Genomic DNA, 288,358 nt, shown 5'->3' with positions numbered 1-288,358 from the left:
AAAGTGATATGTACAAAAATTAATTACCTGGCCCCGTATCATATACCTAACAATCGTGAAGCCAGAATTTTAACTGAGTCCACCTGACTGCAAATCACATGTACTTTCCTACTGAGTAAAGAAGGTTCAGAACTTGTTAATAAATTTTGTTGGTGACTGTGGTTCAGAGGGAACTCAAAAATACCTTCACAACTTTTCCTTGAATGACTGAATAGACTTACTGAGATGGCAACAGTTAGGAGGGTATGTTTGGGGGGTAAGTAAAGTCAAGTGTAAAATTTGACATCTTTGTTAGGTAACCATATGGATATGCTAAGAAGACCATTGGCTGTATGAGTGTGAAGTCAGAAGAGGTTGGGGCTAGAGATAGCTACTTGGTAGCAATTTAGATAAAAATGGATTTAAATCTGTGGACCTCAATGAAAGCTTTAGTTAGTGAAAATAAAAACAACCTTTGTATCTTAGTATTTATTCAGTTTCTAAATCACAATAGGTGTTTCACAAATATTTGTTGAAGAAATAGAATCCAATTATATGTCAGGTACTAGACCCACATTGACACATGAGGAGCAACTGAGGATTGCTCGTACTTTTAGCTGCTTCCATATCTGTTTATAAGCTAACGGAGTGATATAACGTATGTTATAAAGTAAAATAAAAAGAGCCAAACTGCAGAGTTATAAAATTCTAGTTTAGGGTTCATATTTGACAATTTGATTGTACACAAGTCACTAAACCAAACCCCTGGTTTTGTTTAATAAATTGATCTGGATGTTCTTTCTAACTTTAAACTTATAACAAAGAAGGGACTAGAAAATGTAAACAATCTAAATTGAAATACTGCAAATACGTCTAAGCACTCAATAACAGAAAGCAAGAAAGTGAGTCAGATTTAGTTGAGATTTTTAGAGAAATGAAATTAAGAAACATAAATTTTCATTTATATGAGATAAAGGACAAGAATTTCAGAAGACTAGAGGGAGTTATTTGTTGCAGTCTTGCCTGTTTCTCTGTCTTCCTTCTAGAAAAGCATGCCAATGAACAATGTTGTTTAGCTTTAATCATTGGCAAGGAACACTGTTATTATGGAGACATGCATACATCTGCTGAAGGAAGTTTCCTTAATGCACAGCCACCATCTTTGCCTCCATGGTTCTTAGATTTATGCACCAAGAGAGTTCTTAAAAGGAGTTAGCATTCTCTATGCTGAATGACATCATTATTATCAATTTCCTCTCTGTGTAACCAGGGGAGAACATAAGATTAGCTTGTATTTACTTTCCAAACAGGTTTTTTTTGGGGGGGGGGGGGTAAATGCCAGCAATTAGTAACATGTGATGTGACAATTATTTATTTGCTAACAAATATTATCTGTTCTTTCTTATATTTAGCTCACATTTACAGTAGCAGAATTACATCAGTCTCTGGGAAAAAAATATCCTCTGCCCCCATGTAAATGGCCCACATCAACTGTACCTCTCCCACCTACAATGTAGAAGAAAAAGGAAGAATAGGTGGTTGCAGTTGTTTTTTGTAAGCTGTGTCTTTTTTCTGTTTGGATAATTTTTAAACTACTGTTATACTTTATTGAAAATGTAAGATAATTACCTAAGGAACAACAAAGTATCAATTCAAAAATGTTTCTCACATACCAACTTTGAGAACGTATCTGTGATGTATGTCTCTATTTTTTTAAATTTATTTTTATTGTATTTTTCCATTACCATTTGTTCCCCTTATTATCCCCTCCCCACCAATCACCACACTGTTGTTTACGTCCATGAGTCTCTCTCTTCTCCTTTTTGCTTGACCCCTCCACCCCCTCCCCACCCTGCCTCAGAGCTGTCAGCCTGATCTCCATCCATGACTCTGTCTCTAATTTGCTTGTGAGTTCAGTTTGTTCATTAGATTCCACATGAGTAAAATGATATGGTACACTGTATTTGTCTTTCTCTGTGTGGCTTATTTCACTTAGCATAATGCTCTCCAGGTCCTCTATTCTTTTTATTAAGACTATCATTTAATAACAATTTTAAATGAGGAAAACTCCAGCCAGATATAATATTTGACTCCAAAGTATTCACTTAGCGAGACCAGCTGTCAAATTGATCATAAATCTAAACTGTGTTACTTCTAATAATGCAATTTTGGTTTAATTATTCTTCCAACATTAATAAGTGGTTGTTAAGATCTGTCTTATGATTTTTATTAATGTTGGCTAGGTATAATTAGATGTTAATGGTGTTAACCACAGTAACTATACCTTAAATTTATTGTATGTATTTAAAAAGTGAATGGTTAGGGGAAAATAAACAAAACTCTGAAGATCAGGTAAGTATTAAAAGATTCTTGTTTGCTCTTCTCTGAGTTCTAGAATGACTTTGGGAATCAGTGATGCATACAGACACAACTGGATTCTTCTGTATTTAATTATCATATATACCAATTCTTCAAATGGCAGTCTGTAGGCTAAGGAGTGATTGAAATACAGTTTTTGTGCACAGAGTTCACAAACTTCTCAGATTTGGGAAAACTGATTTTCCATTGCCTTAACATTACAAACTTCTCTTCTTTCAAAATACTGTGGTTTTCTTTTAAGACTAGGATTCATTAATGAAATAAAATAATATGCTGATATGAATAAAGTTGTGTGACTGATCTAAGTAGGAAGAGTCACCAGCTCTGCAGGAGTGAAGCACTTCTAGGCTCAAACAGCCTTATCTGTGTCTGCTCAGATTTGGGGGAGAAAATAATATTTACATAGATGAGGCAAAGAAAAGAAAATATACCACACCATGAAAGAGAAACTTCACTGGCAAGATGTATGTTGATAGTTTGTCTGGCAAATTTATTTACCTGGTTATATTTATTCTTGAGAACCTTGGCAATTCTTAGACGTCAGTGTCATTTGCATAGCGTTTCTTGGTTTAAACATAATTATCATAACTGCCAGGATATCACATTTCCTGTAGGTTATTTCAAGTTAAGCAAATTTTCCCATTATACTATCAGATTTTATCTCTTATTTTTCTTACAAATTTTGATAAATGCTTTATTCTGAATTCTGCAGGATCTTTATTTTTCTTCTTTATTCTGTTTATGTAGTGAAATTTAGTAATTATTTTTCTAATGTTGACACAACATTACATTGATGGAATAAACACAGTTGGTCATGATTTTTTTCTTTGCTTATACATTGCTGGATTTGGTCTCTCATTATAATAGCTTCTATTAACATTTTACTGGTATATACATATATACATATATATATGTGTATATATGTGTGTGTGTGTATATATATAAAACACACGTACATATATATACACATACATACATACAAGTTGTAATTAACCTTATAAGTTGGTGAGCATTTAAACATCATTTAAAAAATACCTGTATATTTCTTTTTAATTCAACATTTTTGGGTGTGCTGCATATTCCAGTTTTTCTGAAAATCTATTTAACTCTAGGGTATGAAAAAATAATTTTCTCATTTATCATTTCTATCTTTGAATTTCAATTACTTGCCTGCTTAACTTTTGATGTTCAACTATATTCTGAATAGTTGAGATAGCCATGCAATACAATTCTAGAGATGTGAACTGTTATTTTTAAAAAATTTAAGATGTTTTTCTTTCTTTTTTCAGTTTGTGTTGTTTCCAAAGTATCTTGAAAGAAACCCAAAGAATCTTTTGTCAGATATTACAAATCTACCTAATTAATTTTGTCTGTCATTAAGCTTTCCAATCTTCTAAAAACACTCATGTGTATTTTCTCTGGAAACTAAGGTTGTACTTCATATCAGAGAAAAAAAGTCAGCAGAGAGGAATCAGGACTCAAGTTTGAATGGGAAAAAACAGGCTAATAGAATATTAGAATAAAGGTGAGAATGTCTGGGTCTTTTTGAAGAGTTGTGTATCTATTCAAGGTCTAATATATTAATAATAACAATTACCTTATCCAAGTCAAGCACTTGACATACATGGTATCATTCAACTCATGAGCAACCCTATGAGACAATATTACTGTCATTAAAAAAGGAGAATTTATTATTGTTATCCAAAAAAAGTCAGAAATTATTTTTATGCTGAATCATAAGCATAAAAGTAAAAAACACAAAACCCTTAGATAGAGGGAAAAAATGCAAGTTTAGTGGGAAATTAATATTACTCTCACAAAAAGTTATAAAATTCAGGAGTCACAAAATCATGTACACTGAGTAGACTTATAGGCATAATAGGTAAATGAGTGGTAATAATTCCAGGTTTGAGAAGGAGACATTTTGTAAACTGGATACCATGTGTCCTCTCAGTGGGACAACCACAGCTGAAAGCCAATGGTATTGCCTTTAGGGTGGGTGGGGCTGGTCTGGGAAGAAAACAAAACACACAAGTGAGCCAAAGAAAGAGAGCTGTCATTTGCTCTGATGCTACTACTCTTGTGGTACTGAAGTCATTTTCTGTGATGGTTAATTGCATGTGTTAACTCAACTGACCACGGAGTGCCCACACTAAACATTGTTCCTGGGTTTGTGTGTGAGTGGTTTCTGGATGAAATTAGGATTTAAATTAGTAGATTCTGTAAAGGGGACTGCCCACCCCAATATAGTGGCCACCATGCAATCCATTGACGGTTTCCATAGAACCAAGGGCAGAAGAAAATATTTGCCCCTATTGTCTGCCTCACTACTGAAGCTGAGACATCTCATCCTATCTTCTCTTGCCCTCAGGCTGGAATTTACACCATTGTCTCTCTTTTGGAATCAGACATTCTGGGATCTCTAGCTTGCAAGCAGCAGACTGTGAGCCTTCTCAGTCTCCATAATCATGTGATTTAACCCCTCAAAATAAATTTCCTTTTACATTGGTTCTGTTTCACTGCATAACATTAATACACTTCTCCAACCTAAAAGGCACATTGAATACTTTGATAAAATTATGATTTCCTTCCAGAAAGGTGTAATATCTTAGTCATCACTATGATCCTTGATAGACAATAGGTTCTTATCACCAATTTTCTAGAATGTTCATGATCTTTGAGGAGGTTGGAAATATTTTCCTCATATTGCCATATATATAATGGGGATTCTCCGTCTGTGATCTTTGTCCATCAGTACTGGCTAGATTTTCTAGTGAGACAAAATTTTCCCATTTTTTGACTTTCCCTTGATCTCTATTCTGACATGTACCCAGAGAATTAGTCAAATGATTCAAGAAAGAATGACTTCCCCAAATCATTTTCACTTTATTGTCTTAGTATCTCATGAATGCTCCTAATTTAGCCCTTACCTCAGAATGACTATGGTCCCAGCTTTTGGGGAAACATTACTCTCTCTTTTCTACCCATATTTCTTAACATTCTGGACTTTTTAAATATTTTTCTATCTTTCTGCCATTATAAAATCAAAGTTGTATATAACTTGAGAGGTTAGTGGGAGCAAGTTATGGGGTGGAGAACTTTCTTTGTTTCAATTTCATGCAACTAGTTTTAGTTTCTGAGAAAATTATCACCAATATGCAAAATGTGAACCTTTTCAGTCATTGAGAAGGTGATCAGCAGTTCCTTAAAACATTACTGACAGCTTTGATTACAGACCTTACATTTGATATAGGAGGGTGTCATATTATTGATATGTTTAAAAAGTTGGCACTACATCTAAGATTGTTCTCATTTTTCCTAGGAGAAAATACTGGAGCTATTCAACATGTGGTATAAAATATAAATGAAGTTATTTATTAGGTACTGTAAGTCAAACTTTACCTCAGGTCAGTACTATAAATGAAATCTATGCTTTGCAGACCTCCTTAAATCAGCAAAATAAAAATAATTGGATCACACTTTATCTGAAAATGATGCTAACTTTCTTTATCGAACTTTAAAAGTAATCATTTTGCTCCTATAGCAATATATGCTAATCCTTAATTATAAATATGTTATGGATGAAAATGTTTAAAGTTTGGAAAATAAAACATTTGTAGTTAATGGCTAATATACTATATAAGCATGCTTCTGGTGAAATTAGCATTTGAATTGAGTTTTTAAAGCAGTTTTTGGTCTTTTTTACATCTTATTTTTGTATTTTTGTGAAAAATAGTATCCATATAAACAGTCCAAATAAGGTGTTTATCAAGGTCTTTGAGTAACTGATAAAAGTTTAGAAATGAAAAGTAAAAATGGATCCATGCAATGCTCAGTTTAAATCTGATACCCTTTGAAAGTTACTTTACCTCAATGTATTTATATTTAAATTGAATTTGAACTACTTCCAAATAAGAATTGCCTACTGACTTGATGAAAACCAGAACAAAATAATAAAACTATACTTATTCACATTTTTGTTCTTTTAGTGGTTGCAGCTTCATTTGTATATATTTTAGCAAAATGGTAAACCACAGTAATTATATAAATACTTGCTATATACACCAATATCTATGTTTAAAACTAGATACTCTAGTTAGATTTAACAACCTAAGTACACTATACCTGACAAAAGTTCCTTCAGAAATTTGAGTCAAATCAAAGCAGAAGCAAATTGACTTTTTCGCATTCTTTAATTATGTCTCTTAGTATAAAATGCTTGCTGTGTGCCAAGCACAGTGATAGGTACCAAAGATTCCATAGGGAATGAGACATAGTTCCCAGAATTCATATTATTACATGGTTGCAAAAAGTAAACTATTGCAAAAAAAAACCCCTGCATATTTCAATAAGTGCTAAATTTAAACCATGTACATATGGTAGAGCCAGAGAGTGAAGAGAAGATGCACACAGTAGAGAATAACTCCAGGTAACTTCAGGATTTAGAATGTAAGTCCCATGAAGGTAGGGACTCGGCATGCCTGATGTACCATCATATCCCTAAAGTTTTGCAGAGTATATGACCCAGAGTAGCACTCAGTTAATATTTGTGAACTGAATGAATGAATGACTAGCATGTTTTTTCTACAGTGCCAATCCGTATTTTTTCTAATTACATCACTTAAGTATAGATTTGAAAGAAGAGGGGGATTCTATAATACCACAACAAGAATGGGAATTATTTATTTTTCAGAAAGAAGAAAGACTAGTAGGTAAAATAGTTAAATGTTGGAAAAACTGCAAAACTGAAAGGCTAATGAGGCTTTAGCAACATTATCAGCAGGAGTTATGGTGGAGTTATTAACACAATCTACTTTATATGTAATATTGTAGGTCATACAAAGCTGAATATTTTTCCCAAAGTTATCAAATGGGAGTAAAATTCTATGAAAGGTTTTTAACAATTCTAAACTAATTCAATGGATTACAAAAGGGGGTGTTATTACATGCCTTGAGTTACAATCCACCTTCAATATTTCTTGCTATACACATCTACTGACTACCTTTATTCGGACAGTATACATTTAGATACTAAGATTGGATTAAGAAATATAAAACATTATTTAAATATATATATATTTTTATTCCTTAGAGTTTTAGATAGCAAGCAGTGAGCCCTCAGTAAAGATAGTGTATAAACATATATCCAAATCTGCTGATTAATGAATTCAAGTACTGAGAATTTAAATAACAAAATTTGGGATGATAAGGATTGTCTGACTATAATTTAGAGACATAAGACCTTTCATGTAGGAAGGTGCTGTATCATTGAAAAATGTGGAAGTATCATTAAACCAGACACCGTATTTCAGGAGACTGCAAAAAAGTTTACATTTTAAAAAGATAAAGAAAGGAACAATGGATTTTATATATCAATACTAATGGAAGTTGCAAACTGGTGGCTGTTGAGCCAAATCTTCCTGCAATTTTTTAAAGAATTAGACCACCCATGCCCTATATTATCATAAGCTCCAACACATTTATTATATCATTTCAGCTGTATATGTGTAAGTAATTTCATGAGGACTGCAAGCATTTAAGTTTATAATCCTCAAAAAGGAACTGAAAAGAAAAAGGAATAGAAATCATTCAAATTCATGTTGTGTAGCAAACTAACTAAAAAGGCACAATTTCTAAATATCAACATTTTATTCTTACAAATAATCTAAACTGATGGCCACATTGTACCTTCTGTGTGTTTTTTAAATAAAGTTTTATTGAGACATAGCCATACATATGCAGTTGCATGTAATCAGTTGTTGTTTCCATACTATCATGGTAAAAACCATATGGCCTGTAGAGTCAAAAGTATTATTATTTACCACTTAAAGAAAATGTTTGAGACTCCCTGGTCTAGTTAAAATAACAATGGAGAGTAAGCTTTAAAATTATATATAGATTCTATCACATCAATATACATGGTATATAAGGACTTACTATGTAGTTTGCCTTATTAATACTGGCACAGATCCTTTGTGTTATAACTTGTCCAAAGATGTCCTGCATGAATCCACATGCAGAAATGAAACCCATTTGTTCATTTATCAACAAAACATTATTAGCTTAATTTAGTGAAATCTAAAGAGATTATTATATAGGTGATCAAGTTTCCCACCAATCATCATAAAACAACACCACTTGCACTGAAAAATAAATGAAGTAAATACCTAAAGTTCAATATCAATAAGAAAGCTGAATCTTTAAGTAAAGTAAAAAAAATAATGGTAACAAAAGTATGGCATGAAAGTAAAATAGATTTTAAAAATAAAGCTAAATGCACATTCTGACCTTGATTATATCTCCTGAAAATACTGCCAAGTAGAAGGAAAGACGAATAAATTCTATCATCATTAATCCAATTTTATTTTCAGTGTCTGTCTGTCTGTCCATTTGGCTTTTAAACTAAAGTGCAGACACAAGTTTTAAAGCACCCCACACATGATTAATAAGGGCAGCATAGTAAAGAAACATAAAACTGCCCTGTCTCCTTCATCTGTTCTTCTGGAGCAGTGATTAACCTTTGAGTTTATGAGTATTTTTGCACTTGCTTCAGATAAAGTATTTTATGAGTTCCTCCCTTCCAGGCAACTTGGATTAAACTTATCAGGCCCGGGAAGATAGTGACCCATAATGGCTGTTTCTTTTGAAATCTAATCTTCCTTCTTATCTGAGCATTCTATGCACAAATCAGATGAAAACATCAAGGCAGAGACAAGACAACTTGTTAAGGTCATATTTTACACCATATACATCATTCATGCTTAATTTATTTGCAGACCCACCTAAAGACAGATTGCCATACATTATAAATGCTGAGAATATGAAAATATCATTTTTGCTCCCCATTAATTCCCATTTGGAATGGCTCCTGACTTTACAAAACTTTTTGGCAGCACACTCACTGATGACTAATCACTTCTTTTCAGTGTAGAAATAGGGCAGAAGCAGGAAGATTTATTTTTCAGTAAATTCCTCATGAAATAACAAGGTATGTTGGGGCAACTCCAGCTCCCAGTACCATCCCACCCTCCAAAACAGAGCCAGTAAAAATTTCTGACATCATCAATATTTTGAGACTGTACAGACATCTCATTTGAAGAGGTACTTAACTCAATTTCAGAGACGGCACCCAGTCCATGATAAAGGAATCAGGTTACTACTTCTCTTTCCACATTCTGGCACCTCACATCTTGATCCATGTCAGAAAAATATATCATCCTGTTACCCCTCCGAACATGGGTGTTCACACATCATGTACAGTGTAAATTTGATCTGGTGTAAGTCAAGACCTCCTTCTCATTACAGGGTACCCCATTTTGATTGTCACCATTTCTTGTTTCAAATTAGGATAAAAAAACACTACTAGCAGAAAAACAAACATAAGAAAAGAGCATTTTTTGTCCACGATCTTCTACTGTAATCTATGTTTCCTGATGAAGCAGTGTTCCAGATAAAAGGAGAGACTGAGACAGACGCAGTGAGTCAAGTGTAGATGGGGTTTAAAATAATATATTCTAGGACATGTGCTAGCATTAGGAAGAAAAATCACAGAGAGGATTCCCTGGTAACACACTGTATCTTTAGAAAGGTCTTCAGTTGCTAAAACAAAACAATATACACACATCAAAATGATAATAATAATTTCTTACAAGCAATTTATTATATTAAGGGGAGATGTGTGAATGAGCCAAAAGATGGGTCCGAGCCAGAGATTCAGAAGCTGAGAACATAACAGAGGGCACATGGGTAACATCATGAGCTGCTTTACAAGATAATGACGTGACCCATTTCCAGCGGGGCTGCGACTGATACTCATGACGGCGCTTGCATCCACCATATGGTATCATACACTTATTGTTGTGTGATAGTGTTTCCTGATAATTCAACCTCTTCTCAAACATTTTTTAAAGAAACTTATAAATAAGAAGCACACATCTCTAACTGGAAAAGGTATAGTCTCAGGTTTCTGATAAAAGTTCTAGTTAAGAATTATTGGCGTCTCCATGAAAAAAGAAAATCTGAATTCTGCTCTCTAAATCATGACTCACAGAGAAACAAAACAAAACATTGAAGATAAATTTTGGGGCTAATTGAAGATGAATTCTGGGGCTAATTTTCAACCTGCTTCTCAAAATTTCAATATTTGTTTCCCTGCGGAAGATATCAAACCAGTGGTTCTGACAAGAAGTCTATAGTGCCAAGTTTTTTTTCTGCTAGTGTCAATGCCACATTTACCTACCCATTCCCATGAATGCTCGTTTGTTATTAGAATGGCAATCATGATGGCTGGTATGGAAGGAGAAATACAAAAAGATGAAGAAGGAACTCCCCGAACGAAGCATGACCACTTTTCTGCTGGCCGGTGAGCTTACCTGGGCAGAAAACAAGAGCAGGTCAGTGCTGTCTGAGGAGCATGTCCTCTGCAGATGCTGTGCCTCTATCAGCTGAGTCAGACAGGATGACTGCTGTATGCCCCTGACAGTATAACTTCCACAAAACAATTTCAGAGTCACCGCTTTGCTCTGCCTTAGGATCATCAGCATAATTATTTCTTTCCTTTATCCATGTACCTACCCATCACCTTAAAAACACCCAGGCTACTCACATAATGATGTCAACCAGCAGTCCCTATAATTTCTATAATTCCGTACATTCCATCTTGCATTGTTTCCTAACTCTGGCACTCCCTCTTCTGTGCTCTCTGAGAGTCATTGTCAGTCACCAGCAACATCCTTTGCAACCAAGGGAATTGATCTGAAAGTTTTCTGTGTCATCTTTCTCAAGTGGAAAATTGAGACTCTGAGGTACATCTTCTCTATATGAAGGATGTTTTTCTTTGGACTTTACTCCTGCTGCATTGTCTTAAGAAATAATAGCAACCTTTCCTACTCACAGGCACTAACTTCTTTCTCCATAAGAATACAAATTTTTGAATGTCATGGCATCGGGCTAAAACACATTAACACCCCTTCTTATAGAAGTCATCCACCAGGTCTCGGGACACTTCTCTCCTCCCATTTTAAATATTTTACCTCCAGGCTCACTATTCTTTTAATTCACATTTCTTCCACATAGTGATTTCAACATCTTTGTTGATGAAACTTTCAGCAAACTGGACACTCTGTTCAGTGATTTTCTTGTCTCTTATCCTATCAAAACTGCTCAATAACATAATGATACTCTGGTTACACTTGTCCCCATTCATAACTTCAGCCCACCTTAATCTCAATTTCAAAAATTCCATTCTCCAACAAAGCAATAATTTCCATCTTTCTATCTTACTTCATTAACTTGTTTTGTGTCCAATGATTTTTGCAGTAACTGACACCTGTAGCGCTGCAATTCATTTCACCTGCTCTCCATGGTTACGTCATCATTATCTCTTATTCAGCATAAATTCATCAGTCAATTACACTCAACACTTTTCTTCTGACATCTTTAAATTCCTTGCTCTATTTCCCTCTTTCCCTCCTTCTCTCTCCCCATTCCGCCTCTCTCCCACCCCGCTCTCTCTCTCTCTCTCTCTCTCTCTCTCTCTCTCTCTCTCTCTCTCTCACACACACACACACACACACACACACACACACACTTACAACCTTGATTTTGCCTAGTTTTTAAACACTGTTTCTATATTGGTGGCAAGCAAATAAGTGATAGAAGACGCAGCTAAGTCTTCTAAATATATATTTCATAATTCCCTCATATCGAACTCAAACTGTTTTAAGACCTTTCCTGTATTCATTTTCATAGTTGGCTGCCTTGCTTCCTGTTGCACTGAAGAAACAGAAAACAATTTTTATAAGTGTCCACCACACATGCAGCTATCTACATGCATCTATATCTATGTGCTCTGTCTTTTCTTTAGTTTCTATATAAGACATACCTGGGATCCTAGTAAAAGTAAACCTGTTACCTGTGCACTAGATTCCATCCCCTCTTACACATTCAAGGACACCACATCATCAATTTTTTTTCTCACTTGTTTCATCACTTCATTCTGTCCATCAGTATAAAATTACTTGTATTTATCTTATTAAAAAAGATCTTAAACTTTACCTCTCCATATTTTGCTCAATTGTCTCCATCCCTTTATGGCAACATTTTCAGAAAGAAAATATTTTACTTACTTTCTCTTCAGTTTCCTAAAATTTTACCATTGCCATGCTCCAGGACTCAGTCCTCATGCTTCTCTGCTTTTCTATTCTTGGATATCTCATCTTAAGTTTTTGTTTTAATTGAGATCCATATGCTGATAACTAAGAAATATATAACCTTGATCATTTCGCCCTTAAATTATAGATTTCTATACCAATCTTCTACTTGATGATAATCTTCACTTAATTGTCTAATGGTTGTCTTGACCTTTACAAGTTCAAAATTCAAATCTGCTCATCTTCTTTAAATATATTCCTTCTGTACTTTTTACTATCTCAATTTTGGGCAACTCCTTCTTTCTAGTTGTTCAAGTCAAAAACTGAAATTATTTTTCTTTCCTTCTTTCCTTCCTTCTTTCCCTATTCCATATCCAATCAATTAGTATATATTGTGCAATGTTTATTTAAAATATGCCCCCAATCTTATTATCCTTTACCCTTTCTAAGATTATTGGACTGTTCCCATGAACTATGATCTTTTGCTCAATTTTTTCTTATAGCTTCCAAATGTATGGCTGTGTTTTTCCCCTTGAGTACCTTAGTCTGGTCTCAATATTGCAGCTAGAATGATCCTATTAAGCCTAGGTAAGATTTTATTGCCTCTCTGCTCAAAGCCTTCCAATTGTTCTTTATCCTACTAGGAAAAAAAAGCATAGTCTTTACAATGGCATGCGAAGCCTTCCATCCAGGGCTTGACCTCTGTTCCTGTCTGACTCACATCCTACTACCACCTTTCTTCTTCTCTTTTCTTTGAACATGACAGGGCGCTTCAGTCTCAAAGCCATTGCACCCCACTCTTCTCTCTGCCTGGAGTGTTCTTCCCCTACTTAGCTACTTCACTGGCTTCCTCATGCTTTCTTGGTTTCTGTGCCAATAACACTTGCTCTTAAGGACCTGTTTTATCCTCTACATAAAACTAGACCCCAGGCAATCCCTAGCATAGTCATTGATTTGTCTTCATAGCAACTCATACTCATCTCAATCTGCTATACTCTAAATCTTATTACTTTTTTTTCTATGTTAACTGTTCCCTATATTAATGTGAATTTTATGAGGACAGGGATTTTAGACTCTTCTGATCCCCCCTGTATCTTGCTGCCCACCCATAGCCTCACCTAGAGCTGTGCCTGGTTCTTAGTAGAGTCTCAATAAATATTATCTAGATGAATGAGTGTATAAATAGAAATAGTATTTGTCCTTCACTCAGTTCCTGTCCACATTTGAGTCTCATGGAAAAAGAAAAATAGACACAATTTTCAACTTAATATAAATTTTGTTAAACATTTACTAGAGCACACTCAAAGAGTTACAGGACCCACATGTCAATATGTAACACATTAGAAAGGAAGTCCCTTCTTCCCAATTCTCTGAAGATCCCACTATTTATCTGGCAATGGAAATCATCGACATTATTTTGAAAATGACATTTCTGTTGGACAGAGCTCATCAAAAGCAAAAGCTTTTTGCTTTAGATTGAAGAGCAGAGAATGTGACTTTTCATGAAAGAGAAAAAGGTACGAAAACAGTGCGTGAGGCCTGCCAATGACAAGCTGTATGTGAACACACATAAAACACAAACTGGGAAGTCTTAGAAACAACTGGTAACTTTCTGAGGGGTAGCTGGTCTCCAACAATACAGTTTGTGGGAGTTCATTCCCATTTATGAATGAGCAGCCTGTGTGTTCTTATTTCGTAGAGATGGGAAGTTTGAGCTAGTGAAAATTGCTTCACACACTATGTAAACTCACTGAAATCTTATCCTTCTATAAGTAGGTTAAAGGTTTTAGTTGAGACATAAGTGATGTTATTACTCAAGGTACTCAGACATTTTGCCCCATTGGCAAGGGTGACACATACAAGTTGGCACTGAGATTTTGGAGATGCCTGTCTCATCAAAGTATAATGAGTTTTCAAAATGCCTGGATTAGTTGGAAAATCATCATTTCCACAACCATACATTGTTTAAGAAATATAGAACTTATAAGAATTTATTTTAGAATTGTAGTTCATAATTACAGAATATTTACTTTATAAAGACTTGTTTTGTAGCCTTGTTCTGCACAAGGTTTCTTCCTTCACAGATGTAATAAAACCAATACTAAATCCAGTCTGTTCTTATGACATACTTCCAAAGGTGAACTTTTTTACTTTCTGAGGACTGTTTAGTTTCCTTGTGTAGAATTTGTGTTCTTACTGTAGTTACAGGTATCAATAATATCATTTATATATAGTAGTGTTTATTAGTAGACCTCTCTTCTCTTAGAAGTGGGACAAAATAAACTTTAGGGGAAGAAGGTCAATCCCATTTTTATATCCTGAATACATTTTATAGTAGGTGTCACTTAGTAAGCTCTTGTTTGAAAGTTATAGATTGTTTAAAAATTATTTTACTTGTTTTTTACTACAAAAGCTTAGTTTATATCATGCCACTATGGTCATATGAAGTGAACTCATAGGTTCTACAATTATGCTGTGTGGGTTTTGTTCATTGGGAGCAGTGTCTCCATTTAAAATAAGGGTCATTACTAATTAGAGTTGTGAACACCATCTTAATAATGATTTTACATTTATTACTAACAATTAAAATGGTAATTCTGTACACAAAATGAGTAATTTTTGAAATAATCTAAGATTGCATTTAGTAAATAAAGGGCATTAAACATCAGGAAGACCCAGGTGCCCTCCTTAGAAGAAAACACTTTTTAATTCAAGGTTATTTTCATTAACAGAGAAGGAAAACTCTGATTCCAAAAAACCTCCGCTGCCTTGCGGCATACCTCTTCAGGGGAAAGGCTAAGGGAGTAAACCCCGACAGAAAATCCGGAGCCGGAGTCCCTAAGGCGGTTTGACGTTGTAGTCAACACCGGCAACTCCTGCGGCACACCTGAAGCCAAGCTGTATTGACTCCGTCTTTCCCTTGGACCCTTCAGCTGCGAAGAGAGGGGGGGTCTGCTGCATGGGCAACAGCAGACCCTCCATATCACCCTGCCCAGGCTCTGTAGCTTCAGCTCCACTGGAGAGGACACTCCAGCGTCATCGCAAGATGTCGATTCAACACGGGAGGAGACAGATACCGTGTCACTCCCGAGTTGGACTGCACAACCATTCTCGGCGGTGCAGAGAGACTCTTAAGAAGCTACACCATCGTCTCTCGAGACGGACGGCTGCCGCCACCGCCGCCGCCGACGATTTTCATTAACAAAGACATCGTCAAAATCAAGGTTATTTCTTTAAAGTGTATTTTTTAAAACACACTTTTTTAAGGTAATGGGCCTGTTGAGACTAGGAACTGTACTTTATTCATCATGGTTTATCCCACTGACCAAAAGAGACCTTGGCTAAGAGTATGCATACAGGAAGGAAATTGCTATCAGTGCTATGAATCTGAATGGAATGACAGTTCATACAATCAGGCGAGGAGAGCGAGGGGTCCAAGTCAGCATGTTTATGTCACCAGGGCAACCTGTTCTATTACATTCCTTCTTTTCCGAAAATGTGAACCACATGTTCTTTGACCATGTGAGACCAGGACTCTGCATCCAGAAGAAACCCTTGCCTTTTGTTTGTCTCTGTTGCTAACACCTGCCTCATTACCTTTAACTCTCCCAAGAGCCTTCTATGTGGTGTTCAGAAAAAAAAAAAAAAAAAAAAAAGCAGAAAAACTGATTAGGAATCTGGGAGAAGGGAACTTGCCATTCTGCTGCATTTCTGGCCATGACAGAGATTAGATGCTCAGCCCCTCCACCCCCAGAGAGAGGCAACCGTGACAAGGGTAGAACTTGTAATGCAAACTAGAGTTTATTTATTGAGCTCCAACATTTATAAGCTTTCACTGCTTCCTGGCACAATGTCCTCTTTTCCTCCCCACCTTGCTCAAAGGAGCTGTCAGGTCAGGAAAGGGGAAAAATAAAACAAATGCTTTTTCTCTTTCAATGTCCCAGTGGGGGAGCCCTGTGAAATGCCAGGCGTGCCCTGCTGGGTTCTGCATCAACAGATGGCAGATGGCGGCTTTCCTTGTGTTTGTTTCCCATTCAGCAAATTGCAGGTCACATCTGGTCTAGTCTCTGCTTGGTCTGAGAAGATGGAGTTCACATTCTTTATAGGTGGCTGGCTTAAAAAAATAACAAAAAAAATATGTGTGAAAGAGGAAGGCGAACAGAAATAAAATAGAAAGACAGATAAGCCTGTAAAAGGGAGACACGGAAATATGAACAGCTGGTATGATTTCAGTATCAGCAAACTACGTAGTTAGATTCCAGCCAACAATGAATGGAACAAAAATCACAGAGACAGACAAACAATCCAGGATAGTGAAGAATAAGCTTCCAGATGTAGCAGAGAAGATACACACACAATTCAGGTTACCCTGCAGAGATGCTGTGCTCGACCTTGTTTTTCAACTCTTGATTTTTAAAAATAAATTTTAGGAAAATTATTTATGCTTTAGAGTTTTAAAATACAGTTCTACTATACTGTTCTAAAGAACCCCAGCTCCCATGGGAAGATGGGTAAAATTGAACGAAAGTCAGCTAAATGGCCATCCGGGCAACACCGTTGCCCGAGGAATCATAATTATGTGCTTTGTGGGCAGTAAGAGTATTTCTGAGCTAAACTCTCTTCTTGTGGATACAGAGGACTGACAGCTGTTAGAAGGGAGCTGGGGGTTGGGTGACAAGGGTGGAGATATTAAGCAAAGAAAAAAAGGAAGACTCATGGATACAGACACAGTATGATGATTGCCAGAGGGAAAGGGGGAGGGAGGGAGGTAGAAGAAGGTAAAGGGGGGATAAATGGTGATGAAAGGGTGTTTGGTTTGGGGTGGTGAACACACAATACAACATACAGATGATGTACTGTAGAACTGTATACCTGAAACCTGTACACTTTTGATAACCAATGTCACCCCCAATAAATTTAATTTTAAAAAGTCATTTCTCTCATAAAAAAATAAGTGGAACTCAAATGCCCATGATAGTTATCAGTCGTGATTTTAAATATGTAGACATCAGAGCCCCAGCCTCAGCTATTCTGATTCAGTGAGTCTAAAACAATGCATCTCAAACTTACCAGGCATAAAATTAACTTGCCTATTTGTTAGATACATAGTTCCAGGACTTTACCTATACTTCTGCTGATTCTAATTTGGCAGTTTTGAAGAAATACTTGATAATGTACATTTTTAATAAACATTCCATGTTTTTTCATGCCAACAGATTTTGAAGGGCACTGGTGTAAAAAAACTTGAAGATCTTTCTATTTAAAGGCCACACAGATAGTTCCTGTGTTAAGAGAGGCTTGTGAATATCTAATTTATGTGTGAATGTTTGGCAGTAGCATCTAGCTTGTACAGCGTTAAACCTAATATAGATATTTTATCATTGAAAATATTACTGTTTAATGCTGGTCATCCTCAGACCCCTTGAACACTCCCAACAAAGAAACAAGGAGCAGAAGATGACCTTTAGTAAATAAGTGACTTTTGTGTAAGAAAGAGGGAGATAAGAATGCGTATTTATATTCACATTGGCTCGTACAGTCAGTTGTAGTCTAATATTTGCTTTGAAAAGGTGAATTTATTCCAATGTCTTTCATATATTAGGGAACAATTCGAGCTGAACGTGAATTTCATATTTGCTTACATATTATTTTTTCTGCAAGACACACCAGGAAAACACAGAAAACTGCATCTAGCTGAACTAAGTAATGTGCAGGAGCCCACACACAATCACACACACACACAACCACACACACTTCAAACAACTATCAGGTATGTTACCTGACCTCTTTTGTTAGGAACCACATCTATAACTTTCACTCGTATTTCAGATGGCTCACCTTCTACAAAGTCACAGTAATTCATAAATAAAACCCTTCAGACCTAGCCCCATGTTCTCTCCTCTTTTAAGTTTGTTTTCTTTATTTCAACCTACATTATTCTCTCTTCACTTATATTTTTGTCTCTCAGTTTTCACACTGTATGTCTATCTCTACTTTGTCCTTTCCCTGGGGACACAGAGTGGCAGGCATGAGAGACAAGTGGGCAGGCCAGTGAGAGAAAGGGTGTCTGTTTACATAAGGAAAATAGGTCTTTTTCAGGTAAAGGGTAATTTATTGTAGTATGTGGCATCTTAGCCATTTAACATACTATTTATATTAGTTACCTAACTTTTTGTGTGTTACTGTCAACATTTGTAATATTGCATCGCTAATACCTTAAGTCCTGTTTATTTTTAAGTTTTATTTCTGAACAGTTTTAGATTGACAGATATTATGAAGAAAGTAGAGAGTATTCCCATGTACACCAAACTCAATTTCCCTTATTACTTACATCTTTCATTAGTGATGTATATCTGTCACATAGTTAAGCCAGTGTTGCTATATTAGTATTAAGTAAAGTCCACACTTCATTTAGATTTCCTGTTTTTCCTAATATTTTTTTCTGTTTTAATTCCCCCATCTAGAAGACCACTTTCCTTTTAATTGGCATGTGTCCTTAGGTCTCTGTTGTCTATTCCTTAGACTTTTGTTGTGTTTTACATCTTTTACAGTGGAGAGGAGAATTGGTGAAGTGTTTTTCTAGAATATCCTTCAATTGAGATGTATCTGATGTTTCCCCAAGATGAGATTAGGGGAATGAGTCTTGAGGAGGAAGGCCACACAGTTAAAATGTCATTTCATCCAATTATGGCAAGGGTGCCTGGTATTGACACAATTTGAAACTAGGTTAACCTTGATCACCTGGATGAGGTTGGGCTTATCAGTTTTTTCCCAATGTAAAGTTACTCTTGTATCTCTTTTGATACTGTGCTCATCAGAAGGAACTTACTATGTGCATACTAAGTGCACCGCACTCTAAGGGAGTGAACAGCTCTACCTCCTTAAGGGGCAAAGTATCTATATAGATTGTATGGAATTCTGCACAAGAGATTATTGGTTATTTATTTATTTGTTTATTATTTTTCTTTGTGTGTATCTGTGTGTGCTTATTCCATCTCTTTACTTTCTGGCACTAAGGTGCTCCAGGCTCATCTTGTATATTTCCTCCCTTGTACTAGAATTAGTCACTTCTCCAAGGAGACCCTATGTCCTTTTATAAAAGGATGGTATTAAAAACAAGACCTGGGTGTTAGGTGTGCTTGTTGCTACTAGGGTGTCCTTGTTTCTAAGCCCTCCCAGGGGAGAGAGAAAGAAAAGTTATGAGTGTATACTCACCTGTGTGTGTGCACATATCTATAAATATGACTATGTGTAAATATATATGTCTAAGAAAAACGTGGTTTCATAATGATCTCAATTATAATGCTTTATACCAGTACAGTAGTAAGAAATTGGGTTTCTGTCATCTCATATTCATTTACTTAACTGTTCATTTCCAGCATATATGTACAGCAGAATCAGAATTATTAACTCAATATATGCATGAGTAATAATTTTATCAACTAGATTACAGTCCTTCTGTATACTCCTTTTTTCCTTTATTCTTACAAACTTCATTTATTTCCAGAGTTACTTGAGTCAGGAACTATTTTTTCCACTGCCTTTAGTTAAATTGTTTTGTACATTGCAATGCAATTAGACTGTTTTGTCATACTTTGAATTCCATTTTGCAGTCCCAAAACCCCTAAATAAAATTTTTAAATGTTTACTTAGATTGAAATTCACTGTACACGCCATAAAGTTCTATGGCTTTTGACAAATGCATAGTTTCACATATCAGTAATTACAGTCTCATTCTTAGTTTCACCAGATTAACAAACCTCCTGCTCCTCCATTTAACACTACCCTTGTCTCCCCTGGCAACTACTGGTATTTTTACTGTACTATAGTCTCACCCTTTCCAGAGTATCATTTAATAGAAAATGTATATTTTGCAACCTTTCAGATGACAGATGGAATTCTTACATGTAGTATTATGCATTTAAGATTCATCTCTAGTTAGTATTTTTTTATAATATATTCTGTATTTAATTTTTGGTTTTTCAAAGTTTCTAAAATAAACAAGTTTACCTTTTTAATATCAAATAAAGTTACAAAATCTTCAAAAAATAGATTCATCTTTGTCTTTTGAGGCTTGTTGTCTCACAGTTTAAATAACTGAAAAAATATGATCTTGTAGGTATGTACAAGTTATATACCCACTTATCAAAGATAACTTGGTTATTTCCATTTTTATCAATCATCAATAAAATTGCAACAAACATTCACACACAGGTTTTTGTATGAACACACATTTTGAAATCAGTTTGGTAAATACCTAGGCATGCGATTACAGGATAAAATAAAGTTTTATTTATTCTTTCTCAATATTTCTTACCTGTTATTTTATTTTCTTGTTTTATTCTACCCAGTATAACCTTCAGTACCCCTGGCTGGTTTGGCTCAGTGGATTGAGCATCGGCCTGCGAGCTAAGTGTCGCTGGTTTGATCTTCCAGTCAGGGCACATCAGAGAAGGAAAACTCTGACTCCAAAAAACCTCCGCTGCCTTGCGGCATACCTCTTCAGGGGAAAGGCTAAGGGAGTAAACCCCGACAGAAAATCCGGAGCCGGAGTCCCTAAGGCGGTTTGACGTTGTAGTCAACACCGGCAACTCCTGCGGCGCACCTGAAGCCAAGCTGTATTGACTCCGTCTTTCCCTTGGACCCTTCAGCTGCGAAGAGAGGGGGGGTCTGCTGCATGGGCAACAGCAGACCCTCCATATCACCCTGCCCAGGCTCTGTAGCTTCAGCTTCACTGGAGAGGACACTCCAGCGTCATCACAAGAGGTCGATTCAACACGGGAGGAGACAGATACCATGTCACTCCCGAGTCGGACTGCACAGCCATTCTCGGCGGTGCAGATAGACTCTTAAGAAGCTACACCATCGTCTCTCGAGGCTCTGTAGCTTCAGCTTCACTGGAGAGGACACTCCAGCGTCATCACAAGAGGTCGATTCAACACGGGAGGAGACAGATACCGTGTCACTCCCGAGTCGGACTGCACAGCCATTCTCGGCGGTGCAAATAGACTCTTAAGAAGCTACACCATCGTCTCTCGAGACGGACGGCTGCCGACGATAACTTTCAGTATGAAGTTGAATTAGAGGGTTAAGAGAGACTGTCTTTGCTTTCTCTCCAACACAGGAATAAAGCATCAAGTCACTTACTAGCTGTCAGTCTTTTGTAGATATTCATCATCCAGCTTAGTAAGTTCTCTTGTCTTTCTCTTTGGAGTTTTCATTATGAAGGGGTGTTGAACGTTTTCAAGGTTTTTTTTTTTTTTTTTTTTTTTTGCATCAGTTGACATAATTTATGATTTTTTTCATTAAATCCTTGGTGTGGTAGAATGCATTGATTTTCAAATGTTGAACTAAACTCGCACATATGGAATAAATCTACTTGAACATGGCATATTATTCATTTTATACATTATTGCAACTCTGGGAGACACACCCTACAGTTGCCCATATAAAACCAAGGGAGTTATTATACTGATCACAATGTCTTAGGGCTTTCCCTGGGGGCACCATTTCCTTTTCCTATGTGCCTGCCACATGATGCACATGTTAAGAAAGAGCCTTCAGAAACAGAGCAAACCAAGTCCCAGGTATTAGCTGTGAGATACATCTGCTCTTACTGGAATTGAGCTTGGACTGAATATAAGTGGGGCACCAGCAGCCCCTGATATAGTTATGGTCTTCTATGCTATGCATACAAGTACATAGTATTCTAACCAACTGGAATATCTTTCTTATTTCTTATTTAACTATTACACTTCAACTTATGCTTTGTAACTCATCTAAAGAGATACCTCTTTTGGAAGTCTTCATGGTATAATAATGTCCAATATAAGTGTCTTGATTTTTCAGAATAAGATGGAGTGTGGGCATCCTAACACCCTGGGATTTCTTCTATAACAATGTTTAAATGACTGGATTTCAACAATCCATTGGCTTTTCTCCTAGCAAACTTGACTCTAAGTTCCTTAAAGGCAGGAACACCATTGTTGTTTCCCCAGAGTTTTTCATGGTATTTGACACATAGTTTCTTCTCAACAACCGCTAGTTAAAGATGTCTTTATTTTTAACTGCTTAATCTTTAAAACCTTTGAGCACAATCAGGACTGGTTAAAATGATATTCACTGAATGCCTAATAAAAATACATATTCTAAGTCAGCATGTTTGCCTTTGTTCACAAATGAGCTTATATGCACTCCAATAAAATGTTTTTCCCCTTTGTGATTATTTTTAACAATCATAAAAATGACTCTTTTAATGAAAAAAAGGAAGCTTCTCAGCAATATAAAAGGGATAATTTGTTTCTTCTCCTCTATCATTCTCTATGTTACTCTCCATTCCAAGAGTATACACCCCTGTGTAATTTTATTCTATATTATGCCATTTGCAAAAGTTGAGATTAGTTCCTGCTAAGCATTCTTCGGTGTGCACAGGAGTAAAGAGTGGCATGAAAGCTTCAACCCAGCTATCATCTTAGGTTCTGTTCTAAAGTATAGAACCACTCTCCATTTCATCAGTGCAAATGTTATAGAAAAAGGTGTGATTATTATCACTCTAGCATTTAATAGCTTTTTGTACAAACCACTCTAAAATAAAATAGCAATCTTCCTAGAAGAGCAAAGAAAAATGTAGCTATAGATGACACATATCCTTTGCCTGTTTAATGACAACACCTTCAGAGATGAGTGGAAAAACAAGCTATAGATAGATAGATGGATAAATAGACAGATATTAATTTACGCAATTGAAATGTTCTACACTTTTTGATTTTTAAATTAACTGTGTTAAAACTAAAATAATATTTTTAGAGCCCTTAAATATACTTGTCAAAGGTATCAAAAGAACAATTATAACAGGAATGGACATCAATATATATATCTTTATCAAGTTTAATGTTCATGTTTCTTTTTTTTAATACAGTCAGAATTATCTTTCTTTGTGTTGTGGGAATAAAACTTTTAGAACATTGAGAAAGGTTTACAAAATATTGATGAGAGATAGACTTAGATATTTTCTTCATATCCTTGAAGTTTATTTTACTTAGAATTACTTAATGCTAGTGATCTATTTCCATCTAAATGTTTACAATTATCTAATAAAGCTTAAATTTAGTACCATATGAAGAGAAAAGCCAAATGGCATCCGCCGGGGGGCTTGCATGCCAGCACTACCCCTCAGGTGGTCTGTGACTCAGCCTGTGAGAACTTGCAAGCGAGTCTCACTGATGCCAGCAGCTGCATGCGGCTCCTGGTGGCCAGGTCACAAGCCCCTGGGAACAAAGGATTCCTAAGGGACAGTGTCTCCTTTCCCATAGTGATAAACATCTGAGGTGGAACAGACCCTTGTCACTTATTACCTTACTTTGTAGTTTTATAGATAAAATGTAGTTTAGTATTGTAGGCCTAATAGTTTAATCTCTAACCTATCCGCAGAAGCTATGGTGCACCATAATCACGTAAGGAAAGTACATGTATACCCTATCGATTCTATTTTTAGCAACTTTTGTAACCCAATAAAAGGAACAGTTGGACTGCTAGTCTTTGCTGATGGCCTGAGCAAGCTACAGCCTTCCATCCGTTGCTGATCATTCTGCCTGCCAGAATTTCCTCTGCGTCTCTGATCCATAAATTATGGTAACAACCATGCTTCAACACTAGTAGTCACTTATGATGTTGCAAAATCCTTCAAAATCAGTAAATAAATGAAGTGTAGCATTAATTATGTATTTAGTTCATACCTTCTGTTTCAAAAATAAAAAATGATACTTTGTATATTCTTACAGAAAAAAAGATTCTTCTGTAAATATTTAGCTCTCATTTCTGACCTCTTATATTTTCCAAAACTAAGAATTCTAAAAGTATTATAACTATGAATTCTATTAGAAATTAAAGGTTACAAAACAACTATACATTAAATTTTGTCCAATTTTTTTTTTTTTACTAGGTGGAAAATTAGTAGGTCTACTTATAATAATAAATTTGTTAACATGTAAAAATAAATGACGTCATTCAAGATTGAGTAGATTGTTTACAAAGATGGCCACCAAAATCCTTTCCATCTCTGTGTTTTATACCTCTTCTTTCATCAGAGGTCAAAGAATACCCGCACCAGTTCAACCTGGGCTGGCCTTATGCCTTGCTTTGACCATCAGGATATAGTAGAAATGGTGAACTGTGAGTGTCAGAAACTAGGTCTGAGAGACCTGGTCACTTCACTTTTGTTCTCTGAAACTCAGAAAATATCCAGTAAGAAAGCTTGTCTAGATCTCTGAAGGATGTAAATCCACGTGAAATATAAATGAGATGTCTCAGCCAATAACCATCATATTTTCTAGGCATGAAAATAAGACCATTTTAAGATTGCCAGGACCAGCTGCTCCCATGGACAACTTCACAAACGAGCACAAGAGACCAACAAGAGTCCCTGCTGAGACCAGTCAATCATCAGAGCCATAAAAAAACACAAATTGGCTTGCTTTAAGCCACTTTATTTTATGATAACTTGTTTTGAAGTAACACATAACTGGTACAAAGATGAAGGAGAAAAAAAATCTAAAATTAACTCATTCTACTTCATAGGAAGCATCACAGATTTTAGATTATGTTCTCTTACATGGTTTTCTATTTATATGTTCCCCTAATTAAGTATTAAATAATTTTTTTTTGCAAAACAAAACCTAGCTTTGAAAGTAACTGGTAAAGTCTATATATGTGAAAGGATTTTGAAAATAATGTAGAATATATACAAAAGTAAAAATACATTGGTAAAGCCTATGGCAATATTTTTTCTGTGCTATTTACAACAAAGGCCTGTGTAACACTGACCTCAGTGATAAACTGTGGATTGAATGTCTTCTGATCACACTCCTAGAAACATGTTTCTATCACAGGAATTTGTATTAGGGAGAGGAGACATCCCATATCTTTAAAACCTCATTGAGAGGCATTATATCGTTAAAGTACTATCTTTATCAAATATCAAAATAAAGTAAAATTTACAGTAAAATTTTGTCACTCCTGATCTGTCAAAACAATCCGTGATGGGTTGTATTATATTAGTCAAGATGAGCACTTTGACTAAAAGTTGTTTCATTTCATAATACTATTAACTATGAAATGGAGACATATTGGTTTATAATTTAAAAATTGAACAGAAAATTTCAAACCTGTTCAGATCTTTGGGCATATGCTGCCTGTCCTTTTCAAATCTGGAGGTTCATCAGAGTTTATTAAAGAAGAATACTTTCTGTCAGGTACTCTGATGTGCCCTCAGGTTTAACCCACTGTCTTACATAATGAGTATTACTTCACTGATACAATCATTTGTGTGGATCCTGGGTAATAATGTGAACTATGCAGCCTCTTTACACCTTGGCAGCCATTTGCTGCATCCCGGCCTTCACTGGATAATGTCATACAGTGCCTCCTTCCACCCCAGAATGTCTCTCATTGTAATCCTTGGACCAACTGCATCTGACTTCCCTGCTGTCTTTGCAAAAATTTACATTTTCAAGCTACTTCCATGAGAATCTGAGAACCTGTGTTTTAAACAAGCACCGTTGCTTGTCTTTTACTTTTCCCTCAATGAAATTGTCAACCAAGACTACTGTTTGAGCCATGCATTTTATCAGAGCTAATCTGTATATTACATTCGAGCTTAGGTGTTGCTGAAGGAGAAACACTGAATATGAAAAGCCTTCCCAATATTATTTACTTTTCAATGATACCCTTCAGTGGCTTACCATTGTCGTGGTAAATTTTCACTCCCCTGATTATGGAGATTTGAGGCTGGGTGTTGATTTTTAATTTCCCTTCTACTTCCATATTAGAGCATGCAGGCCGCTCCTAGAGAAGCTGGACTCGGCGTTAGTAAAGAAGAAATCCTCCACTGATGATTTCTAACTGTGCAGAGGACAGTGATTTGTATTAAAGATAAACACTTATGATGTGTAAGACTGCATTCCGAAATATGCCACGTTGTATACCCACTCTGTGCAGCCTAGGGGTTTATTGCAGAAACAATGATGCTGCTGGTTTGATTAAGCTGACAGCACCAGGGTATGAGAATATATGATGTGATGATTTTTTAATACTTTGTCAGTCAAACATAAAGACAAATTGTATTAAACTAGCAGCCTTCCAGCTGAAGAGTGTTTAAATGGTTAGTTTGAAGATGGAATTTAATAATACCAGACTCAGAGCTATGTTTTATTGTTGGCGATAGAGTATGGGTGGATATATTTTAACCACTGCATTTAAACTCTCTTACATTATATTATGCACGAGATAGAATGAAATGGGAGAAAAATTATATCAATAGGGTAATGTAAAAATAAAAGTGATAATAAAACCCAAAACATCACAACCGTTAGCTTCTTTATGGGAAAACAGGTACATCTGCCTTTTACATCAGAGCATGAAGTTGGAAAAATAATTTGTATATCATCGTGTCTTAGCCTTTACTTCTGGATATGAGATGAGGAAACTAAGAATGCTGACTTCTCTCTCAGATTTTGCCATTACTTTTCCATGGGATCCTGGGCAATCAAGAACCTATTAACTGCAGTTTCTTTTTATGTAAATTTAGGTCATTTAATAAGATTAGTAGCAAATTTTTAATTTTGGAGAACTTTGTTGATATTCTATGGAGATTTAGTGTGTATAAATAAGCTGCTTATAGATAACTAAATTATATGCTCACAACATTTAAGATACAAAAATTTTTATACCAGGTCAATAAATGATTAATTTTATTGAGAGCTTTCAACTTGCCAGTCACTATGTTAAGCTACTAATATGCATTTTCAATTTTTAAACATTAATTGCAACATTTAGTTATGGGACTATTATTTTTCCATTATAACAGAGTGGATCTAAGGCTTAGAGAGTATTACTTGCCCAATATTTCACAACTGGTAAAAGTTGAATCTTAGGTACCCCAGGGATTGTGTCTACGGATGCTGTGGTCTTGACAATTGTGCCATGATAACAATATCAGTACCATATATATATATATATATATATATATATATATCGTCGTCGGCAGCCATCCGTCTCGAGAGACGATGGTGTAGCTTCTTAAGAGTCTATCTGCACCGCCGAGAATGGCTGTGCAGTCCGACTCGGGAGTGACACGGTATCTGTCTCCTCCCGTGTTGAATCGACATCTTGTGATGACGCTGGAGTGTCCTCTCCAGTGAAGCTGAAGCTACAGAGCCTGGGCAGGGTGATATGGAGGGTCTGCTGTTGCCCATGCAGCAGAACCCCCCTCTCTTCGCAGCTGAAGGGTCCAAGGGAAAGACGGAGTCAATACAGCTTGGCTTCAGGTGCGCCGCAGGAGTTGCCGGTGTTGACTACAACGTCAAACCGCCTTAGGGACTCCGGCTCCGGATTTTCTGTCGGGGTTTACTCCCTTAGCCTTTCCCCTGAAGAGGTATGCCGCAAGGCAGCGGAGGTTTTTTGGAGTCAGAGTTTTCCTTCTCTGATGTGCCCTGACTGGAAGATCGAACCAGCGACACTTAGCTCGCAGACCGACCCTCAATCCACTGAGCCAAACCAGCCAGGACATATATATATATATATATATATATATATATATATATATATATATATATATATAGAGAGAGAGAGAGAGAGAGAGAGAGAGAGAGAGAGAGAGAGAGAGAGAGAGAGAGAGAGAGAGAGAGGGAGGGAAGGAGGGAGAGAGAAAGAATTGCAGTATCAAAAAAGTAGAATCATCTGTAGTATTTTTAGTAAATGATTGTTGGAATAGATTCCAAGTCACAACAATTTTCTCTTCTTTGCTACCTGCACATATTCAAAGGTTAATGTCTGGCAGGCATGACTTGAAAATGAAAGTAATGAAAAGGATTTAACCCTGCCAGATATGTAAACATTCTGTAAAGCTCCTAAAATTAATAGTGTAGAATTATATGAACAGGCAGGACAACAACAGAATAAAAAACTCATAAAGAGATCCAAAAATATTTCAAAATTTTATATAAGAAAAAGCATCTCAAAATTTACTCTAATATCTGAAGTATTTAAATGATAAGATTTCAATTACTGCAAAATAAATGTTTCAGTAAATGTTATGGGGACCATTGCGTAGACCTTCAAGCCAAAAGAAAAAAAATGGAACATTAACACACTATGCAATTTCAGTGGTCTAAATGTAAAAATAAAATCATACATGCATGACAGAATTCACTTGTTACCTGGGATTGGCATCAACTTTTCTAAATTTGTCAAATATTCATAAAAAATAAAAGATTGATAAGTCAGTTCTTTCAAATAAAATAAAGTTTGCATGCATGAAGCAACAGAGGAAAAATCAATAACAAACTAGCAGAAAATATCTTTAATTTTGTCTCACATAAAGGAATCATAAAAGCAAGAAAAAGGCATTGGCACAATCCAAAATCTTGTCAATACTCTTTCTTTAAAGTGATGAGAAAAAAGAACTGACAACCTCAAAACTGTTTATAGCAATGGAAAATGAATCATATCTCATGAAGATGAATTTAGAAATATTTAACAAATATTAATTGCCTTTTATTCTTTTATCCAGAAATCGCACTTTTAAGATGATATCATGAAAATATTGTTCAAAAGATGCAAACAACCTGTATATCATGTTATTTGTAAAAGCACATTAATGAAATAAAAACAAACATACATACACAAGAGATTTTTTGAATATACTCCAATACATACACACGATTAAATACTAACAAATCATTTTTGTTTCAAATGGATCTGGAAGGTTTATAATTCTTTAATTGTGTGAGTAACCATACTATTCCTTACCCTTCAATAATATACATTTTAATTATTATACCAGAAAGAAAAAGAAGTAAACTTTATAATTTTTCAAATGTAAGTCCTCCTCTTTGTTTATGATGTATTTCCTTTACACCTGATGAAAAATCCAGGAAAAAAAGAGTGAAACAACAAAGAAAGCTACTCTGTGCATATGTATGAGGAGCATGGAAAAAACAATTACATTACAATAAATCTCAGTAGAAAGTCAAATTTAAAAAATAATGACTAGTGACACATATATGTAGAAAGTTGCATGCAAGTCTTCTAAATTGTGATTTTGTAGATTTTTTATAAACTAAATTAATACCGCCTATGTCTACAATTTTACAATACTTCAAAAAACTCTCTTATCTTTGTTCAGGCTTCTATTATTTTGCCTTTTTAGATATACCATAATTGTTCAGAGTACGCACTAGATATAATAAATATAGAGGCAATTTTAACATTATATAACAAATATGTAATAATTATTCACCAGAAGAAATGAAAAGAAATTTTAATACACTAGAATTTAAACTGGTTTTTAAAAATCACAGAAATACAATACATTCTATTTGAATAAAAATTATATCACACTGATTAAGTAAGGAACTTCAAAATGCATCACCTCTATAAAAGTAACTAAAACAGTGAAAGAAAACAATTAATTAACTTTCTGGAACTCCGGAAATCACCAAAGAGTAACTCAGAGAACACTTAGTCAACAAAAAATGACTGAATCATACTAAAACAGCAAATGCTATATTATTTTAATTTGCCTTTATTAAATTTCCACTCCCCAACTCAGTGGTATCTTTGAAAATAGACCACATTATTGGTACTGGTACAGAAAATTTTTTAGAAACTTATACTTAACCAAAATAGACACAGATAGAAATAGAAAGTCAGAATAGACCTATAATAAGTAAAAATATTGATTCAGTAATTTAAAAAAAAAAAAAAAACACCTTAACAAACAACAAAGCCAGGACCAGATGGCTTCAGTGATAAAGTCTACTAACTATTTTTAAAAAGTTAACATTAATGCTTCACAAACTCATCAAAAGAATAGTAAAGGAGGTGGTCACACTTTTTAATTCAATTAGTGAGGTCAACATTAACCAGAAACCAAAGTCAGACAAAGACATCATACACAAAAAAATGAAAACAAAAGACCAATACAACTGATGGATATAGATGTATTAATTATCAACAGAATACCACAATTTAATTCAAAAACACATTAAAATGATTATACACCATGACCAAGAGCAATTTATCATAGGAATTCAAAGTTGGTTCAATATACAAAAATAAGTCAGTGTACAATGGAACAGAACTGAGAGCCCATAAATAAAGCCAAATGTATATAGGAAACTAATTTTCAACAAAGCAGCTAAAAGTATACCATGGAGAAAAGAAAGTCTATTCAATAAATAGTGTTAAGAAATTGGAAAGCCACATGAATAAAAGTGAACCTAGACCACTATTTGACAACATAGACAAACATTAACTCAGAAGGAATCAAGACCTAAATGTAAGACCTGAAACAACTATATAGAAGACAATATAGGTACTAAACGTATGGACCTTGACCTGAGAGAGGATTTTATGTATTTGACCCCAAGGCAAGGGTAGTAACATCAGAGATAAAATAATGAAACTATGTAAAACTAAAAATCTTCTGCACGACAAAAGGAACTATCAACAAAAGAAGAGGACAACCAACCAAATGAGAGAAGATGTTTATAAGCAACACCTCTAATAAGGAGCTAGTAACCAAAATACATGAAGAGCTTATACCACTCAAGAACATAAAATCAAACAATCCAGGTAAAATAAAAATAGGCAGAGGGTCTGAATAATTTTTCCAAGAATAGATACAAATGGTGAAAATACATAAGGAAAGATGCTAAATTTCTGTAAATATAAGAGAAATATAAATCAAACCATAACAAGGTACCACCTTACACCTGTTAGGATGGCCATTATCAATAAGACAAGACATAACTGAGGTTGTGGAAAAAGGAACCCTCATACACTGCTGATGGAAATGTGAATTGAAGTAGCTGCTGAGGAAAACAGTGTAAACATTTCTCCAAAAATAAGAATAGAGTTACCATATGACCCAGAAATTCCTCTTCTGGGTCTTTATCTGAAAATTTTGAAAACATTTATTCATAAAGATATAGTAAAAACCCTTAGGTTTATTACAGCATTATTCATGATGGCTTTTCCTGGCTGGTTTGGCTCAGTGGATTGAACGTCGGCCTGCGAGCTAAGTGTCGCTGGTTCGATCTTCCAGTCAGGGCACATCAGAGAAGGAAAACTCTGACTCCAAAAAACCTCCGCTGCCTTGCGGCATACCTCTTCAGGGGAAAGGCTAAGGGAGTAAACCCCGACAGAAAATCCGGAGCCGGAGTCCCTAAGGCGGTTTGACGTTGTAGTCAACACCGGCAACTCCTGCGGCGCACCTGAAGCCAAGCTGTATCGACTCCGTCTTTCCCTTGGACCCTTCAGCTGCGAAGAGAGAGGGGGGGGTCTGCTGCATGGGCAACAGCAGACCCTCCATATCACCCTGCCCAGGCTCTGTAGCTTCAGCTTCACTGGAGAGGACACTCCAGCGTCATCACAAGATGTCGATTCAACACGGGAGGAGACAGATACCGTGTCACTCCCGCGTCGGACTGCACAGCCATTCTCGGCGGTGCAGATAGACTCTTAGGAAGCTACACCATCGTCTCTCGAGACGGACGGCTGCCGAATGAATTCATGATGGCAAAGATATGGAATCAACCCAAGTGCCCTCTGAGTATGACTCTAAGTGTGCCCTGTCTAATACTGTAGTCACTAGCCGTATATGATCCTTTAAATTGAAATTGAGTAAATTCAAATAAATTTGCAGTTCAATTTGTCAGTCACACTACCTCAGTAGCCATAGTTATTTGGCTGTCATGTCAGACAGTGCAGATAAAAGAATATTTCCATCACTGCAGAAATTTCTATTGAATGGTACTACTATAGTTCATCTAACCCATAAAAATATAATGATAGTATAAAAATAATCAGTAGCCACATTTAAAAGTAAAAGAAAACTGATATAATTATTTTAATAAAATAATTTATTTGATCCAGAATATCCATTTTAACAGGTTATCAATGTGAAAAAATTATAGAGTTTTTATTCTTTTTTCATAATTCTTCAAAATCTGGTATGTATTTTACACTTAAACATACCTCAGTTGGGATCATCCACACATTTCAATTGTTTAATAATGACATGTGATCAGTGGTTACCATATTAGATAGTGTAGGTCTAGGCCTCAGAAAAGAATTTCTCAAACTTAGCACTACTGATGCTGAGTGATGGATAAGTCTTTTTCTTGGGAGCTAACTTGTGGGTTGTAAGATGGCTAGAAGCATCCCTTTCCCTGGCCTCTACCCACTAGATGTCAGTAGTTTTGCCCCTTGGATATAATAAACACTATATGCACAAACATTTCAAAATGTTCCCTCAGGAGCAGAATTACTCTCATCAAGAAACACCATTCTGAAGGAGAAACTGTTATTTCTTCTTGGTCTGCTGGCCACCAGAATGACATAAGACTACAGCCACTGGGACTACCAAGTGGAAGTTGAAAATGAAATCAATACAACAGGAGACAGAGCACAACAATGGGAAGATCTGGGCCAAGTATATGAGTTCACTCATTTGATCAAGGCTAACCTGCACGCTATTGTACTTCTGGACATCATAGTGACAGCCAATAAAATTATTTTCTAGACCTAAGAGAGTTGGATTGGGTTTTCTCTAACTTACAACTGAAATAACTCTAAAAAGGTGTCATTACAATATAAGTTCATAAATGGACCCATTAATTACTATTTCTACTTCAAGAAGTAAAGATGATTAATTCTTCTTTCTATATGACTTGATAGTTTTCAATTCCCTTCTAAGAGTTGCTCCTTACAGAAGTAAAACTATTTTGCATGCTTTATGTTTCAGATAAATGTATGCAATTCCAACCTCCTCTTTATAACTCTTCACTAAGATATCTGCATAACTATTTTCATTGTTAATAAAATCAACTTATCAAAACTCAATGACAAAATGGGTTGCTCATATAACCTTAATTTGCTATTGCTTTATTTTGATGCCCATAATTTTAAAAAGATGAAAATTATGTGGCCAATATGACAGTTCCCACTAGAAGTAAAACTATAGTATTCTTCATGTGATTTGGTTCAGAGTCATTCCCAACAATCACGTCACACTTGCATGGTGCTAAAAAATAGATATGTATAAAGTGGGAATAATAATAACGTCTGCCTCAGAAGGTTGTTTTGTGGGTGGTACTAAGTAAATAGCTTTTAGCAACCACTCAACACAGCTTCAATTATCACTTTTTTTTTTATTGTTGCTTGTATGGTGAATCTTTTGTCCAGAATCACTCTTCTGAACGTTTTAAGAGAGCTAGACAATGACCAGAGGGGAGGGAGGAAGGTGGAAAGGGGGGAAAGAAAGGAAAGGGTCTAGTCAAGGAACTAATATAAATGACCCATGTGCATGGGTGGGGATTGACTGAGGGATAGTGGGGAGGTGCGTGGAATACGGGAGAGCAAAGGGGGACAAATGGGACAACTGTAATAGAAAGAAAAACTATTTAAAAAATGAATAAATAAAGAGAGAGAGAGACAGAGAGAGAGAGAGATTGACCAACTATATATTTTTCCCAGGACTGAGAGGTTTCCTGGGATGCATGACTTTCAGTACTAAAACCAAAACAGTCCCAGGCAAATTGGGTGGCTTGGTCCCTCTAAAAGCAGACTTTTTTGCAGCTCTTCAAGTACTTACTTACATATATCATTTTTACTGGTAAACAGTAGCTAAAGCCTCAGAGGCTTCACTACTGCAACAAGGTATAATTGCTGAAAGTTCTCTGACAGCCTGCATATCTATTACTTACTCCAGTTAAAATGTCTGACTTGGGTGACTTGACAGAGTGCTTGGGAGGAAGAACATTTCTAGGCTCCCTGGAGTCCTCTATATCTGGAATGTGCTTAGCTTTACTGTGTGTATTTCTTAACTGGGTGTCATATTTCTTTTATAAAAATGTAGGTATATATTAATAAGGCTGGAGTAGTCTAAAGATGCTATTTGGTGCTTCAATAATAGCTGAATGAATGAGTGACTACCAATAGTAAAAAATAGATATGTAATCTGAATAAGATTTAATCATAGTGTGACTAGGTGTCGCTTTCTTGGTAAGGTGTTCTAGGAAACATGCTGTGAATTTTTTTAAAGGATCTATCAGCTTGATTGCAATTAAAAAGTGAAAACACTTTTTTGAAATAGATGTATATAAAGAAATAATTATTTCAGGGAGTTGGATTTATACAAAGAATATTTTACCTTATGTCAATTAACGAAGTCATATGATTTTCACTAAACATAAATAAACTCTGAAAGCAATTGCATGTAACATACCTCTCAACATATAAAATTAGAAACCACTTTTAAAAGATACATTAGATAGAAGTAGTTGAGAGTATTTTTAAATAAGAAGTATAATGAGCATCATTTTTTTTCTTTAACTTGATGTATCTGCCGAGAGGCCAAGTACACTGCATCTTTAATTTGATATATCTGCACAACACAAGGCCAGACACTTCATTTGTTTTCTCATGTTCTTACCCCTTTCACAGAAGAAAATGACTATGTAAAGAATCTTTATAGAAGTATGAGCAGAAATATTACCTTAGCTCAAGTCGCGGTCCCGAAATAACTGATAATGGACAAAACAAAATCAGTAGAACATACTTTGCCACGGAATACTCACAATAATTCTCTGTTAAATAAAATTATGCTATTGTAGAGAATTTCACTTTGGTTAAAAAATAATTGGTTATTTTATTCTAAAACTTGAACTGCTATTGGAAATGTCTTCATGAAAATAAACAGGATATATCTTTAAAAAAATATTTTTTGTGTGTTTAGTAATAACTGAAATAAAAATGGTTCCATATTACAAGTCTACAGAATTTCCTTTCTTATTACAATATCATTTAACAATGTGGTAAACTACATATAACATAAAATTTGTTAACTTAAGCATTTTTAATGCACTGAATTTAGTGGTATTCAATGCATTCATATCATTATGCCATCATCAACACCACCTACCAACAGAACCTTTCACTTACAAATCTCAAATTCTATACCCGTTAACTAACTCACCATTCCTCCCTTCTCCCAAACCCTTTTTGCCACCATTCCACTTTCCATGTCTATAAAGTTTTCTATTCTAGGTACTTCATATAAGTGGAATTAGACAGTATGTCTTCTTGTGATTGGCTTATTTCACTAAAAATGAACTCAAATGTTACAAATTTAAAATATTTTATGTGGCCTTACTGTGTATATTAATGCTATGTTAAGCATCATGTAACGGGTATTTAAAATATTTTTTAAATTTCTTAGATTTGTTAACAGAATAATCAAGATCATAGGTTGAATAAATTTAAAAGCTTAAGGAGGATCCAAGGATAAGTACCTCCTCATTATTTGATATAATACAATATAGCTCTTAACAGTTTCCTTTTGAAGAATTTTTAAAATTTGGTAAAGTAAATTATTCAGTAAAAAATTTTTAAGTAGTAAGGCTATATAATTTTAAGTATACTGGATATGTACTCGCATAATCTCTGAGATACACAGAGAGAAAAAAAATTGAATCATTTATGTACACTGAATAGTTGCAGTTTTATTTCATGGGTGGTGAGCCGATTTTATTTTACTCTTAGTCTAAATTTCCTGACTTAATGAAAATATATGTGAATGCAGGCAAAATATTTTCTGTTCAAATATAGGCAAGTTCTGGTTATGTGCAATATCTTGTGTACTGATTCTCTCAGTGACAAAGAAGAAAACCTACGAGCTTGTCATGAGGGCAGTTAGTACTTTCTGCATGTAGTTGTAATAATTAATGCTGTCCTCATGATTAGCATCCTGTCTCACGGGACTTCAAGGATCATAGTTTCACATGCCAGACCCTTCTTGGCAGTTTGAAAAACTGAACACATAAACAAAACACCTTTTTCAGGTAGGTATTTCATTTTACCTGTAGTTTTTCTCCTAAGATGACATACCTGTGTCTGTAGTATACATTTTCTTAGGTATACGCCAAACTCTAAAAAGCAAACATATGCACAAATGCTCAACCTCTAAAACTCGTAGAGAAACCAAAAGCCTGAAAAGGCACAAAAGCTTAGCCAAATTCCTGGCTCATGCTCAGCAATTTTTCCCTGGGTATCATAATCCAAATTGTATTTCCCTCTGGCCTGCTTGCTAGGGGCTTCCTCCAAAAGGCTGGAGGCTTCTGGATTTTTCTCCTTGCTGTTTTCATTGTCAGCCAGATTTTTGAACAAGGTCACGTGCAATGTATAAGATTAATCTTTTTGTGAATGTAGCATTTTGCTAGCAGTGGCTAATCCATGAAAGACTGGAAATTAAAGGAAGTCTTTTCACTTCAAGTAACATAAAGCAGGGATTTGAGATGGGGTGCCAGTCTCTTGCTTTGCCTTTGATATTCAGATCCCTTTCTGAGACCACTTAGCCATTTGCTAGACCTCCAGGTATGAAGGATGCAGTTTTATTTTGACATCAAAGTTCAAGAGAGTGTAGAATGCTAACAAGCACTGTGAGCTCCAAAGGACATGATTAAACTATAATTGGTAAGCAGGTGCCGTTCAATGAATAAAATCCATAGGAGAAAACACTCAAGTAGAAAAAACAAAAATATCATCTGATTGACTTTTCCTCCTTTTTAAAAAACATAATAATTATAGCGTACAGAGCTAATAACAGGAGATGGCGAGTCATAGATTTTTTTGTGTGGAGGTTACTAATTGAGGTGATAACCATGGCAAGTTGAACAAACTAAATTTGCATCACAAGAAACTGGATTAAAATCCCACAGGCCCTGAAACAGAGATATTTCCAGTTTGGTTACAGCCAAGTAGAATATGTTGTGACCCATTATCCTTACTCTCCTCATGAACTACTTGTCCCTACAGCTGATACAGTGAAGCATGTCTTTTGAAGTCTGTTGGTTTCCCTTCAATGCCAAGCAAATGATGTCCATCCTGCTGGAGGGTGTCTTCTCCGAAAAGAGAAGCTATTTTTCTGGGCAGTCACTCAACAGAAACTTAATGGGAAGAGAATCTGATTGCTGGCACTGAATTTGCTTCATAACGAATGAAGCAAATGTGAGGAGCTGGGAAGAGATTGGCACCCAGGTAGTGGGAGGGATTAAGCACTGTATTGAACTACTGGGTTGTAGATGGATCTACTAAGCAGTTATCAGTCCAGAGCGTTGAGAGTTGCACTCAATTTTTGACAACTAAAATTATGCTTTTTCATAAAACAGCTGTTTCTCACTGTCAGAAAAAAGGTGCTCTTACTATTAAAACAATAGCATTTTTTAAATACAAAAAAATGTTCTAAAATAACTCTGTTGACGGTTTTATATATTAGAGAGTAACATAGGTGTGTTTTGTTATTTATTTTATTTTATTTTATTTCACACAATAATCTAAGCTTCATTCTGAAAAAAAAAAAAAAAACTGCATAATGTAGCAGCCATGTGAGAAGCAGCAAGCAGTTATGCAGTTCGTAAGGATGATTTGGCCATGTGGCCTGGGCTAGTAAGAAAGCAGGCAGGCTGCTGCGTTGATTGTGCCAGCTCTAGCAGTCTCTGAAGCCACCAAAGATTCTGCCTTGCAGACCCGACTCTATCTGGACGCTGGGAACTTGGGACGTTCCAAGACGACACTCTCTTAAGTGTCCCTTTCTTGGATGTCACCATGATCCAGTATAATATGGCACAGGCTTTCCTGGACTATATTATAAGGAGGCTGAAGACAACATACCCCAGATCCTGAAGGAGAGAACTGACAGATAAGAGATGGGGAACTATTGGGCTTGGTTTTGGCTTATAGCCTTTTGGGGAGCAAGGGAAGTGCTGGGTCTTGTGGGAGAACAGGGCTCTGAGCTGAAGTGCTCCCACCATCCCCTGCCCCAGCCAAGGTTGGAATATTGTAAATAAAGACCTGTTTCTCTCAGCAGTAATTGTTGGGTCATGCATCATGGTGCCACAAGGACAGGCCACAGTTTGTTGGTTATAGATATGTATATATTATATATATCCATTTTTAAATATAAACTATATAGAGATGGAAAGGAAAGGACTGAATTATTCTTGTACTATCAGTATTCGCCAATTATTAATAAAGGAAAGAGAGCAAAGGGACTTAGACATTAAGCTTAATAAATTGAGGAGCTTAGGTCAGTTTGTTTCACCAGGAAGCTACAGTTTCACATCCCAGGGGATTACAGCATTGGTCCATTGAGGGGATTAACATTTCTTTCTATCCTCTTTCAGACAAGATTGCTGGGGGAACAGGAGGAAGCAGGCACATGAGCAATAGGTGTCAAAATGGCGCAGGGGGCAGTGCTTGATCAAAGTGATCTGTCAGTGTAACTAGGAGATGGACCTATCAAAAGTCCATGAAAACTTGGTAAATTGATGGATCATTTTGAAAAAAAAAAACACTGGTCCACCCTACACCCAAGCTAACATAATCCCAGGGGAACAAAGAGGCTCTCTCTTTCTCTCTCTCAAGAACCCAAACTCTCCCCTTGCATTTATGGGTCCTTTCTTTAAAGTCATGTGGATATAGTAGCCATGTCGCTGATGGCTGTGAAGACTCCAGGTGGGAGCACGAGTCCCTCGGCACAGCGGCAGAGTGTAGCTAGGAGCACAGGCAAAGCCAGCCGGATGATGAGAAAGACTGAGCGATCTACCCTTGGCATGGCACAGGATCTTTGGACATTGAGTCTATTTCTGGCCCTGATTTTCCATGGCAGGATGAAGGTGGATGAGAAATTGGAAACACAGCAGCAACTTCTGTTTATACCCAAATAAACCGTTTGGCCACATAGCAATCTCCTGTGTGTGGGTCCTGGGACTGCTTTCCTCGCAATCCCATAAAGAAGCCTAATGTCCACCACCACCAAGTCCATTGTCTGATAGAAATAATTAACATTCCAATTATTAGTACTCCTTTCAGACACATGGCAAATACAGTCTGTACGAAAGTGGTGAGAGGTATGTCTGTGCGAGCATATGTGTGGATGCATACATTTTTAAATAATGTTCAGTAATAATGATGTATTTATTTTTCTTCTGTGTCCTTTTGGGTACTTCTTATTTTAATTGTACAAATTATAAGATAAACCATATGCAAATGTAAATTTCTTTACATATTCTCATATATTTCCTTATGTTAATTTTAAGAACTGAAATAATTAGGACAGTTTTTATTTTCCTTGGACATCAAATATTTCACAGAACTGCTATTTAAGAATTTATCTTCTTAAATTACCATAGGTATGGTGAACCCATTGATGTGCAGATGTAAGTCTCAAGCTCTGTAATAATTTTCCCCTATTATACTTTCCAGATCTTTTTATTCTTTTCTAGAGCTCAAAAATACTATGCACATATGCATATATAAACATAGTATACATAACATATGCATACACATGCATGCACACAAATATCATATGGATAAATTCTTCACAGATAGCACTTTTGCTCTCATTAATTTAATCTCTTTGGCTTTTTTTTCCCTTGGGGATTCTCTCCATCATTGCATACATGACTCATTCCCTGATTGTCTAAACCATTTTTAATTACCTATTCACATTTCAAATTGAAAAGTACCTTGTTCTATTTCTGCCCCTGGATATGATGTGCTATTAGAGGTGTAGCCTTTAAACACATTTTGATATATGAGATAGACCACAGGGCAGTAGAATAAGTAGGGATCGGAAATGCCTATGGCCACCTGGAAGCAGATTTTTGACGGTTGCAATGTGCATTTCAGTTGTAAAGTGATAAAGAATAAATCAAATGCAGTAGCTGACTGCATTAATCTGAAATCCTTTCACAGATGACTTCATCTTATTGAATATTCTGTTAGGAGGAATTTGGGGACCTATTTCCATATGGCAACAATTAAACAGAAGAGTGCAAAGTCTTTAGTGATGTACCCAAAGTCACCCAAAGTTGGTGACCCAACTAATAGGGCATTTTTGCTGAACTTATTTTAGCATAAGCTAATTTGGTAGAAAACAGAAGACGAATCCTAGTATTTTTCATGCATTTTATTTCCCATTGGCAAATTATCTCATATCAGGTTGTATAACATCATGTCACATAGTTACGTTTAATGTGCAAGTAAAACCAAATTGTGGGCATAGTTGTCAAAATATTAATTTTGTTTTATACAGTTATGAGTTTTGAGCACTTTTAAGGTTTTTCAATTTGTTTCTAAGAATATCATGCCAGCCTTTAAAGTTTAGATGTCTATGAGTGGTTGTTACTAAGACCAAGGTACGATACTTCATTTGTTTATGAAATAAGTAACATTCATAATCACAGTCGTACTTCCAGTTCTCAACAGTGGTCTCATTACTCCAAGCTCAGAAATGTATTATCTTAATTACAGAGAGGAAAAAAGAGACGTAGCTGCTGATTAAAAGCCAGCACTTGGTATTTGTTTTTGATCTACAATTACTTTGTGTGCTGCTTTATTATATATAGTTACCTGAAGAGCCACTTATATATGCTTAATTACATTACTTTCATCCATTATAATCATAATATCTTTAAATAAACATTTTTAAAGAATTTTCTCTCTTGGAGGAATGCAGCTTTTCTTTCTTTCTCATACTGTAATATTTTGTTGCTTGCTTGCTTTAAATCCAATTATACTTTTGGAAAGGGTTTAATTATAATTAATCTTTGAACTTGCTGGACCTTATAATTGCATTTTAATCATTATTTCAGTAAAAATACATTGTTCATTTAAATATTTATTAAATAGGTATAAATCTAGGTATTGACATGTATGTATATATATGTGTGTGTGTGTGTGTGTGTGTGTAGAGAGAGAGAGAGAGATTAGATATAGATCATGCCTACAATGTGCCAGGCACTGCTATCAAATTTGAGATAAAAATGGTCTGATAAAGTGTTATCTCAGCATATTACAAATTCTATGATATTGAAAATCAAACTTATTTCTAGCTAAATGTCTGTATTTTATAAACAATGTGCACTGTATCTAAATACCACTTAGTATCTGTTGTTACATGAAAATATTTATAATAAGTGGGGAGTTTTATTTGTCCATTTAGTTTATTTGTTCACATAATTGGAGTAGAAATGGACTCATTACATTGAACAATTGTTCACTATTGATCATTCAAAGTAAATGTATTATCATTTCAAAAAATAATCACTGGATCTATATGGCTATGATTATGAATAAATAAGAATAAATTTTAAAATTTTACACAAACTTTAAAGTGATTTGAGACAATTTTATAAATTGGTTTTGTTGTATATCCTTTGTTAATTCATTGAAAAAGTATATATTAGCACCTATTATATGCCAACAATGTATTATATTCTGGGGTTAAAATAAAGCCAAAAACATATATGATCTATGATTTCACAGAAAATTCATCCTACTGAGAAATTTTAATATTGATATCATCAAAGAAAAACATAATTAATTATGAAATATTTTGTTTTATGCAAGATAGGTATGTAGGGCCATGAAAATGTAAATATATATATGCATGTATGTTTGTATCATATATTAAACAATATGTATGCATTATATGTATTTGATATGGGAAAAGAATGAAAGGCCAAGGATTAAACTTTGTTTCTTGGCTGCATACGTAGCTGAAACATTCTCATAAAGAAATCTTAAGAGATCATTATGTTGAATGAATTCATAGGGTAACATTTACAGGTGTGCAATGAAGATCATTAACTTTGGTTTTGGACATGTCGAGCTGGATTTTCTCTTGAAATATCCAAGACAGATTAACAACTGGGATATGTTTATTGTAAACTCAGAGAAAATGTTTGGGGAGGTGAAATAAATTTATAAATTATATGGACTACAGAGAACAAATAAAGCCATGCGATTGCAGATAAAACATTAAAATGAGAAAAGAATAGCACATTTGAAACCAAAATATTTTGTAGTCTAAAAGTTGTGCTGAGAAAGGAACAGAATAAGGAAGATCAATCATATCAACAGAATAAAAATAAAGCATGCTATTAAATTGATAGGATAATTACTTCACAATTTATACATATAAAAAATCATCACATTGTACACCTTAAATAAACTATACAATTTTTATTTGCCAGTGATATCTCAATGGAGCTATTCTTAATCTGGTTTAGCTAAGCTTTCTTTGCTAAAGACAGGCTTACATAGTGAGGAGTATAATAAGTCAGTGTATCTCTAATAGATGAGTTAGGCTTGATATCACATTGTCTCTATCAGGGTTTCACTTGAATAAACTACATTTCAAATTTAGTGCATTCGAAACAACCACTTGCTGTTTAAACCTCACCCTCACAAACTATTGTTTTCTGTACCTCCTTTATTTTTACCATCTTTAATTTGTTTTTAGCTCATCTTCAAATCCTGCAACTCTCTCTCAAAACTCTCTGGATTTTTCCACTGCTCTGTCTGCTTTGTGACCATCATAAACTGAGCCATCACTCTGTACTTTGACACCTGTAGCAAGAACTCATCTGGTCTTTCCCTAAATAAACCTTGCCCCCTACCCTCAACTCCCACGCCACATTCATAATAAATGCTGGATACTCAGCTTCCAAAAATTTTTACTTTGACTAGGTCAAGCCATTCTTTTCCTGCCCATCTCCAAGTCACAGCATCTTAACTTCCCATCATAATTAAAATAAAATCTAAATTCAAACTTCAAATTTTAATGCAACTATCATATATTCCACTAAACTCCTGCCTAACTCAAAATACTGTCTTCGATTTGTTAAAAAAATGCATTTTTAACTTGTTTCACTGCCTCATATGATCTCTTCGCTTTTCATTGTTGGATCCCCCTGCTTCCTTTATAGGTATTAAAGAGAACTGAACAAATGTTGCCCACAAACACAGGCTTGTTTATGTGGTGCCTTGGTATATGACCCAAAAATTAGTGCTGAGAAAAACAGGTCTTTATTTACAATATTCCAACTTTGGGTGTGGGAGGCTTGGAAGCACTTCAGCTCAGAGCCTTGTTCTCCCACAAGACCCAGCACTTCCCTTGCTCCCCAAAAGGCTAGAAGCCAATACCAGGCCCAATAGTTCCCCATGCCTTATCTGTCAGCTCTCTCCTTCAGGATCTGGGGCACGATGTTATCAGCCTCCCATTTAATAGTCCAGGAAAACATGTGCTGTGTTACACTGGATCATGGTGAAGTCCTCTCCATATGTCCTGAATTCCAAGAGCCCAGATAGAGTCTGCACCTTCAAGGCAGAGTAGTTCGTGGCTTTGGAGTCAGCTAGAGCTGGTACGATCAAAGCAGCATGCCTGCTTTCTTACTGGCCCAGGCTGCATGGTCAATACTGACTACAAACTGCCTACCTGCTTGCTGCTTCCGCAATTGCTACAACATCCTCCTACATCATGGCAGCCACTTCATGCTTCTCCTGACACGCTCCTTCCCTCTAGATTGCCAGCCCTTCCTTTTAAACCCTGACAATCACCTGTACCTTTTGCCCTAGGGTGGTAGCACAGCTATTATCTAGCTACCATCTTGCCAAAAATATACATACTACCTTAAAAGCTGTATTGTTTCTTCCCCCCTCCCCAAAACCATTGGCTGTGGGGCAGATCTGTACCTGGTTCACAGACTCTAAGTAAAGTGGAGCCCTGTTTTTGCCCAAACCATAATGTGTTTATTGATCTTACTGTATAATGATTTCTAATGATTTTTCTTTTTTTTTTTCTTTTTTGTCCGACACCCTTCACAAGTTTAAGCTGTGTGAACAAGGAATGAGGTCAATTTTCTTCTCTATTTTACCTGTGCATTTAGCCACATGACTAGTACATTGCAGAAGATAAATATTAGTTGAAAAAATGGATGACAATCTTATTACTTCAGTTTATTAATCTATAAATATATAAGAATAGGGCTACATAATCAATATTGTCCTTTTTCACAATAATACAATAATATAGTATAGTTGAATAAAATAATTTGACAAGTCTAATCATTTCACCTAAATTGATTATCTACAACATTGTATTTGATTCATAGTTAACGAATGCATTTGTTGGGCCAATGGGGTAGGTTAGGGCAAATGTAATAATTCCCTGCCAAATCAATTACTATATTGCTTTTATAAAAAAGAGAGCTAGTTCAAGGAGCATTTTATTCTCACCATTTTTCATTTCATAATCTTTATACTGACAGTTTTAAAACTAAAATGCTGATACACTATTTTCAGTTCATTCAAAAGCAGGAAACAACAAAAATATCACAAGGTGAGGAGTACATACTTTTATGAGGTTCTGGTTTGCTTTTGCTGACTCCATATTTTAGAGGTTTCTGATTGGAAGTAGTCTATATTTTTATGCAAGTAATCACCAACTGAAGCATAAACCCTAGTATCTAGATCCTACAAAAATGGAACTAATTCAAAATATCAAATAGATAATCTTTATGGGTCAGGTCATGATCTCCAAGGCCCCTCCTTCAGTACAAAGCACTCATGTACTAAGCTGCTAGAAATGTTGGCTTCAGAGTGCTCAGGGCTGAATGCCCTTCCAGGAATTCCTCTATATCCTCTTTGAAAGCTATCACTTTACCAATATTACATTCTCTTCCCAGGGTAGACCTATATCAAATTACTGTTTGATGGAAGGTAAAAAAGCCTGACCTTGCCTTGAATAGGAGCCCCTCTGAGGATCTACAGCAGCTGTAGAATTAATATATCCAATGCTATATCTTCATCACAGTTTAATGTTCTTTTCTCTGTCTAGTCTATTTCTTTCATTCCCTTAATTGTGTCATTCATAAGAGTACTCTATTAATTTTTCTTTATGCAAATCTCTGTCTCAGGGTTTGATTCTTGAGGAAACTGACTCAAACACTGTGCATTCTAAAATAGATTTTGTTCATGCCCATGATAAAAAATAAATAAAAAGTGCTTCAGTGAGACAGCATCATCAGCACCATCTAGGTGATTGTTAGGAGTGCAGAGACTCAAACCTGACACCAGTCCCACTGACACAAAAATCTCTAGAAATGGAACCCAAGAATATGTATTGAACTCATCTCACTGAGTGAATCTTAAGCATATTTGAGTTTGAAAAGCATTGCAAATATTGAATATTGTTGAAAAAATAATAGATAATACAATTACATAATTATACTAAAAATAACAAGCTGTCATTTAATCCAATTATTAATTAAACTGACATAAAACAATATTAAAGATTTACATATTGTTTGTTACTGCCTCATGCTTTATAAATAAAATATGTGCAGCAGTTATAGAGTAACATAAGTGGGTAGATTTCCATTCTGATTTGTGGCTTCATATATTCTTCCAGCTCATTTCTTCAGTCAAAGCTTAATAATTTAAATTTTCTATTTTTTTCTATGGAACCATTGTTATGTTTCTAAAAATCAAGTCATCAAAAGTCTTTTAGCAAGCCTAACAATAGAGAGTATAGGGTTCCTCCTACACAGTTTAAAAATTGCTTTCACATGTCATATGTCATTTGATGCTAACAAAAATCATGTGTCAGATTTTATATTAATTAATAGATGAGAATGTTTGCATTAATTGAGACCAAGTAGCTTGCTCAAGACAAGCTTGTAACTGATAGAATAAGATTAAGATTCAGGTTGTCTGAGTCCATATCCTGCCCCTGTTAATGGGAGTTAATTGAAAGGATCTATCTGTTATCATCTTTCTTTCTGTCTATGGTGACTCTTCCTGATGCTAATAGAATCACTTTAATGTGTAATCTCCTCAAATTAAGAGAACACAACACAAATTTAGGTCAAATGTACACTCTCCATGAAGTCTACTTCCCTGTTGCCTTCTGGGTCTGTGCCATGCATACATATCACATGCCCTTATGTTCCAGAAGTAATTGAAGGAGAAATTCAAGTATCTGAAAATCTGGAATTATTTTCCTGTTGATATCCAGTTCAGTGTGTCTGACATTTGACAAAATCTTAGATAATATAAATGACCTTTATTAATTTTTAACAAGCTTACACAATTTATTGTGTGCCTGCTGTATGCCAGTCATTTTTGTTGGGTACAAAGTAAAAAGAGATGAGAGAAATAGTCCCTGCTCTCCTGGAGAATATTACCTAATGACATGGAAACCTGATGACAAGTGCACAAATACATAATAAAATAATTACAAAGTGCAAAGTGTGTGAAGAAAACAACCCCAAAACCGGGGCAGAGAAACTGCATAACCTAAATATATTATACCTATTAATACTGATAATACTGGCTACTATTAGTATTAATAATACTACTCTTAGTCCTACATATTCAAACTATAATAACCTATTTTTCTAAGATATTAAAATATTTTCAGTTAAAAGTCCATTTGAAGGAAAATATTATGTAGTTCACATATTTTGTTACAAACATGCCTTCAGGTTTCGAAAGTTACAAATTTAAATGCACTCTCCATTTTCTAATTTTCTAGATTGATATATTTCCAGTGAAATCATAAAATATATCCCGTTTCACTTCTATCCAATAACACTTAAACAACGAGATTTCACTGACCTTCATTTATTCCTTTTAGGCAAAGGCTGAAAGGCTTTGCCACATACACACACACACACACACACACACACACACACACACAAGGTTTCTGGTCACCGTTTAATTTTCTGTGGATTGGAATGGGGCTTGGGGATGGTGCTGAGTGCAGTGGGTGGTTTTACACCATTGAAGAGCAGGCAGACGGTGGCAGCAGATGGGACATATTTATAATCCTAAGCATCCCTGGTGGAGCAGTCATTTAAACATCTGGGTATCAGAAAGGGTCACCACTGCTGGACTGAGTTCAAATGTGTTCTAACTTGCTTCACCTACACCATCATGTACATAATGATGGTTAGCAATTCTCCCAAGCATCAGGCTGTTTGATTTTTTTTCTCCTGTTTCTTCCATTCTGTATATTTTTACTCTGAATCAAGATAGTCTCATTCAAAGAAAAAACACAGCAACAACCCAAGATTATACACTTAGTGAAGCCATAAAAGCAACAGCCCACCTGATGCACACTTAATAATTCTAGTATACTATTATTACTAAAGTATATGCCAGACTTTGTGATAACCATTTTTCCTCCATTATCACATTTAGTTCACTAAACCATTGCATGAACTAAACATTATCATTATTCCATTGCTTAAATTCTTTAGAGTAAAAAAAAGATATAAAAATAACCCAATAGCCCTGGCTGCTGTGGCTCAGTGGATTGAGCATCGGCCTGTGAGCCAAGTGTCGCCGGTTTGATACCTAGTCAGGGCACATGCCTGGGTTGCACGTCAGGTCCCCAGTTGGGGGCGTGAGTAAGAGGCAACCACACAGTGATGTTTCTCTCCCTCTTTTTCTCCTTTCCCCTCTCTCTAAAAATAAACAAATAAATTATAAATAAAAAATAACCCAATAATTTTGTGATAAGGTGAATACAGATTTTCTCTGATCTCTGATTCTTCTCCACTGGGATACTGTAAGATTTTTCAACTTTCATAATCAATGTTACAACTGGGGCAGTTGGAAGCACCGTAGAAGAATTTCCTACCTAAAAATAATCCCTCTGTCACCATGAAAATAGTGTGCTTAGATATTGAGAGGAAATTATTTCTAAAGATTGTCATTCTAGATTCAAGCAGTAAATGCCCCTTTAGTTTTTCTGCTGTTTATCTCCCCATGCCATAAAAAAGCCTAGCACCACACACACACACACGTGCACACACGCACGCACACACGCACACACACACAAGCACGCACACACGCGCGCACGCACACACACACACATGCACTTGGGGAGAGGGGAGAATAATAATTCACCTTTTCAAAGTCTTAAGAAGACTGCGTATTTGAATCATGCTATTAAATAAAACCAAAACTACACAAAAGTCTCAAGGATGTAAAAACTTCTTTAAAATCAAGTAACTACAATAGGTCTAGCTATTATCTCAAGCTGCTGGCCTTCTATATTTATATATCTTATTGATTTTGGGGTAGGATTACTATAATAGAGGAGTGAGGAAAACAAATAAATATGCATTTATCACGAATACTAAATTGAATGGCTAACTACTTTATAAAACATCACTGCCTAACCTTGAAAGTGGGTGGGTTACGTGAGATGAAATCTAAGCGATACGAGGACAGAAGCATCTCTTATAGATACCCTAAGAGTTAATTTCCTCCAGTTGAGGGCTTTTTATTATACAGGTGTCATCTTAGAGACATCCTTCTCTTGCCCTCTTGTACCTGAGTTAGCTGCTTCTGCCAAGACCTTTCTCAATTTGCTTTGCTGTCTTCTGTAACAGCAACTCAACATAGTGCATAGTGTGGACATGATATTGCCAACAGTTGAACTGGACGTCAATTCTGCTTTTCGTTTTCCATGATATACATGGGTGGGCAAAAGTAGATCTCTAGATATGATAAACACAGAGTTTATACTTGTATTTTTATTTATTCATTATTGTATTATTTAGTTATATTGCAACTGTAATATGTGATATACTCTATATATTCTTACAACCATTTATATAATTTTTCTTAATTGAGTTCTGGGTTTACTCACATGACCACTGGGACCCTAATAAATTTTTAGAAATTAGTCTAATAGAACCATTGGACAATCCATTTAATCAACAGTTGCTTGCACCTCTGAATAGTCTGTTATGTTGTGTGCTACTATGATGCAATGATGAACGTTGAACAGAGTCTACTGGAAAATATATACACACACAAACGGGTAACAAAAATATAACATGAAGTAATTTTAAAATATAGACTGTACTACACACTATCTGCAGTAAGTAACTACTGAGGTAAAATTAATTCAAAAGGTTTGCCAGAGAGATAGGGGGGTCAAGAGAAATTTTAGAAAACAGGGACAATGTTTAAGTGAGAGTTCATGGAAAAGAGAACTTTCTTAATGTCCTAGCAAGAAAAGCGTTGTGGCAGGGAAAGCAGAGTTAGTAAAAGAATGGGAGAGGGAAAGGTAGGGAGAAGTTTTCCTGGAGACCTATGCAAAAATAAATAGCTCCTCAAAATCCTTTAATATTGTAAAACCCCTTGACATTAACCAAAATAAGTCAGGTTAAATCAGTAAAGAATGGGAAATTATAACTGTAACTATTTCAATATAACAAATATAATAATCATTTATTTTATTGACTCTCAGCTGTAACTAAAAGATATTTATGGGTTATCAATATCATATTTGAATACTTCTTTCAAAGTAATTAAAATCAATGACAAAAGATATCAGGATTATGAACAAATGATCCATTTGTCAATATACGTACTTAATTTTCACTGCCATATGTTTTACCTTTCAGAAAGTTAATTTTGATTTATTATCACTTTAAGATTTGACAATGACCATGAATTGGTCTCAGTGATTAGTCTCTACCTTCTGCTCATTGCCACTGAAGACTAGTTTATCCCTTCCAGAGGAAGGAATCATATTCCATGGTGATTTTTGAAAGAAGCTAATGAGATTTCTTGTGATGATTCTCTCTGACTGATATAAAAGAGGAAAAGATGAGAGTTGTTCAAATAAAACTCAAATTAAAACTCAGTAAGCTAACTGCACACATTTAGAAAAATATTGTCTTATCTAGATATTTGTCCAAGCATATTGATTATCATAGGGATCTATGAATTTCCTCTCAAATAATTTTTCTATCATGAAGCTTAAAAACTAAAATATACAAACTTTACCGGTAAGTTAATTGCACATGGATTGGTTAATTTGGAGATAATCAAGGTTTTCCTCTTAATAGAAGTTGGTCCTTCCCAATTCATGCTCTCTCCATAGAAGTCATGTATACAAATTTTTACCTGAAATTTGGAAATCTACAAACATCTGAAAACCACTTATTATATAATTTGGAACAAACTAATTTTTAGGCTAAACTTTATTTGGACCACTGTGAGCCTATTTATTATCTTTATTTATCCACTTAATATGAAAATGTATACACATCTCTTGAAAAATATAAAACCTAGGATACTCCCCTAGATTATTTTTGAAACACAATGGAACTAAAGATTTTGAATACATGACTAAGGCCCTTGACTCTTGCAGCAAAAAGGAACATATTTCTCCCTCAAGTATAGCCCTCTTTATCTCAATATATTCAAGTAATTAATCCCCATTCTTTTGGAAAATGATGGTTATCTATTTGTGAACATTTTATGATAAGAATAATTATTTTCTTTCTCTTTAGATGAGAAAACAGAGCATAAAGAGGAAAAGTAATGAGGCCATAACAGCACAACTAGAAATTAGTGGAAGCAAAATTCACGCCCCAGCAGTCTGAAGACAGAGCGTGCATTCTTTACCTGTTTTCTGACTTTTACTTCTTACTTTCTAACTCCCAGAGGTGATTTAGAGAAAGAAATATATTTTTTACAAATCTGATATTCTGGAACATATTTTTAACCTATTTTATTGTCAGTTTTTAAAAACTTACATCCCTTATTGTGAAAAGAGAGTGAGACTTTATTTTGGGTGAACATTTCAATGACAGTTACATGGACAATAATCTCCATCCTGCATGCCCCTCCCTCAGTTATTAACACTCTCTTTTTATTATTTTCTACTTTGTAACTCTGAAGCATTTGCATTTTCATCAGGGTCTAACTGCTCTGGTAAACAATATTTTAATCATTTTCCTTTTGCTATTTAGGTGGGATAAATGTCACACCTGGCACATCAAATCAATAGTCATTGACTTGTTTTTACAGGTTGCCTTCTGATATTCTCGGCCTCATGCAATTATCAAGCAGTGTTCTCAATAAGACACCCCTCATTTATCTCGAGCTTTTATAAAAAAATGAAATGATGAAATAAATAGATCCTTGACTACAGTATATGCTCAACAACTCCATATGTAAATGCAAATTTCAGGTCCCTACATTTTATAAGTGTCTAAGAGAGATCAAAATAATCAATCTTTAGTATTTGAAAGAAAAAAATTGTAAAAGAAAAATATTTTAGCCTAGACATCTGACCATTTGATAAATATGACATACAGCTAAAATTATTTTGTCATGATTTCACCAGATATTGATTTATAGATATTTTAGTGTCACTGGCATGGGCAAAGTCATAATTTTTTAAATGCTTACTTTCCTAAGGTGAATATAGATCATTCATTATGGGTGCTAAGGGTCCAAAGGGAAGCATCATGAAACAGATAAATTCTACACATTAGCACTAAAGTGAGGGCTGGGGCCATATATATATATACATATATATATATGACATTTGGGCCTTGGGCAATAATTTGGGGCCACTGGATTTGATTAGTTCAAAGCAAACTAATGTCAGGATAATCTTCAATGTAACTTTTGTCCTCCTTCCCCACAATTGCCCAGGTCTCCTTCTCTCTCCTTAGGGAAAACAGCTGTTAGCATTCAGGCCAGTGAACCAGCCTTCAAACAGTCTGTTTCTTTGGAAGCTCTTACAGCACTGGCTAAACACTTCAGTTAATATTATGACCTGAAGAAAAAGAGCAACTGAATCTCCTAAATCAGAAGCAGGAGCACCAGATTAATATACCAACCACTCTGATAGATTTGGGGGGAATTTAAAACCTGACATGGGCTTGTTGAACTTCACCTCTTGTTCTAACCCTCTGTCCTGAATGCATGGATTCTAGATCTAGTTGTTTAGAGCCAACTTGAAAAAAGAACTCTGGGTTATGTGAGGCTTCTTTGGATTGACATGTAACTGACAAGGGAATTGACATGAAGCGGGTCTAGACACACGGTTTGTTACTGCACAAAAGCCATGAAAACTGGAGGTATCCACTGTAATTATTAGTCATCTGGGAGACCTGTGGATGAAAGTAATGGGACTGGAGGGTCAAAGATCAACATTAGATTCATCATCAGCTTTCATCGCCACGTCATTCATCAGTTGGAATCAAATTAATTGTGCTTATATAACTTCTAATAGGTAGTCTTTCGTATCTCTGTGAATGAACAGTTGTGATATGAAATGGCAGCTTTGTTTGCTTCTTGTTTACTTTAGTGTTGGATGAACACGTTAGAGTATAAGAGAGAATTTATTGCTGTAATCTCTGATTTGGTGTTCTAAGCCTATTCTATGACAATATATGAAGTCATAAATATTTTTTTAATTTTGTTTTTTAAAATAAGTGTTTTTAGTTTCCAAAAAAGTAAAAGTTTCCAGATACTAATAAGTAAGCAACAAAAATGATCAAGTGTAAAAATATCCATGGATAGTCAGACAATAGTAAAACTATAGCTGTTTTTTGATTTCCAAAATTTAGAAAGTGATTTTATTTCTTATCCTAGGTAAATAATCTAAGTACATAAAAATATGTATTATATACTAACTATAGTTTTAAATTTTAGAAATACTTCATCTTATAGTAAAGAAAAAAGCAAATAATTTGTATATTTATGTGATGGATTATGTTGCTAATTTAAAAATTATGTATCTATAGATATAGTATGAAAACATAATATGCTGCAATACAACATTATAAAATTTCCATAATTATTTTAATCACATTTATATAGAAATGATGTAAAGCAAAAAATGAAGAACAGAAACAAAATGAACATATCAGTAATATATAAGCATAAACTTACACAGAAATAGTTGTAAAAACCAAAACTAATTAGAACATTTGAAGTGAAGATGTTCCTGCTTTTTTTTTCTGTAGATAGATAATGGATAGATAAATATATAACAAAATGCTTATGTGACTGTAATATGTTTTTTAAATCTTTGTGTATGTGTGCTAATGTGATGAAATAAGTGTTTTAATGTCTGACACCCTTTGTATCTCTCTATATTTTTGTCAAATGCATATGCATGTATATATGTATACATATATCCAAAAAACCTCCGCTGCCTTGCGGCATACCTCTTCAGGGGAAAGGCTAAGGGAGTAAACCCCGACAGAAAATCCGGAGCCGGAGTCCCTAAGGCGGTTTGACGCTGTAGTCAACACCGGCAACTCCTGCGGCGCACCTGAAGCCAAGCTGTATTGACTCCGTCTTTCCCTTGGACCCTTCAGCTGCGAAGAGAGGGGGTTCTGCTGCATGGGCAACAGCAGACCCTCCATATTACCCTGCCCAGGCTCTGTAGCTTCAGCTTCACTGGAGAGGACACTCCAGCGTCATCGTAAGATGTTGATTCAACACGGGAGGAGACAGATACCGTGTCACTCTCGAGTCGGACTGCACAGCCATTCTCGGCGGTGCAGATAGACACTTAAGAAGCTACACCATCGTCTCTCGAGACGGACGGCTGCCGACGACGACGATACACATACATATGCATACACACATATATGCATATATACATATGTGTGAGCATGTGTGTGTGTGTATAGTCTTAAATGTAACAGAATGCATCTCCAAGTCAAGAAAATACTAATTATAATCAAATATAACCCATGGAAACAATAAATGTTGATCAACAACAATAATGGTAATTATGAACCATTGCCCATAAAAGTATTTTAAGAAAAGTGTTTCTCTGCACATTTTTATTTTATGGTTTTCAAAAACAAAGTCCTTTGACAAAGATAAATACATAATTAATACAGTTTCATAAAACCAGAACCCTACTAACAGAAAGCCTTAATTGAGTTGTTTTGTCTATAGTTCAATTTTTGCACAATGTGCAAGATAATAAATAAACAAATATCAATATTTTCATCTAAGAACTTGGAGGTTTAGCTTATAGAACTCTAAGAATTCATAAATTCTTACTCCAACAAAAAACACATAATTTTGACTCATGTTCAAAACAAATGCCAAAGATTTTCAAGAATTTGTAAAAATCTAAATGATAGAAACCATACCTTACTTCTTTATTTATCTTCATATTTTTTCATCATATAAAAGTTAACCAAAAAATTCTGATTTACATTGAAATGATATGAATGTGTAGTAAGTCTAATAAAACTAAAAAGTTTTTAGTGTGTTGGCCATAATATTATAATCTAGACTAAAGTAATTATCTTTTCTAAATCAAGGTTTATTAGACATTTAAAAATAACTTTATGTTACAAAATTACTATTTCTTCAGTTATTAGTTGTAATATAATATACCATTGTGATCCATATATTTGTGTTATATGTGGTGTGTGTTTTGGTGTGTATAAGTATACACTCACATATACCATTTATATATATGCATTAAAATTATATATCAATATAGTTTAAAATAACTGGGTTAAAATAAAAAACAATAAAAATAGAGATTTTATTTGTAGGGTAATTTTTAGTTAATGTAATATTTTCTGCTCAATAGTTTTTTTTTATCAGAAATTTGTTAGAAAGAAATGCAATATAATTTCGAAAGAATTATCTACAGTGCACATACATTTAGTTCCTCCTTGATCACCCATCAGCATTTTGCATAATATTTAGAACCAGTAGTTCTATCAAATAATTACATTCTGTCCAATTAATTGGCATGAGTATCAAAAATAATATAATTACAGAGGAAAAAGCAGTTTTCTAGTTAACCTGAAATATAAGAAACATGGTATTCTGCAATTAAACTAAAACACTAGAGAAATATAGCATTTCCATTAATCACTGTTTTATTTTATTTTGCTTCTGATAATTGTATATGCCAGCTACAAAAAGAAGCACCTTGATTTCTTCTGTCTTCAAATTTACTTGAATATCAAATTATATAATAAAAAAGGTCTTAAAAGTGCCACAAAAACTAATGAATTAAATATAACACTTTCTTTTTTACATTCGCAAAATAACGTATGCACTTTAAAAATTAAAATAACATTTTTACCTATATGAAACTGCTAATTAACTATAGGTGTTCTTAAAATTTTATTCCACTTGTAAGTTTAATTATTATTTAATAGCCAGCTAGATTTATGAACCTTTTCTTAGTTCTTTTAAATCAGGACAATTTCTCTAAAGCTTTATTTCTTGTTGGTTCATGGCTTACAAAAGTATTAACTTATTATGTTTTTTATTGCAATAGTTAACTGCTGTTAATTCACTATGTAATAGGTGTCTGAAAAGCACTTGTGCTAAGCTTTTTACTTATAGTTCTTCATTTGCTCTTAATGCTCTTAAACTTATTCATACAGAAACTAAACATAAAAGAAGACGAGTAAGCTGTCCAAAGACATGGAGCCAAAAAGCGGAGGTGATATTCAAATTCAAGTACATCTGACTTCAAAGCACAGGTTTTTAGTCACTACTCTACCACTTCACACTTTGTAGTTTATTAAAGATTAATCCATGGACCCATGGAAGAGATGCTTAGACATTTTTAAAATACAGGCATGTTGCTAATGATGTAAGCTGCTCTTTCCTGGTAAATAAGCAAGAATTCTTACTTAAAATTATTCAAAATCCTCAAATTGTCTGAGCTATATAGACAAATCCAGTGGGCAGTAATACACAGACATTTCTTCTCTGAAAATTCTATTGATATGCTAATTTCTGACAAAGTAGGTCTTTAAATTTTTGGCAGAGCTTGGTTTATTCTTCTGTCTCTCTCTCTCTCTCCCCCCCTCTGCTCCCTCCCTCCCTCCCCCACCTTTTTCCTGAAGAAACACTAGGTATTTCATTGCACTATGGCCCCCAAAAGGTTATCATAGAAAATTCCTGTAATATTAACTGAAACATTACAACCAATAGACTAAAAGAGGGGAGGGATTTTGTGGATGGAAAAATAAATCCCTGAGTCATAAAGTTATGTGATGCCAATTAAAATGTTCTCCCAGGCTGCGAAGCAGCTGCTGAACTGCAGAATTTTTTCAGAAAATAACACTGGAGAGGGTCTACATGTCACAAGAGCTTTTAGCATTCACCCTTAGACTATTTCATCCACAAATATAACTCCATGAAAAAGCAAAGAAAGTTTGCCAAGCACAGAATTTCATTTATCACCCTGGTAGTTTACTTAATTAGAATAAACTCAGACTTCCTTAAGACTCTATTGTAAGTCTAAACCTCATCACCACAAGCTGACTTTTTAATTATGTGGTTCTTAAGAGCCTTTAGGCATGTAATAGGACAGACTGTAAATACAGCCATTCACACCACACACACACACACACACACACACACACACATACATGTACACACACAGGCTTTTGGAGAATCTAGAAGTAGGTACCAAAGCTATTCATGTTACTTTCTCATATTATGAATTTTCAAAAGATAAATATTAACCTCTACAAGGCTCATTTTCTTATCCACAATATATAAATCAAATAATTGCTGCTTCATAGCTACTATTTTGCTTTCAAGATTAAATAAGATAATATTTGCAAAGTGCATAGTACACTGCTTATGTGATACATTTAAGAAACCAATATTTAAGCTAATATTGGTGAAAAAAAGGATCTATGGAAATCAAAAGTCTTAAGCCAGAGTCCTTTCATTAATGACTTCATAATGAAGTCATTAGCTAGATGTATGATCTTAGAAAATCTCATTACAATAATTGTCTTCAGTCTCCCTATATGTAGCACAAGAATGCATTCAGGATCAAAAAGTCTAAATTTTATTACCATCTGGCTATGATTCGATCTATTGCAAATTCTCAGCAACTAATATAACTAAAGTTATATAAGACTTTGCATTAAGCTGTTTTTTAAATTTTCCATTTGAGAGAGGTTGTACATAATGAGAACATTTTATTAGTTTATGAGAAGATGTCAAGAATAAGTAAATTATAATCCTATAATGGATTATTCAAAAGAGTAACACTACTCAGTTACTCCTTCTTGTTTGCAGGCAACATAACTAATAAAATGTGTAAGCACCCATCCCAATAAAAAGCATTAAAATCATGAAAAACTGGGGGGGTCTAAAAAGGCACCCTTTAAATTGTATCAATGATGAGGAATGATAATGAAAAATTCATAGAGAACAACTATAAAGTGAGGGCAGAAACCCTAGACATTTAGTACCAAAGAAAAATTGTGCTATGGAAGATTTTAATCAAACCGGAAAAATTTGTATGAAATAAGTAATGGGTCTAGAGTATCTCCAGATAAGAAATCAAATGAAAATTACGTACATTGCATAGTTCCAAATTCTGTGAAGAAAGAAGTTAAATAAATTTCCAGGAAAAAGAAAGCAACAAAGAAACAAAGTTTTGGAACAAAGTGGAAAAAATCTGTTTTGGTAATAGATAACACAAAGCTGACACTCATACAAAGACTTACAGTCCAAAACATAACACAAAGAGATTTTACTTATTATAAGTGAATTATAGCTAAAAAACTGTACATAAAAAGTGTGGAGTCTTGCACATTTTATGTGTAATTACTCAATTCACATTTTAACCATGAAAACATGGGTTATTACAAAACCACAGTTGAAAAGTTTTATCCCTTGTGATTGTGTTACAAAAGCACCGAAGTCTAAATTTGGCAAGTTTCCAAGGGATTTAAACTGTCCCTAATTAATCCATAAATAGGAGTTTTTCAGTTGAAGAGTGATGGTGTTTCAGATCCCACTATACATTTGTTTGCAGTTTATCTCATTTTTTAGGAAAATTAAGTTGTCAAAAAAACATACTTATTTGAACAAAAAAACTGACTCACTGACCAAGTGTTTCTCTTTCATTTGGGAGGAGCCAATTGTAGAGACTGCAAATGACATCATCAGTCATTGTAATTGATGGAGCTGCTAAGATAACATTCTTCACCCCAGTGTAAACACTGATAGATCCTTCGAGAGATGCCTTACATTGCAAGTCTGGGATTTAGTTTATGGGTCTGACAAGTGTGACCTTTAAAATAATGCATTTGCTATAAAAGAGAAAAGAAAACTCTTTATAAATAAAATATATGGCCTGCCCATTTACTTTCCAGCAAGTAGTCTGATTACAATCAAAATAACACACCAAAATGAAACAGTTTACCTGTGATCAATTTAATGTGGTTATAAAATGCTAATTATGAGAGAAAACACATTCAAGGTTTGTGGTACCTACGCCTATAAAACTTGCAGAAAATCTAGCATTCAGTGATGTGTAGCACATATGGGTAAGCAGATGGCCGAAGTATTATTTTTAAAAACAGGACTTTTGCTGACAAAATACAGAATAGGAATGGTGTGATTGGAAAGCTAAGAGGATGTTATTTACGAGGTAGTAAACTCATGCTCAGTAATTGGATTCTTGCTAAATGGCAGATAAAAAGAACTTGATGGGGAGTAAGCAAGTGTTTGCAGCGATAGAAGTGAATGAGAAACTCACCTCACGTTATACATACCTGTAATTTTCATCCTAGCTCATCACTTTCACTTCTCTGGCTTGGAGAAAGCAGTAAGAGAAGGAGGTTTACCTTACCACATCGAGCATAATTAATGTGAAGTGTTAACTTATCTCTTCTCTTTTTGATACAGTCTTAGGGGACAAAAACATAGAACATAATTCTGAATGTGAACAGATACAAATTAGATATAAAAAAGTTTTAAAATTTCCATACAATGAGACTACATAACAAAAAACATATCACAATGCTACTTAACTTGGTCAAAGGATTCAAACTTTCAGTAATAAGATATGAAAGTTCTAGAATATGAAAGTACAACTTAATGACTTTAATTAATAATATTTTATATGCAAAACTGCTAAGACAGCACATCTTAAGTGTTGATAAACAGTATTCTATATGCAAAATTCGTAAGACATCTTAAGATAACCATGTTTGGAGATAAATATGGTAATTATTTAATAATGTATACATATATCAAATCATCACATTGTATACCTTAAATATATACACTTTTTATTTGTCAATGATACCTCCATAAAGCTGCAAAGAAATAAATTGCTAATTTTGATATCTTCTCTTTTAACTACTTTATTTACATTTCCAATACTCATCATATTCAACTAAGATTTTTCTGGGAACCTATATGCTTTCTTGAATTCTTTCACTTTTTGAAAGCAGGGATTGTCTCTTGTACATAGTATTTTATTTCCCTAACCAAGTACTAAGCTTCACCAACAGTAAATAGTAATATTTTATTGAATAAATACATTAAAAACTTTCACTCACTTAATAAAAATTAACCCACCATATTTAAAACTGCAGCAGTTTTTTGGGGTGGAAGTTTAAGTTTTCTTTAATAATAACCTTTTAGGAAAACAGGTTTTAATATTCTATGATAAAACTTAACTTAAATCTCAAACTTCCTGCCTGTAAAGGAATTAGATATATATTAACATGTAACTATGAGGTATAAATTGTATTTAAAACATCTCAAGACTAAGTACAGAATTTACATGGTAACCTTTCCAAACATTTATAACTGTTTTTCTCATATTTTAATTCAAAACATTTGAAGATATTCAATTCAGTTTTATAACCAGCTTTTGACATATATTATATACACATATAAGCAGATAATAGATAAGATATTATCTATCTACATATAATCATTATATATTGAATATATTATTTATATATAATCTTGTTATAGCTAAATTATATCTTCAAATATATATTTCCATACTGAAAGCTTGGTTAATAGGAAAATATGTAAATGGTATTCAATATGTAGTTTTTTGGGGGGAAGAAGCAACGTTGTATTGTGCTCTTCCCACCCCTCAGAAATACTTTTCATCAGTTCTTCGCTTTGCTGTGGGCATCACAGACACGGGGTGTGGCCAGCACTCCCTGTACTGCCAGCCATAGCACCACCTCAGGAGAGGCAGGTTCTTCTGGACAAGCTTCTACATAGAGGATTGGAGCCACAAGACCAGTTTCAGCCAGGCCTTGGCACAGGCCAAGTTATCCAATAACGACCCCAGCAGTATAGTGTATTCAAGTCTCTGAAAACATACACACACACGCAAACACACACACGCGCGCGCGCGTGCGCGAAATAAAACAACTATGAAACCTCAGTAGTGTCTTAGTATCCAATTTAAATATATTAGAAAAGGATCATAATAGAAGAGTTTAAAAGACAACGAAACCAACAAGGCCACCTGCAGCTGGTGGTCTGGGGCTGAGGTGCCAGCCCCGCCCCCGCGCGGACCGGCAGCGCCTCCCCGGAGGAGGTGGAGCCTTCCGTTGAGCGCAGCACCAGCGGCAGCACCATGGACAGGGGCTGCACCCGCTTGCCCCCTGCTTCGCGGCACTTCTCCCAGCGCTGCAGACAGGTCTGTTCCTGGTGCTGCAAAGGATCAACTGCCCCAGGCATTAGACGTTGCGTGTGCTGGGACGCAAGGTGGAGCATTATTGCATTAACCTGGCCCGTGCCAAGGTACCAGGCCAGCAAGCTCGGCAACGACGAGGTGCCCTTCGAGAACTTCATGCTGCAGGAGGGCACTACACTGATTGATGCTGTACTAGGTCATGGAAAGCACAGTGGAAGCTCTTCAGAAGCTGGAAGCTGAACAAGAGGGACTTGAAACTACATCAGACCAACGAGAGAAGGAAATTTGAAGACTTGATGCTGGGCAGTGATCTCTCCCTTTCTGACTGAAGCCTTGACCATGACACAACATTGGCACAGCAGCCAGACAAAACTTCTGGGTGTAATGGCGGAGGAAAAAAAAGCAGACTCTGTGTCATCCCTGAGTACATGACCAAGGACAGTGTGGTGAGTTTTCTGTGTTGGCACATTCGATTGATGCTGAACCAAGACTGCCTCTTCAAATTTTCACTAGACCTCTTCAAGGTCATGGACTACCTGGAGGACAACAACCTCTGGACTGAGACCAGGCTGTCTGGAATGTAGTGGTGTCTGTCTGAAGACAGCGTGGCCAAGGTCAGCAACTTCGACCTCATCAAGGGGGCCTCTAGCACTGGGACACATGCAAGCTGCGCGTCGCGTGGACAACACCCAAGGCCCTGAGAGAGGGGTAGTTCAGAAACGTTATTCAGGAAATCTACTCATTTGTGCCAATTCCTTATCCAAGACTAACCCTGGAGGACATTGTCCTTTAGGTGAAGAAGAGCTATAAGGCAGATACCCTGATGTTGCCTACCTGCAAGCTAGGAGTTCCTAAGGACTGCTGGCATCTGGAAGCCACCATATAGCTCTCTGTCCTGCAGCAGGAGCATTTCAAAACCCATGAACTACATGTATGACTGCCAGTTCACAGACCATAGGCGTGTCGGGGTTGAACCAGAGTAGATTGAGAGCCTCATACCCTCGCTCAATGGGCTAAAACTTGGGCTGACCTCAGTGGGCATTTTTCTTCTGTCCCAAGGTGTCCCCCTTCTGACTTCCCAGGGACCCTGCCCAGGCCAGGCACCTTCTCTCATGCACTCACCAATAGCCTTCGGTATCCCTACTGAAAGGACCAAATAGACAAGAGGCTGAAAAGCAGGAAGTGGATACCCTACCAAGTAAGACTCCCATCTCTCACCCTCTTAGGGTTTTACTAACCCCCCCTTTTATATATATATATATATATATATATATATATATATATATATATATATATATATATATATATATATTTCCAATGCATTCATTTCCCATTATTTTCCAAGAAAGTACCCAGAAGTGAACATTTATTTGTTTCTGTCCTGAGTTAGGGTTAGGAAGACCAGGCCCTTCTCTAGGGACCCATCACCCCAACTTTGTTTCCCATTCTCTGTCCCACATCACCTTAGTAGTCGGTAGCTGCCTGTATGCACTTGACCATGTTGTCATGGGCATGTGCCTGAGGCAGATATCTGTTACAGTCTTGAAGTTCATATGCTGCTGTCACCTACGTGCCTGTCCTGTCACATGGAATCATAATAAAGTGCCCCATGAAGGAAAAAAGGCATACACATTTAGTATTAGGAAAAGGACTGATTAATATCAATTAGCATGCAAAACATTATTTGTGGACATTATTATATCAAGCAAATAGATAAAGATTAACAATAATAATTTCATTATCTTGGAGACCTTTGGCCTCTATTAGACAAACCAAGCATGTATGTTTACAATTACTCATTTTCTGACACGTTCTTCTTGAAAACAGAGGCATCTGCATTTGCATGAGCAAGCAGGAGAGCAGGGGAATGTTTTGGTGGAGGCTGTGGTCTGAGAAAGAATGAAGAATAAAGCACCAGTGTTGACACAAAGAACTTTGGAATCAAAAAACCTGGGGTTTGAGTCTTATTTTAGCCTCTGGCTAGATTGTACTTCAGCTGTTAGCTAAATTTATCTAAAGTCCAGTTTCCTCACATGTAAGAGAGGCAACTGATATTACCTGTTTCATGACAGTCTTAGCACTGTGACAGAATGGGCTATGCTCTTAAATTAGTGCCTAGCACAAGTGACTTCTCTGTAACTGTAGTTATTAAGTCACCGATACAATTGTGTTTTACAAAGCTGCTCTAAGAAACCTGTTTGGAGATCAAATCAGACACTACACCATACATATCACAGACAAATTAAAATGTACATTATCACAGAAGATAAATGATTAAGAACATATATTTAAACACATGTGCATGCATGTACACAGATGTAATATATATTTTAGCTCAGCAAAGCTATTGGAGGAATCCCCAACTGGAAACCACCAAGCTGGACTAAGCAAGTGCTTAAGTGAAGGCAGGTCCAGCCCTGTGGGGACAACAGACAGCTCCATGTGTCCACAGAACTCTAAGCAGCCAGCATTCGCTAGAATAGCAGATGGAGATATTTCAATCTTGAAATCTAACTCAGGAATAAACACAAAGAAAAATAATAACAATAACTTCAAATATATTTTTCTATTTTAGACAACCAATACTTCACTTGCCATCCTTATGCAGATAACTCAAAGATGTATATATATATATATATATATATATATATATATATATATATATATATATATATCTATCAGAGAAGGAAAACTCTGATTCCAAAAAACCTCCGCTGCCTTGCGGCATACCTCTTCAGGGGAAAGGCTAAGGGAGTAAACCCCGACAGAAAATCCGGAGCCGGAGTCCCTAAGGCGGTTTGACGTTGTAGTCAATACCGGCAACTCCTGCGGCGCACCTGAAGCCAAGCTGTATTGACTCCGTCTTTCCCTTGGACCCTTCAGCTGCGAAGAGAGGGGGGGTCTGCTGCATGGGCAACAGCTGGCCCTCCATATCACCCTGCCCAGGCTCTGTAGCTTCAGCTTCACTGGAGAGGACACTCCAGCGTCATCGCAAGATGTCGATTCAACACGGGAGGAGACAGATACCGTGTCACTCCCGAGTTGGACTGCACAGCCATTCTCGGCGGTGCAGATAGACTCTTAAGAAGCTACACCATCGTCTCTCGAGACGGACGGCTGCCGACGACGATATATATATATATGTTCTAAAATTGCATTTCAATTTTTTTACTTTATCTTTCCATTTTGTATTTTGATGACACCTGCAAGTCATCATTTTTCTGCCTGATGCTTTTTTGTCTAATTGTGTTCTCTTTGCCTGGAAACCACATCACAGTTCTCCCAAGCATACATGGAAAAAATATCAGAATTCAGTGAGAAATAAACAGTAATGAAGGAGGGAATAACAGGGAAAGTTAATGATTTGGACAATGTGGATATTGATGTCAACATATATTAAACACAGATATACTTATAAATATTACATATAAGATGAACACTGGCCCATTTTGCTTTATGCATTACTCTGTTCCTGTGCAGTAGATAATTAATTCAGCAGGATTGCGTGTCCAAGACATGCACACTCCATGAAAAGTCTGGCCCTGCCTGACTCCTAGAGATAACCTATAAGCCCTGCATGATAAGAGTGTCTTTGTTTTACCCAGGGAGTTGGGTAATGCCATATTATTTACACTCACAACATGATTTATGGTAGGGGCTTGGGCCATGTGATATCAGTTTGACCTTTGGCAGGGCTGTAGACTGAGACTAATATCAGCCACAAGCACAGTCAGCCATACCTATTTGAAAACCCCAATAAAAACCCAACATACATAGGCTAATATAACTTCTTTGGTTGGCAATAATTCACGGGTGGCATGGTATATCACTGCTGAAATGACTTAGGAATTGTTCATATGACCCCACTGGGAGAGGACAACAGGAAACTCACACCTGGTTTCTCCCTCTGTGTCTTGTGACTTTGCTGGTATTAATCTGTATCTTTGTTTTTACTGTAATTATAACAACTGTTTGAGCCCTTTTTGTCCTTCTAGCAAAGCACTGAACCTAAGGGTGATCTTGGAGAGCTGCAAACACAGTCTCTAACCAGTATATCTGAAAAATGTAAAACTAACCTTACTGATTTTTAGAAGACACTCGTGTCTTCAGGGACAAAACTTAGACCTGAATTTATCTTATTTTTGTAACAGATAAAATAAGACTCTAATTAGTTCACATATTCTTATTTCTAAAAATGTTATAAAGTATCTGAAAAATTGACACTCTGTTTCTGAAAGTGATGGTTGAATGAATATTTAAAGAGTGAGTCATATTGCATTGATACAATTTGCAAATATTTTTCAACTATAGCACTGCTATCATGAATAGCACGAGTACAGGCTTTCAGGAGAGTAGCCCAACTAAGGCAAATCTGTATTGGTTTCTGGGTGAGAATCATCCATCCACTAAATCAGTGATGCTCAGACCTAGAAGGAAAGACCATCTTGGAACCCATAGATTAATTAGGGGTTGAAGTAGCAACCTGGGTAAGTAAAATTCTCAGGGGTTACAAGATCTAAATTCACAGTCAGAAATGTGTTCAAAATCTTTGGTTAAATTAAGTTTCCAAACCTCAGTTTCCTAGTCCAAACACAGTCATTTATTTTGCATTTGAATCAATATGTATCAAGTTCTTATCATGTGCCAGATATTTTACTGGTCCTTAGATCCAAAAATCTCCTGTAACTATTTATTTTCTTAATACTCTTGTAAACACTTAAGTTGCGTCTGCATCACTGTGTCAGAAATAGTTACAAGTAAATAATTCCACTCATTTTGGGACATTAGGATTATTCTGGGGGTTCCTCATTGCTGTGGTCGTCAGCATTCCGTCACTTGAGGAAAGACACTGGAAAAGATGTTGCATTTTTATTGACCTACAAAGCCAGACATTGTGCTAGGTTGTTTAAATGTATTTATTTTATGTTAACTGCAACCTCCTAAGGTATGTGAACCTATATGTTATGCAAAGCAAGCCTTCTCTTTCTGAAAAAAGAAATGTTCACATTCTATTTTACTTACTGACAAAATGTCATTGCTTTCCCAAACATTTCTGTGACAATTCATCATGTTCATCTTTACTATGATTTTCTATTTTTATTAAATCCTTTTGGAAATTCTAATTTGGCCTCCTCCTTTCTTACTTCTTTTTGAGATCTAAAATTATAACCTAGTGTACTTTGTAATATTTTACCCCAGGTATCACACAAATAGTAGATATATATATATATATTACTAAAGATTTGGCTCTAAATCAACATACAATTACAAAATAAGGAAGAAAAGATTCTCTAAGCAAGAAAGAGACAATATCAAGTGGGATGTTGTGTGATTGAAGACTCTACAGACATCTATTTCCCTCGACCAACTCAAAGACTTTCTCATCAGGAAGTAGTAAGGAACATTGTATATTTTGTTCAATTCTACTTTCTCATTGCTGATATTTGTGCCTAGTATGTGGTATGTGCTCAATACCTGATGAAAAATGGGTAGATTTTATACTTAAACTCTATACCTCCTACTGTTACATGCCTCCAGTACTCAAAATTCTTTCTAAATATCTCTCTCCTTTATTCACATTTCTCTTCATTAAAATCTCCAATTCCCACTTTATTTCATACAGCAAATTAGCTCTTGCTTTGTCTGCTCCATTTCATTCCAGTTGTGCATTGAAAGCCAAACTCCCAAAACCAAAATGACCCATGAGAGGTTTCTTTCAGTTAAACAAATATGATCCTCCGCTCCTTCTCTGCTTGCACTGTGTGTACGTGTGTGCACACATTTATACTCTCTCTCTCTCTCTCTCTCTCTCTCTCTCTCTCTCTCTCTCTCTCTCTCTCTCAACATTACTAGGCCCATTCTACAGAACAAAGCTTTCGATATTATCAGCTGTCTAGAAATATTTCCTACTTTCTCAATACCATATGTTGCTTGATTTGAATATGTTTATATTTTAAAATTGGACATGATACGTATAGACATTCAATATTTTTAAAAGCATTCTGCAAGAATATATTAGATTTGCTTACATGGGATTATTTGCTTAAACAATCTAAATCTAAAGAGCAATTTTCCAATAGAAGTTATTTGTTATCCATAGTTCCCTATGTCTTTTGGTCTGTTGTGTGTAGTGTTTATCACATGTAACACATTTTTTAAAACTTTTTAAAAATATTTTATTTATTTATTTATGTATTTATATTTTTAGAGAGAGGGAGAGGGAGGGAGAAAGGGAGGGAAAGAAATATTAATGTGTGAGAGAAACATCTATAGGTTGCCTCTGGCACGGAGACCAAACCCGCAACCCAGGCATGTGCCCTGACTAGAAATTTAACTGGTGATGCCCTACCTTGCAGGTTAATGCCCAACCAACTGAACCATATTGGACAGAGCAATTTTTTGAAACTTTTAATAAAGATCCACAGATTTAGTTATTATTCCCAGGCTTGTCAACACTGTTTATACTGTAAAGCAGTTGAATCTCATTGGGGTTCAGACTCTTACATACTCTGAGATACTTATCTCTCAGATATAAAATTTCCTCATCTGTGAAAGGAATTATCATAGTGAGCCCTGCTTACCCATGTTTTGAGGATTAGATGTAGTAATTATTCAAAGTAATTTAAAAAGTTATAATTTATGATATTATTGTTCCCAAAAATCCATTTCACGTATAAATATAATGAAACCATCAGATAATGCTATCAATAAAGACATGAAACATACATTGTGCACTTTTAATAAAGTAAATGAAGAATTTTTTGACAAAATCTAGTATTCCCTATCTCCTGTAGACATTTTTGTGAGAGGAAACGCTAACACAAACTCTCAAGTACACTTCTGAGAAGTATAATAACAGTTTTATAAAATTTATTTGATAACCAATTTATAATTTCAATGTAAGAAATGTCTAAACTAGTAGAAATTTTGTTTTTAGTTTATTTGAACCAAACTGACAATTGCCAGGAAACAAAATCTCAAGGGATTGAGAAAATGCTCCAGAAAATGGCAGTTTAACCACTTATTTCATGCATCAGAATCAGAGGGGAAGATGTAAGCAGGATACATGAAATTCACTGGTGATAGATTAGGGAGAGGGAGGAAGCAAAGCGGGGAAATCTCTGAGACCGGATACAAAGCAAAAGGGGTGAACAGACACACACTTGCCCTGCATTGCTGGGTTTAAGGTAGTTAACAGTTAACAGTTAGCATGGGAACAATACAGTGAGGGGTTCTGTGGTCTGTGCTCCTGTGCAGTGATTGTGCCCTGAGGAGTCTGAGAAAAGGGAATTACTCTGACATTGCAAAGGTGTGTTATCACAGATGCAAAAGCCAATAAATAGACATACTCAGTTAAAGAAAAGGTTGACCTTTATCAAGGAATATACTGGCTTCCGTGACTCATTTTTAGTTAGAAAGTTTTAATTTCAGATCATTTTATGTCTTCACCTTTGCTTTCTGAGTTTGTAAAGCCATCATGCAGGCCTCTCCTGAGCTTGTCAGGTTTAGTATGTGGCTCCCTTTTTTTTTGTCCGCACTAATTATATGATTATATATTGTTAATGGGATACAATTTAAAGGTAAATGCTGATCCACATCTACTAATAGTATTACAAATGGTGGTCTCACATCAGGAGAATATACGTCAATTACACATAAAACATTTTCAAACATAGGAGTGGTTTTCTAACTAATTCAATTCTGCGGTTCCTATAAAGCTAAATGGAGAAGAAACAAACACATAGATGTCATAAAAGTAAATTACATTTATGCCATGTTATTTCAAATAAAATAAGATTATTATACTAAGAGTACAAACAGAAACATCATTTTAAAAAATGAGTTGAAAAATGTCTAACTTCTACTTCATACTTGACAAATAAGCATTTTTTGTCAACCTGGTTTACGTTTTTTTCGTAATGATTACAGGTTCTGGAGTAGTTTTATATAAGAAGTGCTGTGCTTCTTTTTTGAACATAATTGTCAGTTATGATATTAACTTTTTTTTTTTAAATATAAATGCCTATTGACAGTTAGTCATAGTTTAGCCTTCTTCTCCCAAAGCTACTCTACTGCCCATAAATCATCCACAGTCCTTGCCAAGTCATTTTGGTAAAAGAGTCTGGCTTTATACAACAGTGGATTTATTTTAATCTAAATAAATGATTTATGTATCTTATAAATCTTCAATTAAAGATGTTTAATATTTCTTTATCTTATTTCATTTAATATTCTGAGATATTTTACCTTAGAGGAAATTCCTAACTTCAAAATTTAGGGAAACAAATAAGACTAAAAAATGAGTAAAGAATGTTTTAATAATCATTTTTGCATTTTACAACACAAGACTTCATTCCTTAAGCAGCAAACAAAATATTGAGACTATAACACAGAGACAATCCCCTCATCCCAATCACATTCTGGAAAGAAAAGGTGAATGCCACAAAAAGCTGAGTCAAAATGTCACCTAAAAGAAAATCTCTTAGGCATACTGAGAGAGATAAACTAGATTTTAAAAAATAGAGGTTGAGGCAGGATAGTCAAAGTGCATCTGCTTTTGAAAAACATCTGGAAACCTTACAATCAATCTGTCCTAAAACTTAAACTCACCTTTTTAATCTATATGTCCTCCTCTTTCAACTAGTCCAGAACACAGACCTGAGAAAAGTGGGATAAGACCTTTCCCCAAGACCAGCTTTAGATGTTCACTTTATTTTTCATTAGATTTACCGGGGTGACATTGCTTAATAAGTTTATATAGGTTTCAAGAATGATACGTGATACGTATATTGCATGGTGTGCCCACCATTTTACAATGGTGTATGTGTAACAGAAGCTTCCTAGATTTGACTGAGAACTGCTATCATAGGTAATCAAAATATTGGTGTACAGTCTATCCTAGAATAGTCACTTTCCCAAGCTGCTGCATAATGGCCTTAATTACAAAGATGCTTCTATTCAGGACACTGAGATTCTATAACACCCTGTACACAAATTGCTCCAAAGTTGTCCACTATTTATTCTCTGTCCCATCAGACTAAGCTTTCCAGGTCTACCCTTGTGTGTGGTATATAGTTAGCATCCAACAAATACTGGTAGAATAAATGAATAAGTGAATTATTAATGTTACTATTATGACTGACTATATTGCTATATCTTGCTTCAAATCCTCTATATTTTTCATTGAAAATGTACACTGAGTTTATACAATGTCCTTATGGATCTCTTAAGTTCAATACTTTGTGTTTCTTTTTTAAAAATACTTAAGCAGTTGTTGGGGAAAGATAGATCCCTGGGTTCTTTTCGGCAATCTACAAAAGTTTATGTTTATTAAAACTTGGGGGTTGGAGTGAGCTGTTATTGTTATCTAACAGGTAGAGACCAGGGATGCTCCAAACATTTGACTGTGCACAGGAAAGTCCCACAACAACACTGTGTTGGCTTAGAATTTCAAGTGTTGAAATTACAAAAGCATGCCTTAAAAAATTCTTTTCACTGCTGTGTGTTTGTTAGGCTGCCTTGGGTTTTGTTGCTGTTGTCTTCCTCTGAGTTGAAGATGTGATGTCTGCACACTCTGGTCCACAGGACGGATATTGTCCATTCTCCTTCCTATCACCATTTCTGCCTGTTTCCACCTGCTCAGATAATTGCTGTAGCCAAAGTTGCAACCTGGAGCAAATCAGCACATAACCCAAGGTTGTCCACGTTCACCTTCTAGACTTCATCCCAAGGGAAAATGTGGCTTGAAGAAAGAGCCCCTCAACCCACCATATTTTCCCTTTAGCAAGGGCAAGTTGCCTCTGATTATTGTTTTAAAAATAAGGTTTGAAAATGCAAAGGTACTCATTATACTGTTGTCTGTGTAGGAGCTTTGTTTGTTCTTGTTTGTTCATTTGTTTCTTTCAGTTTTACATATGAGTAAAACCATATAGTTCTTCACATATTTTATGTGACTTATTTGGCTTAGCGTGGTATTCTCAAGGTCTCTCCATGTCATAGCAAATGGCAGTGTTTCATCTTTTCTTATGTCTGAGTAATATTTCATTGTATATATGTACCACATCTTCTTTATCCAACCATCTATTGAAAGACTGTAGTGAACACAGGGGTGCATATATCTTTGTGAATAGTTGTTTTCACCTTTTTCAGGTAGACACCCAGAAGAGGGGTTGCTGGGTCATATGGTAACTCTGATCCACCAAGCCATAAAGGTGGGTGCACACAGCATTACTCCAACATCAAATGCACATAATACTTAGCTGATCAGGCCTGAGCAGCCCCTGAAGACACAAGGAAATTATGTAAAAAGTGGCCCAATAACTCATGGTTCCCATTCCTGCCTGCCTTTTCCCTTTCTGCATTTACTTATGGTCTGCTGGGAGTTTCCTATGGTCCCTTGACAGAGGAAGAGAAAGCTCAGGCCTATATAACAAATAGTCCTGCTATGTGGGAATGCCTTAAAAGCAGACAGCTACAGCACTATATCCCCTTTCTGTGATACCCCTGGAAGACAGTGGTAAAGAAAAATTCTCCCAGTTGGCAGAATTTTGAGCAGTGTACATGGTTGTTCACTTTGCTTGGAGGAGAAATAGCCAAATGTTTGATTATATACTACTATATAAGCTATGAACAATGGTTTGGCTGAATGATCAGGGACTTGAAAAGAAGATGATTGGAGAATTAATGACAAGCAATATTGTCAGAAGTGGTATGTGAGTGAACCTCTCTGAATAACCAAAAAACATGAAGACATTAGGGCCCCACTGAAATTCTCACTAAAGAACCTTAGTAGGGGAGGATATTAATAACCAAATAGATTGAGTGACCCGTTCTCTGGCTGCTAGGCAGCCTGTTACCTGAGTTAGTATTATTAACACCCAACAGGCTCATGAACAAAGTGGTCATGGTGGTGGGAATGAAGCTTATACATGAATTCCACAGCACAGACTTCCACTCACCAAAGGCAACCTGGCTACATCCAGTGACCAACATGCCAGTGTTAGAGACAACATTGAATCCCCAGTACAGCACAATTTCCTTGGGTGATCAGCCACATACTTGGTGGCAGGTTGATTACATATACATTATTAAACATATATTTCTTTGATACTTTCATAACCATATATGAAGAAATGTTTAACTTGAAGGTATCTTCTCTTAAAAGTTGTTCTATGCTATTGAAGGAAGTACCATGTATTACAATAGTTAATATTTTGGAGGCTAGTGACCTGGGGTTAAACTGCTTATTTCCATTCACAAGCTTTGAAATCTTTGGTCTTTTACTTAACCTCTACAAATGTCAGTTTTCTAAACTACAAAATGGAGATAAAAGTGGAAATTCTATCACATTATTTCAATAATTAAATATAATAATGAAGTCCAAGTACTTAATACAGTGCAGGGCCTAGAGTCCATGAGCTATACATGGTAGCTATCATGCTTAAAAAATTACTTAAAACAACCTTTGGCTTTTGAAACAAAAGGATATTTTACATTTTTGCAGTTGTTTATGTACCTATATTTTATACATGATAAAGATTTCATACATGTTATTTTAATAAGTAGCTTATGTTATTTTCAACTTGGCATTTAATCAATAATAAGTATAATTCATTTCGTCATTTAGTGCTTCTTTATAAATTGATTTTTCTTCCATTGTATTTCTCATCTTTTATTCTTAGCTATTTTACCAGTTTTAAGATACAGCTACTAATTGTTTGATGCTACTCCCCTCTTCTTAACTACCTGGGAAGTCGTGTAACTACTTCAATTAAAATATTATTGAAGTGTTGCTAAGTGTCTTGTTCTCGGTGAAAGTTCATCTTGATTTTTTGTGGACCTCCAGGTAACAATTTTAATTACCCTGATGCCACCACCATGCTGGAGTTTTCTTTGACAGTCCCAGATGAGTCACTATTCAGCCATTGCCATCAAGGTGTCAGATATGCAAGTAAAGCATGGGCAGCCCAGTCGTAAACCAGATAAAACCAAGTAACCATCATTGGTGCCATGTGGAATAGGACGATTGAATAACTTATTCCTGGCAAATTCCTGAGCCACACAATCATGATATTTAATACGTAGTTGTCATCTAAGTTTGGATAGTTTGCAATGCAGCAGCAATAGATAACTAGAATGAGTACATTCTTAGAGTCTGCCATTTACACATTCACCATTTTGACCCTAAAATCTTTTGCACTTGCCAAGTTGAGGCTGAAAATAATGAACCTTGTAATGAGGTAATTGCACATACAATTGGAGAGAAGTATGTTCATTTTACGGAACAGGTAACAAAGTTATTACCGAAGGAACCCATTACAAGTGCAATTACTTGCAGGCTAATTTCTGCCCCTATGGCTAATTGTAGGCAGAAGAATTTGAATGAAAAATTAAACGTCTACTAGAAACTCCTTAGAAATTTATTTCTTTATTATTCTGTACAGGTTTTTGGTGACCTGTGGCCATTAAACATCACAAGACATTACTCAGAATTGAAATGGTGCTCCTGATACTCTTGTCTAAGCTAAAATTGTGTCTTTAAGTAATCTTTGCCTAAAATTCTTCATATTTTTGTATTACATTTTTCCTTAATCATTATAAAGTACTAGTATAAACTTTAACCTCTTGAATGTGTCCTATTGTGAAAACTCCATTATATTGTGTAAAAAAATAACACTGGCCTATTCATGGAATTCTAAATTAAATACAAGTAATATAGGCGCATTCTTTAAAATCTACATTGCATATTTCTAAAAATAAATAGAAAATTAATATAGCCTGAAAGAAAGTATAATAATTTGAATTACTATACCAAGAAACAAGAAAATAAATACCTCTATAAACTTATTAAAAATATGTATATTATATCCTCTTGTAACATATTAACAAATGATTCATTTCTACATATAATCTTTAGTTACATAACAATATATATGAACTTTATGCATGCTAAACAAAGATATTGTCATACTTTTTAATCTTTGTGTATTATTTCACTTCTTAACTTACTTGACTATCTGCTACTATTATATATCCATATATTTTTCAATTTTTTAGTAATATAAACAGTGCATTGAAGACTATCATGTTGATATTTGTGCATTTGTCCAGGTATTTTTAAGGATATATTTTAGAAGTCTTATTCAGAGTTGAAAATGTATAGATGCATTTGTTGAGCACTATGCGATGCGCCTCTTGCTACATGTGTACTAAGCTGTTTCTAAATAGTCAATATGGTTAGTAAAAAAAAAATACCATGCTTGAATTTCACAGATGGAAGCACGCAGTGCTACCTGTAAGAAGGTAACTTCCTGATGTAATACAATTTTGTTTGAAATAAAGTCGTTGAATATCTATTCTGATTAATCATGGTAAGTGTTTTAGTTGGAACTGGAGAAAAGTCAGTAGTACAGTCAGCAGTATTTGGAAATCATGGAGCACAAAAAGCTGGGACTTGCACCATTCATCTTTAGAGTTCTGGAGATAATTATCCGGATTTCATTTTCAGTAGATTTTGCTACTATTCAATGAAATCAAACAAAAAAATGCAGATCCTTGGGCATGGGAAGATGGTGGTGTGTGTAGTTGTGGGGACAGTTTCTGTGCATTGCATAGTGTTGTTAGACACAATTTTATTACCCAATCTTATATTTATTCTAAAATGTATGTGATATAGGATATGGAAATTTGACACAGCATGCTCAGTAGCGGTAGCTTTGATCTTTTTGTCTCAGAAGCTAAAGTAGGTGAAGTCACTAATCAGAAGAAAGAATACATGATGGGGAGATAGTTGTTATCTCTTTAGAGGAGACAGAAGAATGTAAAAATCAACTAAAGGTAAGAGAAATATATAATATAATCCTGAAGGCATTGTGAAGACAATACTTAGAAGCACACAGACTGGTCATAGACTATTTTTCAGACTATATTTGCCGATTCAATGATGTTTAACTATTTACATATGTATTTATCTGTGTTGAAATATTTATTTTGGTTTTCTACCTTTTATCAATGTGAAGAAGTAATATTTATACTTTAATCCTATTATAAATGGCATCATATAATTCTCTCAAGGTGGTTTAATCAGAAAATATATGAGAATGATGTCTTAGGTTATGCCCTCAATTATTCTTGAAGAATATCAAGCAGTGCTTTGTTATCAAGCAAAGACAAATTTGACACATGCCCTCTTTTTAAAATAAATAATTTTTGATCATGTATATCATTCACATTTATAATTTTAATTTTATAACCTTCCTAAAGAAAATGATATAGAATTAAAATATACTTTGATTGATTATTTTACTCATGAATTCTTCCCCTGCCCAACATAATTCCATACATTAAACGTGATATGTTTTTGTCTGGGGTTTTTGGATTTTACATTATTTATCATTCCTTTAATCCCTAGTATATTGAAATTTTTTAAGCTTTACACAATTTTAGTTCAAAGAATATTTTGATATTTTGTTACTTTTTTTACTTTATTCCTATCAAATCTACAGTTCATATTAAAATTTTATCAATTATTTCATAAGTGATTATTATAGTTATTTTTCCCAAGTCCAATAAATAGTCTAAGCTTACATGTTACATTTTATTGTATTGTCTTAAGCTTCTTTCTGTCTGGAATAGTTCCTCCATGTTGTCTTTTTTTATTATTTTATTTTTGATTTGTTTGCAGTTAACACTATCTTGTTTTAGTTTCAGGTGTACAGTGCAACAGATATAGCTAATTAATCTATGACAAAGAAAACAACAACTGACAATGGGGAAAAGACAGTTTATTCAATAAAGTGTGTTGAAAAAACTGGACAAATACATGCAAAAATATTAAACTAGACTACTTTCTTACTCAATATACAAAAATAGATAAACACAACATGGATTAAAAACTTAAATGTAAGACCTGAAACCATAAAATTCCTGTAAGAAAATATAGGCAGTAAAATCTCAGACATTTCTTTGAGCAATATATTTTTTCCTGACATATTTCCTGGAATAAGAAAAACAAAAGGAAAAAAATGTGGGGCTACATAAAACTAACAAGTTTTTGCACAACAAAGAAAAACATCAACAAAATGAAAAGACAACCCACTGGATGGGAAAAATATATTCATCAGAGATACATCCAATAAGGGGTTAATATCCACAATTTGAAGAATGCAGACAATTGAACATCAAAACTAACAACCAAATAAAAAATGGCAGAGGACCTTAACAGACTCTTCTCTAAAGAGAGAACAGGTGATAGACATATAAAAAGATACTCAACATCACTAATCATCAAAGAAATACAAATTAAAACCACAATGAGATACCACTTCACATCTGTCAGGAGGGCTATCAAAATAAATTAACAAACAATAAGTTTTGGTGAGGATATAGAGAAAATAGAACCCTAGTGTATTCTTGATGGAAAGGCAGACTGGTGCAAGCACTGGGGAAAACAGTGTGAAGTTCCTCAAAAAATGAAAAATGGAATCACCTTTTGACCTCAAGATATCGCGTTTTATAGGATTTAATCCATTCCTCACAGTTTTGTACACTCTGCCTTAGTGATGCATCTAGTGTCATTATTTCAGCTTGTCATCCTAGGTCTCATGGCCTGACATGTCCACTAAGCTCTGAATTTGCAGATCTATTTTTGCTTGAGGATCTCTTCAGCTGCTCAATCTAAACTCAATTCAATGCCCCTTCCTCGTTCTCCCCTTGTGTAGTCTATTTAAGGTTTTAGCAACTATATGTGATAATAGCTTCCTTCAGAATGTTTTGATTAGCAAAGCGCAAGGTCCTATTGTTTTCACTAACTCTAGCAAATCAGAATATTCACTTAAGCATCTTTTTGAGCACCACCTCATTTTCCTAGCTCATTTCTTCTGGAATACCTTCTCCAACACTTTAATAATCATTGGGATCTCTAACACCTAAGAGTTATCTGAGGGAAATTAGTTGATTGAAGAATGTCCGAGAAACATGGGTGTGTGAGGGCACTGGAAGTATCTATCTACTATAATATGTTATAACTGCCCCTCACATCAGACATGTTTAAACTCATTGATTCTTATCAATGAAACAAATCCTCGCCCTAGATCTCTTATGTGTTATAGAATCATACATAAAATTACTAAGTTCTCATATGTAGTTTATATTAAATGATTTAAAATACAGATAAGTATATAAAACAAGGTTGAATGAGTGATAGAAATATTTTGACGGAAATAAATATTAAGAAGACACTAATAACAATAAAACTATTCATTAGTATGTTACCTCCTAATATGTGATGCACACTGTGAGCTGCTTTACATTTCTTGGATCTTTAATCCCTAAAATTATGATTCAAAGTATTTGTTTTCCCCAGCCTAAAATTAGAAACTGAGGGCCAAATAGATAAAGTAATTTTTTCATAGACAGAGTCAAGAATCAACAGCAAGGCTTTCTGTCATTAATGTCATAATTTAGCCTTGACTTTATCTGTGCATCATTAGCTCCTACGCTTTCATATTCTCTTCCCCTCCCCATTAATCTTTCATTATTATGAGTTCTGTTTGCTCATCAGCGTTACTTTCATGATGTAACTAAAATATCTCATTCTTAATTTTTCAAATTTAACTTGAATATTGACACATATGAAGTCTGTCTGGAAAAACCCCAGCCTTTGTTAATATAACAAGAATGATTGGTGCAACATTGGTATAATCTGGTAGCCAAGGAGAGTGGACTGGAACATGCGTGCATGAACAATGACAACATCACTGGATTAGCCGGAGGAGGAAGTAGCTGCCCTTAGGTGAGTACGTGTACTGCATAGCCATTGAATTAAAAATGACTGAGTAAAGTAACAAATCTGCACCAAATTTTGGGTTAATTTTGAACATTCCTACGTGGAAACTATTCAGATGATTCAGAAGGCCACAGCCATGGGCAACTGGTGACTGGCAGCTTCATCACAACAACACGCCTGCTCCTGCATCACATCTTGTATAGAATTTTTTGGCAAAACATCAGATCACCCATGTGACTCAGTCCCCCTACAGCTCAGATTTGATGCCATTTGACTTACGTCTTTTCCTAAAATTAAAATCACCTTTGAAAAGGACGCTATTTCAGACCATTAATGGGATTCAGGAAAATACAATGGGGAAGCTGATGACAATTACAACTGTGTGAGGTCCCAAGGTGCCTACTTTGAAGGGAACTGAAGCACCATTGTCCTATGTACAATGTTTCTTGTATTTTGTATCTTCTTCAATAGATGTCTCTTTTTCATAGTATATGACTGGATACTTTCTGGACAGACCTTGTATGTATGAAAAAATGAAAAAAAATGACCCATTTTACTCCTTTACTTGGTAGACATCCTTTGAGAATAAATGTTATATATATATATATATATATATATATATAGAGAGAGAGAGAGAGAGAGAGAGAGAGAGAGATATGTCTCTATTTCTAGTGCATATTTGCTAACATACTTTTGAAAACCATTGATTCTGCCACTCTACTTTCAAAGTTATGAAATTTTGCAATTCATTCAAGATGCTAGACAAATGATATGTTAACTGCCATTTCTATTACATGCCTGCAAAACATAACTGAGAAGTCATAAATAGTCACATGCCAAATAATAAATGTTTGTTTTCAAAATAAAGTTCTGACTGCTTGGGTTAAAAATGTGAAATGAGATATTAAAGCATAAAAGGCTGAAACCTTTTGAGAGATGTGGTAGTATCATGTGTCTTCATGAACCTGAATGCAGGTTGAGTTTTCTTAATTTTAATTAAAATGCCATCATCCTGGAAATATCTATTTAGTTGTATCAGGTGCCACAATTTTTCATTCTTATTCATGATTTTAATTGCAAACAAAAAATTAAAATATCAATCTTAAAATTATTTATACTATTTGTTTTTATCACCTTCTACCTTAGAAAATCTATTAGTTTGCAATTACTAATTGAAGACACAAAATAAAACATTTCCTTTTTGTTTATTATTTATACTTGGTGAGCATGTCCTGGAATTTACAGTACTTCAAAACTGCTGTCACAGAATAGAACAGAAAAATTAATTTCAGTTACTAATGCACACCCTGACTGAACCTCATACCAAGAGCTATAGGACCCTTAAGTATGATAAATAGATTTTTGGTCTATTACAAAACATAAAATAAAAACCAATCATAGTTATGATCCTTGGAAGTACTTAGTTCTTCTTATAGTAGTCAGAATTGTTGAATATGAAAATATTTAGTGCCAAGATTGATAGAAGCATTAGGCTAGATCTAGTTTGGCAGAATAAGTAGAGTTGTACTAATTGTCTCTATGTCATTCCTGATAATTTGAGAAAAGAAAATTTGAAGGCAAAATTAGCACTGAAGATCAGGTTTCTTCTATTTATATTTTTGATAATGTTTATCTTTAATATGTTGCAATTTCTTCACCTCCTTACTTACTGTTTGGCCTGGTGTAAGTCACTGTACAATGTGACTTTGTATTTCTTCCTTGGAAGAAATGTTAGATGTGACTCATTGCCTTTAAATAGCAAATGTCAATCCAGCTCCAAATGACAAGAATCTTTAAGAATTCTTTCAGAATTTATTTTCCTCAATCTATTTAGTGTTCATTTGTTGACACAGGTAAAAATAACTTATTGTGCAGATGACTTTTTCCTGATTACATGCTGACATTAATTAAATTTTTTTTCTCAAACTCTGTCTAATATGCTAAAAACAAAAACTAAACAAAACCAAAACCAAAACCAAAAGCATTTCCTAAAACCCTTTTTCTAGACCCATTTTCTTTCCTTTCAACAAGTCAATAATCTCCTTTCAAAGAAAAATGACTAAAATCAGACCCAGTGCTCTAAACTAAGGCTGGAGGAAGACCAGCAAAGGCAGAAAACTTTAAGGTACAAATAAAAATATTTTTTTGGTGGCCAAGTTCTTATTTAAACCAATGAACCTCCATATGACAAATGAACTTGAAGATAAGAAGTTCTCCACCTAGAGTTGTGAGTCATTGGCAATGGCCTTGGCCAATTCCCAACCATCTACATGAATTCAGTTGTTCTTTAGTGATACACCCTCTCACTCCCATTTATGTGAGGCATTGCTCAAAAGGGTCAGATTTTCTGAAGGACAGTCCCACCAATTCTGGATAAGAGTTTATTCATCTCTTTTTTCTCTTTATGCCTCTTCCAAAGCTACATCACTTACTTATTATACTTGAGGAAGGATGAGGAAAAGATTTCATACCAAGTAGTTATCATACTGAGAGTAGCTTTATTTTAATAGGAAGAAAATAAAAAACAAGAGGAACCTAAAACCCTCAAGAAAAGATTTAGATAGAATTTGCAGTAAATGAACTAGTATATCTCAAGTCCTAATGTATTCCTTTGATATAAGTGACTCTTGCTATTTTTTTTATTGCCTTTCTTCACTAGTGATAGAAACTACCTTACTTTATAAATGATTGTTGTTTTACTTAATAAAGTGTAATTTATAAAGTATAATAATACTTTGATATTTAACTTGCAAGTATTCATAGTAAAAATAAGAGTAATAAAAGTAAATTTTTAATGTGAAATTATTTATGAAATATTTCCCCATGTGGAGTGAACACACATCAAACATTTAACTTATTAATAAAGAAAACAGCAGCATGCTAAAGAGTCAGAACTGAAAAATGAATAGGCACTTAAAAATGGTGAAATAAGATTACTAATTAAACATCAATTGGGCTAAGGTCTTAAAGAGCCAAATGTCATAACTACTTAAGTATCTTCCCTACTGGTCAGAAATAATTTGTATCTTTATGTTAACATGTAACTTCACAGAATTTGGGGGCCCTAATGAAAAATTAATATTGAATCAAACAAAAACATATGTGTCCTAGAAAATCAACTATCTTTGGATGGGACTACTAGGCAATGCTCCAAGTGAGAACAAAACACGTGTATGTATTTTGGGCTTATTTTCAATTTTTTAATAATTTTTTAACAACCTCAATACTGTTACAATTTTCTCCTTGTAAAAAGTAAACAAAAAGAACAGAAGCCAAGAAATAAAACAAGAAAAGACGTCTTACTACTACATTGTCAGTTTGCATTGTTTCCTTTTAAGGTTATATCAATTGTCTTTGTACTTTTTTAGTGATACACTCAAAGGTTCTGAACCACACAGTTAAAATAATTTTCTATAAATAGCTTGTTTATTTTGTGGATTTCTGTCTAGTTTTATGAGTTTACCAACCATTGTTCTCACAAACAAGTATACTCATTAATTGGAATTGTCAGAAGACCATAAAAATGTAAACTTTTATTACAAAATATTTTGGTGTAGGCGGGAAAAGCCCAAATCAATAAGATGAGATAAAATATGCTGGTGTGAATTTAAAGAAAATAAATTGAAAAATATTAATAAACAACTGATTATTAAATCACATGAAGTATCCTGATAAATTTTTAGAGTGATAATTAATTTTTAAAAAAGTTATATGTGTGATGGATTGGCTAATAATTTGCCTGGTAGTTTTTAAAGGGCTGATTTCCATATCATTTTGTAAAGATTTAACTGAAGGTTAGAGCAAGCACAGCCTCTTGGCAATATACAAATGTGTATATCCTCACTTAAATTAAATTATTAACCTGATGATATTATCTTCACTCCCAAAAGGAGAATACCAGTAATTGTTTCTTTAGATGTTTTTACATATTAATTCTTTCTATTTGATATTTACCACTGTGTCGTTAGAAAGGAAATGATTGCAAGGCATTAATGAAATAAAATCATAGGCATATTTGAAGTCGATGTGTAATGCTTTTCAGTTGCCATGTCTGATTTCACGAAAGGCTTTGGGTTCAGTAAAAAATTAGGAATGTTGCAAGAGTCACTGAAAATGCATCAGAAAAAGAAGATATTTTGTAGCTATAAACCCGATTACTTACTTTTCGAGAAATTAGCAGGGTTTAAGTTGATTTGCTTCTGGCTGGGGAGCTGTGACTGACTGTTTATGTCTTAAGAACATTCTCAGTTTCACTCTGTTTCTTCTGCAGTCTGGAGAGGAGAGTGACTGGCTAGGTGCCTTCAGAAACAGGGATCACAGAGAAAGTTAGCTTAATGATAGAAAAAATGTGGTAGACCATTCTTGCTCAGTGGTATTTGTTTTGTTTTGTTTTGTTTTTTTAGTAGACCTTGTAACCTAGCACTTTGCATGCTATTTTTTCCTCCTTTAACTCTCAAAATGGTCCCAGGTAAAAACTGATTATACCCATTTTGTAGGTTTGAAAATTGAGATGTAGCAGGAATTTGAAAACTTCAGAGGTCACAAACAACTCTTCTACATTGCCATTACTAGATTAAATGATCCAGGCATTTGCTCAGTTGAAAAATAATTAAGTCTTCAACTATGTGAAACAATTAAAATCTCTGAGTTTCTTTTTATTTTTTTATTTAGGTGCAAAATAAAGACTTTAAAATCAGTTACACAGAAGATACCATTTTCTTTTATGATTTTAGGTAAGATATTATGCTATGTTTCCAAAGCAAAAGACATACATATCCTAGAGTTACTTAAAATTTAATATATTACTATGCAGATTCTTTATGCTCAGTGTGATTATTTCTTCATAACACGAAAAACATGTGGACTCCTACTTGACAACTTTTTTTTACAATTCCTTAATTAATGGCACAGCACTATAATGCAATTAAAAATACTTACTAAATTTTATCTTTAAATCAGTGTATCATCTACATACATTTGGAATTTTTGAATATTATTGTGCACAAAAATTATTCATTCACTCTAAGATTATTGTTTGTTAAACAACTGAATTTAAAAATTCACTATATTAAATTTTCAGTCACCTGCTCTATGACCCATGATTCTGTATCACTGAAACAGAAAAGCGGATTATTAAGATTTCTAAACAGATATTTTTTCTAAAACACTAACAAAGAAATTATTTAGGTAATATTTAATATTTAATATCAGATTTATAATTGTGCCTTCACTGGGTGCATGTATCAGATAAACAATATAACTTGTGATTTTTTTCTAAAGGTGCATTAAGTGTTTGGGGTATATATTAGTTTTTTAGTGATGTCATAACAAGGTAGCACAGACTAGGTGTCTAAACAACAGAATATCATTTTCTCACAATTCTGGAAGCTAGAAGCTCAAGATCAAAACATCAGCAGAGCTCATTTCTCCTGAATTCTTTCTTCCTGGCTTCTTACGGGGTCCTCACGCTGACTTTCCTCTGTGTGTGTCCTCATCTCCATTTATAAGTTTACAAGTTACATTGAATGGGGCCCACCCTAAAGAACACATCAAATACTCTATTTACAAATACAGTTACATTTGGAGGTACTGGGGTTAGGATTTCATCATATGAATTTGGGGGACACAATTTTGCTACAACTAACCCACATTATGGGGGTTTGCACAACCTACCTAACAATACCTCTTTACCTATGCTTTGTAAAAGTATATTTATGGACTATGCTATTTTAACTTATCTCTACAAAAAGAGAGGTAAGTTAAAAGAATTATTTCCAAAAACATGAAATAAAAATAAGAATATAGTGTCAGTTGAAGCAGAAAGCAGAACATGCAGAGTTGACTAATCACCTCCTGGAATCAGCTTTTTCTCAGGTATGCAATGAGGTCAAAGCAATGAGATATATTAAAAGAGGTGCAAGGATAACTCACAGGTTTCTTTTCTCCTGTTATTAATATATCCCCTGCTCAGTTATTGTTTCCTACCTCTGCTCTAATTATATTCTGCTTAGCATTTTGCTGGAAAAATGAGCAAGAGGGAAGTTATAGCATTAACCACAGGGGTGTGAGAGAAAATACTGACATTAGGGGTCCCTAAGATTACCTTCAAGTTCCATAATTCACTAGAAGGACCTGCAGGACTCAAAAGTTTTCATATTCACAGTTGCAGTTTATCACAGTCTAAGAAGACAGAGAAAAATCTTCAAAGGGTAAAAGCCTTATGGAGCAAAAACCAGAACAAACCAGACCTAAGTTTCTAAGCATCCCTCCCAGTGGAGTAGCATAGAATGACTTTAAGGCCTCCCATAATGATGTTCAGTAGCAAGTGTCAAGTGTTGTCAACTAGGAAAGTTCAGCTGAGCCTGACTGTCCTGGATTTATTGGGGGACAGTCATAGTCATGCAGTCTTGCAGTACATGTGTGACTTCAGTTACTAAAGCCCGAGACCAATAGCAGGTGTTCACCGTAAATAATATTATTAACATAAACTATTTGGATAAACTGGTACAGCATGTCACATGGCCTCAAGCACATGTGAGACAGGACAGTCTAAGTGCCCAGTTATAGTCATTTTCAAGCTTTTCTTGTCTTGAATGTTCAGAGGTAGAGGAGCAGAGTCCTGATGAGTTCACTTTTTCCTACTCCAGAGCCCATATTATGGAGAATGGGTCCAAGCACTAGTCCTAGCAATAGTTCAGAGTGAATCAGGAAAGTAAGTGAGGTGAATCATTCTGAAGATTGAATTAGGTCTATAAGTAGAAATAAGGCTTAGAAGCTGGAAAAACTGGGAGCACAGCAAACAACCGGGGAAGAATAAGTTATTGAAGGTCCACAAAAATGAGAAAATACTGGAGACCATTGTTATCTGACACCGGTCACATGACATCAGGAACGTATGAAATGATTTATCCAGATCACACACGTCCAGGGGCTTGCAGCAAACTCTAAGCTAGAGAGCACAGGCTCAAACCTATTTCTCAGTGTGTGCACAAATAGATATTTAGACACATCACATTAATAATAATATACAAGAACATATCATCTAAACTATTTCTCATATTGGTTTCATTATATTCAGTGATTGAAATAATTAGCAAATTTCAACTCAGATTTTACTCATGGAAAAGTTACTACACTAAGTGTGATCTTGCCTCTAATTACAAATGTATTAAATTGCATTTGGATTTTTAAAATAAACTGTAATATCATTGTCTTTGGTGAGAGACAAATTCTCTGCCCAAGGATACCTAGATTCTTCTGTGGAAGATATGATAAAAAATGAGATCTTTAATTCTATGCAGTTAAATATTCTTTATATTTTTAATCCCATCTTTATTTAAGTTAGAAGAATGCAAATTATTTTATCATTATTTCTGTTTAGGCCTCTTTATTTCTTAATCTCTCTCTGCTTATGAGGTCTGCTTATTTCCCATGCACATACTAATTTAACTCCTTGAAGCCTTTCCTTTCTTGCATTAATTTTCTGTGGCTTCTTTAACAAATGATCGCAAACTGTATAGTTTAAAACAATATAAATTTATGTTGGAGATCGCAAGTCTGAAATGGGTTTCACTAGGATGAAATTAAGGTCTCAGAAAGGTCATGGTCTCTGAAGAAACTCTAGGGGAAAATTCATTTTCTTGTCCTTTCCAGCTTGTGTACGTGCTCATTTCCTTGGCTCATGGCCCCATATGATGTGACCCTTTCTGGCCCTGCTTCCACGATCACATCACCTTTGTCCTCTGTCTGTCAAATCTCCCCCTAACTCCCTGTGATAAAGATACTTTTGATTGCATTTAGGGTCTATCCTGATAACGTAGGGTAATCTCTCAATTTTACATGCCTTAACTTAATCACATTTGCAAAGTCCATTTTGCTATATAAAGAAACATACACAAACTAAAAATATGAGAAGCTGCCTTCCTTTGCTGGCCATGATTTGGTCTACCATATGTCTATAGAGCATATGCCTACTCTGATCTTTCCTTTGGTCAATAACTATTATTTTAAAAATGCATATTGCTTCATCTTTATATTTCCTTAATGTTTAAAAAATTATTGGGTGAAGAATACATAATTCTGTCCAGTCAGCTTAATTAATCATCAGATGGTAGCTCAGCAAAGGAACTCATTTTTTTTTTTTTTTTGGTTTTTCAATTACTGTTGTCCCATTTTTCTCCCATTGCTCCCCCCCACTCAGCCCATCCCTTCTCCCCCAATCATATCCCTCCCCGTTGTCCATGTCCATGAGTCATTTATACATGTTCCTTGACTAGACCCTTCCCTTACTTAAAGCACAGAGTTATCAGGTAATGCTATGTGCTTTTCAAATTGAAGAAAACCTCCTATTTGTGGCATTGCAGAAAAAAATTTCATGAGGTTTGAGATAACCACATTAGACAAGATTATACAACAACTTCTTACTTCAAAATTTTTGGTAAATGATAGATGGCTATTTTAGGTTTATAAAAAATAAACAGAATTATTCCCCTAGAAGAATATCTAGTTTGTGCATATCTGTTTTGCAAATTAAGTTTAATTTGATCTGATATGTTATAAATGATTTTTTTTCATTCTTGGAAGCAGTTTATAAGTAAAGATTTAACTAGAGCAGAATATATAATTGGAAAAGTACAAAAATTATAAATATAAGACTTACTGAACTTTTCCAGAGGTGGACACACACATGTAACCATCATGCACAACAAAAAATGGAAGTTAACATTGAATCAAAATTTACTTGAAATAGAATCAATATGAGAAATATGGGAATTAAAACCTATTGTGTGATTATACTTTTCATATGAGTGGGAGGAGCTGGGATAATGAAAGGCTGGAATAAAGAGTAAATGATCATAGAAAGAGTTACTAGTCAACCTGGCTAAGACACTAGTGAGAATAGATAACTTGGAGTTTTCCAGGAAATACTAATTTTAAAGACCATCATCTCCTGCTGCCAAAGTGAAATTGTGAATTGGGATCTTGTAAAGAGGATTTTGAGATACAGTTGCTTGAAAATAGCTACAACCATATGATCTATAACCAAGTATCTGGCAGTGAACCTAGAGTCTCTGTTCGTTTTTATGGCTAAGCGATCAGAAAAATGAGCTGAATATGGAGTAGGTGAAAGAAAACAAACCTAAGGCCCATAGGGCACCATGTGTCTGTCTATTCCCATATCTAACTGTTATGACTTAACAAGAATAAAGGTGACTGACTGCTGGTGTAGGTTACTCTTCTGTTTAAATTTAACTTGGAAACATACCAAAAGGGGGTAGAAGTATACTTCCGTGGTTCAGTCAAGTTAATAGTGTACAATACAATAAATGAACATCTCAGAAGCTCTCCTCACCCTGCAGTCACTACACCTTCCATGGGTAACCACTCTGTTAACACTCTCTGTGTACTTTGTATTCTGTAAATGGGCTCATAACATGTACATCTGTGTCTGATTTCTTTATTCTATAGCAACTCCCATGAGAGCCACCCATGTTATGTGTACACTTGCAGCTCCATTACTCTCATTGCTGTATTTCATCACATGAATTGTTCATAAGGTATTTTTCTTTTCTACCGATAGTGAACATTTGCTTTGTTTTCATTTTGGGGCTGTGACTAACAGTGTTGTAGGAATATGTGTATATTTATATAGAGAGTTGTACATCATTGCTTGGTATCTTCTTAAGCATGACATTTCTGGGCCAAGAGATATTTCTATGTTTAATTTGATTAGATAATGCCAAATAGTTTTACAAAGTGAGTAGTTGATTAATCTCTCCAACCTTTTTGCTTACAAATGAGGGTATTTCCAATCTAGTAGGTTTATTATGAATGTGAAATCACATAATTCACTTGTGTGTCTTGTACATAATGAGTGCTCAACAAATAATGGCTCATGACTATTTATTTTACCTTTATAACTTGATGACCACAAAGAAGGCAAGATTATTTATTCAGGCAAAATTTCTTAATTGCATGCATCATGACCAACAATGTGTTAATGATAAATAACACCCAGACTTGGTGAATTTCAGCCCTACTATCTAGATGCTGACTTCTTATCTAGTAGATGTGAATTTTGGCTAGAAGCCCAAATTCAGTTTTCAATACTGGTATTCTAAAATTTTACCATATATCACAATTAATGTAAGAATTGTACAAATTAGCATAATGATATTAGTGTAGGAATTAAGGCTTCCATTTATTCATTCAACAAGTATTTAATGAGCACCTAGAAATTAGTTTTTTTTTTAAATAAAAACACTTAACCTTCAAAAATTTTGCAAATAACTTGAAAAACAATGGTCAACAAACAAATAATATATTATATTGGATAAGAACAAACTCTCTAAATAATAATAAAGTCAAAGAAAGCAGAAGGGGAGACAGAACTTGCCCAGCAGTGCTATATTAGATAATTTGGTTAAGGAAACATTTGAGACCACCTTTGACACCATGTACATGTACATCATCAAAAGGACAACAAACTTTATTTCAGGCACTGTTTTTGGCATAAGCATACATTATTATAAAATATGTTAGACTATTGCCTGTATTTGACAATTAAATGAAGCACTGATTTAGAGAGAAGATACAGTATTTGCCAGAATTTGACAAATTTCAGAGAATAATTATTGACAATTAAAAGCTGACTAAAGAAAATTTAGCTCTGACAGTTGACTTTTATTTTTTTTCATAATATTACAATTACAGTTATGAGTTAGCAAAGAGATTAGATAACTTTAAGTCATTAGAACTACTAGAGAGAGGAAATGCCAGTATAGGTTTTTGTTTTTATTCTTGCTGACTTATTTCCACACCACAATTTCTTGACTTTAAGGACAAAAATTCCTTTAACGCCAGGTCCACCTGCTACAGAGAATTCAGCTTGGAACCCTCTCTCTGGCACAATGACAGACTTCTAGATGAATAAAGACATCGCTGCTCTGATGATGTAATTGCTTAGGTTTCCTTTCCCTGGATATATGTGATGTATCATTTTCTCAGTTATGTCATGACTCTCAGACATGTCATTGTCTCTATATCCCTCCTCTGTTATTCATATCTTTTTTAAGTCATTATTTTTCATGAATTTTTATCATGAAATTGGTAGGAAGGAACAATATAAAGTGAAATGATGTGAGGAAACAATCTAGTCCCTCTGCTTGTTATGTGTAAGATCTTGGCCTTTTCATTTAACTCATTTAAGACTTATTTATAATAGCTCCATTATATGCTTAACATCTCAAGATGTTTTATTTTTAAAATAAATACAAATATATCATCCAGTGTGGAATTTTCTTTAAATTATATTATTTTTTTTAATTTCAGGGTTGTATTTCTTATCTGGGAAACATTATAATATTAACTAACACATGGGCATCGAATGGATTAAGTAAGATATTAAATCATAAGTCCTAAATGTTAGGACTTTTGTATTGAACAGACTGAGTGTGTGAATTGTAAGTAGTTTTTAAAACTCAGTTAATCCATGTGTAACTGCAGTGTTTTTCTGATACAGACAAGTTACATAAATATATAAATATTTGGAGTTGTATCTAATTCTGTAATAAATTATATATTCAATAAATTGTGGCAATTTTTCTTTGTGAAGTCATCTCTAAGAAACCACCAATATACTAGGTGTAGTCTCTAGCTGAAATGCATTGGCTGAATTCTAGATTCCAATATATAACAATACTAGAAAGTTCTTCTTAGGTGTTTCATATTGTTCTCAAGCTTAGTATCACCAATACTGGATATTTTGTGGTAGATATCTTAAGTTGTCTATGACCTAGAATCACTCTCTACACTTTATGACCCTGCCCGTGTGCCAAACAGTTCACATATATGAACTGGAAGCCTCGACAAGCTCTCTAGTTTCTAGTGAATTTCAACCTATGTGGGAACCTGGGAACCATGAGCAAAAAAAACCAAAACAAAACAAAGCAAAAGAGATAGGACAGTAAGGTTGAAAAACTCTCTACTTTTTGAAATTGTTGTTTTCTTTCTGTGGGTTTCCCATGGACTGACTTGTTCCTCCCACAAAGGTTGTTCTTGACAGGTGATCCTGTATGCATAGTTTACTCTTTGCTCTATTTCTCCTAAACTTTTCCTTCTTGTGCCTACTAACTCCAAGTTACAGTATTGTTTCTAGCAGTTTTTCTACTCATGGTTCATGCTTTTAAAACACTAAACACTACCCAAAACACTACTGTATTTTCTCTCAGTTTAGCTTTGACCCACGCTCCTTAGAACAGCATATAGCACACAGTTGGCACTCGATAAATACTATTTTCTAATTATCTTATGATCAAAATTAGAATTTGCAAAACATTCTATACTTATTTGTTTATCTCCATCACCATATCACTTACCATAACTAGTGAGAAACAAAGCCTTGTACAATGTTTTCCTCTAACTTCTTAAAAAACGTCTATATTATTCCCCTTATCCACACTTCTACTGTGATTTGCTCTGTTTATGCCTGATCACTCATCGGCTGAAATTTTGCACCATGTCGTTACCTTGTTTCCTTGCCTCAAGGCTGGTCCCTCTGCAGTCTACGTGAAGAGTGTGGCTAGAATAGTTAACAAATACACATATTTGGTTATTTTTTTTATCCTGCTGGAATCTCTCCAATCCATACTCACACCATGTTTAGGATATTACTAATTTTCATTAGCTTCTGTCTGGATTATATTGTCTTCTATTTTCTTACAAACATGCTCTAATATCAGTGATCCCAGCTGACTTGTTCAAGACTTTCTACTTCATTGTTAACAGCCATATTCATACATACTCATTTCTTAAATTTTCAATAAAAATAAGTAAGTACATACATACATACACACATAGCCTTGCTTTGATTCTGTGTTTTGTTTCTAGATATCATAGGTCATTACCCACTTTTTAAAACAGCCTAATTATCTTAAGGTATATTGTTTTTATTTAATGTATTTGCTTTCTCAATTCTTATTCAATACTAAAGTTGCTACCATTTTTATTTTAAAATCATCCATTCATAAAAGTCCTCTCAGAGTTTTTACTGTTCACCTTGATCATGGGCAGTTCTCATTCTTACCTTCGATTACTGTGACCACATTTGACATTTTGAAAACCTCTTTTGAAGCTTTTTTTTTTTTCATGAAATTACACTACTTATGTTCTCTTTCTCATCTATTCCATCTCCTTCTCTCTAATTCATAATTAAATAATAACTTTCCTCAGGCTTGTGCCCTAAATCCTGTTTTCTTCTTATACTATATATCCATCCAGTCAATTTAATTAACTTCCATAGCCTAAAATAACAATAGGTCGTTGTCTACCAAATTATTCTCTTGCTCATAAATCTTCTTTAAAATGCACAGCAATACATCCATTTGTTTCCTGCTTGTTCCAAATGGATATGACTTACATATCTCAAACTCAACCCTTATAATGCTAAACTTAGTTTCCATTAATTCTATTGAAGCTACTTGCTTTTCAAACTCAAAAATTTGAGGATAGTCCTCCACTCCTTCTTCTACTTTATCTTACACAGTCAGTGACTAATCAAGTCCTGTCTTTTATGCATTAAATTTTACTCCACAATCCCCTTCTTGTTCTACTCCCATCAGTTTCATTTATTCCTTTCATGCACCACTGCGATAACCTTCTAATTTATCTTCTTACCTCTGTTCTCATTCCTACTGAATTCATTCTGCACAATTTTAGGACAGTCTTTTCTGACACGAAGTGGTTAACACCTTACAATGTTATAAAATAATATGTGTTACAAGCTGTTGAGTTGGTTCTGACTCCTGGAGACCCTGTGAATGAGTGATGTCCACAATGTCATATCCCTGAGAGCCCTGCTCAACACCGGTACACACACGTCTATGGCTTCTTTTATGGAGTCAGTCCATCTCATATTTGATCTTTCTTTTCACTGTTGCCTGTTAGTATTTCCTCAGCATCACTCTCCCCAAAGAATCCTGCCTTCTCATGATGTGCCTAAAGTAGGACAACTTCAGTTTTGTCATTTTTGTCTCCAGTGATGATTCAGGGTCAATTTGTTTTAGGAGCTTAACATGCCAATTCATAAATTTGACATTCAAAATTTGCTAACATCTGGTCTTGAATGTCTCTCTAGCTGCTTCTTATTAGTTTATTCTGCATGTTCACTGTACCAGTGAGGGATGAGGGACTGCTCTCCATTTCTACACAATTTCACTTACTGTTTTCTATCTATAGAATGCTTGTTCCTCTTCCCTTTCCCTAGATTCATCTTTTATGTTCTTCAACTTTAAGAGTAAGAGTCTTCTCACTATGGAGACCTTTCCTGATCTTATCACTGTGTTAAAAGCTCCCATTAGAAACATATGCTCCCATGACACATTTTGTCATGACAACCTTTGCATTTCACTAGTTACTTCTGTAATCATCTATGCTTTCAGCCAGCTAGTCTACCAGGTTTGAAACTCTTTTTGTTTTCCCAGAAACAAGTACAGTCTACTACACTGTACTCACTCAGTACATATCTACTTAATTAATTTATAAACAAATAATGTCTGACCTATTATACATACTTAATTCTTTTGTTGAATGGGGTAAGGAATGTTGACTTATATTAGCCATAGCTCTATCAAATCACTTTTCTGTTGTGCTTTGAATTGATCCCAGTAGATTTAGAATTACAAAGTAATTATTATAAGCTTATTTTTCTCCTCTGAAATCACAAAACAAGCAATTGTTTTTTTAAATCACTCATCAGGGAAACAATTCTTTGAAAGATTTGTCAATGAACCTTTCTTTCCAAATCAAATGAAAGTTTCAAATGCAAATCATTGTAATATTTAACCTAGATATAACATAGAGACGAAATGAAGGTGTTTTAACTAAATTTACTAATCAATGGAGATCTCAAAGGATTTATATTATATGAATATAATTTCACAGATATGACTGGTTATCTTTTCATAGTAAAGATAATTAAAGAGCACTAATTATATATTTGCATTTGGAACTGAGAGATATTTAAACGGAGGTGACAGGAAGAGCTGAGTGAAGTGTGAATCTGGTGGCAGGCAGTCACAGCATGTTTTTGGAAAGGTTCATGGAAGGACATGGAGGTTTCTTTTAGCTGTCCAGCTAAGCTTTCAGTCAATAAAAATGAAGATGTGCACCTGTTCTCTTTTGCAAAGGCTGGCTTAGCGGGTAGAATCTCCAATTCTTTGAAAAGGCCATTGAGAAATCAGCTGGTTTAGTCATTTGGCTTCAAGGATTTCAACAGCTAAATCACATGAGGAATGTAGGTAACATTTTAAAAAATAGTTTTTACAAATGACAATAATTCTCAGTCAACTTTGAACATGACTGTAAGTCATACATTCAGTTACAAGAGATAAAATAGCAAGATCAATCAGATATAATAGTTTCTAAATACTGGAATTGTCTGGTTTTGAAAAATATTCTTTAATTATAAACGTCTTCTTTCTAAAGATGGAAATAAATTTATCCTGTGAAGAGTAATTTAGGGTGGCATAATATTTTATTTAAAAAAAATAAAGCCTTATGCTTTATCAATGTGAACTTGTAATTGCAAGATAATTTTATTACCTTGAAATCACAAAAATGACTTAATGTTAATCTGTGTGTAGACATTTAAAAAATATAACACAAGAGATCAAACAGAAAAACCAGACACAGAAGAAATGAAGTACAATTTAATTAATTAACCCTTCCTTGTTAGTTTTAAATGAGGAGGGAGTCCCCCAAACCAGAGTTATCTTCTGGAGGCTCCTTGTAGTATAGGCTTCCCCCTCTAGGGAAGTGTCCCAGGAACCAACCTGTATCTGTGTACAGCCGGCATTGTGAGGAGAGTCTGCATTTGGCTTCAGTGAGATATTTGTTTGAAGACTTTCAATGTACCTGCCCATTTCATGATGGGTGATTTGATAAGTGCACCTGTCCACACCAGCTGAGTGTTTAGCAGTTTTTGAACAAAAATGACATGTCCCCTTTGCCTACCCTCCCTATTCACCTGATCTTGTCTCAAGTGACTTTTTTTGGTTTCCCTAGATGAAAAAAAAATCCTCAAAGGGAAATGTTTTGCCTGTGTGGAAGAGGTGAAACAAAAAACAGCAGAAATGCTAAAAGGCATCAGAATTAATGAGTTCAAAACCTGTTTTGAGAGGTGGAAAAAAAATGCCTCAGTAGGTGTATTGCATCAAATGGAGAGTACTTTGAAGGTGACTGAACTTTAAACATCTAAGAATAAATCCACAATTTTTTGTAAATAAATCTGATTTTTTTGGTCCCCTCTCATAAATAATACTTTAAAAGAATGCCTAGAGAAATGCTGAAACTCTTGATGGTTTGGCTTCTAGTCTGAATATAGTCTCTAATTTTTACATAGCATGCTATTGGCTGACAACTATTACATTTTTTATGAGTAACAATGAACAATGTCCCATCTTGAAGTAAAGAATTCTTGTTCAGATAACTGTACTTACTACTTTCTGAGTGGCTGGGCTCCTATTGCCAAGACCTTTTGTTCCAAATGCTTCATTTCCTTCAGGTTATAGGCCATTTATAATTAATAAAGCCAGTCTATTACAAAGAGCATTAAATTAACGGGGAATGTTGGAACTTATTCTTTCAGTATGGTTATGCACATTTTATCTCTCATTTTAATTTCAATCAGAATCCTAAATTGGGAAGACGATCAAAGTCAACATGATTGTTACAGTTGGTCTTCTACTCAATCTTCTGCAGTCAATGGATGTGCTGCTATGAGATCCGGGCAGCTCCATCCTGGGAATGCAGCCTGACTGAAAAAAACAGCTTTCAGTTTGGGAACCAACATGACTGTTATCAAGAATTGCAGATACAAGTAAAAGGCATAATTTCCATCTGAGATCTTCTCACCTCTTTTGAGTTAGTTTGTTTATTTATTTTAAGAAAACTAAAATTAAAATAAGAGCTTTAAATGTTTGTGTATTTTTCTTTTTACTCTAAGCAACATGTGGATTTCATTTGGACAAAAATTAATGTCATTCCCAGGTAATAAACTAAATGAGATACTTTGCTGCACATATAAATAGTGTTATCTTTTTTAACCGTAGTATATGAGGGCATGTTGCAATGTTCCTACTGACATTTCAGGAGTCATACAAACAGTTTTTAACAATTCTTATAATTTTACCAGAAAGGTACTTTTCTAACTCAAACTTTCTAATTTCTACACTCTCTGAGCAAATAATTTTTCTGCCTTGGGACCCAGGACATTTTCTACTGTTATCTGTAGCACCAAACAAAGAACAGATAAACATGTCCACCCGCACCTAGTCCAATGCTGGGCCCATACCAGTGTTCAAATGTAATTGTCAATAAATTAAACATTTATGTTTTTCAAAAAATAATACATATCAAATATTTTATTCTACTCATTAACTAATGAGTGAAGAACTAAAATGTTAAAGCTCATTCAAAGATCATTTGAAAAATCTGTATAACTGTAGGCAATTCATTAATTAATATTAGAATGAAATTGTTGGCTGAGATGCAATACTGGTTACTTGTTATCCTGCAAGGCAATAAAATGTCACCTTTGTAGTTATCTTTTCTACTGAACAGAAAGGAACAGTATCTCATAGATAAAAATCTGCATGTTAACAATGTTGTGAGGTGTCATACCTTTAATCAATGGTAATAATTAGAACAAAGCATATCTTCTTAAATAATTTTCACTTGTGTTTGCTCCCATAGGATCTTGGAAAGATATACTTTCTAACTTTTAGCCTTAATTTTAAGTTTTTATACTTTTCCCTCACAGAAGTCAATAAAATTTGTGTTGAATGAACATTGTAAGTAAAAAAAAAAAAAGCCAGAAAACCTTCACCAAATTAGTATAGCAACAAGCCAAACCCTGTCTTTCATAGCTGCTAAACAACAGACAAAAACTCAAGCTCTTAACTACATAAGATTTCTCAAGCAACTTGTCCATATAAAATTATAAGAATAAAATTATATCATACACAATTCTATGAGTTCTTGAAGGAAGAAGGTGCTTTTTAACATATTATGGTATTTAATTACTATTGTAATCCTCAGGGTTAGGCACTTATAATAATTTTAGAAATAAAAGTACACACACTTTTAAAGGTTAGATAATAAAAAAATATATAAGTGTTCAAATGTGTGGAAAATATGCTTTTACCAGGAGTAGATAGAGTGGAAAAAAGAACGTCCCATTAAAAAGAAAGAAAGAAAGAAAGACAGCATAGTAGATATAATACTTGAATGTTTTTCTTCATGTCTTCCTTTTATTCCCTGAACAAAATCATTTTCTACTGAACTGCAGAGTCTTAAAACAATATAAATCATCACTTATTTGTCAGAAAATTCAATACTCCTTTTCCCCCTCAAGTTTATATTAAGTTTTCTTAAGAAAGTCATGTCAATACTCTGACTGACAGATGATAAGTCCCAACAGAAGCCTTATAGATTAGCAACCATCCATGCATATAACTACCCTAAATTTAAGATGGGATAACTTTATGATCATTGTCAAATACATGTCAATGAATGCTTCATTTCTTGTATCTGCTTAATTGGTTGTATATTACCCAGTCGATTCTTCTCATGATGTGACATGGTATTAAAGATTTTTTGCCTTGATATCCACTTTTTTTTACTTTTTCTTTAGACCCATGCTTTTCAAAAGCTTTCTACATCCCTAAGAGAGCTTTTTATTCCCCCTTAAGAAACTATTCTGAAATTAATAATGCATTTCATTGCAATTGTTCTGTATTAACCAATACCCTGGCTCCCAAATGTTTTTATTTTTGATGAACATATTCAATTTCTATTTCAAAATATTGTGATTCTTAGTGTCTTTATTGTTCACACAGGCACACTTATGAAGGAAACTGTGCCATGAAAGCTAACCCAGACATCATAACTACTGTTCTGAAAAGTTTGGAGAAGAATATTGAATTTTGAAGGCTCAGAGAAATTTTTCTTCATTTTCATTGATGTGAACTAACTATTTTCACTCAACATTTTGCTAGAGTGACTAGTGGAATATTTCAGAGTCTTTCTGAAGATAATAAGACCAGGCAAGGCTGAGTTGTGAAATAGAGAAATTATATTATTAATGACTTTATTCATACTCTTTCCTTTCTAGCTTCTCTTTGACCCTTAAAGATGTTCCTCTTTTCCTCACAAATCACTCATGCATCCTATCTGATAAGTCACTAATACTGTATTAACCTAGCATACAGACCATATAAAAAGGTTTTAATCAAACTATTCTCTTAAATTCATAATAATATATTTAACATTTTGACACACGATGTTGTTTAAAATGATAACAATAATAGCTGAAATGTATTGATCTCCTAGTATAGTCATGTTTAAGTACTTAATTGATCTTATTTAAACTTTAATAACTATGAGATAAATAGTACTATTAAACACATTTTATAGCTGAGATTTAAGAAAGTTAAGCAATTTATTCAACAAATCATACTGTTAAAAGTCATTCTATTTTGAGGGGGAAAAAACAGTGGTAGAAGGATTGCCAGACCTTTTAAAAGCCACAAGCAACTCTAGAACAATGATAGATTAATTGCCTCTTTAGTTGTGAGTGAATTATAGAAAATTCAAATCATTGTCAATAGTTTCTGAAAGACATATGCAGTCCAGGAAAAAGTGAGCAACATGTAAGTTCTGTTACAGTGTTATTGTTCTATTTTATTTTTCTGTCACGTCACCTTTCCTACCTCCTGCTTGCTACCCTAACTCAACTCTCAATACTGGGCATCTGCCTGATACTCCACACCATGTCTTCTCAAGTACTTATAGAATGGAGTCAATTTTAAATAAAATCCTTAACAATTTTATCATAAAAATAAGATCTTTAAGACCAGACCATATTCCAATCGAAATGAACTAAACCTTTGATGCAATTTCAGATATGTATAACATGAGAAAACATAACTATTACCCAAACATAAGTTGTAATTACAACTTGTTGAAAACTACCTACACTAATCATTTATTAAATGTACCTACTTTCTACCATATGCTAAAAGCTAAATAGGCCTACGCATTCCCTGCCCTCTTGGGCGTAATAGTCAATCAGGGAAGTTATACCATTGAAAGCATAGCGATTATAAAAGATGAGGAGTGTTGAAACAGAGAGAGAAAAGAGCTACATTTTCTTTTTCTTTTTTAACTAAAACAAAAAGAAAAGGAGATGAAGCAGGGAGAAACAAAGGGAAAATCTCAGAATACTGAAGTCATTTTGGTGAGTTTCAAAAGCTCTCAACAATCTCAAAACCAAAAGTTCCCTGCCCTTCTCTTCTTTGAAAATAGTGTAAGCATTGAGGCTACATGTTATTATTTTTTTCTGGAGGAGGCTAGACCCATCTATGATGTCTGCTTGTGTAGGTTGAATAATAGTACGAATATCAGAGATTATATAAAGTCAGGGTAGGTAAAACATAAGACAATATATACTTCATAACTGTTCATTTTATTTTCTCTAGAAATGTTTAAATTCCCTCCGAAGCTGAAGTACATTACTGGGGAAAAGAACATGTTTAAAAGCATTGTATTTTCAAAGTCTTAATATTGCATAAAGTAAAAAATATGAAGCAAATAGAATGATTCATAATTCTTCCCCTTCACCTACTTGTAACTGGAAATTTGAAAAGTACAGCATACAAAATAGTTTAGAGGTTTATATCTTTCTTCAAACTTTTCTATTTCATTTGTCTCTTCCTACATATTCTTCAAGCTGAATTTTCCTTTGGTGCTTAAAGGTTCAGTCACTTGGATTTTCAAAAGCACCATACTATTTTCAGCCCTAAAATCTATGTCAATGTGGGAAAATTATCCAAGAAGTGATGACTCAGAAGTAAAGACACTTAAAAGAAAGCTGCTGTTCTACTTAATATGTTGTAAAACAGGCGTCTGTGATGGTCTAATATTGGGTTCAGAAAATACTTCTTTGAAATGAGCTTCGAAGGCTACAATAGAGCATGCAGACTTCCAAACTTGAGAAAATTTCCAAATTTACTACAAGGTTACTCTTTCCTTAGTTTTCTAAGAGAAAGGATCCCAATGCCTTCCATATGAAAACCAGTCCTAAAATTACGTTATTATAATTTGAATAAATCACAGTAAATTATTCAAAATATTTTTTTGTAAACTTTTGTACAAAGGTATTTTAAAGGGTAAACAAATAATAATATTCCTGCCCTAAAGATGTTAACAATATAAACTCACAGTAGTGAGAGTGAGTGATCAAATATAACCACAAACTGAGGCGGCTGGAGTGACTAAATTTCAATTAGGAATTGCCCATTCTCTCTCTGAGTCATCAAAGCAATCCAAAAAATGACAAAAATATATTGTATTGCTTAAAACCTACTAATATGTGCTAGAAAGACTATAATTGTTTCATTATTTTTCCACATGTAAAACTTCAAGTAGAAGGTTATTTTTCTTAACTATTGCCTATTTACTTTTTTGTATAATTTGAATTACTAACCAGTTCTTTAGCAGACATTTGTGAACAAGAATATTATCATAACTTTAGAATGCAGCCATAACAAAGACATATACAAATACTTTGTTATGCTTTTAATATCAATAAAATATACAATTTGTTCAAGTATTTCTCAGGATAATTTATTACTTAGTATAATTGTTCTAGGATAATGTGTAAAGATAAAACAAGTCAGTTGGCAATAAATAGCAGAATCATCTTTCTTTCCTGGTCTAATTACAATCAAGTACTAACATAATTGAGTCATACATAATGATCAACATCCCACAGGAGATTTAAATCCAAATGTCTCTCTGATTGATGTAGCTCAGTTGGTTGGGCATGGTCAAAATCAAAAACCAACCAGTTTGATTCCTGGTCATGGCACATTCCTGGGCTGGAGGTTCAGTCCCCCAATCAGAAAGCATATGAGAGACAACAGATCAAAATTTCTTTTTTACATCCAGGTTTATCTCCCTTTCTTTCTCTCATCTTTTCCTTCTCTCTAAAGGTGAATAAGTAAATTATTTAAAAAGAAAGACAGAATTAAAGAAAGAAAGGAAAGAAAGAAAGAAAGAAAGAAAGAAAGAAAGAAAGAAAGAAAGACAGTAAGAAAGACAGACAGAAAGAAAGAAAGAAAAAAAGAAAGAAAGAAAGAAAGAAAGAAAGAAAGAAATGAAAGAAGGACAGAAAGAAAGAAAGAAAGAAATGAAAGAAGGACAGAAAGAAAGAAAGAAAGAAAGAAAGAAAGAAAGAAAGAAAGAAAGAAAGAAAGAAAGAAAGAAAGAAAGAAAGAAATGAAAGAAGGACAGAAAGAAAGAAAGAAAAAGAAAGAAAGAAAGAAAGAAAGAAAGAAAGAAAGAAAGAAAGAAAGAAAGAAAGAAAGAAAGAAAGAAAGAAAGAAAGAAAGAAATGAAAGAAGGACAGAAAGAAAGAAATGAAAGAAGGACAGAAAGAAAGAAAGAAAGAAAGAAAGAAAGAAAGAAAGAAAGAAAGAAAGAAAGAAAGAAAGAAAGAAAGAAAGAAAGAAAGAAAGAAAGAAAGAAAGAAAGAGAAAGAAAGGAAGGAAAAAAGGAAGGAAGAAAGGGAGAAAGAAAAAAAAGTCCTAATGTCATTCTGAACCTTATTCCAGAGCAGTTACCCAAACTCGAACAGAGTTCAAATTCTTGTGTGCTTGACTCAGAGCAGTATATACCCTCTTTCCCTGCTATAGGGTTTGGAACTGGTTTTTTAAAAAGTAAGTTTTCTATGAGCACAGCTCCCATGTATGGTTATGCTGGCTGGGTATCACTCAATTCTAGGGGTACTAGTTTTAGACTTTTACCCTTTACCTAACCTTTGTAGTTCCCTTTAGATGAAATATATTCTCTATTCTCTTAATTAGAATATCGATCTCACATTTTACTCTTACAGAGGAGAAATGAAAAAAAAAAGGTCTATTTTTATTTTCTATTGTCATTCCTCAGAGTTCAAACATATCCTTAAAATATAAGTTGGTGGCCCTAATGGAGTAGCGCAGTTTGTTAGAGCATTCTCCCAGTATTTCAAGATTGCAGGTTCAACCTCTGGCCAGAGCACAAGAAGAAGAACCCTGTGAATGAATGAATAAGTGGGACAAGTCTCTCTCTCTCTCTTCCTCTCTCTCTCTCTCTCTCTCTCTCAAATTACTCCATAATTACCTTAATTTAACTTCTGTATATTCAAAACATAGACTGTACTCAAAACTCAGAGACAACACATTTTAATTGATAAAAACATTTTTAAAAGAATCAACTGATTCAAGTTTCTAACTGATTTATTTAGTTTATAATATTTCTTAAATATCTTTCAAGCAGTAACAGCTTTTTATATCTTCCCCTAAACTCAAGGTTTCTTGTTGGAACATGAAAAGGAGAGGAAAATTAATAATGATTTTTGGGTTACAGTAAAAATAGAATGCGGTGAAGTTTCTGAAGACTTAAAATTATCTTTCTACTCTACCAATAATTATCATTCTCCAATCACCCAGTAAAAGATACATCACCACAAGAGAAAAATCATCAGGTTTATAAAATTAGGATCTTTATTTCTTAATATACTCCTGAGAGGTCACAATACCATGTTCCTACATCAAAAAGTCTTGATGTTTTTCACCGATATATCTCCTAAAGCAAGGGAAATAAAGGAAAGAATAAACAAATTACTGCATCAAACTAAAGAGTTCCTGCTCAGCAAAAGAAAACATCAACAATATGAAAAGGGAACCAAACCTGTGGGAAAACATTCATGCCAATGATACCTCAGACAAGGGTTTGATCTCCAAAATATATAAAGAACATATATGTCTCAACACCAAGAAGACAGACAATCCATTAAAAATGGGCAAAGACCTGAATGAACACTTCTCCAAAGAGGACGTACAGAGGGTCCATTGGCATATAAAAGAATGCTCAACACCACTAGCCATCAGAGAAATGCAAATAAAAACCACAGTGAGACACCACCTCACACTGGTCAGAAAGGCCATCATTAACAAAGCAACAAACAAGTGCTGGTGAGGATGTGGAGAAAAAGGACCCTTGTGCATTGTTGGTGGAAATGCCGACTGGTGCAGCCACTGGGGAAAATAGTATAAAATTTCCTCAAAAAAAAACTAAAAATGAAACTACCTTTTGATCCAGCAATTTTGTTTCTAGAAGTATACCTGAAGAATCCTGAAACTCCAATTCAAAAAACAAAAACAAAAAACTATGCACCCCTATGTTCATAGCTGTGCTATTTACAATAGCTAAGTGCTGGAAACAGCCTAAGTGCCCATCTGTAGATGAGAGGATCAAAAAACTTTGCTATATTTACACAGTAGAATACTGTATTGCAGAAATAAAGAAGGTACTCCTACCATTTGCAACAACATGGATAGAACTGGAAAAAATTCTGCTTAACGAAATAAGCCAGGCAATGAAAGACAAATACCATATGATATCCCCTAATATAGGAACCTAGTGAACAAAACAAACAAACAAGCAAAACTGAACCAGAGGCATGTAAACAATGAGCAGAGTAACAGTGACCATGGGGGAGAGGAGACCATGGGGGAGAGGAGTTAGGAGAAGGTTGAAAAGAAAGGGAAGAGTCTAGTCAAGAAGATAGTATAAAGGACCCATGGCCATGGACAGCAGGGTGGGAACTGATGGTGGGAGAAGAGGTGGGGGGACGGGGAGGTCAATGGGGAAAATGTTGGTAAACTGTATTGGAAAAACAATAAATAAATTTTTAAAAATCTTGGTGTGATAAGTAAAGGTGCTCTTCACTATTTTATTCAATATACATAGTAGCATCTGAGATAAGCTTGATATACTAAAAGAAATAATAAAATCATGAATAAAAGGTTAGAAAGACAGAAAGGCATTTACAAATTATAATTATAAATTAGATAATTTAAAGCAATTGTCCTGAAACATAGTTAAAACATCTCAACAAAATATATTTATAATCATCTAAAAGTACAAAGATTGTAAGGTACTGAGGCATAGCTGGTAGAAAAATAGTATATTAAGCCTGATTTTGGAAAAAATAACATTAACACACAGAGCACTTTTTACAACAAAGACATGTTTTGATAAGGGAAAAACAAAGGCTTAAAAACTAAATTGATTTTGAAGGCATCACAGAACAAGAGAACTAAACAAAATCAAGTACCCATTAAACAATAAAGTTAGTATATCAAGGACAAAACCCAAATGATAACAGTCAAAAAGAGTGAAAACAGCCTTTGAGTGAACTTGAAGCTTGGCTTTCTATAACCTTGGTTGTGCAGAAAACTGAAAGCTTTGCATTTTGAGTAAGATGTTCTTCCACTCATGGTACTTGAATTGATCAGAAAAAGTAAACAAAAAGCTTCTCAGAAGCTACTATCACCGTCCTTAGCTTTTTATTATATTTGTAATCAATTTTTCTATTAAAAATAAAGAAGAATATATTATAAGACACAATGAATGAGGGTCAGTAGATGAAACATAAATATAAATAACCCATATGTCTAAGTATATTGTAATTATTAGACACAATATAAAATAACTATAATTATTAGTTCAAAGAAGTTAAAACTGAGTAAAAAAACTGATCAGGTATTTAGAAATTACAAAAGTAACATAGTAGATATAATAAAAATAATACTTTATAACAAGGAAATATAATAATGCTAAATCAGTTGATAAATTTAACTTTATATTATATTAGAGAAGTAGAAAATATAGTTCAGATAGTTACAAAGAATGTGCCACAAAAATGTAAAATTATGGAAGAAAAGAAAAAGCACATAGAGGATACTATATTAAGGTTGAATCTAAGTATACTTGTAATCCCATAGGGAGTAGAAAGAGAAAAAGAAACAAAGACAATTTTAGATAAAATAGTATTCTAAACAGAAAATAATCCATAGACTAAAGAGATCAACACATAATTTGAATAAATCAAAATATTTTCAAGGAAAGAAAATATACCAACATTTTCTTAGAATGTCAAAAATATGTGTGCCAGATAATCCATACAGCCCATAACTAGGTGATTAAACAAGAGAATAAAAAGCATGTATTCACACAAAGACTTGTGCGTGAGTGTTTATGGCATATTAATTTGCAGTAACCAAGACCTCTAAATATAAAAATATTAATCAAGTTGTTAATAAACAAAATCTAATGTAGTAATACAATGGAATACTATTCAACTTTTGCTTGTTTGTATATACTTAATTTAACTGGGATATGATTTATGATTTTCATATCATAAAATCACTCATTGAAAATGGTAGAATGCAAATTTTTTAGTAAATTTATGTACTGTACAAACCATTGGCACAATTTTATACTAGAATAATTCCACAACACAAGTTTTCTCATGCTGGTCTGCAGGTAGCTGCAAGCTACCACATTTTGTGTCTATAGGTTTGCTTTTTTCTAGAAATGTAGCCTTTTACTTGTCTAGAAATTGTGTATAAGTGTAGCCATATAATATGTAGTTTTTTGTGTCTAGCTTCTTTTACTTAAGATATTTTGAGGTTCAAGTATGTTATTCTGTAAGTCAATAATTCATCATTTTATTGTTCTAGCCATCAATAGCCTGTCTGCTGCTCTTACAATGGTCATATTCCTATAGCAGTCCTTCTTATCCACCATGCACCATTTTAATGGTTGATCATTGTTCATGTTTTTTTTTCCATTTTTTAATTATTGTTCTATTACAGTTGCCCCTTTTCTCCCCCATTGCCCTCCCTTGCCCCCCCCTCTTTCCTCCCCTCTCTCCCACAGGCAATTCCCACACTGTTGTTTATATTCACGGATCATTTATACTAGTTCCTTGACTAAGCCCTTCCCCTCTTTTCCTCCTTTTCTCCCTCCCTCCTATCCTCTGGTTACTGTCAGTCTATTCCTTGTTTCCATGCCTCTGGATCTCTTTCGGTCATTTGTTTGTTTTGTTCGTTAGGTGCCTATATTAAGTGAGATCATATATTTTCATTGATGTATCTCCTAGGGCCAGGGAAATAAAGAAAGGAATAAACAAATGAGACTACATCAAACTAAAAAGTTTCTGTGCAGTGAAAAAATAAAAAACATCAGCAAGATGAAAAGGGAGCCAACCATATGGAAAAGCATATTTGTCAATGATACCTTGGACAAAGATTTGATCTCCAAACTACAGTAGTCCCTCTCTATATCATGGTTCACTTATCGTGGCCTCACTGTATCACGGGATTTTTAAAAATATTATATTTAATTATTTATCACGGATTTTCCACTATATCATGGGATTTTGTGGTACTGTATATGTTTGTTGTTAAAGTTACATAGGTTTAACATTGTAGAATATGTTTAAGAACATAAGTAGTGTTTATAAAAGTGTGGAAAAGGTTAATAAGGGAGTGGGAAAGGTTAATAAGGGACTGGGAATGCTTTATAAGTGCGTGGGAAGGGTTTATAAAGCCTTAAAATATATATATAAATACTAAAATAAATGTAAGGTTCCTACTTCATGGATTTTCACCTATTGCGGGGGATGGGGAGTCTAGAATCTAATACCTGTGATAAGTGAGGGAATACTGTATATAAAGAACTCATATGAGTCAACACCAAGACAGACAACCCAATTAAAAAATGTTCATGGTTTCTAACTTAAATTTTCCTGGATCTGGTTTTCATCTTGTTTTGCTGTTTAATTTTCTTTAGTCTCCTTTCTTAAATTTTCTTTTTGTTTGTTTGAGTTATCAATGTCGGGGGCCCATGACTAAATTCTTGACCTCCTCACATTTTTTTCTAACTTACTAAAGTCCCATCACTTAAACATTATCTATAGAGATATTTCAAAAATGTAAATAGTTGTTCATGGTAGAGATGCAACTACTATTTCACAAATTCTACTTATGTCTGAGAAACATTACAAATATAATACATATTACTAAAACATCAATTTTGATGTCTTGTCCCTAAAAAGTTTTTTTATCCAAGCTTCAATGTTTCAGCAAGTGTCACATCCAGAAATGATTCACAATTTCCTATTATAAAATTATGTTTTTCTGAAATATTCCAAATCTATTGCTTTCTGTATATGTGATGCTTCCTCCCATTTCTCCATCTTCCTAGGCACCAATATTTTTTACCTGGCTCTCTAATTATATATCCTGCTTTAAATATGTCTTAAATATAATTGATTCTGCACACAACCCTCCCCAAATTTTTTTAAATGGTTATGTTAATGTTATACTTAAAATCCTTGAGTATCTTCTCATCAGATGGCAGTAAAACTCAGACTGCTTAATTTTCCTTGTAAAAATGTAACTTAGCCCTTGAATACATCTCTATCTTCATCCCTCACACTCTTCCCTGATTTCTGATTGGCAGGCAAGCTCATCACTATCCTCAAGGAATACAGTTATCCAGGTGAAACTTGAATGCAGCAACACCTGGTGAATAAATTAAGTCTCCACATCTTGAAGACTGTATACATTGCCAGCAGGACAAATTGCACTGAAATAAATGTTCGGGGCCTCTAATTTATGCTGGGGGATCCAGCTCTCCCTGTTGTTAAGACCTAAAGCTTTGAAACTGTACAAAAGGAAACATTGCAGAAAATGGTTGCTGTATTCCTCTGTGTGCAAAAGAAAAAAAAAAGGGTAAAATCTGTCTTGAATAATATAAAATATTAAAATACTTCTAAAGTTAGTTATGTTGGGAGCCTAAGGTAAAATGCTACTTTTTTTGTCCCTTGGTAGTGAAAGAGAGAAGAAAAAAAGAGCAGTCTCCGAACAGCTCTCAACATTATCTGAGGATTTGTGATATAAATCTTTCAAGTGAGGATGTCTCCATACCTGTTGCTATCCATCATACACTGCATGAATACACAATCCCTTCAAACGTCCTTGTCCTAAATCTAAAAAAAACATTTGCTGCTGACCCTGGAAATTTCAATCATTTTAACCACTGAGCTATCTGCACACAGAATCTATTGTGAAAGGTTTATTTTATTTCAATGATATAGTCACTTACTCAATAAAATGCATTTTGTAGAAATACTATATATAACATCCCGATAGCTATTATAAGTTCACCATATTCATTTATTTCTCTATCGCTTATTTAAAATCTTCCTAATAATCAGTGTTCGGTTAACAAAAACACCTTTTAAAACTTCAATACATACTTATAACTTTGAATAAAGTATATAAAAATCAGGAAATTTTGAGTTGTTTTCAAATCTTTGAAGAAAGCAAAATCTGATTTAGGGGAAAGAGAGACTGAATTATTTCAACAAAACATTTCTGGAAGAAAAAACTTCAATCTTTTAGATTCTTTACTAATGTGTTATATGTAGGTATAGACATAGAAATCAAAAAAAGAAAATCTCCATGGGTGGTATGAATCATAATTTAATGAGAATATACCAATCATTTATTTATCTATCAATCAACCTACTTATCTATAAGTCGATCTGTATGCCTATCATCTTTTTATACAATATAACACAATAGAAGAAAATTAGCATTTATGGAATGCTTGTTAATTACCAAGCATTTATATATCACTTCACATAGAAAAGGTCATAAATCCATACAAAAATTATACAAAGTAAGAAAAATATATTTGATTTATAGCCAATACTAAGTGATATCGTGGAACAATTCCAGCCTCACTGAGAAAACCAGACTGCGCATCTACCAAGCCTGCGTACTCAGCACTCTCCTCTATGGCAGCGAGACGTGGACCACCTACGCAAGGCACGAAAGGAAACTCAACAGCTTCCACATGAGGTGCCTGCGACGCGTCCTGCATGTCGCCTGGCAGGATAAGGTCCCCAACACCGAGGTGCTGAAGCGAGCCAATATGAGCAGTTTGCATGCAGTTCTTAGCGAGAGACGCCTCAGGTGGCTCGGCCATGTCAAAAGAATGGATGCAGGCCGTATCCCCAAAGACCTCCTCTACGGCGAGCTAGCAGAAGGCAAGAGGATGACAGGGCGCCCAAAACTGCGGTTCAGAGACATCTGCAAAAAGGACATGACACAATGCTCCATCAATCTCAACACATGGGAAGTTCAAGCAGACGACCGCCTAGCCTGGAGGCTCGCGGTCAGACAAGGTACCTCATGCGCGGAGGCTGCGCGCAACGAGGAGGCGGTCCAGAAAAGATCGAGGCGGAAGCAGCGTCAACAGCAGCAACAACGGCCATCTGCCTTCACCTGTAACAAGTGCGGCAGGGAGTGTCACTCCCGAGTCGGACTGCACAGCCATTCTCGGCGGTGCAGATAGACTCTCAAGAAGCTACGCCATCGTCTCTCGAGACGGACGGCTGCCGCCGACGACGACTAAGTGATATAGCTTTATGACTTCAGCAAGTCAACTTCTATTCCTCAGTTTTTGATAGTTAGATAGAGAGATAGATAATGGTCACCTTTATGTGATAGGGGCTTTCAAAAACACTTTTAAAATTTCTGAGTTCTGTGTATTTATTAAAATTTCAAAAAGTATAACTCACTAGAATAATATTGATACATTTTTGATCTTGAGAAAACCCCTTATAGGGAAGTTATGTTCTATCTAGTTATTGAAAAAATAATGATAACTTTCACTGAATGTGAAAAGCATAGTTCTTAAAGATATACAAATATTTATTGTAGCTTTAACACAGAGATATGGTGGGAATGGCAAGATGTGAACTTGGAAATTCAGATTTCCTTTGAGTCCGTCTTACCTTGGGCAAGTTAACGATCTTCAATAAATATCAGTTTCTATAAAACTGAGATAGTATTAGTCAAGTTTGGAATGAGGATTATAACAGTAGTTAATCCTTTCAATGTTTAGTACAAGGTGAAACTCACAAGGTATTTATTATTGTGGTGCTGGTGGTATAATTGTTATCCCTGTACAATTCCACTAACTTTGGCTTTCATTTTCTTTGTGATACTTATAAAAACAAAAGGGTCATATTTGTGTTTTAAGAAGATAACCATTATATTACCAGTAGTTTGAAGGCCATAATGAAAAGAAACTATGATATAAGACAAGAAGGAAGTAGTTGAAGGCATTTATTTTTAATAAATCACTGGAAGAATAAAGAAGTTTTGGAAAATTTATTCCATATTGAAGATGTGAAGTAACACAGATTTTGGAGCAATTAAGTATGTGTATGTGGAGGGATAGAAACAATAAAAAGAGAAGGTAAACAAATATGAGCAGTGCCAGAGGAATAGTGAATCATTCACTTATGAGAATGCTACAATAGAGGAGAAATGTCAGGAGTTAAATAATAATGTTTCATTTGGAATGTCTTAAATGTGGGTATCCATGTTCTACTAACTTGAAAGCATCAAACTTGGATACCTAAAATTAGTCACAGAAATCCCAACAATAATATATTTTGCTCTAATGAAATTTTAGCTATAAATTGACTATATCATATGATTATGCATGAAATAAGACTGTAAAATAATTATTCTGATGATTCGTCGGCAGCCGTCCATCTCGAGAGATGATGGTGTAGCTTCTTAAGAGTCTATCTGCACCGCCGAGAATGGCTGTGCAGTCCGACTCGGGAGTGACACGGTATCTGTCTCCTCCCGTGTTGAATCGACATCTTGCGATGACGCTGGAGTGTCCTCTCCAGTGAAGCTGAAGCTACAGAGCCTGGGCAGGGTGATATGGAGGGTCTGCTGTTGCCCATGCAGCAGACCCCCCCTCTCTTCGCAGCTGAGGGATCCAAGGGAAAGACGGAGTCAATACAGCTTGGCTTCAGGTGCGCCGCAGGAGTTGCCGGTGTTGGCTACAACGTCAAACCGCCTTAGGGACTCCGGCTCCGGATTTTCTGTCAGGGTTTACTCCCTTAGCCTTTCCCCTGAAGAGGTATGCCGCAAGGCAGCGGAGGTTTTTTTGGAATCAGAGTTTTCCTTCTCTGATTCTGATGATTACTACTTGTAAAATTGCTCATTTTACTCCTCATTGACTTTTATTTTATGTGCACTTACTTAGTACCACTTTTGAGCTAATGCTATATGCTACTGATACACCAGAAATATATTTAATTCCAGATATTTATACAGATGTAATTGATATGCATTCCGGCATCAATAATGCAAAGAAAACAGTACTTACCTTGAAGAGACTTTATTTAAACTTTAGATTTCCTATTTCCATATGACTGGGTTAATCACTTACATTATTTAAGCTTAAATTGCCTTATTTAACATGGCAATGCTAATGTCTATTTTAGTCAGTAGATTATATCTTCCAAAAATGGATGAAACAACATTTCCCATCCCATGAGAGATGGGCTCTTTGTCCTCTCTTCTTGGACCTGAGCAGGGTCTTGAGACTACCTGGGCAGAGTAATAGTGGACGTGATAGTATACAACTTCTGAGGGGAAGCCAAACATCCACATGGAAAAACTTATGCAAGTGTCCCAGCTGACAGCCCTGTCCAGCTAGGGTGTCAGCCATCATCCAATATCAATGGCCCCACATTGAAAAAGTGATCCTTCCCAAGATCCCAGCCATTGAAGCCTTTCTAACCAGTCTAGTTGTGGCTCATAAGGTTGACGTGAACTGTTCCCACTGACTTTTGCCCAGATGGTGGATTTGTGAGCTCAAAAATAATTGTTCTTGTTTCAAACTTACTGTTTTTGTACTAATTTGGGAGGAAAGTAGTTACACAATAGTTAATTGGAATACTCGCTTTATTTTTAGGAAGATTCTAACACAATGTTATATAAAAAGATTTTTAGGTCTATAAGTCCTTTACAAAGGGAAAAGATGAGTATTGTATTTCTATAGTTTTAACTTTAAACATTCAGCCTCTGCCAATGTTCACTGGCCACAGTGTTTTGTAAGATGACGAAATAGGCTTTATTTTGGAGTCGAATCTGTAAACTAAATAAACTTTCCAGCTGGAGGGCCATTGATTGGTTGTTTCTCAAACCATCCTTGCTCACTTCATAAAACTAAAATTGCAAATGCCTGTTGACTAAAGATCTGTTTAATATAAAATATAGTAACATGCAGCTAAGAACCAATATACAAGCTCTCCCTCTGGATACTACATTTCCTAGGATTCCAAGAAAATTCATTTGAGTAGATTTTTATCCTTCCTCTTTGGCTGTCTCTTTGTTTTTACTATCAGTCCTAAATCTAGCATTAGTCTAAATCTTTACTGCCTATTTACATTCTCACTTTCAACCTTTCAAATGGCAATTAATGGCATGCATTGATGCATTATATTCTTTAAGACAATGCTGACAGAACAGACAAATACTCAAAGCTTCAGTGGCTTAAACAACACTAATGTATGTTTCATTTATAAATTATATTCTAAGAAGTGATCAGATACCCAAGTTACTTTCAACTTTTGGCTCTGCCATCTTTACTCCATGGCTGCCAGGTCACCACAGAATGGGAAAGATCACCCAGAATCCTGTGGGGAGTGTTGCTTTATGCATAGGTTTTGGTAACATTCAGCACCTCTTCTGTTTACATTCCTCTGATGGGAACCCAGCCCATTGTCTGCATTGCGTCTGACTAATGTACTATACCTCTAGGTTCAAAAACAAAAGAAAGGAGGTTTGATGATTATCTGACAGCTCCTGCCATCTAGCAGTTCCTGCAAGAACACTAATATCTATGGCTCTTCATCTTCAAATTTCCCAGTGTCCAATACATAATTGTTAAATTAGCTTTAGCCATCTTATAACAAATATTGTTTTATCATCTAATACAACCCTCCCCTGGTGAACTATGTTTGTTAGTATTAATTTAATTATGTTTTTTCTAGACATTATGTATGTTCTTGTCTCAGATTTCTATCTACCATGTTTTTTTCTGCCTTGCATAACTTTCTCTGGGTATTCTATCCATCATTAAAGTTCCAATACAATGTTATGCTCTATCTATGAATACTAAAACCATATATCTTTATCTTTGATTTCCCAATGGTTCAATAAATATTTGCTTATTTTGTATTATCTATTCCATGAAAGGTTTTTAAAGTTGCAGTCCACTTAAAAATAATATTTTGTTTTGTTAGAAGGGTAATATGTTACTTTTCAAATTCTTATCTTGATATTATTTCATCTAATTACTTTAATGTATAGATAAACACAAGATGCTAAGGAAATGTATGTAGAGAAAAAATTCAAACATATCACAATATAGTTGATGACAACTTAAGAGCATGAGGCTATATGTCAGTAGAATTATCACCATATACTCAAGAAGGATTAAGGATATGTGTGGGACAGTAACAAAGAGAGTTTTAGTTCATGTAAATACATTCAATCTAATCATTCTCTGTACTGAATAAGATAATATATATCTAATTATGAAAAACTAAGGTTGTTTTCAGTGTATATTAGTAAAGTTATATTTGTTCTTTTTCATTCTTTATATCCTTCTGACTCAAAATAAGTCATTAAAAAATAAAGTTATTATTAAAACAACCTCTGCGTATAATATTGAACTAAATGTAAATGCAACCTTTCCACATTATGGTTTTCTATATATTCACATACTCTATTATTTTCAGAAAGGTTTGAGGTTATGTTTCCTTTTTAATTTAAGAAGAATATTCATATTATTTAAAAATTATCCAAACTCTCTAATCATTTTTGAAAAATACCATCTGGCTTTCTCAGTATATAATCATAAGAATAACTGCATTTAGTATGTCTTCACATTGTTTCTCCTCTATCACCAAGGCTAGAAACTACATTTGAACATCTGATTGCATTTTTAAAAATTTTTCTTCTAGCCTTGCAATTTTACTAAAACATTTGATACTGGCATATTAAAATTTGTTTATTTTAAAGCATATAATTATGACAAGTAAATAAAAACAACTTAAACTCTGTTTTGAATTCATTTCAAATGCATGAAAGGAAGATGTAAAGTCCATACAACCTATGCTTCCTTTTAGTAAAAACTTGAAGAGACTAACAACCCAGAAAAACCAATTAATGGTTGGAAAATACACATATTCTGATATTATACATGTAAGCCTAGAGTCAGAAGGATAAAACAGCTGAGATATTGGAGAGTTTTCTTATTGGCTCACCAATTCTTGCACATTAATGTTTAACACGTGAGCAAAGAAACCATTTGCCAATTGCTGTTAATGGTCTATTCTTGAGACTGAAGGCACCAATTTCATTATTTGGTACAGTCTTATTATTAATCTATTTGCTGAACCAGATCATAATTTAAATCTAGCCTCTCTTATTCTAATATTTTAAAAAATATACAATTTTGAAGGTTCTGAGATGTTTCCAATCTCTATGTGTACAATAATGCTAACTTTCACACTCTAGGGTATCTGAAATCTTTTTTTGCCACTTTATGTTTATTATTACACAAACAAGTCTTTTATCCTAAAAATTTTACACTGTATTTCTATCACTATAGTCATAGTCATAGCCTAATCTGAAAATATTTCATTAAAAAATACTTCTTCCTTGCCATATCCCATGTGTATTTCAGCTTTCAGCTCATCTATCTCTAACATACCTTTGATCTATATTTTCAGTTTCAGCTTAAGAAGAAATATATTATAAAGAGTACACTTGATAGAAACTAAAAATATGTAAAAATCCTGACTCTATTTCTCCTAACACTTTTCTAGTAGTTTCATATTATAAACTTTAATTTTAGTCCCTAGGAAGAATTTTTTAATAGGTATATTCAATTTGATTTCAATCATATATGAAAAATCCATGATCGTCAAAACTAGAGGTACTGTAATGTCAGTGTGATGTGAGAATATTATGATATAAGCATAACAAAGGAAAAAATATTGCAACTAAAATAGTAAGAAAATTATTGTTGCTGTTTCCCTCCAAATGTTGGAGGTTGGAAGTATTTATGGAATGATATTACAGACCCTGTGTATAAAACTGAGCTTCAAAACATTATTGATTTCCTAATTGGATCAACATACTAATGAAATAAATAGATAATAACATAGGAGTAAAAACACATTGATTCTTTTAATCACTCAGATATGAACTGATAAAGTGGATAATTATTTATGAAGTGCATAGTGCTCTGCATTGGGGATATATTAATAAGTGACTGAGCCACAGTCCTGTCCTCATGAATCCAACAGTCTCAGATAAAGAGTTATAAAAAACAAGCAATCATAAGTTTAACCACCTGAAAAGTTGTGATAAAGAGATGTATTTTGATTTAGAAATATCCAGAGCACATTTTTTATGGAACATTAACATTAAAACTGAGACTAAAGAATGTTTGACACTAGTTGTCAAGATTCGTTGAGCATCTACTATGAGCGAGGCTCAGTTATAAGTGTTTTGTTTTTTTTTTCTGTGTTAATGAACTTGATTTTATAACCTTCTGAGATAGGTCCTATAATTGTTCCTATTTTGCAGATGACATAACTGAGACAGTCAGGTTTTAGGAGTTGGTTGTGTAACGCAGGCCACTGCAAAGTCATCACTTGTCCAAGACGTGAGAAAGAGCGTGGTACTTTCAAGGAACCGAAAACTTGGTGGGAATCCAGAGTGCAAGGGACACAACGTGAAAACCAGGCCTTAAAGGACCTTGTAGCCAATATTATCTCTTTCTATTGTCTCTTATTTTTTTCTGCCTGCAACAAAAAGCCTATGATATTAGTATTTTATAAGCGCAGTTACATATTTGAACTTCAGATGGAGAATAAATTGAATGAGAGAAAACAAATACCATAAAATTTGATTTGTTGTTTTTTTTTTTTTTTTAAGTATATAAAACAAAATTTTTGTGAAAAGTTAAAAACATTTATTTTCTTGGTGTTTGATTAAAACTGTTTCTCCACATTACTCATAATAAAAAAAAACTGAATACATTAAAACTTGCAAAGCCAATATTATAAACATTAGTTTTCTCTATCTTCTTTCTTGAGGGCATTTTATTATTTAACAGGTTGTGCCAAAGTGAACCTTGAAAAACAGACCAATTAAGCAACATATTTCAAATCAATTCATTAACTTTTTTCTAATAAATCATGTTAAATGATAAAATAAGAAAAGATGTCAAGTTTGTTGAAAAATTAAGATTTCTTAGTAAAGAATGGGTAACATTTACTTCAGTTTTCCATTTTCTTTAACTTGGAATTGTACTCATCCTCGACCAAAACTCAAAACTTACCCCTTTCATGCAGCTCTCCTCTGTTATAATGCACAAAATAAATGTCTTATTTTTTACTCACAATACACATTACTAGCTGTTACTGCATATGATAAGGGAGAATATTTATTCAATTATTAATTTGATTTTTATTTAACATAACCTTGTTCCATAAGAGGATTTTGATATGACTCACAAAAAGCTGTAAGTTACAAGAAGAAAATATAACATAAGAAAAAATTCTAAAATTAAAAAAAGAGAAATAATTATTTATAGAAGATTGAACAAAAGTATGTGCTACCTGTCTATTCCAAAACCTCCAGGACATGCCTGAAACTGTAGATAGTCCCAAATCCTACATGTGCTACATTTTTTTTCTGTACATACATACCTAGGACTAGGTTTATAAATTTATAAATTAGGCACAGTAAAAAATAACAAGAATAAGAATAAAATAATCAGTTATAACATCAAATTGTAATCAAAGTTATATAAATGAATTTGGGGTCATCATTAAGCAAAACAAGGGTCATTTGAATACAACCACAAAAGAAACATGACAATTGTTCAATCTGATAACCAAGAAGACTAAGTGATGAACAGACAGGTAGCACATATAGTGTGGCTACTTTGGACAAAATGATGATTCACTTCCCGTGCAGCACATAGTAGGGTGGCATGAGATTTCATCATATTGCTCAGAATGGTGTATGATTTAAAACTTGTGAACTGTTTTACTTCTGGAATTTTTTATTTAATATTTGCAGACCATGGTTGATCAGGGTAACTGAAACAGCAGAAAGTGAAAGCCAGGATAAGGTGGGGGGACTACTATATGTAATACATTGGTTTGAAGTTAATTACTTTTGTATCTGTTTCTTCTTCTAGGTTTAAATATTATTGAATACATCTCTGTGCCTGGCTCCTAAGAGACCCCAATAATAAATATTTGTTGACTGCATGTTCATATGAAAGAAAACATGAGTAATGGATCTCTAGTCCTAAAACACTTTAGCAGAAATGAGTGAGCTACAATAATTAGGTATTGTGAAATTAGATTAGAATAAAGGCATTTAACAGCTCTGTCTATAACTCAAGGCTTTGCAATGGAAGATATAAAAGCAGCCATGTAACATCTAAATGAATAGTATCCATCAGATTTGACATTTATTAAGCAATAGCAGCACGCTGGGCACTGTCGTAAACACAAACACTTTTTCCAATGCATTTAGATTTATTTGTGCTGACTTTTTTGCTGAAAGAGATGGATGCAATTTCATAGCAGATGGTAAAAGAAAACAGAAAGATGATTTTAGTTTCCGGCTCTTATAAGTACTGCCTTAAATCAACTCCTTATGCTGGAAATCCATCATGTTACCTGGACTACACATTACAATTCCATTTTCCCCTTCTGAAGAGTGAATAGATTTCTCTGATTAAGAAGTATTCTCTTTCTATCTAGAGTGTCGGTGTTTCTATATGCATTATTGTCATTAAGACTATTGTTTCTTCCACCTTTGAAGTAGCATATAACATTTGTTCTCTATTTATTTTAATATCCCCAGTATAGTAACTCACTTTTACAATATACTATGGGCTATGATGAAAGCACCTACCCTCCAAGTACTCTATGGAAGTAAAGCAAATCTTGATAGAGAATCTCTTTTGGGCAATGGTAGTCATAAAAACTTGTTAAAAGATGAAAGTAATAAGAATACTGGTTAGATATTTTAAATATTAATTTAAAACAAGAGCACATAAAATATTTGCATGATCTCTTATCTACAGATTTTAACCTTGTTGCAGGAACTCAGATTTCTGGGTAGGGACATGTGAACATGCCCCTACATCCAGGTGTCCTGTGACTCAGGAGATGAGCTGGTCTTGTCTTCGCCTGAAGCTTTAGGCTGTTCAGGCCACTGGGTCATGGAATCCTGAGAACAAAGAGGTCTGTTAAGTACTCTATTTGTTTTCTTGTAAATAAAGTCTTTAATTGGAGCCGGCCTTGAGGATTAGTGGGTCTGCTTTGTATTTTTGAGAGGTGCTATTTAAACCATAAGTTACCCTGGCTGTATTTTACATGTTAATGATACATTGTAAAAAAATTTTTTACTGTTGGCTGTAGAGCTCAAGCCCCCCCGTTCTTTTTTTTTTTTTTTTTTTTTTTTTGTAGTTTCTGAAATCCTAATAAAAGGACGGTGAGACTGCTTGCTCTTTGTTGACTGCCAGAGCGTACTGCGACCCCCTCGATTGTCTTATCATTCTGTTTGCTGGAATTATCTCCGTGTCTCTGATCATAATCAACACTACATAACCCTGCATATATATCCATATTACTATAGACTAAATTTTAGTAAAGTTTTATTGTATTGGTAAATTATTATACAAATTTTTAGGTTCTAACATGTTCTAATTTAAACTATATATTTATTTTAAATGCTTTGTTACAATTCTAATTTTTAACTTCTTAAATATTTTTTCTATGATAATTAAGGCTCTTTGGTTCCAATAATTGAATCAGGCACTGACTTGTTTAGAAAAATATATATATTTGTAAATTATGGACTACCTCATGGGAAAGAAGGTTCTGGAGGCAGATGCAAAATGATGTGCAAGACCTAAAAAGTGAATCTTTTCTGTTTCCAGATACATTCTTTATTTTAACAGAAAGATTTTAAGTTTAATTATCTAGAAGCTTATATTTATTTTATCTTCCTATATCCATATGACATGGTAAGATAGCCAGAAATTCTGGAAGAAGAAGTCTTTATTTCCCTTGCTATCAAAAATAGCCCTAGCTGGTGTAGCTCAGTAGATTGAGAGCTGGCCTGAGAACCAAAGGGTCATGGGTCTGATTCCCAATCAGGGCATATACCTGGATTGCAGAACAGGTCCCTTGTTGAGTGTACAAGAGAGGCAATCACACATTGCTGTTTCTCTCCCTCTTTTTCTCCCTTCCTTCCCCTCTCTCAAAAAAGAAAAAAATAAAATTAAAAAAAAACAAACAAAGCTATACACTAGTTCAAGTAGTAAGAACTGATTTTAATCATTAATATACTATTGCAACAGGGAAGAGTCCAGGGTAAACGGAACTCAACTTCAAGTAATATAGAGGGGACGGGGTGTTTTACACAGAGAATTACGAAGTAGGAAAGGGAGCATGCAGGTGCTCAGGAGAATCAGAAAAGTGATAACTTACAAAAAGTCGGTGAGTGATGTGGTCATTCCATGTGAAACTTAGCTAAGTTTGCCAACTGCTGCCCACCTCCCTGAAACCCACACATCCAGAGACTGAACAACAGGGGCCCTGTCTTCAGTGTGGGTTTGGAATCAATGTAAATTCTTTTGGAAGCCTTGAGTTTTCTCAGGCAGGAACTTTTGAGAATCTAGCATCATCTGAGAAATACAGCCTTGAGCTGTTAGAAGCTATATTACTGCTTGTTAATGCATTTATAGGCCAAAGTTGAGGCTTAGTAAAGAAGACTAGAGAAGTTTGGCTAAATTTTGGTAAAGAAGAGAATTGTTGTCACATACAAGCCTTAGCTTTTCCCCTTTTGCCATATGGCAGAAAATGATTTCCAATATCTCCAAAGTTAACATAACCTTTATTTTGTCAATTAACCCATGGATTTCTCTTTTTCTTTCACTTACAAAATTCATAGGTGGTCTTTCTAAGGCTAGGCCCCACTTCTAAACAAATCAACCAGTAAGCGGGGTCACAATAAACAATATTAATTTGTTGGTGGTTGCAGTAACTGTCTAATGTGGAAATTATAATTTTCCCCAAATACTGGCAGAAAAACCAGTATTTGTCAGAGAGTGGTAGTTAACATGTCCCATGTGTGATGAGCAGCTGAGGGGTCGACCCCCTGAACTGTTTTCACTGGGCTAATAAACACAGATCTCATTAACACCACTCCATTTAGACAGAACCAAGGGAGGAGACAAAGATAAACATGATGAGAAATGAAGAAAATCTCTTTTATATAGATTTTGGTTCTCCCACAGGTAAAATTAGATTAGGTAATTTTGGTTGGCTCATTATGGTGCCATTTCTAAATGCACAAAAAGTAGATTTTGATCTGCTATACCTGACTCATTTCTCTGTGACTTGTTAGACTCATCTACTCTTCCATCTTATAAAGATCCTGGGTACTCTGTGCATTTCTTATTTTAAAAAATCTCCTTAAAATAACTGTTGTCCCCATTTTAAGTTTGAACCCTATGTTTTACATTTAAAAGATATGTAATATCTTTTCTGAGCTTGAATTCCTTTTTTTAAGAAAGTGAAATTAAATTATGATAATAAACTATAGAAAGTTAATGTGAAGATAAAATTATATAATATAAAACAAGAAATACCACTGATTAGAGTTTAGAGTTTCACACCCCTTGTTGGCAATCAGAATATGTGAATTCCACATCTTTATTCATTCCAAACACATTCAGAGGGAAAAAATGCTATTCACATTAATCATAGTTATTTTAAAGTCTATGTCTAAATATCTAATAGCTGGATTACCTGCATGTCTATTGTTACTGCCTATTACTTCTCTTGGGATTTTTAAAAAATTAGATTTCATTTCCTGGCACACCATGTAGTGTTTGATAGATACAGTGCATGAAAAACCTGTAGTGGTTCTGAATGATAGCGTTTTCCTAACTTTGAGCTTAAGCATACTTCCAATTAACACATTTTTTAATTCTGACCTCAGCTGATTGTCTGAGTTTGAAACAGGGTTCCTGAGTCTGGACTAGACCTGAATTTCAATTTTTCCGTGTCCAGCACCATGAGACTGCTGCAATGTATGCTTAGCCCTTCAGCAATTAGTAACTTCTTTCTGCTTGATTTCTTAACTTCTTACCTTGGGAAATCTTAGGGTTTAGCAAACATTCTAAGAACAAAATCTGTGAAATTAATTATATGTCCACATTCCTGTTGTTCTATTTTCTCCAGGGTCTTGGCACCTGACTTCCATTTTTGATCTTTCTATATTTATCCACCTCTTATTATTTCTTTATCTGTATATATTAAAGACTATGAATACACATTGATACAAGCAATTTCAATTCGATGACAAATATTTCCTCCTACTTTTCTCTCTTTTCATATTTACAGTTTAATTTACTGACTCCATCAATCTTAACATATTTAATGCCTTCTTCCTCCATGCACAGGCCTTCTGCATCCCCGCTTAGACTTTGACACCAAGAAAACTTTTGCCATCAATGACCCTTCAGTAGAGATCCCTCCTCACCTCACTTGAGTTGTCACCTCTTGCTGGGCCAAAACAACTGCTCCTCCAATGTTGTTTTACATCAAAACTTCAGAACTAAGTTCTAGTTCATAAAGTGTTGGGGTTGGGGAAAGAAATAAGAGAAGGAAAAGAAGAAGAGGTAAATGAACTGTTCAATTCTAATAAAATACAAGATTGCTCCTCTATTTTCTCATAAATAGATCATATCAATCTGTGTAAATCTTATTCAATAATAGAAAATAAATAGCAATACTTTTTGAAGTATTTTGATATCTTTAATTATGACTGAGGTTGAGAATCTTTTAGTCTTGTTTTTTTTTCTGTAAAGAATGCTTTTTTATATTATTTTTCTACTTTGATTTTTAATTCTTTTTCTGGTTGACTAATTCTTTTATAATTAATTCAACAACTAATTTCTCCACATATATATTGATATTTACTGTTTATCTCTAAATAACTATTTTCATTTGTATGAACTTTTTATATGGAATTTTAGTAATGAGCTCCTCAAAGGCAGTAATCAAGCATTATATTTATCCTGGAGTCATTTTATCACATAGTACAACACTAGATATTTATTCAATAGCAAGTTCCTTTATTTATTTATTTAAAAATAATCATTCACATTAGGTTCATGAACATTTATGAACTTGAAAATGTTTGGGTATATAGGTATATGTATATGTCTGTGTGTATTTTTCTTGAGAGCAGGGCTAAAATTTTTGTAGGAACACTGTAATAGTGGCCACAAAACATTATACTAAAATTAGATGATACACTTAGTGTTAACAATAAGTAAAGAATTATTTATATTAGAGGCTATGACTGACCTTAAAATATGTTCAACATAAACTATCTTCTGATCAAGACAATGATCTTTGACTGCAAATCTTTATAATATACAGACTGTTAAAATATTTTCAATGCTGTTCAGTAAGAAATGCATTCCTCCAATGATGAATCACCCCCCAAAATTATGTTTTTATTTAAAGGTATGATTATTTTAGTTCTACAAGAAAACTTCATTTAAAATAAATTAATGACAAAAACTATTTTTCTGCAGCGCTTGGTAAAAAATAATCCTTAAGTTGGATATATTTTCATTAAAACAAATCCCTAACAAGTTTAAATTGCCAATATAAATTAAAATACCTACTCTATTATTTAAACTACATTATTAAAAATTGTGAATAACATTTTATAATAAGGGTAGCAGGGTTAAACTACTTCTAAATTATGTTGATAAAGAATACAATTTCTAAGTTGTAAGCCATGAAATTAATACTTCTAAAGGATAGTGAGGTAATATTCTTGGGTGACTCTAAAAGCATGCTAACTGGTAGTTGACTTATGAACTATGAACTATCTGGAGTATATCAACCTCCAATATAACTAGTAGCAAGTAAGTATTTTTTCAATACATAAATAAGTGTAATAGAAATTTGCATCAATACTTTGTCATTTTTGTTCTATGGTGGGAGCACACAAGTCTATAAGAAATTACTATAAATAATGTTAATATAGTGCCAGTATCATCCTAATGAATGCTTAAGTCTTAGAGCTTTAAAATTATTTAAAATTATTCATCATCATTCACTGTTTTGCAATCAATCTCTTCTTTATATTTTCATTTATGAACATTTACAATGTCTATAATGCTAGAAATTAGGTGTATCATATTAGGAGGTCATGTAGGAGTCCACGTTACCTTGAATGTGAGGATCATGGATATTGAAACAAGATGAGGAGGCCTGAAGAAGGTGGGTTAATATTAAATATTGGTAAGGAGAAGAATTCAGAATCCATACTGCATATCTATGCTGATGCTTCTTTTGGCTTGTTCACTATAGCAGAAAATCCTGCCAGTTAATATATTTTTAATATTCTTGACATGTGAGGCATATTCAAATATCACTAATCTTTCCTTGGGAAAAACTAAAAGTCAAGAAGCTAACATATGGACTGTAAGGTGTACACAAAGAGCTTCAACATAGCTGCATTGTTTTGTTTAGCTGCTACCCCCTCTCCATTGACTCCTGCGAACAAAAGGGTCACCGGTTCAATCCCCAGTCAGGGCAGATGCCTGATTGCAGGCCAGGTTCCCAGTTGGGGGAGTGCAACAGGCAACCACACATTGATGTTTCTCTCCCTCTCTTTCACCCTCTCTTTTCCTCTCTCTATAAATTAATTAATCAATTAATAAATTATTAATTAAATCTAAAAACAAAAACAAACAAACAAAAAACCTCAAGGTCAGATTCTACCCTGACATCTATTTGCTGTTTGAGAGAGGGTCACTTAATTTCTTAGAATTGAGTGCTGTTATATATAAAATGGGTATAAGAATATCTGCACTGACTTACTGTGACAATTAAATTGTAATGTGTATAAAATACCTTGCAGAGTGTTTGGCTTATAATAAGCATCCATTGGACATTTTAATACCCTGAATATAGTTTTCAACTCTCTATGACTAAGTTGTCTGGATGTTGAGTGTCCTTATATACTCTCAAAATAAATTTTTATCACAAATATAACATGAACCTTTCATATAACTCACTGAAATCTGAAACAGGTTAAACAACCCATAATCTTACAGCGAGCTGACTGAAGAGCATGTATATCATACAGTATTGTAGTTGAACTTGTAGTCAGATGAGGGAATCAATATATACTTCATAAAAGTTCTGTTGATTTTGGTCAAATGTAGCAATGAGTACAAGATTATGCTTATATACTAATTGCTGCAATCACTACTTATTCTATCTGGGAAAACCAGAAGTTCACTTCTCATCAATCTGGTTTGATGGCATGGACATGGTTTAAGACTTTTTGAATGAATTGCAATTTCATAGATCAATAAAAACAAAATTACTTCAGAAAAAGGAAACTCAAGAAGGTTGTACCTACAGAATTATTTATAAATTTAAAAAAATTAAACCCTGTGACTTAAACAAGACATCCAGATAATATCATAATTGAAAACCAATGCACTAAGCAGAAAGCAGATTTTGGGTTTCTAGCTCCTCAACATTAATGCAATTGTCTAGTTGTGAAGTCACGCAAATAACTGTATATTAATTTTTAGTCTCTCTCTGAGACTTTCAGCTAATGATTGATTATAAATCACTTTGTTACCTGAAAAGTAAGACCAGATCTATATTATGTTAACAAATCAAATGCTACATTGCAGATTATCAGTAATAATAATAAGGGATTATTAAACTTGTACTGGGGATGAGTAGTAGTTTGTCCCAATAAACAAACTTAAAACCTGAATTACTAGAATTTTCTAGCTAAGAGGATTTGGCTTTTTTCTTTTGAAATTCAGGTGCACTTTCTATAAAACAGGAAAACCTGTATTACTTCTCACAGCTTACCTCTCTCACAAAGCAAGTTATGATCATATTTATAGAAGTATTTTGTATAGAAAAATGAGATGTTTTTATAACTACATCATAATTCTTTAATAATATAGCTATTAAGTATGTGTTTAGCATTTAATTCTAGAAAACTAATTTAAAATAAATCTGTTGATATATTTATTGGGAAAGATAAAAGCTGGTTAGGGAAAATATCTATTTCTTCATTTAATTCAAATAATCTATGATAGTTATTCAACGATGTTATGTTACTATAGCTTATACAATTGTTTTAATTTTATTTTAATACTACTTTAAAATCTTGAAAGTAACAACTGATTTAAGATAAAAAAACAGAGTAAGTTAAATCACAAAAATGTTTAAATAGTAATATTCTAGAATTTAATATTTAAGGTATTTCTAATTTTTTATTTAGTGAATGGTTGTTGAGAATATTCTATATACTAACTCTTAAGTCATTTTAATGAACCATAGAAGTAAATATTGCCATGTCAGCTTACAGTAAAGAGGCTAAGGTTCAGAGTAGCTTTGCATACCCTAAAGCCACATGGCTAATGCATTAGAGTGCTGTCATTTTATCAATTTTCAAAAAAAGTATGAATCCAGTGCTTTTCTCCTTTATCCTGTATTTTGCCAAATAACCTTAAATTTTAAGTCACCTTTCCACACAAAAGGACAAAATACACAGAATTAAGAAAGGGATATACATATATAATGTTTGGTTATATATTTCTTTACATTATGAACTGCCTGGCTACACAGCCTGTATTCAAGCTTTTATGCAACCCTGAGCTACTTATTTAACTGATATGTACCTCAGATTCCTCATCTGTTCAAAGGTGATAATTACTGCACCTATCTCAAAGGATTCCTGTGATGATTAAAAGTGTTTACAGATAAAAAGTGCTTCAAACAGCTCCTGACACTGAATAAGCACTTGATAAATATTTGCTGTATTGTCTCATTTTTTTTCTGCTATTATCCAGATCACTTTATTCCTACACACCCCCACTTCAAAATCAAAAAAGTTAAATTTTTGATGAAAAAATTTACAATTGACACATTATAATTTATTTGCATTTCACACCTTGTCTCAATTTTAATAGGCTCTGTGGTGTTCTAATCATCATTTTCTCATGATTCATTATCTAAGTTAGTTATAATATCCTTTTTCTGCAGCAAAGCATTCAGAAAAAAACATCTAAAACCTTGCCTTTTATTGCAGAGAGAGAAAAGGCAGGGTATCACTATCCCAGGGAGAATGCCAAGTCCAATTTGAAGGGGAATAAACTGGCAATTCAACCATCACAACAAAATGATAATAATCATATTTCTTAATGATTTAGAAGGAAATACCCTTTTAAAATATGTCAAACTAAGAGTAGGTAAAATTTATTTTTAACAGACCATTACGCCCGAGATTCTGTGCAAAAGACATTATGTATATGGCCTCTAATCCTCAGATAAGCCTTGCATGCAGAAATGATTGTTCCCATTTTACAGATGAGAAAACAAATTCAGAGATTTAATATAATTTTAAAGGATATAAAACACAGGTGTGGCAAGTACAGACTTTATACTTGGACAGACATAAGTTTAAATTGTTTATTTTATCACTATTTAATACATAACATTTCCCTGTCTCATTTTTATGATCTGTGAAGTGCTTTATCATTGTGCAAAGAAATTTTGTGTGATCACGCCCATAAGAACTTTAATATATCATTAGATCCTTGGCAAACATTTATTCATAGTTACTCACATTAGATTACGACAATCCATCAATATTATGTGAATCTATGTTAAAGCACGCATTTGTTTGTCTCCAAAGATCACCATCTTTGATAACCTTGTTTAACTACTTTTGAAAAGATCTTGAAACTGAACATTTTGATCAATCACTTCTTAATTAAGATTTAATTCTCTGGATGTGGAAGTCATATGTGTGTCTGTACATTTGTACCGTAAGGCTAAATTGAGGAGTCTATGAAATACATAATCTTACTCCTTCAGTGTTTCTTGTTGCAAAATAAGAACTTAAATATGTGCCAATGTAATGGTCTTGGCTTTGTTCTCACATGGAGAGCAGGTATCCACAGACCACTTAGGTTTGATGTTTTTATTTCTAGAATACAAATGGCTGGAGAAGAGCTTTGATTGCAATTTTTGATGTGCTATGAAACACTCCTTTATACAGTGGGTAGACTATAACCCCCAGGAGATTAATACATTATAAAACCAAATCAAGAATGACATACTCATTTTCACACCAAAAGCATAGCAGCAGTATTTATCATAAAGAAATGATTGATTTATACTGGATAGAAGCAATTTATTTTTTTTTACACACATGCACTCACTTTCATATAAACTTTCAAAGCTTTAGCATAATTATCTTTGAACACGTTTTTGATGAAAAATATTCTTAAAGAGCAAAAAGTAATAGAGAATGTAACTATAAAATGTTATATTTTGTTCTATTAATGTGTTATAAAAATATTCTTCAAGTGAATTTGTCAAAAGTGATGTTTCCAAGAAATCATTCCATCATCATCTGAAACACTCAAGTCTGCTATGACTCACGCTAACGTTACTCTGAATGTGATGTGCCCAAACCATTTTATTTATAATGGCACATCTCCATGGTTCCTCCCATCAGTGATTTGAATTCCAAACACTCAAACAAGGATTTATGACTCAATACTTTTGTTTTGCAAATTCATTCATCATACATGATATTCTTCCATGAAATAATGTTTTAGTCACAGGTGCACCACCATCCTTTTCAATAACATTCAACCTTTTGAACAATTCAAACATTTTTCTACCACCATTGCTAAATTTTATATCTCCTCTTAAACACTGAAGATTGAAATGATACATAGAAATGAGTGGTATTTTAGACTATCTTTCCTTATTTATTAGCATTTTTTACATGTGACAGAAGAACAAGTTATAATCAGAAACACTTTAAAAAATTCAATTAATGTTTTCACATTTCAAGTATTATATTATGTGTTGGAAATTTCAAAATAAATAATCTATTGTTTTTAACTCTAACTTTTATATTTAAATAAGGTATAACAACAAAGTATATATTTACATCAAAATCTAAGTATATGAATGCATAGTTTCCAATTAAGTAAATTACATTATTTACTTAAAATAATTTAGCGAGAGAAGTAGAAAGAAAGAAGGGCAAATGCTCAAATTCTTTTGCTCACCTGCAAGTGATAGCAAGATCCCAAATCAAGTTACTGCTGCAAAATGTGTGTCCATCATAGACCAAACAGAAAAATTAATTTTTATAAACATAAAAGGCAGATATTTTATTTAAAGTTTCAAAATATTTTGAAATATTGACTTGATTTGTCAACTGTCTTAAATTATTGCACTTAATTCCACAGCTTCCTTGACTCTACTTATTTACCTCATAATTTGCATTTTGAATTTTCTCTTGGTATTGAAAAGATCAAAGGATAATGAAAAGTACAATGGGTATACATGTTTCTCAATTAAGAACATCGAAAATACAAGCATGACCTCAAAGTAAATGTTGGGAAGAGAAATAAGAAGACAATATTCACTTGAGATTTTGAAGCACTAATCACTAGGAAATACCTAAGGGATTTCACAGCCATATCCAGGAAATTAAGCCATGATATTTGTTCTCGGGTAGCTCATTTGCAGTTAAAATGTCAAGGAGATTTTTCTATTAAAAGACAAAATGTTAATAGTAGAGAAATAAAAGGAGAAAACATCTAACCCTAGTTGCTTAGAACTAAAATAATTTAGTTTTTGAAAAAGACAGCCTTATAACTAAAAAAAGTATAAATAATGTTTCAAATCAAATTGAAAAATAATGGAAATATACATAGTTTTAGCAAAAACTTTAACATTTCCAATGAACCAATCAACTGTGGGTAGGGAAAAGATATCCTCCATGATGAAAGGGCCCAAACTAATACTGAAAAAATGTAGTCTCTTAAATGTCTTTGCTGAGACATATAATCTTTCAAGTCAGTAAATAAAACAGATCAATCTGAAATAATGTAAAGCTTTATTTGAATGACATTTTTCCTCAAATTGTTCAATGTTTAATATACCATAGCAATGCACTCATAGCTCTCAAGTAGTTTTCTAATTTAAAACTCTAAAAAAGGAATCTAATATTCAGATGCATTTAAGAATATTGAATGTCCTCTACCCTTTGGAAGAAGTACATTTCACATTATCAGTTTATAGATCTGAGTGGCCCAGTTATATGGACATATCTTTAACTGCACTTGATATCATCGTATTTGACTACTTGAATATTCTTCAAGTTAAATGATCAACATACTATAGAAACTGCATACAATGTAACAATTCTGAGAAATGGTGTTGCAAATACAACCATTCCACTGGTAGAAAGAGGTGTACTATGTTTGATATGCAGATTCTCCCTTTCAGTTTGGCACCCTTGTTTTCACACCACTTCCCTAAGTGGCTGACAGGCTCTTCACAAAAAAAAGCTTTCTACCTTCTGACTATAGGTTAGCCCATAGTTGACCTAAAGTAGAATTCCGAGAATGGGAGAAAGGTCCAGTGCTTAACCTGCCTGTCTACTATATGAAAGGGTGAAACAGGAGAGCTTGTATGTACAAACCATGGGTATGGACTTGGGTGGGGGGGGGATTGCTGGGGAAGGGGTGTGCTGGGTGGAGGGGAGTGAAGGGGAGGAAATTGGAACTATTGTAACAATATAATCAATAAAATACATTAAAAAAAAAAAAAAAAAAAAAAAAAGATCACTGCGAGTTGGTTGTGTTCCTTTACCAAAGACCAAAACTCCTTTCAGGTGGCATTTCCCTACAGGTATTCTCCCTGGATTATCATAATCTCACTCCCTAATCCCCTTTAGACCTATGAGTAGTAACATTTGTCCACTGTTGCTAGACTTAAGGTGCCTCACCACTATTTCTGTAAAACCTGTTCAATTCAAACATTTGTAAATAGTTCCCTTTGACTAGGTCATCTCTTTTCCATCATATCCATGAGTAGCCCTAGGAAACAGACATTCAAAATAAGACCCTCGGATTAAGTTTTTCACATATTAAGGAGAGGAGTCTATGAATATTCCTTTACAGATGAGATATAGGACACTGGTATCCTCTGCCAGCTCACGGTATCACAATTACTGACATCACCACAAACTTCACAATGCAATTCATTGGGTAAAAGTTCAGGCTAAGTTGGAAGATCAGTTGTGTATGATCTTCAGGCACCATGGAATGCAAATCTGATTATTTATTTCTCTGCTTAAACTTCTTGATATTCCAGTCCCCCGCACTCTGGTTCAGGGCGAACTACAAGATCCTCAGTTAATGTACAAGGATTGCAGTCTATGTCACTTTCCTAAATCTGCACTTGAAAATGCCACCTTATTATTTTCCAATACATGATTCACACATGGCCTGCCCTGTCTAGACTGTCCTTCCGTTTGGTATTCAGTCTAGCAATTTGTGTTTGTTCCACAGGATGCCACTGTCTCTTCTTGGCATTGGATTTAATAACTTAAAATATATAAAGAAGCGCACATACAAAGAAGGACCCTGCACATCTCTATTCTTCTTCACTCCTCAAAGTTAACTTACATTAACAATAGAGTGAGCTTTTGTCTAATATGATTTTGAGGAAATTGTATACCAAACAAATTAGAATGTGTTATTATAAGGAAAATACTTTAGGCATTTTTTACTTGGCTGACAGAAAATCATGGGCATATTAACATTAATTGTGCTTTGGAGTTTAACATTGTCATAGGCCATATCTTTCTTAACCACAACTGACTGAAAATATGTATGAGATAAACAATTCCCGTTAAGCTTTGGCTACCTGGTTGTATGCTCTATTTGTTTTGTGGTTAATTCTAGATGTGGTATGGTTTTTGGTACATTACTGCATTTGGTGCCTCTCCCTACCTGGGAATCTGACAGGCTGTTCTAAAAGCAGGTGTTCCACATTTCCCTCGTTCTCTAAAAATATATCCTTCAATTTAAAAACTACTACATGTAAGCATATTTTCATATATTTGTGAGTGGCTAAAAGTATTGTAAAAGCCAAATAAAAAGTTTAAGTCTCTAAAAGTACAGTAGATAAATACGTAGATATCGCAAGTCATGTTTCTTGGTTTGCTCACTATGCCACATATTAAATATGAAAAGGGGGGAGCTAGATTGCCAAGGTGTTTTGAATTTATTGTTAATGGGGCACTTTAATGCACATTTTGCTGTATTAAAAAAGAATATGTATGCCAAGCAGGAATTTGGCATACTTGTGTTTGAATATTGTGATTGGCGCTGTTAGCTTAATGGAGACCAAGGGGACAGCTCTATTAACTACTATGTCCTGAAATTCTGATTTACGTTTCATTCTCTAATTTAAGTCCAAGAACCCTAAAGCTGAGATATATTACGTATAAATTTACTTCAGCAACGAGATGTCTGTTAGATGATGTAAATGTCACGATGAAATTGGAAGACTTTTCCTTCGATATGAAGAACACAAATAAGCTTTGGCACATTGAGTACAAAACTGTTTTCAAAGGTCACATAGAAAGGCCTAAGAATCCAGAGCAGGTTATATAGGAGCTCGTGCCTTGTCTTATGCCTTGTTATTATGTAAAGGGCCAGCAAAAAAATGTAAACTTTCTCCCTCAAGTCCTAGTTAGGAAAAAGAGGCAAGCTAATGTTCTAGTGATAATACATTGGCTTCATTAAAATCCTCAGAACAGAATCCACTTTAATTCAACGTACTCACCAACTCTGCTGCTGTATTTAACAATGTAGTTAGCACTATACATTACTTGATGTTTAAGTAAAGGTATTCAGCTAAGTCTTTAAGTGGGAAAGTAAAGAAGTGTAAGTAACAGAGAAAGTATTTTTTAAACTAAATTCTAAACTCCAAACTCTAAGTATTTCTAACGGAGAATGAGGACAATAACCCTCGTTACTTTAAAGCAGCAATCCCAATTCTCTTTTCTTAAGGATCCTCACAAGGTGGTTGGCTCTGATTATATACGGCAATATAAAGGGAGAAGGAAAGTCAAAGGGGAACTCAAGAGCAAAGAGAAATTATGTGGTAACCAAAATAGCAGGCTTGTCTCCATACCTACACCCCTTTTGTACAAATTGTATATCACTCACCAATCATGCACCACAAAACATCTCAGCCCGCAATGGATCACATACAGCGCGATGGTCCCATAAGCTTACAACAAAGCCAAAAATTCCTATCACCTAAATTGCAGCACAGGACATGAAACACGTGTTTGCGTAGATGATGGTTTAAACAAACTTACTGCTCTGCCAGACATATAAAAGTAAAGCACGTACAATTAAGTACAGTACATAATGTTTGAAAATGATAATAAAGAACCATGTTACTGGCTTATGTATTTACTATATGTTTTATTGTTATTTTAAGTATATTCTTTCAAAGCCAAAAATAAAATTGCTGTAAAATGCTATACCCAGTTATGCCAGCAGCAGCCTTGTCATCTCATGTCTCCCACATCTTGATTATATCATTTTTTTTCTCAGGGTGATTAATCTCATGTATAGTAACACTTTGTTCAGGCATTTAGCTTAGAAGCATTAGGCTATACCAAATGTCCTAGATATGTTGTAAGCCATATTGTCTATATTTGTGTAAGCTCATTCTATGATGTACACATGGTGAAATTTCCAAATGATGCATTTCTCAGAAAGTATCCCTGTAGTTAAGTGATACATGGGTTTATTAGGCTCTACTTTCTGAGTGTAATACTAATGGGAACCTGAGAGATTACTGTTATATTCACTAATGAAATGGATTGCTTTTCTGCCATCTTAAAATGATATTTATTAAATACATAGGTAGTGAATAAACTAATATACAAATGATAAACATAATATATAAATATATGTAATAGTATTTTATTTATTCAACCTCTTTGAAAGAAGTAGACATGGGAAGAATAAACCTCTGAAAGGCAAGAAATCAAAAAAGACACCATAAAGGTTACTTACCAAAACTTATAAATAGCCTGTCAGGAGAATTGCTTAGATCCTTCTCAGAGAATTTTATTTTGCACATGCGTCTTACATGTAGTAGAGGTTTAGTAAACAGTAATTAAGAAATAAAGAAATGAATTACAGATTCATTTACATCTTGATTGCAACTTTTTTTGTTGCAATGAACTTTAGGCTACTTTATGTTTACTAGACTGCTTAGCATGCTGTGTTATACAGAGCTATTATGACTAGCCTTTGTTGGAAATTTACTATTTCAAAAACAATTTTGCTTCATCTACATTATCACATATGACTTGCACTATGTGGTGAGTTAGTCAACATCACTCCATTTCCAGAAGGAAGATTTAGGGAAAGACTAAAAGTATATGAGATCAGAACACATGAAGTTTCCAGGTTAAAAAGGCTACCATGTATGTAGGTAGATATTTTGAATTTCACATTGAATGCCTTAGAGAATCATTGCAGAATTCTAAACAAGGAAGAAGAAAGATCAAATATTTCACTTTAGAAAGATAATTCTAAGAGCTGTGTGAATTATTAATTTATATTAGAATTGTTTGGGGTAAGGGAAGTAGACAGCAGGAAGTCATAGTAATAATCTACATGCACAAGGGACCAGCTTCCACTAAAATAAGACTAATACAAACTGAGACAAGTCGCTGGCATCAGAATTATTTGAGGTATTAGAAATAGAATTTGATGACTGGTCACATGATGATGGTGAGCCAAAAGAAGGACTTTTTTGGCTTTGATGAAACAGGGAATCTGGGAATAACAGTAACAGACATAAATATAGAAAACAAAGGTGAAGTAAGAGGTTCAAAAAAAACTAGACATCAATTTTGAGGAGCATATTTATATTCAGCTTGTTAACTTTCTCAATTTCTACTTTCTATTCTATTGATTTCTACAGTTACTGTTATTATTTCCTTTCTCCTTGTTTGCACTGGGTTTAGTATTTTTTTAATTCCAAAACTTGTTAATGCTGGGATGAGATGTATAGGGAATATTATTCGCTTTGAGTGGACAATGCATTAGGAAATATAGTAGACCTAAAAGGAGTTTGAGGTTAGTTGTAATAGATAATATAACAAAAATGAGTATAAATATAGGTAACGGCTCATATGAGCAAAAGTTAACCCATGTCATCTTGGGTCATAACAAATATGAACATTAAGGTAATCATGTATTATTGACAGTGTCTGGGTATACCATTTTGCTTTTACAGGCCCTTCTTTACATTTTAGTATAAAACCATTAAACCCAAAAACATGGGTTTTTATATATTTTATCACATTCCAGAACTACATTAAATAGTTACCAAAGCCATCTCAAGGGTTTAAGCTTTTAACTTTTCAGACAACAGTACAAATGTAGAAGATTTGGTTGAATACCTCAATTTGACCATAATGTATAATATCTGAATCTTTTCACATAGCAAAATTAACACTTTGGCCCCTGGAGTATACTGTTTGGCACGACCTTACATTGAAAGAATTATCTGAGTAGATTACTGGAGGGATTTTGATATTTGTGAGTAAGAAACTGTATGTGTGCTTAATTCAAGCCACAGTGATTAAGATTATAAGAGGGGGAACCTAAAAAGAATACCCTGGGAATTATTTATTAAAATAAAATACTGTGTATTTATTCTTCCATGTTTAAACTTCAGTCACCTTTCAAGTATCCTCCAGGTGATGCAAATCACCTCTCAGGACTTTTGTCTACTGCTCAAAACAATTTCTGAACTTGTTGACTTTGATGCTTTGTAGTGATTCTGTTGTTTTTTGTTTTGTTTTATTTTACCTCATCCATATCAGCAAAACGTTTCCATTTCAGGACTTTTTTCAGCCGGGGAAGCAATAGAAAAAGTTTGTTGGGGCAAAATCAGGTGAATAGGGAGATTGGGCATGGGAGTCATGCCATTTTTGGTCAAAAATTGCTGAACATTCACCGTGGTGTGGGCAGGTGCACTCGTAAATCACCCATCATGAAATGGGCAAATGCATTGAAAGAGTCTTCAAAAAAATTAACTGAAGCCAAACACATCCTCTCCCAACAACATCAGCTGGTACACTGATACAGATGGGTTCCTAGAACCCCAACCAAGTGGGCAAAGCCTGTACTACCAGGAGCCTGTCCTTTATAACAATTCCAATTTTGGAAGGTTCCCCAAATGTTATGGAGATATGTATCTTGCTGAGTCCAGAGTCTTCAGTAACTTTCTGAAATGTCTCTAACTCAGCAGTTTAGAGATTTCTTGATAAGAATACTGTTCTTCATAAAACAGACCCATAACTCATTTGTCCCTTTTTATTTGAAACCCTATAAAAAAAATACATGGATAAAAACATTCGCAAATATCCATGTAAGACAATTAAGAATTAATTCAATTACATATCCCACATTCCAGAATAAAGCTTCTAAAATACATCTGTGACCTCACCCCAAAGGTCTGCCTGGAATGTAACAAGATAAAATCTACTATAAAATACCCAATGAATTGAATAGGAGAAAAATAAATCCTACCTAAACTAGTTATATTTCCCAAAGACATCAGTACAGAACTCTTTCAAATGTAAAGCAGTTCCATTTTAGACCTGATTACTCCTTTGGGAAGCTAGTAATCATATGAATAGGAGCTATTGCTTCTTATTAATGACCATTGGAGGTCTCTTGTTCAGTTCTTCTTTTCTCAAACACAATGTGCAAAATGTCAAGGTTGACTGTTTCATGAATAATTCAAAATGATCAATTCCTGAATCGGTCCAGGGGTAGGTTACCATTCAAACTAGTTCAGTGAGTAGCTCACCAGAATACATCTGAAAGTGAGCCAAGATTCTGCGTTTGTTTCATTCTTTTTTTTCTCTCTCTCTCTCTAACAGTGACATTGTAAAAAAGAAAAGGAAAGACTAGGCTCAAAATAGATGAGTTTTATTATGAAGAAAGCTTTCAACCACTAAGAGCATAAAGCGGTGCACATGGATTTTTATATAAACAATCCCACTGCACCGTAGTCATGTTTTCCTCCCCATATTCCTTCCTATGAAAAATTCCCTGGCAGTCTCTGCGTGACCATTTTCTCAACCATAGATCTGTAACTACAAGTCCAGGCTCAGCAACTGAAAAAAAAGAAAAGAAAAAAAAGCACTTACTGAAAAAGAAACCATTTCCAATAAAAGCAACAGAGTCTGAGTGGACTGGCCAAGCCAATTTCTGTTTTGTATAACTGCTCGGGTTCAAACAGTTCTTTTTAATGTTTTTTTTCCTAATAGAGTAAAAGGCTCCTTTTTATTGCTGAGCTATAGCAATGCAATCCAGTAAAAATAGGCAAGTATCTTTCTGTACCAGCTTGTAATTTCCTCTCCTCACAGGTTATTTTGGAAATAAAGTTATTAATCAAAGAAAACTATAGTGTCTTCTTCCCTCATCCCCTTCAACCCTAGTTATTCTCATAGCCTTAAGTTCAAGCAATTTGATAAAATTCAAATTATAAAAACTTTTATACCTGGGACTTAAATAAGCATAAAATATAGTCTTTCATACATAGATTTAAAAAAAAAAATCAGTACTTCAGGAAAACAAATCAATTCAATTAGACTACAACAAATGTAAAATTAAAATGAGAAAACTTGAACCCAATAGGATCAGGAAACAAAGGTATCACAGACTACGAGGCTGAGTTTAAAAGGGAAGTCCCTTGAAGACTAATAATAATAATAAAATAATAATAATGTCCTGAGAAATTTAAATGTTCTTGAAACTTTATTTCTTCTCCCTGCTTCTCTATGCTAATATTTTTGTCTTTTTTTTTTTTTTTTTGCAGACCATCCTCTTTTGAAAGGCTGAAAACATTGTCGTGACACCTGTTCAGATTTACCTGTAAGGCTTCAGTGTTCCCAGGTGTCGTGCCAAATGAATGCAGATTCCCTTTTGTCCTGCAATTGGTTGGATAAACGAGGCAAGGTTGGACTCTCTGACAGCTTCTGTGCTACAGACATTGCAGCATCTCTCTTGCACCTCCACAGTTCACTCGTTCGGTGCTCGGTGCCCACCTCTGCTCAGAGCCTCCCCTCCGTTTGCTCACTGACCCAAAACTTGTTCCTTGCTGCGCCCTCTCACAAGCACTCTCCTGGGGGTTCTACCTCTTTTACATTATGTATAGATAAAGCTGGCCACTAACCAAAATATGACTTCAATGCTTATATAACTGCGAATGCACTGCGCAAGCCTATCCAGTGTTATCTCTAGGAGCCCATGCCTGGGCATCTGGGTGAGAAAGCCTGACTAGATTCCATTGTCCTTACACCAGGGAAGGAATTGATTGGCTTTTCTATGATAAGGTGCCTTTAAAAATTAAGTCAGGAAACAGTAATTAAGCAAAAACAACATAGCTCCTATAAGGAAGTGATGGTTGACAGTAAAAAGTGAGGTTTCCTTACTGGGGGAAGCATTTTCAGTTGCCTAGACAGCTATAGCACAAAGTAATAGGTGCTCATGACCAGTTAAAAGGTTAGTAGCCCAGCTTAAGATCTATTTAAAATATAAACTAAAATTAGGTTCAGTTGAAAAAGGTTTGCAGAATCAATCAAAGCAACAATCAAGGATGACTTACCCTTAAAGAGCCTAACCTTGTCATAACAATATGCTTTACAGTACTGATGATAATTATTACTGTTATGGATATTAAAGGTATTGGGTTTCATACTTTGCATAATATCAACACATGTAGCAAATGTGTTCATGAGATATATAAGCAGAATAAGGCATTCCCAAGTATGTGATAGAGTTGTTATACCTATACTTTAATAAGTAATATAAACAAGCAACGATGCAATCATAATATAATAATTACTTCTAATGCAGCGATAAACCAGCTTACTACCAGAACACAAATAAGGGGGTGCATAGTAGTCTGGGCTAATGGTGAACAATAGTTATCTTTCCTTTATGCTACACATTATTAAAAAAGCAATTTGTTGCACATTGTAATCATTCTCTGGAGATTTCAAATAATTTAACCACCAGAGTAATATCACTTCCTTTAAAAGGTAGCCCCTAGTTTCAGGATAAAGTTCACAGCCTTGATGACAAGTAGATGATAACAAACCTACCTGGCACATTTTTTGATGAATATAAATAAAATTTTGTTTCCTAAATAATTATGTTCAAGAACCAACTTTGCTAACATTTTACCACTCAAGTTTAAGAATGAACAGAGAAGATCAAGGGGTGTAAGGACTCAAAGACTGAATCTCTGGATCACAAGTTTCAATTTAGCATTTCTTTTAAGAGCTACTGTTGTGAATAAGTTTAGTACATGTGCTCAATTCAAATGTGGCAATCACAATAGAGATAGTCTTATTTTATGTTGAATTCAATTAGAAAATATGAAAATATAAGTAACAGCTGGGAAATTGAATACAGCCATTTTTGTTTCTTATTTTTATTAGCTTGACCTTATAAAGGCTTACAAAGGACATATTGTTTGTTAATTATATGCATATGAGTTATTACAGATTTATTTACTTAAGTTTAAGAGGTTACTATCTTGTTTTGTAATTGCTTACTCTTCAAACATATGTTTTAGATAATGAGTATATAACATTACATGTCTTATGATAGTGTCTCTTATTTAACTATAGTTGTTGACTAAATAACATTTATGAGAAACATATTCAATAAATTAGATCCTTCTCATTTGAATGACTATTTACAATGGAGATGTAAGATCATTTGACATTTTTCTTTTTGGAAATATAGGGCATATTCATATCACCTTGCTTATTTTATTACATCTTAATAAATCTCACTTCAGAAATCTCTACCACCAGAAATCAAAATTAAATAAATGACTAAATCTGAGCTGTCTTTTACAGACAGACATTCTCATCGCCTGAAACCTGACCTTGGTTCTGTTTATAATCGAGATGTCACTTCTATTTTGTGACATTTCTGATTTCCTTCATTACCACTGACTGGAGCCTAAACTCTTGAAGGACATATATGTGTTGTCTTTTCAAAGGACTTAGAATAGTGCTTCAGTGAGTAATCACTTACTATGTGCTTACTGAAACGAATACCTGATTTTTCTCACTATCCCACTTACTATTTAGATAGGTAGTTGAATGAAATATAAAAAAGAAAAACAACTACCATTATCAGGTTGGTATAACATAGTTAAGCAAAGTTAGGGAGAGGATAGACTGGGAAACAGTAACTTAAATAATGATTCGAAGAGTTTAAAGTAGGATTATAGTGCATGTTTTGTTTTAAAATTATAACTTTGGCTGTGTAGATAGTAAATAGTTTAGGGGAGTGGCAAGAGTAAAATAATTATAAGCAGTCTTTTAGATGACCCCATAACTTTTGCCCCTTGGTCATTATTACTCTGATTATGCTCTTACGTGGCAATATTCCCACTTGTGATTGAAGTTGCTAATAAACTTTTTTAAACATAAGGACATTAACTGGGTGAGCCTAATATATTCACAAGAACACTTTAAAAACAAGAGTTTTCTCTGGTTTGCCACAAAACACCAATTTATAGCTATATAAAGTATTAGAAGGATTTGACCAGTCATTGCTGGAATAAAGATGAAGGTGACCATGTAACAAGTGATACAGATGAGTTTCTAGAATCTGAGAGCAGCCCATGACTGACAGCCAGCAAGAAAACAAGGACTTCAGTCTTAAAACTACAAGGAACTGAATTCTGTGAACAACCTGCATGTGCTTAAGCGTGCATTCTTCCCCAGAGCCTTCAGGTGAGAGTTCAATTGGACAGGCACTTTAGCCTTGCCTGCACATCTGACCTACAGAACTCATAGCTAATTAATGGGAGTTGTTTTAAACCATTAAGTTAATGTTATTTGTTATAGCAGAGTTAGAAAATAAAATGGAAAAAAAAACCCAGAAAGACCAATTACCGTCAATTACAGTAATCATGGACAATTACGATCATAGTTTGAATAAAAAATATGGCAGTAGCACTGAAAATGAAGTATTAAGGTTTGTGATACATTCTGAAAACAAAAATTAAATTGATTTGTTGATGAATTGAGTATGTGCAATAAGTTGAAGAGAAGAATCAAGGAAGACACTTGGAAATAATGGATTCTGCATTGCTTTGGGGTCATGTGCAGTTTTAAATATCTATTGTTATTTAAGTAGAAATAATAAGCAATCAATTGGGTACTCCAGTCTGGAACCCAAAGGTGATGTCTGCTTAGGGAGGTAAATTTCTAGTGATCAGTTTATAAATAGTTTTTAGAGGGGTTAGTCAAATAACGTGGATGAATGACCCATGAACGCCCACACTGGTGTGGGGATTCACTGTGGGAGTGAGGGGCAGGCTGGGTGGAGGAGAGCAAAGGGAGAAAAATTGGGAAAACTGTAATAGAATAACAATACAATTTTTAAATTAAAATAAAAAATCTAGTCCTGGATGAGTTCACCTAAGGACATAAAATAAATGGGAAAAATATTTATAAGTCAAAAGCCTGTGTCATCAAACATCTGAAGGTTTGGTGGAGAAAGCAGAAACAATAGTTTTCATAAGATTAAAAAGAAGCTTAAAAAAATAAGTGAAGTAAAATGTGATGTCATCTAATCATAGAACAAAGAATGTTTCAAGATATGAGAAATTATAAATAAGGACCAATAATGATTTATTGTATTTGAACATAAAAAGGCATTCAAAAACTTTTTTAATAGAGAGATAGGCAATGAAGGCAACTTGAAGAGTGAATAGAAGTAAGTAAGTATAGGCTGATTGGTAACTGATTACTTAAAAAATAACTCTTGGAAGGTTTCATATATGTGGTATTAAATCATACTCAACAAAGGGGTTTTGCTTATTTTTGTTCAGAATGCTAGTTTTTTAATTTTTACATATCTGACAATACTTTTTGAGCCATTATCTAAAAGATTTGACATAGCAGAACCAACACTAAAAAAGACAATGCCAGGTTTGAATTTCTGTACAGCCATTTAGCCTGTGCTATTTTTCAAATTACTGAAAAAGTGTGTGATAAGGATAATACTGACCTCAAAACATTGCTGTGGGATTAAAGTTTGACTACTGCAGAACATAGCAAATAGCAGATACTCAGTAAAATGTCAATTTTATTCATATACAAAGCACATCATATTTAATTTTAAAAACTTGAGAGAAACTAACTTCAATTAAAAACAAAACACTGTTTCTAACATTGAAGTGCATGTCCTTTTTAGACTTATGCATACACATTCTAAGTCATTCCAAAATTCAGAGAGAGTGTTTTATATTTTTTTTAAATATTGTAAAGGCAATTTTTAAACAAAATTTAAATCTCTATGGTCTTTTTTTCCATTACCATTTATTCCCCTTATATCCTCCCAACAATAATCACACTTTTGTCCATGTGCATGAGTCCTTTTTCCTTTTTACTTAGTCCATGTATGCTCTCACTGACCCCTCCCCTCCCACAAGCTGTCATCCTGCTCTTCATCTATGCATCTGTCCCCATTTTCCTTTTTAGTTCAGTTTCTTCATAAGATTCCACATATGAGTGAAATTATATGGTAATTGTCTTTCTCTGGCTGGCTTATTTCACTCAGCACAATGTTCTCCAGGTTCATCCATGTGCTGTCACAAAGGGTAAAATTTCCTTCTTTTCTATGGCCGAGTAATATTCTATTTTGTAAATCTCTCATAGATTTTTTATAAAGGCAATTTATAAATATTATAAAGGCAATTTAGAAATGAGAAATCTTGTATGGATCATCACAAGAATACTTTTGTTAGCAACAAAAAAAGTTGGTTTAGCCCCGCACACCCCTCTGGATCTATTGCTTCTGAAAATTTTAAAGAATAACGTTGTGAAGCCCTCAAGATGACTAGGAAATTCTTCATAAAACATGACAGAACTAAATCTTCTGAAAGAGTAGAATCACAGTTAAAACATTTATACATGCATTAGAAAAACTCAAAAAGCTAAGCACTCCTAATATACATTTTTTAAAAGATTCTTGGATTAAAACACATACAGGAGAGTACTAAAATTACAGTTTAGTATTTTCCTATGATTCTTAATAAATTCATGCCCCAAGTTTGAGAGGAAGAAAAAAAGAAAATTGGTGATGTCAATTTTACATTACTAAAGGAACATAATTATTATCTTCCTTTTCTCTACATGACATCTTTTGTTTCATTGATTTCTGTGTCTGTTTTTTCTGCCAATTCCAGCTGTTTTGATAACTTTGCTGTATAGTTTGGAATTGGGAAGTGTGATATGTGTGGCTTTTTAAATTTTTTCCTCAACATTACTTTGGCTCTTCAGGGTCCTCGTGGTTCCATACAAACTTCAAGATTTTTACTCTATTTATGTGAAAAATGTCTTTCAGATTTTGATAGGAATTACATTGAATCTGGGGATTGATTTAGGTAAAATGGGCATTTTAACAATGTTAATCCTTCCATTTCGTCACCACAAGATACCTTTCCATTTCTTTGTGTCTTCTTTGATTTCTTTCAAAAGTGTCTTATAGTTCTCAGTATACAGGTTTTTCACTTCTTCTGTTAGGTTTATTCTTAAGTATTTTATTGTTTTTGTTGCAATTATAAATGGGATTGTTACCTTAATTTCTCTTTCTGATAGTTTTTTGTCAGTATATAGAAATTAAAACAGATTTTTATAGATTGATTGTATATCCATAAACTTTACTCTAACTGTTTATTACTTCTAATAGTTTTTTTATAGAGTCTTCAGGACTTTCTATGTATAAAATCATGTCTACAAATACTGACAGGTTTTTTTTTTTAATTCTTGTATTTATTTATTTATTTTTAAGTATATTTTATTGATTATATTGTTACGATAGTTCCAATCAAATAGTCAAATAGTGACAGTTTTAATGTTTCTTTTCCAATTTAGATGCCTTGTATTTCTTTTTACTTTTCTAATTACTCTGACTAGGACTCTCATACTATGTTGAACAACAATGGTAACAGTGCACATCCTTGTCTTGTTCCCAATCTTAGAGAAAAAGCTTTCAATTTTTCATCAAGTATGATGTTAGTTGATCGTTTTTCTTATACTGTCTTTATTATATTGTGGTACTTTCCTTCTATCCCTACCTAATTGTTTTTATCATAAATGTATGTTGTATCTCACTAAATTACTTTTCTACATCTATCAAAATTATGTGATTTTCATCTTTCATTTTGTTAACATAGTGTGTCATGTTGATGTGTGGGTGTTGAAACATTTGCATCTTTAGAACAAATTGCCAATGATTGTGGAGTATCATCCTTTTAATGTATTGTTATATTCAGTTTCCTAATATGTTATGGAGAATTTTTGCATATATGTTCTTTTAGAGATAGTGACAAATAACTTTTGGGGATGTGTATCATGTCCTTATCTGGTTTGGTATTAGAGAAATGTGAGTATCTATTAAAAATTTTGCTGGACTTATAGCTTAGTTGGGGAAAATTTATATCCAATTATCAATGTTGTATAGCTACATTTTGGAACAAAATTTATTTTAGATTTTTCTGTAATTATTGGTAATTTTCTCCAATAAGTTCTTATATTTTATTTTATACTTTATTCCTGAGTACCTAATTAACTTATAGGGTTTTATATCAATTATACTTTCTACTTTTTACTGCCAGTATAGATGGATACTATGAATCTTTGTTGATCTTGATTTTAGGATAATTGGTAATTTTTAAAAATAATTTTCATAGTTAGTTTATTGATTCTCCTGGATTTTTTATATAACTCATGAATAGGAACGATTCCTATATTTACACATTTCTGTCTTTTAATCTCTATAATGCACCATCTAAGATTTCTCATTACAAGGATGTATAAAATCTAGTTTCTGATTTGGATCATCAAATATGTTGTTCAGTATAGCTGTTTTGATAGATGCCCTGCAGATGGTTAAGAAATCTCCTTTACTGTTGAAAATCACTTGAGTTTCCATTATGAGTTAGTATTGAATTTTACTGAACGCTTCATCTGCTTCTTTTGAGTTCATATTTTTCCTCTTTAAACTCTATGAATAGTGGTAGTTTTATCTAAAAGTGCCATTGTTTCACATTCCTGGGGGGAGGACTAATTTGTTAGGTATAGTTTATATATGTGCTCATAAGCATGCCTGCATATGTGCATATTGCATGTTTATATTTCTAAACTCACTTTGCTAATATTTTTATTTTGGATTTTTGCATGTGAGTTTTTCAGGGAAACACCTTTTTTGTTTTCTTTTTTCTTTTCTTTTTTTTTTTTTTTTTTTTTGCTGTTCTTGTCTTTTTTTATTGAGCTTATATTAGCCTTATGAACTTAAACCAAATCCTTACTTAAAATTTATTGTCTAAAATTGTATAAAATCAAGAACATCTGTTCTTTGAAGATAAAGTCTTGGGTTGAGTTTGAATTTTGTAAGTAAAAAGGCTATAATTACAGATTCAATTTTAGTTCACATTATTTTTGGACTACTCAGTTTTTAGTTATTTTCCATACATTTTCATAATATCTGTATTTTTTCAATATTCCATTAATTGCTTTATTTACATTGTTAAAATACTTAACCTATTTATTCAAAAATAATCTTACCATTTTTCTAAATAGTACTATATCTAAATTTATGCATGTCTACTTTGTGTTTCAAATTTATTTGTAGTTTTTATTCCCTGATTAGTACTGATAAAATAATGAATATTTTGAACATTCCTTTTCTAATCTTCCGCTATTATTTAAGTTACTACTGTTGCTATTATTATTTCCAGGTTTCTAGGACAAAGGTAGTTTTTTGGTTTTTTTCTCAAACTTCTCTTAGGTTTGTTTTTCAATATTAAAAAACAAATAAATCTTTTAAAATTATAAATATAGCACTGATTACTATATTAACTGTTTTCACAAATTTTGATGTATTACATTTTAGTATATATATACATATATATATTTATATATTATCAACTGTCATTATAGTTTCTTTTTTTAAGAATATTTTATTGATTATCCTATTACAGTTGTTCCAGTTTTTTCCCCTTTGGCTCCTTCTGCCTGGTACCTCCCTTTCCTCCAGCAATCCCCCCTTAGTTTATATCCATGGGTCATGCATGTAAGTTCTTTGGCATCTCCATTTCCTATACTGTTCTTAATATCCTCCTGTGTATTTTGTTCTCACCAATTATGCTTCTTAATTCTTGAACCATTTCCCCCATTCTTCTCCTTTCTCTTCCCAACTGATAACTCTCCAAGTGATCCCCATACCTATCATTCTGTTCCCGTTCTGGTTGTTTGCTTAGTTTTTTTTGTTTGTGTGTTTGTTTGTTTTTGTTTTTAGATAAAATTGTTGATAGTTGTGAATTTGTTACCTTTTTAATGTTCATGGTTTTGATCTTCTTTTTCTTAAATAAGTCCTTTTAACATTTCATGTAATAATGACTTGGTGGTGATAAACTCCTTTAGCTTTATATTGTATGGGAAGCACTTTATCTGCCCTTCCATTCTAAATGATAGCTTGTAGATCTTGGCTTTTCATCATTTGAATACTTTTTGCCAGTCCCTTCTTGCCTGCAAAGTCTCTTTTGAGAAAGTTGATGGTCTTATGGGAACCCCTTTGTAGGTAACTCTGCTTTTCTCTTGCTGTTTTTAAGATTATCTCTTTATTTTTAACCTTTGGCTTTTTAATTATGATGTGTCTTGGTGTGGTCCTTTTTGGGTCTAGCTTGTTTGCGACTCTCTGTGCTTCCTAGACTTGTATGTCTATTTCCTTGACTAAAAATAAGGGATTTTTCTTTCCTTATTTTTTTTAAGTAAGTTTTCAATTTCTTGCTCTTCTTCTTCTCATTCTGGCACCCCTATGATTCAGATATTGGTACATTTAAAACTGTGCCAGATATACCTAAACCTGTCCTCATTTTTTTTTTTTAATTCTTATATCTTCTTTCTGTTCTAGTTGAATATTTATTCCTTCCTTTTGCTCCAAATTATTGATTTGTATCCCAGCTTCCTCCCCTTCTTTATTTCACTTATGTAAACTTCACATCTTCCTTCATGTTGCTGTCGTACTCAATGAGTTCTTTGCATGCCCTGATCACCAGTGTTTTTAACTCTACATCTGATAGGTTGGTTATCTCTGTTTCATTTAGTTCTTTTTCTGGGGTTTTGTTCTGTTCTTTCATTTGGGCCATATTTCTTTGCCTCTTCAATTTGGCAGTCACCTTGTGTTTGTTTTTGTGTATTAAGTAGAGCTACTTTTACCCCCTGTCGTAGTAGTGTGACCTATTTAGCAAAAGCACCTGTCAATTATGTGGGGCAGAGCCTTAAGAAATTTCCAGGGTATGGCCACCTGCTTCACCTTTTCGTGGCTCTCTGTGGAGGGAGGGCTCAGAGAGAGGACAATGTTGCTGCCTGGTGCTTGATGTTTGCCTGGCACAAATCATATTTCCAGTCACTTCACCTACTTCATATATGTGACTGGCACCCTTCCAGCTGCTGCCCTAGTGGTGAAAGCCAGAGAAGGTGGTTTTGCATATGTTCTAAGTCCATACAGGCCCCTTAAGCAGTGAAAATCTGGAAATTTCTTCCACAGCCCCAAACCCCTCTGATTTTTTCAGCCTGAGGTAACAGGAATTTATCTTCCCAGTGCTAGAACACTGGGCTCTGTGGTCTGGACTGGGGTTGGGTTTGCTCACTCCCAAGCTATCCCTCCTGATTTTTTCCCATCACACAAGAATGTGGGACCATCTTCTCCACAGCTGCTGCCACCTGTCTGCACCACACTGCCACTCTGCCTGTCTCCATGACTTCTCTTCTCCCACCCATCTGGATGAAAGTGACTTCTTTAAATCCTTGGTTGTCAGACTTCCGCACAGCTACATTTTCTTTTTTTTTTTTTTTTTTTTTTTTTCATTTGAAAATACGGTAAGATTTATTGAGGAAAATAGAAAAGGGTAGAATTATTGCCATCCATTTGTCCTGTCTTAACATGTGATCTTTTTTTTTTTTTCCAGATTTAATGTGTTTTATTGATTAAAATATTACATTTGTGCCACTTTCCCTTCCCTCTGCTCCCCTCCACCCGGTGGCCCCCTCCTTCCAGTTGTCCCCCCCTTTTAGATTATGTCCATTAGTTGTGCATACAGTTCCTCCCAACCTCTCTCCGTCTATTCCATTCCCTCCTACCATGATCCCCAATTCCTATATCATCTCCCTCCCTCTCCCCACTCCCCCTCCCTGTTGACCTCCCCCCACTATGCTTCCCTTACCCACAGTTCCTTTTCCACTCTCGTTGCCTGTTTCGTTTGCCTTTGTTTCATCTCCCTAGCTTCTGTTTTTTAAACCAGTCCCTTTAACTTCTCATATAACAGTGGTTTGGATCTAATGAACTCTTTCAGTTTTATTTTGTCCTGGAAACACTTTCTCTGTCCTTCTATTCTGAATGACAATTTCGCTGGATAGAGTATTCGTGGTTGTAGGTTTTGGATTTTCATTACTTTGAATATTTCTTGCCAGTCCCTTCTTGCTTGTAGGGTTTCCCTTGAGAAGTCAGCTGATAGTCTAATTGGGACCCCTTTGTACATAATTCTTTTCTTCTCTCTTGCTGCTTTTAAGATTCTCTCTTTATCTTTAATTTTTGACATTTTGATTATAATGTGTCTTGGAGTGGTTCTCCCTGGGTCCAGTTTTTTTGGAACTCTCTGTGCTTCCTGGATCTGTAAGTCTATTTCCTTCCCCAAGTCTGGGAAGTTCTCCTTTATTATATTTTCACTCAATTTTTCAAGTTCTAGTTCATCTTCCTCATTCTCTGGCAAACCAATGATTCTTATGTTGGGCCTTTTATAGCTGTCCCAGAGGTTTCTGATCCTCTCATTGTTGCTTCCTATTTCCTCTCGCTGCATTGGTTGACTGCTTGTTCCTTCTCCATATTCCAGTTTGTTGAAATGAACTCTGGATTCCTCACCATCTGTCTCGTACGTGGTTTTGTTCCTTTCGTTATGAAAGTTTTTCGCTTCTTTCATATGTTTTTCCAGATCTTTTGTGAATTCTGTAAGCCACCTGATAACAATGGCCCAGAACTGAGCCTCTGACAGGTTTCTTATCTGTTCATCTGTCAGGTTCTCTATCTGCTGCCTGGTGAGCTGCACCACCGGGATCTCTATATTTGTCTGCCACATTTTGACAGATGCGTTTTGTTTTCTTGGGCTGGCTGTAGGGGGCGGTGCCTGTGTAAGCGTCACAAATCAGCGACCTGCCGGCGCCTGCCTGTCCGCGACCTATTTCGCAGCCCTGTGGTGCTTTCTGTGGGGGCGGGGGTCCAAGATGGATTCACACAGTTATTCAGCTAGGAGACCGGGATCCGTCCTCCCGCCCCCCTGGGCCTCACTGTTCAAGGCGATGCTGCGGCTGCTCCCCAGCGCACACCAGGGGCTTGATTGGAGTCGCGCCAGGGGCTTGATTGCCTCCGGGCTTTTTCGCCGCCCCGCCCCGCCGCTCCGCAAACAGCTTTGCCTTCTTTAACTCTTACCTGCCCAAATGGCACCGCTGGTTTATAACTTCATATGTTGGGCTTCCGTGTAGCTTTATTTTCTGGAATTTCTAGTTATCCTTTGTTTTGAAGTAGTTGTATTCCTCTCTGGTTGTAGAGGGAGACCTAGCGTGTCCGTCTAAGCCTCCATCTTGGCCGGAAGTCCGCACAGCTACATTTTCTAAGGTTCTGGGTGTTATTTGTTTTGAGATCTGGTTGTAATTCTTTCTATGGTTGGGTGAAAAGGTGAAGCATGTTTTTCCAAACTTCCATCTTGACTAGAAGTTTCCTCATTGTAGTTTCTTTACCACCCTTAGAATATTTAGTATGCATTTGTGTCTCCAAACATAGTTTTGAGGTTGTTGTTTATATTTAATGTTATTGCATTGAGTTTCAATTATAAGAGTTATATTGATACTTATTTTGTAAGTACACACAAAATAATACAAGGTCTTTAGTATAATACTACTCATTTTGGAGGGCCAAATTCTATACAAACCATTATGGATTTTAAGTGTACTGTAGTTTTCTATAAAATTTTCTCAATATTTGCTGACTACTGTTTCTGGCTGACTTATTGATAGTTAATGAATATGTACTAAAATTTTTCTTATAATTTTTAATTTCTTAATTGTTTCTTGAAAAAAATTTACCTTATCCTTCATGTATTTAAAAGCTGTAATGTTAAGTAATTATATATGCATAGTTTGTATATCTTCTTCAAGATATGTTTTTCTTTTAATATTATGATGTCTTCTTTCTCACAGATTTTGTTATATAGCTTAATTTTATACAATGCTAAACACAAAATAATCATTATTAATATTTAGCAGTGAATCTTAATGAAGTTAGCTGGTATATACTTTCTATGCTGTACCAGGTTTTTGTATAATTTTTTCTCTCTGTTTTCATCTTGTATTAATTCTTTCAGTTTGGGTCAGAGTGTTAACTCTCTTATCTTTGTGCCTTTCAATATTTTGCTCTGTCTTGAGTAGCAGATTGAAATGTTACATAATTCTGGAGTTATGTTCTCTTAGTTTTTCTAGGATATTTATCCTTTATCTTCTGTTTGTGAAAAATCTCTGCTCAGCCTCATTTAATTCTTTTGTACATAATCTCTTTTATCTTTATGACAGATTGAACAGTTTATAAGAGATAACATTCAAGATTACTATAAAATGTATGATTATAAATCTAAATTTGTTTCTCACACTATTCAATCTATTGTCTTTCTTAAATTCTGCATGTATTCTTTCTATAGAAGTATGGCACCATTTTATTTGTTATACAAATTATATTTTTGATACAAAAATTGCTACCTTCTACAAGGTGGAGCAAAAGTAAGTTTCCAGTTGTGAGTATGCAAGACACAGTTTATTCTTGTATTATTATTTACTATTTATTGCATTATATTCCATACAAACAACTGTAAAACTACTCTTGCACCACCCAGAATACAACTCTTACTTTTGATTTTCTTCCTAATTTTAATTAGAGTATCAAAGTCTCACCCTTTTAATTTTTTTAAATATCACTGAATAATTTGGGGGCAGGGTGGAAATGGGTACAGCAAATAATTTCTTGAGATTCATTTATCCCTTCACTGTGTTCAAGCTAATTTATTCCACACCCATGTGCCTCTCTGTGTTATGAATTTATTAGAATGGGTTTATTTAGAGTTCTAGATAGTTATTTCTTATTTAGATTAACTTTATGTTCTAATCATTGATTCTGTAGGCTGTTTTTGTTAACATTAGATCCACTTATGAAGTTTGGGATTTTGGTTTTAAGCTCAGTATAAGTGGAATTTTTCTGGTTAGTTTATATGTTTTGGTTTTTGGTCTGTTTGTTTTTAATCTCATTTGCTTGACTAAATGTTGAAGGTGCCTCAGGCTGGATAATTGATTTCTGAGTACAGAGATAGGTTATATGATGGCCTTTAAAATTTTGCCCCTGCCAGTGTAGCTCAGTTGGTTGGCCTTCATCCTACAAATTGAAAGGTCACTGGTTCAATGTTTGGTCAGGGCACATGCTTGGGTTGCAGGTTTGGGCCTTGGTCAGCGCATGTACGGAAGACAACCAATTGATGTTTCTCTCTCACATTGATGCTTCTAGCCCCCTCCCCCTTTACTCTAAATAATCCTTAAATTCTGTGGTAACAATAAGTGCAGGAGAAGAATCCATGTAATTGGATTCCTTTGGGTTCTTTCCCAAGCAATGATGCCAGAATAGAGGAGAGATCACATGAGATCACATGATCCAGTTCCTATCATTGATTGCAACCATTTAGTGAAAGAACAAATTGAGCAGCAGCAGTATGAAATAGGTTCAGATTAACCCGTTGTGGCCTTTTAATAGTTTTTGTGGGAAACACAAATCCTCTTAATGTCCTCTTTAGATTTTCTCCCTCAAGGCAAAAGAGATCAGATTAAGTGCTAATTACTGTTTATTTACATTATTGCCTTTTTTTTTCTCATGTGATTTTATTAACAAAAGCTAGGGTCATAGAGTAAAAATGAAATGTAATATTGATTAAAATTGACTTGTGTAGTTCTGATTAAAACAAAAAGTTTGCTCCTCATATTCTCATTATGCTTTCAGATTTCTTCAGCTTTAGGTAAAAATAATGTGAACTATTTCATGGTTTTACTTGGGGTCTCTTTGGTTGGTAGTGGTTGATTGGTGTACCCCCATTTTTTCTTTCTCATCATGAGATGCTGCTGACTGGAACTTCTCCCGTCTTGAACCACCTTAAATTCTTTCAGAAATAGTAGTTAACCTACTACCTTTCCCTCCTATTTACTCTAAACAATTCCTATGACCAGTATTTCCTACTCCAAAGATAATATTGAGACTATCACAGGTCCATTAAATAACTAGGGGAGTACTTGGATTGATTTTTTTGTTTGTTTGTTTGCATCAGGTCGTGTACTGGCCCCCCCCCCCCCCTTTTCTCAATGTTCTCAGTTGACTGAAAGTTAATACCCAGTGAGCAGCCATTTTTTTCAGCTTCAGGCAACTTGCTTAGAAGTCTCACATAAACCACTGGCTTCAAGCTTTGTGACTTGAAGAGTCTTTCATTTTCTACTACCTCCACTATTTTTATCCCCACGAACATTGAGGGAGCTTCTAGCCACCTCCTCCAAAGTTCAATAGACCCTTAATTTTATTCCAGCGCCCTAATTTGCATTTCTAATCCACAGAGACATGAATCTAATTGGGAAAACTTTCTCTTTTGGCCTTTGTCATTGCATGTCTTTGAGAGTGAATAGGCTGTGCTGAAGTTTGAGCCAACTTCCCATAATTGCCCAATACGTTATTTAGCTCTTATCATTACTTGGTATTATTATTTGTTTTGTATTATGCCTTTTTCTGTCCTCTGTCCAGTTTGCTGTCTTAAGACATTTCTCATAGTCTATCTTTATATTAGGGCATCCTTTCTTTGACTATAAGTTCTATATAAAACGCTTCCCTTATATTTCCTACTTTTGCCTGTAATTCTTGCTTTCCTTATTCCTTAGATTTTGGCTTTATGATTGAAGGTTTAATTTAGTCACAATGCAATGCATTTGCATGCATCTATAATTTATATCACACATAATGTACATGTACTGTTCAAGGTCTTATGTAATTTAACTGTGTAAAATATTTTTGAAATGTAGTTTATATGAAATATGTTATATATAAAATAAAGTTATCTTGTTTGGTATATAGCCAAGGAATTTTTTATTTGATTAATCATTTTAACTATAGAATTTAACTCATCTGGGCTCATAAATATTTGTTCTCATAAAAATAGTTTTTTCATTTATCTATAAAATTTTAGCCCATAAGTATAGTATGTTTCTTGTAAGGTCTTTGCTGTTATTGATTTTGGCAAGTGATCTTTTTTTAAAAGAAAGTTAACTTTACATTTTTTTTCTAAGAAAGGAAAACTTTAAGAAGAACACCAATATTTGACAGGACACTGTGAATAAAGTTTAGAGTACTCACTGTTATTTAAAAAATTGTGAAAAATCTAATTTTTGGTTTAGAACTTTTACCATTACCTTCTAAAACATTTTATAAATGCCCCTCTTACTGATATCATCTCTCACTAGCTATTTTAAACAATATTTTAAAAACAATCAAGTGTGTATAAGTTCATAACCAGATCTATAGACAACCTAAATAAATGCAGTATTTTCTCTTTAAAAATTTAATCAGTGTTGCCTCCTTCTGCTCTTCAGAGATGTACCCATGTGTCATCGTCTTCTGGGATAATTTTGTCTTTTCTACAGTGTGAAACTCCCCATTGCATTTAAAATTTAAAGACCAAAATATAAGACAATTTAATGTAGTTATTCTTTGTCCACCTATATTTTAAAAAATACTTTAAAATAAACATTCAGGGTAGTAAATCATTATATTTTATTTTGGTAAGGCCTGTATTTAACTGCTAAAACATAATTTACAAAATTTTTCTAAACTAGTAATTGTACCTCATTAAAATTATATACACATATATTATAAATTCATGAGTTATTCTAGTCTTCTAATATACTCATTATTTATCCATGCCCCTGATGAAAATGTGGAATCTAGAACTTTGCATGTCATATAAAGCTGCAACTCTAATTTGAGTGTAGAATTGTTTCTGAAAACAATACAGTTTACTTGGAGTGGAGAATGTACAATATAAAATACAGATGATGTATTATTGAAACCTATATAATTTTGCTCACCAATGTTACCCCAATAAATTTAATCAAATTGCTTTTGATTTTATAAAGTGATATGAAATTCTGTTATAAGGAAGAGTAAAATAGTAGTCAAAACCATCTCTTTAAATGCATCCCTTCCTGCTAAGATCTTTCAATGACTTCAAGCACACTTGATAATAAAATCCAAGCACCTCATCTGAACCATCTGTCTGTGCACTTCCTGTCCTCATCATTTTTACTCTCCCACTATATCAGTGGTCTGAGGTCACATTGCCCAACTGATGTCGCATACATCTTCCTCCTGTATGAATGCTGTTTCCTCCGTCTAGAAAGCTTTCTTACAGGGTTTTCAATCACTTCTTCATTCCCTTCATTTAGGTCTTTATGTCATTATTAGTTTCCCAGGGAGTTTGTCCATGATCATTCCATCACCTCTGTCATTATCATAATCTACCCCATCATTGTATTTTATTTTATAACATCTATTACTATAAGAAAATTTAATATGTATTCTATTATTGAAGTGTTGACTGTATATCTTCCTCACTAGAATATAAAATAACAGATATTTAGTCTGTTTGAGTAACTGCAATAACCTCTAAAATAATGGTTGACCAATAGTGGTATTTGGAAATAATCTGAAAGGAATACTGACTATTCCCAAGGAAATTATACCCAAGTTTCCTACTGGTTAATTCTCTTGCTAACCTTGTAATTTTGGTTAAGTCTCATAGGCTTTCTATTCCCAAAATTGCTTTTCCATACAAAAATAAAGATATAGAGATAAAGCCTGTACTATTTATTTATTATAGTGAGAATATAATGGGATAATTTGGGAAAAGTAGTTGAGGACTGTAAAACATTATAGATACTTAAATTGCCATTGTTGTCTTTATTTCCCATCAACTTGCTACATTTTCTGCAAACATTCCCAGAATCCACATTTACACAATTTTAGGCCTGTGAATGCCATAGAAGTCCCTGGCTCTTGAAGGACTTATAAATCCAACCATTATTACTAAATCTTACTTTTCTGTATCTGGCTAGTTTTATATTAGAAGCTAATGTGCAAACAATTAGCCTTAACAATAACAGGAAAAATATGAGAAAACTGGGGGCTATGGAAGAGCAGCTGTGGATTTTTACATTTGATCAGCAGAGCATTTATGTACCCCAGAGGTACTGGTAATATATCTAACATGCAAGTTTATAAAAGAGAGTATATGATATATTTAACAAGCACTCTCCCTTAGGAGCAGGTAAATAATTTAAAAATTGTGGTCATTTGGATATAATATATCTGCCAACATTTAAGGGAGGAGAACTATAAGAGAATGTATTAACATGCTGAGTTTTATCAAGCCATTATTTCCTTGAATATACAATGATAACTGTATTAGATTTAATTTATTATGACTTGATCAGTTATATTCTAAAATACTCTACCTACTCATATTTTTCTATATCTTACATGATAGTATTACTAAACTGAAAAAATTATAATTTCAAAATAACTACTGGTCACAATAGCAATGGAAATACCATGTGCATTGTTCATTATTTCAGTATGAATGACTTGTTGGACTCATTGAACCTTAAGATTATCTAATGGTACCACATTTTTATTTATTTATTGTTGTTTTTATTTTTTATTTAACCTTTATAGTATTCTTTCCATTGTCATTTAGTCCCTTTGTTTTAAAGGATAAAATTTTCACTGACAAATTAAACAAAAATTAACTGTTTTCTTCCTTCAAGCAAAATAATTTAACTTCTTACACTAAGTATTTTATTTTATATGATTCTTTAGCTATCTATTATTTTTAATTTATTTTTACCTCATGCAGTGCCAAGAACTCATCCCTGTATCTAACCAGAAAAAATAATGCATTCTACATTCTACCAATAACTAAAAAGAGGTTAGAGATATTTGTTTGGCCTCACTTTGGAGGAGGTCGGGCACTGATTTTCTGCTTCAGGGAAACACTGCCACATGATCTTGCTCTCTGCTCAAAGGTTTCCCATTATACCACCCACGTCAAACCTTAAGTAATTATTTTTCTGTTTGTATGTATTATTTTATAGAACTATCTCTTCCCAACTAAAACCTCAGTGGTACTTTTATGTACCACAGATATGCTTTCTTGTCTCCAAAGCTATATCTATGCTGTGGGGAGTCCTCATCTTGAGTAACAAATAGTATTTTTTTTAATCCCTTAAAAAGGGTAATGTAAAAGCAAATTTCAAGCTTTTGAAGTGTGATGTTTAATTTTTTGTGTCAACTTGACTAAGCAAAGGGGTGCCTAGATAGATGATAAAACATGCCTTGTGGGTGTGGTGCTGAGCGTTTCTACAAGAGATTGGCATTTGAATCGGTAGGCTGAATAATGATCAACTTCACCAACTCCAGTGAACATCAACCAATCCATTGAGGGCCTGAAGAGAACAAAGATGGAGGACGATGGAACTGCTCTCTGCTTGTGCTGTGACATTCATCCTCCCTGCCCTCTAATATTAGCGCTCCTGGTTTTCAGGCCCTGGGCTTTAGAGAACAACACTTGCTTTCCTTGGCATTCAAGTGCAGACAGAAAATCACAGAACTTATCAGCCTCTATAATCCCATGAGCCAATTCTTCATAATAAGTTATTCTATATATCCATATCTATATTCTTCTAAGTTTGTTTCTCTGGGCAATCCTGACTAATATACTATCTTTTATGAATCTCATTTTTTTCAAAATAAATCACCATCTCCCTTGGTTTGTTCTCCTGATGATAGATATTGATTGATAGCTTTCTAGTTACTAAATTACATGTTCTTAGTCCTTTCTTATTATCAAATAAAAGTTCAAATTTCTAATGCAGTGGTATCTGCTGCTAAGGGGTTTACAATGAACAAATGTAAATTTAAACTCAGTAAGTTCTAAATTTTTGTAGAAGTAATGTTTTCTGTGGAATGAATGGGGTTTCATCAATTACTTAACTATATTATTAAGGCAAATCCATCTCTAATAATGCCAGTTTAGATCTAGAAAATACTGTGAAAAGTTTAGTCTTCAAACATTAGATCAGAGTCACCAGGATCTAAAGAAGTGGTTGAGGCTTCACTGATGTATCAGGCCATAAACACCTCTATCATGGGGAAAAACGACTCATAACCCCATCATCTGCTGTGCTCTAAGCACCAATCTGCATTCCCAGAGCTAACGTCTACAGTCATGTATAAGTTGCCTACTAAGGTGATTGTACTAAATGAAGGACTGCTGGAGGGAGGCAAAGTAGAGATTGTAGGAGGAAAACGTGACTTTTACAAGAACAAAGACATTAAAGGCTTTGCGTTTCTTTGGGAAAGAGACGTATTTGGGAAACAAAAATAAAGTAAATATCTTACCAAGATGCAAATGGAGGAAATTCCACAAGCATGAAATGTATATCTCAGGGAAGGGGTGGGTGGAGGTATAAGAGGGTATGGGGAGGGGGGTAAGTGGTAATGTAAAAAAATTCAATAAAATTTTAAAAAATGTATTGTAAATGTCATGAATTTTGTCTCTCTCTAGCATTTTCATTTTGACAGTGATATATTTTTGGAATACATGCCTTTATGTTAACTCTTGTATTGTGTTTATGTTTATTCTAATATATTTACATTTTATAACCTGAAATATTAATGCTATGTGTCATATTAAGCTAACTCTAAGTAAAGAATAACAGATGAGTAGGAAAATATTGGCTGCATTCCATATTTTAAAACACCCAGTGTCTAATTATCTTCATCTTAATACATACTGTCAATACCATTAAATGTTTTTCCTAATTTAATTATACTCTTACAAAGTAATTAATATTGCTTTTCTTTTATATTACTTAAAATCACAAAGTTAAATATAAAAGGTATTAAGAAGTAAAAGGCAATTGCACATTAACAAGCATTCCACATATTGTTTTAAACTCAGAAGTTTTGAAAGGCCAGCGAGTTACAGAAATAGGCCACAGTAGCTGACTAAGGGAAAAGCTTGACACCAGTCAATGACAGCCCTCTAATTTACTTTACTTAAGAACATCATCTATTTAATTCTTAATTTCATATGTTTCATTTTACAATGCTCAATTTTTTATTTGCTGTTTTTTTTTTTTCCATAATGTCCTAACCTCTGCATATTTGAAATAAATGCACTTGCTCTAATCAGTTCAGCCTGCTATCAATTTAGGGAACAAGGTAAGAAGATGATAAGAAAGCTTTTTCTTTGTTTAGAAATCTTCATTTTGCCATTTGTATTGTGGTTATAGTAATTATATTTTTAAACCTGTTCCATTACTGCAAATCTGTGTAATAAATGGGTTGGATTTTATATATTTTACTCTCTTCTTGGTACCCTCACTTTTTGTGATATGCTTGGTTAGTCTTGATGGAACGCTAGATTCTATGTGTCAAAAAGTGAAACATCTCTGAGTGATACTATCTTTCTTTGAAAGTATGCTTCTTCAAAGCGGGAATAGAGAAAATTACCTGAATTTAACAACTACTGAGTTTATTCGAGTCTAGCTGTATTCTCTGTAATGTAGGTTAACCTGTGTATTGCTGCTGAATTGGAGTCTACAAGGCCTCTCAGTTGAGAGACTAAGAAGTATACTAAGACTCTTATCTTCCTGTGAGCTCCTGAACTGCAAATTAGTGTAAGTCTAAACCATGAAACAGTAGAAAACCTGTCTGTGTATCCAATGCCTTTTTGGTTGACTTCTTAGCCCCTTGTTTTGTGAAGCTTAAGAATTTACCGGTCTTCGAGCGGAAGAAGAGTTGAATCCATTGTGCACTTGGCTGTAGTTCTTGTCTCCCCAGAATGACAGCCGCTTATTTAGTGTATAACTTGACATTTCAAAATTTCTGTTTTCTGTAGGCCAGGTCAACAGCAGAGAGGAAAATTCTACTGGATCCTTCCATTGTGCCTGGATTCTTAAATGTTAGCCCCACACCAAGTATTACCAATGTCGCAATGAGAAAAACAGTTAAAGAATATGGACTCATCTCTTTCATTATCTTCTCTCTGTGATCTTGTGCTCCAAACCCTGGCTGCCTCAGTTGCCCTCAGATGCCTTCAAACAGATTTTTCTCACACATCATCCAGCTTTCCTAGTTGTTCCTAAAGGGATTTTTGGTCTTACTACTCTGTCATAGATACAAACAAAAGTTCCTAAATCAACTTAAACTATTATATTTTCATGTCTCTGGAGATGCCAAAGGGAGTTAGAAAGAGGATTAATGATTTATGAGAATCTGAAATGGATCCTGTTGTATATCCCATTTCATCCTACTTCATCTTTAATCAAACCCTTTTAAAAATAATTACTGCTCATATTTTACAGTTAAAATAATGACACATATTCAATATTTGTCTTTCCAGAGTTCACTCAGCTAGTAAGTAGCAGGGACTATATTGCAACCAAATCTGTCTGACTTGGCCCTACATGACATGTACCCCATTAGGATTTTAAATTTAACTACACTGGCAGCACTGATCCCAATGAATGTGCTCCATCTGCTCCTGCAGCATTGAATGACCTTAGAATGACTTTTATTCTCATGGAGGGCAAAAGGGCATTTGCTAAATATGTTAATCTCATTTAAATATGATTTGTTTAATTTAAACTTTGTTGCTCTGTCTCTCTTCCATTTGTTAATAAAGAAGCAGTATAAAATATACCTCTTTTAATGTTCCTTACTACTTTTCAGTCACCTCTTTATTTTGTAAAATAAAATACCCTGGCTGTGGCCTATGTGGTACAGTGGTTGGAGCATCATCCTGTAAGCAAAAGGTTGTGGGTTTGATTACTGGTCAGGACATAAACCTAGGTTGTGGATTTGATTCCCGGTCCAGACACATATGGGAGGCAACCAATCGATCCTTCTCTCTCGCATCAATGTTTTTCTCTTTCCTTTCCTCTCTCTCTAAAAACAATAAGAAAAAATGTCCTCAGTGAGGATAAAAAAAGAAAACATGCTTTAACTGCTCTAAATACTACTTTCCTTGCTGGCTAATTTTCTGCGCATCACCATTATTATTGCTTTCCTTCTTCATCAGTATGTTTTTTAACCATAAAAAATGACATTAGCTCACTTTATGCATTGAAAGATTACTATAAGCTCTTATTAAAGAATTCAGATGTATACCCTAAGACTAGACAAAAATAAACAGCATTTTAAAATGTATTTGCTATAGGTCTAGATTCTGTTTAAGAAGCAATTAAAATTTGTCAAAATGACAGTTAAAAAATTATAGTAATCTTTTTGGATTTCTTCAAATTCATACTACTTATGTCTTTATGCTCAAGTTATAAATGAAATGCAAGAATATCTATCCATTGTTTTGCAATAATACCTGAGATATGATTTAAGCAAAATTATAAGCTATATTATTGAAACTATACTACTACTTTTTACATTCGTTTTAATTACTCATTATACTTGGCTAGTTTTTTCATTCCTTTTTATTAGGAGCCAGTTTATTGAGAACAGCATGTTTTGATAAATAAATATGTCTTTAATTGACTTAAAATAGTCTGAAGACATATAGGTGCTTTGTAAATTCCCTTTCAAGTATATACCACAGTTTTTTCTTCAATTAAGTCAAACTATAAATTTTAAATGTCAGTTGACTTTTTTAACTCGATATGTTTTCTTTCCCTACTCATTGTCATAGCATGAATGTCTTATATCCAAGTAATGGAGTCTATCACTGCACCTTGGTCAGTGCAGGGCACAATTAACCTGTTGGGAATAAACAAATGCAAGTATTTCCTTTTCACATTCTCATCCCAAAAGGAAATTCTCTCTTTTTTTTTTTTTTTGCCAAAATAAAGTTATGTAATCTCTCACTTCTTTATATTATCATATCCCACCTCAAATAGAGGTAATCATAGAAGAAAAAAATCAGAAGATACATCAAGTTGGAGACTGATTCACACATCATTTATGCAATTATCTGAAATCACAAGTAAATCCTTCTTTAAAAATATGAAGGCTTTGCCCAATTTTTGAGTGCTTTATTTTCACTGTTCACTATACACAAAGTGGTAATTAAAACCAACCATTTTATATTACTGCATTTTTTGTTACAGAAGCCTTAAATAATTACTAGTTGGGAAAATAAATGAGTTTGAAATCTGAGATAGAAGACTAATAAGCATTTATATAGTGCTTTCTTGTTTCAAGTTTTTAAAGACTTTAAAGAAAAAAAGAGAAGAGTTAGAAGGGACTATCCATTTATAGGCACCCATAAATTAGTCAAAGAAACAGACTGAAAACCACAATACCATGTGATGAATGCTGCAATATTTATGTACCAAGTGCAATGGGAACATTGGGGAGTGAGATTACTCCATTTGGGGAAGTTGAGGAAGACTTCAAAGAAGATATGATATTTGAGAGACATGAGAATAAGCGTAGAGGTTTCTCACATAGCAAATAAAGAGACAGAGGGAGCGAGGAAGAGGATGTGATTGAGGAAAGGAAAAGAACTTATTTCATTCAGCAGGGTATCAACAGAAATGATCCTTATTACATACATTTTATGGTACGTCAGGATGGGTAGAAAGAGGAATTGTGGAATGTCCTGGTCACATCAAACCTGCTTTCCAATATAAGGCTATTGCAAATATAAAATCCATCAAAACTATTGCCTTGCACATTTTTATGTTTCAAAGGTTTGAGAAACAAGATGATGTCTAGAGAACTGACTTGAAGAATAATGAAAATAAGCAACTTCCATAGCTGATAAAATATCTTAACTATTATTCTCACACTTGCACCTTGTATTTATAACCTTAATGACCAAAGAGAGTGTCATGCAAGGTATTATTAACAAAATCTAGGACACAGATATCACCATTGCTGACCTCCTCACTGTATCTTTGTCTTTGAAATGTTGTTCAACACATTTTTGATTCATTAAGGTAGAGAACTTTTTCAGTCTATAATAATAGAGCTCTCAGTTTTTAACCAATCTAAAGATAGACCATATAGGCAAGCAGAAAGCTATTAAATGGATGGTAGTGAGTATGTATACAATTATGTTGTTCCTCTGTAACTAGTGTTATGCATGTTTAACCATGTCTTGAAAACATCAATTTCAGGTCATTTTTAGAAAGAAAGGTAATAAGTTGAAACATTTCCAAATAAGAAAATGTGTGTATTTTATAGCAGGTTAGCAGATTTCACAGCATGCTAGGTGATTAACAGCATGTGACATAATGAGGTAAGTGTCATGAATGTGTTTACATTCTGCAGTGTCAATATTCTATATTGCTGGTGCTTGAACAAAGAAAGCAAGTTTACAGAGGACGTTTGGACTGTGTCCATTCTCATTTTCAATTAGTTTTACTATTCATTATATTTTCAATAAAACCATAATTTAAAATTCAGTCAGCCTAAGTAATTTCAAATTAAACACATTTATAGGTAGGGCGCCATGTTGTGTTTATATTTAATGCATCTGTTGATATAAATATTTGTGATGAAGTAATCATGGAAAATTTATGATCTCTATATTCATTACTTCCAATTTAGGGAAAGAAAATAGCATTATTATCTTTTTTTGTCCCATTTCTTTTTTTTTTTTCTTTTCTTTAATCACTTCAGAGAAATTTCATTCTCCAATACTCTGCTTTCTCTTTCTTTCACTTTTTATTAAAAAAAAAAGTCTTCCTTTGTTCCCTTTGACTCTAAAATTTGGATCTTAAAATCATCAATGATAGATGATCAGAGGTGTGTGCTAAGATACTAGGCATTTGTTGGATAGAGGGGAGTGTGAAGAGGATAACGGTCAACTAAGTTTATTGTTTGTCCATGACTCTGCATAAGGGCCATTGTCCTTAGTGCGCCTATTTTATCTAGTTGTCCTATCACTGAGATTGATCAGACTATTTTCCCTCTGTATAGCAGACGGCCAGATGATGATGACAGTGTGCTTATGTTTTCTTCTAATATTTTATTTTTCTGAATCTCTTGGGAAAGGAATCTTCCAGAATAAGTACAGTCTGGCTAGTGACTATTCCAAGTTATTATCACCATCTATTTTTTTTTTTTTTTCAGACTGGAACTAAAGAGCTTCTCTCTGCCAAAAGAGTTTCATCTTTATGTTTGAATGATCTTGGAATTCCAGAAATAAGCATTCCCAATAGATCCAGCTAATAATAACAGTGGGAAATGTGCTGTTTATGCCAAGTTAACCTAGAATGTGACCTGATTTTAATTCCTTACAGTCTCAGAATGATTCAAACTAGTAGCATAACTATGAAAACTTCAACTCTTTTTAGTTTTCCCAAAAGCTTAGTTTCTGGGAAAAAGATGAGTCTGAGAGGATGGCAACCCAATTCAAAGGCATTTCTTCTAATGGTTTGGGAAGAATGGGTCTCTCATATTCTAATAAATGCAAAGACATATTAGGAGCTCAGAAAATAAAGAATAAATTGAATTCAACAAGTACAATCAATTGAGTAGCAAAGGTTCTTTGCCAGCATCACTTTGCAATTATGCTCACATGGAGTGTTGTAAGGAACTATAAAATGTGAACTCTTAGAGCGCCAAAATCCTTCATATATTATTAAAATTTATATATATACATATATAAATTTTACAATAAAATTAAAATAAGGTGACATATGCATATACACATGCATCAGTAATTTTATAATAGTATATTTCTTGTTATTACATTTTCTTCAGAAATTGTTCACTTGTAGAATATTATGCTGCATTTTCAATATGGAAAATAGTTCACTCTCCCCCTGTAATAAACTGAAATTTTTGGACTTCAGAAGTGAGTAAATTATAACCTCCAAGAGAACATTATATTTTAAAATATTGTGATAAGAATAGATATTCTACAGTAACAAGGGTTTTTCTCCATTAATAACTCATACTTGAGGTTAACAAGATTATTGAGGTGGTTTCCTTTATGTGTTTTATTTTATACAAAACTTTTGTTTTTATTTTTGTGCCTTAAATATTTGCTGAAATGCATTACTTAGTTCACAAATTTCACACAGCCTCTGCCAAGGGATAATTCGCTCACATTTGTATCCTTAACTGCTGTGGAAACTCTAGTTCTCTGGCTGCCTTTCGAAGAGTTTATGAGTGTTTTATGATGTTTCCTGGTCATACTGTATTTTTACAACTGTTGCATGTAGACACAAATGTCATAAGTTACTGAAAAAAGTTATCCTCGACCCCTCTGAGTTTAATGAGGAACAGTTACAGAAAAGGGAAGTTTGCAAGTGCCACTACAGTCAGCCTGATGGGTTCCACATGTAAAAGAAGTTCAGACCTTTGAGTCAGATTTGGTAAATTTCAAATGCACTCCTGCTTCCTTTCTCCTCTCTAACGCCGTTTGAAATGCGCCCTTAATTCAGGATAAATTGACTATTTGCTAATGAAGACAGATATTTGTTTCAAGTAAATAGTCCAAAATATCTGTTTTTCCAGATGCATGTACATTATGTCCACCACCAAATAAAATCATTTATATAATACATTTCTAGAGATTCCCTATAACTAACATTTTTAAAACTTATTTGCATTTTGAGCGATGTATTTGAGACACTGTATAAACTTAATGCTCAATCTAAAATGTTATATTATCATTACACATTTATTACTATAATCACATACCTGTCATTCATAACAAATATTTATTTAGTGCCAAATATATGCCTGGAATGGTAAAACGTACCATTGATTCAAAAAGGTAAAAAGTGAAAATTAAAACAGTGAAAGACACATTTGAAACTAGCAATGAGGAATAAACCTAAATACTTAATGTATGCTACTGAGAATAAAGGTAACAGTGTCATGGACGAAAACAGGCTAGCAAGAAAAATATTTTTGAGGAAGAAAGAAATTGAACTGTGAAGTTTATCAAAATGGAATCCTAAAAAACAATTCACAGGTGTATAACCTATACCAGGATATACAAAACGATAGACAACTTAGTGATTACATGACAAACTCAAAGGAACAAGGAAGAAATCACCAAACTTTCCAGTATTCAAAGAAGCTTAATGTATTTAACATTACTCGAGTCCTTAATAAATGTGGTATTAAGCAGGGAAACTAATTGGTTAACATGCCCAAGTTAGAAAAATAATTTAAAATGAAGGCTGGAGTATAGCGTGGTAGACTAGATAGTACAAAATACATAACTATTTGCTTAAGTAATTGAATGTTAACTGTGACATGAAAGCAAATACATTGTGTTGCCTCAGATTAATTTTATCAGACCAATATAATACAACCTAATAATATAGATCATAATACAGATCGTACTATTATTCTAGATTTTTTAATTAAACACTTCCTGGACATCTAAGAGTTACTAAAGTGATGGAGAACAACTTTGAACCAATGATCTCTGACTCCAGGACCCACGTTTAAGCAAATATACTAACTTTGACCTTTCTATACACTCACACATTCTCTCTCTCTCCCTCACGCTCTCTTATACTAATTCTTAGTGAAAATATCACACAGTAAATGTAATCAAGGATTAATGATATTCTTAATGAAGTCTAATATCTAAGATCATCATATAGAATAACTTTCAAAAGGCATCACGATTTTTCTTACATCAAATGCTTCCAATATTTTGATAGTTACCTCAAGTAAACTTTTGGACTAAGTCAATTGGCTTGTTCATCTAACACCATTATAACATGTATTTGTGTTTTAAGGGGATTATCATAGGAAAGAAATTCTTAATTTTTACGCAACATAAGGCTTTGAAGCATTAAATCAACTTAATATGAAAACTACTTTTCAGATATATTATTTTACTAGAAATTTAAAAAGATATATTTCTCTGAACTTCTTTCTACTCACTGAACATTTTTTAATTTTCAAGTACATACACTTGTCTTCCTCCACAATTAAAAATAAGTGGACATAACTCATGCACTAATATTTTTTTCTACACTTGGTACAATAAATAAAAATAATATCTGAGTTTAGAAAAGTTAGAACTTTTACACAGAATGCAAATGGCACAAACACACATCACTGAAATTAGTCTGTATTTTAATTTGTTCAAGAAAAACTATAAAGATGCCTAAGGGGAAATGCAGTTTGTGTCTTCTTTGCTCCTACCATAATTGTGCTTTTTGTTCTATCGCTGCACGTATTACCATTATCAAACTACTGTGTATTTGATTGTTGCCTATAGCAATGCAGTGGCCCCATCTAATAGAAGACCGAACAGCATCAGGTCTACATTAGGAAAGGAATGTTTCATTTAAGGACTCGGCTGGTAACTCACTACCATATTTCCCTTTATAATTTGCTCACTCTAATTGTTAAAACATTTCCTGCTATTTCAGAAGAGCAGAGACCACAAAAGCTTACAGAGGAAGCACTACCAGGTTTACACTAAAGGAACACATTTGTTTTGTGCCCTACATGAACAAGTATTTTAAACATCTTGAATGAATCCTTTCTTCCTTGTCTCTATTAGTTGCTCAGAATTGAACATCAGAACTTCTTTAGGCTCTGAAACAAGTAATTATTGAGGCATCTGTGTTTTGAAGCTCAGAGTGAAAGTCGGTGACATAGAACACAGACAAATGACCGTAGAGGCTCACGTGCGGTGTGAACACTTTCTGATTCAAAAGTAGGTTTGAGGTTATTAAACTATTTTCTCCCCATTTAGAGTTTATTCTAAAGAGTAAATGTTGTACCACTGTTAAATTGTGGAATTTATTATTGTTAAAAAATAGAGGTATTTCTTAAAGCAATTATGTAATTTTTAAGAACCAATTGGGAAAAATTAGAAATGTACTAGTTAATTATAAAGATGAATAACAATGTTCCATTATAGTGTTAAAGGTTTCAAATAACTAAGTGACCTTTGAAATATTAAAAGATTTCTAGTGGATATATGAGACATTATTCTTCATTTCTGAAAATTATTACTAGTGTCAACTTAAGGCCTAGATAAATGATCTACCTGCCCTGTGAACTCTTCTTGTTCAGAACATTGTGTTCTTCTCACAACCCTCACATGATAGGTGGAACATGTAAATAAACCAATACATCGACCAAGTAAACATATTTAATCAATAAAATATGCATATTCATTTCTGAATTCCTGTTAATTATTATCCATGTATTCAATATCATCAAAGCATCAAATAATTTTTAAGGCTTATAATTTCACTTGAAGCATAACCTCTACTATAATAAAGGTTTAAATCAGCATCTTTGCAACATAATGATCACTCACTAAGTCAAGGTTACTGTGGGTGAATACTAAGAGTACACCCCTTTAATGTTTTCCAAGGTGATTGTTCTGAGCTTTAAAATGGGTGTATTACTGGTTCTAACACTCTCTACCTAAACAATTAAACTTGACCAAACAGCCTGCCCACATAATGTTTTCTTTGCTTCTCTTTTTTTCATTCTTCTTCCTTCCTTCCTTCCTTTTCCTTTCTTTCTTTCTTGTTCTCTTTCTTTCTTTCTTTCTTTCTTTCTTTCTTTCTTTCTTTCTTTCTTTCTTTCTTTCTTTCTTTCTTTCTTTCTTCTTTCTTTCTTTCCTTCCTTCCTTCCTTCCTTCCTTCCTTTCTTTCTTTGTTTCTTTCTTTTTTTTCTGCCTTTTATTTTTATTTTTTTGTTTCTGTGATGCCAAGTCACCTGCTTGACCAAAGTATGCTCTTCATAACTGTGATTTTCAAATTTGATTATGCATCGAAATCTCCTAGTGACCCAATCACAAAGTTTTTACCTTTCTGTGTATATAAAAATGTTCTATCACACACAAAAAAAATAGCTTTATTCCCCTTCCAATCACCCCTTCTCTGCCAGAGGCATCCACTATTAGTTTTACCTGTTTCTTAACTTTATCAAAATGAAATTTCATCCCATACATTGGTTTAGACAATATCAGAGGAAAACAGTTCTTTAGCTCCCACATAGATTTTGTAGTGTTTCAAAATCAGGTCACCATCTATCATGGGAGTTTTAAAAATAAATGTGTCTAACATATAATTTCTATTAATTGGCATTAATTTCTTGTAGTCAAGAATTAAGATCTATTTTGATAAGTTGATCATAAATCTGAATCTTCTCCACTTAAGAAACATTTTGTAGGAGAAGGGAAGTATCCTTGAGAAAAATATTTGTCAATTTAAAACCTCTATTAAAATGGTCTTCTAACCAATACACATTCCCAAGGTAGTAGTTACCCTCTTACTGTCTAACCACATGAAAATTATTCAAAGTTTTTAGAATCCCTTGGTACAGCTAAATTCAGTGGACCCTTTACATCTTGTATCCTTTATGTTGCAAATTGCAACTACTAGAGAGAAAGAAAAGAATATCTCTTGCCTACCTATTTAATCTCACCTCTGGGTCTTATCTCATTTCCTCTCTAGGTTTTAGATCCAGTGGTTTTTAATCACGTGAACCAATCCCGGCCTTTCTGGTCCAGGATCTTAATACATACCGACCTGCCTTGAGATTTTCTGTCTCTGCTTTTCTAAAAACTAACATCTCAGTCTTCTATTATCTATATACATAACTCTTCAGACAAGCATCTCCTTGTCATTCTTACCACTGCTCTGGTTTTCTCAGAGCATGTGTGATATAATTCATTAAATACATTGCAATATTTCCTCACTGATTCCACTCACTAGATCGTAAACTCAAAGAGGCTGCTGATACCAGACATCCTGTTCAGTTTTGTATATCCATAGCCTAATATTTTGCCAGAAATATTAAGGATCCTCAAGGAAATAAAAGCTTTCCCTTTCTAAATAAGAATACAGTGGCCCTTACTTATTAAATGGAACATCATCGCCCTGGCGTCAGCATTCCCAGGCTCTTCTTTCATGCATAATTTCTTCTTGGTTTCGTCCTACTGGGTCTCTCTGGAAAAAGGAAACTGCTTCTTGAAGCATCCTTTATACAAGAGCTCTACTGTTATAAAACTGGTGATCTCCAGATTAGTATTTATACTTGACATGCTATTAGGGAGCTGAGAAAATATTTTCTGATTTGTCCTTTCAAATAAAATAACTTTGGCAATATTGTGTTATCATGCATACATTAGCCTCCTTACGTTTAATTTTGTTCTGAAGCTGTCAGCTCTCCATATTTCTCAGATGCCCTGCCTCACTCAACTCAATTGTTCTGAGTAATAGAGAAAAAGAGACTCTTGTTCTTTTAAGAGCACTGAGAAAGAAAACTAAAAAGTGTTCAAAATCATCTTAAAATCAATTCTATAATATGTTGTTTGCCTTCAAAAATCTATATCTTGGGTGAGCAGAAAATCCATATCTTGACCAACTTTCAATTTTGCTGGTTAGCCCACATGTTATAAGATTTCTATAACAGAGCTGGCAGAATCAGGGACCAACTAAAGGAGGATGTTTCTCACAAGCATTGATCATTTTTCTTTCCATGCTGATAGTAGACAATCAAATGTTATGATACACTTTACTAAAAACATAAGATGGAGCCCATGTCTGTAAAAGACAGTTTTGCATAATTCCTCACAAATTAGAAAAGAAACATATTTGACCCTTTTTAATCAATGAGAAGATTATTCTTTCAATGAGCGTTGTGATTCTTAGACCAAGAGTACTACAGTCAATAGTGGTGTTACTTCTGCTGGCTTAGTCATAAAGTGCCCATGCAAACTCCAGATGTTGCCTGTGAAGCCAGTGTTAATGAGGCAAGAGAGGATTCATTCCGTGCCCATTTTCTACTTTGGTGCTGAAATGCGAGCTCGTCCATGGTCTAGATCCCACCCACACGTCGATATGCACCTGCAAAAGTCTTCAGTTTGGGGATTTTAAATCACAAACAGACCCTCTAATTCAGGCTAACATATTAAAAATTCCAGAGTAGGGAAAGATACTCTAAAAACGCAAAGCCCTAATTCCTTAATGAATTATGGACGTGGTGCAAGATACACAGACAGACAGAACTTGATTCCCTGTTCCAAATATCGGTGAGCATATTGCCATGTGGCCCACGTCCATTTCAGGGTAGTGTTTCAGTCTCACTTGTGAGTAAAACAGAATGTTATCAAGATTTGCTTTAATTGAGGAAACTGGGAATTCCAAAGTACGCATACAATATAACTGACAGCATTCAAACTCAAGAAGTAAATGGAGTCTACTTTCCACACATTAACGCGATAGTCTTTGGAGACATATTGCATATGAATGGACAGCCACAGACAGAAGCCCATTTTGTGCATATTCTGCAAGGGCTTTCTTCTCATTCATAGAGGCATGCCCCCTGCAATGGCCAAGTTTCGTTTTAGACTCCCAGTGAACCAGAAACTCAAAGCTAAAGTCATCTACAGTCACCAGCTTTCTTATGCTTTTCACCTGGAGTCATAAATCTTTTTTTAAAATATCCTTTGGGAAGGAGGGAGTTCTCCTGGAAACTTGGGCCATGTTCACCTGACACTTCTCATGAGTCCCATTTTGGGTTTACATAGAAAAAAAGTCAAATCAAAATAATATTTTACCCGTTTTAGATTTCATTTAAAAAACACACAGACACATGTGTAATGTCCCAAGTCAGTTATTTTAATAGTAATCTAAAAGACAGAAATGGTATCAGTTTAGACTGATAGGGACTAACCTGAGAAACATGCCAAAGATTCAAATCGGTTCTCCCTAGCCCTAGGTTATCTCTGAAAATGAGGCCAAAAGAAGTTTCAGGGTGGAAGTTAAAAGCATGTGTGGACACTTAATAGTCAATCATGTCATTGTGAGTCAAGCTGATGTAAATGCTCTTAAACCTGATATTGTCAGTTCATATAAATGTGAAAAAAGTTAATGTCATGTTTATTGGACGCTATTATCCAAAACTGGTTCCAAGGTACCAAATCTTTTAGACAAGTGAAAGCACAGTCCTGAGGGTTGGGATTTGGTCATGACCTTCCAGTAGAGGGCCCCAAAGGCAGTATTGTCTAAGAAATGTTCATCTGAATTTAGTTTTTAGAGAGTCATTATCATTGTTCTCAGTTTACATCTCCACTCACATTGGTAAAGAAATTGTAAAAGATAGAATTGAATAGCTCTCTTTATCACATATATTGCAAGAAGTCAGGATAGCTTTGAGGAGAAAGATTTAGTAACTAGGCAGGGAAATGAGGGAAACTTCTAGAGTTCTGATAATATTTTATTTCCTGATATGATTAGTAGCCATGTAGGGTATTTTATTTGAGATATGGTATCAAGTTGTAAATTGGTTCTATGTGCTCTTATAAGTCTATAACAATTTTAAAACATTTACTGAAAAAAGTATTGTTCTGATGTGTTCTAAGATATATATATATATATATATATACTTTTTTTAAAGTAACACAAAATAGTGAGCAAGGTTGAATCTTCAGGCTTGTTATAGTCTAGATGTGGAAGCTCATAAAGTAGGACATGAATTAGACTGTGATCAATTAAGAAATAAAAAGTAGCCTGTGAAAATAAAGAAACCAACCAGATCCATGATTACTGTATTAAATTTAGGAACTAAGAAAAGGCTCAAAAAGCTGTTACTTCTCTCTGGAGCCTCAGTCTACTTAACCCTCCATACCCAGGGAGGCAAGAAGAAACAGATAATGCCTCGTAGCCACCTCCTACACCAGAGGATTTCATATCTCAAAGATTAAACCTCCCGTAATCCAAATAACACCAATGTGCAGGTATCCTAAGGTACTATTATAAAATCTCAATCTGGATTTTAAATTCCATCTTGGAGCAACAGATGGTTTTAGACAGTCAGATGAAAATAAACCAAAAAGAAAATTAACCTTTAAAACAAGCAACCAACCAACCAACAACTCACTCAAAGCAGACAGATATTGATTAAAAGCAAATAAACACATCATCCACACCTATTCTTCTCTTAATGAAATGTTAGGCAGAGGGAAAAGATGAATTGCATACAAATGAGCAATAATTAGACCAAGCTTTTTTCACCAGAAACAAGACATGTCAGAAGATAGAGAACATCCTTTCAAGGTGTTTATAGAAAACTGCCATCACAAAAGAATATACTACAAATGGTTAGCTAAATATTTTTAATTGTACCCACATACAAAGAGGAATTTTTAAAGACTGGACAAATGTTCAAGAACTATATATAAGCAAGAACTTAGTGAATCTTAATAAAACAAATGCAAAGCAAAAAAAAATGGGTGTTCAGAAAATAGCAAAATATTTATCTCTTTAAATTAAATATAAAATACGTGTAAACTAGAAACCAAAATTAAAACTAATTTTTACCTAATAAAAAGGTTGAAATTAAGTTTCCAGAGGACATTAATAAGGAAAATAGTGGACACAATTTTCATAAATTGTTAAATTAAAAAAAAGTCTTACTTTATTTGTGAGGACAGGTAGACTGAATAACTTTAAACTTTGTTAGAAAAAAAGTCTCTCCCTTTATTCAACATGTATGTACTAACGGCTAGTCTGGTTCTGGGAGTTTGCTTGGATGTTTGGAGAAACAGAAGGCCACTGTGAGTGAAGCAGAGTGGATGATGGGGGAAGGTGGTGGGAGTTACTCGGGGCTGTTAGCAGCAAGCCATACCCTGTAGGATGTCCTAGGTCATGGTAAAGAGATCGTGCCATGCTTTTAGTAAGATGATGTAATGAAGAATACAACTCCATGTTTTTGATGTGTGACAGCTGAGAGCTTTTAAGCCTCACTCCTCCCTCTTCCCCGTGTGCTACACATCTGGGCAAGCTGATAACAATTCTGTGCTTTCTTCTTTGGTACCAGCAGGAGTTCAGACTACCCAAGCTTCTATCTGCAAGCAGAAAACCTCAGACAAGTGCTAATACCTGGCCACTGCAAAAACCTCAAGCCAGTCTCCTTTCTCTGCTCTTTTAAGACATTTTTAGAGTCCCTTGAGAGTGGTCCTATTATTCCCAGAAAACCTCCTTATGGGAGTAACATACCTTTTCAGATCCTTCTGGTATGTGTGGGAACATCAGTGTATATATAAGAACCAAATTTTGAGTAGCCATAACAGATGGTAAGCCATTGAGTTTTTGAGCAGGTGTAGACATTCTGTGACATAATTTTGAAAAATCACTTATTTTCTCTGTGAGAAATACACTGAAGGAGGGCAGAAGGAAGAACGGGAAAACTGCGGCAGGTCATTGCAATAGTCTAAACCCAATTCCATTCAATCTTTTCCATTCTAAGAAGCCCACACAGACATTTAAAATGTCTGCATGGTACCCAAGGAAAATAAGAGGTGGGTCAAGGCCACATTGTTCTTTCATAGCTACTCTCATGCCTTCAGGCCTCATTGAATGTGAGAGGAGTTGTTTTCTTTGGTACATTTAAAACATATTAGGTAACAGTGCTGGAAAAGCAGGTGTGAGATGAGGATGGCTTGGACTCCAATGCAGAAGAAGTAGTGAAAAGGAGTGATATTAGAAGTACACATTCTGGATTTGATTATGTTGTGGGAGGGAGAGAAAGGGAGACATCATGATAAGTCCAAGGATTTTGATATGAGCAAATGTAAGGATAGACTTGTCAATTACAGTGATGGGAAGAAGGTGTGAAGAGCTAGTTTAATAGATAAAAATGAAAAGTTATGTTTTAAGCCCAATAATTGTTTTACCAAAAATGCATTAACAACCACTAACAAAAAGAATTATTCAGGACCAGTCTCGTCATTTTGTCAGGTTTGCTACTTAGAATGTTAGTACCAAATGGAGAACTGTACTATAATTTTTCTTTTTTGTGTGATGAAAAATAACCCAACATAATATTGAATCTGAACATTTCTTTATTTCACCATTATTCTTGAAGGACATTGTCTCCAGAAATTATAATGGATTTTTTTTTTCAGTACTTCAAAAAAGGTGCGCCATTTTTTTCTGACCTCCAACGTTTCAGATGCAAAATCTGGTGTCCTCTGAACTGGTGTTTCTTTAGCTGTACTATATTGATTATCTATGGCTGCTTTTAAGATTTTGTTTTTGTTTGTTTTTAGTTTCTTAAGTTTGATTATGATGTGTTTTTCTGTGGGTTATTTTGGATAGATCCTATTTGGACTCACTCAGCACTTTGAATCTGTAGGGGTTTTTGTGTTGCTATATTTGGAAAGTTTTAGCCATTAATCTTTTGAATGCTTGCTCAGTTCTACCCTCTTCATTCTCCCCTTCTGGGTCTCTAATTAAAACAATATAAACTCTTTTGTTGTTTTTCCACTGGTCCCTGAAAATCTATTGTTTTTTTTAGACTACTTTCAAATATTCAGATGAAACAAATTCTATTACTTTGAGCCCTGAACTATTGAGTCAGTTGGCTGGAGCATTGTCCCATGCACCAAAGAGTTGTAGGTTTGTTCTCCAGTTGGGGCACATACCTAGGTTGTGAGTTTGATCCCTCGTTGGGACACCTATGGGAGGCAACCAATCACCATTTGTCTCTCACATTGATGTTTCTATCTCCCCCCGCCACACACACACCTTCCTCTCTCTCTAAAATCAATAAGCATATCCTCAGGAGAGGATTCAATTTTTTTAAAAATTCTATTACACTGTCCTCAAGTTCATTTATTACATCTTTGGTCATCACCACAGTCCATTAGTGGTTTTTATCCCTTTTTAGTGATTGCTTATTCAATTTTATATACTTTATTTTGTTTATTTTTTAAAGAAATTTTACTTCTTTGCTGAGATTTTCTAGTTCTTATTTATTTCAAGGGAATTTAAATTTCTCATTGAAGCATGTTTATTGATGGCTCTTTAAAAATAGCTGTCATAAAATTCTAACGTCTGATTTGTCTGTCTATCTTAGTCTGTTGATCTGTTTTCTCACTTGTGTTGTGATTTTTGTAATTTTCGATATAAATATTTTTGAATTATATTCTGAACATGCAGGATATTAGATTATGGGACTCCGGATCTTATTTCATCTGTTTTGTGAAGCACGGTTTCCCTGTGGAGGGGTAACGGGTGGATGACATCGGTGCATTTGGTTAGAGTCTCACTATGCATCCACACACCACAAAAAAAGTAGAGCGTTGGCCCACACTGTCTTTCTACAGACAGATATGGTGAAATTTCACCTCCCCCACAGCCCTGTTGACATTTTGCCAGAGAAAGTGGAGAACCAGTTTACAACACCTCATTTCATACAGGCTGAGGTGTAAGCTCAGCTTCACATTGGGCACACCAACACCAGGGAGAGAGCAAGTAAATTGCAAGTACTCATTGTTTTGTTGCTACTGTATTGACGGAAAAACTCAAGACTACTGGGCCCCACTGACACCAGAGGTGAACTAAAGAAGAGTGTAAAGGAGGAGACAAGCGGAGTGCCAACAACATTCACCTTGAACACCTCATTTCACCTTTGATACTGGGTTTGGTGAAGTAATACTGTCAACCGGGGCAAGTTAACACCGGGGAAAGGGACAGCAGAGCGCTGGCTAGTCCATGTTGCAACAGCTAACCCTGCTTCACTGTGGTCTGGTGTCTGTGGAGGCTCAGCTCCCTGCTGGACCCTTCTATTTATTTTTACACCAACTTTACAAAAAACTACACTAATAAAAGCAACCACAATATTTAATAATGAAAATACATACAATTTAAAAACTAATAGTTCAACCTCACAATAGTATTTGTTTTGTTATTTCCCATCTTTTCTACATGTATTTGTATTTTACAACTACAATAATAGTAAATGCTCTTTTGAATTCTTTTTTATACCTTTATTTTTATTTTTCATATTTCTCATGTCCCATGATTATCATTCTATTGCACACACAATATTTTATAATAAAATGTTATATTTTTAAAAAATTTTGTTCACATTAAAAATATTTTTTAATTATTTTAATAATTAAGTATAGTCACTTGTCTCCAAAAGTATTTGTTCAGTAATTAGTGTATTTATTTTTGTAAATGACTATATGAGTTTTCATATGGCTGCTATAACAAATTAATATGTATTGGATTAAGGTAGCAGAAATAGAAATTTATTGTCTTATAGTTTTGGAGGTTGAAGTCTATATGGATCTTACAGACTATAATAAGGTTGTTGTCAGAGGTACGTTCCAAGTTGGAGAATCTAGGGGATAATTCCTTTTTTTCTTTTTATTTTTGTTGTTGTTGTTGTTTGTTTGTTTGTTTTTGCTTTTTCCACTTTCTAGAGGCCATCCACCCTCCTTGGCTCATGGTTTCCTTTCTTCTTCAAAGACAGCAATTGCTTTCAACTCTTTTTCATATTTTGCTACTTTTACACTGACTCTTCTGTGTCTCTCTTCCACGTTTGAAAGCACTTGTGATCACACTGTGCCCACCCAGCTAATTCAGGATAATCTCCATATTTTAATGTCACCTGCTTAGCAGTTTAATTCCATCTACAACCTTAATTTCTCTTTGTCATGTAACATACAAGTCACAGATTCTGGGGATTATTTGTGGGCATCTTTATAAGGCCATTATTCTGTTTACACTCGTGACAATGTTATTTGGGTTTGCATTTCATTTAAATGAGACATGACATGTCCAGAAGCAGTAAGCTGAGGTTTATGTTACTGACATATAATTTATATTTTCAACACCATTATGAACAGAGGTTAAAAAATTAAAGTGGATTCTAAATAAATGTGGCTTTTAAAGTATGGGTTAGAACTTAAATTATTCCTAAACCTTGGAGAAAATTATAACATTCATTTCTGAAGTCTTGAATTCCTTAGGACACTCTTAAAATAGAAATTTGTGAGGAGTGGTGTATCAGCTACAATCAGACTTGATCCATTTTTGAAGGTATAAAGATATGAATGGAACAGTTGAAAATTTCACAGTAGAAAAATCAACACTAAGAATCTAGAAGAACATCATCTCTTTACAAAAGGGATGAAACAGAAACTCAGAGCCCTAAAGTAACTATTCTATAGTTTCACATCCAATAAATGGGATTGGGAGAGTAAGAGTTAGTGATCAGTTCTTCTGAGCTCCAATCCATGAGTGTTCCATTTCATTACAACATCCATTGAAAAGAAGTATTCATGATAACTTATTAAAATTAAAATGTATTCACGATGAGCAACATATGATAAGAACACCAAAACACCAACAGAAAAATGTGTTGCAATAACAAATTATGTGTAATAAACAAAAAAGCACCAGAGTTAATATCAAAGTCTTGACAAGTAATCATTCTAGATTTGTAATAAGATGAAATTACTCTCTCCTGTCTTTCATTTTATAATCTCTGGATGGCTATAAACAGTCACATTGTGAGTAAGTCTATAAATAAAATATTTCTTCTAATCAAAAAATTATTATATATTATACCAAGTAAAATAGCACAGATATTTATTATATAAACAAAATATTTGAACACATAACAACCTACTTTATAGAGGTTCTTCTTAACTACATGCTTGAAATAAATTTATTACTGAGAATATAAGAAATCTATACTTTGAATTTCATCAACATAATAAAAATGCTGGCAATTTTTAGGCCATGGAAATTGAAATAACCATAAAATGTATTAATTTTCTAACAAGATGTCTTCTTCAGTTTAATTCAGGTCAAAATGACCAACTAACACAACCTAGAAGCCAAGGGCTCTTGATTAAAGTCTTGAGTGAGCCAGCTATAACTGGTGATATTACATGTCATTGGAATCAAAAGCTGTAAACTTGAACCTATGAAATATATAATTTAGTTATGGGTAACAGGGGAAAATAAGAATAGTTTGTTAATATTTTTTCTTCTATCAGTACAGTCATCAAATGTTACTGCCATCACCATCTCCACTACAGAAATTAACTACTACTAAAAGATTGTTTTGGAATACATTATACAAACCATTAAACCATTAAATATCTCTCAAGATAATAGCAAACCTTAAGTTCAAATATAAGATTATCCATAAACACTTACTGAATGTTTTGGTAGAAAGTTCAAATATTTTTTACTAACCAATCTATATCAGAAGTTTTAAATTTGCAAAAGCCTTTGAATTATAAATCTCTGAATTTTGGTACAAATTTATGAAGAAATGTTGGGAAAATATAGAAAATATGCATTAGTGCAGGAAATAAGAGATATTTTCAATGTTTTGTCCTGTTTCTGTTTGTTTGTTTGTTTGTGAACATTAAACCTAGGCTTGCTATTTCAGGACACTGGTTATGCAATTACTTTGTGCCTAACATTTTCATAGCATGATACTTGCACAGGTGAGTTAAGAAGCCAATGTTGTAAAGTAGAAAAATGTCATGTCACTATATTGTACATTTGAACTAATATAATGCTGTATGTTAACTATATTTAAATCAAAAAGAAATGAGAAAGTGGAAGAAAAAAAAGTCAAGTAGCTGCTCATATGAAGTGTAGTGTTTAATATTTAGATAATGAGACTGTGTTATTATTTGAAAACACAGATTACAAAATATGAAATACTGGTAAACTTTATTTAAGAACAAGGTAAAAAAATTATTAATGACAGTATAACCAAATAATGTATCATGAAAACTGGGATAATTTAGACCAAAGTAAGAGACATAAACTGGATTTGTTCAAAGTGATTCAAGAAGTATAAGCATGTTAATGATCAATATTGAACCAGAAAAATAAAGAGCTTAGAAGACATTTTATACAGACCTGGATTCAAGCCATGGCTGTGCCACTTATTCTGTTTTAATTAGGATATAATTTAAGACATTATAAACTAATGTCATTATTGTAAAATAAAATCATAATAACACCTTTCTCTCAAACTTACACAATAAGATATTGAAAACAGATAACAGGGCTATTGATACAAAATGTTCAGAAAAGGCTTGTTATATATGTGTACTGATACTCAAAAGTTATTAAGAAACAAAAAAAGTAAGCAGAAGAAAGATGAGGCCAATAGTCTGTATCAGAAGATTTTGGGAAGCACCTTGCTAGTACTATAAAATATCTATGCCATCTGAATGTTAGAAGTCTTAATTTTAAACATTTATCTATTTATCCTTTTATATTCTTCTTCTTTTAAATGCAAATAATTCTATGAAGAATACATATTTTAAGTATTTAATAGGTCTCCACATTATTTATTACAAATTAATTACTACATAAAACAATAGATTATATTTTGCTTAGAGCTCTATTGTTTTCACAGCGGTTTTGCACATTATATCACACCTGAATTTCTTCATGTCAGCAAGTACTGTAATTACCCTTGCTTTCCAGATAAGAAAACAATAATATATTTAAGCCTAAATAGTGAGAGGTAAAATTTGACTTGAATGCAGGTTGCAGGTTTTGATATCTAGAACTCTAATTCAGGAGGATTAGCTAAGAACATGTTTTCACATTGCAGAAGCTGGAAGAGAAAAGCTGTTGTCAGAAAAAGAGAAATTTAAAAAGCTATAGCAGCGCTGGCTGGTGTAGCTCAGTGGATTGAGGGCTGGTCTGTGAGCCAAAACATCACTGGTTCTGCTCTCTCTGGCAGATGACAATGGCAATGGGTAGAAGAAAGAATGGAGAGGGAAGAATACAAGGAGTTGTGATCAGAAAGATGGATGGAAGACCTAATGGACAACTCTTTTGTGCCATTTCAAGTCCTTTTTGCCCCACCTCCTGTATCAGCCAGCACTGCAGTGAGCGGTTTCATGTGAGCCCTGTGCAATGTGAAAGCTCCTTACTTCTTACTCCCAGGTTTCTCTGAAGCCATACGTGAGATGCCCACTGAAACCCCCTCAGCCTTTAAACATGTGAAACTCATAAGTTCAAGGAAGTTCAAACTAATGAAGCCATCATTCACACATCTGGGAAGAAGTCATTTATTTTTTTGAGAGCAAAGGTCTGAGAAGCATTTCATAAATCTCCTCCAATGATGACAAACGACCGAGCAAAATTTGGTGTTTCCTTTCTGTTTGACTCCCTTTGTCTTCCACTCTTGTTTTAAGAGACCAAGGCTCGGTGCAGTCCAGCAGGAAAATACAGTCTTTGCTCTGACAGGAAGTTGTTTGTATATGAAGAAATCAGAAGGTCAACAATAGGTGCCAGAAAGAAACGAAGAAAAATACGGAATAGGTCTCATGGGTATTAGTACAGTGGGTGCAAGTAAAGGAGAGTTGTGTTGACCTAGAAGCCCTCAAAACCTGTCTTTGATAAAATAATTTCTTTGCAGCTTGGATGTAATAACCATCTAGATAGTCACTTAAAGGGTCATCTACAGACCAATAACATGATTATTACCCAGGGGCATATTAGAAAGAAATAGGAATTTTTACATCTCATCAGATGTACTAAACCAGAATTTGTAGTTTATCAAACCTCAAGTAATTTGTATCATTTTTAAGTTCAAGAACCATTACCCCATAGTAGACAAAATGGAGATGGCTTAACGAAGTATTGACAAAAGACTTAGAAGGCTCAAGAAAATAAAAATGTCTCCTTTGGGAGGAAACAGAGAATAGTCTCTTTGCCAAAGCATTAAGAATTATGTGGGTGAAGGGAACTGTCATCTTTAAAAAGCTTGATGGAGTCACTCTTCCTCAGGTCAAGGGTAAATGTAGGTGTACACTGATTGAGTAGAACTGGAGGTGGTAGACTCTGAAACAGCAGAGACTAGGTGGCAGCACCCCATGGGGCAAGATGAACTAATGACCATAATGGATCACATGGTCAGATGGTAATTGGGTTTTTGTAACCTTCAGAGATCTATGAAGATGATTAATAGATCCTGGTGTTTCCCAAGTGTCAGAGAGGTAGAGAGCTAAATAGGTGCTACTTGACTTGAATAGGGAAAAAATGAGAGCTAGTGAGTAGAAAGCTGGCATATGACATCAGTGATCGTGGTGAAAAACAGCCACCCCCAACCAGTTTGTAAGTGTAAGTTCCTTTGCTTCCCAAGCCCAATGGCCTATGGGGAAGTTGAGTTGTTGGAGGAAAAGCCTTGCAATATATTGGGTGAAAGTGAAATACCAAATTCTGAAGACTGTTGAACATGGAGTCTGAATTGGCACTGATACCAAGGGACTAAAAGTGTTATTGTCTTTTTCCAGATAGAATGCAGATTTAAGGAGTACAGGTTATAAATGGAGTCTGGCTCAAGTCCATCATACAGTGGCTCTAATGTATTTATGGACTAACCATGTGGCTATTTTCTGTACAAAGGATATAATTGATGTAGCTACCTTTAGTAACTTGGAAAACTACCACATTGATTTTGGCAGAAATGCCTAAGTAGAGGAACTAAAACCAACTCGTCCAGCTCCTTGATATGAGCATCAATTAGAAACCATTCTCTCTCCCAGGGGGAATTATAAAATTATCAATACCATTTAAATTTTGTAAAATATGGAGATTTAGGTGCCTATCAAGTTCTTATTCAAGCCCCAAGCATCTGTAGGGGGGTGGTATTGAAGTAAATTCATAAGCCTTTTCAATGTATAACTGGGTAATGTGAGGGGGTCAACATCCATCAACCAATGGGAGATAAATTTGATAAAAATGCTTCCATTGTTTTTATTCCACTGGAAGAGAGTTTTGAGAAGCATAATGTATGATGAGAGAGAGAGAGAGAGAGAGAGAGAGAGAGAGAGAGAGAGAGAGAGAGAGAGAATTGTTTTAATAAATGAAATAGCACACTATTGGTAAGCTACGAACCTAAAATGTGGTAGATTCAAGGTGCATATATGAAGCAAAAGAAAGAAAGAAACTAGGTCTTGATTAGAAAGTAGTAGCCAGCCCCACTGTACCCCTCAGACGTGCCTCGCCATCAGGGTCATGCCCCTCTTCAGAACCCTAACTCCGTAGGTTCCTTCATCTGAGTTACTGAGACACCAGCCAGCCCCAGTTAGGTATTTCCCCTTTGTGGAAGTCTGTGTCTCATTTCCAGGGAATCTACCCTCAGTGCCTCTGGGTTGTGATATCTTTACCTTCTTCTCCTTTATCCCACCATCCATCGCCCTAGAGAGGGAGATGAAGGGTTAGGGGTGCGTGTTGCTTCCTGAGATTACTATCTCTGTAGTATCTCAATATTCCATTCTCTTTGCCTTTTCAGGTCCCTGACATTTTTTGATGAAACTCTTGTCTTAAATTTTCTCTGTTGAAATACAGTATAACTTCTGTTTTTTGGAACCACACTCTAACTCATACAATCAGTATAATTTATCTTTATCTGAGATTGTGGTAACATCCTTCCAATGGTTTTCAAGCCACTGGTGTCACTCCTTTTCCAACAAGTCTCCATGCAGCTGCCACTCAAAACTTGGAAATCCATTTCTGTCTAAATTATTCAAAGGCTTAAATGCCTTTGATGCATCATAAAGGGCATGCCAATTTCTCTTTACCTTATTTTTATGAATAAATTTTCTAACTTAGGCTAGGCAATATTTTGTTTTCTGCGAAGGACCAGCTAGCAAATATTTAATGCTTTCAGGGCCATATGTTCTTTGTTTTGACTATTATCTCTGCCTTTGTAACAAGAAAGCAGCCATAGAAATATTAATGGAATGGACGTGGTTATATTCCAAGAAATATAAAAATTAGCAGTGGTCTGAATTCAGACAGTGCCATGTAGTTTTCTGACCCTTGCTCTAGCAAAAGTTTAAAATAGTATTATTTCCTTTATCATGCTATTTTACTTCATGCTTCTAGTTTTATTCATATATCTTGTCTCTAAATAAATATCTTCATGGTTTGTTTGGCTGGTGAACATCTAGTCAGCATTTGAAACATTATCAAAGACTCAATGAAAGAATTACCTCTGAAGTGAAATCTTGTTATCATGATCTTATCAGCAGGGTCTTCATCAATATGTTCTTCATTCTCTCATTTTACCTTGTGATTACCTTTCTCTTAATGGATATAACAAATTATTGACAGTCTGCATATTATTTTTCTCTACAGGAAGGTAATTTCCTTTGGAGAAAGGTGATTTCATCTTTTGAATTCCGCTCCTATCATATGTTTGTTGAACGATTGAATGTATGAATGCATAAATGAAATATGTGTCATGCTTTTTGGGAAGTTTGGTTTTTCTGGTTTCTGTTTTTGGAGGAAAAGTTTCCACTAAAGACTCTGGCAAAAATAAACAAACAACAACAAATACATATATATTTATTTATGTATTTATGTATTTATTTATTTATTTATATACACATATTTGCCTGTGATTAACTATTAATTTGTTGATATTCTCTACTAAAACTTGAAGCTGTAAGATGTCTCATTAAGAGAAACAACCAGATTTACATTTAAGATTATGAGAAGAGAAATAATGAAGAAAATCTGAAAGTATTTTCTTATTTTATACAGACTTACACTTTCAAAATAAATATCTGATTAAAACAAATAACTCTGAAAACCAATTCAATCCGTAGGGTAACATATTATTTTCATTCCATTAAGATCTCACTGTAAGACTCTCCTCTTGAAAAGAAAATCTGATAATAAAATGTTTTTAATCTTCTTTTACAGCTTCTTCTGCCTTTGTCATCACTACTAATAATATTAAAATACTAGAATTAAAATCACCTTATACCATTAGCAAGGTTTATAATTTCAAGTCTTGCATTTTTTTCAGGTATGAAATATTTTATATTTGGAGGGGTATTTCTCTACTAGATGCATCAACCTCATATATCATCCTGGTGCTTTTCACTGCAGCTAGGTCACAGCTGTCAATAGCTTTAAAAATCCTTAGGAAAAGTAAAACTTGTCACGGGAAAACTTAAAAAAAGTAACTGAAAATTCTGTCAAAACATTCAGGTTTGTTGCAGGTCATAGTTCTTAAGAAAACAGATTTCAGAATTGAAAAAATAGTCAAACTCTGAATGACGAGTCTGAACATTGCATAGTAAACCAAAAACCCAGATATTTCCAGGTTTATGTCTGAAAATCTGGAAAGAGGAATGATTTATGTATTTTCATTTTTATGGTGGGGAGAGTGAAGTGAATTGTTCTGTAAGTAACAGGTCATGAGATGTGGGAACATATGTTGAAAAGCTCAGTGACTTGGATGCCAAAATCAGCTACTTTGCACTGTCTTCACAGCTAAATATATTTTATTTCTAGTTCTTACATTTCTGCTGCTTCAATATGATTTTTATTACTTTATGGAGAAAATAAAGATGTGACAAAAATATCTGACCATTTTAAGTATTGAGAAGAAATTTATGAATTTTTCCTAGTTGAAAATATAGAGTATACAGATAAAATAAAATCAATAATATATCATTTTAAAATAAGCTTTCAGAAATCTATTTAAACTATTCATAAACAAAGTTAAATACAATGCAATGAAATCCTTCACATTTTCCTAATTTCTACATCTATATTCTACAGTCTTAAAAATATATAAGTACATCCTTAAGCCTACACTCCTGACACCTGTTATATCAGGATATTTTAAAATATATTAATTATGGATCATATCATTGACCAATAAATATTGCTGCAATTTATAATCATAAAAGCAGTTATATTCCTTTTAATATGATTGAAAGGTGTTTAGATTAACACATTTACTAAATCTCAGAATTACTTGTCCTACTTTCCTGCCTCTTTCCCTCATGCCCAAGATACCAGAAAACAGGCCAGCTGCTTACATTACCGCTACAGTTCTTTCAAACACACCTGAAAATTCATTAGATCTAAAGCACTCTTTGATATGAGTGATAGTTCTACCATTTCAGTTAATATTTATGGAAGCAAACACATACTAATTGTTCAGTGTGGTTGACATAATAGGCATACAATATTTTCAGTAGGGGATACACAAATCTGCAGAAAATTGCCAAGATTCTACCTTCAGTCTCTTCTCACTATATACTATTCCTAATGTTATACTGAGAAAAACGGGTTGTTTTATTTTTATTTATCTTTTTGCATATTAAATTCCCATTTGTGCTAGTCAGAGTTTAATTAGGAGATACAAACTATGTCAATTATTTTTACAGAGAGAAATGAAGGAATTTGCTGACTAGACATAAAGTGAACTAGGTTACTCAACAGGTAAAATGAAAGCAGGAAGGTGTCATTGAAATAAAAATGAAGTAACAATTTCAGGAGCAGCTCTCTACCAGGACCTAAAATCTCAAATGCCTCAAAAATGGAAAAACTCTCAGTGATCTTCTATCACTTTGCAATGGTTTTACTCTTTCTGGAAGGTAGCTCATCCAGAGAACTTGACACTTTTAAATTGGTATGTACATCAAATCTATCCAGGTTTTTTCTAGTCAATGTGGCAAATGCATTAGCCTACTATGATCTATTACATTCTCAAACTGGAAGCTTCTGACAGTATATTTTTCTAAATTGAAATGTTACCTAACATACTTAGGATAAATCAAATGCAATTATTTTAATATCTCTGGTACAACTTTTCAAGGGAAAACATACTTTTAAGTAGTTTTGAATACTCATACCTAGCTTTGAGTATATGGAGTTACGTTTATGTTTTTTTTTTTTTAATTAGAAATGCATATCTTCCACAGCATATATTTGGTAAAGTAAATAGGTCCATGTATGAAATCTAAATATAGATATATGATAAATTATAGTTCTCACATATACTTATGTATTAACTAATGTTTTTATAATAGTAAAATAAGCATATGTATTTTAAACTATTTCCATATAGACTAGTGTTCTGTGAATTTGGTTCCAAATATAACTTTTCAATAACAAGCAACACTTTTTATAAGGTATAGAACTATGGCATATTAGACATGTATTATCATACATAATAACCCATTAAACACTATAATCTTGCCTTAAGAATATCAGACACTAAGAACTATATAAAATTAGCTATTGATTCATTTGTCAGATGAGAAAATTATACTGAGAAAAACGGGTTGTTTTATTTTTATTTATCTTTTTGCTCTTAATTGCACCTCTTAGCATACAATAGGTATACTCACCAAAGGAGTTTGATATTATCTGTTAAGTATATTTCTGGTCACATGCATTTACATTAACTCCCTGTGAGTGTTTCGTTCTATAATTATTTTCTGTGTTCTGAATAACATATCTAACTGACAAAGCCCATATCTCTATTTGGATACCTCAAAGGTATCAAAAATGCAGCAATTCCAAACTCTCTCCTACAGCTTTATCCACTCAAAATGCCCCATTTTTCATAAGATAAAGGCAAAACTCCTCAGCATGTCATATAAGCCTGCATTAGTGCTCTCTCCTTCACCTCATGACTCATCACCCCTTCCTCTGTGACATCCACCCTGACACTCAGAATTTGAAGTGTGACTTTTTACGGCTGCTTCAAGGGCTCTGCATTTTCCAGTTTATCTTCCTGGATTGTCACCATGTCCACCCACACACCATTTCCCGAGTTGATCATGTTTCCACAGGAAAGTTTTTTTTTGTTTTTTGTTTTAATGTCTTCAAAAGTTAGGACATGTCTTTTTATGCACTTACTTGACATAACCAGCTACAGATTACACTTTGTAATTTATTTTTTAATTTTAAATCACCACCTGCTTCCTCCATTAGGCTGAGCTTTTGTTTTGTGAAAGCAGGTACATCAATTTTTGTTTTTTGTATTGATATTACTGTCCTATACTATTACTTTTAAAAATGCTTTGCCCATCATTGGCATGCAATACATTTCTTTAAAAAAAGTACAAAGAGGAGGAGGGAAGGAGGAAGGGAGGAAGAAACAGATTAATGGATTATCAAATAAATGTTTATTTTTACTGGAAAACATCTCAAATTTTGAATCAAATCAATTTCAAAGTCTGCACCCATCAAAAGAAACTGTAACCTAAAACACTCTATCATGTTTTAATAGCTATTATAAAGAGCACTGTTCTGATGAACATTGAATGAAATAGTGCATGGAAATCATGAATGTCAAGATATCTTCTATGGAGACATTCTAAAAGAAGTAAATTCCCTCCCACCCTAAGCAAAATAACAATGAAATAACTAAATTTATAGTGGTTTTCTGAATGTTTCGGATATTTGTAATTTGTAACAAAAGTTTTTCATAGCATGTTGATAAATCTTTAGAAATTGTAGAATATGACTAGTATTTTTGTGAATTTAAATCTCATTTTTAAAACCCCAAAAAGCAATAGATTACTTCAAGGTTAATTAGATTAATCTACTTAACCTGAAATTTCTTAAAATTCACGTCATTAAAGAAAAATAATATAGCATTTAACACTTACACCAAGTTTACATATTATTGTGTATCCCTATAATTCATATGTTGAAACTTCATTCCCAATGATGGTATTTGAAAGTGGGGCCTTTGGAAGGGGATTAGATCATGAGGGTGGAGCCCTCATGAATGACATTAGTGTCCTTATAAAAGAGGCCCCAGGGAGTGCCCTTGACCTTGTCATGGGAGCCTACAGCAAGAAAATGGCAGTTTATAAGCCAAGGAGCCAGCTCTCACCATGCACTGAATCTAAGGCACCTTTATCTTCAGACTCTCAACAAAATTCCATTATTTATATGCCACTCAGTCTATGGCCTTTTGGTATAGCGCAATACCACATATTTTTTCAAGGTGTATAAGTAATTTGGCTATTCACCTTCTCTTTGCAGATACATAAATCTGCCTCTAAACAGTCATAGCACTACATTTTCTGTAAACAAACCTCACAGCAGTAGGAACAGAACTTATATATTGACCATAGATCCTTTCAGTTGATGAGAGATATTTTGTTTTTCGCAGCTCTTCTCATATATCGTCGTCGTCGGCAGCCGTCCGTCTCGAGAGACGATGGTGTAGCTTCTTAAGAGCTGAAGCTACAGAGCCTGGGCAGGGTGATATGGAGGGTCTGCTGTTGCCCATGCAGCAGACCCCCCCTCTCTTCGCAGCTGAAGGGTCCAAGGGAAAGACGGAGTCAATACAGCTTGGCTTCAGGTGCGCCGCAGGAGTTGCCGGTGTTGACTACAACGTCAAACCGCCTTAGGGACTCCGGCTCCGGATTTTCTGTCGGGGTTTACTCCCTTAGCCTTTCCCCCGAAGAGGTATGCCGCAAGGCAGCGGAGGTTTTTTGGAATCAGAGTTTTCCTTCTCTGTCTTCTCATATATACCTTTTATAAATGTTATCAATAAAATTTTTAAAAAATTAACATTTTTAATGAAACGAGGCAATTCATACTATAGTTTATCAGCCCTGTCTAAGAAAAGGCATGTTTAAATTATAGCATTTTTTCTTTATAAAATAGATTACCTATACTGTCATGAAAACCATGGTCCATTATGCTGTAAAAATCCTTTTTGATTCTATAACAGAAAATTTACAATTTTTAAAGATGATACAGCAAGTTACTTATCTAAAAATAACAATTATAAAATCAATCTGTAAGAGCTAAAATGCTTTATAAAATTACCCAAGACTGCTTTCACATTTAATCTGATTAACCTCATTAGATTTTCTGTTTTTAACTTCATTGTCTTATATCAGCAGAATGTTACCTTCTAAAACAATCGTGGTCAACCAGCAAGATAGCTGTGTTATCCATGAATGGCAAATGGAACTGTCAACTATTCCAATTGGACCTTTTCTTTTTTCCTCAAAGACCTGGATAATTGATCAAATAATTGGTGTATGATTAAACTATGTAAAGATGTGATATATTTAGGTGTTAAGAGCCTATTAATAGCCACAGTCCTATTATTAAAATTGAAGCTACAATAGTGCATGTAGAATGAGTGGAATATTAAGTAACAGGTAAACCACTTCCCATAGACCTGCCCATGAGTTTCCCTCTTCTGCTCTGTCAGCGGAAAGAGCCTGATTTCTCAGATGGTCTTGTTAGTGTCTACCTGCATCTTCCTTCAACTCTTCCTCCAGCCCTTCACTTCTGCAGATCTTTTTATAATTGTGCAAGATCTAATTTGCACACTAAATTCCTTATCAATAACATTCATTGTGGCTTATACATACAGTGACTCACAATGGTCATTACATAAATATCTGATGACTAAGTGAATGGTGATTTCACTGGAAGAGATCATTTACTAAGTGACTGGGAAATTATATCTTCTAAATATTAAGCACTTCCTTTTCACTGATGGAATTATTTTTAATAATAAGCAGTAAAGGTGTTCCCTTAAACTTAGAGATCCTTACGATGTTTAGAATTCAGGGCAATATTTTTTTAAATTTAGAAAAGAATTTAGGGCATAGAGATAGAATATTTACATTCTCCACATGTTCAATTGATAATTCAGATTGATCAAGTACTCAACGTTCAAATTACCTGCCTGACTGAAGCATAAATAGGATAAGTATGTCCAAAGAAAAAATGGCTCAGTGACTTTGAAAATACACTGAACTGTATTGAACTTTCTTGCTAAACAAAAGAAATACACGTCTAGATAAGCATCCAGGAAGCATTAAGTAATTTGTGGTTAATTTTACAAACTGCAATGCAAAATTAAGCCTTGAAAATTATTAGTATTTAAGTTCTGTACTTATGTAGAACATTTAAAGTGTCATTTATCAAAATTAACAAAAAAGGGATTTAATAAGAATAGCTAAAAATTATATCTTGCCTCAAGTAGCCATGATGTTTCATCACAGAAAATTTTAAAAATAAATTTAAAAAGAGGGGGATTCCAGGATTTATTGTTATATATTTTAAAAATTCAATGAAACTAAAAATAATAAAAACTAATATTTTCATGCAAATTATTTATATATTAATTTATATATATAATTTATCAGAGAAAGAAAACTCTGATTCCAAAAAACCTCCGCTGCCTTGCGGCATACCTCTTCAGGGGAAAGGCTAGGGGAGTAAACCCCGACAGAAAATCCGGAGCCGGAGTCCCTAAAGCGGTTTGACGTTGTAGTCAACACCGGCAACTCCTGCGGCGCACCTGAAGCCAAGCTGTATTGACTCCGTCTTTCCCTTGGATCCTTCAGCTGCGGAGAGAGGGGGGGTCTGCTGCATGGGCAACAGCAGACCCTCCATATCACCCTGCCCAGGCTCTGTAGCTTCAGCTTCACTGGAGAGGACACTCCAGCGTCATCGCAAGATGTCCATTCAACACGGGAGGAGACAGATACCGTGTCACTCCCGAGTCGGACTGCACAGCCATTCTCGGCGGTGCAGATAGACTCTTAAGAAGCTACACCATCGTCTCTCGAGACGGACGGCTGCCGACGATATAATTTATATATAAATTATTTATATATTAATTGTTAATATTGCTCTCATTCATTTTCACAGTGCTCAATAAGTGACAATAGGAGCATAAATATGCTTTCATTCAAGATAGTATTTATTCTGCAATTTGGATTAAATTGTAAACTTTTTTTATTAGTTCATTCTCATGTCCAATAATGCTACTTGTATTTCTTTTTTTAGAAAGAAAAATTATAGTAAAGAATTACCTTTTACTCTTAACTTACTCAAGATTGCATGTGGAAAAGATTCAATTGTGTTTACATGTTATATATATGCAGGTAATTCTTATATGATGCCAGTATTTAAAACCACTTTCTGTTTACTATATAGAGTTTTGCAGATATGATAGGTATAAATAAATATTTGTCTCATAAGTACTTTGTGGGAAGTAAAGACTATTTCAGAGTTAAGCAATATTTAGTAATACCATTTTTGACACTAAGTAAATTGTGGAAAATCCCAGCTCTACTATGTATTAGCAGTTGACCCTAAACTTACTTCCTTGTCTGAGATGTTTCCATATTTGTAAACAAAGAGAAACTAGCCACCAAGGCTACCTTACAGAATACTACTGACATTCAAAGGAATTAATGAATGCACAACAGTGCTTTGTAAACTCAAAACAGTGCACGGTCTAGGAAACAAAAACAAAGTGTTGTAAATTATGTTAAGGATGCATTTTAATCAACCTTTATTTTTCACCACATCTTAAAAACTTTTTTATACCAACATCAAGATTGGTGTTTCACCAAGCAATGAATTGTCATAGACCAGTTGACACATAAGACAGACCTTCAGTAAACAGAAAACAGTCACAGTCATGAAAAGGTATGGATGAACACCAAGGACCATTTAAAAATAAAGAAGTTCACAAACAAAAAAAAAAAATATTTAAATGGCTACATAAGGAAACATTGTTCATATTTTTAATGTTTAAGGGTATTAAAAACAAAAGCGTAACATCATCATTTAAAAATAATAAGTACATATATATTGATGACAGTTTAGTGGTTTCTTACAAAACTAAACATACTCTTACCATATAATCCCACAGTTGTGTTCCTTGGTATTTACCCAAAGGAGCTGGATACGTGTCCATAGAGAAACCTGCACAGGGATGTTCACAGCAGGTTTATTGATACTTATCAGAATTATTTAATAGTAAAAAAAAAGGATCTATCAAGCCATGAAATGTTATGAATGAACTTTCGATGCATATAACTAAGTGAAAGAAGCTGGGCTGAGGGAGTGATGAAATAAGTGGAGCATGGAGGACTTTTAGGGCAATGAACATACCATGTATGACACTAAAGTAATGAATACAAATCACTCGTTTACATCTGTCCAAACCCATAGAACGTACAACACCAAGAGCGAACCCTAAAGCAAACTGTAGACTTTGGGTGATTATGATGGGTCAATGTAAGCTCATCAGTTGTAATAAATATAATACTCTCACGGGCATATTGATAATAGGGAAGGCTATGCATTTGTGTGAGCATGGGGTTATAGGAAAAACCTCTGTACCTTCCTTTTTGTTTTACTATGAACCAAAAATTGTTGTAAAAATCCCTTTAAAAAAGTGACAGACATTGTCTTTTGTTAAAACTGAATGACTGAAATTAAGATGGATGAGATTGCCAGCCAGGGCCCAGAAAACATCACACTCTAAACTGTTCATATCAACACTACAGAATTTCTGCAACACTGGGCGTTACCTCAGATCTCTTCCATGAGGACTCCGTCATCATTAGGAGGAGAGGTCTTAGGATAAGAGAGTTGGGGGGAGAAGACCTCTAGATACTCTCCAGTGAGAAGCTGAAAATTGTGGCATAAACTAAAACTTTTTAAAAAAAATTAATAACTTTAAAAAGGCTATTTGGAAATATTACTAGTAACATATACTTGAAGAAGTTTACAAACCTGTCCAGTGAAATATAGACCCTATAATGGCTCAGGTTAATAGTTCAGAATAAGAAAATATTAAGAATTTATTTGTTAATTGAAACATCAATTTTTAGAACTTGGGACTTGTAACAGTGTCTCCTATAGAAAGGCACCCCTATTTATTTATCATAAACACTCTAATAAATGTAAATTATCTTTCCTCAGAAAGTTAGAATAGAACTATATTATTTATATTAATCGTCTCATTTGCATTTTACATTAAAAATGTTAAGATGTGATAGAGAATTTCTTACAGTACTGTTTTGGATCTGCTATGGAGGAAAGGGGGAAAGAAAAATTAAGTTTGACCTAAAGATTATTTTTAATTTTCAACGTAAAAAATATACTTATAAAATTATTCTAAAGCTTTTCTAGCTCTCAGATTTAACAGATATTATTTGTGTCATTTATTCATCAGCAAATTTGGAACAAATTTCTACTCTTAAAGATTTAGTGTTAAATGAGGATTGAAGTCTTAAAGCTGTGGGTACTGTTTTACATATTATATGTGTCGATATCAGAAAGAATGAAGTAAGTGGAAAATGCTAGTTGCTAGCAGGAAATTAAAATAAAAGAAGGGGGGAAAAGCACCATCCTTAAATCGGCACTGTCGGGAATTCAGCAGACCACTTTTTCTTCTCCCCGTGGCTTTGCTGCGCAGATGAACTCCAAGTTGCATTTGTGTCATAAGGTTTCACTTAAATAAGGAAAGAAACGATCTTGGAGCACAAATCAAAAAATGGGGTTCAGTTTAACAACTAGGGCATGAATGAATGAATAATAAAGGTTCTGGCCTAGCTTTCATTAGATTCATCACTTCGTTATAATTTCTCTTTACCTGTGAGTTCATGTTTAACCCTCTGAAGGGTTTTAAACTATAGTTTATAAAAAATAACAAAGAAATCCAATTCCAATCAAGATGAAACAAAGGTACTTCTCCCGATCCCTTTCTCCATTTCATATGCTTGATCGCAACCACTTGTCAAAAATTTCAAAATCAATGTGATTGAAAAATATCAGTGATGTCTTCTGGTACAGTTGCCCTTATCACATCAGAAATACCTGTGCAAGGATATGTCATCTTCATTTCTGCTGTATAGTTTTTACAAAAGACCAACAAGGTGTAGTTTTTCTTCAAGGAGGGGGAGTTTAGAATTCTTAAAACTTACGGTGGTCCTAAGACCTTTCCAGATATTCAAAACAGTAACTCCATTTTATTACAACAGTTAAAAGTACTATCATTCACATAAATTTGAAGGAATTCCAATATCCTGCCATGGAAGGAAGATGATTCAATACATACAAATAACATACCCAAATTATTTCACATTTAATAAAAAGAAGTCCATTTTGAAAAGTTTCACATGTGCAGTTTTGACACTTGTCCACAAGTTTCTTCACTCCCTTGTTCTTCATTTGCTTTTCTTTCACTATTTTCTCATCCATCTTCCTTTTCCTTTATTTCTCTACACCATTACATTTTCCCTTACATTCTTGGTATTTTTTTCTTGTTGTGAGGGTATAAGTTAATTTTTTATTTCTTTTCTTCATAATCTATATATTCTGACTTTGAAAAAAATCAAAATGTAGTGTTTGGAGGTGGCAAACATTTTTTAAAAAATCCTACTCACATAAGAATATTTTTATTTTTTCTATATCTTTATTCTTTAATTTTTTTTCTTATTTTACTGGGTCACACTATTTTCAAATACATAGAGTAAAACCAAGATATACATTAAGCAATTATATACATAAAGTTTTTCCCCCACAAGAACTCCTTGAAGGAGGAAAGAATTAATAATGTGTGTGAACAAAAGAAAATAACAACTTTATTTAGTGGCAGATATTAAAATATCTAATAAAATATTAGATTGTCTCATGTAAAATTATAATAATTTAAATAAAAATTTACAAGCACATTTAACTCACGTTTCACATAGAAATATTGAGCTCCTATGTACCAGTAATTACCATTAGAAAATATGAAATAAAAGATAACTATTTTCAATTGCAATAGAAGTATAATATTAATAGAAGTGCCTATAATAAAACTGCAAATTATTGGCAAAATATTTATAAAACAATGGAAGGGCACAAAAAAAGCTGTGAAAAAATGAAGACATATATTATGTTGTGAATCTGACATTTCTATACACATTAATCTGTGCATTTACTACGACGCCAATAAAATAATACATTATTTTTCTTGGAACTCAACAAGATATTCTTCAAATTTATATGAAATGCAAAGTGCCAAAAATAGTCAAGATAATTTTGAAGAATAAGTGAAGTTATGTCGTTTGTATTATTAGCTATCAAGACTTAAACTATAACAACATTATAATTGAAGCAGTTTAGAACTGACTCTTAAGAGACACAAGGAGTCACAGAGCCTGAATTATGACAGAAGTACCATTGCAAATGCTTGTGAAATTAATGGTTTACTTAACATATGTAAGCCTCCCTTTCATAACAATCAAAAATAAATAAGACTTCTCCAGGTGGAAGAATCCAACATAAAGTAGTTATTTTCTTCTTTCCTCTAGAAAAGCATGCCATAACTAGGAGAATAATTTTTAAAAAAACACACACTCTCACACACACAGCATCTTTGAGAAAACTAGAATCACAATGGCCACTGTGTAGGGTGATGGAAGGAAGGGAAGAGAGAAAACTCAGCTACAGAATTCAGAAAGGGCTGGTAAGGGCTATATAGCCTGATAGACGAAAAGCGAAAATTCTGTCTTTGACTTTCTTTACCATGATAGCTTGATTCATGGGCTGACATTACGAGTTTCTCGGGGTGACTGTGATTTCAAGAAGCAGCTAGAACAGCTGATTTTAGAGTTGCTTGAAGATACAATGCTCTATATAACCTACTGATTGCCACTGCAGTCAAAACCATCGGCCAGGGTTAGTGCTCCTTTTGTACAAAATTTATTAATGTCAGATGCCTTTCAGTCAGAGACATACATTTTGAAGAGTTTCCACATCCCCCTCTGTATCGCAGAATACGCACATGAACCTTGATTCTTCTCCTCTAAGACTCTCACTTGGAGGAGAGAACACTGGGAAGCTTTCCCACACCAATGCCTCTTGCTCAGGTGTCTCCTGGGTGGAGGGTCGGCAGGGAAGCCTGACATACGCATCCCCAGTATAGTTTAGGAACATCCACAGCACTAAATATAATAATTACTGAAGAAATATATTTCCCTTGTCTTCTCTTAATTCCATGTTTGTAGACTCATAGCTTTTCCCCTTGAGAGAAGAGAAGAAAATCTACCAGCCAAAGAATTATTTCTATGAAACATTTTTCTGTCAACACCTTGATTCCAGCAGAGACGGCTCCTGTCACCCAAACTAGCACCAGAGTTTGTAAGACAAACCTAAAATGCAGGACACTCAGGGCTACACATTTTAAAAGAAAATTTTGTCTTTCAAAAAAAAAAGAAAAAAAGAACTAGGAATTCAGAAACGTTTTTATTAGATTTACAGTGTCCCTTTGATTGCTTTATAGCTCATTCTTTTCCCATCGCTCCATTAAGGGTAGTGGAGAAGGCTGAGTGGTGAAGGCTGGGGATGTATCCATAGCTTATATCTATTCTAAAGGGTTGCTTTACCTGACAAAAAGTGTTTCCTTCTGGGGAGGAGGGTGTTTGCATTTTTCCAGATCTCCTTGTAGTCTTTAATGAGGAAAGCGCTATGGATTACAGAACATCTTCTATTTACATGCAACATTGTTGGCTTGTTTCTTTTTTCTGCATTGGGTCTTGTCTTATGATTTGCTGCTGATGAAGAGCTTTTAGTTTTTTAAAGTGGTACTGTTAGGATTCAATACATGTGTGCCATGTTTCTAAAAATATATAATATGTATATTGAAATGAAAGAAAATTCCTGCTATGATTATAAATAAAGCAAGCATACTTTCTGTAGTCTTTTTCATTTATTTACTTCATGGGTAATATTGATCCTTAACTATTCAATTGATTGTAAACTATAATGTGTGAGTTGACATTTTTGCTATTTAAGTGTATAATAGTTTGGTAATAAGAAAAATATAAAATATATATCACTATAAGGTCAACATGATAAGCATAGGATAAGTGCTAAATCTAGAAAGGCAAACTGCTGTTGGAAATACACATTTCATAGACCACATTTCATCTGGGTGGATGTGGTTAAAGGATATTATCAGATGATGATATACACAAACATATAAATGCATATTTGGAAAATGTCGATAAAAACAAGTTGATAAAAATTAGTAGAAATCTGGAAACAAGTTCAAAATAAAGTCATAATTATAATCAAAATCACAGTTATGAACATTGTAAATTAATAACACTGCATGGCTGCATCATATTTTATAGATTATAGGATTTTATTTTCCTTTATTAGACCATGGCAGGCACTACTAGTTGGCTGACAAAATATTCACTCCGAAAGCCCTAATTCTTTCCCTCCATCCACCACAGAGATGTGGGAAAGATGCTTACATTCTCGGCAACCAAGAATGGCTACGAGAAACAGTTCTCACCCAACAAAAGTTAACATAAGTCTGCTGGTCTGCAAGGTAAGGAAAAACATTAGCTTTCCAGATAAAAAGAGTCAGGTACAAGTGCAATTTACCTCTATTTTAAATATGTTCTCACTCAGAGGTGGGCTTGGTGCTTGATGGTAGTGTGAGAGCAAATGCAAGTGACTCTTAGAGCCACCAAACCTAAATGACAGAGTCAAACTGCAGAACCAATGCAAGCAGCAGCCTATAGGTTTCAACTACTGTAAGTTATTGGTTTCAATTTTTGTGAGTTATTGGTGTCAACTACTATAAATTATGTTTTGAGAGCAGTAATTCTTAATTGGTGTGCGTATGGGGTAGGGTGGTTTTTGCCTTCAACAGGACATTTGGCATTGTCTAGAGACATTTTTGGTTGTCACAATGGAGTACTACTAGCATATGGTGGGTAGAGTTCAGCAATGCTGTTAAACATTCTAGGATTATACCCTAAGAATCTTGAAACACCAATTCAAAAGAACTTCTGCACAGTTAAGTGCCCATCTGTAGATGAGTGGATCAAAAAACTGTGGTACATTTACACAATGGAATACTATGCAGCAGAAAGAAAGAAGGAACTCCTGCCATTTGCAACAACATGGATGGAACTAGAGAGAATTATGCTTAGTGAAATAAGCCAGGCAAAGAAACAAAAATACCATATGATATCACCTAATACAGGAAACTAAAGAGCAACACAAACAAATGAACTAAATAGAACAAAGAGCAGAATAGCAGTCAATGGGGGGAGGGAGAAGGGAGAGAAGGGGGATAAGTAAGGGAGGGGTTTGTCAAAGAACATGTATAAATGACTCATGGACATGGACAATGGGGAGGGATATGATTGTGGGAGAAGGGATGGGCTCGGAGGAGGGGGAGCAACGGGGGAAAAATGGGACAACTGTAATTGAAAAACCAAAAACAAAAAATTTAAATAACTAAATAAATAAAAATAAAAATAAAATAAAAATAAAAGAAATGAACTATTGTAACCTATGTAATTTTACCAATGTTACTCCAACAAATTTAATAAAAAAATTTAAAAAGAAAAAAAAAAAAACATTCTACATAAGCTCCACAAAAACGACTATCTGGTTTCAAATTTCAATAGTGCCAAGATTGAGCAACAATGACTAAAAGAGTTTCCCAGATAGCCGGCCCAAGAAAACAAAACGCATCTGTGAAAATGAGGCAGACAACTATAGAAATCCCGGTGGCACAGCTCACCAGGCAACAGATGAGGAATCTGACAGATGAACAAGTAAGAAACCTGTCAGAGGCTCAGTTCAGGGCCATTGTTATCAGGTGGCTTACAGAATTAACAAAAGATCTGGAAAAAGATGAGAAAGAATTGAAAAACACTCATACTGAAAGGAACAAAACCTCATACGAGACAGATGGTGAGGAAATAAAATCCAGAGTTCAAATCAACAAACCGGAACACAAAGAAGGAACAAACAGTCAACCAGTGCAGAGAGAAAAAACGGGAAGCAAGGAAAATGATGAGAAGATCAGAAACCTCTGGGACAGCTATAAAAGGCGCAACATAAGAATCATTGGTTTGCCAGAGGGCGAAGAAGATGAACTAGAAATTGAAAAATTAAGTGAAAATATAATAAAGCAGAACTTCCCAAACTTGGGGAAGGAAATAGACTTACAGGTCCAAGAAGCACAGAGAGTTCCAAAAAAACTGGACCCAGGGAAAACCACTCCAAGACACATTATAATCAAAATGTCAAAAGCTAAAGATAAAGAGAGAATCTTAAAAGCAGCAAGAGAGAAGAAAAGAATCATGTACAAAGGGGTCCCAGTTAGACTATCAGCTGACTTCTCAAGAGAGACCCTGCAGGCAAGAAGGGACTGGCAAGAAATATTCAAAGTAATGAAAATCCAAAACCTACAACCACGAATACTTTATCCAGCGAAGCTGTCATTCAGAATAGAAGGGCAGAGAAAGTGTTTCCAGGACAAAATAAAACTGAAAGAGTTCATTAGATCCAAACCACTGTTATATGAGATGTTAAAGAGACTGGTTTAGAAAAAGGAGGATCAAAACTATGAAATCTAAAATGAAAACTGCATCACAAGAACCAACAACAGAAGCTAGGGAACTGAAGCAAAGGCAAACTAAACAGGCAACGAGAGTGGAAAAGAACTATAGGTATGGGGAACATATTGGGGGGAGGTCAGCAGGGAGGGGGAAGGGAGAGAGGGAGGGAGATGATATAGGAATTAAGGAGCATAGTAGGAGGGAATGGAATAGACAGAGAGAGGTTGAGAAGAACTTTATGCACAACTAATGGACATGGTCTAAAAGGGGGGGGGACAACTGGAGGGAGGGGAGCCACTGGGTGGAGGGGAGAAGAGGGAAGGGAAATTGGGACAAATGTAACATTATAATCAATAAAACACATTTAAAAAAAAAGAAAATGAAAAAAAAAAAAAAGAGTTTCCCAAAACCAGGGCTGAAGTCTGAATATTTGTATCCTCACCAAAATTTATATGCTGAAATCTTAATCCCCAAACATGACAGCATTGGGAGGTAAGCCTTTGGGAGATGTTTAGATTCTGAGGGTGAAGCTCTCATGAGTAGGATTAGTGCTTTATAAAAGAGACCCCACAGAGATCTGTCACTCCTCCCACCATATGAGGACACAGTGAGAAAACCCCATCTATGAACTAGGAAGCAAGCCCTCACCAGCCACCACACTGAATCTGCCAACACCTTGATCTTGAATATCCCAGACTCCAGACCTATGAGATACAGATTTCTGTGGTATAGTCTTACAGCCATTTGAAGGTGTTATCAGTGGAAATCAGGCTCTTCCACAATATTGACAGGAAAGTGTTCTGAGGACCCATGCACAAGAGAGACTATGGTGTGGCAAGATGGTTTATTTGTGTGGAAGTCTGTCCCTTTGTCCCCTCTCCATTCATCCCTCCATGAAAAAAAGTCCAACCTTGTCTTCAGCAAGATCAAAACACAAAAGCCAGTGTTCAAAGTTTCTGCTTCGTTTTAAAGCTTACTCCTTCAGAGCCTACATTATCTACTGAGACCCTGGTGGCTGCTAGACCCACATGGTCCCATGATCCCAGGCAAGAGAGCACACACACACACACACACAAAATGGGCAAGTACAGCTCAATATGAGAGAGAGAAAAACAGAGACACAGAAAGACAGAGAGAGATGTGGAGAGAGAGAGCTTTGTTCCTCTAGGGTAATATTAGCTTGGATTAGGCACAGACCAAGTGCTTTTTCAAAACAACCAATGAACTTCTGAAGATTTTGCAGGGTTTTTGATGGGTCTATCTCCAAGTGAGACTTACAAGTCTCTGTGGGCAAGCACATCCTGTTGTCCTCACCATGAAGACCCAAAGATCCAATACCAGATGGGGGAAGGAGGAGTGTTAATCCCCTCGGCAGAGTGATGCTATCACCCCCTGGGTAGGAAGCTGTAGCTTCCTGGTGAAGCAAACAGGTTTATGTTTTCCATTCCATTAAACTCAATTTCTAATCTCTTTGTTCCCCTTTCTTATTAATGACTAGTTAACTACCTACAATAACAAATGGAATAAGACGAGCAGTTAGCAAAGCATCCCTAACTGATAATCAGAGCATTTCTCCATTTTACCCAAAAAGAATAACTAGTACACTTTCACATTACCCCACACTTACCACAGCATGAGCCAATCAGTCCCTTCTATTATACTTCTTTATGGCTGCGATATTTCTGTTTAACACCTGCTGCTTGAAACACTTGAGAGTTATAAAGTTCGTAATTCTGTGTTTCTGTTGGCTTACTTGTTGGCATGAACGTTGGCACAGTGTCCAGAGCTGTGTGCATCCAGCACAGTGTCTAATGTGTCAAAATAAAACTATGAGTGAATGAAGCTTTGATTCCAAATTCTTAGTAGACTGAAAAATAATCTGTATGTACCTTAATCATAAAAATACATTGAATAGATTTTGATAAAATATAATTGTACTCTTTCACATAGTTCATGAAGTTCGAGGTAAATTTTGCTTCTTCTGAACTTAAATATAAATAGTTTCCTTTATGATAATGGTTGAATCAAAATATTCTAGCATTTTCTCTTATTGTTCTATTTTTGAAAATAAATAACTAGAATGAAAAATAGTTCTGGTCAGACAATGCTGTTATCAAGTGACATAGTAACTCTAAAAAACAATTGAGTATATATACTGGCTCCATCACTAACTATCTGTATTATCTTACTCTTTTTACAGCTGAAATATTGCATGATGTCAAAATATATGATCTAAAAAAGGCAGAAATAATATTCTGGGAATCAGATGAAAAGGGCGGGCCCCACGTGCTCTCAGCATCTGGCTTGCTTCCCAAAGCCAAAACCAGTTGCAGTTTGAGAACCATTTTTCCTGAAAAAAACATGACATTACTCTTTTTCTCTCTATATAATACAATAGCCACATGTTATACTGTAGTTTATTTACTACTAAGTACATATAATAAATACAAATGTATTTGCATTTACTTATTTTAGTAATGTGAATGCTACATCTTTGACCTTGAAGAAACATACCAAATAGATAGGAATTGTGCACTTGGATTCACCAGGTCATGTAAATCTTGACATTCACTGGCTAAGTGAAGCTATGATAAAACTGAGACAGCTCACCTATAAAATGTAGAGATTATCCCCTTCCTCAAATATTTGTGTTATTTGTATGTGAAGATCCTAGAATATGGCCAGGGTCATAGTTACTGATAATGACAGCTATTTTATTATATTTTCAGTAAGTTAATAATTATTAATGTTCAGTTTCATCGTAGTATTAATGTTACACTTACTACCTTCCACTTGTTTCAAAATTTTACTATGTAATAGATTTTATTCTTCAGATCATGTGTTTAGTTACATGACCCATCATGTGACCCATGTCTGTCAGAAATATCAGTGCACTTATTGGAGTATTTACTACATTTATAGCTTAGCTGCAGCTGACCATATTGAATCTGAAAGAAAAACTAGAAGCTACATGGGATGTTTACATTATTATTTGCTATGCTAAATTTTAATTTTATTAAATAAGGTTTTCCTTTTTCAAAAGTTATTTATATCTATCAAGTCATATTCCATGTAATACAGATCTTCCAAATGTTTTGCATGAGAAAATCACAACAAAAAACAAAATGTATAATAATCTTAAAAATTAGTTCTTTTGCGACAGGAATTTATTGCATGAAATAATCTTATAAAGTTGACTATAAAACAGACTACCTGCTCTTTTAGCTTAACTATGTGACTAATGAGGCAAATTCATAGGTTTAATTTCATTAAAGGTCAATCAGCTTTGTTTTGATCCAAGCAAACAGACTGCATTCCAAACACCACCTAGCTTCATCACAAATGGATGAAAATAATCATCACAAGAAATTACAAGATGTTGAAGCATTTAGTGAAATTTCAACATCACAACTAGGTAAAGTCTTTTGAATCATAAATTGATACCATTAAAACAATACCAAAATACATTTTTCAAGTAGTTATAAATATAAAAGTTTCAATTCCTTTTTTTACTAGGATGCTCAAAAAATTTACTCTTCAATGCGATTCTACTAATATATATAAAACTTTTTATTACACATAATATGCAATGTAAATACCTCAACCTTGTATCCAAAGTCCACTCGAAATGTATGTTCTACATTTCAAAGGCTCCTCTCCCAATTTTTAATTATGTTCCTTTTATGACCATCCTTAAACAGGTGATACTGTTTGTGACTTTACTTTCTGTCATTTTGTTTTGTCACTCTCCTTTCCTCTAAAGCTAATACTTTTATTTTTTAATGCATAGGCAATAAAGTTATTACCAGTGACTGTACCTTTTTTATTTTAAATTTAAACTATAGGGTAATTATGTTAGATAAATATACAGGCTAACTTAGTTTAGATATTGTGTATACATATATATTTGACATCACTAGAGTGATATTAAACTCCAGTCTAGTTTATATGTTTCTAGAAAGGGCCAGATATTTTATTATTACTCATTTGTTTGATATATTAAGCATGGTAAAGTTAATCACATTTTTAAAAAAAGTAATCAGTGTCTTCCCACAGTAATCTCTTTTCTTAAGGATATTTAAGAAAATACCCTCTATCATGGCTTATAAAATTAAGTTTACCTTAAGATGAGACTAAATAGTTTGATATAGATGCAGTTTCTAAATATGTCTGATAACTTTTGTGAATTTGACAACAAGAGAAGAATTATTTTAAACATTATTCACTGCATAGAGTGCATAGATAAAACATTAATTTACATGATTATATAAAGCACAGCTAGTTAATTTACAAAATAACTCTGTTGATGAACTTTGTTCAGGTTGGATAATATTAAATGACAGAATTTTTCTCAGTGAACTCATTACAATAAAATGTCTTTACAAAATATCCAGTGATGCCTATTAAGAAATAAAAAAGCTTCCAATCCTGATCATGTTTAATCATAAGAATGTGTCTACTACCTAACAAGTGAAAAATAATGCAACTTTATGAGCTCAGAATATAATTTAAAATAAATGTTTTTTTTTTTAATGGAAGACAGTATTTTCTCATTCATGAAAACCAAAAGAAGAAAACAATAAATTGTCTTTATGTTAAGTCTCTGAACTTGAATTACAAAAAGTTAAAATATGCACTACCATTCTTACTTTAGTTTATATATCTCTGTATCTTATATCATATTTAGAGGATCAGAATTTTGTGCAGGCTAAAGTACAAGTTTTGTAGCGACATTATCTGAATTAAAGTTATGACTCGGTATTAGGACAATAGAGTCTGTCAGGCTCCCTCACCCTGGATATCTAGGCGTGGACTGCTTAGAGACAATAATTAGATTGTCATGCACAGTTCACTTGCAGTTATATAAGCATTGATATTATATTTTGGCTAGTAGAAGGCTTTGTCTATGCATAATATATGAGGCTGAACCCCCATGGGGGTGCGGCAGTGAGCAGTGAAGGGAGTGCAGCAACTGGTAGGAGCATGGGGGTCTGGGCAGCAGAAGAAACAAGAAACCACCAGTCTCTCAGAAGAGTCTATTTAAAGAGCCCAGAACCCACACAGTTCTAGAATGTGTGCAAACCCACCCACTCTGGGAACCACCACCAGGGCAACAGCAGAAAGGGCACCAGCTGCACATGGGAAATGGGTATAGTGATTGGAAATGGGGTGAGAGCTGAGTTAGCCTCCAGAGATCAGGCAGCAGAACAGTCCCCTCTTCAAGGCCCTACTCCACACAGAGCCACAATGCAGTGAGGCAGGTTGTCTGCCTTGGCAATTTCCTAAGGCTCCGCCCCACACAATTTATAGGTGTCTTTGCTACATAGGCCAGAAAAATAGCTAAACAAAATGAAGTTAACCAATCTATTAGATGCTGAGTTCAAAACACTGATTATCAGGATGTTCAGGATATGGCAAAGGATAAGGGTAGAAATGAAGTTTGCACTAAGTAAAATAAAGACAAATCCACAAGGAACCAATGAAAGGGAAGGAAACCAGGATTCAAATCAATTTTTTGGAAAAAAGGAAGAAATAAACATTCAACCAGAACAGAAATAAGAAACAAGAATTCAGAAAAATGAGGAGAGGCTTAGGAACCTCTGACAATTTTAAATGTGTTGATACCTGAATAATAAAGATGCTATAAGATGAAGAGAGAGAGCAAGAAATTAAAAACTTGTTTGAAAAAAATAATGAAAAAAAATTCCCTAATTTGTCAAAGAAAATAGACATACAAGTCCAGGAAACACAGAGAGTCCCAAACAAGTTGGACCCAAAGAGGACCACACCAAGACACACCATAATTAAAATACCAAAAGTTAAAGTAAAGAGAGAATCTTAAAAGCAGCAAAAGAAAAGCAGAGAGTTGCCTACAAAGGAGTTCCCATAAAACTATCAGAGGATTTCTCAAAAGAAACTGCAGACCAGAAGGGACTGGCGAGAAGTATTAAAAATGAAAAGCAAGAACATACACCCTAGATTACTCTATCCAGAAAAGCTATTATCTAGAATGGAAGGGCAAACAAAGTGCTTCCAAGACAAGTTAAAGTTAAAGGAATTCATCATCACCAAGCCTTCATTATATGAAATGTTAAAAGATCCATTTAAGAAAGAGAAGATCAAAACTATGAACATTAAAATGACAACAAACTCACAACTATCAAAAATTGAATCTAAAAAACAAAATCAAAACAAACTAAACAAACAACTGAAATAGGAATGGGATCATAGGTATAGAGTTCATTTGAAGGGTTATCAGTGGGGAGGGGGAAGGGTGAGAATGCAGGAAAAGGTGCAGATATTAAGAAGCACATTCAGTAGGTACAAAATAGACAGGGGGATCTTAAGAATAGTAAAGAATATGGAGAAGCAAAAAAACATATGCATGGCCCATGGACATGAACTAACAGGGAGACTGCTGGAAGGAAGGAGGGTACCAGGCAAAGAGGGTCTAAGGGGGAAAAATTGGGACAACTGTAACAGCACAATCCATAAAATATACTTTAAAATACAAGACATTGTTAAAATGGTTTTATATCTAGGTTTGCTTGCATAATTATTTCTTATGTTGCTTCGTATTCTGTCTTTTCTTTATGATGAAGAACATCTTTCAGTATTTCTTTTATTTTAATTATATTGTGGTGGGTCATCTCAGTATATTTAAAATTCTTAAAATATTTTTATTTTACTTTATTTTTTATTTTTGTGTAAAATCTTAATTTCACCAGTGATAGATTTTGGGCATGTGTACACTTATGTAACCACCATCCCAATTGGACATAAAGCATTTCCAACACCCCCGAAGGTTCCGTTTGCCTTCTTACCATCCTTGGAAAACAATTTTCTGATTTATATTGTCACGCACTAGTTCTATGTATTCTTATCTTTGTAATAATACCATCATAGAATATATGCTCTTTTGGTCCAGTTTCTGTCACTTAATATATGCAGGATGTTTTATATAGATAGATAAACATAAAAGTAAAATGTTATTTTTTGTGATATTTTTAAAAATTTATATCCAACACTTTCAGAGCATTTTAATCATATAATTTTTGAAATAATTATACACTAATGGTAAGTTACCATCACTTAACTCTATAATTAGTAATATTTTGTTTTATTTGTTTTATTGCATATATATGCTTCTCTCTAGCCACCCATCAGTATGCCTTTTATGTTTTCAACAACTGTACGCCTCACTCCAAAATGCCTCAGTATTTATAATATTAATTCGAGTTTAATATGTGTTTACAGTTCTTTTGAAGATAAATTTTACATACAGTGAAATATACGAATTTAAGGTATACAAAATTAATTAGTTTAATAATAAATATAACTATTTGCTTATCTATTTTTATACTGGTGGATAGTTGGGTTGTTTCTAGTTTAGGGTTTTGTAAGTAAGCCATTATAAAGATCACTATATAAATATCTTTGTGGCCATCTCTGTTAATTTCTGTTGGACAAGTGCCTGCAATTGGAATTTCTGGTTTCAAGTATAAGTATGTTGCCATTTATTTTTTTAAATAGCAGGGTTGTGTAGACTCAAATATTATACCTTTGTATCTCTCTCTTTATCTTGTATATGCATATGTATAAACACACACCACATATGTCCAAACACACATAGAGACACAGGTTTTATAATACATTACTATTAGCAAGACTGAAGTGGAATATTGTAATCCATCACAATTTTCTATCTTTCCTGGAACTCAACATTATCTTGAATTTGCAAATACTAAATTTTATTTTAGGTCCCTTACTATCATGTTTATAACCTGATTTTATGTTTTCCCCTAGAGTAGAATAATACCGCTCTTTGAAAACTAAACTACTTAATTTGATATTTGTACATTTCTTAGAAGTATAATGCTTTGATTTTTCATCATTTAAACATATTGATTTTTCTAATGATTTCCTGTCATCTCCCATTTCAGTTTCTAAACCACTCTTTCCTCCCTTATGACTTACACTTTTACCGTGATTATGTCCAATATTAAGGTTATGGAGAAAACTTCTTCACAATAGGCTTATTTTCTTTTAACATTGAATGTATTGTTACCTTAAATGCTTCAGAAAGAATATATTAATAATTTACTTTAAAAAATAAACACTCAAAATGATCTGTGGAGGTCTAGACCAATAAATGTAATGTGAAACAGAATAATTAAAGATGAAAACAGAACTAAGACAGTAAAAAGGCACAAAAGAATAAGTGTTATCAGCAATCTGGATCTTAATTTGCTATTAATTGTCTCCTGGAGATTAAAGGATGGTTGGAAAACATGCAGGTAACATAATTAGCTACCAACAGCAAAAAAAAGCTAAAGCTGTCTACCAAACAATGTCTTATCATGTACATGTTTGCTGTGCAGATAGTAGCGATTGGAGGAAGCTCCAGTTTCATACTTGAAATCTCAGGTATTAAAGAGAATAACATTACTCAGTTCTCAATGGTTTTCAGTCAGACTTGACTTCTTGCGCTAAAGAGATTTAGCTCATGGGTGAGTAATAAAAGAGGCTTACATATTGAGATAATAGTTTTCTTATAAAATATGTTAGCACCTGTCAATTACAAAGAAAAACTCTACCTTCTTTGATATTCACTATTAAATAAGAAACTTAAATTGAAAATATTCATGAAACTTACAAGTAACTGAAATCCTCATTATCTTGGATCCCATTCTGTATAGGTCCTCTTCCTTTAGTTTCAGAGCATCTTGATAGACCTGCTGGGAAATTTTTGCTACCATGAACACAGTTGAACATTTGTTTTGTCATTGGGAGGTATTTGGGAATGTTGAAGTGTATACAGGAAAGTGTTTCTTTAAGATAGAAGTTTACATGTACATACTTTTATAAACTGGTGTTCCTGAGGAAAAAAATTAATGGATTCGTCTATATCTTAAATTACTCCTGGTCATAGGTAGTACCTAAAAATAGGTTTTCTGAATTTGACAACTTGCAAAGCATATTACAGGACAATATATACTAAATGCTGTCTAAATTTCAGACAGAATCATAACCAATAGAATAAGCAAAGATAATTTGGCTAATTCAAGCAAAACATTTAACTAACATTGTCACACAATTTTGGTGTAGAGATGGAAAAAGTCACTTCAATTCTTCAATCTTTTAATAACTAATACACAGATGGATAAATAATTCTAAATAAAACAGTATTTCAGAGAAAAAAGCTAAAACTCCAATGAAAGCCCACCAAAAAATAACTAAATAAAATGCATACAATATAGCATGTGCATTGCAGTCTTTTCCATTATCAGGTTATGGTAGGGTCTGATAAATGCTATATCCTTCTATTCCCTCATGACTTGTAATTTATCACAGAGAGCTTGGGCAGACATTTTCTCCCCTAAACGTTGCAAATATCGAATCTCGAATAGACATACTATAAATCCATATTGTTAAATAAAACCTATCTATTGCTGCCCATTTCCTGCATCCTTTTAGGTAATGGCACTCGGTGGATATCTGAACAGAGACAGCACCCTGTGTACATTCAGCTCTTCCCCTGTAGGTGATCTGATCTAAAACTCCATGTGTGGGGGTTATATCACCTATAAAAGGGAGAAAATATAGAAGAAAGAAAACAATTCTTTATCCGTGTCTAGTTTCCTATAAAGTAATTTTACGCTAATGTGATATTTCAACAGAAATATAAGAAAGGCAGGGATAACGTAGATGAGAACAGAGTTGCTGAGTAGTCCCTAAGTGATTTCCTGATGTCAATTAAATATGAATTTGTACAAACAAGCCATTTCAAAATTATGTTTCTAGAAGTTTAATCCAATTTCTGGTAAATTCTAAAATAACTTAACCTAATTTTTCCTTGACAAAGAACTGAATTATAAAAGTCAGTTTTGCATAAGTGGGTGGAAAAATGCAAATATATAGTTTACATGCCTGAACATTATATTTTAACATAGTCTCGAATAAATAGGATGTCTCAGAAGAGTTTTTAAGGCTATTCTTCTTAAAAGTGTTATCTTATGGCTTTATAAATATTAGCTTTAAAAATATTAATTACAATAAGATCAGAGGTAGAAATAACAAGGTATAAATGACTAAGTTAGTGTTATATGACTTTTAACAAGGTATTTTAAAATCAGAAATAGCAGTATAATTGGAGAAATAAAATAATTTCAGTTTTCTCAATCTGTTTATGTATATAAACTATACTACCTGTAGTTACTAATTGAGTCATAAAATAAAAGAATCAAACTGGAAAGTCAGTGATTCTTATCATACCGATCTTCCAATCTCTCTCTCTTCTATTAGCTAAGAAATTTTCATGTTGTTTCTTGAGTTATCCAAGTATTTTCTTACAGTTCCACTTTCTTTATTTACTAAATATAATATTGACAATTCAATTACATGGCAATTTATCAGAGAAAAAAACCAAGCAGGAAAAATGATTATGATTTCAAGATATAAATATAGATATTTATGGTAGATATATAGATATACATAAATGCAAAATAAAATATAAACAAATGAATTTCACAATTTAATATGTAATATTGTCATTGCTATCTAATGAAGCAAAAGTAATAAAATAATTTTCAGAAATTCAGTGTAACTTGGATATACATCTTTATTATTTGTGACTAAGAAGCATATGGATTTTTTCATATATTTTATGACTTTACTTTTTTCAGCAATTATTGCCTGATACCTAATTGTCAATGCAAATAAAACCATCATGATTTCAAATAAAACTTTAATTTTATAATTGTTAATTTGTGTCATATACAATGTATACAGACAAATATATTTATATTAAATAAGCATATGAGTAAAGACTCAATTATATATGTATACCCATACTAACTTACCTATTTACATTTACATGTGTATTTTAAAATAAACGATTTCCTAAACACATATATGAATGTATACACAAAAGTAACATGTTATTAAATATTTTAAATCAATCAAGTGAGGTGACAAGAAGAAAAGTGATAGCTACTGTAATCTATTACAATAATGCCATTATGACTAATAATAATTTATAAATAAAATAATTTATCAACAAACAGTATCAACACAATATATGACACACTGAAAGACTTTATTATACAGTTCATCATGCATAGCATCAGTTTTCTAAGAACCAATCATTTACATGTCCAAAATGCATCTATTGAACTGAAATATTAAATAATACCTAGACATATTGAGACATACCTTATGCATCCTACAAATTGTCCTTATACAACAACATTTACTAAATGGAAGAACAGATTAGTAGGCAAGGTAATGGCCTTCCATACAGATGCTATAACTTTAAAAGCAAACTTAATATCCTTTAAAATTTCATGAAATTAAATATATTGATACTATTTTCATTCACATATATTTCTAGTAGGTACTAACAGCTGCACAAAAATAACTGATTCATTATATTTTGGATGTTCTGAATTTTAAATGTCAGTTTTGCAGAAAAGGGTGGAGGGGCCATCACCCTATGGTTTGGAATTTATGTTAATGCCATACCTCAAGTATATCACCTTTCCTCCTCTCAAATTTCATATGCACTATTTAATATGTATGTTCTATATAATTTTCCCCAGTAAGTTGATAAATAAACTTTAATGGTATGTATAACAAAACATATGATGTACATTACCTTCTACCTTCTGTTTAAATAAACAGGTGACCTACAGCCAGACATTGTCTCCCTCAATATCCCAGTTCCTGCTATCAATGCACCACTTAATTGTGGATAAAATGTACTACATAAAATAAATATCTTCAAAACTAATAAAAATATTTAAATATATTACATATAAATTTAATTTTATATGTTGTATATAAATATATTGATGTCAATCACCACAATTGTACAAAATCTTATTTCAAATGTGAGAATTAGTCATCTCTACCCATAAATAAAATATTTTTGTCATTTAAGATGTATTACTATTAAAAGTTCTTCTATTTCAGTTATTTACCAATATTTGTTAAGTGAATAAATAAATGAATGAATGTTTTAAAATTAAACTCCATTGGGGAAGGAAATGTTTCTCTTTTTTATTCAGTGACCAACACTTTTTAATACTTGATAGGATTTTTGGAATAAATAAATTGGATATAGCATTTTTAATCTGCTACTATTCAATATGTTTATAAATTAATGAGACTATGTTTAAAAACACAACAATTAGATCTAAAAAACAAAATAAACAAACAAGCAAAATAGAAACAGAATCATAGTTACAGAGAACATTTTGATGGTTGCCAGATGGGAGGGGTTTGGGGAATGGGTAGAAGAGGTGAGGGGATTAAGAAGTACAAATTGGTAGTTAACAGAACAGTCATGGGGATGCAAAGTACAGCATAAGAAATAGGGTAGCCGAAGAACACACATGCGTGACCCATGGACACAGACAACAGGCAGCAGTGTGGTGATAGCTTGAGGGGAGAGGGTGGTGCCGAGTGGAGGGGAGCAGGGGGGAAATTGGGATGATTGCAAATAACATAATCAAGAAAACATGATTTAAAAATTTTAATGAAAAAAGTATACATTTAATATAGAAGTAATAAATTCTGCAATACCTGACATAATTCCTTAACAGAAATACTAACGTATAATGACTGCTTAGTAAATATTTGTTAAACATAACTATTGCTGTTACAAGTAATACATTTGTCTCACTAGTAATGTTTTTTAAAAAATAAATTGTCACTTTTATTTGAAATTATTATTAGAACTATATTATTCCCAAGATTTGATTTCTTTGATTACATGACTATTTACAGAACACAAGATTATTTTACTACCATAATATAATGCCATGAGAAATGCTTAACTGGAAATATACTTCATTATGTCTTATGTGTCAAAGTCAATAGGTGAGTAGACCAGATTTGACATAATTTATTGAATTTTCTATAAAAATTTTAAAATACTTGGAGGCATGTTGTAATGGGGTGCAGAACATACGTCTCCTGAAAACAGGAAACAGCCCCTACAACCTTTGATCGGAGGAAAGGGAATAGATGATAAGAAATTTAAGATTCATTGCATTGCAACAGCCTTGCATTCATGAAGGAAAGAGTGTTGCTTCCCAGGGCGAATTGTATACGTGACTGAGAATATTCAGGGACTTGTGACAAAGCCAAGGGAGCTTATACAGCACCTGTGAGAAAGGCAGAGGGCAGATGCCTACCCCGGGTGTCCTTGCATTTCTGGGAACTTTTGCCCTAACTAAAGATGGCAGCCAAAATAAGGTAAAAGGTACAGAGGAACTGGCAAAATGGCAAACACTAACACATCATAGGAGTGGCGGGATATGAGGTCACGCAAGAAGTTCCAGGTAGAGCATTTAAATGAGGGTGGACTGAAAGAGAAGGGGGTCCATCACTAGGTCTGGAGTGTAAGAGAGGAAGTCCGCTGGGAGAGAAGAGAAAGAGCCACACAGTCTGGAGTAGGAGAAGGGGAGAAGCCACTCGTTCTAAAGTTAAAAAGGAGAACGTGGTGGCAGAGCTGAGGGAGCTGAGTGGGAACTTCGTAGCCACCTGGATTCGTGAGAGATGCTTGGAGTTGAACTGCAGCCAGGAATACTGAACTGCAGACTTCTGCTTTTCTGAAAAATGGTACCTCTGATTGACGTGTTCTGAAGCTGGCCTTGTTTGGCAAAGGAAGGCAGGGCTATGTGTTCTTGGATGGTTTGAAAGGAAGTGAGACTTAATGACAGAAATCTGCCATTTTCTAAATCTGGATAACCTTTAAATAAACAATCCCTTTCCCTTTTCACCAAATTCTTGGATTGGGAGTCATGTTTCTTGGTGGAGGGCAAACAAACCCCACAACTGTTCTAGAATAACATTGGCAGGATTCTGAAAAATTTTGACATGAGATTTAATTATAATATCCATATAATTTGAAAAGCTCAAATTTTGTATTAGAATGATAGCATCAGCTGAGATACAATTCTATGACAGGATGAATATAAACAGAAAAAATAAATATAAACAAAAAATTTAATAATGTATACATACATATATATATATATATATATATATATAAAGATTCACTCATCACTCTATTTCAGAAAATTATCTTTGAAGTCTTAGATAATTAAGGGAAGTATATATGCCATATTTTATATATAGGCACATTTAACATTCAAAATGAAAATATCATTATACAAATTTAAAAAGTAAGTATAATGTTCCCACATTTAGAAGTAATTATTAGATATCTAAAATTATTGGACAGTATTGGCTATCTTAGGAGAAAAACCAATGAGATTAAGTACTAATGACTACTTGATTCAACATCTGAGCAATATTTATGTTCTATTGATTTTCCTAAATTAGAGAAGAGTGACAGAGAAAAATAGAGTGATATTTACAAGTCTTTTTAAAAAGGTCATGTTTACTGAGCTTTGTTAGTTATATTTTTATGATTTATTGCAAAAATATAAGGTAGGCTTTTAAAATGTCAAAATCTGAAGCTTCTTTAAAACCATGGTAAGTACCCTTTTTACTGTCCATCATCTGACGTTGCCCCTGGGTGTGTCAAATAGATAAAAATTTGCTTCTATTTTTCACCAGAAACTTGAATTTTTATTAAATTGATTATTTTATGACCATTTACTCTTTATGGCAGAAAAATAAGACTATCTCTACAGCATAGAGAAAAAGAAAAAGAACTTGATTCAAAGGAAACTGATTTTTGAAAATCATTTTGTCTATTGAATGTAATCATTGAAAAAGTGATTAAACTCAGTGTCCATTTATATCAAGGACACTGTGTCTGTTTCAAATACGTACCCTTGCTTTGGGTGACAAAGACTTTGAGTAAAATGATTGTGCCTGAGAAAGAAATCTAGGGAGAGTTAACCATTGACTAATCTATTGAACAATATGATTTCAAGTATAAATTATATTGGTTGATCAAGAACCCCTTAAAATATATTTGCCAAATTTAGAATTACATATTGTATAGTCATATACAGGTTCACAATTAACTTGAATTATATATAAAATCTTGAAATAAAAAATATTACAAGCTTAGTTTGTGCTACTGATGTGACATTATAAAGAAGATGACAGTAACTTACCCACTAGGAAAAAGTATATATCTCCATCCTACTTTTGTGTAGTATGGGTTTGGATGAGCTATTGTTTGCTTAGTGTACTTGATGACTTTGGCCTAAGTGAACATCCCTAAAGTTTACTATTGACATAATAATTCCTTTACTAATCCTTCTCTGTTTACATATCCTTTTTAGGCAATGTTTTTATAACCAAAACTTTATTATTGAAATTTGTTTTACTTACAGGTAACAAATTTTCTCTGAAAACAAAGTTCTACATGATCTCTCTCTAGTATCTGTAATCTGCTGAAATTATCTGCTGTTAATGTGGCTATTTTTAATATTTGTTTTGCTTTTTCATTATATTAACTTCTTTTTCAATTGACACTTACAAATTGTTATTGTTTTACACCCTCTACCACTCTTGACATTAATTCTAGGTAGAATGAATGAAGCTATTAATTTCACATCTGAACATTAATTATTTTGGAAGAAAACACACTTTACAGTATGATTATCCTGAAAAGTTTTTATTTCAGTAATCAAAAATACATATAACATGGTATTTACTCATTCAATCTTCATATCAAGCCGATATATATATATACATATATATATGTATATATATATGTATATATATATATATATATATATATATATATACACACACACACATATCCAGAAGGTATCCAGCCATGTTAATATGAAAAATGTAGATATTTATTGAAGAAGTATAAGAAACATTGTACATAGGACAATGGCACCTCAGCTTTCTTCAAGAGAAGCAACTTGCAACCTCACACAGTTCTCCCCATTGCCATCTGCTGCCCCATAATATTTTCCTGAATCTCATTGATGGTCTGAGATCTCTTTCTTTTCAAAGGTAATTTTAGTTTGGGGAAAAGCGAGAAGTTGCAGGGTGCCAAATCTGGACTGTAGGGGAGCTGAGTCACCTGGGTGATTTGATGTTTCACAAAAAAACTCTGCACAAGACATGATGCATAAGTAGGCATGTTGTTGTGATGAAGCTGCCAATCACCAGTTGCCCATAGCTGTTGCCTTTAGAACCATCCAAAGGAATATTCAAACTTAACAAAATATTTGATGGAAATTTGTTGCTCTACTTGCTCAGTCATTTTGAATGCAATGGCCACACAGCGCAATGCTCTCTTAATGGCCTCTACCACCCCCACTGACTAGTACAGTGAAGTCTTCATTGTTCATGCATGTGCATTCCAGTCCACTCCCCTTGGCAACCAGGTCAATCAATTTCTTGCAAACTTCTCTTGTTATACAATGGCTGAACTTTTTCCAGAGAGACATAATGTATATTTACATATATTTATTATTCATTTTTCTGATGAGACAACTGCAACTCAGAAAGGTTGCATATATTACTCAAGATAACACAGCTAGGAAATAGAAGAGCTGTGATTTTATCTTAGGAATACAGAACACGTGTTCTTAAGCACAATGAAATACACATCCTCTCAGTTAAATAAAAAACTTATTTTATCTAATTTCATAAAGCAAATGTACAATTTATGAATACCTGCTTACAATGCTGTAGTATTATTTTATCAGAAATATTTGCAGTCAACTATACTTTTGGAAACTATTTGTTAATTTATATGTGCTCAATGACATACAAATTACATAAACATAGAAGCTTAACACAACACATTATTTTTTTTTTCACATTTCTGTGGGTCAGAAGTTCAGGAACAATTTATTTGGATCCTCTGCTCAGGGTCTCACCAAGGTACAATCAAGGTGTTAGCTTGGCTACATGCTCATCTGGGTGCTCAAATTGGGAAGAATTGCTTCAGGTTCCCTCAGGTTGTGGCAAAATTGCAACTATAGTACTGAACTCTCCACATTTTTGCTAGCTGTGAGCTCCTTTATGCTGCCTCTGTTCCTTGTCATGTAACTCTCCCCATAGGCAATTCATGACAGTTGCTACTTTAGGATGAGAAAATGTCACTACATTATGCCAAGACAGAGAGTCTTACATATTGTAAAGTAACAATGAGGTGACATCCCATCACATTTGCCATTTTAGTTAGAAGCAATTTGCTGGTCCCACCTGTAGTCCAGAAGAGATTATACGAGTTCCTGGATACCAGAAAGTGGGAACTTTTTGTGGGAGTCTTCTCAAGATCTGTGTATCACAATTATTATGGTCAGTTTAAATACAAATACCAAGCTTTACAATTTGGTTTGAATTAAGATGGAGAAACTGGTGTATATTTACCTTCTTGCTTTGATACCTTTTGAATCTAAGAAACTAAATTTTTGGCATTCTGCAGACAGGTCAACATTATAACTTTGGATGTTAATATACATCATTGGTATAGGATTGATAAGATTTTGTCACTCTTGCTCCTCTAAAGCTCAAGCACTCACCAGCCAGTTATCTCAAAAAAGAGCGCATTTCCTAAAGAAGCTCTGTTTTCTCTGCCTTCCTTCCAATATAGATTACCCATAGACATGGACAACAGGGTGGGGATTGACTATGGGAGTGGGGTGAGGTGGGCAGAGCAGAAAAAAAACAATGAGGGAAAGTTGGGACAACTGTAATAGAACAACAATAAAAATGGAAAAAAAAGAAGAAAAATATAGTTGTTTTATTGTCATACAGGTGGATAATTATTCTAAGCATATCGTTTTTTGATATTTATTAAAAAAACCAGAAAACTAAAGCACAGAGTGACAGTCTAGTAATATAACCTGAACACAGTATTTTTTTTCCTAAATTCCAATGAAAGATACAAAAGAATACATGCTATGGGAAAGAAGTCGTCAGAGCAACACTCCTGAGTGTTACAAAACTAGCCTATTGGTAGTATAAGAAAACTCTTGAAAATTACTATTGTACATTTAAAGTAAGACATTCTCTTGAAAACTTAAATTGATGTGAACAAAACCAGTGTCATGGAGGGATGGAATAGTTTTACTTAAAATATGGTTATAAACAAAAATAATTATGCTATTTAATTTACTACTGTTTTGAAAGTTTTAAATATATGTATAACTATGTAAGAACAACTGTTACCCTATTTGTTGATGCTGAACATATTTTTAACAGCATTTCTTTAGTTCTGAGTCCTCATTGAAATATGTGTAACAGTTATCAAGATTCCTTATCTTTAACTTGGCTATAAGATGTATAAATTTTAATAGTAAAATATAGTTTTAGAGTTATAGGATATTTTTTGAATTAACAGCACTTGCCTTAACATTGATTTAATTTGCATTTGTTGGATATGTGATTTATTATTTAGCCTCTGGAAATAGATGCATAATGGGAGAAAGTCACAGAACAAATCTAGGTGGCTTGAGATAGTAATTTCAGTTTATTTCATTAATCTACATCGCCTGCTAAAGTTTACTAAGCAGAAGACAATATGAGGTTTTCAGTTCTCTTTTTGACATTAATTTATCAAATAGTGCAAGTATTTAGGCTATGCCTAAAAATTGTATTTTGTATATATATTGTGAATGTAGTAATTAATAATATGCAGTCTCAGCCATGAAGTAGGTTAGACCTTTAGGGACAGAGAGAAGAGTCAACAGGCAATTTAAAAACCAAGCATAATGGAGATAAAAGGTGTTAGGAAGTTTCAACAGCACAAGGACAAATTTTTTGTTGTGGGTTGAGGCGTTTTTTGAAGGTACTGTCGTTGAATATAGCCATACTGAGTGAGTTAGATTTTGACCATTAAAGAAACTGAGGTATGGGCAAAATGTTTCACTTGCTGGTAACTAAAGAGAAAAAGTAAAGAAAAAAATAATATGAGTGCTCTTGAGGGAAAGAGTTGTAGTCTAGGCAGTAGGAATATGAAATACATGAAAGCAGATTTTTGAGAGGAAAGGTTATAAAAGCTGATTTAAGTCCATGGGCTCTTGGCCTTTAAATGCTTAGCTGACAAGCTGTTAAAGATTAGAAGAGTATTAAAGATCCTTGAGCAGTAAAGTGGCGTAATCAATAGTATGCTTTTGGAAAATTAGTGCAGGGCTTTGGCGAGGGGCAGTTGAACAATACAATGAAGTCTAGTAGTACTAGAAAGTCAAGCAAAAACTGTCTAATCAAGAGATCACGTGACCTTGATTGTTACAATATAAGAAAACAAAAGGTACTGTATGTTGAGTGAGGTAGAGTTGAGGGTAATTGAATAAATAGAACAAACAAGGAACTGGATCTAATTAGGCAAGAGAAGAGAGAGAGTGGGGATGCCTAGGAGTCACATCAAAGTTTTGAGTTGAAGAATTTGAAAGTTGACATTTATTTCATTAAAAGTCAGGAGGCTGGAAATTTTGATGGTTTATTGGGAAGGTAGATGACTTTGTTCTGGATATGTTGAGGTGTTGATAGGTAGGAATTTATCAGGAGACTATCATGAATGCCCATTGTGTTTCAAATACTATAATAGGCAAATACTATAATAGACAATAGTTTTAGTAAATGGGGATGATAGACTCAGTTTGTGCCACAAGGAAGTTAGAAACTAGTGGATAGAATAAAAAAATAAATATATGTGATTGATTTAAAAACAATCACAAGTTTGTCCCTTCCCATCTGAAGGTAGAGTACAGTCCAAAGTCTCTTAATATAGGCTGGCCATGTGAGTCATTTTGACCAATGTGTCATTAGCAAACATAATGAAAATGGAGACTTGTAAATATATGTGCATTGTGCACTCTTGTTTTTGAAACCTTAATATTGACATGTGAAAATTTTAGGGCTATTCTACAAAAGGACAAGAGACATGTGACTGAATTACTCCTAATGTATTGGCTGACAGCCGGAATGATAGTAAGGCCATCCTAGATCATTTATTTGCCTGCTGACCCTTCAGCTGACAACAAACGCATAAGAATGCTCAGCAGGTTTCAGCTAAATAAGCTCACACTAAAAAGATAGTTCATCTAACCCACAGAATCATGAGCTAAGCAATTTTTTTTATTTTTCAATCTACTGAATTTTGAGGTACACAATTAAATGTAACTTATAGAAAAAATACATACATGCATACCCGCCTACCTACATACACACACACACAAAGGTTGTGTTTTTTTTTTGTCCTTCAATGACCCTGTCTTGAACTCAGTTTCTTGGAATCTACTCTCGGAAAAAACATTTCTTATTTTTCTGTCTCAAGCCCTCTAGTTCCTTGTCTCCAAAAGTCCTATAGTTCACCATGATCTATAATTAATTTATCTGATCTTCTTTTCATGATACCTCACCTCCCTAATGTTCTTTTTTGCATTTCTATCTGAGATAAATTCCATGTCCAGTCCTTAAGAGCTCTTTTTTGGTGCACATTCTTGTGTCCTTCATTTCATCCATGTTCTGTCATTTTTCATTGACAAAAACAAAACTGGTTAAATCTAAGTCTTTGTCCAGTCCTTGTATCCACCCATGTAGATACAAAAACACACAAGCATGATACTGGTCTCTATATCTATGAGCACCGACCTTGACCTCCAGTTCCATCATCCCAAAAATCTTTCTGAATCCTATTTTAGAGCTCTAACTGGCAAAGCTGTTGATCTCTTGATATTTACATGTTCCTTTACAAATCAAAGTATTAGTTTAACTTAAAACATTGGAGAATAACCTCTTTTTGCACTTTATAATGCCAACAACAGGTTATTGCCTCTTAATACCATCACCATATATCCGTCGTCGGCAGCCGTCCGTCTCGAGAGACGATGGTGTAGCTTCTTAAGAGTCTATCTGCACCGCCGAGAATGGCTGTGCAGTCCGACTCGGGAGTGACACGGTATCTGTCTCCTCCCATGTTGAATCGACATCTTGCGATGACGCTGGAGTGTCCTCTCCAGTGAAGCTGAAGCTACAGAGCCTGGGCAGGGTGATATGGAGGGTCTGCTGTTGCCCATGCAGCAGACCCCCCCCCCCTCTCTTTGCAGCTGAAGGGTCCAAGGGAAAGACGGAGTCAATACAGCTTGGCTTCGGGTGCGCCGCAGGAGTTGCCGGTGTTGACTACAACGTCAAACCGCCTTAGGGACTCCGGCTCCGGATTTTCTGTCGGGGTTTACTCCCTTAGCCTTTCCCCTGAAGAGGTATGCCGCAAGGCAGCGGAGGTTTTTTGGAGTCAGAGTTTTCCTTCTCTGATGTGCCCTGACTGGAAGATCGAACCAGCGACACTTAGCTCGCAGGACGACGCTCAATCCACTGAGCCAAACCAGCCAGGGTACCATCACCATATATAATGTGAATGTAATTAGAGGAGATCCCTGACCATTTGTTTAGCAGTGCACCTATTGCTTGGTCTTTGAAAAGGCACTATGCATTTTTAAAAGTCTGTTTAATTAAGCAATGTAATTTATTTAATAATGTTTTAAAGACACACATGAATCTCTCTTTTCAGAAGGCAGTGCATTGTCTGTAACAGCAATTATACCTAAGACAAGTTTCTACAACTGAACTGGAAGCACTTTGCTTGCAAGAGTTCATCAGAAAATCTAGTTATAGGCTTCACGAAAGAGAGAGAACCATTCTACTCAAAATAAAGTGCAGTGTCTGCTTTTAAGCCATTAACACATTTATAGAGTCAACAAATTGACAGAGTTTGTTCCAGTTCCAAATACATTCATAGTAGGTCACAGCTGAGAATCTCCAGAAAGATGGAGGTGTTTTGAGACTAGATATGAAGCAGTACTTCAAGTCTGGAAAGATCACATTGGCCTTGGTAGCACACTGTGTGTGCAAATAGGTTTTTGTTCAGACTTTTGCAACAAACTGTGGCAAAGCCTCCCTGCAAAGTTGTCTGTAATAAGACAGCTTAAATGTGTTGCCACATGGGTATTTCTCATCTGGCTTTACAAGCTCTCCAAAGGATGCTGCATAAAGAATCAAAGAATCTGCCAGCAGTTTAGATACAACCCCAGGAAATATTAAAGGCAGATTTCAGCCTACTGTTCTGGTGAAACAGGGACATAAACAGAGAAGCTAAATTCATGTGTGTTGACCCTCTGACGCACTTGGTTATGTGCTTAAGGGAGAGACAAGTGACCAAAATCCTAGGGCTTTTCTTTTACAGCAAGTGTCTGTCTTTTCAGTATTCTTCCAGGCCTAATGACTGGTTTTTGAGCAGAGCTCCACACCATAAATCTTGCCCAGGGTCTTCTGGCCACACAATATCCCCAGAGAAAAGCAGAGCCAGAGACAAACTCTTATATACACCCTCCACTCACTAACACTAACATTTTTTTTCCAGGAGAAATTAAAGCAACATTAAGTAGGGAAAAAAGTGACATAATTGTCTGATCATCAGAATGTGTTTCAAAATAGGACAGGACAGACTCGTGTGCTTTTTAAAAAGTAACCCTGGAAAATTGAGGTTTAGGGAATGGGTGAGAAGCTGTGAGCTCATGATGTGTCTGCAATCTTTAGGTTTTTATTTCTTTCCATATCATCATACAGGCTGTTTACCCACTTGATTGGGAAGCTTCCCAAGATACTCAGGTAGCCACACTGAGTTTGAATTCTGCAGTAACTGGCTAAATTCTTGTCCAAAGAAATATCTGTGGCAGTTGGCTTTAAATGGAGATGATCTAATATTCATAGCAATTAGCATATGAGGCAAGACTTAGTATAATGCAGAGGTGTTATTTTATTACACTTTAATTACATAAAATGAAGTTAGCCTTTGTAGGGGACTGCTCCTTGTGGTTTTGGGAATTGTAGCCCAAGCCAAGAGCCAGCCCTCCCAGCCAGCCCTCTCCCTTCTGCTCCCCCCCCCGCCCCCCGCCCTCATGGGAAGGCCTCGAAGTCTCAGCAGAAAAGAAAGGCTGTGTGACAGACAAGACCAAAGGCCCTGGGCTTTAGAGCTTTAGAGCTTTCTCTGCTTTTCTTATCTCTTAGTTAACTATAAACAATCTGTAGCTAAAAATGTATGAAGCCTTGCACCTGATGTCAGCATCGCATCAGGATGTTTAGCAGACCCTGACACAGAATGGTCACTGTGTTCTCTATATTGATATCTGTAATCAGTAACTGTCAACTGTAACCCAAGTGTTTGAAAGCTTATTGATGATTCATAAGTCTTGACCTTGTATCTCCCTAATCCCCTCCTCAATGAAAAGCACTAGAGAGATTAGCCACCTCCCATTCCTTCCAGACAAAATACAGTGTCCTGGATAAATTTGTTCGGCTGTGGTCCTGAAACCTCTCCTGGACAGGGAGTTTCCAACCGAGCCGGGGCGTTGGAGGCAGCTCCGCCTCAACCCTTAACTGACATCAGTGAGGCATATATTCCTACCTTCCACAAGCAGCCGTTCAACGCAAAGCAAAAGGGAAGATTGCATTTTTAAAAACTTAGCGAAATTACCTAATCACCTTCCTTACAAATAATTTCAAAACATGAATTCTCATACAAAACCAAATCTCTATTTTACCAGTATAATGGCTAATTTTGAAGAGTAGGACACCCTCACTCCATGGATGGTCATTTCCTCTCTGGTGTGAGATTCATTCTGGTCTCTTTCAAGCTTATCCTGCCAATATCTCACTTTGGAGTCTCTTAATTCTATGTGTTTATAATTTTGTATATATTATATAGCCATACACTTTAATACAGTATATTGATACCTGCTATCTATACATTGTCAACTTTTCTTTAATGTTGACCACAGCTTGCAAGGGATATAGAAAGGCATTGGTTGGATCCTGGATAAGGTGTTTGCCTGTTGGGTTTCTCTGGGAAAGTCATTTAAATGTCCAGAGCTTTAGACTCTTTGTCTATGTAATAAAGGGACTGAGATAGATGGGGTCTCACATTGCTTCCTAACAGAATATTTTATTATTCTGTGATCATGTCTAGTCTAAAGTTCCCTATAAGAATAGAGTGGGTATTTGAAGATGGGCTTTTGATCGTGTTATAGAAATCTGAGTCATCACATCGTTGCTTTACACTTAGATAGCACTAAACATTTTTTATTAACTGTTTTCAAATATGATTTTTTTATAATAGACCCTGAATGGAACATAAAAGAACTTTTACTGTGATTAGTATTTTTAAGGAAAAGATAAATGGAAAGTTAAGAATTTTTAATCTTGTATCGGGTGTTCTGTGCATACTTGCTGTACTCCCACTCTGCTTTAAGTATGTAAACAAAAGCTCATTGTTGTTAGAAATAAACACAAATCATTGCTAGAATCATCGTTTATCATTTTTTTTTCAGCTATACAGGATATTTTAGTGTCTTGGGCAAATTATTAAGAGCAACTCATCGACTGTATAAGCGACATAGTTTCTGTGTTGTTTTTTTTCCTTCAAAATGAACTTCAAAAGCTTTGTGAATTATAAAGAAATGCCAGGAATGTGTTTAACACTTATATACATTATGTTAGGCTACTATGCTAATTTCAGGAAGCCACGCTATGTTTCAGTAATAAACTTAGAAATCTCATTGTTTTATGTTTCAGGTCCGTCAGTGGGAGACTACGGACTGTTTCTCAGCACCTTCAATCAGACACCTGCAATTTTGTTATAGCTTCTGTATAAATGATATCTACAATCATGGGAGAAATCTGAGGGTAAAGAAAAGTATACACTGTCTCTTAACATTTCTGCCAAAAAGTGATAATCACTCTTTTGCTTACACTTAACCAAATCATATGGCCATGCTTGATTTCAATGGAATTGTGTTCTGTAGTCAACCTAACAGGATGAATAAAAATATGGTAAAGATTAAAAGAGTCTATCATAGCTATTTTCCAAAATAAGATATTTTAAAGATTACTGAAGCAATGAGTTATTTATATATGATTTAAATAATAAAGGAGTTAAATTACAAGCACCAGATGTCAAACATTAGATTAAGGACCTCCAAAAATCTGTTCTTCCATAAAAGTATTGAGAATACTTGCCAAAATTATTCAAAATCAATCTTTTGAAACTCTGGAAATAAACCAAAAGCTTCTAATTATCAAAAAAAGTTTATTCAATAAAAATGGCTAAATGTCAGTAAAAGAGCAAATTTTGTGGCATTTTAATTTGTCACAAATATTTCCATTCTTCTCTTGAAATATTTGGTACTCTTGAAAATCAACAGCCTTGCAATTACAGTAACTATAAACCACCTAGCAGCTTTTAGGAGTCACTGAAGAGGACAGACCAGAGTTGTAAGTACTCAAAAGTCCCATGTTCAGGGAAGAGTTATCATTTATCATGTCTACACAGTCCCTGAAAATCTCTTTCTAAAGCTTGCCTATACCGACATGACTCAGTAACATGGTCTCAATAAAAAGGACACGTGTCAAAAAACTGGCCATCACAACTGCTTAAAACAGCAACACCAGTTGGGAATAAGAGACTCACCAAAACTCTGAAGGACAAATTGGGAAAGAGATGTCCATAATGAACTTTGAAAAACTCAAATATATTTCTCCAAATGTTGAAGGCCACATATATATGCAGGACATGTGGTCGCCGAGAACATACATAAAAAGACCCTAATCTCTCATATCTGGCTGACCTTGAGGGTCTGCATGAACTGAAAGAGAAGCCTAACGCAGAGTTGTTTGGTCTGTTCTCAAGATGGTTCAACACATTTAATGAAATCTCTGTCCAATCAAACTAACTACTAAGTTAACTGGACATAGAGTTCAGTAGCTACACATGACAAATAGCACAAGCATTATAAAAATAGTCCTAACAATTGAAGACAGCACACATCAGCCAAAGCAATCCATGAGGAGGTGACTAATCTAATTTTCAGAGATGTCACAGTATATTATTTAAAATGTACAGTTCTACACACACACATACAAATTATGAGATGTACAAAGAAGTAGGAGAATACAGCTCATGCACAGAAAATGCTGCTGTTCAGAGAAACTAGAATTTTCATCATGATCACTTCATTAGGTATATATTTGAACAAGTATGTTGTACACCTAAAACTAATGGGATATTGTGTGTTAAATATAATTTAAACAAAAATAAAGCAAAATAGTCATTAATAGAAACAAATAAGCACCTAATTTTATTGTGAAATAGTATTGACTCGATCTAACATATATCCTGCAAGTGTACCTTGATAACTGCTGTTTTGTATCTTCCAAGTTTGTTAGTTTTGTTTTGAAAATTCTGATTAGCATTCCTTTCCAGTGAGTTTTCTCTCATTAAATCAGACCATTTAAGTACATTTTCACATCATAGTGGTATTAATTCTTCAAGGAAGAATTCTCAGGGATATCCAGTGAACATTCTCTATCATTTTTGTCCTACTTTCAAAAACTTAATTTTCTTTGCTACAAATCTAGATTAACTAAAAAATGTAGACTATATTCAGAAAGATCAGAGAATATATGTATATTATGGCTCTACAACCATAAGAAATATTACTTTGTCTAAATTTCAAATCCCTTTATTAGATGCAAAAGGCCTGATAGACTTTCAACAGGTCCATTGAAAATCCAGAGTGAATAATCAGTCTTTTTGCAAATAAAAAGCATTGGCTAAATTTTACCTATTTAAATTGTATTCATTTGCTTAATTTTATTTTTCATGTCCAAAAACTCTTGTGATATTTACGAACACTAATTTTGACTTGTGTATAGAAAAATTACCTAAATTGCTTTAAAATGTTGACCTGTTTTATACCTCTTTTAACAGTGCTAATTCTGAGCTCTCATTCACACTTGATTTGGATTATTATATTAAAGAGTTTTTAAGGCATTGCCATCCCCACAGTGACTTGATATTTATTAATGTATTAGGATAATTTGTTCGTGCTAAAGGTCTTGTTAAACTGAAATATTTGTTGTCTATTGTTAAAATTAAAATTTGAGATAAAATTAAAATTTATTGTAAAAAAAGTGTATCTTTTCACTCGAAATCACTTTCATGAATAATTATTTCTTAAACTACATCTCTATCTTTGATTAAGACAATCTACAACGTAATTAGAAACTGGTCATTAATATGGACATTTAATGGTAGTTTTATGATTAACTGCAACGTGATTCTGCCAGCTCTTCCCTTGAGCAAAGTCATAGGACTATCATGAATCAAGGACTAATAAAGCATTTCATTTTTCAGATCTTATGAAACTTTTAAAAATTGCTGATTAACCACAAATAAATTTAATGCTAGGAATTGTTTGCATTAAACTACCTTACCCATTCTTTACTTTCTGGACAATCCAAAATTGCCAGAAGGTGATTGTACATTGTGGAAAGTCATCAACTTTCCTCACCCTCCCTGTTTAAGAGAAAAATGCTTAGTTTAGTTTTCAATTTTCAATAGCTGCTTTGTTTGATTTTATTTTTCCTTTTAATAAAAATTTAAAGATTTTATATATAATATATATTGACATGTAAATTATTATGTAATTGAAATATAATTATCTTAATATATTATATAATATATATATATTCACACATAGAATTTTAAAGGGTTTTTAATATAAATTCCTGGTTTTATAATCTCTGTATATGCTCTAGAAAATTTACAAGAATTGTTTTAGTTTATGAATAATATCCTATGATGTTACACATGATTGGTTACATGTGGCTTTTTTCTGTAAAGTTTAGAATTAGATTAAATCAGATTATCTCTGATTGTTTCATAAAAAGACTTTAGACAGCTAAATGAAGTATATTAGACTTACCATTACTTACTTAATTGAAGATTCTGGGAAATAGTAAAAGGAAGAGGAGCATATAAATATCATTTAACTTCTTAATGTTGCAATGGTGTATTTCTGCAGATAATTAATAAGGTCATTAGGTTGGATATTGTTTCCATTATAATAGAAATAATTTTCTAAAGTAATAAACTTCTTGATGGAAATCCAAAAATTAATTTCTTTATTCAGAAGTATTTTAACCAGTTGAGATATTTAACATAATAAACACAGGTAATTTATATTGTAATTGTGTCTAATGTGAACATAAGGTGTTTCTCAAGGGAAATTTTGGTTTCAATTATCATAAACCTCCTCAAAATCTTAAGAATGAAGGGGTAGGAGTTTATAAAATATACAGGGATATCTCCTAAAATGGAAGACCATAAATTATATTTGAAATTTATAAGAACAAAAATTATGAAGTTTTCAAGAACCAAGGTATTTATAGTCAATATCTCTCTTAAAACTATTTTAAGAATAACATAATGTCATAAGCAACGAGGTCTTAATTTAAAACTGGAACCTAAAAAAGAAAAAGAATATATTTGAATGAGAGAAACAGGAATAAACTGAAACCAGTGAGTAGAGAAAATCTGAAATAACTTTGATATTCTTATCTCAGGATCTGTCTCCAAGACTGGAAGTGGTATCTTGAGTTTGCGTGATTTGTTTATAGTACTTCAATAATTTCTATGTGAATGTAATAATATTGATGTAAAAAATAAGAGGACATACTCTGAGTAGAGAAAAACTTAACTCTTACCATCATGGAGGAGATATTCTGCCATTAAGAGAGACTTTAACTGAGTACTACAGCTTCAACCTGAGCTACTCATCTATTAGTAGGGGATTTATTTTAACATACAAAATATCGGGGCCCATGATCATTTAAAAATTGTATAAATCTATTTGTATATATGTGATAAGGGGGTATACACCTTAGTTTCATCATAATTAGAGTAACCAATTTTTTGTCCTTTCTAAAATACATTTTTGAGAATTTGATGCAACACTTCACACTTTAAATTATTATCATGATTGATAGAAGTTATATATGTCATCCTGTGTCTCCTTAAGAAAGACCCTTAATCAAACCTAGAGCAGTTTAATTCAAATAAGTTGGAATTAGTAGGGCCTCATCTATCTCTGGGTAATCCTGACACCAGAAGTTTTATAGGCCATTTCTTTCTTGCCCTCAGACTTTTTAAAAGAGCTAATATCACTGGGCCTTTAAAATCGAATCACTGTTATATATGATTCCTTCTCCATCCATTTACAAATGTCATTTTTAATTTATTTTTAGATTGCACTTAATTGAGAATAAAACTCAGACCATGACTATCATAAGAGGCACATTAATTTTAAAGTTCACTTATATAGAAGATTTGTTTTTAATCACAGTGATTTTTCTTTTTCATCTCCATTTACATTATGGCTAGGCAAAAGGGCGAAAAGAATTATTGAGTCCATCTAACTTTTATTGATTAAGATAATGTGAACAACTAACTGACTTTCATTAATTATCTAAACTGCCTACTCAGTGCCCAGAAAGCTGGGCAATTAATGATGGCATTCCATTGCATGAAACATCAGAATCATCTATAGTGTTTTTATCATTATAGATGCATAATGGTGTGTGATATCCTAAAATTATCATGGCCCTTGCCACGTATTTGTTGTAGATGCTTTTAATGTTGGGATGAGGAAAAGCATTGCCATATCTGAATGGAGAATAGGGGAGCATAAAAAGAAACAGTTTAACTAAATCATAAGTCTAAGCTATCTCAATCCTGGGTAGTAAAACCCCTTGATGGCTTCCAAATGGCCCTAACAAATGTAAAAATTCTTCATCGCCCAACTTAAAGTTATTGCTGGTTCTATACTCTTTCCAGTTCTCTAGCTTCATTTTACACTATTTTCTATATCACTCTGAAGATTCCAGCCATATAAGAATACTTTCAATTCTCAATTTCTCCAAGCTCTTAACCAACATAAATTATTCACAAATACTTTCCCATTACCAGAAACACTTCCCTTGCCTTGTTCATTTCACCACAACATCCCATTTCACTTGGCTATCTCTTCTGTCTCCTGCCATACCAGTTGTTTTAACTCCCAGTCCTACTTCTTCAGATTAGACTGGATGGCTTTCCGGATATACTTCTATAGCACCAGCAAATGATACCCTGGCAGCAACATCTTCATAGAGCCATGGCTTTGGAGTTTTCTAAGTTTTGATTACCAATCTTCTGGGAATTATTTTTATAGAAGTAGATGACAGTATACATTTTTATTTCTGCTGTAACAAATTACCACAAACTTGGTGGCTTAAACAGCATACTTTCCTATTGCATATCTCTAGAAATCGCAAGTGGGGGATGAGTCCTATAGGACTAGAGTCAGGGTGTTAGCAGAACTGCTTTCCTCCTGGAGGCTCTGAGGGAGAACCTATTCCCTGACGATTCCAGCTTCTAATGGCTGCCTGCATCACGTGACTCTTGCTGTCATGCTCTAAAATCTGCTTCTATCATTGCATCACCTTCCCTGACTCTATACTCTTCTGCCTCTGTCCTCTAAGCATCTTTGTGATTACTTGAGCTCACTGGAGTGATATAAGATAATCCTCCTGTCTCAAGATTCTTAAGGTAATCATTTCTGCAAAATCCGTTTTGCCCTGTAAGAAGACACAGTCACATCACAAGAATTAGAACTGAATGGACATCTTTGGAGGAGGTAGTGCATTATTGTACTTAACACAATCAGAATATTTTAAAAGCTATCACATAAGTTGTCTTTTTCAGAACTTAGCAATATTTATTTCATTGACTCTTTTAACATATTTCATGGAATCCTCACTGCATGCAAAAAATTATAGCAAAACAAAGATGAGCCAATGACAAAGCATCAATAGCATCTCAGGACAACTGCGCAGTAAGATGACAGTTTGTGGTTCCCCATTTCTCACAGAAAGAAAAAACAAAGATGAAGATTTATGATGAAAATGATACTTTATAAATGTGAACACCAATTCAAAAGTAGTTTTATTGTAGTTGAGCAAACTGGGTCTCGGACACTTGGTACCTTGACACATGACTCAACAATTAGTGTTGAAGAAAACAGGTTTTTATTTACAGGATTTCAAAGTTGGGGGTGTTGAGAGCACTCCTGTTTAGAACCCTCTTCTTCCAGGAGACTTAGCGCTTCTTTTGCTCCCCAACAGGCTATCAGCCAAAACCATGACCAAAAGTTCCCCATATTCTTAAGCCAGCTCCACAAACAGATCTCCACCCCCTTTGGAATATGCATTTGTGGGTTTTAGAATCACCATCCTCTCTCAGCAGCTCTTTCAGGATCTGGGGTATGTTGTTCTCAGCCTCCATGTAGTGGTTCATGGAAACATGTGCCGTGTTACACTGGATCATGCTGGAGTCCTGGGAGGCACACGTCCCAAGGGAGTGGCTTCTCCATACGTCCTTCAGAAGTCTGTGCACTCTCCATAGGTCCTTCAGAAGTCCGCGCACAGTATTCGCAGTCACAGTTCAGCTCCAAGCATCCCCCCCAAATCCAGGCTTGGTTGAGCGGGTCCCCACACAGCTCTATCTGTTCTGCTGCTGTGTCTTCTTCTTGCTGCAAACCTCATAGCTGACTCAAGTCTACACACTTTCAGACCATGTGGCTCCTTCTTACACCCTTTCAGCCTGTATGGTTTCTACTTACACACGAGACTCGATGGCTTACGAGGTGCCTTCTCTTTCAGCCTGCCTTTATTTAAGTGCTCAACCCAGAACTTCCTATGTGACCTCATATCTGGCCCCTCCTATGATGTGCTACTTTTTGCCAGTTCCCTCATATCTTTTACCTTCTCTCAGCTGCTGTCTTCAGTCAGGGCAAGAGTTCCCCATGACACAGAAACATCAAGGTGGGCATCCACCTCCCCTGGTTATGATACAAATCACTGTATTCTCTTAAGGTCTCATACATCTTTCCTATACCTTTCACCATGGATGCAGTCCTCCCACTTCAAGAAAAATAGGGCTATTAACTTGCCATTGCTGTGCAAAGTATCATAAATGCCACATCATCCACTTCCTCCTCCTTCCAATCAAGGTTTGTGGAGGTTTTCTCCTATTTTTAGGGGACCCTCGTTCTGTACCCCATTATAATATGGGTTAATATAACATATTTTAGAAACTGGAAACACTCCACATGACTATTTTTTAAGTAACTTTTTAGTAGTATTTGCCTATATGTTATGCACAAATTGCCACCAAAACACAGGGAAGCCCATTTTTTATTTGAAGTATGTTTCCTTGGCCAAGTTTCAATAAAAGCCTTTCCAAAAGAAAAACAAAACATGGATATCAATTGTGTGGTCTGTGGCACAAAATAAGAAGTTCTGTTTTAGAACTAGAATAAAGAATTAACTCCTTTTCTACTTGAATGAAACAGCTTGCATTATTCAGACCATTTTATCAAGAAGCAAACCTATGTTATACTTTACTCTCAAGGATTGAAAAAGTGGAATACAAACAAATGCTTAAACCCAAGATACATTGAAAAGGAAACAAATGTTCCCTTTATTTGAGAATCTGATGGTAGTTAAATATTTTACTTTATTTCAAGTTATAAATGATTAAGATAGCTCTTTAAAATTAGGTCTCCAATTAGGCAATGGTTGTAAACTGTCCATCAGCTAGCTCATTTATATAACAGAGATAACATCATCTTTAAGTTTGAAAAACCCTAGGTTTTAAAACTTTTCCTTTCTACCCAAATTCTTGTAATTTTAATGAAGCACAATGCTATTTTATTTCACTTTCTGTATCTTTTGTTGCTGAATTATTTACAACTAAACATATATTATGTAATATCATTAAATTGGTTTTTGATAATGAACTTCAGTCCATTGAGGGGAACAGTTCTACTGGGCTTAACAAAGAGACTGTAAGTCACCTTTTTCTTGCTACATTTTTTTAAATGCATGATTATATAAAATAGCAAGCATTTTAAATAGTTTCTATTTACTCCCTTTTCCTTTCAGTGCAGTTGTTATAGAATAAACTGAAATTTACTTTCTACACCACCCTTCTTTACCATGGACATGATTGCAGATGAATAGAGTATAGTTTCTATTTGGCAGGATGGACTACTAGCTGAATGGTCTAGATACTAAAAGGTAATTTTGAGAGAATGTTTCTGAATAAATGGAGAGATAAATGAGTTGAAAAAGGAGAACTTTGAGTTCTTTTAAGAATTTGACGACATTTCATTAAAAATGATGAGTTGTAAAATTTGTGTCTCATCTCCTTACTAAAATGACCATGATTTTTTATGAGTTGGGCAACTTGATGGCTAGAACAGCAGTCTTCTGCTTTAAAATCAATGAATATTATAACAGCAGTCCTGAGAAGTCCTGCTACTCCTATATTCTGCTGTTCAAAGTAACAAGATAATACCTTTCAAATTGTAACTGTATAATATAAAGATTTTTTTAAATTTTCATTTGTTTACTGTTTTTTTCTTTCTTCATACTATCAGAGTCAGTAGAATGGTTGGAAGAAGATTAAAATATATTAAGAACAAGTTATGTTAACAGAATCCTCAGACCCTTTACATGCAAAATCAAGGAATGTTTCCCATAGGCATAAACAGACTGAAAACTCACAGTATCTTAAAGAAGTAAATGCTTTATTTCATCATATAAGAATTCTAGAGGCAGTAACCCAAGGTTAGTTCAAATATTCAAAGATGTTAATTTGGAAATATATTTTTGACTCTTTTACCCCCACTATTTATAGCACATAGCTTTCCTTCTCCTGATTGCAAGATGATTCCTTCAATTACAGTCATTGTTTTTACATTCTGGGCAGGAACAACAAAAATAAATATGCCAGATAACCCTTTTTCATAAATGAAACATTCCCAGAAGCATTTTGCAGAGACTTGGTTTATATCCGGATAGCTAGAAGTTGTAACATGTCCACACCTAGATGCAAAAAAAAAAAAAAAGTCTGTGAATGTTAGTGATTTGAGTTTTCGACCACCATAAAATAGAAAAGCAGAAAAAAAGGCATAAGTAGTAGCTCATATGCAACTTAATGTTAGGGTATGCCACAAATATTATTATGTTAATCTTAACAAAAAAACCTATATGATAACAGTAATTTCTAATTTACAGAAAATAAAACTGAAACTCAGAAGGTTAAGTCCTCAAATTCATGATCTTGAATAGCAGAACTAAGAAAAAAGCCCACCTTTGTTCTATACCAAAAAGAAAGCTTGTGAGTACTCTTAAACAATACATGAATAATATTTTATTAGAATATAAATAAGGACAGGTGGGCTTAATCATAACTGTTCAGTAAATACTATGTTAGTGGGTATAATAAAACTGTCCTTACACACATATACAGAGAAAGAGAGAGAGGAGAATCTACAGTTGATATTGTTACTAAACAAAAGTGGGGTTTGACTGCTCACTGCCACCTAAAGGCAAACTCTGGAGGCAAAGACTGTTGAGAACATAAAAAGGTTTTTATTCAGATGCTGGACAAGCCTGGAGAATGCGGGACTCGATGTCTCGAAGTCCATCTCTTCCACAAAATCCAGACAAAATCCAGCTTTCCTGAGCGAGACTAAAACAAAAGGCAGTGCCCAGAATTCCTGCCTCATTTGAAAGCACCATCCTGTGCGACCTGGGGCAGCTGCTGAGCGGTCATCCAGGGAGCTTAGCTTGTCCCCAGCTGTAGTCCAGCTTCAGGCCCCCCCCCCTGGGGACTGCATGTGGAGCCTGCCCCTCCACTGGCCATTCAGCTTCTAGGGCTGCAAGCCCTGTGTTCCCAGGCCAGAGAGCGGGCGAATGCACTAGTGAGAAGGAGCTGGAGAGAGAGAGGGAGCGCGGGAGTGGGACAAGCGGGGGGGGGGGGGGGGGGAGGGGGGGGAGGGCGAGGGAGAGAGACAAACTACCTCTTGGAGTCCATGGTCCAAATGAGGGCTAAGGTCACAGGGCCCACGGAGAGGGCAGGCCAGTCCGCTGTCCTAGTACAGATCCCAAGCAGCTAGTGATGATTAAGAGAGAGTATTTCAATGTTCCCCTGGGTTTATATTAGTTTTGGCTGTGGGATGGAAAAGTGCTTTATCAGAATGACCAATTAGCTTCCTAAACTTTTGTGCGCTTTGGGCGGGTACAGCTGCCAACCAATCACTATTTTCCCCTGCTAGACTGACAGGCCCTTTCCATCCAGCACCTCCCCTGCTGCCATTGCAACTTCTTTTGCACATGTACCTGCCTTTCCTTAGTCTCACCCCCAATCTGGTACAGGAGGTGGGGAGGAGGCCTTTTTCCCTGTTATCCAGTTATGTTGCTAGCCTTGCATGTGCTCAGTGTATGAACACCCCCACTGCTGCCACCTTGCGTGGGGTTACGGGAGACTCTCGCGGCCCTCCATTAGCCCTATGCCTCACATTCTATTCCCTGGTCCCTGTACGAGGTGAGCTGCCAACACTCAGGGCCCATTGGGAGAGAGTGACCAAAGCTGAAGCATAAATAAAGGAACCCTGGAAACCCCACATGGCCTCTCAGGCTTCAGCCAAGGACAACCTCAGCCACAGGGGCGGGGTTTCTGCAGCCAGGAGCAATTCCCCGACACTGGGAACAGGGCACCCGCAGGCACGAGCTCCATGCAGTGAGGCCTCACAGTACTGTGGAAGTACTGCGAAACTCAGTGTCCTTGACCTGGCCTACGGGGGCTCAAGGAAGTATTCCCTGGCTGCCGGCCAGGCCCTCAGTACCCAAACCTCCAGCTTCCATCCCCAAGGGCTGTGACTCAGAGCACAAGTGGTTCCCAGGCTTCATCTTCCCCAGCAGTCCCTCCTGTTCCCTGCCCTCGGCTCACTCCCAGCAGTCTGGTCAGGCTATCAGTATCAATATCACATATTAGTTTTGTAAGAACATAAGGACAAGTGTTTAAATACACATGTTTCAGAATATATATGGTGATATGGAAAAAAAGGAATAAGTTTTATTTTCAATTTCATCAGGTAGTCGGCCTCTCATACTTGCCCTAATTTAAGTCCAAAAAACAGATTATTGCCGAAAATACAATGGTCTGATTGGAAACTCATATCTGAATCTTTAGAAAATCTATCTTTAAATTCTGTCCACTAGACAAAGTGATATTACTAGTGTATTATATTTCTCTGTAAAGATTTCCAAACCATTTAGACTCATTTTGTCAACTGAAAACACCCTCTCTTAAGAGTCTAAAGATTATGATGAGCTTCAAAATCAGAAATGTAACATCCAAAATGGCCTATAACTTTTCTATAGCATATATTTGGAGGAAAGAGGATTTTAAAGTGATATAATAGGTTAAAAGTTATGATTGTTTGACTTTACTATGATTTATCTTACAAAATAAAGTGTAAAAAAAGCATTGCATTATACATAAAGACTTTCTATAAATTCATGTTAAAAGCCCATGTTGCTACTATTTCCCCCCAAATATACCAAAAATATATCCAAAAATCATTGAATAAGAAATGTATTTCTTATGATCATATAAAAGACTTTCCAAATACTTTATGGTAGCAAACATAAGGGAATTGCTGCCACGGATTTTGCAAAATGTTTTTCATTCTATTTTCTACATTGTTTCTAAATGATCTGCTGAATATGTCAACTTAGTCATATTAATGTTTAAATATGCTATCTTCGCTAAAAGAAAATTTAAAATCTTCCTTTTCTGATATTACTCCTGTTGCATTTGCCTGTTTCTGAATTTTTGCTTTATATAAATTCATATATAAATGAGTTTTCACACTCACATTTCTAGTTCTTTCCACATCATCAACCAATCTTACTATGTTTATCATGATCTAGTCCTTCAGAAGTACCTCATATTTTACTGTCAGCTCTGGAGTTTATAGAGCTTTCTTTCAATAGAGCTATACGTCCCGAAGACATAAATGCTAAAAATACATAATCGTGATCTTTTTTGGAAATGATTTGATATCTATATTGAAATGATTCTCTACTTTGCAATGGTTTTTGTAATAGAATCATATAGTATCTAGTAGGATATTCTTTTGTTCACACAGTGCACACATATACACACCATCCAAAAAATATAGTCTTCACTATTATTTTCCTCTTTCATCAAGTTTTAATGATAAATATTTATCACTAGATACTTTTCCATTTTTAAAACATTTCAACATTATTTGGTATTTTACTTACCTTTTTTACTTTAAAGTAAGACTCTTTGAGGTCATATGTACTATTTTTAATCTTATCTTATTTCCTTTTTTTGAAAGACTATCCTGTATTTTCTCTCTAGGTAATAACTCCACTTTTTTTTATTAGATAGATTTTATTTTATTTTATTTTATTTCTCTTACCAGATACAATTTCTCTTTTTAAAAGTGGCTCCGAAGTCATTGATTCTCTTTCCAAATACATTCTTATTAGGTCATTTACTTATTCTACTGATAAGCTAGAAATCATAAACATTACTACCTTTCTATCCTTTGTTTGACTTCTTTCTACTATAAACCTAACAGGGTGAAATGATATGATGTCTGTGTGTTCTTTCAAAGTTATTAAAACATTTCAGATTTCTTCATGACTAACCATCTGACAGTCCTAAATAAGTGACATAAGCCTGCTGGTTCAGGGCTATTAGCACAGCCTTCAGAGTATTTCTAATATACCATCTAAGAGGACAATTCTCTCAGTTAAATAAGCCACACTTCCCGTAAGTTTTGCACTTACTTGCACAAGGAGTGTCACCTAATACTACTATGTATAAATTCATTGAAATAAGTTGTGTGATTTTACTTTAAAAATTATTTAAGCAGAAGACACAATGTTAAATTTAAAAGACCTTTAATACCAACTATGTAGATTCTTATAGCTTTCTCTCAAATTTTTACATTGGAATTACTTGCCTATGGCAAAGTTAATTCTATGAAAGACTTATAAAGTAATAACATGAACTCTAGAGGTCCCAGTCAGAGAGTTACTTAAAACCTAAGGGACAAATTGAGTATCAAAGGAGTGAATAAGGATAATATTAGCATTTAAAATATCTTTCAGAGAAGTAATGAATGGTAGTTTCTGCCTATAATCCCAGAATTCATAACTTATAAGATGAACACCTATCTACATCACAGACTCATGTCCACTCAAGTTCACATTATTTTTGAATTGAATTTGTTATGCCATTCAGATAAATCTCATCCTGATCACATGTACAATTAAGAGGAAAGGAGAGAGAGAGATAGTTCACCTCAGTTTTAAAACAATATTGACTTAGCCTAAAGAAAAGAGAAAATGCTTCTTATCATGAATAAGAGCATCCTCTTAATTGTCTCAGTTTTGCTATCAAGATAAAAAAAGTAAGCTTCATTTTCAGCATCATCAATTTTTAAATATGTATCTTTTTGTACTTCCCAAATTACTTATTGTCTAGTAACCTGGAAATCAAAATTTCAAATTAGTCTACCATTTAAAAAAATCGATATTTACATTCGTCGGTGGCGGCAGCAGCCGTCCGTCTCGAGAGATGATGGTGTAGCTTCTTAAGAGTCTATCTGCACTGCCGAGAATGGCTGTGCAGTCCGACTCGGGAGTGACACGGTATCTGTCTCCTCCCGTGTTGAATCGACATCTTGTGATGACGCTGGAGTGTCCTCTCCAGTGAAGCTGAAGCTACAGAGCCTGGGCAGAGTGATATGGAGGGTCTGCTGTTGCCCATGCAGCAGACCCCCCCTCTCTTTGCAGCTGAAGGGTCCAAGGGAAAGACGGAGTCAATACAGCTTGGCTTCAGGTGCGCCGCAGGAGTTGCCGGTGTTGACTACAACGTCAAACCGCCTTAGGGACTCCGGCTCCGGATTTTCTGTCGGGGTTTACTCCCTTAGCCTTTCCCCTGAAGAGGTATGCCGCAAGGCAGCAGAGGTTTTTTGGAGTCAGAGTTTTCCTTCTCTGATGTGCCCTGACTGGAAGATCGAACCAGCGACACTTAGCTCGCAGGCCAACGCTCAATCCACTGAGCCAAACCAGCCAGGGTAGGATATTTACATTAATCAGCATAATATGAACATTTATTAGTTTTAGATTAATTTATTATATTAATTAAATTAAAACATATATATTGTGCATCAGCCATAAATAGGCACTAAAACAAACACAATTAAATATTCAGACATGTTTATCCTTTAACACAAAGTAGTTTTTCTTTTCTGTATTCTCTTCAAGGGATCTGCATTTACTATTAAGGACTATTTTTCTACATATTGCCTGGCCTGGAACTATTTCCTTATTTACTGATTGATTGCTTTGTCAGTGTTCTTAATGCAAAAATAGTATCTCAATTTATTCAATGAGAGATTTACAGTACTTCATCAAATCAAAGACAAAATTTTCCTAAATTTTAACATCTCTGTAATTGGTATATAACTTACAGTTGATGGTATTCTAATAATTTCATTGGCTATGGTGTATGTTTTTGCTTGACTTTTCTTCTTAATTTCTTTTTTTCATTCTGAGTGATACATAGAATAATGGTGGATCTTGGGATTGAGATAATCTTAGACTGATGAAACATGATGTTTTCTTCAACCCCAACAACATAATGTTGAAATGTGCTTATTTATTTATCCATATGAGCTTATTGTCAATGAAAATTAGGCTTTTCAATGGGATCACAAGAAAGCATTTCAAGGACCCATACCCAGGAGATTATGGACTGACATAGTTTATTTAGGTGGAAATAGAAGCTGACCCCTGGGTTTCCAACATCCCATTTCCATCTCCCCACCATAGAAAAAGTCCAGCCGTGTGTTCAGAAGGCAAAAACAAAGCCAATGTCCAGAGTTTCTGCTTCATATTGACGCTTGGCTCTTTTGGAGCCCGTGCCATCTGCTGTAGGCCCTGGTGAATGCTAGGCCCACATGGTCACATGCTCCCAGGCAAGAGAGAATGTGTGAATGCAAACACACAAGGCAAGTGCTGGTTGATGGACCAGGTGCTTTTTAAAAAGAATCAATCAACTTCCTAGGATTTTGTGGCTTTTTGATAGACCTACCCCCTCGAAAGACTGACAGACCTCTTTGGTCAAGCACCTTCCTATGTGCCTCCCACCCCCAACTATCTGATAACAGATGGGGCAAGGGAGGGGTGTTAATCCCTGTGACACTGAAATGTTATGATCCCTTGGGGACTGAAGCTGTAGCTTCCTAGTGAAGCAAACAGGCTTATATTCCCCAGTTTAAGATCAATGTCAAATTCCCTTTGTTCTCCTTTTTTTAGTAAAAATTAGCTAACTACCTATGATAATAGTCTGACAAGATGGTCAGGATCATCCTGACCACACAATTTTTTTTCTTTTTTTTTTACCTCTGCTGTAAGAATATTCTGAGTCCAGCCTCTATCTGCCATGCAGCCAAATATAGAAAATAAGATAGTGCCCAAAGGTGATTTACAGAAGTATCCAAACCACCACCAGGCAGAAATGGTTCTCCTCAAGGTTAACTATGAATAGAAATCTTGCCAAATCCAGTAGTCAATTTCACAGCAGAATTTATCAGAGTTGACCTTACAATTTAATTCCCCTTGAAATATTTTCTAGACATGAAAATATAAAATATATACTATATATGGCTTATATGATACATCTTCTACTGCATTTCTTCTTACGTTATTACTCTCTCTAAGTCAATTTAAAGGATAGATTGAGTTTCAAAATTTCAAATTAAATGTCTGTCTTAATTTCTTTTTAGGCACTTCCTGTACTGCCTGTGCTACCTAACTTGATGATCTTTAACAAAGACTTATGAACATTTAAGCATAGAGTTTGAAAATAATATAGATTTAGATGTAGTGATAGATTCTATATCTTTAGCCCTAGATATTTCTCCTTATATTTCTTTGTTGACATAAGATTTATTTATAACACTATGTTATAAATATGAATGCTTTTATTTTCTATTAACTAGAAATTAATTATAATTAAAATTTTTAATATGGTATTTTCATATATTTTTATATATTGTTGTTATACCTAGCATAATGGCTAAAATCTTATTAGTTATACAAATTTGTCCGTTAACTATTTTCTATTTGCTAAATTCACTCTATACCTTCAAAAGATAACGAAAATATTTCTTCTTTTTAAATGTTTTAATCTTAATATTTTGGCTTAATGCTTTCTAAATAAGAAACTCCAAACCTCCAGTATAATAATTAGTGTTGGCCATCCAATATGTTATTATTTTGACTTATAAAAAACATTTCTAAACATGTAACATAAAGTATGATGTTTGCTGTGGGTGTTTGGCGTGTACCATTTATCTGTCTAAGAAAGTCTTCTCATGTGCTTTAAAAAAAAAAAAGCCTATAGTGTAAATGACTGGATACAAAAAATTTACTCTCTGCACCTATTTTTAAAATGTTGTTGTTTTCTTTTTTTCCCATTAATGTGTTGGACTATCCTAATTGATTCTTTCATCTGCAACTCTTAGGAGGAAACATTGTTTAAAAGTTACTTTTAAATGCTCGATAATCTGTTTATATTTTATTTAACACATTTATGTTTTTGCTTATGAATGACATTGATTTTTACTCTTCTTTCATGTAGTATAATTACCTGGTTTTCATATCAGGGTTACATTGGATTCAAATAATGGGTTAGGAATCTCTTGCATAAGGTGAGAAGAATCTGTACTTTGTTCCAGTTAATATAACATATGAAAAAAAGTGTAGGAAAATTTTGCAGAACTTTTAATCTGCAAAGAAAACCTTAGTAAAATTCTAAAAAATATAAATGTTTACACAGAAATATCCCTAATAATTAGACATTTAAGAAGATGAGTATTTGATTTGGTTCTTGGAGATATTCAGGGCAGAAACATCATCTTTCTTTTCCTCAGTAATTCTCATTTAGAAAACAGAAAATTTTAAAAGTAGAGGGAGACAAAGAAAGAAAGAATCAGTGGGCCAGAAAAATAGACAGCTGGTAAAAGAACAAATGAAGCCACTGCATAAACCTCCAGGAAAAAAGCAATTCCTTCCAAGGTGGTTCAGTAGAAGATGAAAGGTTAATGTTAAAATACAGTTTTTAAACTAGAGTAAGCACTAGGTCTCAGGTGATTAATTATTGTCCTACAATTAAAACAGTGTGGGGAGTTGGCTCCTTGCATAATTGGCAATAATAGTTGTTGGCCAGGATATAGAGAATCAGGAATTCTCATTCATTGCTAATGGAAATTCAAACTAGTACAGCGATGTGGCAGACAGTTGGCAGGTTCTTTTGTAAAGTAAATATGGTTTGTTATATAATCCAGCAACCACTCTCCTCTTTACTTATCCAACTGACTTTAAAGCTTATGTCCACACAAAAACCCAAACGCAAGTGTTTATAGCCGTGTTATTTATAATCATCAACCAAATGAAAGAGCCATTGCTGCAACAATTTGAACAATAAAATAAAGTAGTAATGAATTATACCCCAATGCATAAAGTAAATAGCTATGAGTTTGTATTGATATAAATAAACGAGTGAATAAATAAAATGGAGGGAAAACACAAATCTTCCATTCAGAAGAATTCCAAACAATTTATGTATATACTTTGCCATCAGGAAATGAAACAAAATTCCCGCTGCATAAATGTGGGTTATGTAGTGACTCTCTTCTGAACTATATCGAATGGAAGGGAAAAAAAAAAAAAAACAGTAACTTTGCAGTGGATTAAGTCTGACAAACACTACTAGGTCAGATTATCAAGGTCAATTTCAATGGTAATAAAATAATGTTGATAGTGTATGCCCTTGATGTGATGTGATGTAGCAGCACTTTATCTACTGCTTCTTAACCCCCACCTAACAACGTGAGAGAATCAGAGAAATTCTAATTGGGGGGATATTTTACAAAATACATAACCAGGATTCCTCCAAGCTCTGAAGGTCGTCAAACACAAGGAAACGTAAGGGGGAATTACAATGAAATATAATGTGGTATCCTAAAAGAGATCCCGGAACAGAAAAAGAACATTAAGTTATTAAAAAGTAAAGAAATCTGAACAAATTAAGATGAATTTCAGTTAATAATAATGAGTAATATAAAAGGTGAGAGATTTTACACCAAATTCTGTCATTTGTCTTTCATGTGAGTATACCTGCATGGAAAAAATCTGAAATCTAGCTACTGTACAGTTTTTTTTCTTTTTTTTCTTTTCAACCAGTAGGCTTTCAGGAATGGCTTGATTTACAAACAAGTAAAATAGTCTGTTGCTTTCGTTTCTAGTTTTTCTTACATTATCCAGCTAGTAATCTAAAAAATAAAGATGGGTTTACTAGAAAACTATTTATAAAAATGGGATTTGTAGAAAATAGTCAGTTGGGAGATATTTAAATGTTATGTGATAACATCCTTATCTTCCATAATAAGAAGCTAACAATTATAGTCTAAATAAAAATTTTTACAAAAATTACACATTTAAAGAATTTATACTTATTGATTTGAGAGCGAGAGAGGGAGGAAGGGAAAAAGAGAGTGAGAAAAAGAAACATCAGTTTTTGATCCACTTATTTGTGTATTCATTGGTTTATGTGACCTGACTGGGGACAGAACCTGCAACCTTGATATATATCAGGATGACACTCTAAATAACTGAGATACATGACCAGGGCCAAACAAGTATACATTTTAATAGATTTAATATCAGATAGAAAATAATTAGAAGCAATTTTTATTAAAAAACACAAGGATTTCAAGTATTCTTTCTCATTTAGCAACTTGGTCACTAGGTTCTTTAGGGCAAGGACTGAGAAAAAAACACAAAAAATTCAAAACACAAAATCAACATTGTAAGCTATTAATGCAATATATTAGTTTGATATGTGGTGTTTCCATAAGGTAAATTAACATTATTTTTTCCCAGTTTCCTTCTTCCTTTTATTACTGCAAATGTGTGTACAAATTTTTACGTTTTCTCTGTGACTGAGAAAAAGAAAAACATCTATAACATTACTAAAAACAAATTCAATGTATTATTGCTTTAAATTCATCTATCCCCACTTTCTTTGAAGTTACATATTTTTTATTCTTGTCTGCCTTCTTGAAATAAGCTGCTTTCTTCCATGTCTTTTTAAACCATGGTCAAACAATGTGTATATCTTCTTTAACTCAAAAATAGAACAACATGAAGTTTGTCACAGTTCCACACTGTCTATTCCTGAATCTAGTGTGTATATGTTCATTCATCATATCATAAAATAGTATGAAGTATCTTATTATAAATTTGATTTGCATTTCCCTAATGGTTAGTGAGGTTGAGCATCTTTTCATGTGCTTATTGGCCATTTGTATGTCTTTTTGGAAAAATGTCTATCTGTTTAAGAAAAACTGTCAACTTTCTGATGAAAATTCTTTTTATCCAATAAATTCATATGTTTTTCAACATTGAAAATTTCCAATTTTTAGGATTTCTTTTTATTTATAGAATTGTATTTTAGTTACTTTATTAATTTGCTATTATAAAAATTTTTGTCTTCTATTATATGTTCTTTCTACTTTTTGTTTATATATATAAATGCTCTTGACTTTTATATGCTTACTTTACTACCCACTACAAATGATATGCTGATTTGCTACATTTGCTAAATTTTGTAGAATAAATAGATCAGCTGTGGCCAATTATAAAGTCTCAAATGTTCATCCTCTGGTTTGCAAAATTCCTGAACTATTAACAATCTGCTTTAAATGCCAGCCTAAACTGGCTCCAGCATAACACTTCTTTTTACTTTAATACATTATTTATTAATTTTTAATAGTTTTTTCATTGATCTTTTGGTTTTCTGAATGTATAATTATATCATTGCAGTTAGAGATATACATTTTCTACTTTATAAAAATTTAATTATTTCCTGTTTCTAATAGCATTAGTTAATATTTCCTACAAACATTAAATGTTCCTAGAAATAGTCTCTATCCCTACCTCATTTATAATTTTAAAAGAGAAGTTTCTAGTGTTTCTCATTATTAAAGAAGCTTCTGCTCTTGACCTTTATATTGATATTTTTGTTTTGTGTATCTCTGTATGTGTACATGTCAATTATCTATCTAGAAATGGTTATTTTACTGAATGTAACATAAATTAATGTTCACATTATTTTTTGTCTGATGCTTTTTTCTGCATCTATACTGAATCTGTGCAGGTAATCATATAACCATTTTCTTAAGTTCCACTAATATGGGATTGCATTCATACATTTCTTAGTAATGAAATTCCATTTCTATTTCTGTAATAAAATCTCCTTCATGACCTTGTCTTTTATATTCTATTTTATTGAAATGTTGTATTCTATTACACCCTATTATTTAAAATATTTACAAAATATGTATAAATGTGATTGGTCTATACTTCTCTTTTTTTAGTGTATAATTTTATCAGGCTATGAAAACATTACAGAATTCTGAAAGTGTTAGCATTATAGATTTTGAAATTACCAAGCAAGACGGACAATCTAACCTAACTTTATTCTTCTTTTTAAAATAGATTGTTAAAATACATATTTAAATATAAGAATTCTCTACATGGAAATAGCACACTATAAGTGATGTGAACTATATGTGATTATATTCTACATATACCTTTGATATCAGTTACAAGAGTTATATTATTTCTATTTTACGCATGAGAAAAATGGGTTACTAAATTGAAGTTTTAAATTGATTGATTAGCAGTAATAAATCCCAACTTAATCCTCTTGATGTAAGATAAAAATTTCTTATAAGTTTCTGCCACCTCCCCTTCTAGTGAAGCGAGCAGTGAGCACTCAGCCATCTGTTCTCACGCTTTCAGTCTTTCCTGTTGCCAGTGGTTTGGTAGCAAAATCTATAATAATGGGAAATTATTGTTGTGTCTGAATAACAACTAGATATCAATGTCACAAAAGTTTTACCAATAATCTTGATAATGTAGAGTCATTAACTCAATGAATGAACTGCTGACTTTTTCATCTTTCAAGGGGTATGTTATAGTCTTTTTCTACCATGATAATTTATAATGTGTATTTATTGGAATTTAGGAGGAAAAAGAAAAGTGTGAAGAACAATAGTATCCAGGATAATACAATAACAAGTGTTTCTCATTTGATAAAAGTTAGCTCTTTAAAGGAAAAATTAATAATTAAATTTGTTATAATTCTGTCATCAGAATGCAATAAAAAGCCAGGTAATTTTAAAAGCCTATAGATTAGCATACCTTTAAGAAAATGGAACTAAGCCTTAAATAATGTCTTTAATTATGACTATTAATAATGTCAATTAATAAAACATTCTCTCAAATTTCATTTTTAAGTTAATGGCCTTAAATTGCCTTAACCAGAATTATTATAATACAGAAACTCCTGTGAATATACTAAATAGTTATAATAAACCCCATAATTTACTTAATAAAATAAACTTTGTAAGAGGTTGAATTAGAAAGAAAAAGACAAAAGCAATAGCTATAGACAAACAAAGGCGTTCTCTTCTCTCCCACCTTGCATTTTATTGAGGGAAATATGGGAAGGCAGAATAATGATTACTTTTACTTTAAACGTTTTTTGTACAGAAGAGAAAGAAACATTGACTCTTCCCCCTCTAATTAGAAGGCAGAATGTACTCCAAGCAGAGGGACATTAAAGAATGTGATCATAGAAAGTGGCAAAGGTTAATTCCATGAGTACCTCTGATCCCATCTCTTTCTGGATTATTTTGTGACCCCAGTGCTCTGTTTTTCTTCTCAATTGTCTCCTGATTTACTGCTTCTATTTACTTTCCCTGACATACTTTCTTTCTCACAAGTGGAGGCTGATTAGTTTTTGTTATGATTATATGACTTAATCTCTGTGGAGAATTTGGCGAGGAGCAGTGAGAGGTGCATAATAAAAAGATATGTTGCTTCTACTGAGATTACAGAATCAAATGTAATGCAAAGTTTATGCAAAAAGAAATGCAATAACAGTACTTTGGATGGTTATGAAGTTAGTCTAAATTAAAATGTATACTGAAATTAATTTTATCTTCTTGAATAGCAGAATAATCCCGTTTCCTCTCCTTGTGTTGACTTAGAGTTGAATAATGCCCTCAATTTCAAATTCATGTGTCACCAACCAAAACAATCTCCCAAGGAAATCTGTTAGGCAAATGAGTTTTCCCAAATTGCCAGAGTTGCCTACTGAGTAAAATGAGTGAGCAAACTTCTGAGGATTCACCACTTATGGGTATTAAAGTTCATGTTTGGCAAGAATTATAAAGTGCATTCAATCTTTACTCACAGACGGATAAACTAATTTGATTAACTGAAGCCTAGAAGAAATTGAGGTCAAATGGAGTGTTAGCAGGTAAACTATGAAAATTAGTGTTAAAAATATTGTTAGTTTTAGTACAGCACAGCACTGTGTTAAGTAATGAATACAAAAACTTCATTCAAGTGTTGAGGTTTTTTTAGAAGTATTTCTTAACCAAGGTAATCTGGTAGATACCTTATTTCATCTTCATTCTTATAATAATTAATATCATTGCACATAACTTGAAAAGTAATACCTAATCTATCATTTATACTGTGTAGTTTTATATAGTATTTAATTTTTAAAATTATATTTATATTTCTCATATTTCCAGTTTTATTATAACTTTCTAGAGGGCTAAGGGTGTTTTTTAAACTTCATATCTATGAAGCCTCCTTACACATACTAAGCATTTAGTATATTTTATAGAAAATCAATTGACTTGATGAATTCTCCAAATTATAGCTAATCTTTAGTGCAGCTAAAAATAACCTGCATAAAATATCAAACTTTTCACTGTCAAGAACCATTTCTACTCCCAATTTGAAATTTGATTTTACTAGATATGGGTTCAAATTTAGACTTTCATATACATGGACAACCACTGCATGAGATAGGTACTATTATTCCATTAAAAAATGTGTTAATTATCAGTTAAAAGGCTGATAATTGAATGTGGCAGAAGTATACAAAAATTAAGTATCCTTGCATTTGTCCCAACTATCCCAGAAAAAACAAGCAAATTTATTATTTCTGTACTGAAATGTTTCCACCTTTGGCTTCTTCTCTGCCACTGCAGCTATGTTCCTGGTTGCAGTTCCTATTTTCATCTTCACATCATGTGTATGACTCCCTGTAGAGAATGTAGCTAGTCTTGTGCTATAATTTTAGTAGAGACATTATTTCCTAGTTGGTTACCTTAGGTTATAATCTATGTTTCTAGTTTTTTTGTTATTCATTTTTGTGATCCTTCAAATAACGGTTGTAGAAATTAGAAAGGTAAAATAATTAAAAACAAATATATACAAATTCATTTGTTACCTAGTGGCCTTCTATCCACACTTAATAATTCCACCAGTGGCAGCTGTTTCACTGAAAGTGTCTTCCATGACAATCCTCAGAGGGGAGAGTTTAGAGAGCCGTGTCAAAAGGCATACTAAATAACCTATTCACATAACTATCACAAATCAATCTCTTGGTAGGAAATAGAAACCAGGTACAAAAATAGGATTATATTTTTAAATCACTTCTGGGGATCCCAGCTGTCATTTTAAACCACTTCTCTTTGGCTGCCTAGTTTTTAATTTGTATCCCTGTCTTGACTCAACTAGAAAACATTTATCCAGGGCCAAAAAGCAAAAGCCAACATGTTATTGGTTGAAAAAATACTCATTTTCACAAAGAATTACAACCAGATCAAGGACTTCAAAAGTTTATTGATTCATAGGAGAACACACAGTAATAAGAAAGACTAATTGCAAATTGTATGTATATAATTATTAACACATTCTGACTGTGCTTTAGAATACAGAATGTTTTATTTTTTATTATCTATTTTATTTTTATTTTTTCTAACTGCTGTATTGGTGTAAGTGTGTGATTGCTGTGAGTTGCTGGTCACTGAGACATTGTTCATCTTTTTCTCTTTCTTGTTTTCCCCTGCAAGATTGATAATTGCTTTGTTAGTGCTGAAAGAGCTGCTTGGTTGTCTTTGATTCATTTCTCCAGCATCTACTTAGAATTCTAGCTGATTCAAACTATTACAATCTTTAGAAAATAACATGTAGCTGAGCAAAATCAATTTAATTTTGTCTTTAAAAGATTATTATTTATTTTGCCATAGCTTTGTAACAAACTTTGTGACTTCCTTTTAGAAGTAAAGGATTGTAGCACACCTTTCTTTCAAAATTTGCAAATGTAAGACAAAGTGCAACCAAGTGCTTATGCTGAGAACATTAACTATATATCTGAGACTGATGAGGTCCTTACTGCCCTTAGAGAGGAGATGGCATTATGCCTTTCTTATTTTCTTTATTGTTTTTCTATTACAGCTGTCCTACCTTTCCCCCCATTGCTCCCCCTCCACCCTGATCACTCTCCCTCCCAAATTCAATCTCCACCCCGTTGTCCATGTCCATGGGTTATTTATACTAGTTCCTTTATTAAACCCCTTCTCTACTCCCCCCCCCCTTTTCTCTCTCCCCTTTCCCCCCTTACCAGTGTCAGTCTGTTCCTTGTTTACTTGCCTCTGGTTCAATTTTGTTCATTTGTTTGTGTTGTTCATTAGTTTCCTGTATTAGGTGATATCATATGGTATTTGTTTTTCATTGCCTGGTTTATTTTGCTAAGCATAATTCTCTGTATTTTTTTAAAGCATTGAATGTTGGTCTCCTATATTCTAATTCTCTAATTTAAATTAATATACTATTTTTTGTAGAAATAAATAATATTTTTTCTGGATTCTTTTAAGATCTATCTTAGGCTCTTCAGCTGCTATAACAGAATATAATAAACTGGGTGATTTATAATTTAGGCCACATTTGTTTATCTTGTTCTTTTAATTTTCTATAACACTATGAATTACTTTTGTTTGTTTTGTTTACTCAAAGAGTAATCTCGCTTTGATTACAAGTCAATATTCGCTTTATAGATTTTAAGCTACATTAATAGGTGGATATTTGGAATAGTTTTTTTCATTCGGGTTAATTACATTTTTAGTTATTTTGAGCTCTCATTTGTTTCTGGTTATAATGTTTTCATTAAGGTACCAATATTTTGACTTATTTTGGTTTAATGTTTATATGTTATATATTTTTGAACCCTTTCACTTTAAATTTTTTTCTATTGTTTTAAGTTTTGGGGAAAGGTAGATACTTATTTTTTTTTCCTAGTTCAATCATATTTTTAAAAATGTTACTACCCAGGCTTTATATTAAATTAGTTCATGTAAGTGTGCATTTTTCTTACTCTGTGCTTTCTATTTTCCATATTTCTTCCGTTTCTTTTCTTTACGTACTTCAACTGATTACTTTTTACCTCATTTTTTTCTGAATTGACTCAATGATTTTACTTTACTCTCTATTAGGGCTTATTCTTGAGGTTGCAAGATGAATTCTTGACTTGCCAAGCCTAATATAATTTAGAACATTTGTCTCCTTCTGGAAAATACAAGACTATAAAACATTTTAAATCCACTTATTTTCCCCTAATATTTGTTATTAAAATTGTGGTTATATATTTACCACTGGGATTTGCCAGGAGATCTTTTACAACATGGCAAGGCTTGGGCTCCATATTTTTCCCTCTAACCATCCCCACCCTAACCTTCCCAAACTTTCAAACTCCTGTTCAATCACCCAGTCTTCCAGCCATGTCTCCGGGTATCACCATACACTTCTAGGGAAAAGAATCACCCAATGCTTTCACCTCTCAGAGCTTCCTTTATTAGTAGACATTTGTCCTGTGTCTTTTCACTACCTCACCGGTTTTCCATGGTTTTCCTCTATAGAAGTTCTCCCCTAACATCCATATACCAGCCAAAATTTCATAGATGGGCTTGAGAGATTGAATGAACTGTGTACAAAAAATTAGCTTAAAATATTTATTTTCAATGCGAGACTCTTCATGTAAAACTGACTTTATCACAAATATATAAGACAGCTTAATCTTTTTGTTTTGATTTTATTAAAAAATATATATTTTATGAGCCGTAATGAACACAGTGATTTCTGAGTTGTAACTGTCCTGGGTGTGGATGCATCAAATATTTAGAGCAAAATAAAAAACAACTTTCCCTCTTTCAACCATGACCCTGCATTTTACAGTGTCAGCTTTTTTTTATTTTTTCTCTTCGTATTTTAATTAAAAGCTATGCTGAGGTAAGTTGATACTTCAGGCTTTGCCTGTAGACTAGACCTGGCCAAAAGTCTTTTTTTTTTTTTTCCTTTATTAAAAAAGCCTTATTGACTCAAGGCCACTGCTGGTTGAGCAAGGTAGACATTGTAATAGTCCATTTTAATTATGTGACTTGGATGACATTTACATTTTGATTCCTGTACACCAAGATGTGATAGAAAAGGGTTCATGAATGAAAAAAGTTGAAAAGGGAAGTCCAGTGGAATAAGATTTATAGGTAAAATGTATCTCCTTTTTGGCTGTGAAAAGCATTGGCAGAGCTATGCTCTGCACAATAGCAAAAGGTAATCAGAAAGAATACTCCTGGATAAGAAACAAGGCATATACATAGTTGAAACATTTAATATGATAGGTTTCATACAACTGAAAATCATAGGCTTTTCTCATTACGCAATCACACTGACTCTGTTACATAAAGTGCATTGTAGGGAAAGAGCTTACGTAGAGAGCCGCTCATCAACACGCTCTGGGGGGGGGAAAAGCAAGGAAGAAACAAATTTTATATGCCAGCCAAAGTTCTTCTAAACATAGCCCACAGGTTTCAGAATTTAAGATACTATTTGTCAACTTTCTCCCAAAGAGAGCAAAAGAAAGCATAATGTTATACATTCAGAATTGTGTAGCTTTTGTTGCAATCTATCCTTGAACAGAGTATATGTCTCTATTCCAGTAATAACATATAGAACAAGTGACTTTCTCTTCTCACCGAAATAAATATACACCAGTTTTTGTCCTAAGCCTTGCAGCCATACTCTGTTATTCCCTGCTGATATCCAGATATCTCTCAGAATATTTTAACAACAGTAAAGAAGCAGTTGCTCCGAGGTGTATGTTCTTTTATTCCAACAGATTTTGAGAGGCTGCGGTATTTCTTTTACAGTCATAGAGCTTTATCTGAATTTCCTTCACTTACTAAAAAAAAGTACAATTGCCATTGCTGCTGAAAGAAAGAATAATTAATTACCTGAAGACAAAGCTTGAGGTGAGAAAATCTGAGTCCTAGATTCTTGGTTCAATAGAACGATATTAATTAAATGAGATTCTTCATGCTCTCTTATCCTCCATTTCAAAAATGTCAATATATTGAGGTAATGAATATAGGATTTATTAAAGTACAAAAAAAATAAGAAGAAAAAAGAAGAGGAAGAAGCAGAAGAAAAGATAAAAGAGGAAGATTAAGGACAAGAAAACCCTGTTTCTTTAACATTTACTTTTTGCAGAGTATTGCACTAAGTGGAATGTACTAAGATATGCGTAATCGCATTAAACATTCACAGTCTCATTTGCATACTTGTCGTTAATGTAAGAATTACGGTGAAGACTAATATTATCACCATTTTCCAGACCAGAAGACTGTGGCTTAGACAGAACATGTGTCTCGTTCAGTGCTGTAGTTATAAGAGGATACAAAACCAGGTCTGACTGCAGAGTATATAGGAGTGACTTCTGTTACGCACTCCCTTCCCCTTGAGACAAAAGTGCTAAGCCACGGGACTGATCTAATTCAGGTTCCAATAAAGGTCTGCACTTATTTTATAAAATTCACTTTTGTACTAGATAAAATAAGAAACTCAATTCTAATCTCTCTAGGTCAGAAATTAGGATGACAAATCACTGAGGGAGCCAAGAATGAATTTATTCTGAAAACAAGCTATTTTTTCTTCCCTTATGCAGAAGCCTCATAGGTGGGCTTTCTTCCTTGTATCTCCGGTCTGCAGAACAAACCACGACAAATCAGGAAGCAGATTAACCTGGCACACATTTCAACCAATCAATTTCTTCCAAGGATATTGTCGTCACTTTTAACAAGAAAAGCTAATTTGAGTGCTTCGAGGAAAAGGGAATAAAGAAGACTGAATGGGCCTGGCACAAACATCAGTGGTAGGCAAACGCAAACCTCAAAACCAAGGAAACAGGTTTCCTGTGTTCACAAAGAGCCCTACCCAGGGGGTAGAGCTGGTGTTACCTCTGAAGGTTATTATGGCCCACAAAGCACAATTAGAGAAAGGAAATTTCTACTTGTTAATTCTTTAATTTCTTAAACCAGACTCAGATGCTATTACATTATAGCTTCTCCCTTCTTCTGTCATAATATCTAGATTTAGGAATCATTCAACACAGTCACTTTAGGTAGGAAATGAGCAATTAGAAGACCAAAGACCCCCCCCCCAATAAGTTATCTTTCCCTGTTGGATCACAATAAAGCTCCTTAAACCAGCAAAGAAATGACAATGCTCGAAATGACGCAATAACCTCTCTCCTTCTCTTTAGGAAGAATATTCTTTGGCCCCTCCTCCATCCTACTTCTGCCAGAGCCTGCCTTCCCCAAGAGCCTCTTTTGGCTGGATTCCACTCTTTCAGGACACCTTTTATCAGCTCCAGCTGTCCAAGGTAAGCTTTGTTCTTTATTTCACAGAGAGTTTTCAGAATAGAGAAACTATAATTACAACCCTCTCGACAGTCAACTGAGTTATTTAGAATTGTTGTCTGGATCCTCTAATTTTGTTCAACTTTACCTTTGGGGCTAGTTAACTGTAGTGGAAAAAGCAGGTGCTTTAAATCAAACCAATTTTTTTTTATAAAAATACCTCCTGTACCATTAAAAAGCTGGTGATCATGCGTGAGAGGCATATCACCTACCATCATTTAAAAACTGGAGACCATAATTCCCATGATACAAGGCTATGAGGAAATCATGTACAGGGTGCATCTCGTATAATCTCAGCACATATTGGGAGAAGTTTGGGGGGAAAGAAGGTTAAACCTTTGGGGGCTAGACAGGGGGTTAGAAGCTGTGGAAAAGAAGAGAGGTGAGGAGTAAAGAAGATGTATCAATCTTAATGAGAAGAAAACATGACAAGCAGAGTGAGCGTGGGATCAATTGAGGGATCGGAGTGTGTTGATGTCTGGGGAAGTTTTCTTAGACCCTCTGTCCTGCCATACAAATGTCACTGTGATCACATTCCTCAAACTATAAATCAGTCTTCACTACCTCTCTTGGTATTTTACCCTGCAAGAAAACCCTCAGGTGGAGGATAAACATAAAGTATTTAGGGACAGGTGAAGCACCATCTCCACTTCAATTCCCAGAACTCTGCTTTCCCCCCAAAAGTCTCAAGCAAGTCACATCATATTTCACTTTTATAACACTTATGGCTTCATACCTAGTGAAGGAGGACAACTTAGAGTGTGTTCCCTGCAGTGTATTTGGAAATGAAATGTGGAGTTAGGAGGACTAGATGTCCCACTATCACTCAACCACACTGTGATAAAGGTTCTGGTCAGTATCAGTGTCAAGTTGGCCTTCTCTGACAGATTGTCTGAATCCCATGGCTAAATACCCTTTGTGACAGAGAAATGCATTACTCTATTGCCTTGTATTCATATTGTTTGAGAGAAGTATGAACCTAGTATATAGCACTGCAAATTTAATAGTAATAATAATAATTATTATTTTAATGATAAAATTATCATTGTTAAGTAGCTACAAGGTAACACCTCTCATATGATTAAGTTAAAAGCATTATTTTCATTTTTATAAAAAAAGTATGTGTTATTCTTATTTTACAAGCGAGATGACCAAGGCTTATATTGATCAAGTGTTATGCACAGATTCATACAATTACCTAAACTACTTGGTGGCATAGCTTAGATTCTAAAAAAGAGACAATTCCTTCAATATCATCCTAACAAATGGAACAGAGACAAGATTTATGGAACCAACATCCTAAATACTACAGCCATGTAAAGGGGTGAGGACTAGGCTAACTCAGTTCTCAATGGATTCAAGAATTTTCTTTGATATGTGTATAGTTATGTCTGTGTATTTTCTATATTTTGGACACCATGCAACCATGAAAATACTAAAATGAAGATATCATTATATCTAAGTTACTAATGAACTATCCGGAACTCAGAAAAATTAATTTCTTTAAGATTACCTCCATTACAGGCATAAGACATAAAATCCAAATTAAGTCCAGGTCTCCTTGGGTTTCATCACATTTCTTCTATGGCTAATCGGAAGTTACTTTGTAAAAAGATGAATTATATTTTATATTTCTTAAAACCTGAAAAGATGACAAATCACAATTAATATTTTTGTTATATTTCATTCCATTTAGTCATTATTTGGTAATAGCCAATCAAAGCTGGGAATGTGAAAATACTAGTGTGTTTATTAGATGAACAGAGCATTCAACTGACAAAATTGTCTTGGACCCAGGTAAAAATTTGAGAGTCTTCTGCAGTTCACCCTTGGGACTTAGGGAAAAGAGTAACGCTGATAAGTGCTTAACAACTGGGTTTCTGGAAGTGTGGAAGCCCCGATTTGTAATGTATGCTAACTTTTATGGTGTAAATACTCTAACTATGGTCAGTTTCAAGCTATAACATAATGTGGCTCAATATGGAATTAGGAAAAATATACATAATGCACTAACAAGATGTCGCTAGCCAGCCCAGCACAAGACCAAAGGTTATTCCACAAAAACCACACGTTAATCTGAACACGAAGGAGGTAATTAAATTGTGAAGTGATGCTGCCTAGAAGTGAAGAACAGCCAAATATTGTTTCAAAAGGAAAAAGTCAAATTATCCTGTGGATATCTTGACATTGGACAGTACTGACATTATGTTACATCCAACGCAGTTCAGATTTTGAACACTTCAACCTCAGTTTGTTCCTTCCATGGCCACATTTCTAAGGTATTTTACAATTTCCTTCCCTATAAAATTCAATAAATGATACCAATGCTAAAGTAGACTTCTTACAGAAACATAAGTCACTCTCATCAAAAATGATGGGTTATATTGAGCAGGTAAACATTCCTTTCTTTCATTGTCTCAATAAATCATTTACTTATGGAAAAGGATTTAAAGAACAATGTAATAATTTCACTTCCACAAACTCCAATAGTATCAAATCCTCAACACTGAAGGCATTAAGAGGATACTCTATGATAAATAACACTCCAAAACCAAGAATGGTTTTTAAGCCATCCAGAAGAAGATTTAAAGAGGGCAGGTGTCACTGGGCTTCAAAACAAATTACTCAGACTCCATTGAAGAGCCTAATAATTCTGGATTGTTGAACCATCATGGGAAACAATTAATTGGGTTAAAAATAAGTTTTGGTAACATCATTTTGAGGTTATATTCATAAATATTCATTAGGTTGAGCTTTATGTAAGGCTTGTATGTGATGTAAAAGAAATAAGAAAATTATGATTACATTGATTTGACAAAATTTGCACACAAAAGGTAACAGTTACACCAAGGAGATATATATTTTAGGATCTAGAGGAGTACACAGAAGTGATAGGATTTTATGAACTGATGTAGTCTAAGGAGGGTACATAAGGCTAGCAGATTGCAAGTCATAGTTTAAAACTGTAGCAGACATAGAGATGAAAGATCATCCACTAGAAACATGGAAATAAGAGGGAGATTTGATTATTGCATCCGGAGAATAAATTGAGTCAGTTCCAAAAATTAACACAGCTTATCAGCAGTGGAAAGGGAGAGCTCCTTAAGAAAAAATGTTACAGGACAGCAGTCTTACACTTAGACATCTTCAGCTTGGTGGAGCAGGCTATACAGACTAACAAAGTGGGCCCAGTGTAAGAGGAAGAGAAAGACTTGAATTTTGTAGCAATATCATTTTTTACCATTTAAACTCTGTTGAACTTCTAACTCTTTTTTTCAGCTAAAATTTTATCATTCCCATATTGCCCTGACTAAATATCATTGATCTTCCAAATCTCTGGTTTTATGTTGTCTTAAGTTAGTCATTCTCACAAAGATGTCTCACAAAGAAATGCACACTCCCTCTTCTAGACAACCATGACTTTCGTATTTATTTTTTGTCTTTGGAACTTTTATAGATACTTAGGTACAGAATAATGGAAATATTTAAATATGAGAAATTTAAAAAGCTTTACATGTGGACTTTTTTGAGACTGCTCAAATCACTAAATGGTGTTGAGTGTATTTAAATGAATCAACCATGTTTCAATAATTTATTTCTGTGTAGGATAGATAGACTGGTACTTAAAAGTTTAAAAACTTTGAATATAAATGGATAAAGAGATGAGTGATTAATATAGAACAAAAAATATTACCCAGTAGAGAATAGTATTCCTGGAAATGTATTTTGCAGCTCAAAGAACAAGTTTCATGATTAAACATGGTATAGTGGTAAAGTGTGTTGGTTGAGCTTAATTATACATTGTAAGTTTACTATAGATCATTCTACTTATGTTCTGGATATTACATACTATGAAGACTCTATATAGGATGATAATCAAGAAAACTTATCTGCTCATGTGGATAGGCAAACCTGAAGACAGAAAATGCTCCACACCTTCATCAACATGAAGTATTTTAACACTTTTTATTTATAGCCTCTGTAGGCATATTTGATTGTAATTTTAATTTGAAATTCCTGGATGACTAACGAGGTTGAGTATGTTTTTAAGTATTTATGTCCATTTGAAAATCCTCTTTCTTGAATTTGTTGTTCAAGTCTTTTAGTCAAATTTTCATTTGGGTTTTCTTCTTTTTCTTTATTAATTTATATGAATTTTTAAATATATCCTGGAAACAAGTATTTTGTTAATTACATGTATTGCAAATATACCATTTTATGGCTGTCCTTTTCACTGCAGCATTGTATATTGACAAGCAGAGTCTCAATATTCATATAGAATTTATAAATCTTTTCTTTATAGAGGGTATTGTGTTTATTCTCTCTTTAATTTTTATAATATTTGCATACCCCACTCTAATGAAAATATTCTCTGTAGTATCCTTTGAATGTTTTCTTTTTAATTTTCACATAAAAATCTAGTCCACGTGAAATTGATTATTTGCTTTTTATTTAAATGGCTGTCTTCTTTTTAGCCTTCTGTTGTGACTTCTTTGACATTAATCAAAGACCATGTTCGGGTCTGTTTCTAAACCCTCTGTTCTGTTCTCTTGGGTCATTTGTCTAAACTAGCATCAATAAAACACTATCTTATTTACTTTAATTTTTAAATAAGTCTTGATAGCTGGGAATCTTGGTCCTCGTATTTTAATCTCTTTCTTCAAGATTTCATTGGCTATTCTTGGCCTTTTGAATGTTGATATGAATTTTACATTCAGTTTTTAAATTTCAGCCAAAAAATATCTGTTGGTATTTTTGGTGAGAGAATTTCATTACATTTGCAGATAAATTTGAAATTGATTGGTTACTGAACATGCTAAGCCCTCTATCCCATAAATATTTTTCATTCCTCTAGGCTATATTGATCCTTGCAGAATAATTTTTTTAAGACTTTGTTTATTTTTAGAGGAAGGGGAAGGGAGGGGGAGAAACATCAGTGTCAGAGAAACATGGATTAGTTGCCTTTCAAGGGTGCCCGACCTAGGACCAAACCCGCATGAACCTTGGCCAGGAATTGAACTGGACACCCTTTGCTTCATGGGACGATGCCCAAACAACTGAGCCACACTAGTCAGGGTCTCCAATAATTTTTTATAACTTACTCGGTATAAGTTTATCTTTTTTTGTTACAGTTATCCTAGATATTTGAGTCATTTGGATGATTTGTTTATTTTATATGCATTGAAGATTTACCTATAAAAAGCATTTTAAAACTTTTGAAGGAAATTTAGAATATCTTCATTACTAAAAGTCTAAAATTATTTTGTTATGTGTGACAAAAATTACAAACTATAATTAAAAATTGAAAAATATAAAAACATTAAAAGAAATACCATTTTTAAAAGACACTAGAAAATGAGTAAAAAATTGAGTCACTGAAGATATTAGCAATATGTTTAACTGAAAAATGTAAAGAACTCATATATTAATTAGAAAGAGACAGTTATCTCAATTTTAAAATACACTAAAGTTATGAATAAGCATTTAACATAAAAAATCTTACATACATGATTCTTATTAATAATTAATAATTATTTTTGTTATTGATTAATAATTAAAATGCACATTACAACAAAATTAGATATAATTATGCACCAATTGTTTCTAAGTTTTAAATGTCTAATAAAAACAAGTGGCAATGAAGGTATATATAGCCAGAGAAACATGCATATAATCCTTGTGAAAAAGAGAATAGTAAATAACTGATAAATTACTTTATTAAATTATTATATTTTAAGGTTGGATGTAATCCAGCAATCACCCTTTCAGTTGTATGACTTAACTCATAGTTTGTTTGCTTTTTTGTTTGCTTAACTTGAAGGTTACTACGCTTTAGGTTGTAAAATCATTTTCATCAGCCATACACATTTTCAAAAATGAAAAGAAATAGAAAATAAAAGATTCATATTCACCCAACATGTTAAGGATATGGGCTTCAGTCATACACATATTTGCTGGTAGAGGCAATCCACCACGGGCCCTGGTGGCCTGCATATTTCTGTTGTGTGTGCCAAGAACGTAAAGCTCTGCCCACTCTTTGCCCAGGGCAGTAGTCAGGGTTGTGTTTGCAGTGAACAGCCTTGTGGGATGAGGTAATGTCTCCCCTCACACACAGAGCAAGTGGACTGTGGAAAAGGAAGATCCCCCAGCTGAGCGTTTCTCTCCTGTAACAGCCCACCACATGTTCAGGCATCTGTCACGAACACTTTGTGTCACACCTGTGGGACTCGGGGACACGGGAAAGTGATACCAGCAAACATGAAGCTCTGGCTACTGTTTTTCCACACGCACTGAGATCGTCTGTTTCTGACTCAAGCGTTTTGTGTCTTCTGCCAGCGTCCATGAAAGAATAACAGGCTCATTTATTAGCTTGCAGGTGAGATAATATCCCACGTTTCACAGAGTTATTCACAAAACTTTCCTAGTCACAATGTGAACTATTTTCTAGTTGTGAATCACTCTCAAAAATGTTAAGAGAGTTATTTGACAAACCAAGGAACATGTAAAATACAATTTACTGCAGTAGTATTTGTAGTAACCAAAATAAAACAAACAAAATCTGAAAATAGCACAAATGCTAATCATCTGGGTAACAGATAAATAAAAATTCTAGGATAGCTACTCAAAAGCAATATATACAGCAGTAAAAATAAGTAATCTATAGCAACATGCAACAACACGGATGCATCATAGAAACAATGTTGGGCAAAAATCAGCCCAACTACAAAGGAATATCTGCAATATGACAACATTTTTTATGAACTTTAAAAATAAAACTAATTAAGAAACATATTAGTTAGGAATAAATACATCTGTGATGAAATTATGATTTATAAAACAGAAAGAAAATTATAAACATAAAACAAAATAGTGGTTAGCTGGGGAAAAGTGTCAGGGTCATGAAATTAGATTAAAGACAGGGGTAGCTTAAATGAAGAGTATACACACAGGAGTTCATTAATGGTTCATAATGTAAACATATAAATTAATTAATTTCATGTGCAAAATCTTTCTAGATAATTTTAAAAATATGACTAAATTCCTGAAATAATGTAGTCCAGAGTTGAAAAAGGAGAATGAGCCAACTATTCATGCTAACATTACCAAAAGCTACTTATTTTAGTCTTTAATACTATTGCCACCAATGGAGATAAAATACTTTAATTTTAAACCACAGAAGTTTTTAGTGTTTGGAGCACAGACCATGGAGTTTTAAAATATGTCCTTTAAACAACCAGTGTTATATTAAAGTCCATTTTATTTCATATAAATGGAAAATTGAAAATACCAGTAAATTCAGATTTAAAGCTAATATTTTGTTTGAAATTCGGTGTTTAATATGGAACACCCCCACCACCACATTTTTCCACTGAAAAGAAGCTCAAGTAGTATTATCCCTGAGTCTTTGTCCATAGTTTAAGATATCCAAACACAAGAATATAGAGTAAATGTTTGCGAAGCTGAAAGTTAAATGGATCACTCTCTCTATATATATACATGCTGAGTGAAACACAAAATTAAATTAAATTCACAAAGAAAAATGCCAGCTTCAAATGTTGCTAGTTCTCCTCAGCACTAATCCTGCAAATAGAGATTAAAAAATTACATTGAGTTATGAATGCACGCATTGTCTTGATGATAAAAGAGAATTTCAAAATATAGTATCATATGACCAGTGAACTGTTTAAAGGAGGGGGGAATCTTTAAAATCATTATTCAAGCATAATGCTTATTTTGTAACCTATATGTGTTAGTCTTAAGTGCAAAGAATACCATTTACTCATCTTTATGTAAAAATGAAATAAATAAATAGAAGTAATATAAGGTAAATGCTCTTATGCTTCTTTTCCTGTGCCATCATACCGGGTTTATTCCTGATTTTGTTTGTATGTGTGGTGCAAATGGAGTCTTATTAAATTTATGGCTCCTAGTCTCATGATTACTTCTCCACAATTTATTCCATATGCGATACAGCCTTTATAACCCTTATTCCATTAAAAGCCTTTATTTTTCTGGCTTTTCAAAGACCCCATTACTTTCCAGGGAACCGGAGCCCATTTGGTTTTCAGAAGTGTCATCTCAGCAGAAATCTCTGGAACAAAGCTATCTGTCTGGTCCACGAGTTGTATGGTCATGGCTGGGTTCCTGCATCTTTGTAGTCAGCAGTAACTCACCTTCCGCTGCCCAAACCCTCTCCTGGCTTCCTCATTATACATTTGGCCAGTCATTCTTGCTGTGGAGAGAAGAGTATGCCATAGCTACTTTACAGCCAGCAATGAGACTTAGGGTTTCAGATATTTAATTCTTCCTTTAAAAAAAGCAATAGTACCCCCAGAAAGGTATGGAGAAATTGTTTAAAAGAGCAGGAGCCAGTGTGAATGCATTATAGTCCTAAATTGATGCTGGGTTTGGCTCCCAACTGTGGAGGGAATTTAAGGCTTTTCAAGACCTGGACATAATGTAGCAGAAATAGAACAAAAGCAAAAAGAGCTAGAATCCAGATGGTAATGTTGAAATAGATCTGAATAGAAGAGTCCATCATCTCTAGGCTTTCTTGATTCCCCTCACTAATATGACCATCACTCAAATGATGAAGTATGTGATTTTGAGAGAAAGAAGCAGCTTACGCATTAAGTATTGACCATGGTAGATGGAAACATATTCTCCTACTTATAATATGTTAATAAAATCTGTAACACAAAATGCTTTCAGATCATGCACAGATTTTGGTGATGACACAGTAAGTTTGATGCAACCTGTGGTTTTCCAATTCTGCTTCTCATCCCTTCCTATGGAGAAGGTCACTTGGATTTCTCTGTTTACATTCTTTTGTCATTTTCACCCCTTCTACAAGGAAACATCCAAGGATGGTCATACTAAACACTATCCTAAATCACTGGTATTTTCTGTGGTCTTACTTTTATATCATCTGAGCGTGCCTCTGAAGGGTAGCAGAATATGTCGACCCCTAACATGTTGCTTTGGCATATTAACTATTTTGATCTGTGGGACTTGAAAAACAGCAAATGCAAGGAGAGACTTTCTCTGAACCCCTAACATCTACCTAAAGACAGATCCTCCAAAAAAAGTTTTAATTGTTACAAATCCTCCCCCAAACCTGCCAGCAGTTTCACCAACCAGAGAGGACTGACTCATCCCAGGAGAGAAGAGCAGAAGTCAGTACCACACCCGGACAAACTCTTTCACAAACTATGGTAGTTGCCATCTGTTTTTCTAAAGATATATAAGGCCATCTGTTCTTTATCTTTCCTAAACAGTATTTCCTCTCCCCTAAGAGGTCTGTCTGTGGCACTCCTTACCTTTCCCCTATTAAGGTAGTTTACAAGCCTGAACTGTAAGCTAACTCCAGAAGCTACTCTTTTTCTCCAGGTATCTTTTATAGGTACATGAGATACACATGTTAATAAACTTCTGTTTATTTTTCTCTTTTTAATCTGTCTTTTATTTTACAGTTCTCAGCTAAGACTCACAAGAGAGAAGAGAACTTAATTCTTCCTCTCTTACATCTCTATCGTCAAGGTCCTAAACCAGAAAGCCTGTCAGCCTATGTGACATCTTAATGACTGCCTTGCCTCGGCTCCTCAGTGTTGACTTTCTTCTCTTCTCTCTTCATTGAAAGGCTAGAGACTGAGAGAGAGGGATTTGGACGAACTAGGCTGAAACCCCAATACAACTGTTTATCAGCTATAATGTGACCCTCGGTCAGAGAGTGAATGTCTCTGAGACTTAGTTTTCATCTCGGAAAAACACCTGCCTCTTCTTCTGGTGGTGTAGATCGACAGAAAGGACATATGGAGAATATCGGTGACTGCTCACAGTACTGACCTGATTCACGGTACTGATGAAGGTGGAAAGCAGGAGGAGGCAGAAGATAAGAACACTCATAAGCATCATTACATAATTAAATGAATTTAAAGATCCCTCAGTATCAGACCACTTCCTATCTGGCATAAGAATACCCAGAAAGTGACCTATAAAAATGATAAAATATACAAACATAACACTAGAAGGTAGGAAGTATGAAACTTATAATCATGAAATGTATTTCAATGATTTTTTTCTAGCCACATGTTCTTTTAAAGCCCTCTTTAAAGATGAAAATACACATAGACTAATGTGAAGTCACTCTTAAACTATTCCCTAAAGCACCTGGACTGCTCACTTATGAATTCTGGAGTTTTCTGAAGGTTCAGTCAAAGTCATGTGATGTTTAATTTTTAATCAGTTATTCAGGGAAGATTAATAGTTTTCAGAATCTATACCTAGCATTTCTACTGGAAGTTCTATCTGTGTTTTCTGCAAATCTTCTCCATCACTCTCTTTTATTATCCTGAAGAGAAAGTATTATTTTTGATTTTATGCCAGCACAGCTGCCTCTATCATGAAAAAAAATCTTTGTCATTCTTCACTACCTATCTCCTTTTTTTCCTGATCTCCCGCTTCCTCTGAACCAGAAAAATTTATTAGATTTATGGACATTTCTTGCACAATGTTCTTTTCAGTTTGTTGCTTAGATCTTTACTTATTTTCGTTCTAGTTTCTTTAGCTCCATTTTGGATTTTTTCCAATTTCCCACTCTTTGATGTTTCAGGCTGTCTATTAGTCTTTTTTTCTATTTGTGCTCTTTATTCACTCATAGACTAGTCTGACTCATTCATTTTTTTTCCTAAGCAGAGAGAATTCTCCCGTTGAATAAATGATGTTTTTCTTCAGTCTGTTTTTCCCATATAGCCCTCCAATACTAATATATTATACATAATATATTATATGTAAGTATATATATAATAAGAATATACTATATATATATATATATATATATATATATATATATATATACACACACACAAACAAGATTAATTAATTCTCACAGCAACTATAAAATTGATTGAGTTCTACAACTGAGTGAATAGAATCTCTGGTGAATTAAGAGGCAAATGTTTATACAACAGGATTTGATTCCAAATTTCAGTCACTAGACCAGATGTTAGTATAGAATAAGGCCATTGATATCATGCCCTCATGAGACATTTTGAGGCACATTATCTGTATATAAGTATATGTATAACCATACATAAAATAATATACATTTTAAACATATAAGTAAATATAAGGCATGATACGCAATGGAGGGAATGAATATGTCTTTTGCTAGGATATGACTAGGTGTGAGGTGGTTGGAATAACACTCACTGGAGAGACGGCATTTTAACAGAGATGAGAAGTGAGACAAAAAGAGCATCCCAAGCTGGGAAGTAGGAAGAAGGCAAAGATATATGGTAGTAAAAGTTGTAGGTGTGTTCAAGAAAAACCAATATCCAATTTTGCCAGAATCTAAGCAGTGTAAGACGAGATAAAGGGTGAGGACTCTTGTGCTCCTGAGAGCATTTTCTTTCACCTTTCTCTCTCAGAGGCCAGTGTCATTTTCTTGACACAATTAAAATAACACTTAATACCCCATGACATTTATGGACACTTGTTATTATACCAACACTGAAGTGTCTTAGGTCTCAGCCCTGGTTACTCTTGTCTGACTCCATTCACTCCCTTTGTGAGCTCATTAAGTCTCAAGGCTTTAAATCCGCATGTATCCTGATGACTCCCCAACATACCTGCAGCCTTGATCTTTCTGCTGAACCCCAGAACTGTATATCCTAGTAGGCACTAGACATCCCCATCTGGATGTTTAATAACAGCTGTAGACTTCTTATGGGGTCTGGAATTTGATTCTATCCTCATTTATGAGTTACGAAGAAACTTGTACTGTTTCATAGATGCTGGTAGAAGACACTAAACTCCTGGACCAGGGACAAAAGACATTATTAGTCATGACACCACAAATAACATGAGCATCAGCACTGCTGTGTTCCCTGCCCCCAAGTCCCATGATGTGGAGGGGCAAGAGAGATGTTACCCACACAGTAGATTTTAATGCTGCCAAGTAACTCTGACTTTGCATAATGCACCGCTTTTGTTGCAAGCAGTCGGCAAACTTGTTCTCTGTAACTTTAGCAGATGTTAACTTATCATCCAAGACTACTTTCTACAAACATAACCCTGCGCAATGGCCTAGGTAAAGAGCATTCAATATCTGGCATTCTTGACGCACTTAGCGTGATAAGAAAGTTCAAGGAATGTATGGAGGATTGTATCACTCAATACTTCCATAAAACGGGTATGAGATAGTTAGTTTCATGATGGCATGTGGAGAAGGGCATAGTTTTGCAGGCCACTGTGATAGCCCTTGACAATAAGGGAGGTTTTATGGCACTTGTGTCCAGGTCAAATGTGTCAGCAGTGACCTTTGTTGGATTTACTTCTTCATCTCAGCCCTGGTAAGCTGATGGTTTCCTTGGGATCGAAAGACTTAGGTGCCTGGACCAACATCTCGGAAGCTCTCAGTTTTCTACCTGCCTCCCCCAAGAATAACCCATTAATGCTGGATCCTCTCTAAAACAGCTATTTCTTGGTGTCCACCTCACTTCAAAAGAAAAAAGAAAAAGAAAGAAAGGAAGGAAGGAAGAAAGAGAGAGAAGGAGAGAGAGAGAGAGAGAGAGAGAGAGAGAGAGAGAGAGAGAGAGAGAGAGGGAGAGAGAGAGAGAGAGAGAGAGAGAGAGAGAGAAAGAAAGAAAGGAAGGAAGGAAGGAAGGAAGGAAGGAAGGAAGGAAGGAAGGAAGGAAGGAAGGAAGGAAGGAAGGAAGGAAGGAAGAAAGGAAGGAAGGAAGGAAGGAAGGAAGGAAGGAAGGAAGGAAGAAAGAAAGAAAGAGAAAGGAAGGAAGGGAGGAAGAAAGAAAGGGAGAGAGAAAGAAAAGGGGGGAAGAGAAGGGAAAGGAAGGGAAAGGAAGGAAATGAAAGAAAGGAGAAAGAAAGTGAGAAAGAAAGAGAAAGAGAAAGGAAAGGCGATAATGGACACCATTGCCTAGGCCACCATCACAAGAATGCAGGCTTCCCTACTTTGATTCGGTCTTCAGGTAGCCTCCTTTTATGGATGGACATTCATCTGGAAACAGAATAGTAGCTTCTTACTGCTGCCACAACCCAATCTGGAACAATATCAGCTTCTGCATCCTCTCTTCTTCTGAAAATAGAAAGTTTACAGGCCCCATTTTGTCTCCCTTAAGACTACCTTGTGAACAAGGAATCCTTTGTGCTATCACTCCAGTTGAAGACTCTGCACCCATTTCCACTGTCAAATCATGTAACAAGGCCCAAGATATGAGTGCCAGAAAGGGTTCTTCCTGTCTGTCCGTGGCCAAGTTGTAGAGATCCCTAGCTACTGTGACACACAGGTCCCCCTGTCATCAGCCAGTCCATGCCCTGCTCTCTGTACCTGCCTTTACTTGCAGACTCCACCACCACTATTGCCACTGGCCCCAGCTTGGGACACGAGCCTACTAGTTTCCTCTTGTTTCCCACCACACTGCAGGCGGCCCCTAATATGCTACTATTTATTTAGTTAGTTTGCTTGTTGTCCGTCTCTCCCACTAGAAGAAAAGCTCTCTGCAGGAGAACATTTTATATTTATATTCATTCATTTCTGTAGCACCTAGGACAGTGCTTTTAAAATAATTGATATTTAAATTTTATCATCTTGAATGAATGGATATATGTCAGTATTGCTCACTAGCTGCCTAATTTACCATGGGAATGTTTCTTCTGTTGGAGTAAGCAATTGAGTTAGTCTCTTAATTGCTGGATTCTTTATGTTTAAGACAGTGGCAAATCATAGATTTTTCCACAAATGTATAATGAATAAATATTAAATGGCCAAATGAAGTTAATTCTAACTAAATTATTTCTTTACATCATGAAATGTAATGGTTAATTTTTATGTAGGCATTTTCCTAGTCACTTAAAAAATTAAGTTTGTTTATTTGCAAGATGTGTCTCATTTGTTGACTCTCAAGGACTGATTGAACACTTATTATTTGCAGTCCTTATAGTAAGAGTTTATTCCTCACAGTGCTTAGCAGAGAATGTTAATAAATAAAGTTAAAGAATACCTACTGAGTAGCGCATTGACTGTTGTCAACTTGCCAAAAGCCATAGCTTCTCCCTAGGCTCATCCGTGCCACACACCAAGTCTCAGAAATTAGGAGGCACCGCAAGTGTTTTCTAACCAGAGGCAAGCAGACGGGAGGAATATGGAATATGGGTTACTTATAGGTTTGGCCTATAAAATCCTCCTACAGGCAACCCCATTCTGGTTTTACCCTCTGGCTATCAGGGAGGAGGTAACCTCCGGGGCATTTCAGAAACTGCACCTGAAAGAAGACAGAGCCTCGGTCAGATTTGGGCTTTGGAGGATCACCTGGGAGAGAGCTGTTTGGCCAAATTGCGCTTCTCTTAGAGCTGTTCTTAGAATCTGTTTAGTTCAGACCAATAGATCTCTGGGGGGGGGGGGGGGAGTCATTTACAAAAACACTTTGCATACCTTAACTTGTTCAAGAAGTTGGTTTTATTTACTTACTTAAAAAACAAATACTCTTAAAGTATTTTGCTTTCTAAATAAGAGTGACAACGTGATATTTCTTCTCTTTTGTTTTCCAAGGCCATACTAAAGGTGGATGCGTTTAGCATAATTAAAATTATTCTGTTGCATTTTCCCCCACAAATTACTTAAAATATTCTCACAGAACTTCTGTGCAATTTCACTGTTTTTTGGAGGCCCTCCAGGGGTCACGCCCCCTCCCCATGATAAGTTGGGTTGGTTCTATCACGTGCTGACTCTCACTTCCTTCCCCCATTTTTTAGTTAACATATGGGCTGTGGAGAGACGACTCCACAGTCCCCGATCTTGTGAAGGATTCTTCACAGAAGTCTCTGGGACCTGCACTGAGACATTCCACCAGGGGCATCCAGGTGCTCCCAGAACTCTCGAGACAAAGCTACCAGCATTCAAGGCACACCCTGTGCCTCAGGGGAACAAGCACACACTTTCCTTCCCAGGTGTTGGGAGAAGGCAAGTCACTCCTTTTTCTGATATTTTGCACTTCTGAGTGAGAATAATTTATTAATCTTTCCCTAACATTGTTTCCTCCCTTTTGTCTTCCCAGACGTGGTCCCAGATGTGATTCCCCCTCCTTTGGGGATGGGGCTGGAGAACATCAAATTGAATGCTCTGTTCCAAATCTCTTTTCACACTGATAATAGAGCCCTGACACTCACTTGAGCTTCTTTGTCTGTTCCTCTTTTTCCTTCAGATGGTTCTCAACTAGTTTGTCATGCAAGTAAGTTCTTAATTAACCAAACAGGCACACTAGTGCACCAGAAAAGACAAGAGAAGTTTGACTCCCCAAACTGAACAGAGCTCAAGGTTCAGGCTTAGTCCTGTTACCTGAATCAGCAGTTACTTTATGGCCAGTTCATTGCTTGTCACTACAGCATACACCAAATATTGCAGGGTTGGCAAAAGTAGGTTTACAGTTGTGAGTATGGGAAACATAGCTTCCTTTTGTGTTATTATTTATTAATTATTTTATTATTTTCTCTACAAACAATTATAAACCTACTTTTGCCCCCACCCTGTGTATGGTGAGAAATTTGTGGAAGAAAAGTGAAGAGCAAAAATTTGGGGTTTTCGATGTTTATTTTGTCTTGTATCAGTTGTGTGTACATGTGTGTGTGCGCATGTGTGTGTGAGTGTGGGAGTATATGTGTGAGTCTATGTTTCTTTTTTTATTGGAAATAATGTTACCCACTTCTAACTGCTTTACATAATTAATATATATGTGCATTTTCATTTAATTATGACTATACAGACATCTATATGTTTTCACTTTAATAAAAGACATATGGTAAATAAAATTTCTATTAACCACTTTTAGGTATAAATTCACTCTGAATCAGCCATATCGCCTCCTGTGAAGTTAGTACTGATAATTATATAGAACAGAAGAAGAGCAAATATGCTCATTTAAGTCACCTGTTATTAATACCTAACCTCTGGATTTAGTTTCTCAATTCATAAGTAGAATATTACTAATTTCTGTAGTAGTATCATGAAGCTTAGAAATAATATATGCAAAGTGATACTCTTGTTAGGTACTCAATAAATAAAAGCTTCTTTAGCACATAGAAAACGTATTTGGACTCTGCTTTGGCAAATAGTTTCACCCTCTAATTGCTGATTGACCCCTCTCTAAAATTGGGAGAAAAATTAAACTGCCCTTATAAATTTGTGATGAGGCATGAATTCAAATTCACTGGTTTTATGATAGTAATTAAATTATATAATCAGTATCATTACTAGAAACTAATTAATTTTTCTGAACATACCTTTAAAATCCATCATCTTTAGCTTTAAGAATTTTTCTAATTTTTTTCACTCTTTAATTGTTTAGATAAACACTAAATAATAACAAAATGCTTGTATCTTTGAATATTTTTTAACTTTTTAAAAGTTATTTTATACTTACAGAAAAGTTTCAAAATAATAGTTTTAGTGTATCATTTACTAAGTGTCCCCTAAACCTAACATCTTATATAACCATAGTCGTTGGCAGCCGTCCGTCTCGAGAGACGATGGTGTAGCTTCTTAAGAGCTGAAGCTACAGAGCCTGGGCAGGGTGATATGGAGGGTCTGCTGTTGCCCATGCAGCAGACCCCCCCTCTCTTCGCAGCTGAAGGGTCCAAGGGAAAGACGGAGTCAATACAGCTTGGCTTCAGGTGCGCCGCAGGAGTTGCCGGTGTTGACTACAACGTCAAACCGCCTTAGGGACTCCGGCTCCGGATTTTCTGTCGGGGTTTACTCCCTTAGCCTTTCCCCTGAAGAGGTATGCCGCAAGGCAGCGGAGGTTTTTTGGAGTCAGAGTTTTCCTTCTCTGATGTGCCCTGACTGGAAGATCGAACCAGCGACACTTAGCTCGCAGGCCGACGCTCAATCCACTGAGCCAAACCAGCCAGGGTGATAACCATAGTACATCATCAAAAACAGAAAATTCATGTTGATATACTCCCTAATCTAGAGATTTGAATTTCTTGAGTTGTCACATAACATTGTTTTTCTGTATCCAATCCAGGATCACATGTTGCACTTAAGTGTTGTATCTTTTCATACCTTAAGAGTTTTTTATATCTTTTATAACTTTAACATTTTCGAAGAGCATTGGTCAGCTGTTTCACATAATGTCATTCATGTTGTGTTTGCCCAAGCTTTTCTCATGATTAAAACTGAAGTTTTTCATATTTGGCAAAAAATAGCACTGAGATGATGATGTTTGATCTTTATTACATTGTTACAGAACCCCGCCAATGTTGTTCTGGAAGAGCTGTAGTGTTCAATCGCCTGCTGCCAACATGCTTGACTACCCAATGCAAAACTTGGGTGAAAAAGGAAAGGGGTTGTTTAAATAAAGGTTATACAGATTTAGAATAAAGGCAGGCTTCTGCCGTTTAGTCCCACTACCTTTAAAAACCATGAAAAACACATAGTCCTGCCTCCCTTTGCAAAACCAGGCCAGTTTCAGAACAGAGATATTATCTCTCAGAAAAGCAGAAGTCTGCATCTCAGCATTCCAGGTCACGGTTCAGCTCCAAGCATCTCTCACAAATCTGGGTGGCCAGGCAGGTCCCACGCAACTCCATCAGCTCTGCTGCAGTCTTCTCCAGGCAGATTTTAACCTGGGTAGTGGGGAAGGTCCCCATTGCACTGCCAGCTCCAGTGACTCACTAGACTTCTGGCTTTCAGACCTCCTCTCTCTTACTCCAGACTGCATGGTTTCTTCCTCTTCCCTTTCAACACAGCCTCACTTAAATGCTCTGCCAGGGACCTCATATCTGGCCCCTCATATCTGACCTCATATCTGGCCCCCCTATGACGTGTTAGCATCACCATTTTTGCCAGTTCCCTAGCATCTCTTACCTTCTTTTTGCTGCCACCTTTAGTCAGGGCAAAAGTTCCCAGCGATGCATGGACATCTAGGACAGGCACCCACCCCTTGCCTCTTGTAAAGGTGTTATATCCTGGCTCTATCGTGAGTGCCTGAATGTTCTGTCATGTCCACAATTCACCCTGGGCAGCATCAGCTCTCTTCCCTTCAGGAATGTATGGCTTTTAACTTGCCATTGTTAAGCAGTGTATCTTAAATGCCTTGTCATCCACTCCCCTTCCCTCCAATCAAGGGTTGTGGGGGATATGCTCTCCGATTTTTAGGAGACCCTTGCTCTGCACCCCATTACAATATCATATCAGAGGGAACTTCATGTCAAAATATCTTTGGTGATGTTAACTTTGATCACTTGGTGGATGCCACTTTTCTGCATTGTAAAGTTGCTAGATTCCCCTTTGTCATCAATAACTATCCAATACAAAATTTCTACTAAATACAGATCTGTAGAGAGTCACAATTTTGCCTTAAGGGATAAAGAAAGGCTACAATATATTTGATCTTTTATTAAGGTATATTTTAATGAGATAACAGAGTAGGTGGCTTATGAACAGCAGAAATTAATTTCTCACAGTTCTGGAGGCCGAAAATCCAGGATCAGGAGGCCAGGATGAAGAATGAGGCTCCTGTTCAGAGTCAATTTTCTCATTGCGTCCTCACATGGTGGAAGGGGAAGGGATTCCTCAGGCATCCTTTTTATGAGGGTATTAATCCTATTTATGAGGAAACCATCTTCATGACTTAAGTACCTCCCAAAGATCCCATTCCCTAATAGCATCAGATATAGCATCAGAACTTCAGCATGTGACTTTGTTGAGAACAAAAACATTCAGACCACAGCACTAATCTTCTAACACAGTAAAAGTATGATACTTGTCATTAAGTTAAGAAGAGAGCAAGGTTATCTACCTAGCAGCTCATGGAACTTCCATTTATTGTAAATTTATTTATATAACCATTTTTTCTCTATTCTCTATTCTTTTACAGAATATTCTTTAGTTTTTTATAATATCTGTGGCAGTACAAAGATTGGTATGGAACTTCTACCAGTAGCAGAAGTAGTAATTTCTATTGAATATTTAAACATGCCATGCATTCCACTACATATAGTAATTCATTTAACCCCCTACCATCCCACTGAGGGGGGTATCATTATTATCCCTATTTTATAGGTTAAAAATGTGGCACAGCTAATAAGTAGAGTTGAGTTTGAATCTGATAGTCTTTTTTTTTATTTTTGGAATTCACGATATATTGAGCAAGAGTCATTAACTGATAAATTTAAAGTGATAAGAATAAGGATTCGTATCTATATATTTCCTAAGAGCTTATGTGCACCAATAACTGGGGTAAAATAATACGCCTCCAACCTCACAGTTCTCAAAACATCATTATGAGAGCACTACATGATCGTCACCATTGCCTCAAATCACCCGACTCAAGAGTATAAGAAGATGTGGTCCAGGGACATCCTGTCCCGTAGACTGCCACGGTGACTTCCAAGGCATTAGACATGGATTATAACTCTAATTGTCTGTCTTTACACTTTTTAGCACTTAGTACTAGATAAATGGTTTATGCACACAGCATTTGATATGCCCTTTATAACTTTGAGATCATAGCTGTTCAGTCCAGGTAATTGTACTTGCTTTTCCCAAGAACATTGAATCTCAGGAAGGTGTAGTGAATGGTTTGTGGCCCCAGAAAAATATATTGTGATCCTGGGGTTGAAAATTTGAGTTGAGGGTAAAAATTCCAAAATTAAGATAATCTGCTTAAGGAGCCTTATATCATTTTTGAAAGGAATATTATGTGTGCTTTTATTATTTGATAAAAACGCTCCTGCAGAATATTTTCATTTATTTAAACACCTAAAATAGGAATCAAGAGATCTATCGCCAGCCCTGGTTTCACTAATTACCAGATATGTGACATTTAGAAATCCATTTACATGTTAGTTTTAATGGGAGCTTTTGTTTTAGCATACACACACTTTTTGAGAGATATACAGTGAACTGAGGGCCCCATAAAGGGTAGTTGTTCAATTGCATTCAACTGCCTTTCCGGAAATCCCCAGGGAAAAAAATCCGTGTAAATATTAACCCTGTCCTGTAAAAGGTACCTAAGGATACGGAGCTAAACAACACCTTGACTTACTTTTTTTTTTTTTTTAATTGCATTTGACCTCCTCTTTGACTGAACCTGAATTTCTTCTTGGAGAAGAAAAATAAGTGCTAAAATTAGGCACTTAATTTACATACAGAGCAGGACCAATAAAATGTCATTGGTCCGTTCTGGATAGCATAGAGTATATAAAAGAGTCACCCATGTCAACCAAAATGGTTGTCAGTCAGCCACGGCACTTTGGTTCAGCAGGGAAACCACCTGGGTCAGAGCAGACACATCTGGCAAGGAGACACACCTAGATATCTGCACATGTGATCAAAGCAGCCATATCTATAGAGCAGGACCACCCATAAATAGGCTCCTGGGGGAATTCCACACTTGCCATCAAGGGTGTCAAACAGAACAGCCATGTACCACCCATAGGCTCCTGAGTAAATTCCCCACCCGGCATCAGAGGTGCCAAGACATTTACCAAAAGACCCAGAAGTTATACTTTCAAAGTATAACTGAGGCAGGTTTCAGACCACTGCTGAGACGCCAAGGTCCACACACCAGAACGCCGCTCCATGCCATGCTGACCTCCCTTACCATCAGCCACTGGAGGCGCTGCCCTCCTGCACTGAGGACCTCGTCTGCCCTGCTGCCCACCTGGCCCTGGAGATCCTTCCTTACAAGACCCTGACAACTCTCCTGCCCACGAGGCTGTCTCCCAGACCTGCAGACTGAGACTGTGGGACTTGGGTTTGTTATCCTCATTGGTTGCTCTCTCTCTCTCTCTCTCTCTCTCTCTCTCTCTCTCTCTCTCTCTCTCTCTCTCTCTCTCTCTGTTATATTTCTCTTAGATTTTTAGAGTGGGAGTAGAATATTAATGTATGTTGATGTTCCACTTTGAATGAACCTGAATTCAATAAAAGCTGATTGAATAGTATAGTTGCTGTGTGTGATCCTTGTGATTCTTGTCTATTCCTTGGTGCCAGGCTGTTTAGCAGGCAGCTAGCTGACAAGCTGCCCAGCTGACTTATAGGAAAGACTGTATCATGAACCCACACTCATGACAATTTATTTTGCAAGCCACATATGCTCTCTTTCATTTTACTAACTTGTGATAAGTGAATATTCTAATCTCATCATTCATATCCTTTTCTTAGTGGCAGGATTTTAAAAAAGAAAATAAGAAAGAAAAACTTGTAGAGAAAAATATAATAAAGTCCTCTGTTTCCCTCAGAAGGAACTTTTTATTTGTTAATGTGACTTTACATCGTCCCACTGAATAATGCAAAATGTGTTTGGTTGTACCTTGCAGGGAAGGTTCTAGGGCCCGGAAGTCAGGGGCAGCAGCAGTACTGAGCTGGCACAAGGTAGCAGAAATGTCATTTTTTAATTATGTGGTTCTAAGGGGAATCTATTATTCACTGCTGAGATGTTGAAATCAGACAATTTATCTCCAAGGCAGCTCTGTCTACAATCTAGAATATATATCTCTTGTCACTGCAGGAAATAGAACAAAAAGGATGCTTTTATTTCTGGTGCCCTATGTTTGTAAATGTATTCCTTTAAGGTTTACCAGTGAAAGGAAATAACGTCCTTAGGAATTGCTTGGTTCCACTCTGCCGTCTTCCTGAAGGGTGTTCAAGTCTCCCTCCAGGCTCTTTTCTTCCCCAGTTGGTATGAAACTTTCTAGGTCTTACATTCAAGAAGTCTTTATACAACCTCTCTCTTGTCTCATGTTTCAAATGCCCATTGCCAAGGTAAATAGAAACTAATCTTTAAGAAGAACCAAGCAAACAAGAGGCATCCACTTAAATTAACATACAGTAAATTGCTCTTTTGCATTCAAACGAGATGCTGGAAACTATTTTAAACATATCCTTTTTTCTTCTCTCAAGAGCTATTTTTCATTTAAATGTAAACTAATACTTATACCTACCAGCTTGTTCATAATGGTTTTCCATTATTTCTGATTTTTTCCCCTTAAGGTATGAAAGCAAATGAAAGAATTTAGTTCATATTCGTCTATCCCCCACTTCTTTAAAAATCTGCCAAATTCATTATGTTCACTACTCTGTGTGTATCAGGGCTCCGAGCAATTCACATCTATTAACCATCAGGTACAAGCTAAGTGCTTTTAAAACAAACCCATGCAGTTGATTTTAAATTAATGTATGCTTTTTATATTCCATAATAACATCAGGAAATTTGATCAAAACCTGGCATGTCAGAATGATAATAACTGCACTGCCCTCTAATGGAATATTATAAGTATAACATATATATATATATATATATATATATATATATATATATATATATATGTATATATATATTATATTAAATGCAAAGGATTTTTTGTTGTTGCACATGATGGTCTGTGTGTGTCTAGGTCTAGATTTTCAGAATTAAAAGAGAGTGAAATTCGTCTTCTAGTCTATGAAAGGGTTTTACTCTGAAATACAAAATTCTCAAAGACTGTCAGTTGGCTTCCTAATGGCTAAGCATATATCACTAAGGTATTTTCAGCTGCACTTTGGCAACATGAGCCAGGGTAAAATGTGACGTTCTTCACTATAAACTTCATGGCTGCAGATATTATAGTATGGACTTTCCAATCACAACTGTCATATACCCTGTGTGTTCTTTTATAAACATATGTAACTCAGTTTAGAGAAGAAATATGCTTCAACATAGAATCATCTGTACTTCGGTGATCATAAAAGAACTTGTCAAACAAAAAGAAAATCATATTTAGGAAGATGTACCCATAGGTAATTCACAGTTATTTATCATTTAAAAATGGCTACTTCTACATCTAGCTATGTTAGATTCAGTTGGGGATTTTATTTTTAGTCTATCAAAGGAAGTATTCCTTGAAAGCTTTTCCAGACCGTGGCCAGGAATGCTTGGGAATTTTGATATACTGGAGAAGTGTGCATGGACGCACACACATACACACAGATATAAACTTTTAGGGTCAGTGAAATTATTTTTCCAGCTGTTTTGGGACTTGAATCATAATATAAATACATAAACATGACAAACTTTCACCCCTGACCTGCCTTTACTTCATGCAAATTACCTTCAACTTCATAACTTCTTAAACATAGAGCGATCCTAAGCTGTGTCTGTGATATTTCAGTTTTATCAGTTCTCATTTTCTAGGCTCTGATGCAGACAACTAGACACTTAATATTGATTTTTCTGACTCACTGGACAGCAATAAGAGCCAATTCCAGAAGCAGACATCATGTGTTCAAATCCTCTATCTAGCACAACTTTGCTACTTCTGGTAAGTTACAACAATCTAAACTTCAGTTTTTTATCTTTGAAATGTAGATAATAATAACACCTACCTCATAGAGTTTCATGAAAATTAAATGAGCTAGGACATGCATGTCAATCAGCATATTATCTGCTCTACATGTATATATCTACTCAAAAAGTTATTAGCCATATAAATACCATTAAAACTTCAAAGCATGAACCAAGATGTTATTACCACTGCCAATTCAGATAAAGTCCTCAAAACTGATGGCAAGGGAGAGAGTGTAGGACTCTAGGAATTGAAGTCACTTGTGTGTGTGATCAAGAGCAGTATTAACATTTCCTGAACTGCTCTTCATTACAGTTATTAAAAATAACAAAACAGGGTGGCCTACGGATGGAATGTCTCATTTAAGACATACAACAATTGGCTAGAGGTCCCCTGGAAAAACTGTCTGTAATATATTAATAGATGTGACAAGAAGGCCACATATATAAGGCAATTGACTGGCTCTGTCTGAATCTCCACAGTCGTCTCTCCTTGGAGTTTTAGAACACATATGGAGAGGAAAGGACCTTCTCTGCTTCTTTCAGTACTTCCAAAGGGAAGGAAACACCCCAACTTATTAGGGCATTAATGTCAAAAACTATTGTATAGCCTGGAAAAAGAAAGAGATGTTATGATTCACATTCTTGTCTCTCAGTGTAGGTAGTCAGATCCTAAATCTTTTGGAAATATAGACACTCATTTCTCAGGCTATTAGAGTCCTGATTTGAAGAAAAGAGTATTTAAATTTCTCCTGGTTAGAAAGTTCTCATATAATTCTATTACTTGGTTTTGTCTTAATTGATGAAATAAAATCTCATTTAGAAAGCTGATTTTATCTACTAATTTAAATGTATATATATCGTCGTCGTCGGCAGCCGTCCGTCTCGAGAGACGATGGTGTAGCTTCTTAAGAGTCTATCTGCACCGCCGAGAATGGTTGTGCAGTCCGACTCGGGAGTGACACGGTATCTGTCTCCTCCCGTGTTGAATCGACATCTTGCGATGACGCTGGAGTGTCCTCTCCAGTGAAGCTGAAGCTACAGAGCCTGGGCAGGGTGATATGGAGGGTCTGCTGTTGCCCATGCAGCAGACCCCCCTCTCATGTATACATATCCATATATGTATACATAAAATCATTATGTATTATACATATGCATACAGGTAAGACAAAAGAAGATTTACCATTGCGAGTGTGAGAGACAGTATATTCTTGTATTATTATTTATTAATTATTATATTATTTTCTATATGGACAACTATAAACCTACTTTTGCCCTGCCCTGTGTATCACAAACTTCAGGGGAAATATAAAGGAATTCAATTTAAAAATAAATTGAAAATATGATACAAAAATGTTTAGAGCATTATAAAGTTAGTAAAAAGTTAAAATAAAATTTCAAGAGATAGTTTTAACAACCCAGTTACTACACTGAAGTGAAGCTGTATACTTCAGTTTTCCAAATTCAATAGTAAATACAAAACCATTGTCAAATCTGTTATGTTCAAGAGAGTGAAAGAAAAAAAACAAATCCAGAGTGTCATGAGTCAGAAAGATGTGGATAAGTTGTATGCAATCATGTCACAGAAATATGGAGGGGCCAGATCACATAGGCTTTGTGCAAGACTTTGGGGTTTTATTCAAGGTATAATTGCAAGTCATTAGAACGTTTTAAAGAAGGTAGTGGATATGATTTGATTGAACTTTGAGCATAAATATTACTTACATGTTTTGGGGAGAACAAATGGAATATGCATGGTGTTAAAAGGTAGGTTTGAAGCGAGGATACAGTTTGGGAAGTTGTGAGATAAGCAGCTCACTGAAGATGATAGTGACGTGGTCTAGGGTTTTAGCACTGAAGACAAGGAAGTGTTTTCTGACTCAAGATTTATACTGGAGGTTGGATGTAAAACAGAATGTAAAAAGAAAAACAATAACCCATTCTTTCTAGTGTTCTGACTTAAGCAAATAGATATGTTTCATCAATTATTGAGATGGGGAAGAGACGCGAAGAAAAAGGAAAAGGAAAAAATAAGAAATTTGATTTAGATATGTTAATTTTGATACACATATTAGGTATTAACTTGAATTTGAATAAGCGGGTGGTTAAATGAGGCAGTTTAGAGTCAAGGAGACGAGTGAGGATAGAATGACATATGGGAATACTTCGCATGGAAAGAACCTGTAAAGCCATTTGACTTTATTACACCAGCCAAGGAAAGATTACAGTTCAATGAAAGAAATAACCAAGGATACGGGGTTCTCTACTATACAGAGAGATTTGAGCAAAAGTCAAAGATCCAGCAAAAAAAGACTAAGAAAGGTTAGCCCATGAAGAAAAAAATGAAAACCATGAGGACTTGGTATCACTACATCTACAGAATAAATTATTTCAAAGGGCATGATTTACCTCTTCAAAAGTCTCCGAGAAGATGGGGGCGGGGGAAGTCAATCACTGAATCTGGCAAGATAAAATATTTGAATCTCTTCTGTGGAGTTCAGTGGGAAAAAGTCCAAATTGGAATAAGGCAAGAATGAGACAAGGGGGAGTTATAACAATAAATATTGCCAATATTTTCAGAGAGTTTTGTCGTGAAGTACAGCAGAGAAAACGGACAGCACCTAGAGACAGCGGTGTTGAAGAAGGATTTTTCCACCCTGTACTTTTGTGTATTAGAATTTTAAGAAACTGTAACTAGTATGTAACTTCACTGTTAAATCAGTCTTCACATTTAACCTATTATATTTATGTAAGTATATTTACATCTATACATATATAAATACATTATTAACTTCATTGCTTTAGCATTTGTGACATTTCACTACGATGAGCCTCTGCCCTATTTTAATTTCTGTTAATGATTCTCAAGACAAATGAAATTATATTAATCTCTCTGCTCCAGTGTCTAGGGAGTTGCTAGCATGAAATAAGCACTAGTTTCTTAGTGAATGGGTAAATGAATGAATTATTAGTAGAGTTCCAGAATAATGCATCCACTGAAATTTATTGTAGAAACCCCTTGTTAGGACTAGGGTAACACCATAATAATACCAATTCATATTTATCAAAAGGATCCTCAGGTGAAAAACAAATGATCCCACTAACAGAGAACATATTCAAACTTATGTTTATGTCTATTCTATCTTCTAAAGATACATACTCCTTGAAGTAATATTCTATGTATGTTTTCTAATTTGTTGACTCTAACAGAGGTCTAACCCAAAGTCTATCAATTCTAATGAATTAAAGATTATCATCTGAGTTCTACTGCTGAAACTCTATTTGTTTAGAATATAATTCATATTCTTCTGAAAGGAATAACCACCTTGACAACTTTTATGTAAATATAGAAATGCATTTAAATGCAAAATTCTAGGTTGAATAAAATCAAATTTATTTTTAACAGCTCCCTGACATGTTATGAAAATTAATACTCCATGAAAATTAAAACTTCCAAGCATCTGAATGTTTTTCTCTTGTTTATATTAATCTTTATTTTAATGGGAGGACTGGGTTGCAATTTTTCTTCCTCTTCTCAGTATCAATACCTGTTTTTCATGTACTGTGTAATGCAAGATATCAAAACCTGTCACTAAGATTCATATTGAATCCTGGATCACAACAAGAATCATAGCTTTTCCCTATAATGTCCAGTCATTATTGATACTGTGTCATATCTTATCCTGTTTCAAATCTAATGAATCATTCTTAAAAATTGTATCTTATTAGGAGAATTGCTGCAAGGCAGAGAGTACACTCGAGCTGGAAGTTGTTATTCCAGCAAATCATGTAAAATAAAAACCCGTAGGCAAATCTAAATCTTTTTGCCTGACTTGTTTTACCAACAACAGCTTCATCTACCTCAACGATCAGTCTGAAAAGTCAAATGTTTTATATTGAAATTGCACTGGAAAAATTAGTTTGTATAATGTACAGTGGCTACTACTTAAACTAAAAGCTAATTTTGAACTCCTTTTAAAATTTTAGTTATTTCTATAGTTGCAGTCTATTTTTTATTGGGATATCATCCTTCCTCATATGCTGAGGTAATTTTGCAAGAACAGAGTTCTAAAAAATACAAATAATAAAAACAAATAAAATTATTTAAGTTCACTAAGTTTAATTAAGAAAAATAATAATGTAAAAAATCCCTAGGTTATATCATATATAAATAAGTGTCTTATTCCTATAGGAATGCCAGTTCTATTTAAGTCTAAAGTGATTGCTAGAATGATGTTAGATTAATTTTATTCAAAAGAGTAAGAACATGAAGTGACAACCATATTTAAAGGCAAAACATCTTCACGTCTATAAAATATGTTGATTTTTTAATATGTTTTATTGATTATACTGTTACAGTTGTCCCAATTTCTCTTCCCTCTGCTCCCCTCCACCCAGTGGTCCCCCTTCCTCCAGTTGTTCCCCCTTTTAGTCCATGTCCATTGGTTGTGCATATAGTTCTTCTCAACCTCTTCCTGTCTACTCCACTCCCTCCTCCTATGCTTCTTAATTCCTATACCATCTCCCTCCCTTTGCCCCCTCTCCACTGACCTCCCCCCAATTTGTTCCCCATACCTATAGTTCTTTTTCCACTCTCGTTGCCTATTTAGTTTGCCTTTGTTTCAATTCCCTAGCTTCTATTGTTGGTTCTTGTGTTGCAGTTTTCTAAAATGTGTTCATAGTTTTGATCCTCTTTCTTCTAAACAAGTCCCTTTAACATTTCATATAACAGTGGTTTGGATCTGATGAGCTCCTTCAGTTTTACTTTGTCCTGGAAGCACTTTCTCTGCCCTTCTATTCTGAATGACAATTTCGCTGGATAGAGTATTTGTGGTTGTAGGTTTTGGATTTTCATTACTTTGAATATTTCTTGCCAGTCCCTTCTTGCCTGCAGGGACTCCCTTGAGAAGTCAGCTGATAGTCTAATTGGGACCCCTTTGTACATGATTCTTTTCTTCTCTCTTGCTACTTTTAAGATTCTCTCTTTATCTTTAACTTTTGACATTTTGATTATAATGTGTCTTGGAGTGGTTCTTCCTGGGTCCAGTTTTTCTGGAACTCTCTGTGCTTCCTGGACCTGTAAGTCTATTTCCTTCCCCAAGTTTGGGAAGTTCTGCTTTATTATATTTTCACTTAATTTTTCAATTTCTACTTCTTCTTCTTCGCCCTCTGGCAATCCTATAATCCGTATGTTCAATCTCTTAAAGCTGTCCCAGGGGTTTCTGATCCTCTTCTCACTTTCCTTGCTTCCTGTTTCCTCTCTCCGCACTGGTTGACTGTTTGTTCCTTCACTATGTTCTGGTTTGTTGATTTGAACTCTGGATTTTATTTCCTCACCATTTCTCTCGTATGTGTTTTTGTTTTTTTCCGTATGAGTGGTTTTCAATCCTTTCTCATCTTTTTCCAGATCTTTTGTTAATTCTGTAAGCCACCTAATCACAATGGCTCTGAACTGAGCTTCTGACAGGTTTCTTATTTGTTCATCTGTCAGATTCTTCATCTGTTGCCTGGTGAGCTGTGCCACTGGGATTTCTATAGTTGTCTGCCTCATTTTGACAGATTTGAGTTTTGCTTTCTTGGACCGGCTATAGGGGGTGGAGCCTGTGTACTCATCACAACTCAGTGACCCACGGTGATCCACAACCTATTTCGCGGTGCTGTGGCGCTTTGTGTGGGGGCGGGGGTCCAGGGTGGATTCCTGCGATTGTTCTCCACTGGGAGACCCGGATCCATCCTCCCGTCCTCTGGGCCTCACCGTCCGGGGCAATGCGGTGGCTGCTTTTCCCAGCGTTGGGGTCGGGAGCTGCTGGGGCTCGACTGCAGCCAGGACTGTTCTCCCTGCCGCTGTCCCTAGTGCTACCACAAACAGTACCGCCCACTTTTGCTCTTCTTACCTGCCCGACGAGCACCGCTGGTTTATAACTTCATATGTTGGGCTTCCGTGTAGTTTTATTTTCTGGAATTTCTAGTTATCTTACATTTTGAGGTAGGTAGTTGTATTCCTTTCTAGTTGCAGAGGGAAACTGAGCGTGTCCGTCTAAGACTCCATCTTGGCTGGAAGATGATTTTTTTTAATATAAGAGATATTTCACTGGAACTTCAAAGATGAGGAGATGACAGAATCCATGCAAACATGTCAGATACAAAAGGTGTGTTATATATATATATATATATATATATATATATATACATATATATATATATTTTTTTTTTCACTTGAACACCAGTGGGAAAGTTTCTGACTTTTCAGGAGAGATAACTTCATTACATATGGCAACATATTATCCATGGTGGACATTGCTAACTATATTTAAGCAGTTTCATTTAAGCAATTTAACTCTGTAAATTAAGGTTTGCTATTTATACCTCATGGTCCATCATTTTCAAGTTCATACTTGGAATAGCAGGTATTTAACAAGAATAACTTTCAACGATTATTTCTTTCTGTGTTTCCTGGATAGAACTCTTCTTCAAACCCTTGCCTCATAGATTCTCCTCAATTTCTGCTGTATTCAAAGTTGTCAATATCTTCTTCATAGATATTTGCCCCTTCTTTCTGTCTCTGTTTCTGTCTCCCTCTTAACCATTTGCCTTACACACACACACACATGAGGCTTTAGATACATAGGAATATTCTCTACCACAGATTCTTCTTGGATCTATGAGGGACAGGATTAATATATATATGAATGTCTTGATATCATCAGTACTATAAGTATTATACATTTAAAAGCAAATTCGGATAAAATAAAAGCAATTTTTGACCCAGAACTTGTCTTTTTGAGGAGTGAAATAAATGTAGTGTCTTACTTATTTCTACTTTGTTCATGTTGTCTCATCTGTCATTTGGTAAAGCGTATACCTTCAAACATTCAAAATAGACAGCTGTAGTTCTATTGTATGATAAATTTGCTCAACATGAGTTGCTGGCCTTTGCATCCTAAATATTTAAACTATTAGAAGGTCATCACCAAAAACAATGTGTATATTAATTTGTGAGGGTAACACCGAAATGGTTGGTTGCATTTGAGAGTTTCCCCTGATACTCTGTAAAAATACTTTTCTATCATTATCATCATCAACCTTTAGATATGGACAGGAACTTGAACTTTATAGCATTTTTGCAGTTAATTAAACAAATTGTTTTTCAACAAATGTAAAGACAGTATCTCTTGTAGTCATGGATGTCTATGCTTGGAAAATGAGTAACCAAATACTTAAAATATTAGCATATAAAGTCCATCTTCCTGAAATTATTACAGTATTTACCCAATTTATAAGTAGCTATTATCTTCTGTTACTATAGTAACCAATGGTCTTTTTTGAATTGAGGAAAATAGATGATAATAACAATTAATGCTTGAAACCAGTTATTCCTAGAAAGGCTAACCTTTGGCTGCCACAACTTGGTGGCTCCCTGAGACTGTTAATTAATAGCTAGTCATTAACTGCACTGCATTTTTTTTTCAGCAGGGAGTTTCATGTTTCCTTTCCTGAATTCTTTTGTACATAAATATCACCTGCCTTGTAACACTACTTAAAAACATTGTTGCATGAAGTTTATTGCTTTACATAAGAATAAGAATTCAGAAAAATCTAAGACAAAATCTTTCACATTTAAACCCCAGGTACAAAAAGAAGTAAACATAGATTTCAAAAGCTGAAATAAAAAATAAAAAACCCCAAAGTGGTCCAGTTGTTTGCTAATACATAGCATGATGCTTCTGTGCCACACTGACCTTTCCTCCTCTGATCTGTAGTTGTTATTATGAAAAGGTCAACCCTTGCCCTTGCTATATACCAATTATACATTGCTGGAAACACAGGACAGGGACTAACAATGGTGATGGTTAATGTTATATGTCAACCCAACTGGGCTACAGGATGCCCAGAGGACTGGTAAAACATTATTTCTGGCTGTGTCTGTGAGGGTGCTTCTGGAAGGGATTAGCATCTGACTTAGTGGACTGAGTTAGGAGGCCTGTCCTCACCAACAGTGTAGGCATCAGCCAATCTTTTAGGGGCCAAAATGGCAAAGAAAGGGCAATTTTTTTTTCGCTCTTCTTGAGCTGGCATGTCCATCTTTTCCTGTCCTCATAGAGCTCCTGGTTCTCATGCTTTCTGACTCTGGGACTTATGTCGGTGGCCTCCAATTCTCAGGCTTTTGACCTTGAACTCTGAGTTACACCATTGTTCCCATAATCCTGTGGCCCTCAAACTCCATTGGAACTGCACCACCAGCTTTCCTGGATCTCCAGCATATAGAGAGTGGATTATGGGATTTCTTGGCCTGTATAAACATGTGAGCCAACTCCTATAATAAATATCCACATACTTAATGATTCTGTTTCTCTGGAGAACCCTAATACAGCAACTTAAGAAAAAGACAAGCATACCTGCCCTCGTGTGATTTAGATCAATGAGTGCAGAAAAGAAATCCCTCCCTACTTAATAAAGTTGAAACCTTCCTCCTTCGAATATTGTTCCTCATGAGAAATGTAATATTGATTGGAAGGAGTGTAATTGCTTTGGAGGGAGTATAATTTTGTCGCAGAACACATAATATTGGGGGTTAGATAGACAAATTCTGGGCTTTTATAGAAAGCAAAGCTGTGTGCTCATTAATATTTCACAGGCATTTTCATATTGACCATCATTTTCCTGTTGGCCATTCAGGTTGAATTCAAAACAAGGGATTGCTCTGAATAGCACTCAATATTTACCCTTAACAAAACAAACAGTGAGCAAATTAATATTAAGGAAAAGTAGAGAAAATATTAAACTGTTTATTTTCTTTTATTCAGAAGAAGATGCAAATAAACAACCATAAAAATATAAGAGCAGTTCTTGGCACTGAGTACATACATTACACACACACACACACACACACACACACACACACATATATATATACACACAAACACATACATGTATATATACACATACATATATATATAATCTCATCTGGGGAACATTTACAAATATATATGCATTCTAGGCACTAATTTTGAAGTTTCAATATTAGGTGTTGGTGGTGAGTGTCTGAAACACTATTATATTATAGAGTTTTCTGGATAATCCTGAAGTACATCCTGGGTAATAAGCTATGGATTAGAAAGTGAGAGATAGAGAGCTGAAGCCCTATATTAATAAGTACAATTGTCATGACTTTACAGAATTTATTGCAGGATTCCATATATTTGTAATATTGAGTTTTTAACAAACACAGAATAAATTGACAGTAACATTTTTAGTAAAATAAGGATATAATTTCAAAAGTGTAGCACTGAACACTAGGACATCAGAAGGGACCACAGAGGCAGGAAGAAAAAGAGAAAGAGAAAAAAAGAGACTAAAAGATTAGTTCATCTGTACTTGTCATAGTTTTACATTTCCACTTGGTTGGGCCATAGTCAACAGCATGTGAATCAAACAAGAATGCAGGTGTTTCTGTGAAGATATAATTAATGTTCATAGTCAGTTGAAATTAAATAAAGAAGATTGTCCTTGATGATTTGGGTGAGAATGATTTAAACAGGTGAAAGACTTTAGGAGCAGAAACAAGGTTTCCCAGAAGAAGAAATTCTCTGTGAGAACTTCAGCTTCAACCTCCCCTTCCATTTACTAGCCTGCCCTAGGGTTTTGGTGCTTTTCTAACCAGACTCTACAATTGCAAAGCCAACATATTGCTATAATCCCCTTAGTATGTATCTTCTACTGGATGAGTCACGATTTATGCACTACCGTAGAACTATTCACTCAGCTCTTTTCACATGGAGTTGTCACACGTTTTAAAGAAATCCTTATCCATCAGGACTGCACTCAGTAGTTGTTTCCTCGAGGACCCCATGTACATGGTATATGAGGCCATGCTCCAAAGGGTGAGGTTTTTCATCGAATGTCATGTGAATGAAAGCACCTGGAGTATGCAAATCTATGGTATTTCTCAGTCTTCCTTTAAGTTTGTTGCATATAATTATTTCCAGAAAATAAAGTGAAAATATTTCTTACTTGGAAGGGGGAACATATATATTCTCAGTTGATCACGTTACTATTTCTATAACGGTACACATAAAAGTATTCTTTTAAGTAAAATAATGTGAGATCCCTTACTACTGTATCAGACAAATTACTAATCTTCAAAGCAAACTACTTTTGATAGCACAGAATTTTTTCAAGGCTGATTTCCCTCTAGTTGTGCCCCATGTTACAGAGAGTTGCTAAAAGCTCGGTATAACCCACCAGCTCTCTGGAGATTTCCCCAAGTGTTACCGGTCATTAAGAGAACTCTCTTCTTGAGGGTTTTCATTTTCTCAACCACCTTTTAATATCCTATCCATATTACAAACTCTGGCACTTAGGAGAGGATGCTGTGCTTTCTTCATTTTCATTTGATTTGCATGTATTTTCTCTAATGTTCTTCAAGCTTATGAATCAATCATGTGTCATAACCTTTTATATTCTAGGTTTTGAGCCCACAATACATGATTTGGTTTCCAAGAAAAATATGTTAATGAAATGATATTTACAGCAGAAGTTTAACAGCATCAACAAATAGAACATATAAAATATGTGAAATAATTTCTTAAATACATCAGAGAATATTTAATCATATAGAGGGTCTTAATTATTTGTATCATGTGCAAAATTTTATGGTAATACCAGATATGTATAACTACTTTACTGCTTCATATCTAGCAATAGAGGTAGGAGCAGATATGTTCCTTCTTAGTCACACTGTTTTCATTAAACATTTCCTGTTAGGAAATTTTTTTAGATACAAAATCAATTCTTTACTATGAAACAAGGCAGAAACTATAATCAGGTATTTTCCTAACTGCATGGTGACTTTAATATATTTCAATTCACTCATTCATTTAAGAGATAATATTGAATATGCATGATTTACAAGATATTAATCTAGGTATTCAATACAGACAAAAATCCTTGCCCTTGTTGAGCTAACATTGCAGTGAAGAAAGAGGACACAGTTAATGAAATAAATAAGTAAAATTTAGTTATTAGAAGACCATAAGTGTTGTCAATGAAAATAAGGCAGGAAGGAGGTGAGTGAGAGCAGAAGGCACGGCCAGGGTAGCAATAGAGAGGCAGTGTGCAATTTTAAAGAGAGTAGAGGGAAGGCTTCTCTGAAAAGGTGGTTTGAGCCAAGACATAAAGGAAATGAAGGTGTGAACTATGTAGAAATCTGTGAGAAGAGAGATCCAAACAGAGGACACAAGGTAAGGCGGAGAGGGTGAGGGGCACTCGGGGAAAGAGTGACTGGAAAGTGAGTGACGAGGACGAGTAACAGGAGTTGAAGTTAAGGGGGAGACAGGTGCACTTGTTCTGTAGGGCATTATTGTAGGTCACTGCAAAGACTTTTTGCCTTCAACCATGAACGGGATACAGAACTGTCAAGGGGATTTGAGCTAAGCAGTATCAAAATTGGATTTCGATGTAGGAAGTGTAACGTTGGTGGAGACTATCTTTAGAATAGACAATAGAAGAGCAGGAGTGGAAGGAGAGGGACACCTAGGAGGCTATCACAATACTCCAAGAGGTGGCCTGTGCCCAGGAGGATGGAGGCATGAACATGGTGAGAATGGAAAGATGAGTGTCCAAAAGTAAAGGCATCAGGATTTTCTGAAAGACTGAAAATAAACTGTAAAAAACAAAAAGAATCAAGGAAGGCCGGAACTTCTTTTTATAAATGTGCCATTACATAAAGGGATGTGTTTTGAAGCTACAGTCACCTGTATTGCTGATGCACTAAACTCAACTTGTTATCAGGAAATTTCTCTCTTGTGAGTAACACAAACCTGCTAATGAGTTTCCATTCTATTAATGCCTGCCTGGAACTAAATTTACTTTAACACCTGCCAAAGAAATTTGCTATTAACCAAAAAGCTGTGAACATAAACAAACCTTAAAAATCTCAATGCATCCTTTTAATAAAATAAGCTAAAAGCACTGGTGCATTGGAGCCCATCTGCCCGGGTGGGGAGAGCCCATTGAGCGCTCTCCTTCCCAAATTGGTGTTCATATTAGAGCTTTAACTTGACCCTGCTAGGAATATTTATACCATGGAAATCCTCATAAGCTACAAACTCAGCCTGTTCTTTTCACTTTCTTTCAAATTGGTCGTTAAACATTCACCAGTATAACACTCCTATCAACAACGACAGATTTTAACATAGGATCAAAATCAATCAATCAACGACTGTACTCTTCGCTAAAGTGATCTATCATCCATCTGTGTTACAATAGCCCTTTTACTAATAAATAAATTATTTAAAGCTGTTTCTATTAACACTTTCACAAACTATTTCAGTGAATAGGCGGACTTGAAGAAGGGTGACATGTAGCAAAGAGCATTAGCTTCAAAATCTGAGCAAATAAGACATTGACTATTCTGTGGAACTTAATAATGTCTTACTGAACAGTTTTCTCATTTTTAACGTGGGGAAAGCACCCATGTTAGAGCATCCTTGTGGAAACTGAGTAAATTGGCAAATTCTCTGTCCTGCAGCAGTCACTCAATAAATGATATCTTCTTACCTCTCTTTTCCTTCGACACCCTTCTCCCCAACAATGCATAGTTTACTAACCGTGGCTTGACTCCAGAATAAATTGACCATTCTTCTTATTACTAATAAGTTAATGATTTTACTTTCTTTTACATTTATATTTGAAACAAATGTATTGAATTATAAGCCACATATAACACACTGCACCATTTAAAAGGTAGAATTCAAAGAGTTTGATAAACACACACCTACAAACCCCAGCCAGGGTCGCAAGAGGGAACAACTTCACAGCTCTCCCATATTTCCTGACGCCCTTTGTCATTAAACCCTCCCTTACTCTCAGTTCCCAGGCTGTTGCTGAATTGTGCCTCACCATCTGGCACCCTGTGCCCCACTTACATATTTTTACAAAGTCATAACAGGTGTTTTGTGAATTTATATTTAATAGGAATATTGTTTAAATGTCATTTTGCTACTTGTTTTCCATTTCACCTTCCTTTTCATTGTTTCTCATTTTTCTTTCCTAACTTCATTTTCTGTTGATCAGATGTTTTCTTAGTATTCTGTTTTATTTTCTATTTTTGCATTCTAGCTATATGTCTTTGCCTTACTTTTACAAATTGGAATTAAAGTACATATTTAATGGAACTAGGGATTAAATTACAGGTAGGAGCAAAAGTAGATCTGACAGTTGTGTGTACACAGAAGTTTATTCTTGCATTATTAATTATTACATTACTTATTTCTATTATAACAATAAACTTACTTTAGTACACCTCTATCCACACCTTTAATTTATCTCAATTGACTTACATTTAATATTGAATTAGATCTAGTAATATATAGAAACTTTAATATCTCATAGTTCCATTTACTACCCTACCTTGTACTTCATGTCATTATTGGCAGATATGTGTTATGAATTTCTGAATAGCATCTGACAATTTAGCTTCCAACAGATAAATGTTCTTTAAAGAAAATGTAAAAAAGAAATGCTAAACATTTGAGTGACAAAAGATTATGTTTATCCGCATAGTTGCCATTTCCAGTGCTTATCCCTGCGCTCCATAATCCCATTTGCCTTCTGGCATCACACCCCACACAAGGCCCATCTGCCGGCTCCAGGTCCTCTCAGCATCGTGTGTCTGGCTCTTGCCAGGTTTAGCGTTCTCAGTTAACACATTGTCTCTGTGTGTATATGTGTGCATATGAGTGTGATTCAAATCTGTTGTTCTAATACAGGGTAAAGCAAAGGCAGGTTTACAGTTGTTCGTATGGCAAATAATACAATGATTAATAAATAAAACAAGAATAAACTCTGTGTTCCATGTACTCACAGCTTTAAACCTGCTTTTGCCCCACCTTGTGTTTTCACCTTCAGAGTTTTTTTTTTTGTTTGTTTGTTTGTTTGTTTGTTTTCTATTTGTGACTTTTCGAAAGTGAATTCTCCTCTGGCTCCTGTCATCTTTTGGATACTTTCCAGTTTCTTTAAATGGTGAATTTTAAAAGTTAGTCTGTTCCTTATAATTATTACTTGCAGAAGGTCTTGAACAACCACTTCACTCTGCCAACATGATCAAGTATCTGATAGCTCAACCTTGGTTAATTTTATATTTTGTGCTAACAGGTGACACCTTGTATGTAAAAAAAATTAATGTATAAAGCCTGAGATAATCTAATTCTATGAACTTGGTTCAAATTTTAGATGTAGAAATAATCTGCTTCACTGTCCATAATTTTAAGCCCAGACAGAAATTTAGGACTATAACATGCTCTGCTGCCTTTAATTTCTCTTTGAAGCCATTAGATATTTATATTATATGTGCTTCTCAAGCTAGACATATATCTCACCAAGGAGAAAAATTAAGTGCGGAAGGTGAATGAAGCTTTAGGCAGAGAGTAAAGTCTATATTTGAGAATACATGTTAAGATATGTTAAATTGTTCCTATAAATTTAGAATGTTCTTGTGGTGTTTAAAGTTTAAAGGTCAATATTGATCTGATAACTAGGTAAACCTGGCACTTACCTCTTTGGCAACTGAAGTGTACATCTATTGACAAAATTGAATTTTATGAGTTTGGTGAGGTGATGAGTAAAAAAAAAAAGCTTAAATAAAAGTAACAGTGGGAATAAGCAGAGATTATTTGTTCTTTTAAGGCTTTGAAAGGTTTATATCTAAACCCTTACTCTAAGTGCATCAAACAAAGCCTGATAGCTGTGATAATAGGTATTATCCTGAAGTTACTCTAATTTGGGGGAGGTTGGAAATGATAGTGTTATTTTAGAGAACCAAAGAGTAAAAGAAAAAAATGTCTACAGATGAATAGTTTAAAAAGTAAGACAGGCATCTTTACTCCCAATAAAAGGAATCAGGTTGCATTTCTGTCTTGACTTTTACTTTATTGTAAACATCTAGTTGACCATGGGAACCCCAAACTATATATTTTTTAAAGTATTTGATGAAAGTTACATGGAAACATAATGATTCCCTCTTGTTCTTTTTCTTCTTGAATGTAGCTATTGGAGAACATCTTTAAAACCTGATTTGGCATTCAAAACCTTTTTCTCTAAATTGTATGTTTTGAAAAAATACAGAAGGTTGTGCATCAAAGTATTTTAGTTTTGAAGCATTATGACATCTGGTTGATATTAAGCATAGGAGTGTGTAAAATGAATTTACACATCCTTCCCTTGGGTGGGTGCCTTGTTAGTTCTCTGTCAGTGATTAGCGGCACCAGAGGGCCAGGGTGCATTACAAGAGTCAACCAGCAAGTTCAGTGGCATCAGAGCCAAGAACACAATCTGCATGGACAGGGTCTGT

Source organism: Furipterus horrens, unplaced genomic scaffold (genome assembly GCF_987537825.1).
Source record: "Furipterus horrens unplaced genomic scaffold, mFurHor1.1.pri manual_scaffold_3, whole genome shotgun sequence".
Taxonomy (NCBI): domain Eukaryota; kingdom Metazoa; phylum Chordata; class Mammalia; order Chiroptera; family Furipteridae; genus Furipterus; species Furipterus horrens.
This window is presented reverse-complemented; position numbering follows the sequence as displayed.